The following is a 276,204-nucleotide window of genomic DNA, read 5'->3' on the forward strand; positions in this document are numbered from 1 at the left end:
CCGGGTTTTCGCAGCCGCCGCCGGGCAGCCCCTGCGGCCGCGCCGCCCGCCCATGGCCGCCGAGCGCCGCGGGCGCACCCGGAGCTGCCCGCCCGGCGCCGCGGGGGCCGCGTAGGCTGCGAGCCGGGGCGGGGGGGGCCCGCGCCGGGCGGCCCTGCCGCCGCCATGGGCCCGGCGAGGGCGGGCGAGCACTGAGGGGCCGCTGCGGCGCGGCGGGGGCGGTGCGCGGCCCGGGGGGGGGGTTCCCGCCCGCCCTCCGCGGCGGCCGCGGGCTGAGGGCGCGCAGGGCCGGCGGCGAGCCCCGGGCGCGGAGGGCGGGGAGGCGGCCGCTGTCCCCCCCCCTCCCCGCCCCGCTCGCACACGCGCAGCCGGGAGGCGCTCGGCGGCACCGGCGGAGGGGGAACGGGAGCGGGAGCCGCCGCCCGCCCGCCGCCAACCCCTGCCTCGGGGGCGGCTGCCCCGGCGGAGCCTCCATCTGCAGCCCGGCGGCGGGAGCGGGAACATGGCGGACCTGGAGGCGGTGCTGGCCGATGTCAGCTACCTGATGGCGATGGAGAAGAGCAAGAGCACCCCGGCGGCCAGGGCCAGCAAGAAGATCACCCTGCCCGAGCCCAGGTACCGGCCGCGGCCCGGCGGCCTCCCCTCCGCGGTGCTGGACATAACGGTCTGGCGGCCTCGGGCGGCCCGAGCGGGGCCGGTGGGTGCGAGGGCTGGGAGCAACTTGTGGGGCGCCTGCGGGCAGGTGGAGGTGCGGAGAGCGCCGCTGCTCCGGGGGAAGCGTAAGCACCCCGCGGCCGGGCGGGTGTTCGAGCCCAAACTTGATGCTTCATCGAGCGGGTGAGAGGCAGGTGGGGCGGTGAGCTCCGCAGGACGGTGAACCCGAGCGGAGGCACGCTCGCTGCTGTGTTCCGCAGAGCTGAGTCCCCGGTGCTCTGACCACAGAGCAGGGAGATGCGGGGACAGGCTCGGCGGGAGGGTTTTCCCTTCGCAGGCAGCTCTCGGAGCAGAGCCGGTGTGTGCTCAGCCATGAAGCGGGGCACGGCTCGGGCTCACGGCCGGCTCCATCACTGGGCGTCCTGCCGGGCTGGGGCTTGGAGCAAGCTGCTCTAGAGGAAGGGGTCCCTGCCCGTGGCAGGGGTAGGAGCTGGAGGAGCTTTAAGGTCCCTTCAACCCAAACCAGGCCGGGATTCTATGAGAAGCATCTTTTTTTTTGCTGAACGACAGCCCTTGGTTATGCACGGGTTATAAAATCACCTGAGCATCGCTTAGTTATTTACTGCTGAAATGAAAAGTAACCTTTCACGGCTCTCCGTGTGTGCATATATATGTATATGTATATATGCAAAATGATGTTTTAGCAGGCAAGCTACAGATTGCAGCAGAAAAAACCAACCCCCCCATGCACTGCAAAGCGTGTAGGCAGTTTGCATGGCTGCTGGTGGCCTAGCCCAGCTCTGCCGCGAGCGGGGGCTCCCTGAAGCCCTCTCGCACTTGGTCACTTGTTTTTCTGCCTTTACGCTTGAATTCTGGGCAGTGTGGAAGGTGAAGGGCACGGGGGTGCTCGGCCTGTGCTAATCCCCCTCACAAGGATGTGAAACCTCAGGCAAATGGGGTTGGCAGTGGTTTTTAGGGTTCGGTTGAGGATGGCTTCTTGGGCAGGTGCAGGTGCCTGGTTTTCTCCTGATGTGTGGAGATGCTCATGAAAATAATACCCATAACACTTAGCCTGAGGTGCGGTGTGTTTACTGGAGTGCTGGTAGCTTCACATTCCTCAGTGCTGCTGTCCTCGGTGGCAGGGATGTGCAGTGGGGTTCTGCCATGCAGCAGGGACGGGACCCCTCTGGGGAGGCAGAAGATGGCACGTGGAGGGGTGCAGAGGAGGACGGGTCCTTCCAGCACCCACATGAGCAAACAGCAGCACTGTTGGAGCTTGTGGGGAGGCTCAAAAGCTGCTGCTGGTACCGATAGCCATTGCACAGAGCGCAGAGCAAGCCTCGTCGCCCGGCGCAGGCCTGGAGAGCCCGCAGCACAGTGCTCTCCTCCTCCAGGACCCGCATTTGGCCGATGCTTGGTCGTTGCCCTGAGATGCTTCAGCCGTGTTTGGGAAGCAGCAGCCGGGTGCAAGAGGAAGTTTGGCGGCGGAGGAGGAGAGGTGAAGGGTGAGGTGGGTGCAACGCCTCGCTCCCGGAGCTGCGTGTGGAAGAACCTGTTTGCAGCTTACATACGATACTAAAGGAAAAGGGTTGTTTGCCATCCCCCCCAGACTGTCGTGCTCTGCAGAAGGCGAGGAGCCTTCAGCAAGGGATTGGTTTGTGAGCGGTGCCAGGGTGCTGTGGGACAAACAGGACAGCTCAGGAAATGAATGAGAGGAAGCGTGGACATAAATGAGAGCAGACTTACCTAAGCCTGGGACCACAAACGGCTCTTAGGGTGCTTGAAATGACTGAACTTCTCAGCTTCTAACTGAAACCAGGGATTTCCTCATGCAGTAGGAAATTGTGACCGTTATTCTGGTGTCAGATGTCTTCCTGCTGGCTTCTGGTCAGGGTTTTTTTTTGGTCCCTCTCATTAAAACAGACACAGTGTGTTGGCTATACTTAAATATTCGGTATCGCTGGCAAAGTGATTCATTTAAAATTACATAAATCGGCTGGTTAATGCAGGTTGATATAGTAACAGTAAAAAAAAAAAATACAGCACACAACGTCCTGCCTTATACGAGTTTGAAATCAAACAATGTTTCCAAAGATGTGTTTTCATTTTGGGGTGCGAGAGCAGCTCCTCGGAGGAGCACGAGCACCGGTTGTAACGCTGCGAGCAGCATCCTGGCGTTCGGCTCCTGGCTGCCAGCGGGACAGACAGCACGAAGGTCACTGGAATATCACATCCACGGCTCTGCCTTGTTGCAGCAGGAATGTGTTCCCTGCTGGTTTATCTCCAGCGGGCAGCCGCTGCCCAGCCACGGCATCCTGTGCGCTGACGTTACCTCCTGGGGATGGGTCACAAAGGTTTTCCCCCCTGTCCCACTTTGTCTCTTTGCTGGAGCCTGGCACACCTGTAGGCACCGTTTTATATCGTTTTATATCGCTGAGATAAGAGCAAATGAAGTAAATGAGTTTACTGTCATGCAAATTTGAGGGGGCTTCCTGTTTACAAGGAAATAGCTGTAGTGAAGCAGAATGAATTCCAAGGCCGCAGGCCAAGGCTTAGCAGCAAATAAACTATGAGGGTGAAGAGTTTATTGGCCATGGGGCTGATTAGTGCTGAGTTTACATGGAGTATCCTCAGACTGCTTCTGTACCGAACATGTTAAATATCACAGTTTGGGAAGAAAAAGGCCAGCGAGCACTGATGGGACAAGAAGTGCCCAAGGAAGAGGCTGAGGGTGTTTTTGTTGTTTTAAACCACCAAAACAAAACGACCCTTTTTCCATCCCCTGTCATCTGCTTTTCCTTCCCTTCTTGCGTTTCCTTTCGTTCCAAAGGGCCTTGCCAGGGCCTGGGAAAGCTGCGGTATCCTTGAGTTCTGCGTTGTTCCTTGGGAGCTGCTTTGTGGGTGGATTCGCATGGGTGGACAGAAGGGTGTCAAAGGCAGAATGTCCTGCACAGGTAGGACTGAAACGGAAAAGCAGATGTGTTGAAACATGAGCAAACCTGAAGCCTTGATCATTTTCTGCACAATTGATGTCCAATATTTTTAGGTTTGGGGAAGGAGTAAATTTGCTGCATTCCGGTTTTTGGGCTATTCAGCAGAGTTCTGAAGGTCTTCACTTTTCCGTGTAAATTTTAGATTTCCCTTATTTTGATCAAAGGGAGTGGAAGAACACTAGAGAACAGCTCCTTTTATTTGCTAGCAGCTTCCTCTGTCCTGACTAAAGGATTTTCATAATGTGAAATAGAGAAAAATGGTTCAAGAAATCCAGTAACTGAAATCAAAGAGGCTTGCAGTGGGTTCCGTCCAGCTCTGCTGTCCTCCTGTATGCTCCTGAATCCTACCCCTTGGGGAAAAAGGAGCATGTTGCTGTCACTTCCTTAAAAGCCATGCTTCTAACATGTTTTTCCTCAGGTATCATCCATCCTCGCTTTACCTTTAGAGTTGAAGTGAGGTACTGGTACCCCACGGCTTCTTCCTGAGGCAGGTTTGTCTGGGGTGTGCTCTTTGCTTTCCTACCTGTCCTCAGACCAACTCGTGTAAAACCAGTCGAGGGTCACTGAATGCATGGAGATTGCTTTTTCTTTCCCACTTCAGTCCTGAACTGTTTGTGCTTTGCTTTCTTCATGTTACAGTGCTGAAAACCCAGGGGCATCTCTAGCTGGGAGTTAAGCATCTCTGTCCTCGATCCTTCTGGTTTTCAGTTTTGTTCTCTCGGCATTGCTGTACTCTTTCTCTGAATTTCAGTTGTTTCTTCATGTTCCCTCCAGTGTTTTCTTGTACCTCTTGAAACTTCTGTAACATCTCTAAGTTACAGGCTAAACCTCTGTCTCTGTCAGCCTCGGTTACTTTGATGGTGTTTCCTCTGGCTTCCTTTAACATTTTCTTGTGGTGCTTATTCATTTAGAGTGCTGTCTCTACCCAAATCTTCCTGACAATTGGTTGTGTAATTTTCATCCTTGTTGCCATTACACCCGTGTCATCCCTTTGCATCTTTCTAGGTGCTTCCCTGTTGCTCCAAGCATACCCCTCAGTTTTGGGCTTCTGCTTTGGCACTTCACTCACTGAGCATCTCTTGCTTAGCGCCACGGTATCGGGAACTGCTGCAGCTTCTGTTGCCCAATGTGAGGTGAGGGGCACTGCCAGCTTTGGTCTGTGCTGATCATTGCCTTCAGGCCTGCAGAGCTGCTCCCCGAATCCCTCCTTGAAACACCCTGTTTGTTAGGAGGCTCCTGGGGTTTATTGTGTTTAATCTCCCGGTGTTTGCAGTGCTGAGGCAGTGGTTGCTGTGTTTACCCGTGGTGTTTCCCGTCTGCTTCTCTCTGCCCATTTGCATTCACTTCCCTCCGATGGCATGCGGGACCTGCAGCACCTTTTGTGTTGCTGGGCCGTGGCATGGCAGGGTCTCACCAGTGACATTAACACCAACCCCCTACTTTATACGCAGGTTGTTTAGAGAACGTGGCAGCTCCAGGAAGTCTTGTGCTGTATCACGCTTCTTCCTCACTGTCTGAATGCAAATGGTAGAAATCTTCAAAGTGCTGTTTTCCTGTTTTCAGAACATAGGCCCAGATTCTGCAAAGGCTTATGCATTTCCTGGGCTTTGCACAGAAACGTGCCAATGAATGCAGAATTAAACAGGAGATGCTAGGGAGGATTAAGGATCTAATGCTTAATTCGGCTGAATTTGTGAATTTAGCTCTGTAAGGTGATGCTTCACTGGAGCGTGTTCCATCTGCTTGTGGCAATAATGACTGTAAATTATTTGAATAGAATTTCTTAAGCTTGGCTGTGTAAAACTGCAAAACAGTTGAGGGGTTTGTTTGACATTTACAGGTTTTTTTAGTGAAGTGTTTCTGGGTATTTTGATGCCATTTCCAGGACTTACTAAATATTGAATTGAAAAATCTGAAGTGAGAAATTAAAACCAGCATGCAGGACCCTCGAACTGTTCACAATGGTTTCATCGACACGCAGTTTGTGAAATACAGAAGGAAAAAGGATTCTGAGTGAAACGGGTTTAGGAACTCCTTTATTGTCTTGCAGTTGTACTGCAGCTCCTTGGTTGAGGTGGATGTTTAAGTGAAGAACACAGGAGGCAAAGCCTGGTGAGAGCTAGGGATGGTGAACACAAGTCAAGGATTCCAGCAAGTGCCGTAGGTGACCCTGGAGTAGGTGTGTGATGGAGACAAGTGGTAGGGACTTTCCAAGGCCAGAGTGTTGCTGTTAAATGGAGCTTCTCAGAGTTCACTGGGCGCTGTCATGAAACCGGTAGTAAACCACTCGTACGGGTGCATTATTCCATGTTACTGTACTTCTGCAATGCAGCTGACATTTCTGAGATGGTGTCTTCTCATTTCAGTGAGACAGCAGAGCATCTGCCCAGTTTTCAAGTGCTAAAAATACCCGTGAGGGTGTATTTTTACATATTTGAGACACTCCAGCATGCCTTTTGTCCCCTGCCTCAAGCGATAGTGCTGTTGGATGCCTGGAGAGCGGCGTAAGCACTGTACTGGCCCATCCTGCTTGTCTCCTGTCTTAGGCTATTTTTGATTTCCTTACTTAATGTAGTAAATTGCTATTGACAAGTACGGTCGAGAAGGCAGTTGTTCATTTAGTTTAGTGCAATTGATAGTGAGGTGTGTGTTTCAAAGGTTAGTCTTCCTGTTCAGCAATGATGAAGTGTGTAGACTGAAGCTTACATCTTACCTTGCTTGGCCGAAAAGGGATGCTTGACTCTTCACATGGTAACTGGTTGAGGAGGGGTTAAAACTTGATTTAGCATTACAAGAAGGACTGAACAGTTGTGGTTTTGTTGTGGAAGAGCTCAGCCCTGCTGGGGTGAGGACAGATGACAGTAGTTAGATTTTCTTTAGCGATTCAGCCTCCTAAGTGCTGTCAGTAGAAGTGTGTGGTTGGGAAGGTAGTAAAAAGATGGGTTTCTCAAAATAGTTTCGGATACATACGGGAAGCTTGGGGCTGCTGACAACGTGTGCTTGCTTTTTATCTCAGCTTTGTGCTTAGGGAGAATGCAGGCTTTCGGGATGGATGTGGACTGTCAGTGCCGGAGCCTGTGGAGCAGGGCTGCGGATGCTGCTCCCTGCGCCAGTTGGGTGTTCTCTCACTTGGGAATTCAGGCTGTTATTTCTTTATCTGTTTATCTGCAGTGACTCGTTAATAAAAGACAGGCCTATGTGGGAAGAGCATGGGAGGACGAAGGTCCCGTGGCAAGGCTAAAATAGATGAGAAGTGAGAGTCTGAAAGGAGAGCTCTGGTGCTACCTGTGCTCTACAGATCAGAAACTACGCCTGTCAGAAAGTAAATGTGTACCTTTGGTCACTCGTAGGACCTTTGGCAGATGCAGGCATTGCAGTTTGATTTTCCAAGCTTTGGATAAGCAGTGAGGCCCTGGACTGTCTTGCTCCTGAGCACACAGTACTCAGCGCATCTAAGTGTGCAGGCAAGAGAGCTCTGGCCTCGGGAGAGATGCTCCAATTAGCTCTCCTGTGGGGATGCTGTGAGACTGAAGCTTATGTTTTGAAACATAGACCTTCCCTCGGGTGTCATTACTTTAATTAAGAAAGAAGGTAAATGAGGTTGATCGGGGAAGGGATCAGTGTGCAGTCTGCTGATGCTGTGCTGGAAACAGGGATGTTTCCAGGGCTGTTTTGAGGGGAAGCTTCTATGGTGTGATGTTGCATTGTAGGTGTGATGCATCTGACCAGCTGCAGCACACGGAGCACACATGGTGTTCCTGGTGGGAGATGTGGACAAGCAGATTTGCCTTTCCAGTAAAATTAACAGCCACTGCTCCCTGTACAGGTATGACAGCTTTACAGTGCCCAGGCCTTCCCATGTGAAATGCTTTTGGCAGAGCTCTGGAACGATAACGTCAGGACATGGATGTGTGCAGGTCTCAGTTTCTTTTCAGGTGAAGTCCTGTGGAATGGCCTGGTTTAATCTTCTTCTCAAGAACAACATTGTTATTTCTTTTTTTGTAATTAATAGAATTAGAAAAAAGCCAATCAGGAGCCGTCAGGTCTAGGTGCATAAATGGAATAAAGCAATTTAATTGAACTAAATTGAGGTAAAAGCAGCAGTTCCTAGCTTTAGAAAATACAGCTGTTTCCCACAGCAAGAGCTTCACCCCATGCGTGTTAGTTTCTGCAAGAAGATAATCCTAATACTGAGTAAACACCTATATAAATATGCCTTTCATAAATAATGATGTCTGAGAGGGTTGGGATACATGTAGACCCCCCCCCGTTCATGTAGAACCCCCCCAGTCCCCTTCCAGTGTGCCAGGAGTTCATCCTGTGTCAGCATATGTCATGTCCAGGGGAGAAAGGAACTGGGGAAAGGGCAGGTTTCTCAGGTGGAGCTCTGCAAATCAAAGCCTTTATTAGAGGCAAACGTCAATCCAGCCTGGGCGATGCCCTGGGTTGGTGATGCACAAACAAGCACCAGCTCCTGTAGTTTGAACTTGTTTAAAAGACTTCTGGGAAGAGGTGATTCTTAGGCCGCATATTATGTGAAAGGTTTCACTTTTGATCCGTTTTGCATTACTAAACCTTTTAAAGGCACTTCTCTAAAGAAGGAAGGCTTGGCTGCACTGGCGGTGTGCCAGTCTCTCCTTGCTTTGAGTTGGGCTTGTTGACCCTGTCATGCTGGCAGTTCAAAGGCCTTTGGGGCAGGATCTGTGGTCCAGTTTTAGCAAGTTTCTGATGGATTTGGATAGTGCAAATAAACACTGAAGTCTCTGTACAATTGCATCTGGAGACTATAAATGAATAAATAAATCGCAGGCGAAAGAAAACGTTGGCTGTAGTTCGTGGTAGCTCACTTAATGTTTATGGTTGCACACTGCATTTAAAGAAAGATCTAAACATTTTATAGATACGGGAAGATAGATTAAAAAAAAATTGGCACGTCTTCAGTGGTTTGTATTTGTTTAAGAGCAAGAATGATGAGTGACAAATTACTTAATTGCAGGAGCGGGGAGATGTGGTTTTGCTCCAATTTCTCCTCCTTGTACTCGCTCAGTCGCAGCGTTCTGGTGGAAGGGCAAGTCCTTGACATTACCAGGCAGTGTAATTATTCCTGAAAAATTCATGTACTTAGAGGCTTTTATGTTAGTTTCAGATTCCAGCAATGATAATGCAGCCGATCCTCAAGGAACATGAAGATAGTGCATATTTTGACATCATCACTATGTAGCTCTTGCTTTTGGCTCTCTACTCGTAAACTTGCTCCATTACTACAGTTTGCATAAGTGAAGCTGCTTCGTCTCCTGGATGAGATACATGCACTGGAAGGGGGGGGGGTGGGAATGTGTGGCTGAGCTTTAGTCCCTTCCATCATAAACAGGGTGGAATATGCTGTTAATTGTCCTTGACAGGTACAAGTGCATTAGTTGGCCGCAGTGAGTGACTTGGCAGTGGGCTTGGCATCAGCTTCAGAAGGTGCAGAAGGGCAGAAAATTGGGTAGAAGTACGTGCCAGTTTCTTTCCCTTTCTGTTTTCTATCCCGGTTCTTGTCCTTTGTGACATCCATGCAGGAATGACCAGGAACCACGCTGCAGGTGCCTGTGCTGCTGCGTTGGTGGAGGGAGATAAGTTTGGTTTCCTTCGCGTTACCTGTCAGCTGGGGAGACTAAGAGTAGGATGAGTGTGTGCTCTAATTAATGTAGCACCAACCATCACGTTTATTTCTCTATTAAATAATGAAGTCAACTGGATGTTGCATTGCTGTCAAGGGTATTGCAGTAACAGGATAGGATAGTATCGGATGCTCAGCAGTAAAAGAATAGAAGGAACATATACTTTCCATGTCATTTCATTGTTGTCCAAAAATGTTTGGATTTTGGTGGTTTTTTTCCACAACTTTCTAATGATTTCTTTCCTCTTCGAATGTGGAATTTTACAAGTAAGGGATACGTAGATGGTCTCATGGTCCCTTCTAGCTTTACATGCTGGAGTTTACTGTGCCCCATTAATCACTCGAACAAGCGTTGCGATGCATAAAATAACTTTTACAGCATCTGAGAACAAAATAATTTGGGGAAGTATTAACTTCTGCTGAACTTTGAGCTGGGTGCAAGGCTCAGAGGAAGCAAAATGAAATGGCTTGAGTGGTTTGCGATACGTTCACCATCTCTTTTACCTCTTGCACAGGAGGGAAGCTAATTCTTTTTTACTGGTTGCAGCGAGCGTCTGCCCTTTGCTTTCACCCCTGAAGTGGAGCATTAAGCTGAGCTGGGGGCTGTGATCCAGCGGTTGTTGCCGTTTAGTCTCGTTCACGGGGAATTTTCTGTTCAGTTGGAGAGATTCTTCATGCCAGTGATGAATATACTACAAGAAAATAACAGCACCCTCAGTAATCAGCCGCACAGATTTACTCATTATGTTGAGATGTTTCCTTTCTTCTCCCCGTCGCCTTCTGTTATGTGACTTGTTTTCTTTCCTTCTCCACAAAACCTCAGTGAAAGTACTTCTGAGGAGAAGCTGTATTACTGATGATGCATTGGTAGTATTAGACTTCAGGCTTCCAGATTTTCTCCTCATTTGAAATTGAGTCTTAAGTGGGCTCGGTTATTTTCTGACTGCAGCAAGCTCAGGTCTTTGGGAGACTTACCTGTGGGCGCAGGCTGGAGTATTTGTGCAGCAAGAGAAGGCAAAGAGGAAAGCAGAGATGGAGGGATGGGATGAGGGGATGTGATGAATACCGTGAGCAAGGTGGGAACAGGATGAGAGAGAGGTTGGGAAAAAGGAAAGAGGGGATAAGAACAAGAAGGGAGATGACAGATGAGAATAAATGGAAGGTGACTGTCCAGTGTGGAAACGGGATGCTGGAATGGGGAGAGTGGGAAGGTGGTGCCGAAGGTCGGCAGTCAGAGGCAGTGGTGGTTTAGCTGCTGAATATCTTACATTCTCTTGAAATAATTATTAGCATCTAAGCAGTTCTTGGCTGTGCCAGGAGCCATCAGGAGCTTGTGCTGGGTAGAGGATCCACACATGCCGAAGGATGCTACTGCCCTGATGACAAAGACGAGGAAGAAGAGAAACCCAGCTTAATTTTACAGACTGGAGAGCCGAGGCAGAGAATGTTCAGGGCTTGCCCAGGATGGTACAGGAAATGATGGCAGAGTTGTATACTGCACTCTGCTCTCAGGCCGGCCTCCCTAAAGCTGCCATTTCATTCTTGGTTTGTTTTTCTGTTCCCCTTTTTCTGGTTCAGCTTATAGGTGAACATAGTAGTGAGTGTAACTGTGCATTCCTGACGTGGGTACGATTCTTTAGTGCTTGCAATAAGGCCAAACATTTTTCTTCTCAAGCTGTCAGGTGCATCTCTGCAATATCTAATATCCCATAAACCTGAACTGCTAGTGATTTATAAGAAAAAATAACTGCCTTTTATGATAAATAATTAAAAGCTCCTTTAAGATACAGTAAGGCCAATAGTAAATAGCTTCTTGATCGAGTTCCAGTAGTAAGAGTATGTATTCACATACATACCATCCCATTTTTCTTTACCCTTTTCTTTTCCTAGGTGCAAGCTTCTTTCAGAAGAACTCCTGCACAATGCAGTGTATCAGACCTGCAGGGACAGAATCCAGGCAGCTTTGATAAAAGAGCACAACTTCTAGGAAATGCCAAAATGAATGCTCTTTATTTTGCCCTCCTCCCTAACTTCTGTTTCTGCTTATGCCCTCATCCTCACCCTGCTCTCCAAGGGACCTCCTGGTTTGCTACTGCTGGTGTAGCTCACCAGGGAGGGAGGGCTGTGGGTGAATGATGCCTGTTCCGTGCACATCCTTTTCTGTCTTAAATAGAACAGAATGTGTTTTCTTCCTGGTTTTCAGACGCTGTGATTTGAAGTAGACATGTTCCGCCTGTACCGACCTTGGCCCCGCGGCAGTCGGCTGTGTCCTGTCAGACCATGTGCCACCACACATGCTGGTAGACAGCGAGAGCTTTTGAATTGCCAAATGTGTTTTAACCTGAAGGCTGCTTTTCAGCATGTTTCTTTGATCAAGTCTGCAAGACCAGGATGCTGGCTGTAGTAGCTACAGCTTCAAGATGCAGCTTAAAGCTCCTTTGAGCAGATTCTTTAGCTCATGCTTGTAACAAACCCCTTTCCTGGGGCAGTGGAGGAGCTGACCAGGTTAGAGTGACCTGTGCTGCTCACAGAGTTTATGGTTAGATATCAGTGTCATCTTCCTGCCTGCTCCTGGGCAGGCAGTAAGCTCTGAGCTGCTGGATTGTTCAGCTTTTGCTTTAAGGGCAACTTCTCTCATGGGGCTGCAAGAGATGAGCGCTCCAAGTGCCTGCAGCATCCCGTTGCCCCCCTCAGCGTCAGCATGAGGCAGTACGTGGGTACTGTCTGCAGTGCCAAGGATGGAGGTGACTGCCTTACCTGCAGTGAAGAGCTCTCCCAAAACTTGGCTGATGGGTCACCTCTGCATTAGTTGTCTCTGGCTGACCCTGGCATGGTGCAGCTCTCTTCCCTGCCTCGTCGAGGGCAAAGGGCTGCATCATGCTCCCAGATCCCCACTTCAGTTCAGTGCTGGTTAAACCAGCAATGAAGTATCCAGAGTCCCTGTTGCATTTCTCATCAAATCTTAAACTTGACTTGTGATTTCCCCTAAGTGTCCTTGCTATTTCAGTTGACCTGTGGTATGTGGACAGTGACCTGAGCCTTTCTGATGTTTCTGTTCGCTATTCTCCATTTCAGAAAGGAAGAAGGTACACGGACAGAAGGTTTTGCCACAGCACAGTCAGATATTTTAGGTGGCTTTTGTTTCCGCTTCTCCTGAGCGGTGCTGTTAAGGTAGATCATGCTGTGAACGGAGGTGAACTTGTGCAAAGAAGTCCACTCTCGCATTAGTGCGTGGTTTGTGCTGAAAGCACATGTGGGTATGGAAAGCTTTTCAGAAATGGTTACCTCTCTGTGAAACGCAGCTTTTAACCCAGATTGCTTGTGTGTAGGGCAGCTGATGATTCAGTGTATGGAAGCAGAGAGGGTTCTTCCTTCCTGTTTATGGAATGTGCTAGGCTCCATTTCAGAATTTTCCATCCTGAAGCATACACGGACTGTGCTTCATTTCTTTTGAACACAGAAGGATTTCTACCTTCGACGTCTGTGTGAGAACTGAAGGTGGTGATTCTGGGTAGTCACAATCTAGTCCATGTCCTTTATTCCTATTTATCCATCTGGATAACGAGAACTGCTTCTGAAGGGGTGGCAGTCTGTGTTCAGAAGCTGGATTGCAGTGTGGACTCCTGGAGCCTGTGATCATTTCACAGATTTGTTCAGATTCTGTAGCTGCCAAAACATTTTGTTCCTTTGACATGTTATCCATCAGACCAGAAGCGCTGCGTGTCGAGGGAGAGGAGGAGGCATGCTCCTTTGTTCCTGTCACAATCAGAGTGTTTTCCTGGCCGCTTCAGTCACACGTTAAATATTGCATTCTCTCCTCCCGTTGTCCACACTGAGCTATGTTTGTGTAGTTTCTTGCAGTGCACTTGTTGGAGCAGAGAAAAGCTTTCTTGATGTCAGTATTAAAAGGGCTCATTCTGTTACTAACAGTCTAGCGGTCAGTGGGAACGGGACGTTGCACAAGAGTGCTCCAAGTGCAGGCGCTCTGATGGGCTCAGGTCAACCGGGAGAGAAGTTTGTGGTCTATGGTGATGCACACCATGGTCATCTAGGAGCCCTCCGTAAGCATGGAGAGACAAGGGGAAGGGCTGGTTGGGAGAAGCGGGATGCAGAGCAGGCCATGCTGCCCGTGCTCCCTGGCACATCGGTACAACTGGAGACATTTTGCCATCAATGTGCTCGCCTTTAAGAGCAGAATTACGTTTTACCATCATTATTTTAAACATGTTAAGCTCAAATGTATATTTTTAAAAGCCTGCCCAAAGAACAGGCAGCCAAACTTGGCAGTTCTGCTGCTTATGTGAGAGATTTCCCTTTACTACCTCGCTTTTCCTGAGTGCAGAACCACAGTATCTACTGCTTCCTCTTTGCTTGGAATCAGTATTTTGTTTAGATCGTTAAAATACGCAGAGAGGAGGCATAGTTTGTAATGAGCAGATAAAAAGATTAGCAAGTTCGTCACTGAATAATTTATAACCTTGAACCTGATTAACAACGTTCAGCCCTCCCCGTTCTTGTTTAAGTTGACGTGGTGCTTATCCTCCAAAGTGCTCGCCTGGGATCACAGTGTTCGTGGAGCTGTGTTCCAGGCGGGGCTTTGAGATATACATGAAAACTGTTCATAGAGAGATTCCCTACGCTGGGGTTTAAGCCTTCCAGCTAATTCTTGGCTTTTATTGGAGATGTTTTTCTGGTCAAATCATGCAGACTTCATGCCTCAGGTCCTCATTTGAAGAGGAGTGCGGATACTTTCCTTCCTCAGAGATGATGGAAGAGATGCTGGTTGATGTCTGGGAGGGTTTTCAGAAGCTCCGGTGATGGGGCCTTGTAGGTATGCACAGGGCTGGGGATGGTCTCAGCCCTTTGCTTTTTCAGGCAGGGCTCTGCTGCTCAGGGTAACCCAAAGCAGTTCCGAGGCCACATTTTACAAGGGTGAGGTGCTCAGTCTTCTGCAGGAACCCGAGTGGTATCGAATAGTCTTGTTTAAGACATGAGCACTTTCTACAGGGCGCACGTGGTACTTCTTAGAAAAACAAATAGAACATACGAAAATAGCAATTGTAAAATTGGAACAGAAAAGGTCCAGTGGAATCTTGGCCTCGTGCTGTGACAAGAGGGCTGGTTTACCAAGGCACGATGCTGCTGGGCTGCATGGGTTCTCAAATTTATGGACTTGTATTGTTGCCCCTGTGGAATTTTTATGGGCATTATATTGCAATGAATATTGAGGTTACTTGACAAATAAAGGAAATCTTTGTTAATGTGGTTTAAATGGGTGATTGTGACATTATAAATTAGGCAAAGTAGATGTTAAGTGCATTGCAGCCAAGCTAGGGGCCTAATGGAGCTTGTGTTGGCTCATTTTCTGGATGATAGATGGCAGTTGCAGTGCTAACAGCCTGCTCTAGCTCTGAGTGACTTGTACACTTGTTTTACATGGTGCAAGCTAAAACCTGATGCAAGAATACAGAAGTGATGCCCAGAATGTCCCCTGGAAAGTGCTATGACCCCGAGGCAAGGGTCCACCTGATGCTGCCTATGAGTTTCTGCTGCAGTCTCTGTCTGAGGAAGAACACTCAGTGTTTGGTGTTCCAGCTCCTGCTGGCAGCCCCATACCACCCTTCAGTTCATCCCACAACTATCTAACTGGGATAAAAACTCTCATCCTGCATGAGTCTTTTACACTAATATTTCATTTTAGAGATCTGTTTCTCCAAAGGATGTTAAAGGTCTGGTTTAAAATAAGCAGTTTCAAGTAACTCTTTTTTCCCCTTCTTTTTCAGTATTCGCAGTGTTATGCAGAAATACCTTGAGGAAAGGGGTGAATTAACCTTTGGCAAGATGTTTCATCAGAAAATTGGTAAGTCATAGTTAAAGTGAAGTGTCACTCATGTAAATATTAAGACCTGCTTGCCTGCCACCTCTCTGTAACAACTGCTGGAAACCAGTGTTGGAGATGGTCTGAGGAGCACTGGAGTATGGACAAGACACAGTAAAACAAAGGTCTTCAATAAAATGAAATGCTGTGGAAGGGAAGAGGATGAAGCAGAGCAATCTGTCAGCTTCATGGGTTGGAAAACTACTGGGAAAATAATTAAATTATTGGAAACATCAAGGAGAAAATTATATTACGTGGTATGGGCTTGTCAGCAATGTAATGTGTCACATCAGTTACACTTTTTTGTTTCCTCTTCAGGGCTAATATGGCCTCTTGATAAGGGAGCAGCAGTAGTAAAGATACTGTATGTGTTACCTTGACTGTCTGACATCATGCTTTTGCTGGCAACAGAGGGAGACGTGGCCTGGCTGAACCTGCTGTGTGATGGGGCAAGCTGCTGGGGAGATGGGCTTGAGGAACAGGTAGTGAGTGCTTCCATGGGCATGTGGAAGGAGTTTGCATCAGAGCATCAGGGATCAGTTACTATGCAGCATTTTAGGTAATGGTGTAAATGTTCGGATGAAGAACCTCTGTATGCTGTGTGTGTGACTCTGTTGACTAGAGGAGGTGGGGGGAACGTGATGCTTTTCAGTCAAAACCAGCAGTGCCCTCTGTGTCTGTGCTGGAATGATCACACAGATCCAGGGTGGAGAACCGCTGCTCAGGTAGACACTGTTAACTGCCTTGGCCATTACACTGAGGTTGTATTGTCTGTGCTGCATCATATGACTAAATATAAAAGCAGGATCACAGCCAGTGAGGCATGTGAAGTAATCCTCTTTTGGCAGAGTATTGTGTCCATCCTGGCACTGGACTGCAAAATATACATGGACCTGCTGGAGAGAGGCCAGGAAAGAGCAGTGGGAATGAGCAGACCTCACTTAGCGGTCTGCTAAACACGACCTACAAGGAGGTATTGAAATAGGGTGTTAATGTAGGCTGTAAAAGGGAGAAGTGAGGTTGAACAATCTTCAAAACCAGAAAAGCTGTTGCAGAAATGGTGAGGCTGGTCGATTTTCCAGGGGCTTGACATGTGAGTTATTAAAGAATCTGGATACGACTGAAACGGTTTTAGTAGTAGGATGGGTGGTGAAGCAGGAGAACGGATTTCATGAGGGCCTTGTGAAATCCTTGTCCTTTGGCATATGTTTGCTGGGATAATACAGCTGCTCTTGTCTTGCAAAATGGGGACAAAACCATAAAGCAGGCGGGGAAGACTTGAGGAGGTCAATGGATCTATTCCTGTCTGAAGTACACCAAGACTGTAGCTAACAGGGGAAGCAAATGCACCTTGTTGCCCAGGGAGAGTGATGCAATGGGGACATCTTTGGGGTGGTTGAGCTTTAGCTGGGTTCCATGGCTGGTGCAGCAATGTCCAGCCTTCCTGGTTGCCTAGAAATGTGCAGCTCAGTAGGTGGGAGAATATTCCAGAGTGGGAGTTTTGAGTATTGCCAGATTGAAATAAAGAGTATTCACAGATTGTCATTAATGGATTTCATCGCTTTGTGCAGAGAGGGTTGTGGAAACACCAGTCTAAAGGATGCATTCGTAGCAGTCTCAAGGAGCTTTCCATTGCGTTACAGGAGCTGAAGTGTGGCCTGTGTTTTTGTGCATAAAAGCTATCACTTTTTCTTCTGGCCTGAAATTTTGCACTGTAAATACCTTGTTTGCTTGTACTGATGTCTCCCAGCGTGTGCTTCACTTCAGATGTCTGTGCTGAATCATTAGGATTTGCTCTAGCATGGCAGTTGCAAAATAAGTGGAATTTTAAGCAGGCAAACACAGCCTGGCTCTAACTGTTCCGTTGGTGGCAGTGAAGTGGAGTTGTCTCTTTTTTTTATCTCCTTAAACCCAGAGCAGCTTCACTGTCATGGATATTTCTGTTTCTGCAATGGAATACGTTTCATTCACCATTGATTCCAAAGAACAGTGAAGAATGCTGCTGTTATTTAATGAGTTATGGCAATTACGGTTGGGTAACTGTAGCCTTGAAAGGATCCTAGCTTTGTGTTCTTCTGTCCCCCATTCTGGTGGCCATTGAATCTGGCATTTAGGAGCCCCTGGCCGTTTAGAGGCACCATTAACACATCAGTTTGTGTCCCTGGCCTCCAGGTGCACAGCTCGCAGACATGCAGGGAGGTTTCCTCCCCTCTCCCCATGGTACGCTCATAGCAGAGCTTGCCCTTGTTACCTGGCAATGGGGAGGTCGCCTGTGACCACTTGGATGCCATTGAGGTTACTTGTGAAGCTGCTTTCTTCTGAAGTAGGATTTAGACTGGAAGGAAACAAAGATTAAAGAGAAACGCGACTGTTTTTATCAGAAGGCTTTGCATTGCTCTGGAAAATGTTGTATTTCCTTACTGCGGTGGTTCATTTGAATTTGATTGTGTTTTCTAGCTTGTTCTTTGCCATTGAATGGGTTCTGTTTCCAGACGTTAGCATAATTGCTTGCGGTAAAGTACCTTCGGTTTTAGGCAAGCGTGATATGGGAGGCTGTGAAAATAAATCTGGTGAGGTCATTACAAAGTCTAATCGCTTCTTTACTCCCATTGCTGCCTCTTTGCGTGGTGGGGATGCGGCTCAGGCTGGGACCCGGGCCCCAGAGGCAGCTCCTGCTCTGAGGAGTTTCAGTCAGCCAGAGCTGGATGAGTGTCTGGTCCTGAGCTGTAATTCTGCTGCTTCACCCCCTTGCTGCTGGCTCTTCCTGTGCCTTTATTTTCTCAGTTAAAGAGCTGTCTACTCTGCAGTGTTTTATCTGTGTATACTAACTATAAAGCTTCATCAAGGCACCTATTCTTTCCTTTGGCAAGCATGTAGATGAGCACTGTTAAGCTGGTTTTTTCCCCAGAGCACAATTCTTTCTTGCAGCCCCAGGTCATTGTTTTCTCTGGTTTTCAGTCTCCTCCTTTCAAATGCAAACCGCAGGGCTTTGATCAGTTGTCTGATATGATTCTTTCTGATGTCCTATGCGGAGCCATTCCTGTTGGATGTTTTCCTATGAGTATGTCTAATTATGGTGCTGTTCTTATCAGGTGCAAGTGCTTATCTTTAATGAGCCCTTAAATCCTTTTAGGATCAGCGTTTTCCAGGCCCCATTCTAAAAGTCTGGCCTAAATTCCCTCCCTGCCACCTTCTCCAGGTGTGCAACTGCAGGGACAGCTTGAGCTTGGAAACCAAAACCTTAGCTCTGCCCTTTGGATTCACCATAAAAGCAGGAACTCCATCAGCAGGCAATGGCAGCAGCCTTCCAGGGATGAAACTGGCCTGGAGGCTTCATAAGGTCTGCGTAAACAAGTGTCTGTCCTCTCTTTGTATCTTTGTCTTCATGAAGGCAAATGGGTTGCTCTCCTCTCTTGAAGATGGGATGACAGCTTGCAGGAGTGATGCTCCAGAATGATCTTGAACTCGAAGAATCTCCTGATGACTCAGAGGACATGAAGATACAGAACCACCCAGAAAAGCGCTCTGGCAGCATTCAGTAGCCCAGCAGCCGGCTGTTCCCACTGAAGCTGCTTCCTCCACAGCAGAAGCTTCATGGGGGAAGTACAGGCTGTCTCGAAGCGGAGTGCGTAACCACCTCTAGCTAGTTTTCATTTTACCACATCCTGTTTGCTACACCACCAGATTATGTGTTTGCTTTAGCAAAAGAGATGTTTTCTGGTGTCCCCATATCTATCCCTTACGTGTAGGACCCGCTCTTGGTTCACGATGGGGTTGTCCTCGTGCTGCGGGGTGGGCACGCCTGTGACAGCGCCGCTTCCAGAGGGCAGTTTGGGAATGAGCTGGAATGAGCGTAGCTGTTGGGTGGATCAGGGTCTGCTCAGCTAGTGCAGCTGCCAAGTGTGAACTGGAGTGAATTAGGTCATAGTGTTGCTTTAGAGCAGGATTATCGAGGTTATTAAAGTTAAAGGCTTTGGAGCAAACTTGTTGCTGGTTATAATTCAGTGACTCTTACGTCTGACACTGGACTTACTGACAAATTGCATCTACGTGGTAGGCAGTGAACAAAATCAGCTTAGGACTTATGGGATGTGACAGTAAAGCATCCTGCAGCTTCAGGTCCTGGCTTGGTTCAGCCTTGGGTTCTCTGGTAACGGCTTGGGAGCTGGTGGGTTGTGGCAGTTTGTCTACACCCCTCTCGGTTTCTCATCGGTTACACAGAGCCGTGGGGTTTGGGTCTTGGGGAAAGACGAGAGCAGAAGGTGTTTTAGCTGTTCCAGCAGCTGGTCATGCTGCAGTTTCAGCCTTTCACCTTGCCTAGGAAGTGACTTGCGTGTTTTTTTTTTTCTCTGAAACTGGATCTAATTTCTGGTTTATTTCCTTGAAATACACTTGCAAAAAGGACCAATTAAAACCCATGTAGTTGACGTAACAAGTTACAAATGTGGGTTTTTTTTTTCCTATTTACCATCTCCTTTTGCTTAGTGAGGAGTGATCGTTCTTGGGTGATTCATTTAACTGTCTTTCATATCCACTTAAATCAGCAGGCTCCAAGTTGGAGGTCTTCCCAGCCAGGGTGAGCATTTTGCCATCTGCATCAGTGCTTCTTCCTACACGCACACGTCTTCTGCGGGGCTCTCGCTTCTTCTCTGCTCCCTTTACACTGCAGCAGCTAAGTATAGCTAATGTATATTCCTTTTAGCTGAGTTTCCAGAGCAGATGAGCCTTGGGTCTCTTTTGTAGTTCCTCCTGCACAGGCAACCTCCATCTGCAGGGAGGGACTTTTCTGCCTGCCCTCTGCAGTTAGAGGGAAACGTGCTCCTGGCCGTTGTGGCTGCTGTTTCCTCCTGCTCTGGCAGTGACAGCGTTGAGAAAAGCCCAAACCCCTCCAAACAAGGGTGAGAACAGCTAAAGAGGTGGTTTTTCTTCGGGCAGTGAATCACGCTTTCTGTTGCTTGTTTCTCCACTTCTGGACCCAGCATATTTGATTATTTCAGAATTTTGATGCTAATCACTAAGCGGATCTTGAGTGAAAATCTGTTGAGAAAAACATCTTTGCTCTTCCTCTTTCTGTTGCCAGTGTGGTAGCACAGCGCACTGCGCTCCCCGAGATGCCTAAAAATAACAGGCTGGGAAAAGCACCTCCCTAGAGCATTATTTAAGCTATTGTTTAGTTTAAGCATAAGATCTATGTGCCGTTGGCATTCTGAACTAATTAAATAGGCCCCCGAGGACAGAACAAGGAAAGCAGTAAAACTTCATTGGACGTAAAGAAAAGCACCTGAGGTTTTTACTATTAAATGAGCGGGGGATGACAAAATTATTAGCAGATCTTGCTCCTAGTCTGCTCGAGATGATTCTGAAGCTGCAGCTTGGACGTGCAAGTGGTGGGGCTGGCCTGGGCGTGCTGGGAGCTGATGGTGGACTGAAATCCTCCCTCCTTCCGGGGAGAGGACTGTGGTGAGCAGGAGGGGCCACCCAAAACCCCATGTGAAGTGTTTAGAACCAGATTGAGAGCCAAAGTCACCTGCAGGTTGCACGTTAGCTACTGACCTAGGACTTGAGTGAGGGCAAGTGTCGCAGCCTTGGATTTCTTTCTTAACAGTGTCCATGAGACTTGCAGCACTGCGATAATTTTACTCTGTTTTTGGTATGTTGATGTTGAATAAAGTGCAGTCATGTAATAGGGAAAATAGGTACTTGCTTGGTGGGTTTTCTGTACAAGCAAGAAGGCAGGTTAGTTGTTGAAGTGCTTTTCTCCTGAGGTTCTGTTTCTGGCCTAGGGGAAACAGCCACCATACAGAAGTAGGCACCATCCAAATCAGGAAGTAACTAGATGAGCAAAACGCCCCATATTTAAAACACTGCTTGAAGACTGATCTTCTTCTTCCTCGTGTTACTTCTTATTTTCAGTTCAAGTTTAGACTAAAACCTGGATTCTGGAGAGCCTGCGGGAGGGTTTCTGAATCCGTTGAACTCGTGCTTTCCTTGCACTGTTGAGATGATCGGTTAAAAACAGCACAAAGCCCAATCCGCAGGTCGAGGTTGGAAACTGGGCGATTGTAAACTGAAAGAGAAACGATTCGTGTAAGGTGTTTCATAGGATCATAGGATGGGTTGGGTTGGAAAGGACCTTCTGATCATCTAGTTCCAACCCCCACATTCCAGCCAATTTCACAGTGATTCTCCACTTTATCAAACTGGGGTGTGGGCAGTGAAAGAGAGAAAATACATACTGTGTGCAGTCTCTCTTCACCAAAGTAGGGTTAGGTTTGAGATCTAGTTTCTGTGTCATGATTTAACTCTTACTGGATGCTAAATTTCTTTAAACATACTTTATTTTGTGGTAAAGTAAAAGCGATGCTTGCATGAATTACATTGAAGATCATTTAGAGGGATATTGATGAACATTCCCACTGCAGATTTTATGTGCAGGCAGCTTTAAGGAGGTGTCTGTCTTGTGTGTCAGGGACAAACAGTATCCAAAGTCACTATCAAAAATGTATGTATTCATTTTGGGTTTTCTTCTTGTCATAAATAATTGAGCATTTCTTTGCTGGGATGCATCCTGATATGCTCCCATGCGTGCTGGTGCAGTGGGGTTGAAAATACTCAATTGTGTGATTTCCCAGAGGAGCTGCAGATTAATTCTGGGCTTTAAGGTTGAAAAAAAATATATATCCTATCCTCTGGAACTTCATATAATGGATAAGGTACTGAATAGCCAGAGGGGAGATTGAGATGAGATATTGGGAAGAAGCTCTTCCCTGTGAGGGTGCTGAGGCACTGGCACAGGGTGCCCAGAGAAGCTGTGGCTGCCCCATCCCTGGCAGTGCTCAAGGCCAGGTTGGACACAGGGGCTTAGAGCAAGCTGCTCCAGTGGAAGGGGTCCCTGCAGGGGTTGGAGCTGGATGAGCTTTAAGGTCCCTTCCAACACAAACCAGTCTGGGATTCTGTGGAACTCATCTTTAATATACTGCAAAGTGACTTCCATACCAAAGATGCTTTTTTCTACCTTCTTGTTTGAGCTTTCTTAGCCCATTTCTGATGGGATGTTCTCCTCGTGTACCAGCAGTGATGGTGTGCAGTCATGATTTCCCCCCTCTCCTCCCCAGCAATTTCTCAGTCACTCCAAAACGTTTGCACTCCCATGGAGTTTTTATCAGCGTGCCTTGAAACAATTCACCCCCTAATGAAGCCTCTGCACACCACTGTGAAATAGGTAAATATTAGTTTCCCATGTCTGTAAGGTGGCATGATAACGACTTTAATGAGATTTACCTGCATAGCTCTCTACTCCTAATAAGCAGATTCTGTGGTCCTGCCAGTGCTACTCATTCATCTCAGTGGGATAACTCATTAGTAACAGGAGAAAAGCTCAGGAAGAAGGAAGAAAGTAAGTAGACCCTGAATTACTGAAGCTCTTAAGTCTTCTGCCTTTCAGCTTTTAAGAGACAGAGCAGTTAGTCACAGAGCAGGGAAGCTGTTGGTTTCCTCATCGATTTGTTTGTAGGGCAGATATTTACTATAAACCTTTCAAATGCTCTTATTGTTCTGTACCAGTATCTGTCCTCTAAAAGAATGATGCATAACAGGACTTGCAAGCCCCCTGAGGAATTTGTCCAGATTTCCAAGGTTCTTGCTGCAGAGCATCACTTAGGGATGGTCAGGAGGTGAGTGACACCATCAGAACATGAATCTTCACACTGTGTAGGGGTGCAGAGCAGTAACCTTGTGGGGTTGCTGCTTCTCTCTTTCGTGGCCTCTTTCCCCTGACAGCATCGTGTCCAGCCAGTGCCTCCGTAATGTTCTGCTCTCAGATATGTGCACGTCTGCAGTGGTTGGGTAGAAAATCTGCAGTCAGAGACCTACAAAACAGTTTCTTAATGTTTCTAGATGCCTCTGTCATTAATGTCTTTGATTTAATGGGGAAAGAAGCTGAAGAGAAGTAGAACCATCTGTTTCTGAACCTCCGGCTCTCAGCAGCTTTCTTCTTAGAGTGCACAGAACGAACCAGAGGAAGGCTTTAAAATTCATGTAGGAGAATCATCTGTGCTCTGTCGCTGTTGTTTTAGCGGTTTTGCTCCTCTTTACCTAAGTGCTGTGTGTATTTACTAGCTGAATACTACTGGTTTTGTGTTCTGATTCTAACCACAGTACAACAGACTTCCTAGATGCCGTGGCAGAATGGTTTGGATCGTTGCAGCGGTTCAGGTACTGAACAGTCCTGGCTAAGGTGAATACTGGCATCAGAGACTTGAGAATCTACTTTTGCTGTGAACTTATTCCATGTCTTCAATAAATGACGTTAGTGCCTTGCTCTTCCCCAGGCAACAGGCCCTTCCTCATAAGTAGAAATACACCTCCCAGTGGGCTTCATGTGCTTAATAATTCATAGCGGTGAGCAGTTCATGGTGTGGAGGGGTCAGAAGAGACAGTGTGCTTTCCAATAGTGAGGGGTGTTGCCTTGCATTATCATAGAATCACAGAACAGTTAGGGTTGGAAAGGACCTTAAGATCATCCAGTTCCAGCCCCCCTGCCATGGGCAGGGACACCTCACACTAAACCATGGCACCCAAGGCTTCATCCAACCTGGCCTTGAACACTGCCAGGGGTGGAGCATTCACAACCTCCCTGGGCAACCCATTCCAGTGCCTCAGCACCCTAACACCACCCTAATTATGTAAGCAATTTGCAAAGGTTGTATAATGGAAAAACACTGATCAAGAAAACGACGACTGGCACGTCCTTCGTGGGGACCGAACATCCTTGTGACGTGGGGAAAGAACCACGGTGACAAATAACAACCATCGTGACGTTTTTAAGCTGCTCACGCTTGTTAGCGTGCTCCTAGCTTGCTAGTAGCTGCTAATACCACTTGCAAAAGCGGTGGGAGTTTCTTCTATGTACAAGTGAAAAGAGAACAAAACCTCAAGTGCTGTATATTTCTTGATGAGCTTCAGTGAAGGAATTTAATCACGTTCTTTGCAAGAACTGATGGATTGAAATGAAATGCTTCAACTCTGTGTTTCGTTGTCCTTTTAAAATTAGAATAGTTATGTGTGATACCAGTCCATCTTTCAGAGGAAGGTTTTCTGATGTACAACCCTCTTTTTTCATTCACCTTTGGTATGTGAATACATACTTGACTTCCTCATCCCTGGCAGTGCTCAAGGCCAGGTTGGACGGGGCTTGGAGCAACCTGGTCTAGAGGAAGGTGTCCCTGCCCGTGGTAGTGGGTTGGAACTGAATGGGCTTTAAGGTCCCTTCCAGCCCAAACCATTCTGTGGTTCTGTGACTTTAGAGAAATGGAATTCTGGAGACCAGAGTATGAAAGATATAGCTGAACCAAATTAGGACATAAGTTTTCCCTGTTCTTTTATTTTCATGGCTTTAAGTAGTGATTTATTGCATGTTCAGTATTCAGAGGCACATTTCATGAGGCTATTAGGGTGATAACCTGGTGGTTTGGGTTTTTTTTTTGAGGTAAAGATCCAGTGGCAATTGCAGCGGGTGAAGCACAGACATGGCATTTTTAATGGTTTACAGCTGCATGTTAAAGACAGAGCAGGTTCTCCTTTTCCATAGGAACCCTTTTATCCTGTGAATTGCTGTGCTGCCACTTGACATCCTGACAGCTGCTGGTCCTGTCCTTTGGAAGTGCTGAGCTCCTGGCTGCTGTCAGGACGGGTATTTACAGTGCGCCTTCTTGTTTTGAGATGCAGGCTCTCTAATCCACCTCAAGTTATTTGGCTCTGAGCTGCTCTGCGGGGCTACAAGCAGAACAGTGATTGAATGCTCGTGGTAAGACAGTGCATTATCTGCTTAAGATCCTCTCCCTTGCGGGCCTGGGTTGAGGATTAGCACACAATCTGTGAATACTCCTCTATCGTGTCCAGTACGTGTGTGCTGGAGGAGGTGAAGGCACGCACAGCTCCGGGATTTGGGACCAGGGCTGACCACATTGTAACAAGTGTTAGTGATTTCACAGGGGAAAGCTATTGGAAAACATGCGTGGAAATAAGGATTTCCTTTGAAGACACTTGAAACCTTGCAGCCAAAGTTTATTTTCCTATAATGATTTATAGGCATCATTAAACAAGCTACCTGGCAACTTAGTAATGCTGGGCTCAGTTCGAGTCTGTTGTAGGGAAGTTGTTCTGTGCTCCTCCCCACTGTATGCAAGTCCTGTCTTGGAAAAGACAATTTGTTCTTTTGCCCTGCTTCTTATGCACACAGATATGTTTTAATTTGTTGTGATGTATTTTCAAGGAACAGTGAATGTACTTTAGGCTCTATTAGGAAAAATAGGTTAAGGACAAACAGCTCGTAATTGGAAAGCAAAGTAGTGAAATCTGTGGTGCCTTCTGGGCTGGGAGGATTTCTGTGGCTTTGTACCTAGCCCAAGCTGTGATTCCTACGCACATGAGTTTTCCTGGGTAGTAACAAGTCTCTTTGTTCCTGAACAAGGAAATCAGTGGTTCTCTCAATTCTAGAGCTTTTAGGTGGTCTTAATTATGCTGTGCTATGGCAACTGAGCGCATGTAGCGTACAGAACGAGATCCTGAACTTGGCTGGATGTGCCTTAACAACTGCAGCCTGATTCAAATCACAGCTTTTACATGGTTTAATACCAGAGTCTACCCCTAATGTTTTGTGTCTGTGACCCTGGTCTGTTACTGCTACCGGTGCTGCTCGCTGTGGAGTGTCGGTTGAGGTTTGCTGTTACTGCATCCTGCAGGTTCCTTGGCAGTCCTGCACAAGAGGCTTTGCTGGAGGCAAGTTGTCTGTGTCCACGTGCTTCTGCTCCTCTGACTTCTTCACGCTGTTGTCTGAATTCAGCCACATAAGAAATATCAGGAGATTCTTGGAGGGTCTCAGGATAGAGACATTTAAGGGCCCTAAATGAGGAAAGCTCCTTGTGTTGCATGCTTCGCACCAGCCTGATGTTGGGAAGCTTGTGCTGATGCTTCCTCTGCCTGGAGCTGGAGCCATTCGCTGCAGCCGAGGTCTGAGGAGCCTGGTTCTGGTGCAGATGCCACTGCTTGCTGGCTTGTCGTTATTCTCTATTTATACACAGCACATTTAGATAGGATTTGGAAGCAGCTTGGTATTTTTGTTTTCTAATTTGCTATTTTGCCTACTCGAAAGTGCCTACATCAGCATTTTGGACCACGTTCAGGTCTGCTGTAAATAGCTGCAGCTTCCTTTCAGTCAGTGACATTGTGAATGCTTACATCAGGGCGGAGTGTGTCTGTTTTTAGCTCTGCTGTCTTACCTAGTCGTTTCTGTTTGTTTTAATAAGGTTGTTATTTACTCCCGTTGAAAGGGGTATTTGGATCAGATAGGAATAAAATTCCGGTTAGAGTGAGATAAGTCGTTCTCTGCAAGGTTTGTTTCATTACAGAGTTCCTCATTAATTGTGTTATTATTATCCCGTGCTCTCAATTAATTCACGTTGTGGTGGAGATCAAGATGTGGTGTTGTGAGTGCAGGAGTGACCTTGAGCAGGCAGAAGGCCAGCGCTGTCCCCTGGGCTGGCCGCTGGCATGGCTCTGGCTGCTGTCCTGCTGCCCAGTGCTGCAGAGCTGAACCTGCTGATGGGGCAATGACTCCTGCTTAAAGAGCACTGGTAGCAGGGCAGGAAAATGACATGGAGCTGTAAACTGAGAAGGTGGCTTTTGTCCCTGCAAGTGGAAAGGGCAGCATTTCTTTATTAAAGCTGTAAGAGAAGGGTTTGACATTGCAGGGTGGATACAGCCCATGGGCATCGGCCTCGCTGCAGAACAGGCTGTGATTGTATGAAATATTGTTGTGTTCCTTTTTAGAAGACATGGGTTAACCGAGGGCCCTTCCTTGTCCCTTTCCAAGCTGGTGAAACCAACCTTGGCTGGTGGGGGATGAGTTCTGGGAATGGGCTGATGGATCGAGAGGATGCTGGGGTCATCACCTCAGTCTCCCCATCTGTCCAGTTAAAACTGAGCTGCAAACCCCAAGGGGTGTCTTTATCCCTCCTTGAAAGACATTTTGTCTTGGTTATTGGTTAGTGCAATTAATGGCATTTGGCAAACTTATCTGCAGAGGATTGCCCATCAAAAGATAATGGGGAAAAGATACTGTCTGGAGAGTGGGAAAGTTGAGGCTCGGCGCTCGGTCTGTCTCGTACTCCAGTGTGTGCATTATGGGTACCATCCAGCGCTGTGGTGGTACCAGAAAAAGCTTTTAAGAACTATTTTTCTTTTCCCTTAACAAGTAGTGATGTGGTTGTTGCAGAAATTATATAGTATAGAGGAAGAGATCTTTAAAGCAAAAGCTGTCAGCATCTTGATTTCATAAATAATTGCTGGTTCCTTTTATCTGTTACTTAACGCTATCATTTTTCTAATTCCTGCTTTCTGTTCTGGGTCTGATTTTTTGGTGTGTTGTTAAAGGTGCTTATTGTGCTCTGCGTCAGTTCTGCCTGAACTTCTTCAAACTCCTGTCACTTCTTCACTGCTGCGTCTGTCAATTAGTTCTGCAATTATGTGAGAGCTGCAGTTTCTGGCTAGTAATTTTTCACTCAATCTCAGAGCAGCAATGGGAGAGATTTCCTTTATGCTGCGGTAGAAATGCAGGCTCTGGGAGGTGGCAACACAAACACTTCCAGTGCAGAGAGCGTCAGGCTTTCACTGGATTTGTTTGAGATCAGGATGGTGGGAAGAGGTCCCCTGAGCTGATACCTGGGGATGTGGATTGAACAGTCAGGCATGCTGCAGATGCAAGATGAGGGAGGAGTAGGATGTTTGTATTTGCATTGGTGCTGTAAAAGAGTTTAAGGCAAATCATTCTGGAAAAGGTTAAAATCACAGAATCTCAGGCTGGGTTGTGTTGAAGGGACCTTAAAGCTCATCCAGCTCCAGCCACGGGCAGGGACCCCTTCCACTGGAGCAGCTTGCTCCAAGCCCCTGTGTCCAACCTGTCCTTGAACACTGCCAGGGATGGGGCAGCCACAGCTTCTCTGGGCACCCTGTGCCAGCGCCTCAGCACCCTCACAGGGAAGAGCTTCTGCCTAAGAGCTCAGCTCAGTCTGCCCTCGGGCAGGTTCAAGCCATTCCCCTTGGCCTGTCCCTACAGGCCCTATGTTTTCATGCTAAGATTTATTTTACTGCAGTATTTTTAATATTTTTTTTTATCAGGCTTTAAAATGCAGCTGTAATAATTCTGCTCATGTTCACTGGAGCTGAGGAGCAGCATTGTCTCGTACTTGGTATGGCTGTAACATATTATGACTGTATCAATCATCTCTAAAGGTTCCTAACTTCTCATTTGGGATGTCTTTATCTTCTTGCACAGCAGTGCAGTTTAGAACAGGGCCCTGGAGAGAAGCAGCTTTGCAGCGTGAGCAGCATCAGCCTCCTCTTGTTCCCTGCTGTAATGAAATGAAACAGTTTGGAAAACACTAAAGCAGGGCTCCGGTGTTCGCCAGGGCATTGTTGAGGTGGTGGTGGTGTATTTTCACCCTCCTCCCACTCTTGTCTTTGTGGGGTGGGTTTTGTTGTCTGTGGGTTTGTTTGGGGACCGGCCAGTGGCTGGGACCTCGCCAGGGATTTTTCTTTCAGTGCATTCATTGCTGTTTGTGCTGCTCTTTAGTCTCTTAATTACACGACTGTAATCTTCTTTGGTTCATTGTCCAAGGGAAAGTTCAGTCAATTCAGCAGTGTTTTGCTCGGTGCTGCTGCTGCTTCCATCGTGTGTAAAGTAAGGAGTTGGGTTTGTGCCCTCAGTGGCAGGTTTTGCTCTGAGCCAGGTTTGGGCCACGTTCTCCATGCTCTAGAGGTGCCAGGAGCAGCTCTGGGGTTTGGGCAGGAGAAGGGACAGCCTGGGACCTGCTCAGAGCCTGCGCTCCTGTCCCCTCTGCAGCAAGAGAAACAGCTCATCAAGAGTATTCCCAGCACAACAGGAACTGAGACAAGGCCTTAGAAGAGAAGGAAGCCCCAGTGTGAGTGCAGATTGCTGCAGGGAGGAGCAAGCTCGGGTGGGTTGGTTTGTTGTCAGAAAAGCCTGTTTCTTTGTGAAATATTTCAGGAATGATTCTTTTTGGTGAGAATAATGAGCAAGTTTGGAGGATCTCAGAAGGGAATCTCGTCATCGGATGTCTGTCCCTCTTCAGAGAGCAAACCCCAGTTTGTGTAACCTTTGAAATGCCATTCTAACCAGCTAAATGAGCTGAGCCAAGCATGGGAGCTGTCTGGTCATAATCCCTTTGCTGGTGTTCTGATTGTGACAAAGAAATCCAGAGGACCCCAGGAAAACAAGTGCTTCAATAGGAAGTGTAACTTGGGATCTGGATGTATCTAGAGGGGCTATCAAGATGCTGATCAGTGTTTTCATTATAAATAAATTAAAGCTTTTGTTTGCCTGATTAGCAGTGCTTTATCTGCTGGGACTGATGGGTAGCTGGTGGGTTTCTTCTTATTTAGGTCCTTGATAAAATCAGGTGATAGTGAGTTGAAAGGGCATGATGCTCATAACTGACAGTTAATGCCCTCCTGTGCATACTACAATGGAATTACTGGGTAGTATAGTCTGGAATACAGGAGATGGTGTAGGTGGCTGTATTATTTCTTAGTCGAGCATATAGTCTTGCTGTAAATTCAAATTACAACGACATTTTAATTAAGTCAGGTCTTTTCTGTACATATAATCCCTTCTCTGTGTTCTTATAAATGTTAGTGTTAAATATTGTGTGTATTTTAAGTTGAAAAGGGGCATTTTCTGTCTCCACATGTTGCTTTCTGGGAAGGAAAAGGAGCAGGGAAGCAATGGAGCAGTGCCCAGCCAGTGTCAGCCCTTGGCTCAGCCGCTCTGCTGCTTCTTGCTCCCTTTGCTATTCGAGTTCATGTTTTCCTGGTCTTACCTCCAAAAGATGGCTGTGATTTCCATAAGCAGCAGTACCTCTAAATAAGGAAAGGTATTGCCTGGTGTGGTGGGGTGAGACCTGGTTCATTTACAGCTCTGAGGGGCTGTAAACCCAAAGCATGAGCTGCGGCAGCAGATTCCCATGTAAAGTCAAAGGGTAGCAGGTACCAACCCCGGAGCACTTAGGGACATCACTTCCATGAGACTCAGCTTGTCACGGTGCATAGAGATGCTTATAATGGAAAATACTCATCAGCAGGCTGCAGAGGTCATGCTTTAAATTACTTGTAAAGGAGCTATAAAGATTCTGATGTAATTTATTGTGCTATAAAACCTATTAGAGGTAACATTAACCAGTAATTTAAAACTGGGAATGCAGAAGAGGTTGTTTTTTATCAATAAAGTGTAGGTAAATCTGTTTCAAAACCAAACCATGTGAATAGTATTTAGTCTTTACTCTGAAAAAAGGAACAAAACCTGGTCCTTTGAGAGGAATGGGATATTCCAGTGCAGTATGGAAACATTTCATACAATTCTCAGCAGGTAGAAATTGGAATATGCTTTATGGGAGGTAAGTGAGGTTTATGACCCTTTTCTGTTCTGAACGCTGGTGGTGGGAATTGCTGAGCCTTGGGACCAGGGGTCTCTGCAGGTGTAGATAATCCAGGATGTTACCTGGGGGCTGCATCCCTGTTGACAGGTTACTGCGGTAATGATATGGCATTTTCTGATTTTATTTTTCCCTTTTCTCTTTCCTTTCCAGGATTTTTGCTGTTTAAAGACTATTGCTTGAACGAGATTGATGAAGCTGTCCCTCAACTGAAGTTTTATGAAGAGGTAAGGAGGAAGGCTCTCCCTCTGCTCATCGGGGATGCTGAGAGGGGAGGAGAGGCATCCAGGGGGACTTTGGAACCTTGTTCTCAGTCACTTCAGCTTCACAGTGGGATGGCTGGTTCATAAGAGACAGTCTTTGATATAGTAACGGTGGCACCTCAAAGGGACAAACCCGTCCCTTCAGCCAAGCTCAGGAGAGTTTTAAGACAGCAGTGTAACTATTGACAAGTTGGCAATTTGGTACGGTCATGGTTGATATGGTCAGTTGTGCTCCGTTGTCAGGAGATGATCAGCAGAGGAACCCACAGACACAGTGCCCAAGGCAGGCATCATGCAGAGGGATCTGTAATTTGGGGGAGCATGTTGTATCCTTCCCATCTCTCCTCAGCTGGGGGGGGCCCGGCAGCGCGGGGACCCCGAGGAGCCTCCTCGCTCCATTCATTCCGTGCTCTATTTGTGAGGCTCTAAATATAAAAGTGTAGTTAATCCTGTCAGAGGTGCTGGTTTCAGTTCAAACACGCAGACGTGCTGGGAAGAGGCAGCCTCTGCTGCTCACTAGTAATTAGAAAAGCTGCCTGAGATAACCTTTTGTCTGGATTACTCTTAAGCTGATGAGTTGAATTTCTCTTGCTGGCAGCACAGAATAGCTGGAGTTGGTCATTGGTGGGAGAGAACCCAACAACACGCAGCTCCCCCTCCTCACATATTAGATGCTGTCAATAAAGAAGGATCTTTTTCCTATTGTTTCCACCTTTTTATATCCTGAAGGTATCACTGTCATAGGTAATCAAAAAGGCAAGTTGTCAGGGATTGTTTAGCGGTATTTTTAGCTGCCTCTTTATCTCTGAAACAATTTGGAATTGTATTTTTAGGTTATTAGCAAAGTGTGGCTTAAAAAGAACTTCAGTGCTTTGTCAGGTACTGCTCGAAAAGTCCCATTACAGGTATTCCAGGAGGGGTTTGGTGCAGCGTTGTTGGTGTCATACCGGATTTCTCTTTTATTTTGTAATATTTGATTTACTTGCTGCATTTATTACATGTGGAATAATTTGAGTACCTCGCCCCATTAAAAAGTGCTTGATGTAGAAGGGCCCCGTACTCCAGGGATTTCATGTTACTGCAGCTGAAGTCACGATTAGGCATTTAGCTGGGGGAGTGATTCATCCAGCTTGGCTTCGGAAAGAAGGGGAAGAAAAGGAGAAAAAGAAGAAGTACTTCTGGGTGCTTGAAAACCGGCACATTCTGATTCCCATTTTCAAAGCTGTGTCTCTGGAGGGGGGCTGAAGTTGGCCAAGGAGGGGTTGAAATACAGTGACAGGGACAGTTATCTCTGGGTCAGGAGCAATACTGCGGACCTGCTGCTGACAGAGGCTGGTGACAGCTCTAAACACTGACACTTTGGCTCTGCGTAGTGCTGTGGTTTTTTTGGCGTGCTACAGCCATGTTCTGTTTAATGAATGTGTAAAATTAGCTGAGAATATGTCAGGCACATGTGTTAAATGTGGTCTGTAGTAGAGGTGTCTCATGGAATCACCTGTGATGAGCAGCATCGGGCAGTGTGCAGGGGGAGAACAGGCTGAGGTGCCCCGGAGTACATCACCAGAGTCACCTCCTGCCCCTTTCTCCAAAGCTTTACAAGACAAAGGGACTGTGGTTAAAAGGTGAGGGCAGGCGAGAATGTGCCTGTGAGGATGTGGTGGAGGGATGCTTTGCGTGCAGAATTAGGTGGTTTGAAAACCAAATATCAAAGGGCAGGAAATTGCATTCAAGTAAGACAATATACCACGTATCAGGCTTTCTCCTGAACTTCTAATTATTTTATGGCATTGCATTAATTAAAAAATGTTTCCTTGGCAAAGATGTATTGAATCATTTTAATTATAACTGGGTACGAAGGGGAAGCAGTCACAGATGGCAGCTCGCGGGGGAACTGTTGCCTTATCATAGGCAGCAAACAAGGGGACTAGAAAAACACGGAGTTCAATTACGGTGTTGCACCTCCCGAGGTAGGCTGGTCTGAGCTGTCACGTGGAGACCTGCTTGAGGGCTGTGAGGAACAGCTCATCCTGTGACAGGAGCAGGCTCAGAACGAAGGGACAAAAGAAGGTGTACTGTGACAGGCAGAACACTGGCTTTTCACATCTTCGCTTTCTGAAGTCCTCGGGGATGTGCTTTGTGTTAACCACAGTGCTGCTCTGCTCTGCTCTGAAGGGTCTGGCAGGGCAGCAGAGCCCTCCCTCTGTCCCTGCTTCATGAGGAGATGCTCTGTACATCTTTTGTGCAGGGTTTATTCTGTAGGCTGAAGGTACCGACAGCTCTGATCTGTCCTGTTCCCTCTCGCACAAGCCCTGAACGAAATCCAGCTGGGAACTACTGTGCTCTGGTTTTCCTGAGTCAGAGCAGGACCCCAGAGCAGGGCTGCACGCTTCATTTTATTTGGATCCAGGAATCTAAAACGTTCCCCAGTTGGATGGGGCTCGGAGCAAGCTGCTCTAGTGGAAGGTGTCCCTGCCCGTGGCAGGGGTTGGAGCTCGATGAGCTTTAAGGTCCCTTCAACCCAAACCAGGCTGGGGTTGTATTCTCCAATTCCGTGATGCTGGGCAGGTCTCAGCAAGTCAGAGCTGAATCTGTTCCCTAAAGATCTTGTATGGTTTCTACATCCTGTCAGTCCTGGAAGAACTCTTTCCCTAAATAAACCCCAAAGGACCCTTGGACTCGGTGAGGCCTCTGGAAAAGACCGGTAAGATCACTGGGTCCAACTGTTAATCTGCTCTCAATGAAAATTAGTTTCAGACTTCTTAATTCCTACCAGCGGGAGTGGCAGCAGGGCTGCCCTGCTGGGATTCCCTCCATACCTGTCCAGACACTTTTTTGCCAGGGGAAGTGATGACCTGCAAAGGGACTTAGCTGTGATGGGAGCATGAAGGATGGTATCAGGCTGGGTTTGAGGTGCAGTTTTCTGCAGACAAATCCAAGGGGAAAAGACCTGTTCCTCAAAAACAGCAAAGACTTTCTGAATTCTCCTTCAGTGTTCTAAGAAGTCTTCTCTTCATTCCCAGAGCCAATGCAGCATTTTTCAAGACAAAAGAATGTTGCGAGCAAATGTGCTCCCTAAGCATTAGTTAAGAAAATAACAAAGTAAAATCAACTTCAGCGAAAGCATTTGGGCTTTTTAAACCGAATCAGTGAAAAATCATTAGGAATGTGCTGATCTAGTGGACCTTTTCTCTTGTATTGCAGATAAAAGAATACGAGAAACTGGATTCTGAGGAAGAGCGGCTCGCCCGGAGTCGGCAGATCTATGACACGTACATCATGAAGGAGCTCCTGTCCTGTTCCCATGTGCGTAGCATCCCGATCTCACACTGCTCTTTGCCTTATTTGAGTAGCTGGACAGCAGGGATAATTCAAAATAACTGTTGTTTCATTCAGAGAACAATTATTACTGACGGGATTGTAGCTACCAGTGCTTGTAGTGCTGGGGATTTCTGTTTGAAGCCAGTGGGACTGCGTTTGGCTGAAGTCAGCAGAGAATCCCAGACTGGTTTGGGTTGGAAGGGACCTTAAAGCCCATCCAGCTCCAACCACTGCCACAGGCAGGGACCCCTTCCACTGGAGCAGCTTGCTCCAAGCCCCTGTGTCCAACCTGGCCTTGAACACTGCCAGGGATGGGGCAGCCACAGCTTCTCTGGGCACCCTGTGCCAGCGCCTCAGCACCCTCACAGGGAAGAGCTTCTGCCTGAGAGCTCATCTCAGTCTCCCCTCTGGCAGGTTCAAGCCATTCCCTTGGCCTGTCCCTACAGGCCCTTGTCCAAAGCCCCTCTCCAGGTTTCCTGTAGCCCCTTAGGCACTGGGAGCTGCTCCAAGGTCTCCCAGAAGCGTGTCTTTTTGAGTTTACTTTCAGTAATGAGAGCTGTGTACCAGTCATTGTTAAACTTGGTGGTAGGCTAAGGAAATATTTGGAGATTGATCTGGTTTCATTTCTGCAAACAAGATATTTTACAGTACGATAGCGTGAGTGCCGTTTGTGTGTGTATATACTTGCACACATTAACCAACCTCCCCCAACCCAGCAACAAGCCTGCCTCAAAAACCCAGAGGAATGGAGCTGCCAGGGACCCTTTGGATGTGGAAGTCTGGTGTGTGGGAAAGCTCAGAGTAAAGGTTGAGATGACTGTGTTTAAAACTGGTCACACACAGCTTGCTGGGGGTTGTGTTATGATTTGTTTGGCCATAAAGCAGGCTTTCATACCACATGGAGACAAGGCACTCTTTAGCCTCAGCGTGGCGAGTTGAAGGCGTGGGGCCACGTTGGGACAGATACTGCTTTGTTACAGCCCATGGAGACACGTGTTCCCTCCAGCTGAGCTCTTGCCCCCTTGATCTGTATTTATCAGTTTCATTTACTGTTGCTTTAAAGAAGGATCTGCAGTAGGTTTTAATATATTAATTATGATATTATTAACCTATGATAGGCTCTGTAGTGGTAGAAGGCCCATGTCTGCTGTCTCTGGAGCTGTACCCAGATAGGGCATTTTTCACTGATTTCTTAAAGGAGCATCATGGAGCCCTTCTGTCTTCGCCTTTCTCCTCCTCATCTTCCCCTCTCCTGCCTTCCTGCTTTAGAGCACTTGTTTCACTGTGTCACTCTGCATGTTTCACAATGACATGCTCTGGGGAGGTGTTGCACCCGTTCACTCTAAGGAGCGTCTCTGTCTCACATGGGTAAAAGAACAGCAGTCCCGTAGACCTCCCATGAAACTTTTCCATTTCCAGCTGTTTGAAACGTTTCTCTTTCTTTTCCAAAAGCCTTTCTCAAAGCAAGCTGTAGATCACGTACAAATGCATTTAGCCAAGAAACAAGTGCCAGCCAGCCTTTTCCAGGTGAGCCCAACACACTCGGAATGGTCTTGTTCCTTTCACTTCTGTGACAGTAAGCGATCTGGTGCGTAGTATTTCAGGGGACAGAATAAACTGTACTGGTGTATGTTCTTCGCTGTAGTAGTGATAAAAATGCTTTTTTTAAGTCAAAAATTACAAATTATTGTCTAAAATATTGTAAGCACTTTTGATGAAAGCAAACTGTATCTTGGTGCATATGGACAGAGTAATTCTTAAATCTGTGCAATTTTAAGCCATTAAATGATTTAGAGTAAATCACTTTCCATCAGGAGGATACACATCCTGTCAGGCTAATCTGAACTGAGAAATAGCCTTAATGTTTCAGTAATGTGAACCCTTTGAAAGCATTTTTCCTTTGATTTTCAAGTGTATTAATTCCCAGCTGATGTTGGTGTGGAATTCAGCATTTGTACCACCTCACATGTTCTAGTGTTCCTCTAGAAAAAGATGCTTGTGAATGGAAGGTGCTGATTTCTTGGTAAGGACAGAGAGGAGATGAAGCAAGAGGGCAGCCCTGGGAGTGCCGACTCCACAGCAGGGACCATTTACTCTGTTTAAATACACTGGGGAAGAAGAGCTGTGCTGTGATTGATTTCCCAGACCTGTTGTCCATAGGCAGGTGCTTCACATGGGTTTCATACATTAATCGGATTCCAAAAGCTAAATGAAGCTTCAGTGCTTCATTCAGAGTGCCTCCTTCAAAGAAAACACAGTAAATTCTGTTGTTGTATAGGGCCAGCATGAGTTAAATGCAGTGGGTAGTGCTGCATCATCAATTTATTGTATGCTTAAATACTAATTGTGTTTCTTATCCCTCTTCAGCCATATATAGAAGAAATTTGTGATAGTCTCCGAGGAAAAATATTTCAGAAATTTATGGAAAGGTAGGAACACGGCACATTATCCAAGCTTTCCACCTCATGTAGCTGGAAGCCAGGTCTTTAACTTTTGCTGTAACGTAAGGCTGAAAATGTTTCATAAACTTCATTTAATTGCTAGTGTATTATCAGTGAGCTTCCGCAAAGGAGTGCCTGCTTCGTATATAGTGATGAATGTCAGGATGCAGGAGTGGAGAAATAGTAAAGCTGATTTCCTCTTGCTCCATACAGCAGCAGTAATGGGCTGCAGTTTGATCTCAGGGGTTTACAAACAGAACTGTATTCCTGGGGGATATTTTCATGAGTAACCAGCTCTTGAAAGACGTGGTTTGCATCTGGACACCCTGCAGTTAAGCAGGAAAGGTCTAGTAAAGAGCACAGGACGGAGATGATGGTAAAAATCCTTCTGTAGAACTATTATTTCTTACTCTGAAGATAAATACTTCATTATTTGTGTAGAAATAAGAAATTACTTTTTTCTTTGTGACAGCTTGTGGTATTATCAGTGTTTTTCCTATTTTAAGATAAAATTAGTTTAAAATGTTCCTTGGAGTATGTAGAGACCCATTAGCATGAATTGAGCTGCCTCTGCTTTCTTACAGTTATCTTACAATTATCTTCCTCCTTCTGTAATTTAAATGTTTGTTAGTTCCAATTTTAGTTGGTTTTAAAAGTTAAAAACCATATGAAGGAGAGATATGAGGACACAGCGAGCACTTACAGGGATAAGATTATCTGATGTCTTTCTCCTATAAGGATGTAAAATCTGAAGCATGCGCTGCTAGTAATTGCTTTTCTTGGTGGGGGTAGGATTACAGTGTTTTGAAAGGGAGACTGTCATTTGCTAAGTAGCACCAGTACCCTGGTTATTTTACACAGCAGAGTCTTGGTGCTTCCTATGATGCTTTACACAGTGTCTCAGACCACTTTTAAACTTTTATTCCCTACAGTGACAAGTTTACTAGATTCTGTCAATGGAAAAACGTAGAACTAAATATTCATGTAAGTACCTCCAAGTATATTTATCTTGTCAAAGGAAGAACATGTTCCTTTTCGAGTAATTGCTTGCAAGTAGGTTGAAATAGAAACAATAAGGAGCTCCTTCTTCCAAAACAATGCATGTTACATGAATTACACTTGTTAAATATCTTAACACATGAATAGGTTCTTTAGATGTTATTTTTACAGTAAGTTTTTGTAATGCTGCAAATTGAATCTGGTTTTTGTTCTGGTTTTTGCATTTACAGCTGACCATGAATGATTTTAGTGTACATAGAATAATAGGAAGAGGGGGATTTGGTGAAGTGTATGGTTGCAGAAAAGCAGACACTGGAAAAATGTGAGTATTTACCTGCTTTGTTTTAGAGGCAATGCTAAGCTCTGATCTAGTAAGGAAATCCTTCCAGTTGTTTCTTACCAAACCACTGGGAAGCAGCGTCACATTACTCTGTAGTTCTTTGTAATTAAATGTTATCCCAAGAGGTTCCGATTTCTGGCTCGTCTTTAAGCTTAGTTTGATATTTGATCCTGTTACATGCCATGCAGTGGGGCTTCAGTCTAGCAGAGCTCTTAAGCACATCCTACATTTAAATGGTCTTTGCAGAGGTAATGGAAAGGGCAGATGTGTTTAAAATGAAGTGTGTGCTTAGCTGTTTTCCTGGCTCGGAGCCTGATGGCCCAGGACTGGGTCCCTGCGGAAGCTATGGTGGTGGTGTGAGGTGGTGCCTCTCGTCTGCTGGAGGTTGCTCCTCTCGCAGTGAAGCCCATCCCATAGCTGGTGCTGATGTAAGGACACGACCTCATTGATGCTGTAGGGACAGGACCTCAGTGCTGTGCAACCTGCAGGGTCGGGCCTGAGCAGGTTCTGAACACAGAATTCCAGCTATGTGCGATTGCGTGTTTGTGCCCTGAAGAGCACGTTTCACTGGTGAAAGCAGTGATCCTTATCTACATTTGGTAGAATATAGTTCCAGTGTTGAAGTTCTCCTTAACAGAGCTCCTGGTGGGAACTCCGAGATCAACCCTCTGTGGGTTTTATCCTTTTTCTGGTCTTACCATTCACACACTTCCCTTGATCATCAAATTTCAGTCTCTAGGCATTAATTGCCCCATTATGTTCTCTTTGGAGCATCTGGGCATTGATTTAACAAAGCATTCTCAATATCTCTCTATCTGTTTATTTACATTCCACCCCACCCCTTTCAACTTGCTTTTCTCCTAACAATTTTAGTCCAGGGACCATCCTTACACATTCCTCTTCTAAGTACGCACTGGCATGTTCGATGAGCCAAGTGTCTGCGGTTACAGTTGGCTTCACTGGCAGTGCTGTGTGCTTGGCATCCTTGATAATAATAAACTTCTGAGCTATTAACAAGTGGAAGACTTCTTAATGTTGCTGTCATGCTCAGTATTTTTGCAGTGACTTCAAGTATTTATATTATTACTAACAGTACTGTCTCTGTTCTTACTTGGGGACTTTTTTGTCCATGTACAGTTAATTTGTCCATGTACAAAACTAAAGATCTTATTTAGCTTGAGCCACAATCAGTAGGCATCCACCCTGAAGAGGTAGTTGACAGATTCCCAGGCATTTTCATGTCTCAGGAGGTGGATAAACCTTGGGACTAGCAAGTGAAGCAAAGGACAGGTTTTATCAGATATAAATAGAGTGAAGGGAAGTGCAATGTGGGATAAACCAACCTATTTCCAATTTGAAGCAAACCTTTAGATTAGATTCAGTTGCTGGGTAAAGGTTTGGTTTAGTTCTTTCTTAATCCAAACCTGTTTACCCATCCCTAATCCAGATCCCGTCCACTCTAGATGGCTGCCTCTGCTGCACTTTACTGCCTGCAAGGAGCTTGGGAAGCCACCCCTCGAAGGTAAATGCCATCGGTGTTTCACTAACCCACAAAGACACACCTGAGGCTTCTTTCACATCACCTCCTTCAAGGGCATCTAAATAGGGGCCAGAAGCATGATGCAGAAAGCAGTCTAAAGGGGGAGGGATTGCAGTGCTTTGTAAGCATGCAGTTCCAGATGAGGATGAGGTTCCCTGTCTTGGTCAGCCCCGAGCAGCCCCTATCATTCACTTGATCAGTGGAGTCAAAGCGTAAATCAAGGACAGCATGTGCAGTGTTATTTATAGTCAGCGTCTGCAGACTCCCCAGCAGGAGCACGTGCTGTGAATATATTCCTTGTTTTGGAAACGTAGAATCCGGGATGCTCACGCTCACTCTTCCCCCACTCACCACACATGCATGGCAGGAATGACGTGGCTTGTCGAGGGAGTGCAGGGCGAGGTGATGCGAGGCCCCGTGGCTGTGCAGAGCTGGCAGCGTAGGAGGTTGATGAGCATCGGTGCAGTGCTGTAACACGGTGTTCTCCTCAGTGCAGTTTAACACCAGTGGCCTAAAAACCCGTGGTTGCCCGTGTCTAGAGATCCTCTATGCAGGAGCACACGTCTCCTCCTCAACTGCTGCCTAATAGTGGGCTCACCTGCTGGCTTCACCAAATAGCCAGACTATGTAATACCCTCCTCTTGTTTGATGGTTGTTAGGGTAACGTTCTGCTTTTGAGCAAAATGTTATTAATTTGTATAATACAGATGGTAGAAGATTAAAATAAAAGCTTTCTTGTGTATATCTGACCTCTGAGTAGAAAGAAAACTTCAAATCGGAGCTCAGCGTGTGTTCAGGATGTTATTTTCCTCACAGAAACTGTTAGAATTACATGTAACTGTAATAGTGTCTGCTACTTAATTCATACTGCAAAGCCCTGCTTGTAGGTGTTAATAAATGGATGTATGATATGTAATACCTCAATCTCCGTGGTTGTTTGGACGCAGAATTGTTTGTTACAGCACATTTCTGTGTTAGGAGGCTTCTGCTGAAAACGTCTTAACTCTGAGATGTTGGAGGTTTGCTTGTTTAGTCGTGTCATGATGTTTTTAGTACCAGGTTTAAGTCTTTAAAGAGCTTGCTTACAGGATATTGAAACGTGCATGGCATAACTGGTAGTGAATAACTCTGTAAGGAGGAAGTGTTTTTGGTGCTTTTTCTGAACGGTTAATATTTTCAGGTATGCAATGAAATGTTTAGATAAGAAGAGAATCAAGATGAAGCAAGGAGAAACATTAGCCTTAAATGAAAGAATTATGCTGTCTCTTGTCAGTACAGGAGTAAGTATCATTGATTTGTTATTATTTTATTTCTTCTTTTTCTTCCATATAATATAAAAGCTGTTACATATAATACGTATTCCATTAATCCAGTTGTGTGACATGCAAATATTAACTCTTGGAGCCTTCCCCCTGATTCTAGCAGTGTGTCTGAAATGAGAATGGAATGTGCTCCAGGCCCTGCACCAGCTCCATTGCCCTTCTCTGGCCCTGCTCCAGCACCTCAGTGTCTCTCTTGTAGTGAGGGCCCCAGAATTGAACACAGGATTTGAGGTGCAGCCCCACCAGTGCCCAGTGCAGGGGCACAACCACTGCCCTGGCCCTGCTGCCACACTGATGTTAACACAAGCAAGGATGCTCTTGGCCTTTTTGGCACAAGTTCATATTCAGTGGCTGTTGACCAACACCAACCAGGTCCTTTTCCTCAGGGCAGCTTCCCAGCCACTCTTCCCCAAGCCTGGAGCATTGTGTGGGGTTCTTGGGACCCACCTGCAGACCCCAGCCCTGAGCCTTGGTGATCCTCATACAGTTGGCCACAGCCCAGTGATGCGGTTGGGATTTCTCAGTTAGATTCTTAATCAAGTGAACTCTTTCACCAGAGAGAAATTGTGGCTTCTCCAGAAGTGTCAGGAGTTCCCAGAGCCAGAGGGTGAAGTTCTGTAGTGGAGACTAGACAAGAAATCTGGGCAAATTAGTAATAATTGTCCTATTAACTTCAATTTGTGGTTCTGGTGCTGCAGAACTGACTCTGAATTCTCATGTCTAGCAATTCAAAGAGAAAATTGTTCCCGAGGCTGCTAATGGTGTGGGTAGTTTTCTTACCTGACAGCACAGAGCTCATCATTGAGCAGCAGAAAAGCAGGACAACCCATTTAGTTTTTCATTGATTATCAGCTCATTGGAGAGAAACTGGTTTTAGATTCTTGGAAACTTGAAAGCGAGTTTGAAGAGAGGTTTTGTGCAGAATGCTGCCCATTCAGGGACATAGGCACATCAGCCAACATGAGATGCTGGAACATTCTGAATATGCAGAATTCAATAGGTTTGCAAGGGGTAGAACAAGGTAATTCATTTAATTCCTGAAGCTGAGCTGTTAGGTTTGCATGGCGCCTGCTGTGCCCAGGGACAGGATCGATGTGCTGCCCGGAACAAAATGGAACTGGGAAGTTCGTTGCAGTACCATTAGTCATGAAACTGGGAATCCAGATGTCTCTGCAAAGCACATACTAACAGCTGCGCAGATTACACATGCCTTTGTGTAACCACATTTGGTAATCCACCTCAGATGCTGGCACTCACAACCACTTCTTCAGCAGGGAGCTGCCAGACTTGAGTCCATCGCGGCTGCCTTGTGAGAGCAGCTTCTCATGGTGATGCTGCAGCTGAGCACAGCTCGGCAGTGGGGTGGGCACCACTAAGGAGACAGGGAGCTGATGGGCTTGGCCACATAGCACCACATGGGGGTTCCCCACCGTGGCATGTGCTTTGTCACTGATGGTTGGTGTAACACGGACAGGCTGTTGGTGAGGTTTGTGTTTCCTCTCCTGCAAGATACAGGCCCTGGCTTTCTGTCCCATGGAGATGTTCAAGCTGGGTGCTGGGAATAGGTTTTGAAGTTCTTGGGAAATAGCAGAGTATGGAAAATATTTTTCTTTCTGTTAAAAGAAAGAAAAATATTTACTTTCTGTAATAGCCAATGTTTGCCTGACTTCTGTTCAAACCCAGTGCATCGAGGTCAACTGGGACCATGGCTGCTCATGGGCTGTATAACAGCAGCATGCCAAAAGGTGCTCTGTGTGTGTTAGGAAGTAGGGGCTCTGCACTACTGGGGTTCCAGCCACTCTGCTGTGTCTTCTAGTTCTGTTCTGAGAACACTAGGCAGTCAAGCTCTCTTATTAAGGGTACTGATTAAATTAGGAAGGTTTACACAAAAAATGAATTATGCATCACATTTACACCTGCAGAGTTCCTTTAAAAAATGAGATCCATAAAAGCACAGGTGCACTGGTATAGATGGTGCCCTTTCTTTTGCTGTGTCTGGTGTTTAAATTCTGATCCTTCTGGGTAATTAGGTTGCTCTAAGGCACTAGGAAGCCTGCTTGGGGACACTGCTGAGTTATCCAGCTGATTTAGAAAATCAAGTTAAAAATTCTACTGAAGCTTTTGCTCTGAAGTTAAGTTGGAACTACAGAATATGGAGTTTGTAACGAGAGGTAATGTCCTTACAGCCTTGCCTAGAGCCTCCTCGTTTCTAGGACCATTCAGCAGTTATTTTCACACGTTTCAGACATGTGCCTGCCTTCTGCATTGGGGATTGGTATGGGCACAGTAGCAGTAAGACACAGATTTGAATGGTGCAGCAGGGTTGGTCCATGTAGCGTGGGAATCACTGGAATTCAGTCAAGTATGGAAAGGTTCACATTGCAGCCTTATCTGGTTTTGCCCTGTGGGAGGATGAGCTGGCCTGAGCTGGCCCAGTGGCTGGCAGGGATGGAGTGTGTGGCTGTTCCCTCCCTTCCGGAGCCAGCTCCCCATCCCCGGCTCTGCTCAAGGCCACTGTGTTTTGCTGCTTCTAAATTGGGAAGGAAGCGAGTTCCTGTTAGAGATTCCCAGAGCTTTCACTATCAGTCCTGCAGGAATTAACTCATTGTTTAAGTCATGGTAGGTCACATTCGTGCTTCCTGCCTGCTGACCTGGCTCCTCAGCAGTTAAGCTCATCTTGGCCCATCTTCCCATCAGTGCTTTGGGGTCGGAACGTTGCCTGTTGGTGTTACTGTGCAGCCCAGTCTGCTTCAGTAGCACAGCCAGTCCTTAAGCTTTCACTGTAGGCTAACCAAACAGCCCTGGTCTCATATGGCTTTGGAGAAGGGACTGACCATGTAATAGCCACCCCCTATTAATTAGCATCCAATATATGCCTGCTGAAGAGAGGGTGTTCTGCCAGCTTTCTGCCATGGCCTCTGCATTATAGAGATACCAGCACACTGAACAGATCAGTGGGAGCAGAGGAGTTTTCCCAGCTGTATTTTCAAGGGCTGCTTGTCTTAAACATCCGTGTGAATTAAGGCTCAGGTGCATCAAGCAGTGGCAGTATAATCCATCCCTGTGCACGGCCACCCTGCAGTGACACTTAAATCCGGACTCACCACACTTGTTTGCTGGGTTTTGCATAGTCTGGAGCTTGCTGTTCCTGCTTCCTGGGCATCACATACTCATCAGAGCTGTGGCTTCCTTCCTGCTGTATTTTGTTCTCTTTAACCATCTGCTGCGAGTGCTGCTGGGGAGCTGCAGGGCAGCAGCGGGTGGCTGTCCCCCTCCCCGTGCAGCTCTGCAGGGGCTGGCAGCAGTGTGGCTGCATTTAATGTCTAGGTGAGGATAACGCCTTCTTTCCTTGGGGATTTGGTATGGGACGTGACTCATGATTCGTGGTGAGTGCTCCAACAGCTGAACATTCACCGTGCAATTGTGAGAAATAGTGTGTACCCTTTACACTTCATGGGAACAGCTTTATTTCTCCCTGAGCTGGCTTGGAGCTTGTCAGCTTTGATGTATCTTCCATGTAAGTCTCGTGCAAGCTCGGGTAAATGGAATATTTGTAGCTGCTGTAGGTGCAAGTCTGTAGAGGATAGTGATGGTCGCTGCACTTTTTAAGCCTTTGGCTCCTCATAGCAAAATCTGAGATCTCTGAAGTGCAAGTGAAACATCAGATTGTGTAGATAAGATTGCTTTAGAAAACTGTTGTGAATATGGGCAGATATCACAGGAAGAACATCCCATGTATTTTTAGCTTCTCTAAGTGGTACGTTGCTTATTGCCCAAATGAACTCTTTGCTCCTTTCCTTCTAGGACTGTCCTTTTATAGTGTGTATGACCTATGCCTTCCACACCCCTGACAAACTCTGTTTCATTCTGGACCTGATGAATGGTAAGCAAGACTCATGCGGATGATGGTGCAGGAGGACTTGTAGAGATCATAAGGAGAATGAGGGAAAAAATAACTCGAGGTGTGAAGCAGTGGCCTGCAAGCAGCCAGGGGTACATTGATCTGTACCAGGGGATGTACAGAACAGGCTGGAAAATCTCTGTAACCTTAAAATATTGACATATTTAAGTAAAGGTTCCAAAAGGCCCACCAGGCTGGAAGCTTGGGGAAATGCTGGTCATGTGGAGAAATGTATGAGGACATCAGGGAACAGCTTTCAGAGTAAAAGTAAAGGGCTGCTGTACAGAGATTTGCAAAGAGGTGATGGGGGAAGCGTTCCTCAGAAGGGAAGAACTCATACCTAGAAGCCTCAACCTACCCCTAGTGAGGACACACAGAGAGAGGAATTGGTGGAGTGAAGAGAGAGAAGGTGCTGCAGTGCCCATATCTGCTGAGGATGCCGAGTGCTTGTGGGACTTGGACTCTTTCCTAGGAATAGTCACAATTTGATGTGGTGGTGGCATGGCTTAGCTCACAGAGTGACGTTGTGTTGGGCCCGCTCTTACACAGTGTTTGACTTGCTGGGTAAATCCTTTACATTGAGACTCAGTTGCTGGATTAGTCACTGAATGCAAATGTATATGAAGTAAATGTGTTCTTAAAACAGAGTTTCAGATTGATGAGATTTATTTATTACCTTTCTCAGGTATTTTGTCCCCATTGGTAATGGCAGAGTGTAGGGCTGGGTCTCTGTGAGCTCCATAGGTTCTAAGAACCTACAAATGCTTCAGTGCTCCCCATGGCATCCTGCTCTCTGCCTGTGAGGCAAGGTTTGACTGTTCCTGTAATGGCATCTCAATTCTGCTCATTTCAGGAGGAGATTTGCACTACCACCTCTCCCAGCACGGAGTCTTTTCTGAAAAAGAGATGAGGTTTTATGCTACTGAGATCATCCTGGGTTTAGAACACATGCACAATCGCTTCGTTGTATACAGAGACCTCAAGGTAATGGTGAACAGCAACTGCTTTCACCCCGGTGCTGGACAGCAGCAAGTATACCCACAGGTTCAATTATCCTGCCTTAAACCTCTTGTGGGGAAGAATACAGATTATTTGTTCATCTTTGGCTGATTTTTCTAATGATTTTCAAAAGAGTTCTGATCTGAGTCGTTACCCAATTTAACCTGCCTGGAAAATGCTTCCTTGGGGTCAGAATGACTCCTGTGCAGTGTTACTCGTCTCACCAGCTTAATGGTGCTATTAAGTTAGAGACTATACCGAAGTGGTGTGGACTTGAGGCCAAATGGGATTTATTCTGTCATGTGCTTTGGTATTCCTCAGTCTTTCATAATCTGTGGGGTTGGTGGTGCTCCATTAGAATGTTGATTAGAGCTAGAAAGTGGCTGTTACGTTGACATAAAAAGCCCCAAAAAGCAATTACCAGTTACAAGAGAGTATTGATGTTTGAGGATGAGTTACTGTGTTCGGAGAGCTGTAACGTACCAGGCAGTAACCTTTCTGTGCCTCTGGCTTTCCAGCCTGCAAACATCTTGTTGGATGAACACGGGCATGTGAGGATATCAGACCTTGGGCTCGCTTGTGACTTTTCCAAGAAGAAGCCCCATGCCAGTGTGTAAGTATTGCATCTGGGGGCTTTGCTGCACATACAGCTACTGCTGAGTCCTTAAGGAAGAAAGGTAACGCTTGGGTGGCACAGGCTTGCTTTGGCACGCAGCTGAGCTGGGTTCAGCTCTAATAAGGGTTTTCAGTCTCCTCTCTCTGTTTTCCTGCACAGTTGTAGCAGCTGATGTGTAGGCATGGCTGGAAGATGACACATCATTTTGAGATGATTCACTGCTCAAAGTTAAAGTACCAGATTGTTTTAATTGTCCTAAATGGATAATTAAATATTCCTAAACTGACTAAAAAACAGGGTTTATTGTGTCTTTCTCTCTCTGGATCTTTGTGAAAATGGAGGCAAATTGTGTTCCTTTCTGCCTCTTGGCGTCAGGTCATAACTGGGATCCGAGTTTCTCGGGTTGTGTGTGGATTCCACATTGTATCTGGCAAGTTTTATTCTTAGGTCCTCATTAGCCCTGATTTAGTCTCAGAATTTATGCAAAAAGGAAAGCTTCATCTTGTCATACCTTCAAAGATCTGCGGTTCAGTGGGTTCTTGGGAAAATCCCTATGTTCCAGTTACAACAAGGGTAAAAGCAATGCACGGTGACTGCTTTCCACTGGTGACCCCAGCCATGGCGTCTGGTGGGTGCATTCTCCTGTTACATCCTGCTGTTAGCTGGAAAGAGACACGTGGAACACCTCGGGAGAGCAGGAGGCAGCTCTGCCGGCCTCTGGGCTGGGGGCAGGAGCAGGTCTCAGCCTTCCTGGGCCCAGGGCTGGAGTGATCTGGTGCTGTGTCCTGGGATCCGTGTTCCCTGTGAACTGAATGAACAGAGTAGGCATCCTTCCTACCTCTCTGTTGTGTCCACTCTTAGATGGAAGCTGCTTACTGACCCCTGCACTCGTTCTGCTAAATCTCTGCTTCCGTTTGCCTAATCACCTCTGTTGTTCATGTTTGAAGGTATTTCCTCAATAGATACACACAAACAAAACATGCATATGTATGTCTGGCCACAGAAAAAGCAAAATAAAATCAAGTTTAAAACGAATTCTTTTTAAATGAGGCTATCTTATTGAGAAAACACCAGTTTTGAATTGTTTTGTCAGTGTTAGTTCTGGCTGTAATCAAGATTTTGTCCCTTTCTGCTTCTCAGAGGTACCCACGGCTACATGGCTCCCGAGGTGCTCCAGAAGGGAACGGCGTACGATAGCAGCGCAGACTGGTTCTCGTTGGGCTGCATGCTTTTCAAACTCCTGAGGGGGTGAGTGAGGTTTCATTGTCTGTCCCTTGAAGTACTAATGTGTAACGTATTGCACAGCATCTGAAGTGGTATCTCACTGCCATCTCTGCAATGTGGACCATGTCTGCACGCAAGGCTAAACCAGGCTTTTTGCTTCCCAACCAAACAAGGAACAAGCCCTGCTTCCTTTAGTAGCTGCAGGTGTGGGGCAGGGAGGAAAGCAGATGCTCTATCCACTCTTTTGACTTCTACTGATACACAGTTTACTCATCTCTTGGCAACTGTTAGTTTTTTAAATGGTAGGATGTTATTCATTGCTTAAATACACCAGCAGCCCTGTTAAATGATGGGCTTCATTTTATGCTTAAGACCTGCTGTTGTGATGAAACTGTTCCCTTTTTACATGTAGTCTTTCCTCCTGTAGTTATGTCTGGAGGCTTCCACTTGTTGAATCTGGCCTGTTACCATATTGGTGTACAAAAATACATGATAATTACAGCCTTGTCAACCATTACCTTCTCACTAAAGTGGCTGCATGAATTTATTGAGATTATGGGATTTATCTGAATCAGTAAGCGCTGGTTGGCAAGTGTTTGATGGAAGTAGCATCCTCACTATTAATGGTGAAACAGAAGAAATGTTTTAAGCTTTTCAGAGTGCTTCTCTGTAAAGACTGATCATTAGTTAGATCACCCTGTGTCCTTGCACCTAATTAATTATAAGCTCTTACCTCTATCCCAGGCACTGTACAAAAGGTGTGTGGCTTATGAATGGAGCTACAGAGCTGTATCAGTTTAACAGTAATTGTTCACAAACTAGACTGAATGTAAGTGTGCAAATAAAGAAAGCAAAAGTGTTTAAATTGCCAGGAAAAGAAGTCTTTCTAAGTACAGACAGCATCAGGCAGCTGGCAGCAGTTCTGTGTCTGTAATCACCCACTGAAGTAGGTAGCAGGACACATGATGGTTGGGGTTTGCTGGGAGCAGAGGGGAGAGCATCCTTCATTTGGGACCACTGTGGGTTCCTCATCTTTCCTTCTGAGACCTCCTTTTGAGTCACTTGGGCCCAGAGGGTTAAACCCACTGACTGCTGTGGTTCTTCCTTGACAGGATTAAAGTCGTGTGATGAAAGAACTAGCACCTAGGGACAAGCGGTGCCATCTACTACAGGCACTCAGGCTTACAGGGTGGGGAGATCTCAGTCCTTACGGGCTGCAGTTCCTCCTGACAGAGATGTGTGGGGTGGTATCGGTGGGCGGACAGAAGCCAAAGCATTATTCACTGTGAGCTCTCCTTCCTCATCTGTTCTGAAGGCAATTAAACATCTCACATCTCAAACAAGCTGGGCACATGGTGCCGTTTCTTGGTGTTTAGTGATATAGTCTGGCACAAAATCTGCCCATAAGTCCCCAGTGAGTCATTTGCTTCCCTGATCTGCTCAGAGCCTCACCATCACAGTACCTGGGGCTGGTACTCTTGCCTTCTTACTTGTCATGCTTAAATCCAGAAGAATGGAATACCTGGTCCATCCATGGGATCCATTCATGAGAAGCATTTTTGATGATAAAAGGGAAATAACTCTTTGAATAGCAGATCCCCAGTTGAAACAAGCTGGTACCCAAAGCCATGTGGCAAGACAAAATGGTTTCTGATACAATAAGGTATTGATAAGTAAATTACATCTTAATTTTGAAAACCACCATTCCCTCAAGGTTTTGAAGAAAACTGAGAAACAGGGACTATATCCTAAATCTAATGAAAAGTCTCATACTAAAATGTTTCTGCTTGTGATTGTTTAAATCTGTAAATATTAGAAGGTTTTCTATAGCTAAAAGGAAAAGTTCAAACTCAGAACTATGAAGCAGGAAAAGGACAGAGCTGATAATTTACCAGGTAAATTGGTAGCTGGTAGCCACCGCATGCCAGTGTTGTAAATGCTCAGTGTGTTACTAGTTGTTCCATGTCCTGCAGGACAGGATTAGTGAGGTGGAAGAGTGGGACTAAGGGGATGCTATGCTCTTTCCTGCTGCGATAACCTGACGTGTTATGGCTTTCCATTGACTGTGCATTCTCTTATTTCTACAGTCACAGTCCTTTCAGACAGCACAAAACCAAAGATAAGCATGAGATCGACCGGATGACGCTCACCGTGGTAAGACCCTGGTGAGGGTGGCACTTACATTGTTCTGGGTTAGTAAATTCCCATCTCCTTAAAAACTGGAGCTCTGGAGCCTGCTTTCTGCTAAAGCTCTATTTGCACGTGGAAGAGTTACTTAACAAGCACTATCAAAGAAAAGCTGCTGTCCTGTGTGGGGAAAGCAGGTCACACCACTTGCATAATGAAACGTCTCTTCTTGTGCTTCTGTTCTTCATAGAATGTGGAGCTCCCAGATTCATTTTCTCCTGAACTGAAGTCCCTTTTGGAAGGGCTCCTGCAGCGGGATGTTAGCAAGAGGCTGGGGTGCCAAGGAAGAAGGTAGGTGTTGTCTTCTTGGATTGCTGCCCTGAAAAATTTCCACTTCTCTGTAAATGAGTGGATTCGTTTCATGTCAAAATCTGCTTCCTGTTGTGATGACTTTAATTTTGGAAGGAGAACATTCAGAAGCGCGGTGCATGGAGTAACGTTTCAGCTTCCTTTGGTTTGGACAAGTTCTTGGGCAATTTCTGTTCCTGAAGGCTTCCCCGAGCTCCCTGCAGTCATGCTCACACTGGGTGGTGGTGGTTGTACTGTTCATCCCGGTGTTGTTTTCATGGTTTTGCCTGATCCGTTTTGGCAGGAAGTCACATTACTTGACTCAGACTTACTGATAGCTTAACATTTATCGCTTATCTTGTATCTGTAATGATATACTGCACGCAGAAAAACCCAAACCCCCAAGCACAGAAAGCTGTGAACACTTGTTTCCTTTTGGGTTCTGGGACTGTAAGGAAAGGGGCATTTTTTGTCTGTTGGCTACAAAACCTGACTTGCTGCAGCCAAAGCTTACCTTGCTCATAGCTGCTCACTGAACCTGGTGTTATCACCTACTCAGAAAGCCAGGGTGAGGCCAGAGAGAATACAATGGGAGGAGTAAACAACTGTTGAGAACCCACTGGCAAGGTGTGGTAACAGCTAATTGAGAGTCACACCTGAGGCTGGGCTGGCTCTGATTCCTGAGGGATAGGCAGTTTTTATCATGGAGCCCTCTGAGGGTGACCTGAGATTGCTTTTCAGCCTGGGGCCTATCCAGAGGAGTTGCTTATTTTGCCATAAAATATGTACAATATGAAATGGTGTGGAGTAAGCTTGTTATGTGGAAGTAGTATATGGGATCTGACAGATGGGTGTTGTTTGAAATGACAGACTAGCACAGCAAACCAGTAGGGATTGCTTGCCAGCCCTACAGCACTGTTTCCACATGAAAGTCTTCTGTTGTTTGCTTAGGAAAACTTGCTTTTTTTCCTTGAAAAAGAAAAAAGAAAACGTTTTCCTGATGTTTTCAAGTGATAGAAATGTGACCTCTGAAGGCTGTTCCTCAAATACATTTCAAAAGTCCTCTCTCTTTGTTAACCTCAGTTACTTCTCTTTTGCAGTGCACAAGAAGTAAAAGAACATGCGTTCTTCAAGGGCATTGATTGGCAGCAAGTCTATTTACAAAAGGTAAAGGACTGGGATAGTAACCTTAGTTTGGTAAAGCAGTAAAGGAAAATAAGCCCAAACAGGTCATGGCCAGAAAACTTTAGGGTTCCAGTCTTGTACTCACTTGCATGAGTATGTAGAGGGTGGTTGAGGCAAACTGCTGTATGCTCATTACTACAAGTCTTCCTCGTCAGTACTGAATTCTTCAGGGTTAAAGGACTGCATGGTGCTTACTGCTTTGCTGGCTCTAAACTGTGGGTTTTTTTCCCTGAATTTTTGGAGGAGCATTTGTTAAAGGGGAACAACTTTGGGCTGAAGCTGAATTTCAAGGGACATATTTTTGCAGTCGAGTGTAATCTGTGCAAAAAATAAAAAGGCTTGGATATATTATTGATTTCAGTAACATCCATGAATTTGTCTTTAATTCTGCTGCTTTTAATTCCTAGTATCCTCCACCATTGATTCCTCCCCGGGGAGAAGTAAATGCAGCGGATGCTTTTGATATTGGGTCATTTGATGAAGAGGACACTAAGGGCATTAAGGTACATAGCTTTAACTGATGGGTACAGAATGGCTGCCGTGCTTAACTTGCCATGTGCATGCCATTCCTTTGCTCCCGGGCTACTGAGTGTGCAAGGGATTACTTTCAACCTTGGGAACTTAATCCATGCTGTTATGAAAGGGGTGGCTCAGGCTGCTTGGCTGCTTTGTTGTTGCATGCTAATCCCTTACATTTTACTTTTTAGAGTAAATCTACCTTCCTATCAAAATTTTCATAGGATAAAGCAAATATTCCAAATGGTCAGATGGCTTTTGGGAAATCCTCAGATTTTCAAGAATTCTTAATGGTTTATTGTTTTAAAACTTGTAATTTGTTCCTGGTAGCTCGGAGAAGTGGAACTAAACCTTATTTTAATAGTGTTACTTCATGGTCAGAGTGCACACTGGGAAGCTCTTCAAAATTAATAGCTATGTGTCAATGGTAGCACCTTTACAAGTTAGAAAAGTGATAAAAAGAAACCTTCAGGTTCTGATAGTATCCAAACCCGTTCTTCACTTAAAATAGTTTAAGTGAGGAATGGGAAGTTAAAGCTGCTGGCCTGTTGCTAACACACATGGAGGGGGTGTGATGCACCCTGTGTTTTCATCCTGCTTCCTGGGCCCTTGGAGACAAGAAGTGAACCAGTGCTTGTCTTGGGTCTGTCCTGGTCTTTATTCTTGCAATGCATTTCTTCAGTAGATCACACTTTATTCTCGTTAGCACAGAAGTGAGTCAGGAGGGAAACTAATTGCTCTAAACTTTATGATCAAAACCACATGTTAAGTACTCAGCGTGCCGAAAAGGAACTTGTCTGTCAGTGTCACCTGCTGTAATTGCAGAAGTTGGCACAGAAAAGGTTTTACGTGTTTGAAGAGCAGCTCAGAGAACCCAAGATGTTCTTTGTCCCAGAACACCCCACGTTGTCAATGTTAGGCTAACAGGATTCCAGTTTCCTGCCGTTCTGGAATGCAGTAATTCAGAGGACCATTTTGCAGTGAGAAGCTGGGTGGTCCTTTCCTTTCTCATGGGGATCAGATACGCTCAGCAAGGCCTGACACTCGTGTAGCCAGCTCACTTCCAGGTAATCTTTGTTCAGGGCGCCCATAAGAGAAGTTTATTCTTAGGCATGAGTCAGTGAGGGGTATCATGTACAGCTTCTTTGCTCTGCGCTCCCGCTGGGACGTCACAGCCTTTTAGAAGGGACTGAATAATTCCTGCCTCTGAGTCAGCTGCAGCCGGAGCTCCCACTGAGGTGTCAGGAGCCGCCTCTGCCCGTGAGGATGCCAGTTCTGAGTGCCTTGTCTCCTCCCTTGCCAGTGAGGGTGATATTTATACTGCAGTGTCCTGTGACACAGAGAAGAACATGTGTTCTTTGAGGTTACGAGCGGGAAAGCCAACAGTGGATGCCCACAGCTTGCCTCTCGTACTCAGATGCTGTCAGGAGTCCCTGTAAACCACGTGCACCCAATTGCAGCGAGGTCTTCTGACTTGAGATCCAGCGTGGATTTTCCTGCTGTGGTCATGGAATCCCAGACTGGTTTGGGTTGGAAAGGACCTTAAGATCATTCAGTTCAGACCCTTTGGCACGGGCAGGGACCCCTTCCACTGGAGCAGCTTGCTCCAAGCCCCTGTGTCCAACCTGGCCTTGAGCACTGCCAGGGATGGGGCAGCCACAGCTTCTCTGGGCACCCTGTGCCAGCGCCTCAGCACCCTCACAGGGAAGAGCTTCTGCCTGAGAGCTCATCAGGCAGGTTAAAGCAGGTTAAAGCCATTCTCCCTTGTCCTACCTACGTGTCCCTCCTGAAGGTCCAGTAATTTCAGTTTCCTCCAGTGCAATTCAATTCATGTACTGTAGTTAAGGATTAGGGGAGAAAAGAATTCATGTAACAGGGAAACTTGAGGTGTGAGCATGCACTGCTGACTGTTGAAGCTTAATGATTAAGAACGCAGAATTTGGCTGTGGAAGCATGGAAGGCACTCTGGTGTACAAGGTATCTTTTCATCCATTCACGGGATATTTGTGCTGAGAGACTTTTTATGCAGCCAAGTTAAGAACAGCGCTTACATTTAAGGGATTAGATAAAGGTAAAGCCTAGAGAACATGGTGGGGCAATGTTGAGTGAGGCTTTTAGAGCTATCGGACCAAACAAGTTTTGAATAGGTGGCCTATTCTCTGTGTCTGAATGAATATCTTTGTGTTTATACGTTAATATCTTTGCTTAAGTGGGTATTCGTGTTTTGTTTGTACCTGTTTGTTTTGTTAACATTAATCTTTTAAAATAATGCTGTTAATGTGGGTTACTATTAACTACTGGGGATAAGAATAGTAATAAGTTATTAAAATGTTGGTGTTTTATGTTGTTTTTCTCTTGCAAGTTGCTTGATAGTGACCAGGAATTATATAAGAACTTCCCTCTGGTAATATCGGAGCGTTGGCAGCAAGAAGTAGCAGAAACTGTTTATGATGCAGTAAATGCAGACACAGATAAAATTGAGGCCAGAAAAAGGGCTAAAAATAAGCAGCTTGGCCACGAGGAAGGTAATCTGTCAAATGCACTTGTCTCCATCTTTTGCTGCGAGGTAGTAATTCGTGTGTTTGAAGTTTCACACGGCAGACTCTCATATTACTGTCATTCACCAGTAATTGTTAGAATTCATTTAGTCAGTGTCGTGTTTCTGAAGATGGTTCTTAATGTTTTGAAATGCTGTATGATGACATAATGTTTTGGAAAACCTTTTGTACTCTCTTTTAAAGAGTACCATGTACAGTCTTTCATCGCTTTTGTTGGTGGTGTGTGCTCAGAAAAGACTATGTGGGATTTGATGTCATGACAGAGAAGCTGAGAAAGCAAACGGGAGGTCCTTTACAGCAAACCTCGCTTGTTTGCAGGAGGGTGTTCAGCACAAACTGAGCTTTGGGTAGCAGTACATAATTCTTTTAATAGTTGATGCTTAAGAACTGAATTCTGCTTCTGATTACTCCACTGCAGCAGCCTGTGTAATCAGGGCAGAATGGGCTCTGTGTCTGTCTGTGCACATGAAGCACTACTGCAGAGCTGTCGAGGGCACATGGAGTCACCCTGTGTTCAGGGCCATGCCCTTTCTTAACCCAGCATGTTTGCAGGATGCTGTTGGCAGCACTTCGTTCTGCATACTAATGCTTCCTCTTGTTGCAGACTATGCCCTGGGGAAGGACTGTATCATGCATGGATACATGCTGAAACTGGGGAACCCCTTCTTGACCCAGTGGCAACGTCGTTACTTTTACCTCTTCCCAAACCGACTTGAATGGCGAGGAGAAGGAGAGTCACGGGTAAGTGGGGTCCTCTGCAGAGCAGCAGCAGGAAAGGCAGGGGGATGCTGGGGCAGATCTGATGAGCTCCTGCTCGGGCACATACCTCCTGTGGATTTGTCTGAGTCAGTGACCGGTGGATTTGGGTGGCTTATCTGGAGTATCACTTTAGTTAATGGGTAGCTACAGTGCACTGAGGGAACAGCAGACTTGAGAAACCTGTTTACTTTGTTTTGTCCTGCTTTGAAAGGAATTTGGTAGTTCATGGTGTTGTTTTTCATTTAGGACCTCTGGACTATTTATACAAAAAAACATAAACTGGTAAGGTCATAAAGGCTATAGCATTTTGTTTCAAAGCAAATGCTATAGGAACTTTAGTTTAGTCCAGCTGTGATGATGTGCTAGGCAGATCCTGTGTGTAGTTAGTTCAGAAAGGTTTTGGAGTTTCAAAACATTGTTGTCCATCGGGAAAGCTTTTCTGCACACTGTTTATGTTTGCCTCTTTGCAAGTATAGAGTGCTTCAATATTCATTCCCTTCCAGCTCGTTGAAATAGTCAAAATGCTCTTTATTTATAACAGCACTAATACGTGGAAAATAGCATTATTTGCAACTCTCTTGAGGGAAAATAGTGACTATCTGGTTGTAGACACACCTATTTGTAGATTCTTATTTTGTGCTGTCATTCCTTAGCTTGTATTTTGTTGCATCTGTTGGAGCAACCAAGCCCCTTGCTAAATCCCTCTCTTACCTTATAATCTATCTTTAGCTGATGATCCCACTCTTCAGAAATAAATGTTTGCATAATGATTGTTCATGTTCATAACTCGATTTACGTGGGTAGTCCAGAGAAATTAGGTAGTGGTTTTGTTTGATGGGCAGCAAGGGTTTTTCAGTCATCTCTCTGCTTTTTTGCAAATGCTACAGCAAAGCCTTCTGACAATGGAACAAATAGTGTCTGTTGAAGAAACACAAATTAAAGATAAGAAATGCATCTTACTGAGGATTAAAGGAGGAAAACAGTTTGTCCTGCAGTGTGAGGTGAGACCCTTGTTTTTCAGTAACTGTTAATCAGGTTGATTTTGCGTATGATAAAACGATTGAAGTTTTTCAGGTCCTCCCATTACATATTAGCTAAGGGTGCTTTATGAAGCTAAGCAGAACTGGGAAGTTCTTATCCCCCCCGAGTTTTGAAAGCAGGAAACCATGCAGCTCCTGTCCTGGACTTCAATGGTTAAATAGTTTAATAGTAAATAGCTAAAAACCTCAAATCTTCTCAGCCTCCGTGGGCTTGGAAGGCCTTGTTGGCACGTGTCGGTTGGTGGTAGCTGATGTGTTTGCAAGGGAGGAAGTACACCAGTGCTCAGCATGTTTGGACCGCCCGTGGTTGCTGCTGCCTTGCCTGGCTTTGGAGAAGCGAGGGCTGCACGTTTCAGTGCCCAAAGCTCCTCATCCCTGCAGAGAACTAAACTAAGTTGCTTTTAAAGGGCTAGCTAAGAGAGAAGACGCTGCTGGCAGTTTGCTGTGAAGTGCCAAACGACTTCTGTATCTCTTTCAGAGCGACCCAGAATTTGTTCAGTGGAAAAAGGAGCTGACAGAAGCTTTTACTGAGGCACAGAGGTTGCTGCGCCGGGCTCCCAAGTTTCTCAATAAATCTCGCTCCACAGTTGTAGAGCTTTCCAAACCACCGCTCAGCCACAGGAATAGCAATGGTCTGTAGGAGGAACAGCAACCCAGGTTCACTTAGGGCAAGCTGCTTCGTGAACATGCCGAGTTTCACAGAATCCTTACGAATTACTTTGTGCAATCCTGCCCGCGGGATGTGCTTAGAAGAGGAAGAACTTGATGTTTACAGCGTGGGATATGTCAGAACTCTGTGTCTGGAGGTTGGGAGGACTGGAACCGTGGCAAGTGAATTCATGCTCCTAGCAGCGGTGGAGATTGCCGAGCGTAGAGGCTGCATGTTGCTCCCATGCATTCCCCACCCTGGCGGTGTCGGAACCGTGGTCCGTTGCCTGGAACTACTGATGGAAGGAAGATCCTGTTCTCTCTGCAATACTCTCCAAGCCTGGAGACTGGGCTGGTGACTGCTGGCTGGGAGCAGAGGTCTGTGCGGGACCGACGAGCCCCTCGGCTGCAGGAGGAGCTGCAGACTTGCTGTGTTGGATAACCTTCAGTCTGTCGTGTTGCCGTGTTCTTTCCGACCATTACTGCTGACTTTGTAATAACCTTTCTCCATACTGCTGACGATCAACAGTGTGACTCTTATGCACTTCAAAGTACTGAATTCTAACTGTCCTGTGGTTTAAATGTTATTGCTACTTCATGGAAGCATTGAACTCAAATTATTCACTTGGTTTGTTGTACTCACTAATAGTAGCTACCACCGTTTTGCTTCTTCTACGTATATACAGTACTATAACTGACACCATAGAGTAATAATTGGTGAAGAGGAATTTATGGTAGCTTCATCTAGTGCTCTGTTGTATAAATTTGACTATTTTAGCACAGTTTTTAAAGAGCAGATTCCTTTCGACAAGTTTACAGTGAACATAAAGACAGTTCTTTTCCATTTCAGGTCAACTGCACTTTTTAAAGATTAAACAGAAATTACTCAAATCCAATGCATACTAGTGCATGTACTGGGTTAAAGTGTCTGGGTGCCTCGGTACGTAGTCGGGATCACTCCTCAGTTATGGGACTTGTGGATCCCTCTCTGTTGTACACAAAACCATGAAGCAAGTGTGTTCTCATAGCGTAGGTAGCCCGGGCCATCGCTGTAGCTCAGCTCAGGAGCTTTGTGCACCCATCAAACGGCTCAGCTTGCAAAAGGACTTTCAATTGTCTTTTCTAGTGAGTTCAAACTGTCCACGTTGAAAACAGTCTGAAAATACTGGGATGGAACTGAAAAACGAGCTGATCAAATGCCAGGTTTCTATTAATTCTGCTCGAGACGTCAGTCCTGTCATGTGGAAACTCTTGCTGAAGTACAGATATAATCTCTTAGCTGTTAGACAACTTCGGGCACGTCAGGTCAGCTTTCCCTGGCTGTGCTGGTGTTCTGTAAGAGGGAGGTCAGGGCTGAATTTGAGCTTTTCTTCCGATTCAGTGAACACCGGAACGTGTTCTGCCTGGCTGTGATGGTACAAGTCTCCTAGTCCCTAAAGATGATGGGAGCTGTACCTGCATGGGATGGGACAGCAGTTGCACAGGCAGCGTGCTTTGTGCCCTGGTGTGTACTGGCTGGTGTCACTAACAGATTTCCATGGAGTCTGGGCCTGTTTCCATGTAGGAAAGTACAAATTGGCAAAACCAGGAGAAATGTGTTAAAAGCACGAGTTCATCCTGAGCACACTTGTGATAAAATTGGATGGATTTGCTTCTGGAAGTCGCTTAACCCCCAAAGCCTGTGTGTCGACCATCCTGTGCAGTGTGAATGGAAAATGCACTTTGGAAAATACCCCCTGTCAATCAGGTGATAGCTTTTAATGATCCCCCCATTTATTTTTCATATTATTCAGTATAAAGAGTACCAGCTTCTGCCATCCTTACTGGTAAGTGATGCTTAGCACCTCAGCATCCTCTGTAAGGAGTAGGGGTGGTGCCTATGAGAGTGGAACAGGAAAAGTCTCATCTCACTGGCGCTGACTCCGCACTGGGTGGTGTTAAGCTTTTCCTGCAATACCATGCAATGGGCTTAGTTCCCTTCTTGATTTGGAAAAACGCCCTCAGATTGTGATGAAAACCGCTCTTAGTTCTCATGTAACGTGTTTGTATGTCCCTAGTTCACGATCGCTTCCGTTCTTCTCTTTCAGTTGTTTTCCATGGTTGCTTTTTACTCTAAATCCTTGCTGGAAGCGTTTTGCAGCTCCTGATGTGTCCGTGAGGAGGGCAGGGACACATCTGCAGTTGGGAAATTGTGCCTCGAACCCATAGGTTTTATATGAAATGAAGGCTGTGTGTTGACTGAGGGAAATAGGCACTTCTTGAAGTGTAATGGAGTTGGGATGCCCTGGAGCACACTCGTTCATGGGGTCCTTCTTGCTTCGTGCAGGCTCAGGGCAGCCCCACTCGCGGTGTCAGTTCTTCAGTCAACTGATTCATTGACCGCTTAGAAAAGCTTTATGTTGGTGACTGTTGTGCTGTAGGGAGGGGAGAGGTTGCATCAGATCCCAGTAACAAGTGGGGTTCTGCATGGAAGGGAGGGAGAGCTGGAATTCCACATCTCAAAGCCAGTGTTAGGCACTGCTGCGGGCGGCTCGGTCCTGGGTTGGGGACCGGATTCTCTGAGGCTTCTTGCACAAGATGCTGTTACTTGATGGGAAGGGCTTTGGCTGCGTGTGTGGAAAATGTCATTGAACACAGAGCACCTGGGGCACGGTGTGGTCTTTGGTTCATTTTGAGCACAACTCTAGGACTGGGATTGGGGGGCTGGGGGTTTGTTTCTTTCCTTTTGGGTTTGGGTGGGGGGGAGTTCTGGGGGTTTTTCCTCCATGATTCAGGGAAGTGGAGAGAAAAGAAACGAGAGCGTCAGGCAGCAGCAGGGAATGACTGAACACAGACTTTTAGACAAGGTATCTGAATGTGCTGGCAAACGTGGCAGCCGTGCTGATGTTCTGCTTCATGTTCAGAGCGTGTTCAGGGATTGTTTCTTATATTCCAAACCAGAGAATTCCAAACCAGAGAATTCGGTGCCATATTCAGCACTCCCCAGACACAGCCACACGCCTCCAGTGCGCAGGGATTATTTTCCAGGTATTCCTTGGGTCTGATGTATGAGCTGATGAATGACTGGATCCTGGATAGGAAGCGCCTGAGTGATGTGATGGGAGAAGGATGTGTAATTCCTGCCGGAGCTGGGCTGGGGAGTCACAGCCACTGCTCGAGGAGCTGTGACTGTTCCATGTCCTTTCCCCTTTCCCTTCCTTGAGGTAGGGTGATATTTTTGTCAGATGCGAGTTGCTGTAAATATGGGGAGGGGGGGAATAAAGGAAATCGATCCCAGCCTGGTTTGTGTTGGAAGGGACCTTAAAGCTCCTCCAGCTCCAAGCCCCTGTGTCCAACCTGGCCTTGAGCACTGCCAGGGATGGGGCAGCCACAGCTTTGGGTTGGTTGTGCTCTGAATACAGCGCAGGAGTTTGGTGGCAGTGCTCAGGTAACAGGAGACGTGTTTGGTGCTGAAAGCAAAGCTGTTTCTCTCAGTTGTGACCTGCACAGGCTGAGGTTGTTGGAGCAGCTCAAGGTGTGATGGTGCACAGCAGCAAGGGTGCGATCAGGCCCCAGTGCATGTGGTGAGGTTTGCAGTGCGTTAGCTCATGGGAAGAAGGATACTTGGAGCTTGGTGCGTGGCTCTTTCCCTGGCAGCTGCTCAGCTTTAGGCCTCAGTTCTCCATGGCCGTACCCGCACCGCAGCCGCTCGCAGTCGCACAGGGGGTTCGCTGTCCCCAGCCAGCACGTGGCAGGGATGCAGGTGTTCCACTCCGGGATGCTCCCGCTCCAGGTGTGCCTGGGATGGGGGAAGGATTACTTTGAAGTGTACAGTAGCAAGTAAATAATTCTAGTTGTGTTGATTAATGTAAGGAATGCGTCAATTCCACGAATGAGAGAAAAAAAACCCTGAGAAGTGTATTTTGAGAAAGCATAGTATTAATTTTAATATTGTAAAGAAAAGAAAGGAAAATATCTAAAGTCTACAGAGCCCAGATGTATATCCAGATGTCTGAGGAATTTCCAGGTGATCCCTTTTGTTTTCTGTTGATTTCTATTCCATGGTGTACATATTGTGTGGACTGAACATCGGCTGCTTTAATCCTGTTGTTCAACTGTATTTTCTTTTGTGTTAACCTGATCCCCCCCCGGACTCAGCTTTATTTTGTTGATGTAAAGGTCGCTGTGCTCTGTAGCTATAAACCCAGAATTCTATTTTAACAAGAGAAAAAAGCATTTTATATTATTTATTAAATACGTGTTTCTCCGACTTCTGACATTCCGCAGAATCTCTGCTCCGGACAGGTATGGAACCAGCAGCTCCTTTCGAGCAGGATCAGCTTTATTCTGGTTTTCATAATAAAGGCACCCCAGTTTCCCTCATCTGCAGCCTCTGTTCCCAGCACGGTGATTGCGGGCGCCGTCGGGACCCTGTCCAAGTGCAGACGCCCCCCTCGATTTGCTGGGTTTCAGTTTCCCCGTTATCCCTCGGCATTCCGGAGAGGAAGCTGGTGTTCACGTGAGTCTGCGAGGGGCGAGAGTCAGTGACCTTAAATGGGGGCAAGGAGTTGGGTTGGTGTTTGAAAGGGCTCAGGCATCAGCTCAGGGGTTTCGGAGCTCCTCGGTCGCGGTTCGCTCCAGCAGTGGCTGTCATCGGGCTGGTCTGTGCAGGGCAGCGGTGATGGCAGAATGGGGTCACCGGAAGGGGTTTTTGTTGGTGCTGAATGACCTTGGTTCAGGGTGCTGACTTGGCTGGAGCTGTGAAGACAGTGGAGGTGTCCTGGCAGATGCCTGCCTGTAGAACCCCAGCCTGGTTTGGGTTGAAGGACCTTAAAGCTCCTCCAGCTCCAGCCCCTGCCACGGGCAGGGACCCCTTCCACTGGAGCAGCTTGCTCCAAGCCCCTGTGTCCAACCTGGCCTTGAGCACTGCCAGGGATGGGGCAGCCACAGCTTCTCTGGGCACCCTGTGCCAGCGCCTCAGCACCCTCGCAGGGAAGAGCTTCCATGCTTGGTGCAGGGCTGTGCCCGAGGATGTTGGGAAGGGATCCGGTGCTCCCTGAGGCTTGCCCGGGGCAGGGGCTGGCAGGAGCTGCAGCCACCACTGAGCAGGCTGTAGGTGACCAAACCTGGCAGCTCCTTCCGGAGCAGGGGACAGAAATAGCACCAAATTCATCGGATAACTCATTGGCTAAAAATACCCCAGTGCAGCCGCGGCCCCTGCAGCTTGAGGAGTACTCGAGGCATTGAAGCGCCTGCCTTTGATTGCCACCATGGTGGAGCCCGAGGTGCGTGTCCAGTGCTGCTTAACCCAGGGTGAGGTTTGGCTGATGCCAGCCCGGCCACTGAAGCTGCCTCTTGCTGGGACGTGTCCCAGTGCAGGGATGGGGCTGGCTGCTTTTCCACCATCCCTTTCCCTCCCCGTTTTCCATTTCCCCTCCTCGCTCCTGCCCTATGGTGGTGTATTCCTGAGCTGAGGAGCGGGCTGCAGCGCTGAGCACCGGCAGGGATGCTGATGCCAGTGGGGTTGTGGTGTCTTGGGTGATTGGGATCCCGATGCTTCAGACCCCACGTGTGCCCACGCAGGGTTTCATTGGAAAACCTGGGAGTGGGCGCTGTGTGCTGGTCGGTGCAGGGTCAGGGTTTATCCAGGTTTGGGTGAGTTGGTGTGTTGCCAGACTGGAGCAGGAGACAAGGGTGCGGGCTTACCTGGACGCAGGGCTGGGAGGAGGCTTTCCCGGCTGTATCAGGCAACTTTTCCTTAAGGAAAAGGAGGGAGGAGAGAGCAGGCGAGGTGGCAACTAAAAATGAGTCTGAAAAACAGAATAAAGCGAGAGCATCCTGAGAGAGGTGTTTCATGAGCGCTGTTTCAGTGACTGCATTCAGTCCTTGACAAACTAAAAGGAGCAGATTCACATGAGTAGCTACGAGTCGTTTAAAGAGCTATATTGAAAGAGAACCTGTTTTCAATGTGTAATTTAATGGTCAGACAAGCCAGTGTGTGTAAATACCTTTAGATATTGTATCTACGAGAATCACTTTGTTTTATGTACTTGGCTCTGTTCATATTTATTGTGCAGAGGAGGGGGTGCCCCGTGTTCGCTGCTGCACGCGCAGGGTTCTCCTCCCAGGGGTGAGCTCCAGGTCCCCGCGGATTTGTGATGTGCAACTCCTGGTTCATCCCACCGTTCTTCTGTTTTGGAAGGATTCTCTTGGCACAGCTAAGCTGCTTCTGTGTGTTGGTCAGTGCAACTGCTCTCATACCACGAGAACCCCAATAAAAACCGTCCTTTGCGTGTGTGCTGCCGCCTGGTTCTTTCGGTCTCACCGGTCCCTGCCCGGCTGGATGGATCCCCGCATCCCTGCATCGCCACCTGCCCTTTGCTCACCAGAGGAACTGTGGTTGTTGGTGCTTTCTCCGCTCGTGGCTGCAGATGGGACAGTGCCTGCTGTGGTGAGGAGGGATGATCTCTGGCCTGGTGTGATGGAGCAGCACAAACCCCGGCCCTGGCTGGGCCCATGAGGTGTGTTTTGGGTGATGAACAGCAGCTTTCCAAGAGCTCATGCCCAGCCATGAGCCCTGCAGGGGCTCCCGCATGGCTGTGGTGCCATCAGGGACCGTGGGATGGATGATCTGAAACTGCACGGCCTCAGCCTCCTGTGGGGGACCTGCAGACCAGCAGTTACCTCCTTTCCTAACAGCTTTCCCAGCTGTGGGTGCTGATGCCTGAGCACATCCATGGAGCTCTGGAGGGGGATGCTGGGTTTTGCCTTTGCAGGTTGGCTTTGGCCTGAGCCCCAGGCCGGGTGGTGGGTGCTGGTGGCGGGTGGCACATGGATCCTCATGGTCACTGTGGGGTTATCTGGTGGCACTTCCATGTGCCCTGTCCCTGGCAGAGCTCAGTGGGGAGGTGAGGCTGGGAATGGTGATGCCAGGGACGCCGGGTGCCTGCCTGCTCCCTTCCCGTGCTGCTGAGGGCGCTGCTCTTAGCGCTGCGGTGACTTCTTTCCATTGACTGGAGGCTATTTTGGGCCCTCCTCTCGGGTCCCTCCCCAGCTCATCCTCCCCTTATCGGGATGTGAGGGGCCGGGTGCTCCCGGAGCCCAGTGCCTGCGCCCTGACCCGTGTTCCAAGGGGACATCCCGGGGTCCCCTCCTGCAGCAGCAGAGCAGCCAGGGCTGGCTCATGTCACAGAACCACAAATTGATTTGGGTCGAAGGCACCTTAAAGCTCATCCAGTTCCAACCCCTGCCACGGCTCAACCCGCTCCAGCAAAGAACTGAAGTTAATGGGATTACTCATGTTTAAAATGGAATCCACTCCGGGAGGGTCGGTGCAGCCACCAGCCCCATCCCGGGGTCCGCCCCATCCCATGGGACCAGCAGCTCGGGAAGGGAAGGGAAGGGGGAGAAGCCTTGCCAGGAAAAGCTTTCTCCAGCCCCAGGCCATTGCTGGCAGAGCCCTGCAGTGGCCCTGGCCCCGTCCTGCCCGTGGGCCACGCTGTTCTCAAGGGCACTCACAGCACGGGAGGAAGAGAAGAACCTGACTCTATTAGAACCATAGAATCACGGTTGGTTTGGGTTGGAAGAGGTCTTAAAGCTCCTCCAGCTCCAACCCCTGCCCGGGCAGGGACCCCTTCCCCTGGAGCAGCTTGCTCCGAGCCCCTGTGTCCATCCTTGAGCACCGCCAGGGATGGGGCAGCCGCATCAGCCCCGAGCAGGTCCCCGCTGCTGCCGGCTGCGGCCCCGCGATGGGGGGGACCCGGGCGCACCCCCGGGAGTGCGCGGGGGGCTCAGGGGCGGGAGGCCCCGCGTTCCCCTCCGCCGTCCAGGGGTATTTTTAGCCGTGCCACGTGGGGCAGCCCAGCTGCCGCGGGGGGAGGCGCCGCTCCCGTCCCGTCCGGCCGCGCTCCGCTCGCTCGGTCCCGGTGCCGCCGCCGCCGCCGCCAGGTACTGGGTGCTCGGGGGCTCGGGTGCGGGTCGGGGTGCTCGGGGGCCGCGGGGGTGCGCGGGCACGGGGCCGCGGCCCCTCCGCGTTCGCGGCTATTTTTAGGTGGGAGCGGACGGCGACAGCGGCGGCTCCAGCGGCTGTTCCGTGCCGGGGAGGGCTGCGGTGGGAGCGGGGACGGGAACGGGGACGGTGCCTCCTGCCCTGTGCGGGGGGGGTGGTTCGGGACCTCGGATTTTGGCCGCCACCGCGATGGCAGCGGGTCCTGGGTGCCAGCAGGAGCAAGCCCCCAGCCGGCTCCCGCGTGGGGACCAGCCCCGCATGGGGCCGCATCCGTGAGCGGGGGAGCCGGGGTGGTGCCGGTGCCGGTGCCGGTCCCCAGCCCTCATTCGGGCCGAGCGGGTGCTTGGTCCAGGCACGTGCCCTCTCCGTGCCTCAGTTTCCCCCTGCGTGGAGCAGGACTGAGGATCCGGCCCCGGGTGTTGTTGGGCTCCAGCCGCGCTGTTTGGGGCCGGTTCTACCCCGTGGACCACCGAGCCCTGGCCGGGGGCACAGCGCCGGGGCAGCGCCTGTCCCCGCTGGGAGCCAGGGCTTGTGGCCCGGGGGGCCGCTGCCCCAGGAGCAGATGACATTCCTGAGCCGGCTCCTGGCGCTCCTGCCCTTTACTGTACAAGGCGATGCGGGCGCTGGAGCGAGCGGCTGGGCCGGGCGAGCCCCGACCCGCTCGGGGCATGAATGATCTCGACAGGTGAAGCCGGGGTCAGCCCAAAGCGGGGCACGGGCTGGCTCCTGCAGCCGCCCAGAGCCACCCAGTGCAGGGCAGCGGGGCCCCAGCACTGCCCCGATGCCACCAGCACCTTGTGCCATCGCCTCCCTGGGCCATGGCAGGGGCTGGATGTGGCTGCTGATGGCTGTGCCCTCCCCGGCGCACCAAAGCCCCGTTCCTTCAGCGCACAGCCCTGAGCGTGGCCCCTTGGCCAGCGGTAGCCCCTGGCTAACTCTGCTCTCTCTCTGCCCGTGGGTCCCGTAGAGCCCCATCGCTCGCCGACATGGCCATCTCCTCACGTCTGGCGCTCTGGGAGCAGAAGGAAAGTCCCGTTCTGGGGTGGTACCAGCGGTGTTTGGGGCTGGATGCTCGCAGGGTGCTGGGTGGGAGACACACTGCAGGCACCCCCCCCAGCATGGCTCCAGGGTTGGTGTCCCTGCAGCTCCAGGGTGCATCACTCATGCTGTGTCCAGCCCTGCAGGCCCTGGGCACCTTTGCAGCCTCAATGGTCTGGTTTGAGTGTTTCTGCTGTGGTTTGGGGCAGGGCTCTGCAGGTTTGGTGCTGGGGGAGCCTCTGCTGTGGGGGCTGCAGGAAACGGGGTTCAGCTTGGACCGGGCATGGAGGGATCCGCATGTGGCCGCAGCGATGCTGGGAGCTGCTTCTGGACTCACTGCAGCCGAGATGGTTCCTGCCATGGCCGTGCTGGAGCTGCTGGTGCTGGGCAGAGCTGGCAGCGCAGCCAGAGCTGCTGTGTGGAAACCTGGCGCTTCCCTGCAGGGCTTCTGAGTGCTTCTGCTGCTGCTCACCACAGCCCGGTGCTCACGGCTGGCTCACGGCATCACCAGCATCCTGCATCCTGCACCTGCGGCCGCTGCGCTGGCCCTGCCTTGAGCTGGTGCTCGGCTCTGTGCCCGCGCTGCTGCCCACGGGCTTGGCTTTGCCAGGGCTCCCATCCCTGTCCGTGCCCATAACCAGCCTCTGCTCCTGCAAACAGATCCGGGACGAGGACCGGGGGCCACCCCCTGCTGCTCCCCCCCTGCTTCTGTCCGTCATCCCCGGGGGGTTCATCAAGCAGCTCGTGAGGGAGACCGAGAAGGAGGCCAAGGCGGCCAAGCTGAGGAAGGAAAAGGCGAGCAGCAAAGAGGAGGTGAGAGGAGCCCTGGCATCAAGGGGTGTCCCTGTCTGTGCCCAGCCAGAGCAGGGACTGGGGGCTGCGGGGCCGAAGCCTGAGGTGGTTTTGGGGTTGGATGGCAGGGCCTCAAGCGTAAATCAACCTGGGGCTCTTGACTGGCTTAATTAGAAGGTGAGTGATTAAGCAGAGCACGAGGCTCCCTGGTTCACCTGGAAGGGGTGTCCCTGGGCACGGCACCAAGCGGTGACCCGGGAAGTGGCCAAGCGGGAGGGAGGAGGATGGGGATGGTGCCGACTGCACCCGTGCAGCCAGGTCCATGCAGCCACCTGCAGCCATCGGCTCCGCCTGGAGCGAGCAGGTCAGGGCTGGGGCTCTGTGCTTGGCGCGAGCATCCCTCGTGGGGCTGGGTCCTTCGCGCTGGACCCCCCTCCCCTCCTTCCCTTGCAGCCCGTGGCAGCGGACGGCGGGGCCGGAGCCGGGGTCACCGCAGCAGCTGGAGCAGAGGGGACCAAGGACGGGCGGGCGCTGCCCAACGGGCTGCAGGCAGCGGGGCAGGGGGGCAAGGGGGTGATTCCCCCCTCACCCAAGGAGCTGCCATCCGGGAGGGCTGTGCCAGGGCCCAGCGCCAGCAAAGCCCCATCCCCAGCACCCAGCCCCACAGCAGCGGCCCCAAAGCCAGCAGAGACCCCACGGCCGGAGGTTCCCATAGCGCAGCCATCGTGCCCCAAGAGGAGCCCCAAGGACCCCGGCAGCCCCCAGCCTCTGACCCCCCCACCGGCTGCCCCCAAACGGGCAGAGCCCCCTCACCCTGAGGCTCCCAAAGCAGCGCAGCTGCTGTGCCTCAAGAAGAGCCCCAAAGACCCCTGCCCAAGGGGCAGCCCCCAGGCTCTGACCCCCACATCGGCTGCCCCAAAGCTGGTGGAGACCCCTCGCCCTGAGGCTCTAAAGGCAGTGAAGCCGCTGTGCCCTGAGAAGAGCCCCAGGGACCCCTGCCCAGGGGCCAGCCCCCAGCCTCCAGCCCCTGCACCCTGCAAGGGCCCCCAGTGCCCCAGCAAAGCCCCAGCAAAGGTGGGGGACAGGGGCAAGGTCCCTGAGAGCACCAGGAAGGAGAAGGGGGCCCCCCCGAGCCCCGCAGAGCCTCGAGCCAAGGCAGGAGCCCAGAGGGAGCTGGGACCGGGCAGGAAAGAGCCGGAGAAGATGAAGAAAGATGTTGGCGATGGGAGGAAGGAGCCAAGGGAAATCAAAAAGCCTGGAAAAACTGCAAACAAGTCAGAGGGGCCCAAGGAGGAGCCAGGAGGGGCCCAGGACAAGTCCGAAGAGGTGGGGAAGGTGAAGGAAGAGCTGGGAGAGGGGAAAGAGGCGCCAGGAGAGAGCAAAGAGACAGGCGAGAGCACGGACAGGGACCAGGTAAGGTACCAAGGGCCTGCTGGGCCAGGCAGGCAGCAGGGCTCCTGCTGCTGTCAGGGGGCAGATGCAGTTTGTCCAGCGCAGTTTCCACTGGGTCCTGCAGGATTCCCTTCTCTCCTCCCTGCAGGCTCCCGGGGATGTCTGGTACGAAGCGGGGAAGGTCTGGCTCGTCCAGGAGGATGGATTCACGCTCGGTAACTGCCTTCCTCTGCCCTCGCTTTTCAGCACCGAACCTAAGCGGTGTCCCCAGCCCGGCTGTGACCAGGAGCAGGATGGGCCCCGGGCGTTGGAGATGGCCCCTCTGCAGCCCCCCACGATGCATCCCCCTTCATTGTACCGCGCCGGGGGGCTCACGGGCCTCTCCTTGCAGCCACGCAGCTGAAGCCGGACGTGGGGACACCGGAGCTGCCGGCGGGGAGGGTGCGGGTGCGCCGGGAGGCGGACGGCAGCGTCACCGAGGTGGACGAGGACAGCGTGCAGAGGGTGAGGGATCGGCCCCAGGGCTCGGGCACGGCCCCGGCTGGCACTGCCCGAGGGGCCCGGCGCTGCCCGAGGCCCGGTGGCGTTGCTCGAGGTGGGGGGGCTCCATCTCTCTTCCTGCAGAGCAACCCCCCCAGCCTGGACCTGGCCGAGGACCTGGCGGCGCTCCTCAGCCTCAACGCCTGCAGCGCCATGAACACGCTGCAGCAGCGCTACCGCGCCCGCCTGCCCTGCACGTTCGCCGGGCCCAGCCTCGTGTCCATCCGGGACAGCGGCACCGGCACCGCGGGCAGGGTGAGCGCGGCCACCGCACCCCGAGGGGCAGAGGCGGGGGGCGCCGGGAGCGGCGGGGCCGGCAGGGGGCACCGTGCGACCGCCGCTGCCGGGGCCGGGGATGCGCGGGGCGGGGGTGCGCTGAGGATGCTCGGGGTAAGGGATGCTCAGAGAGGGGATGCGCTGAGAGGGGATGCGCTGAGAGGGGATGCGCTGAGAGGGGACGCGCTGAGAGGGGATGCACTGAGGACATTGGGGATGCTCAGAGAGGGGATGCGCTGAGGACATTGGGGATGCTCAGAGAGGGGATGCTCAGAGAGGGGATGCGCTGAGAGGGGATGCGCTGAGGACACTGGGGATGCTCAGAGAGGGGATGCGCTTGAGGACACTGGGGACTGGGGATGCTCAGAGAGGGGATGCTCAGAGAAGGGATGCGCTTGAGGACATTGGGGATGCTCAGAGAGGGGATGAGCTGAGGACACTGGGGACTGGGGATGCTCAGGGAGGGGATGCTCAGAGAGGGGATGAGCTGAGGACACTGGGGACTGGGGATGCTCAGAGAGGGGATGCGCTGAGAGGGGATGCACTGAGGACACTGGGGATGCTCAGAGAGGGGATGCTCAGAGAGGGGATGCGCTGAGGACACTGGGGATGCTCAGAGAGAAATGTGTTGAGAACACGGGACTGGGGATGCTCAGAGAGGGGATGCACTGAAGACACTGGGGATGCTCAGAGGGAAATGCGTTGAGAATACTGGGGATTGGGGATGCTCAGAGAGGGGATGCTCTGTGGACACTGGGGATGCTCAGAGGGAAATGCTTGAGAATACTGGGAATTGGGGATGCTCAGAGAGGGGATGCTCAGAGAGGGGATGCGCTGAGGACACTGGGGACTGGGGATGCTCAGAGAGGGGATGAGCTGAGGACACTGGGGATGCTCAGAGGGAAATGTGTTGAGAATACTCAGGATTGGGGATGCTCAGAGAGGGGATGCTTAGAGAGGGGATGAGCTGAAGACATTGGGGATGCTCAGAGGAAAATGCGTTGAGAATACTGGGGATTGGGGATGCTCAGAGAGGGGATGTGCTGAGGACACTGGGGACTGGGGATGCTCAGAGAGGGGATGCGTTGAGGACATTTGAAACAGGCGATGCTTGGGCTGGAGGATGCTCTGAGGACGCTTGAGACCAGAGATGCTCCAGGCCAGAGAAGCTCTGAAGACACTCGGGACAAGGGATGCCCAGGGTGGGAGAGTGCTCTGGGGATACTTGGGCCTGGGGATGCTCTGAAGACACTCGGGATCAGGGATGCTCAGAACCGTTGCTCAGGGGCAAGATGGAGTGGGTTTTGCTGCAGGTTCCCTGGGTCAGCTCCCAACCATGTCTCTGGTACTAGTGTGGCAAGGCCAAGCTGGCCAGGCTGGGAAGCATTTCCCTTTCCTCTGGGAATCTCGTGGGGTTTTGCACCCTGGGGAGAAACCATCCCCCTGAGTGTGGATGCTGTCAGGATTTCCTGTGTGAGAAGCCTGCTTTGGGCTGTGCTGTCCCCCTCCCGCAGGCACTCAAGGGGAAGCGGGACATGCCCCCCCACATCTGCTCGGTGGCACAGAGAGCCTACAGGAACCTGCTGCTGCAGCGGCAGGACCAGGCCATCGTGCCCCTGGGGCGCAGCGGCGCTGGCAGGACCTCGTGCTGCCGGAAAGCTCTGGAGTTCCTGGTGGGCTCCGCGGGCAGCGTGGACGGCAGAGTCTCAGGTACGAGCTCCACGTCCCACTTTGGGATGCTGTGCGCAGGCTGCGGGATGCAGGGCAGAGGCTGCGGGATGCAGGGCAGAGGCTGCGGGATGCAGGGCAGAGGCTGCGGGATGCTGGGCAGAGGCTGCGGGATGCTGGGCAGAGGCTGCGGGATGCAGGGCACAGGCTGAGGGATGCTGCGCACAGGCTGCGGGATGCAGGGCACAGGCTGCGGGATGCTGCGCACAGGCTGCGGGATGCAGGGCACAGGCTGCGGGATGCAGGGCAGAGGCTGCAGGGCACAGGCTGCAGGCTGCAGGGCACAGGCTGCGGGATGCTGGCCACAGGCTGCGGGATGCAGGGCACAGACGGCGGGATGCAGGGCACAGGCTGCGGGATGCTGGGCACAAGCTGCGGGATGCAGGGCAGAGGCTGCGGGATGCAGGGCAGAGGCTGCAGGGCACAGGCTGCAGGCTGCAGGGCACAGGCTGCGGGATGCTGGCCACAGGCTGCGGGATGCAGGGCACAGACGGCGGGATGCAGGGCACAGGCTGCGGGATGCTGGGCACAAGCTGCGGGATGCAGGGCAGAGGCTGCAGGCTGTGGAGCACCGCAGGCACCGGGGGGATGCCGTTTCCATCTGCTGGCCTCTGTCTGACCCGCTCCTGGTGTGATTCATGCCCTTGGGGTGGCTCCCGAGCAGCCGGTGCGAGTGCAGCCTGGGCTGGCAGGGCTGCGGGTGCTGCTGCATCCCAGACCCAACACGTTTACTACCTTGGTAAAGAGCAGGGCAGGCACCAGGAGGGAACTGGGGGCGTGCTTGGGGCAGCACTTTTCCCACCCGATCAAGTTCCCGGTGACGCGAGGGGAAGCACTGTTGAGCAGTCAGTAGCGTTAGAAGGCAGGCTCGGGTTTCAGAGGACGGGGTACACCGTGCTCTTGCAGCAAGGGGTGGCGAAAGGCCTGGAGCAGTGTGCTGCGTTGGGCAGGCTGGCGCATCCCCATCCCACCATGTTCCCGTGCTCCCATGGTGCAGGATGCTGACCCCATGCTTGGCTGGTCCTATGCAGGCAGGGGGAGAAGCCTCCATCAGTGCCTCTTTGCAGCCTGAGCAGCAGCATGGTCTGGCTGTCTCCTGGTGAGCACCACAGCAGCGCAGCGCTGCAGGCATCGGGATGGCTCACGGGGCTGCCGGTGCTGGTTTTGCAGTGGAGAAGATCCAGGCGATGTTCACAGTGCTGGGAGCCTTTGGGTCGGTGACCACGGGCCACAGCAGCAGCTCCACGCGCTTCTCCATGGTCCTGTCGCTGGATTTCAGTGCCACCGGCCAGATCACGGCTGCTCACCTCCAGGTACCCCATGGACCTTGCTGCCTGCTGAGATGGGAGGGCTGTGGCTGAACCCCGCGTCCCTGGGATGGGGCAGGCAGTGATGCTCGTCTCTGCTGCTCCTCCTGGACCAGAGCTGCCCCAAACTGCAGCTGAGCAGGAGCCCTGTCAGCAGTGGGGGGGTGCTCACAGCACATCACCCGTCCCCAGGCAGGGAGAGCAGAACAGGGCTGGAACGAAACGTTGCTGAGGAGATGCATAATTCAGCGTTTCAGTAGCAGCACCTTCCACATCAGCCTCCAGCTGGAGCCTCCGAGGGCTTTCATCACCATCAGGGCTGGCTGTGATGCAGAGACACTTGAATCATTGCTGCTGGGGCCTCGGCTGATGGAGGAAGGGGTTTGAGCTGGTGTCTGCTGTGGGGAGCACCAGGGCTTCCCGTGTGGGGAACGCTGGGTCTTCCCACTGCTGCATCTCTGCATTTGCTCTTTGGAGCACTAGTACCACCCTGAGGTGCTGGTGAGAGGAAGGGACAGTCATAGAGGGAAGTCCAGCTCTGCAAGGACTTGTTCCTGGTGTCAGTGCTGGCGTGGAACAACCTTGACAAGGCTGGAGGCTGATCCAGCCTCCCCTCAAGCTCAGGCAATGGCTTAGCTGGAGACTGCAGCATCTTTGCTAAGTCCATCACACTGCCCAGACCTCCAGAGGTGGGGAGAGACTGTGGGTGTTGCATCCATGCGCTGAAACGTTGGCCCTTGATGCACGCCTGGGGCACGGTCCAGCTCTTGCTTGCACACCCTGCAGTGCACAGCATTCAAAGCCAGTCACGGCCCTGCAAGGGGAAAACCAGCCCTTCCTTGCCAGCTCCAGGCAGCATCTCCATGTCCCTGGGTGCCGCTGTCCCCCCTCCTCCTGCCTGCCCTGGGGCTGTCCCTGAGCCCTGCCTCCGCTCCCTCCCCAGACCATGCTGCTGGAGCGGGGCCGTGTGGCTCAGCAGCCCCCCGGAGAGAGCAGCTTCAACGTCTTCCCCCTGATGCTGGCGGGGCTGGATGCGGCGCAGAGGTGGGTGCGAGGGTCCCGGGGGGCTCCACTCCGTGCCTGGGTGCTCAGCGGATGGGTTCCCCACTGCCGAGGGGCTCCCCATGGTCTATAACCAAGTTGGCTCCAGCAGCGTGGTTTTTGAGACCCCCGATAAAGAGCATGTGAGAGCGATCCCGTTAGCGATGCTGCAGGGATTTTACACACGTATATTAGAGATTTTCTGGGAAACGGGTGTTTTCTACTGCTTTTTATGCCCTTTCACCTGAACCAAAATTGGACTGATCAAATAGAGGTCCCTTTCCCTGCTTGTTCCTGGTTTTCCCCCAAAGCTGCATGTCCTCAGGCTACCCTGGGCAAAAAAGGGTCCTGGCTCCAACCCCTGTGTAGGCAGAGCCATGGCAGCATTCCCATCAAGGCTCCTGGGATGCTGCAGTAAAGGAGCAGGCAGGGGTCTGGGGAGTGCTGGGGCAGACAAGGAGGGAGCTTGACTCTTGTCTCCTGTAACTGCTTCCAGGACAACGCTGCACTTGCACCAGGTGTCTGAGAACAATTCCTTTGGGATCAAGCCGTTCACAAAGGTGAGGGGAAGCCCTGGAGCCGCACACTGCCTGCAGCGGGATGCTGCAAGTGTGTGCTCTTCGTCCCCCCCCCCCCGGGTAGAGGATGTGCTGGGTCCTCGGCTGATGGGTGCCTCCGGATGGTGCCTCTGCACCAGGCACATGGAGGGAGAGAACGTTGGGGTGTGAGAATGCATCTGCCCCATGGGAGCTGCTGGGACTGGGGCTACCACTGCGTGGGGTCTGCACTTGGGCTTGGACCCCTCCATCCACCCCAGGGATAGATCCTGTGATCCAGGACCAAGAGCCCCTGATGTTTCCCTGCAGTGGCAGCTCCTGGGTGGGGGAGCGCACCCTTTGGAGAGTCCGGGATGTGATTTTTAGGGGGGCTAAAAGAGCCAACACTGATTCCCATCCCCTCGCTATTCTGAGCTGTTTGCAGAGATCAGGCCGATCGTGCCAAAGCCCCACGATGCACGGCAGCAATTTGCAGTTACATCATTTGGTGATGGATTCAATGTTCAATCTTCACCAGGGAGCTCCAAAGCGGTTGGCTGTTGGAGCAGCAGTTCTGTGCAGAGCACAGGGAGGTACCACGGTACCCCGGTCCTGTGGGTTCCCCATCGCAGCATGGAGGGTTTCCTGCTGGGATGCAGAGGGTCAGCAGGAGCCGGGCAGCACCGGCCCTGGGCAGCATCTCTTCAGTGCAGGGAGTGCATGGTCTGCAACGGGGCCAAGCTGAGCACTGCCCCTGCCTCTGCTGCTCCACTGAAGCCTCGCTGTCCTGCTCGCCACACAGTTTCCTCCGGCCCCATTGCGTTCCCCCTGTATCCCCTGCTCCTGCGATGCTCTGGCAGAGGCAGTGACATCCCCCTCGCCCCATCTCTCCCCCCTGCAGCCCGAGGAGAAGCAGAAAGCCTCAGCAGCATTCGCCCAGCTCCGGGCGGCCATGGGCACATTGGGCATCACCGCGGAGGAGCAGGCGGCCGTGTGGCGCGTCTTAGCCGGCATCTACCACCTGGGAGCCGCCGGCGCCTGCAGAGGTGAGCGGGCTCCTTCCCTTGTACCTTGTCTAAGTGCTGGGGCTTGAGGAGGGAGCAGGTCCCCCGGATGTTCAGTGCTGGGGTGCATGGTGAGGCGTGCGGGAGCGATGCTCAACGGAGGCTGCTGCAGGGTCATGGGGGCTGTGAGCTCTTTGCTGCCCATGGAGGAGCTGGGTGATGCTCAGTGCTGGTGTCCTGCCCATGGCAGGGGTTGGATGACCTTTAACGTCCCTTCCACCCAAACCAGTCTGTGAATTGATGAACTCATTTGTTTGCACGTTGTCCCCAGTGACACTACGAAGGGACAGCTTCAGGTAGCAAAAATTCTATCATCTCCTGGGTGCCTAATGCAGTAACTGAATTATAATAGGATGAGTCTGGATGAAGATTGTATTTATAAAGACTTTGTTAATACAGGTTGTATAGAAACTGCCTTATCCTTTATAAATTATTTTAAGATGTGCTCAAACCCATTGTAGAGGCAGCCACATTGATTTACACACTTCAATTTATGAAGGCTGCATAAAGGCTGCTATAAACTAAACCGTAGACATTTATAAATGTCTCTGCAATATGTCATAACACATCTTATGGTAATTTATGCCATTAATCATATATTAATTATTTTGAAAGGATGAACGCTGTTGTCACTTAACGTGAGTTCTCTTTCTCCTCCTCTGGTGTTCTCTTTCTCCATCTCCATCTCCCCTAACTCCCTTCCAGCCTGCACAGTATGACCCTGCTGTCTCAGGCTGCAGTGCGGGATGAGGCTCTTGGCAAAGGGATCAAAGGGTTTCCGGGAGAGCAGGTTTTGGGACGTGTGGGTCAGCCCCAAGGCAGAGGGGTACGGTCACTGTTGGCTGCAGAGGGTTTGCTGAGCTGCTTTGCATTGCCGTCCCGAATGTTCCATCCCCATCATCCCATCGCTCAGCCGGGGGGCGACCCGGGGGCTGCGTTCAACAAACCCTGTTGCAATTGCTCCAGCACAAACGTGGATGTTAATAGCGGGCCCAGGCAGGGCTGTGGCTTTCAAGCGCTCGGGTACGGGATTAACAACCAGAGCATGTCGCAGCATCACTCGCTCTGGTATTGATTCCCCCATCGTGTTTCAACAAAAGGGGAGAAATGAAAGGAAATACGGATAAAAAATGGATCAAAGCTGCATAGAGCAAAAGTCTCAGTGGGGGCGATGACTCTTTTAATGTGGTTAAACCTCTCTCCTGATAGCCATCTCTTCCCTTCCCCTCTCATGCGCTTTGAAGCTGTATGTTCCAAATCCTCTCCTTGAAATCTCACCCAAGGGAGCCTCGTCGCTGGGGCTTCACTGGCATTGAGCAGCGCAGCCGGGCGCCGCGGCCACACCGCAGCTGATGCTCATGGCTGCCCCCTCATTGCAGATTGGGTTTGTGCAGGAGGGGAGCAGCATCACCTCCCTCTGCCTGAGGTGGAAAACACATCTGCGGGCAGCAAAACACGGAGAAGAAAAGGTTGTGTTTCAAAGGCCGGCTCCATCCCGCTGTCAGTGACTGCCGGTGCCTTTGAGTTGTGTTTGAGCCGCGTTTTTGTGTGGATGCAGCCAGGGGCCAGCGGGGCATCCCGGTCCCCATCCACCTGAGTGCTCCCAGCCCTTTGTGGCTGCAGAACATGGCATATTTCAGTCATTCTTTGCCTCTTTAACCAGGAGGGAGGGTCTGGGTGCAGTGGGGGGGCAGCATTCAGCTCGCTCTCAAGCTGTCCGTTCTGCTGACTGTTGTAACAATAGAGCATCACAGCTCCCTGCGGGCTTCCCACCGTGTGCCTTTCAGAGAGGGCTTTGGGTTTCCAGTGCTGGCAAGTCATTAGAGCCCTCCCAGTGCTGCGGCCGGTGTGTGCCAGGTGTGGTTACCCCAAACCCCACCACGCGCCGACAGCCCCAAACCCAGCATCCTGAGCCCCTTGCTACAGGGAAACCATGAGGGCGGATGAGCAGGAGGGGCTGAGCCTGGGTCCTGTGTGCTGGTGCACAGCGCCCTGCTGTCTCACCCCCCCTTGAACACCCTGTGAGCTCGGGGAATGGGAGCTTTCCAGAAGGCTGGAAGCCGTTTAGCCAGGTGTTGGAATGGGAATGTCCATCACGACGTGAGAGCGACAGCAGGATCCAACGGGCATGAATTATGCAGCTTCCTGAGCATCGATGTCTATCAGGAGTGGACTCGGTGACTTATCGCTTTCTCACCAGAGCTGAGAAAAAAGCCTTGGACCTGCATTATTTCTGCTGCTTGGCAGCCTCTGAGCTGTAATGACCTTTCCTTAACTGATATGGAAACGACACTTTGTCCTCAAAGGATCCCAAACCATTCCATGGGTCTGTGAGCGGAGGGAGCAGGATGCCAATGGGGAGCCTCTGCCCCTCTGCCTTCCCTCACAGAGCGCCTGTCCCGGCGCTGGCACCCGGCCGTGGCCTTGGCTGTGGTTAAATCCCTGCTGTGCCCCAGCTCGGTGCTGCGGGTGAGTGAAAGGCCACCTCGCTCCTGCGGGAAGGGCTCCTCTGCTTCCCTGCATCCTTCATCCGAGCGCCTCTTGGAAAGGATTGCACCGGGGCTGCCCTCTCGATCTTGCTCATTTTTCTCTCCCCGTTAAAGCCTTTTGCTTTTCTGCACGTGGCTTTTCCTGCTGTAGAGGGAAGCGCAGCTGCTGTTGCGGTCTTGGCAGGATCGTGGCTCTTTGTCCTTGAGCTCAGGAGCAACAGTTTTGTCCTGATGGAGCCTGATGGCTTCCTGGGAAAAACCCAGCCCAAGGTGATGCAGCCTCCAGGGCCTGGCTCACAGCGCAGTGACCAGCCAGCCACAGCCCTGGTTGCTAATGGCTGGACCTGATGATCTTAAAGGTCTTTTCCCTCCTAGCTGATTCTATGAGTCTAAGCCCTGTACACTGTGGGATGTCCTTAGGATTTCTTTTCCCCAGGCCGGAGGATTTAGGCAGGGTGATGTGTGTCCCGGGGCAGAGGATCCCAGTTTGGAGCATGAACTGGGCAGAGCTCTGTGTTCTGCTACCCAGGTCTGCAAAATGAGGAGGTTTTCTGGGAACTGTGCTTTGCAGGGAGCAGGGAAGAGATCCAGGCCTGTGGTATGGTGGGGGGGTCTGCGCCCCAGCGCATCTCTGCTCAGCATGGGAGCTGCTTTTCCCTTGTGTCCTGGCCGTGGTCCAGGGTTCAGAGCCAGGGAAGCAGGAGCAGAACACACTGGGAATAGCCAAGTCCTGGCTGGAGCCTGGCTGGCTGCTGGGGGGTCTGGGAAGCACGTGGAGATCCCGTTAATGGTGCATCTCCTTGGTGTGGTCACAGCACAGCCCTGGTCCAGGCGGGCTGTCTCCTGCGTGCGGTGCTATCTGTTCAGTGCTCTGACATCTTTATTGCAAGCAGCCGGGGAAATGCAGCCAGAATGGCAGATTTCTTTAATCGTGCTATTACACAGCTCTTCCCTTTGTTATATATAGGCTTTAATATGTCATACATCAGGCAATGGGTCAGCAGAGAATAGACTGGAGAATTTAGTGCAGGACAAATGGATTAACCATTCAAGCCAGGAGGAGCCTCCTCTGTCTCCCCGTCCCCTCCCAGGGTAATAAAGAGGAACAAATGGGCTCTTGTATTTGTCCCATTAGCAGGGCAAATGTTTTAATGATAAAATCAGTGGAAGTGAATGGGCAGGCTGAGCAAGCGTGCCTGTTGACTCAGCTCTCACCAGCTACTTACAGCGAGGGGGCAATTTGGGGAGCACCAAAGGGCTCCCAGTGGGGACTGGGACATGTGCTGCTCAGGCAGTGCTTTGGTTTGTGGAGGTGTGAAGCAGGGAGCTGCATCCCTCTGCCCGGAGCAGCAGGATGTGTTCCGTGATGGAGCAGCCTGGTGGGGTGAATGGCTTCTCCACTTGCAACTGCTCCATTGGGAAGAGTTTGCACTGGGGCTGGGGTGAATGGAGCCCCTCAGTTGTCTCGGGGGTGCCAGAGTGGCCAGCATAGGATGCTGGAGTGGCTGGCATGGGATGCTGCATTGGCCAGTGCGATGCTGGAGTAGCCAGTGTGGGATGCTGGAGCGTGCAGCACAGGATGCTACTATGGGAGCCGGGCAGTGGGGCAGGTCTGGGGCAGCCCTGGCCCTGCAGCCCCTCTGCTTCCCAGGACATCTCCTGTCTGTCAGGAAGGAGCCTGTGTCCATCCAGCTCAGAGGAAAACAAGTGAAATCGAAGTAAATCAAAGCCTGGATTGTTGAGGCGGTTCCTGTGCCTGCTCCAGCACAGTCCTTGATGTTGGAGGCCTTCAGTCAGAATAAGAAATAATGGGGAAAGATCAAAGGGGAAGGGGGGGATGACTCTCTCAGGTGTGCTGTGAACCCCCCAGGCCCTGCCGTGTGCTTTAGCTGCTTTGTGCATCACCTCAGCCTGAAGCAGGGGACCCTGGTCCCCCATGGGGCTGGCCAGGATGTGGCCATTCCTTGCTCTCCATCCCAAAGCCCTGCCACCAGCCACCAGCTGTGTTCTAAGGGATCATCCTGTATGTGACCCCCTGGCTGGATGCTCATCCACCACCACCCACAAGCCCTGGGGGCTTGCCTGCTCCTCCTCTGCTCATCCCGCGGGGCGCTGGGCAGCTGCCTCCGCAGCGCTTTCCTTGCTGGATTTGTGAAGGGATTTATCCTGCAGATTGTTTCCCTGTTGACTTTAATCATGAAGCTGGAATCGCTGCTGCTGCTGCTGCATGTAAATATCGCGTGCAGGCTCCGTTTGTGAGGCTGCTCTCGGGCACAGCAAACATCACCAGAGGTGGGGAAGCTGATCCAGGAGTCTGAGGGATCGGTTCCTAATCCCGTCAGCTTCCATCAACACATCTGCTGGTTTGCTTCATTGGTGCTCTTGGAAAGCACAACGTTGCTGATGCCTTGCTGGCAGCAGCAGCCTGGGCGTGTTGTGCCCACATGGGTCCAGACTTGCTCTGAGTTGCCTCAAAGCATCTCCTTGGAGCTGCCTCTTCTCTGCCCTGTCTCACTGGGCAGGAGGGATGCTCTGAGCACCTGGGGAGCACTACAGTGGGCAAAATAAGCTCAAAAGCATCTATTGGAGATATTTAAAGTCTTGAACCCCATTCTGACCAAAAAAAAAGGGTCTTCTTGTGCTAAAGGATTGCCCGAGGGACAAAGCTGTCAGCCTTTGTGGAGTCAGCCAGCCTTTAATATGGTAATTACCCTGTGAAGCTGAGAAAAGCCTTACAACTGTTGCTAGCATAAGTGTGCTTGTAGGGAGGGCAGCCCCGTGTACAGCACATGGGAGCGGAGCCGGGCAGGCCACTGGGACTGAGTGCTGAGAGCTACTGGAATTGTCCCAAAGGAAAAAGGGCAGCAGGAGCAGGTAGATGGGCTTTAGGGAGGGAAAAGCTTTTGGGTTCAGTGTGATGTGATGCAGCTGGGGAGTGAAGAGATTCCTCCCAACCACGCCTTCAAACTGGAAGGGTTGATTTGTAGCTGGTTTGGACCCTGGTCTCAGTCAAGCATCCAAGTGCTGCGGGGTCCTTGCTCTGAGCACTGGTAAGGTCAATGCCTGGTTTGGAACGCCCCGTTAGGGATCACAGAACCCCAGCCTGGTTTGGGTTGGAAGGGACCTTAAAGCTCCTCCAGCTCCAACCCCTGCCCCGGGCAGGGACCCCTTCCACTGGAGCAGCTTGCTCCAAGCCCCTGTGTCCAACCTGGCCTTGAGCACTGCCAGGGATGGGGCAGCCACAGCTTCCCTGTGCCAGCGCCTCAGCACCCCCGCATGAGAGGATGTGAGGAAAGGGCTGATCCAGCATCCTCGGGGGCCAGAGGGAAGCTGGGGCGCGCTGGTCCCGCACCTCCACCCACCCTTGTGGCCTGATCTGGGGGTTGCCCACGGGAGCAGGGGGGTGCCTGCAGCCGGCCCTGCTGAGCCCATCCTGCCCCGTTCCCCCGCAGCGGGCAGGAAGCAGTTCATGAAGTTCGAGTGCGCGAGCAGCGCGGCGGCGGCGCTGGGCTGCGACCTGGAGGAGCTGAGCACGGCCACCTTCAAGCACCACCTCAAGCACATCCTGGAGCAGGTCACGGCGCGGGGCCGCCGCCCGGCCCCGGCGCAGGAGAGCCCGGCAGGTACCGGCGCTGCAGCCGCTGTCCGGCGCTTGCGGGTGATGGGGACCGGCGGCGCTCCCTGCGCAGGAGGAGGGTGGCTGCGGGAGGGGAAGCGCCCCTCGCTCTGCAGGCAGCGGGGTCCATCTCAGTGCGTTCGTGTTTTGTTAACTGTGAAAACCAGGGGAGCTCCGATAGTGCCCCCTGGCACGTAAGTAATGCGGCTGGGTCCTCCTGGGAAAGGGAGGGAAAACCCCAAACCAGGAGGGCAGCAGGCTGGGCTCATTTCCCCTCCTGCCCACAAATGAAGCTGTGCTGGTGTTGTGCTGTGGGCACCCATCTCCTGAACCATCCCCAGCTGGACAAACTGCTCCTGAGCTGCTCTAAACCTCGAGTTAATACATGAATCTAATTCCGAGGCAGATCCAGCATGTGGGATATGCCCAGCTTTAAGGGGAACCTTTCCACACCCAACTCATCCTCAGCAGCAGAATTACAGCCAGCCGCCTGCCAGTTATTCTGATGAAAGCAAGAACTGGCCTTTAACATGGCAATAGATTTCTCTCCTCTGTGCATGTTAGGCAGGAGGCATGGGGGGAGCTGGAAGCAGATAGGTGACGTGCAGTGACTGTGTGAGGGAGTGATGCTGTGCTTGGGGCTGCTACCGGGCGGGCTCTGTGTGCTGCCAACAGATGATGTGTCTTTGTCTCCTCTCCCCTCTGCCTGTGCCAGGGCCGAAGATGACGGGCGTGGAGTGTGTGGAGGGGATGGCTTCGGGTCTCTATGAGGAGCTCTTTGGTGCAATCATCTCGCTGATCAACAGGTACTGAGCTGCCGGGTGCTGCGAGTGATGGCTCCTTTGTCAGAGCCTTCGCTGGGGGTCTCCAGGGAGAGGCACGGAGCTGGCAACTGCTGCCTGCTCAGGAAGGAAGTGATCTGGAGATGTCCATACGGGACATGCGCTGTGCTCGGACCTTCTGAGGGCTGAGAGCCAGCACCGGGCACAAAAGGGCCCTTCGGAGCATCAGTGTCTGCAGCCGGGTGTTGCACAGGGCAGCACGTGTCCTGGTGGTCCCCAGCATGGGCAGCCTGGCACAGAGACCTGGCCCCTCTCCTGCTGCAGCTTCTAAGCTGTGCCACGGGCAGACACACCGAGTAGGACAACACAGTGCTGAGAGGAGCAGCCCGGCTTCCTATTAATAATAGATGTGACTTTGCAGACTGAAATCAAGGTTACCAGTACAGGCAGAGCAGCAAACCAGTCCAGGAACCCCACAGAGAGCCTTGCAGGTGTGTCCTGGGAGTCGCTCCATCACAGGGGATGACTGAGGTGTCAGGGCGAGGCTCTGGTACCCAAGTAGCTGCCGAGGTGCCCTGGGAGCTGCAGCTGCATCCTAGTGCTGGTGTGGCCAAGCAGACAGCACCTTCCTCTGCCCCAGGGGCTTATTTCCATCTGGAGAGCCAGGATGGGAAGTTCATCTTCTGGGGGCTGATATATGTGCTCAGGTGCTGCAAATCCAAAGTTGGCTACTGGGATAAATGGAATAAGGTAACACCCGGGCGAGGATCAGCCCTCCAAACTGATCCATTTTCTCAGTTCTGATGTGCAGCTCAGTTTGTTGAAGTCAGCATCCACATAAAGGCTGGTACCCAAAATACTCCGTGTTGTTGCTGTGTGTTTTAACCTGCAGTTATTTAACCTGCAGAATATTTTTATTGTAATTCCTAGCAACCACACTCCAAAGGGAAATTGCTGATGGGACTCAAAGGGCTGACAGAGAAGCAAAATGCTGCTGGTTCTCCTAAATAACAGCATTAGCTCAGGATGTGCCCTGGGTCCCTTCTTCTCTTTAAAGGTAGCTTTGCTTTGCCCAGCTTTATTTTCCATCTCAGCCCACCAAAGCCTGTTAAACCACTGCAACAACAATCCAGGCACGTTCCATGAAAACCCTGTTCCTCGGTGAGATGACGGTGATGGTGAGCCTGAATGTTTCAACCCCAGCTGCAGGAGGATGCTGCAATGGAAATCTGCAGGCAGCACTTCATAAATATACATCTGTTTCTTCATTCCACCCTGTGTTTCATGGAAGCATCCTCGCTGCCCAGTGCCACCGAGGAGAAATCCTTTAATCTCGCCCTGCTGCAGGGCTGCTGGGGATGGAGCAGCACGATGTGATGGTGATTCAGAATGTGCATTAAAACACTCCTGGAGGTTTCCCAGGGTCGGACTCCCCTGCTGCCCTCTCATCCCATGCCACTGTTAAGGGTTCATTAGGCCAGGTCAGGAGAAGTCCGTGCCTTGTGCTTCCGTCCAGGCTGGGAGGAGATGCTTGGCTTGAATAGATGAAAGATGAGGGAGAAGGGAGAAGCAAAGGGACAGTGTGGGTGCTGTCTGGCAGGAGACATGGGAAGAAGGGGAGATGGGAAGTGCTGGTCACTGCTACATGGGACGGTGCCCACCCAGGGATGCTGCACATGAGGAGGAGGAGGCAGCGTCACCTCCACAGGGAGAGCTGGGGCATGGCCGTGGATAAAACCTATGATGCGAGTGCCTCTTTCCGCAGGTCCTTCTCCTCCCCACACCTCTCCATGGCCTCCATCGCCGTGGTGGACACCCCTGGCTTCCAGAACCCGCGGCATCAGCGCCGCGAGCGCGCGGCGACCTTCGAGGAGCTCTGCCACAACTACGTGCACGAGCGGCTGCAGGCCCTCTTCTATGAGAAAACCTTCGTTTCGGAGATGGAGAGGTACAGAGAGGTGAGGAGCAGGGGCTGGGGCTGCTTCCCCCCGCCACGGGACGGGGCTCTGACCCAGCGGGTCCCCGTGCCCTGCCACGGCGTGGCCAAATAACTCAGTGCCTTTAGTGAGGCGGTGTAGAAATGGGGGGTCTGCTTGGAGCAGGTGCCTTGAGCCGGGTCTCTCCTCTCCTCACTGCCCCAGTCATGGATCCTTGGGGTATTCCTGACATTCCCGAGGTGCCAGGCTCTCTTGGCACCTCTCTGGAAATGCTTCCTCCAGCTCAGGCACTTTGTGCCCTTCTGGTGCAGCTGAGTTTTCCCTCGGGTGATGAATAATAGAGGATAGGAAGGAAGATGATAAATTATTGCAGAAATAAGCTGCTGAAAAACCTACCAGGAGAGATGAGCTTATTAAGCTTGCAGGAGTCACTCTAATACCTCTAGCCCTGGGAAAAGAGTTGAATTCCCATGGCTTAATATTCACACAACACTTGCACCAAGTGAGTATCTGTGTGCTCTTCGCTAGTGGTGGATATACAGGTACTGGTTGAGCTTGAAATGGCAGGGGGCTCAGCAGGCTCCGCTTTGATGCTGCCTGCCCTGGTGCAAGCACATTCCCTTTGAGCCATGGGACTGCTGCTGTGAGCCCGAGCCCCAGTGACCCATTTCCTCCCCGAGCTGGCTCACACATGGGGTGATGCTGGCATGTGTCCTGGTAGGCAGAAACTGCAGCCCCGCTGCTGCTTTCTCCACTCGCATGCTGAGGCTGCAGACCTGAACCTCACTGTTATCATGCAGAGACACTGAAGCTCTGGCTCTTGCTGAGCATCCCTGCTTCACACAGGAGCAAGGGCTCACCCTGCCCATCCCAGGGGCTCCCCGTGCCCCAGGGCACATGTAGGGGTGCCGGGATGGGGTGTGAGTGGTGGGAGACCCTGCAGTGGGGACACCCACTGCAGGCCTTGGTTGAGGAATGGAACCCCACAGAGCTGAGTGGGAGCAGCATCCTTGCCACCTTCCTCCCCCTCCATGCAGACCTGTCTCCTCTTGGCTTCCCGATGCCAGACTGTGACTAAAGCAGCTTTTAAATAATGTTTTCCAGGAAAATGTTGAGGTGTCTTTTGATCTTCCAGAGCGCTCTCCTCTGGACACGCTGTCCATCATCGACCTGAGCTCCTCACAGGTAACCTGTTCCATGGGAGCTGCTTCCTCCGGTCGCACTTGGAGCATCCTCCTGCTCCGAGGAGGGAGGGATTCAGGGGCAGAGCAGGGCCTCGTGGTGTGTTTGGTACAGAGCAGCCTGTGGGGCTGCAGGGGAGGGTGCAGCATCACCCTAAAATACAAGCACCCATCCTGTCCAAGGCCTGCACCCCGGGCACATCTCCCAGCCTGGCTGCAGAGCGGGATGACTGGTCCCTTTGGGATGCTGTGTGGCTGCGGAGGTCTCAAGGGTGAAGGTGTCCGGAGCTGGATGGGGCCAGGAGGGTTTCCCAACCCTGTTCTGACTGTTCTGGGGCCGGGGACGCAGGACAGCGGTGGTGGGGAGCAGGCTGGCACGGCTGCCCCATTCCCAAACCCAATCCCTCTGCAGCCACAGGCGCTGCCGGGCAGCCCGGGATCCGACCGCAGGGGGCTGCTGTGGATCCTGGATGAGGAGGCACTGACCCCTGGTTCTGGGGATGGAGCCGCCTTCGACCGCCTGTGCTCCTACTTCACTGCAGAGGGACCCGACCAGGAGGGTAAGCTGGGACCAGCTCTGCCCCCGTCCTTTGGCATCACAGTGTAGCTGTGGGAGCTGAAGAGCCCGTGTAGCTGGTTAAACAGCTTTTGTCCTGGGGTTGCTCCTGCAGGGGACAGCCACATGCGGAGGTGCGAGCAGGGGCTGCACTTTGAGATCAACCACAGGCTGGGCACAGACCCCGTGCGCTACGACCTGACGGGCTGGGTCAGCAAAGCCAAGTTCAACCTCTCGGCACAGAACGCCCTGCAGGTGCTGCAGCAGTCCACAGTGTAAGTACGAGCGAGGGGCCGTGGTGCTGTCATCCCTGTGGGAGTGGGATTGGGATCCCGTGGCAGTGGAGTGGGATGGGGATGATGCCAGTGGGAGCTGAGACTGCAAAGCTGCCTGAGCTCTGGGAGGCCACTCGTGGTGGGGAAGGAGGGGGTTGTGTGGGGCATCTCAGCAGGCAGGAGGGGCCCTGCAGCCTCGGTGCTGCCCATCCCCACACCTCCTGTCCAATGCACAGTGCAGTGATGGAGCCGATCTGGCTTTAGATGGGCACGGAGCTGATGGGATCCTGTCTGCCGGGCAGCCCCAGGCACATGCTGACACCAGTGCAAGGAAGCCATAAACCCCCACAGCTTCAGCCCAGCTTTGTGGGAATCCTGAGAGCCTAGCTGAGGTGTGGGGAGCAGATGTCAAGTGATTTGACTCGCAGCCATCAAGCCCTGGGGCTGACTGACAGCAGGATGTACACACTGTGATCACAGCAGATGCTGCGGGCGAGCTGGTGAAGAGCACCGCAGTGAACAGCTTCCCATCAGAGCTGTCTGGCTTCTTCCAGTCAGTGCATCCGTGACATTGGCCTTTCGGTGGGGTTCTCCTCCTGCAGGCGTGGGCAGTGGGGGAATGGGGGGCACCAGGCAAACCCCACGATGTCCTTGGCTCCACAGTGCCATAGGGTGGGCATTCAGTTGTGAAGCATCGCTGCCCAAGGTCGGGTCCCTGTGCAGCAATGGGGCAGGTTTCCCCCACCTCCTCAAGGAACTTTGTACACTAAATTGGACTTGAAATGTAATGGAGCTGCTGCCAATGTCTGTGCACACGGCAGGACTTTGACCCTGTGCTTAAACATTCCCAGCTCCTTTTGGTTCAGGCTTCCATTCAGGGAAGTTTCAACAGAGGTGGGCAGCTCAGTGCCCAAACCAGAGAGGAGCAGAGGGGCGGGAGGTGTCCCGGCACCCTGCTCTGCTCCAGGGCTGGGTGCCCTGCGGCTGCACTGATGCTGAAGTTGGGATGCTGGGGGGCTGCATCCCCATGGAAGGGGCTTTGAAGCCGAGGACCCCCAGCACTGACCCCGCTGCTTATTGCTCGCAGCGAGGCCGTGCGGGAGCTGCTGGAGCCGCGGGTGCGGGCGCCGCTGGGCTGCCGGGCCGTGGCGGGGCTGGAGGGACGCTCGCAGGCAGCCCTGCACCGCAGCGCCTGCGTCAGGAAGAGCTTCGCCAGCAGCTTCGCGGCCGTGAGGAAGCGGTCGGTGTGCGCCCAGCTCAAGCTGCAGGCGGTGAGTGCGCGGGGCTGAGTCCTGCAGCGCCCTGAGCCCGGGGTGCTGCTGTGGCCACGCGGGAGCATCCCAGGCAAAGGGGTCATGGAGCAGATCGCACAGCACCTCGCTGAGCACCGCTTGATCCTCTTAAGCACTCTGGCAACTGGGGCAGCATCCGTGCTGGGTGCGTGCCAAGCTCCTGCTGACCTCAGCCGTAATCAGGTGCCTAAAGGCTCTCGAGGAGCGAAGCACAGTCTCTGCTGACTGCTCTCCCAGCCTGCTTTGAGGGCCTGGGTGTCTCTGGCAAACCCTCACCCAGCGACCCTCAACCCTGTAGCTCATCAACTGGGAACGTGGGGTTTCAGTAGGAAGGGTCGCGCTCAGCCTCTGTGACCTCTATGCTGGGCTCGCATCGCGGACCCAAGTTGTTCCTGACACGCACTGAGCTCTGCGGGTTCTGAGGATGACTGCGAGGGGTGCGGGGGGGTCCCCACCACGGCTCCATCCCCGCTCATCCCTGCTTGCCCGGCAGGACGCGCTCACGAGCCTCCTCCGCCGGTCCCGGCTGCACTTCGTGCACTGCCTGCTCCCGGGAGCGGGGCCCCAGGGGCCGCTGCCTCGTCCCCCCGCGCCGCCCGACGCAGCCCCGCAGCTGGATGTGCCGACCCTGCGGACACAGCTGGAGGGGACCCAGCTCCTGGATGCCCTGCGCCTGCACCGCATCGGTAGGCCCGGCCCCCCGCCGCTGCCCATCCACACCTGGCTTTGCTCCTCATCTGCCTCTCTCCAGCCCCGCTTCAGAAAGCCCTCGAGGTTTTCTCGCTGCTTTCTGCAGGGGTTCCCAGCCCTTCTCTTGCCTGCATGTTCCCTCTGGAGCATCCATGCGTCGAGCTAGACCTGCGCCTACCACGGTCACAGTCACTGCCAGGGGGAGAGGGACCCATGCAGGCAGCCCAGGGGCATCTACTGCATGGCAGGAGGTTCTAGGGTGGTGTCTGGCCACCTCAAGTGCACCTCTGCTGCTTCCCTGCTCCCGCTACCCTGCCCTCACTATAGCTCCCTAGTCCCCATCACCCTCAATGCCTCTTGGTGTGCACAGGACATGACCCTGGGGTGAGGTACCCCTCACCTCAGCCCCCACTGCCAGTTCCCTCCCCGGTGTTTGGTGAGAGCCCCGTGCCCCGAGGCTGGTGCAGCCCCCAGTGATGTCTGTGTGTCCCCAGGGTATGCGGATCGCCTGCTCCTCACCCAGTTCCGAAGGCGCTTCCAGGTCTTGGCTCCGGATGTCATGAAGAAGCACACCTCTGCCTACGAGGTGCCGGATGAGAGCAAGGTACGTGCTGGGTGGCATGGGGAATGTGGCCTGGGAGCCCCTCACCGGGCTGTACCGGTGCTGGAGCTCCTCCAGCCTTTCCCAGTGCTGTAAGGGCTTTCTTTGCAAGGAGGAGCAACTCCTGCAGCTCCCTGCAGGTAGCCGCTGTGCTGGCATTGCCTGTGCCCTGCATGAGCCCCGCTGTCCTCTCTGCAAAGAGGTGATGCCAGCATCTCCCTGCCCTGGGACAGGAACTGCTTCCCAGGCCCTGCCTTACTCAGGCATCTGTTGTTGCTGGGATGCAGGGATCCCAGCATGGCAGCACCCATCTCTTGCCCTGGCTCCTCAAAAACTGGCTGGCTGAGGACAAGCCAGGCAGCATTCTGAGGGACTCATCAGAGCAGGGCAATGGAGGTTCTTGGCGATGGGGCATCATCTGCCTTCAGGCCCTTGTAAAGGAGCAGCCCAGGGTGGCTCCTCACCTCATCCCACAAAGCCTGAAACTGAGGGGAGCTCAGGAATGAAGATGGCGATTTGCCAGTTTTATTTGTTTCATAATAAATTTATAGCAGAGACTTGGGAGACCCCCCCTGTGTCCCTGGAGCAGGCTGTGAGAGGCACTGAGAGCCGGGAAGAGGCGGGAGGAGATGAATTAAACATGGGCACGTGCTCTGTTGTGCGAGCTGCCAGCCAGGGTGTGCGGATTCAGTTAAGACCTCGGGATTTAATAAGACAAGTTTGACAGCCAGAAAAGGTCAATGTTGTTATTAAACGCGGTAAGGAGGCAGAGGGTGCCTTGTCAGCACTGTGTAAGCTGCGGATTTGGAAAATCCCGGCCTCCCTGGAGCTCACTGCCATGCGCTGTTAGCGGGAGGCTGCTTCCCAGTGAGTGCATTCACTCGGCCACTGCAGCACGAGAGATGCTTGTGTGGAGTGAGGGTGGTGGTGCAGCAATGACTGACCCTGTGCTCATGCTGGCCCTGCTGTTGGGGATGGGATGGGATGGGATGGGATGGGATGGGATGGGGCGGTCCTGCACTGTTCCAGCCGTGTCTCAGTAGCAGGCACTTCCTCACCTCTGGCACACTGTTTCATGCATGGTGCTGCTCCATATCCCCATGTACTCGCATGCTCCATCCCCATCTTGCCCCACGGCATGCAGGGCTGCAGGCTGCGGTGCAGTTCTGCTGCAGCAAGGTGCTCCAGGGGCCACAGTGCAATGATTCTTCATGGAGGAGATGTGTGTGGCCTCCAGAGGCTGCTGTTTGAGTGAAGCATTAGCGGAGGGGTTTCGTTTCAATTTCGGGAGCTCTGGGGTTTCCACATCATCAATTTGTCCAGGTAGCGTTGGCTGCCCTGGGGAGATGTGCGGTGTTCCTGGCTGCTGCATGCATGCACAGGGCCAAAGCTCAGGGTAACTGAGTTCAGGCTTCTTTTCCCACTTGCCTCCCTGCAGGGGCTCAGCTCTGCACCGCTTGGCTCCAGGGGGAACTTGGTGCTTTCTCTCCTGCTTGCAGCCCCACAGGCAGAGCTGTTGGCTGGATGGGCTCTCACCTTCCCCTCAGTAGCCTCCAGCCACAGCCACCCATGGATGGGGGCTCTCTACCCTTCTCACAGCAGGACTCGGGGCTGGGTGCACCCTTACTTGGGTGCCCACAAGGACCAGGGGTCTGTGCCCTATTTCAGCAGGCTCCTATCAGGGTGTCAGTGTTTTCTGAGCAGTTCAGTGATGTGCTCCTCCTCCACAGGCCATACAGGAGCTCTTCCAGGCGCTGGATCTGGAGAAGAGCAGCGTTGCCATCGGGCGCAGCCAGGTACGATGGCTCCTGGCTCTGCTTCCCCCTTGCTCTCGGTGTGTACAGGCAGAGCCAGTGCCATGCCAGGCACTTCCAGCTGCCCGAAGCTTCCCAAGGCGGGGAGAACCCCTTTCTTCTGCTGTGCCCAGGGGGCTGGGAAACCAAGCCTCACCAAGCATCAAAACAGAAGGGCCCTAATTCACGTTTGAGAGCGTTCAAAACGTGACTGTGAAGTGTGGTGACGTGTGTACCTTGTTATCGAAATCCAGCCCTCGTGGCACTGATCTTCCTCTTCGCCTTTGATATCTCCTGGGAGTTAATGAGGATTGGGCACCAAAAGGTGGTTTTGGTGGGCTGGGGTTAACGCTGCACAGCCGGGCAGCTGAGGCATCGCAGCAGCAGCGTTTGGACTTAAATGTGATAATCTCAAAGCAAACTGAGTTTTGCTTGCGTGCTTACCCGCGGCTCCCGGAGTCTATGGAGAAAGGATTCATGGCACGGTTCTGTGGCACAAAATAACTTTCTTTTATCCTGCACAGTGCAGTTTGCAATTACCTCTTCTATGAAACCCTTGTACTTAATCAATAGCGCAATAGCAGCTCCAGTCACATCTTGTTATGGAGAGTTAGTTTTGCCATTGCTTTGAGCATTGATTTTGCACTAGCTTCTAAAGTTACTGTCTTCTGAAGTTAACACAGACGTTAATGAGGCAATCAGGTAGGTGCTGGAGCAATCATAGCATTATCTCTGGAAAGGGAGTTTCCTTGGGATTGTTCTCTGATTCAATTTAGCATCTTTCAAATGCAGCTCTAAGCGTGCCACTGGCTTCACAAGTGTAATTCAGTGTTTGTTATAGCTGTATTATGTAAATGGGGCACAGTAGTGGGGACGGATCAGTCCCATGTGCCGAGAGCTTCCCCAGGCAATGACAGGGACCTTACACTGAGAGATCGATACGGGCTGAATTCAATGGCAGCAAATCTGTATCACAGAACCCCAGCCTGGTTTGGGTTGGAAGGGACCTTAAAGCTCCTCCAGCTCCAACCCCTGCCGCGGGCAGGGACCCCTTCCACTGGAGCAGCTTGCTCCAAGCCCCTGTGTCCAACCTGGCCTTGAGCACTGCCAGGGATGGGGCAGCCACAGCTTCTCTGGGCACCCTGTGCCAGTGCCTCAGCACCCTCACAGGGAAGAGCTTCTGCCTCAGAGCTCATCTCAGTCTCCCCTCTGGCAGGTTCAAGCCATTCCCCTTGGCCTGTCCCTACAGGCCCTTGTCCCAAGCCCCTCTCCAGCTTTCCTGCAGCCCCTTCAGGCACTGGAGCTGCTCTAAGGCTGGTGCAGGGTCTCATGCACTTGTCCAAGGACCTTCAGTCCCCTGCAGGTCTCTGGGGGGCTGCAGGGTGTTCGCTATAAACACATCCCACTGGCCCCGGGCAGGTTTCAGACCCCATCCCGAATGTCCATTTCTTGCCATCAGATTTTCCTGAAGCCGGGAGTCATCTCCCGACTGGAGAAGCAGCGGGACAAGCTGATAGCCCAGAAGATGATCCTGCTCCAGGCTGCGTGCAAGGGCTTCCTCAGCCGCCAGAACTTCAAGAGGCTGAAGATCCAGCGCCTGGCCACCCGCTGCATCCAGAAGAACCTGGTGGTGTTCCAGGCCATCAGGCACTGGCCCTGGTGGCAGCTCCTGAGCCGTGTGCGGCCCCTGCTCAGCGTTAACCTCACAGAGGAGCAGCTCCAGGCCAAAGAAGTATGCATTGAAGGATGGGATGGGATGGGATGGGATCCTTTAGGGGCTCTGTCTGGCAGGTTGGACAGAAGTCACTCCTGTCAGAGCAGAGATGTTTTACTGACCATCAGAAGCTGTCATCTGTTCTTGGCACTGCATTTTTTGCCCTAAGTAATGCATTTTGCTGTGGAGAGAGAAATAACTCTCCTTTAGGGGGAGAGTAACAAATGCACCGTCTCCCCATAGCCAAAGCCCTGTTCTAGGGCCGTGGCCGCCCCACTGCCCTCCCTATGCCCCCTGCAAGGTTCTGGGTCTGCTGAGCCAAGCCGTTTGTAGATGGATGCCCCATGTCAGTCTGTAGGATGATGGATGCTGAGCAGCCGAGCACACCCCTGGGGCAAGGGACTGCTCTGTACTGTCCCCAGCGCTGTGCTGGCTTTCCCCTGTGCTGCCACTGGAGACGAGGGTGGTTAATGGGCATCTGCTGACCCAGGAAAGGGATCACAGCAAGCAGGGTGCCTTTGCCCCCGCGCTGTGACAGCCGGCCAGGGCCCCGGGAATGCTCCTCGAGCAGGATGCCAGCGCTTGGCTGCTCATCCCAGCCTTTGAGGGCTGCTGCTTGCTCATGCAGCGTGCCCAGTGCGCGCAGCAGAGCCGGCGGTCCCTCCGACGGAATTCCTGTCAGGAGCTGCAGTCCCGGCACTTTACAGTGAGCAGCCTTCAAAGCTGCCTGGTGAATTGTATTAATAAGGCAGCCGTGCCTCTCCTGCTTCTTCTGAACAGAAAACGAGGTTTTCATCAGTAAGCTGGGGATGCTGGAGCTCTCCATGTGTGCTGTTTTGCAATCTTCCCTAGGAGGAGCTGGCAGCGCTGAGAAGGAAGCTGGAAAAATCCGAGCAGGAATGCAGCGAGCTCAGGCAGAACGCAGAGAAGCTGGAGAGCAAGGTAGAGCCCCCAAACGCTGCTGTAGAGCCCCCAGACACATCTGTAACAGCCCTGCATTGCCCAACTGCAGCACTCAGGACCAGCATCATTGCAGGGTCCATGCTGGGTGGGACCCTGCCTGCCTCAGCAGTGAGTGCTTGCACCCAGAGAGCAGCCCAGATGCCTTGGGAGCGGGCTGTTCCCAGGGGTGTCCCCAGGGAAAGCCTCATGTCCCCTGCAGCAAGGGCAGATGTCACCCTGTGCTGCCAGCAGTGCAGTGCATGAGGCTGGAGTGTGGCGATGCGAGTGTCACCCCTTCTGCTGCTGAAAGGCTGCAATTAGAACGGGAAATTACACACTGATGTAGCCCATGATGCTCTCAGGACTGCAGGCTTGCTGACCTGTGCAGGCACCACAGGTGACTTGGCTCCATGGGATCAGTGCTAACACTGAGGAGGTGGCATGCAGAAGTGTCCTGCACATCCCCTGCAGGGATGCAGCCACAGGCTCCTGCAGCGGTTGCTCTTTGCTGGGTGCTGTCAATGGGAGCCCGGGGTTCTGCTGACACTGGTTGGTGCTGGTGTGCACTTACCATGTCCCCTAAGCACAGGCAGTGTGAGCAGTCGGGATCCTCGGGTTGATGCCTGCACAGCACTACCCAGTCTGACTCCCTGTTCCCCCCCAGATCATCGACCTGAACACGGAGCTCTCGGACGAGCAGTACAAGGGCGATGTCGCCTGCCAGGTCCTGGATGGGGAGCGGGCAGAGAGGCTGCGGGGAGCCCGGGAGCTGCAGGAGCTGCAGGTAGGAGAGCCCTGACATGCTGGGCCATGGCGGTGGTGATGCTGCCTTCAGACCTGAGTGCCTCGGAGCCGGGTAAAGCTGCTCCCTCCTTCCCCACATCCCCCAGAGCAAACACGACCAAGTGCAGAAGAAACTGGAGTCAGTGGAAAAGCAGCTGGAGGAGGCCCAGCAGCTGGTTCAGTTGCATGAGATGAAGATAAGTGGCTCTGGAGGAGGTAGGGGTGTCCCTTCGGGGTGATGCATGCTCTGGGCATCCAGTCTGACCTGTCCCTGCAGGGCACAAAAGCCTTTTGGTTTGCCCCTTCAAGCAGTGCTGCTTTCACAGCACGGTGTTGTCATTCTGCAATGCTTACCCAGCAAGGAGCTGGCAAGGGCAGGAGCATGCACAGCTCTGGCTGTTGCATGGAGCTGGGATGCAGGCAGGGATTCTGCCTAAGGGCACTGCCAGCACTGACTGGCACTACCTGGCAGTGTGGTTGAAGCATGTTGTGGAGTGATGAGGAGGATGGGATGGGATGGGATGGGGTGGGATGGGATGGGGGTAATGGGGTGGGATGGGATGGGATGGGGTTGGATGGGATGGGATGGGATGGGGTGGGATGGGATGGGATGGGGTGGGATGGGGTGGGATGGGATGGGATGGGGTGGGATGGGATGGGATGAGCACGCGTGCTTTGCTGAAGGTGGGGGTACCTGTGCTGTGTGAGCTGGAGCAGAGCTGCACCCCTACGAGCTTGGTGCTGGCATCTGTGCCATGCAGGAGCCGCGGTGCTGTTGTGTATTCACCGATCCTGCCCTGGCATGGCTGGTTGGGCCCGAGCACCCCCCAGCCCCTCTTGTGTGTCTCTGCTGGCAGAGGACGAGTGGCAAGCGCGCTTCGAGTGCGCGCAGACGGAGATCTCCTTCCTGCGGAAGCGGCTGGTGCAGCTGGAGCAGCGCCTCGAGTCTGAGCGGGGCACCAGGACCGGGCTGGAGCAGAAGGCAAGTGCTGCCGGCCATGGCGCAGGGATGCTGCTGGAGCTGGGGCTCCTCTCCCTGCTCCCTGGGCAGGCTGAGGCTCAGAAACGCAGCCACTTGGGGCTGATGCTTTCACTGGCCACTGGTTTGAGAATAAATATCCCAAAATTCCTTCAAGCTTATAAAACCAGTTTTGCACCAGAACGTGGCAAAATTCAACCATGGTTAAGCGTGAGCATGAGCACAGGGTGGGGAGGGCCTCAGTGGTGGGTCTTGGTGCTGAGCTGTATTTTGGGTACCGTGCTCACATCATCCCTCATGCATAGAGCTGCTAAAGTAAAGAGATGGCAGTTCCCGAGCTCTGCCATGAGGAGGGAAAGAGCCACTGTGCCTCCCAGAGCCGTTCCTGGGAGCCAGGTCACTTCCCATGAGGATAAACCAAATAAATTGATATTATTCATGGTACATTAACAAGTAATAAGAAAAGCAGGCCGGTCGTTGGAGTTTGGGTAAAGCAAAACAGCCCATTTACCCCGATAGTTGGTTTGGAATTACAGGCTCCATTAATGCAAGATTTTGCTTATTTAAAGTCATTCCTTAATGGCTCCATTCTCTGGCCAGCAAGAGCTCTGTGTGTATCCGTATCCCAAACACGATCTGATTCCTTGAGGGATCCAGCGCTGGGTTTTAGGAGCAGGGCTGGGATGCTGCAGGTGTGTGGGGGGCGGTCTTGGTTCGTGGTGGGTCTGGGGTGACCCATCCCTGGCGCCGGGGCCTCCATGCTGTGGGGTCTCACCCGCTGTGCCCGCAGCTCGGCGCGGCGCAGGCAGCATGCGAGGCGGCCAAGAGGGCATCGCAGCAGCTGCGGCGGCGGTGCCGGCGCCTGGCCTGCGAGCTGGAGGATGCGCGGGTGCTCGCCGAGAGCCAGCAGAGCCGCAGCCACGAGCTGGAGAAGAGGCAGAAAAGGTGAGGCTGGGGAGGAAGGGGGGGCTGCTGCTGTTTCTGCTTTGGCTGGTGGAGGGTGCACGGAGCATGAGGGGGGGTTTGCATCGCGTGGCTGGGTGACTGTAACCTCCTTCCATAATGGAAATCGCTCTCGGTGTGATGCTCTGGGGAGGGATGCTGGGGCTTGGGGCATCCTTGGGCTGGGGTACCCCGTGTGTCCTTGGTGTGCACGTGCTTGTGCTGGGAGCACCGCTGGCAAACATGGTTGTGCAACAGAGGAGCATAAGAAATGACCCCCAGTGCTTTAGTGCTGCTGTTCAAAGGAAATGGGTTTTCTGCCCCAAAATTGGATGCCAAGCAGGCACAGAAAACATGGGAAAACAACTGCATTATATTTCCTTTTAATTTACCCTTCATTTCTCATGTTCCCTGCTGTCCTGTGCTGAGATGCTGACGGAGGGCTGGGGGTTGCTCTGACCCAGAGATACAAAGGCGCTGAGGTGAGCTGTGTTTCCCCACCCAGGTTCGACCTGCAGTTAGCCCAGGCCCTGGGGGAGTCTGCCTTTGAGAAGAGCCTCCGTGAGAAAGTGTCGCAGGAGAACAGCAGCATCCGCTGGGAGATGGGCAAACTCCAGCAGCGCTTGGAGGTAAGAGGGGAATATCCCACTTTGTGGCGTTATATCCAGTTTCGGGAAGAGCTCTCAGAGCTGAGCCATTATCTCTGTAATTATAGCTGAGGCAATCAGGCACAAGCCCAGCAACTTGATTCCAGTTTCTTTCAGTGCAGTTCTAGGATGCGCCTAATGTATTTAAATGCCATCATGCTCTGCCAGAAGAAAGGCTATCATTGTACATGAGTGATAACCACTCATGCTGAGCGCATTACCAACCCCTCATTTCCACCGAAGCCACTTGTGCTCTTCTTCACCCCTCTACCCACAGCCTCACCTGAAAGAGGCCACAGGGACGTGGTGTGCTGGGGCTGCGGGAGCTGCAACGCTGCTGCAGCCGCCCCAGGGCTTGTGATGGGGATGGGGCTGCTGGTGCAGGCAGGGTCTGAGGATGGTCCTGAGGGTGCAGCTGGGAATGGTCTGGGTGTCAGGAGCAGGGCGCAAGCGCAAAGCCCCTGACCCCCTGCTCTGCCCCCCGAGCAGCAGAAGGAGGCAGAGGTGTCCGGCCTGACGCAGAAGGTGTCGGTGCTGGCCGGCCGCGTGGAGGAGCTCAGCACCCCCAGCACCATGGATGCCCGGGCAGTGCCTGCCCTCCGGAAGCAGCTCTGGGACATGGAGGCCAGCGCTGCTGAGCAGAGGAAGGAGCTGGAGCAGCAAACGGCCGCTGTTGATCACCTGGAGCAGGTACCGTGGCTGGGGATGCTCACCGCTGCTCGTGTGCTAAGCCTGCAGCATCCCCATCCCTCCGGGGCTGTCTGCAACCGCCGGGCATCCCCTGTGGGTCCTACAGCAACACCAGCGCCTGGAGCTGGAGATAGAGCGGATGAAGCAGATCCACCACAAGGAGCTGGAGGACAAGGATGAGGAGCTGGAGGATGTGCGGCAGTCCTGCCAGAGGAGGGTAGGTCGGCGATGGGGTGGGGATGATGCTGGCTGCACAGGGGTCCTTCCTCCTCGCTGCTTCCCCAGCGTGAGCCCCAGCCTCAGCCCCAGGGTGCAGAATGAGGGTCTGGGGCAGACGTAGGTCCCCATGTGCTGGAGGGGCTGCAGGGATGGTGCACAAGAGCCATGTGCGATGCAGCACATGAGATGCTGCTCCTGGTAGCACCAGCATCATGCTGAAGGCACAGCTCCAGCCAGACAGGGCTTTGTGTCGGGTGCTAATGAACAGAAAATACCACTTCAACAAGGCCATGAGGTCGGTGGCATGTGAACAGGAACTCCAGTTTCTGCAGAACCCCCGGGGTGTTTGATGTGGGGTGTGTGGTAGCAGCCAATTCGCATCAGGCCTGGGGCATACCTGGCTGGCCATAGTGAATTAGCATTGCCGAGGCTCAGTGAAGCAGCCAGTGGGGCTTTGCATGTGCTATTTTAGGAAGGCAGGACAAGTGGAAAGGCAAATGAGGCAACCTCTGCTCCTGTCAGCACAGAGTCTTGCCCAAAGCCATAAAGCCCTGTGTGCTACGGGGGCTGCCACGGTGCAGACACCGTTTCCCCCTGTGCTCCCCTTCTGCTGGATGCTGGAAGCTCTGGGCTGGTTGTGGGGATGCATTGCTGAGGGATCCTCCCCTGGGTCCTCCCTGTCCTTCCGCACCTCTCTGCCTGTCCAATTGCCCTGTGCAGAGTGCCAGCATCACTAGAGATGCTGTGCCTTGCGGCTCTCTCAGCCAGCAGAGCCATTCATCCCTTCTCTCCCTCACCCTGCATGGCCTGACTATTATTTTCCAAATGAGTACATGGCAGAGGGACACCAGAGAGCAATTGATCCTTAGCAGCCTGCTTCCGTTCCCCTTCTGAGCCCTGTTTCTGAGCAGTGGCAGGGATTGGAGCCAACTCCTCTTCTGCGTGGTTCAGGGCTCTGTGCTACTGCTCCAGAGCTGCAGGGGCACCCCTCGGGGACCTCTGAGTGTGGATTAGCTTAAATAGCCCAGCACATCCCCAGCAATCCTATAGGTTCCTGGACTGCTTCCCCTTGCTCCCCTGGCCCTTGCACTGCCTGAGGGCAGCAGATGCTCCAGGGGATGTGGCCCATCCCTGGTCCCCAGCACTGGCTGCAGTGATGGGAGGTTTCAGTGTGCACCATCCTGGGGCTGCTGTGGCTGAGCCACACGGTGCCTTGGCAGGGGATGCTGGTCTCTGAGCAGGGCTGTGGTTGTCTCCCATGCACAGCTCCGGCAGCTGGAGATGCAGCTGGAACAGGAGCACGAGGAGAAGCAGATGGTGCTGCATGAGAAGCAGGACCTGGAAGGGCTCATCAGCACCTTGTGTGAGCAGGTAAGAGCACAGAGCCCACCCCAGGGGCTGCTGGTGGGGAGAAGCTCACTCTGCTCTCCTGGCTGCTAAACCCATGCCCTGGCTCAAACCCCATAACAAAAGGGGTGTGAATGCGAGTGTGTGTGTGTGGATGGGCAGCAGCTTGGCTCTTCACGCACAGCCGGCAGCGATGCCCTTCCAAACGCTGCCCATCCGAGCAGTGGCACGTGCTGCAGCACGCACTGGGTGCTGGGAGGGCTCTGGGGCTGCAGGCATCGTGCAGGACCCAGCCAGCCCCATGGAGGGGAGCTGGGGGTTCTCTAAGCTGGGGGAGTCATCTGCTTTTTGCTGGTATTTTCATGCGAGCCAAACGGCTGGAGCGGCTCCAGCTGCCCAGAAAGGCAGTTCATCCCATTCCCCTCTTTGCAGAGGAATTCTGCCCCAGCCGCATTTATTGAACAAATCCTTTTTCACTCTCTAATGTGTCTGTGGCAGTGATTGAAGTGCATGTAATGGGAAAAACACACACAGCTGCTCCCTGTTAAATTAGAAGGCGAGGGGCTGAAAGCTGCCTCATTGAGCAGCATTTATCTGGCTGGGCATCACTTAGCATCACCCAGCAGCCAGGCCCAGGGGCTGCCTCATGCACAGCTCCTGCTGAAGGAGCTCTGGAGACCAAGTGAGGTCCTGCCTGGCCCTTCCCTGGGGTCAAGGGGCTGCTGGGGCTGAGGGTGGCATCAGAGCAGTGTGCTCAGAGTCCATCTGAGTGCTGGTGCACCCCAGGGCTCCCTGGTGCTATGCCCCCATCACACTGCACCCCCCTGCACACAGCAGAGGAGGAGCCGGTTACCTGGTCATCAGGCACCGTGTCCTCCAGGCACTGGCACAAGCTGGGTTTCACCAGCTCACCAACCCTGGCACTTGCATGTGTTCATCACAAGGGATGACTCCGGGAGCGCTGGAATGCTGGGCATATTTCACATAGACACAAAATGGTCCGATGAGGCTTATCCATAACATCGGCCCTGCTCCTGGCTTATAAAATGTTGTGGGGGCTGTCAGTATAAATCTCGCTGTATAAAAGCAGGCTATGATTACAAGTGCCTCTCAGTCCAGCACGTCCCTCCTGCTCAGTGGAGGAGAACTAAGATGGATGAGGAGTGGCTCTTGAGGAAAGACACCTTCTCCTCACCAAGACTGGCCCCACTGAGCGCAGTGGACATGGCAGGGGAGAAAGGGATGGAACGGTGCAGCTAGGGAATTGCCACAGTGCTTGTGAGCAGTTATTGAATGAAATCCCAGCTTTTTAACCTAAAAAGCACCAGGCTGCAATGGTGGGAGGTGGTGGCAGCTGCCATTGATGACACAAAATCCATCAGGGTAGACCCTGAGCTACAGGGAAATGATGCTGAGCCCATCCATAGGGATGGCAGGGATAGCAGCAGCCTGCTGCGCTGTAGGCTTGCTGTAAACGCTGTGTGATTTGCAGAGGATGCTGTGCTTCAGAGCAGTTTATTAGAACAGAGGAAAGAAACTCAGCAAACTAATTAAGGAGATGGAACTGGGATGGTCTCTGGCTCCAGCACCAGAACAGGGTTACGGTGTCAGAGCCGCACGATGAATTTTAGCCACTGAACAGAAAATGGGAGAAGAGCTTTGAAACAAGAGATGTGGCAAACAGGCTCGATGGAGAAGCTCTTGTACCTCAATTGGCCTGAAATCCAGCACTGAAACCACGTCCCTGTTTATTTGCTGTCTCTCATTCTCTCATCCTCGTAACCATGGTTGCTCTCAGCTCCAGTGGGGAGTGGAAAGGGTTTTTTTCCAAGGTGCTTCCCACTTCCCTTCTTTAAAAGGCGTCAGAGTAACGTGGGGACACCACATGCCCGGGGTGAGCATCCCGATCACCCAGCAGTGGTGCTGCAGCAAGAGCAGCAGCATCAGATACATCCCTCTGCAGCTGCTGGGGGCTCCAGATGCTTTGCAGTAGAGGTGTGTAAATAACTCCTATTGGAGCTCTCCTCGCTGGCATTTGGTGTTTTCTTCCCTTTCCCCCTTGTGCTGGCTTTCCCTTGCCCTGGGCTCTGTTTTCCCCAGAGGAGCAGAGAGGGTTTTCTGGCTGTTTTTGCTTTCACACCATGACTTCCCTGTGCCAGCTCTCAGTGCAGACACTGGACACTGCCCCTCTCTGGCCCTGCTCCTTGCATCATGGGGGTGACATGCTCGGTGGTAAGAGGAGAGGGTGCTCCTGATCTCATGGCCAGGCTGTTCATTGATCCCATGGGTGGTCACAGGGCTGGCACGTTGCTGATGGACACTAGGGGAAATGCTTTCAGAAGAACAGCTTTCTGGTAGGGAAAAATGTGGTATTTTGGTGGAATCTGTTAGTTTTAGTGTTTACAAAGTTTATTTTCTCCCTTTCACCAACTATTAAATCATTTTAATAATGACATTGATAATTTAATTAAGTAAAATAAATACTATTAATTAAAAGATTAACTAGGATTTAAAGAATCAAATTAAAGATGGAAGTGGGGGGATTTAGATGAGCTCTGAGGCAGAAGCTCTTCCCTGTGAGGGTGCTGAGGCGCTGGCACAGGGTGCCCAGAGAAGCTGTGGCTGCCCCATCCCTGGCAGTGTTCAAGGCCAGGTTGGACACAGGGGCTTGGAGCAAGCTGCTGCAGTGGAAGGGGTCCCTGCCCGTGGCAGGGCTTGGAGCTGAATGGGCTTTGAGGTCCCTTCAACCCAAACCAGGCTGGGGTTCCATGGTTTGATAGATGGAAAATGGTAATATCTGCACATGGATATTTGCTACCTTCTCGCATCATCCTCAGCATTACCAACGTGTTTCCCTGTTCTCAGACTGTGTGGGGACACCTCGGCAATGGCTGGCCAGGTCCAGCGGAGGCTGCGGGGTGGGATGGGGCAGCAGCGCTCAGGACAACCCTTTCTCCCTCCCCAGATCGGCCACCGGGACTTCGATGTGGAGAAGCGGCTGCGGCGGGACCTGCGCCGGACACGGGCTCTGCTCGCTGACGTGCAGCTGCTGGTGGCAGCGCCCGCAGAGCCCAGCGCCAGCGCCCAGGACGTGGAGCGGCTGCGCAGGCAGGTGGGTGCTGCCCGCATCCCCTGCCCTGGAGCATCACCTCTCAGTGGGACCCTGCGAGAGGCATTCCCGCATCTCCTGGGTTTGAGGGTGGTGAGGGGACCCCGCGCTGCGCCAGGCCACGGTGAGAAGTGCCTCTTGCACTGGTGAGGGCCTCCTTGTGAGGAGCACTTCTCTGTCATGAAGCCAACAGTGGTTAAGTATCTTTTTGCCTCCTTCTTTTTCCCCGCATCCCTATTAATTACCTTCTGTTGAGTGTTTTCTGTTTGTGTAATAAGGAGCGGTGCCTCGTTCGGGAGGCGTTGCCATAGGGATGCTGTGAAGCAGGAGCAGGGATTGCCGTGGATTTGCTGTAGTTTAAGTGCAGACAGCCCAGGTTCACAGCCCTGTGCCACACTTTGCCCCCCACGCCAGGGATGGCCTCAGCCCTGGGGCGAGCTCAGGGTCCCATGGGACAGGAGTGGCATGGGGCTGTCCATCCACAGGCTGGCCCTGCATGTGCATCCCATTATGCCGGGACTGAGTGAACAGTGCCAGTCCTTCCAACCCACCCAGTAATTAACCTGTACTGTACATTTCCCCTGGAAACAAACTAATGGGGAAGCCTGAGCAATTCCAACAACACACATATGTAATTGGGGTAATAGTTCTGCATAAATAACATCTGTGAGCAGCAGCTGTTCCCACCTGTGCTGAGGGAGAAGGGGAAGGTGAGCTCGGCCTGGTGCAGTGTCCATGCCCATGCTCACATCTATGCCCATGCCTGTGCTACTGACCCAGCCAGCCAGGGCAGGGGATGGCGTGGCTGGGCTGGGCATGGGCAGTGGGAATGGCCATTTCTGGCACTGCTGTGCTCTCTCTTGAACATTATTGAGCTAATGGCGCAGTGCTGCACTTAGCAGCGAACCCCTCAGTACTTCCTGAATCCTGCTTTGGGGCTGGAGGTGATGCACAGCCCCTGCTTTGCTCCTCCCCACCCATGGGGCAGTGCCCTACGCTCAGTGATGGAGCTCACAGCAGTGGGCTGGAGCTGAGGGACCCTTCCACAGGCTGATCTGAGGGACCAGGCAGTGATTGCATTGCTGGAGCATGGCCATACCCTTGGTATCCAGCCCCACCTTGTTGTGGGAATACTGCCTTGTTCTCTGAGCATCCTGGTCCCTGCAGCCAGGCAGGCTCCTGCGGGACATCAGCGCTTTCTCTTCCTGTGGTGCCTTATGGCCCATGCCAGCTCCCTCCCAGCCTCTGCCCGGCTGCCTCCTGTTTTGGAAGAGAGCAGAGAGCCCAAATGTTGGGGATGCTGACATTTTACTGCACCACCGGCACCGAGGCTCTGCCTGCGTTAAAATGCCGCAGGATTCTTTATTGCGTCCTTTAAATCGAGCCCATTCCTAATGGCATTCATGACGACTCTCTCAAAAGCCCATGCATCCTCGCACCAGCCCACAAACCTCCCCAGGAGCAAGGGCTTTGCTGAAATGCTACATTCCCGTTAATCAAAATCCATATGGCTGCGAGTGTAGCATTGTTTCTTAATAAGGCTGAAGCATCCATTTTACGCAGGTATTTAACAGATGGTGCAGCACAAACTCCTGTTGTTCTGAAGTTCATACATTATGCATTTTGGGAGGGGAGGGGATTTCAGTTTATTCCTCCCAAGTGGGAAAATTCCATTACACGAAGTGAAATGGAGGCTGGGATTTAATGAGAGCTGCTGGGATGTGTTTCTCTTGGATCTGGAGTTTCAGTGTGATCGTGGCAAGGGAAATGCCATGGTTGGTGTGGATGGGGTTGATCCTGGAGGAGCCTGGCGCTGGGCCGGTGGAAAAGCCCTTGGCCACAACACCAGCAGTCGGTGTGCTTGGCACCTTTAACACCTCCCAGCAGCCATCACTTGGTTCATTTTGGTCATGCCTGAGCCTTATGCAAACCCAAGGGCTATTTCTCAGCGCCTGGAAGGAAGGGGAGCACAGCACATGGCTCTGCAGGTGTATGAATAGACCCGACCATCAGCACAGGCTGAGTCTGGGCACGGCACAGCCTTTCTGTAGCATTCAAAGTGCCAAATGCCGCCGTGCCAGAGCTTTGTCTTTCCCACAGTGAGTAGCTTCTGGCAGGCTCAAAGCTGGAGACACGAAGATGTTGGGGTTTATTTCTTCCCATCTGTTCCTTGGGTCATGCAGGGGTGACCGAAGGGCTCAGGGATGGAGGTGGTGGTCCCAGGAGGTGGAGATTTTCTCACCGAAGAGGTTAAAGATAGTGAGAAGGGGATGCAGTGCAGGAAAGGCTATCGCTGAGGCCCGGGGATGGAGACGGAAGAGGTGCCCTGCCAGGAGTATAAAAAGAGCCATTGACTTTAAGGGACTTCCATTTCCCCTGCAGATTGGGCACTGAGGAAGCAAACTACCCGCTCAACTTCGAGTAGGTCTCAATCACCCCAAACAATCGAGGGAGATGAGCCGAGGATTGCTCCTGTTGTGGTGCTTCATAATCCCCCCTGGTTTTAAAGGGCGGGAGTTAAAATCCACAAGTAAACCCGGAGAAAATAGCCTAAAAGGCTCCAACTCTCCTTCTTGGGAGCCTTTGGTTTGCTGGGAGCTGTGGTGTGCAGCGATCCCATTCCCTTGGGAGCTCTGCATCCTCTGCAGGGAAACCGGGACCGGGTGTGGGAAATGAGCAGCGAGCGGAGGGGTTTAGGCTTCTTTATGGTAAGGAAGAGAAAGAAAGGGTACCGAGAGAGAAGGAACTGGCTGTTCAGGTACAGCCGCCTCCGTCCCGGCACTGTGCGCTTGGGGGATGCTGCTGCATCTCCCAGATGTTTCGCAGCCCATTTAAGACCATTGTAAGTCTTAACGGCTGAGCTATAAAAACCGGGAGCAGAATTAGCATTTCTAAATGGGGGATTTCGTGTGTATTTGCAAATGCGATTTATGCCACGTGAAAAGCCCATTTGCGAGCTCGGAACCATGAATTGCTCTAATCAGGAATTACACGTAATTCCCATAATTTTGCAAATTAATGATCCCGGCTCTCCCTGGGCCGCGGCAGCGAGAGGTGCAATAGCAGGGGAGATGCGCTGGGGGCGAAGAGCAAAGAAGCCGGGAGGTAAGGGGAATGCGGGGATCTGAGCGTGCATTCTGCTCCTTTCACTGCTTTCTCTCCCGATCTCTCCCAGTTGGAAGAGAGCGAAGCGAGGTGCGCAGAGGCCCAGAGGACCCAGCAGGCAGCGGCGCAGCAGCTGGAGAGCTTGCACATGGAGCTGGAGACCCTGAGCAGAAGCAAGGCCCTGGTGTGTGCATGGAGATGCAGGTTTATTAAACCACCAGGCAGGGTGTTGGGGTGAGACCAGGTTGGACACAGGGGCCTGGAGCAAGCTGCTCTGGAGGAAGGTGTCCCTGCCCGTGGCAGGGGTTGGAACTGGAGGAGCTTTAGGGTCCATCCCAAACCATTCCATGATTTATTAAATCACCCACCCACCAACAGCCCCAGGGTGGTTTAATGGGTGGATGCAATGACTACAAGGGTGCAAAGGCACAGGGCGCCCTTTGCCTCTCCTGGTAAAGCACAGGGTTGGAGGCCGGTGTATCCCAGAGCATCCCATGGTCTGCGCAGTGCTGGGGTGCACTAGTGGGATGCTGAAGTGGCCCCATGGATCCTCCCGCAGGTGGATGAGCAGCTCAACCAGCTGCAGCATGAGAGAGCCGACCTCCTGAAGCGCATCGATATGGACCAGGAGGACCTGAACGAGCTCATGGCGAAGCACAAGGCTCTGATTGCCCAGGTAGGAGCTGGGACAGCATCGCAGTCCTTGGGAGGGTGCCTGGAAAACTCACAGCCTGGCTGGGGGCAGCTCCCATTGGAGCACAGCTGTGCTGTGATGAGAGGAAGGGATGGGTCATGGCTCCAGCTCCTCCCACCCATAGCTTTGATTCTTCTTTCTAGGGGTGTCTTCAGTTTCAGTGTACAATCCTACACAATCCTATAGCTTCTCCTCTGGATCCTTTTCTATTCTTTCTTTATTGATGTCTCATGCAGAGCTCAGAAAGTGCTGACAGCCAGCCTGGGGCTTTCCGGGCAATATCCCGGCTAAGGCAGGCTCTCCCAAAGGATTGTACCCTGAGGGACCCCAAGGCTCCCAGAGGAGCAGGGGGAGGATGGTGAGGCCGACAATTCACAGTCAGTGAATTGTACAGAGCCAGGAGCCTGCACCTGAAAGGACCCTGAGGACAGAAATGACCTGGACAATGTGATTTCTGTCCCCATCTGTCCAACACGGGGAAGCTGCACTGAGTCAGGACAGTGAAGCTCCTCCAGCCCAGTGCAGGAGGGGCTCTTTGGGTGGTAGGAGGTGCAGGCAGGAGCCAGCCTTCAGCCCCGAGCTCCCTGTGCTGTGGGTCCTGTGCTCCAAACCCCCACCTCTGACCCACTGCTGCGCTTCCTCCTCCCGCAGTCGGCAGCAGATATTGTTCAGATCCGGGAGCTGCAGACGCAGGTGGAGGATGTGAAGAAGGAAAAGCAGAGCCTTCAGGAGAAGGTAAAGCCTCCTCTGTAACACCCAGAGCTGAGGAGCGAGAGCCACCCGGTGTCCTCTGGTGCCTGTGCCCAGCGCAGATGCTGTGCTCTTGTCTGACATCAGACCAAGTCTCTACCCAGGGGTACAAAGCCACAAGGGGAATGGCTTTAACCTGCCAGAGGGGAGACTGAGATGAGCTCTGAGGCAGAAGCTCTTCCCTGTGAGGGTGCTGAGGCACTGGCACAGGGTGCCCAGAGAAGCTGTGGCTGCCCCATCCCTGGCAGTGCTCAAGGCCAGGTTGGACACAGGGGCTTGGAGCAAGCTGCTCCAGGGGAAGGGGTCCCTGCCCGGGGCAGGGGTTGGAGCTGGAGGAGCTTTAAGACCTCTTCCAACCCAAACCAAGCGTGATTCTATGGTTCTAATAGAGTCAGGTTCTTCTCTTCCTGCCGTGCTGTGAGTGCCCTTGAGAACAGCGTGGCCCACGGGCAGGACGGGGCCAGAGCCACTGCAGGGCTCTGCCAGCAATGGCCTGGGGCTGGAGAAAGCTTTTCCTGGCAAGGCTTCTCCCCCTTCCCTTCCCTTCCCGAGCTGCTGGTCCCATGGGATGGGGCGGACTCCGGGATGGGGCTGACCCCGGGATGGGTGCTGGTGGCTGCACCGACCCTCCCGGAGTGGATTCCATTTTAAACATGAATAATCCCATTAACTTCAGTTCTTTGCTGGAGCGGGTTAAGCCGCCCAGCATCGAGCAGGACTCACTCCCTCTGCCGCAGAGCGGGTGGTGCTTTAGAGATAGGCCAGATAAAAGAGAACAAATCCCTGTAGGTTTAGGTCAAATACAGAATCTGAACCAAGTTTTTAGCAGCATCGCTAAGGGGCAGTTTGCTTTGGAGAGCTCAGTGTAAGCTCTGAAGGAACAGCTTGGCCCAGGCAGATTTCCTCATAGGAGTAAATTGCACAGTATTAAGCCTCCTGTTCTCAAAGAGTTTGTGAGAAGAGGAAATCAAAAGAGCCCCAGACACGTGCTGTGTGGCCAGCACCAGCACACTCTTCACTCAAAACCACACGTTCCCGTCCTGCCTTTACTGTAGGTACCAGCAGGAGGAATCCTTCAGGAAGCCCAAGGCGATGCTTTTCACAATGCCCATCAGTCAGCTCAGGGGCCATGAGGACCCCGGCGTGGATGCGAGGGACGGGTGGGGATGTGGGGAGGGAGCGGGTCAGGGCAGGAGGTGCTGATGCTGCCCCTGCCCCTAGCTGCAGGCAGCGCAGGCGAGAGCAGCGCGCATGGAGCAGTGCCCGGCCGAGCGCTCCATCGTCAGCCGGCAGGAAGCCCGGATCCGGGACCTGGAGAGCCAGCTGGACTTCCAGGCCGTGCAGATGAAGCGCTTCGAGGTACCACCTCCTCACTGCTGCCGGAGGGGATGCGGAGCTCCGGGGCGGGGGTGCTGCCACCTCGCCTTTGGGAAAAGGCACTTAGGGAGGGAGAGGTTGGGTCTTTGGCCAGCTCTGCTGTGCTTTTGGACAGCCCATAGAGCTCCTGCCCCTGCCATTATCTACATGCTTCACTGTGGCATCTACTGAAAGCCAACAGTGGGACCAGGGCTATAAGCACCCGGAAGAATAGACAGTCCCTGCCTCTGGGTATGGAGCATGGGGCTGACTGCTCAGCACGACCATCACAGCACCCCTCCAACAGGCTCTGGTGCCGTCCAGGTGACAGGATGTCAGGCTCAGTTTCAATACCTCACTGCCCCCATGGATCAGCACATCTGCAGGCACCCCGGGGTCACTGGGGTCTGCACCATCGCTTGCTAACTCCTCACCTCCACCTCCCCGGCTTCACTTCACACTCTTCTCCCCAGGTGCTGGTGCTGCGCTTGCGAGACAGCATCATAAAGATGGGTGAGGAGCTGGAGAAGGCGGCGGAGTCAGAGGCACGGGAGAAGGAGAACACCAGGTACTACCAGAGGAGGATGGAGGAGATGAAGGCTGACATGGACGAGCTGGTGCAGAGGGAGCTGGAGTCCAGCCGCCGGCGCGTGGAGCTGGTAAGGGAGTGCTGCGGTGCCAGCAGCTTGAACCTGCCCCAGGGGAGACTGAGATGAGCTCTGAGGCAGAAGCTCTTCCCTGTGAGGGTGCTGAGGCGCTGGCACAGGGTGCCCAGAGAAGCTGTGGCTGCCCCATCCCTGGCAGTGCTCAAGGCCAGGTTGGACACAGGGGCTTGGAGCAAGCTGCTCCAGTGGAAGGGGTCCCTGCCCGTGGCAGCGGCTGGGGCTGGAGGAGCTTTAAGGTCCCTTCCAACACAAACCAATCTGTGACTCCCTGATTCACCTCTCTATGGCTGGGCTGGCAGCGGCCGCAGTCCCTCTGCTCTGTGTGTTGGTCCAGGAAGGAGATTTCTTTGGTTGCTCTGCTCCAAGAAATGCTGAGGAGTTGCTCAGGTCATTCCTGCACCTCCCTGTGCTGCTTTTCCTTATGTTGGGCACTACGGCAGTGGTGCTGCAAGTTCCCTGGCATGGGGGAAATGCCCTCCTGCCAGCCCCCAGTGTGCCCAAGCCTGTCGTACAGTGCATCTGTTGGGCTCCTCATGGTGTTCCAGGCTCCTTGCGGTGCTCCTGGCTTTGCCAAGCAACCCCTGGGGGCACAGTGGTTCATCTGAGGGTGCCAACAGGCAGCGAACCTGCTCTGCACACACAAAGCCCCAACTGGATCTGGAGTACAGCAGAAATAGATTCACCTTCATTTTGCAGTCCTTTGCCAGCATCTCTTTTCCTGTTGGTTGTTCCCAGTAAACAAAAGGGGAGCCGTGCTTCCAAGCAGTAATTGAAAGACATTGCATTTCTGCTGGCAGCAGAGCCACATTAGAAGCAGTTATTTTATCAATAATCTTTAATTTAACAATCAAGGAGATTTCAGCATTTATTTCACCCGATGCCGCCGGCCTTTCTGACGGGAATGGTGCTTTAGTGTGAACGATTCCACATCCCCCGCGTGCTGTGCCACGAACAGGCTTTGTCCTCGCTCTGCCAGCCTGAATCCTCAAGTGCTCACATGCAGCTCCGGCTGCCGGTCACCCTCCTGGGCACGAGACAAAGCTCCTCGCTGGGTGGGAGCCGTGCAGGCATTGATGCTCTGCAGAGCCAGGAGATGTGCCGATGCAGGGCCGCAGCATCCCACCCCGGGGCTGCATCCTGCTGCTCTCCCTGTGGGTACCACCGCACACAGCTTCAGCTGCTGTGATAAGTGTGTGCTTATTGCAGCTTTGTTGGAATGGGATGTTTTGGAACACGGATGCGCTGTTTGTTAGGATACGGGTGGCTTCTTTCAACTGCATTTTTGTGTTTGTGCAGGTATTTTTAGAAGCTTTTGGAATGCTTCCTGTGGGGATGTGAATGGCGGGTGGAGCAAGACACGGGTCTCCTTCACACGCTTCTGTTCTCACAAATGATGTTTGCAAAGAAGCCTGAAAGGGATTTTAGAGGCACCTCCCTGGAATAAGACACAAAACCCTCATAAACAGACAAACTCATAAGCAAACACAGAGGGGTCTGGGCTTATCCAGACACCCAGACATTTGGGGTTATCTGGGATCTGCTGCAGGAAGAGGGAGCCAGACCCATCACACCCCAGGTTTATCCCCATGGCTGTTTGTGGTGGATGCTCCATGAGCCCACCACGGGAGCCAGGGGTGCCTCAGCATTCCCAGGAGCACAGCAATTCCACAGACTGTGTGTGCTCTTAACAGTGCTTAAATAAAACATCTTGGGAGAGCTGTGATGGCAGAGCCCAGCCCGGCTTGTCGAGAGGCTGGCAGAGAACATCAATAGTTAATAGAAAGCCACTTCCATCTCTGCTCCTGACAAATCCCCCATCCATTATAAATTCTGCATGAATTATTCACTTAACATTACTTAAGTCATGGTCTGCACCTAACAGGGTTTTTAATTCATTTAAATACACAGCGATGACATTGTGGAGCTGTCACTCACTGTCAGGCTTTAAGAGAGGCATTGGAGGGACAAAGTCATTGTACAGATTGGGTTGGAAATGCCGTCGCGTTCCCTGGGTTCCCAGGAGCTGGTGCTGTGTATGAGGTGTTGTGTTCCCACTGCTCGTGTTCATCAGTGCTGGTGGCACTGCACAGCCCAGCCCCACCATCCCTGCACCTTCAGCCAGGCTCAGGGCAGCTGTCTTCATCCCTCCCTCATTTCAACCCAGCTTTGGGCAGCGGGGCAGCAGCCTCCTGCCATTCGCAGGCAGCAGGGAGATCCAGCATGAGGCAGGGCCAGGCACATGGCTCGGCTCTGCTCTGCTTTATGACTTTTGTGAGCATGGGTTTTGAGCACTTTGCAAGCCCGGTGCCATCGCAGCAAGGGAGGAAAGTTTCCTATCGGCGAGGGTAGGGCTTGGCCCTGCCTGTCTCTGTCTTTGCTCTGGTTGCATGTCCTGGGTTTCCTCTGTGGAGCTGTAGCTGCTCTTCCAGTAAGCTCTGGATCCCAGCCTGCAATAGCAGCTCCTCGGTCCCCTGCTGCTGTGCTGACACCCAGAGCCTGCCAGGCCAGACCCAGGCGCCTGGGCAGAGGCTGAGTCACAGCCAGAAGCAGGAGATGGATTTCCAAGTTGGAGTCAGTCCTGGGCAGCCTCAAAGCAAGCCCCGGTCTCTGCTCTCTGTGAATGTGCATCAGCTTGTGCCTGTGCTGATAGAAGCATCTCCTGGTGAAGCTGCCCACTGCAGCGCAGGGAAGGATGGAGCAGGGGCTGGGAGCAGGCATGGGGCAGGGGTGTGGAGGGTGATGAGCTGGGACCAGCCACTGGCTGGGAATTCCCTCTTGAGGCTGTTTGAGGACAGGATGGTGCTGGGTGCTGAGCATGGCTCCTGGTGTCGGTGCTCAGGAGATGATTGGATGCTCAGGAGCCAGGTTGGATGGGGCTTGGAGCAAGCTGCTCTAGTGAAAGGTGTCCCTGCCCGTGGCAGGGGCTGGAACTGGATGAGCTTTAAGGTCCCTTCAACCCAAACCATTCTGTGATGCTGGAGAGGGGTAGATGGTCCATCATGAGCACCAGGGGAGCAAGGCTGTTTGCAAGATGCCTCAGCTCAGCTCCTTCTGGTGTCCAGAGCCACCACTAAAAACCCTGGACAGGAACAGGAATGCCATGAGGACCCTGTCCTCGACCTTGCCTTTACAGGGCTGTTTCTGCAGAGCTTCTGGCAGAGCATCCTTCTCCTTACCCGTGGGTTTGCTGCAGCAGAGCGGGGAGATGTGAGCTGCTAACAAGCCAGGATGGACGCATTCCACATTTTAGACACTAATTCTTCCAGCAGGTGCCAAGAAATAACCAAAAAGCTTCAAAGAAGCTCATGTTTCTGTAAGAGGGGACCTGCAGCTGCGCTGCTCATGGCTGAACTGCCTGAAGAGCTCGGGTTTCATGGGAGGAATCAAGCGGCTGCCTGGTGTTGGGCTGGGAGCTGTGGGATGGAGCTCAGCAGCAGCAGGAGCCCCGGGGTCCCTCCTGCCCTGGAGAGTCGGGTGCTTCCCACCTTGTGTTGGGATGCCCATGGAAAAGCAGGGGCTGATCCTGCTGGGATGAAGTCCCAGTTTCAGTCTCATGCTGGAGAGGGGGTCAGACTCATTGCATCCCCTCCAGCCACCCTGCACCCCCCCGGGGCCCCGCTGTGCACCACAGGGGCTTGGTGGGCACTGTGCTAAACCCCTCTTTCTTTACGGAAGCTGGGAGGTTCATCAGTGCAATAATTAACTTTTTTTCACCGCAAACTCAAGTGCAGGTGTGAAGTTTTTTTCCACACTTTTGGTTTTCCTCGCGAAGGTGGGAACCACAGTGTAAATAACCCTTTTTTTTCCCTGGTTTTTATGCTGGCAAACCCCCTTTGTAGAGCAGCCCCGTTACCGCCTCGCACCCAGCGTGCTGCAGCACATCACAGCCTCAGCGCTCTCATCTCATTTTGGTTTTCATTTACAAGCTTTAAAGGCTTTTCCGGCGCTTTCAATGAACTTGAGAAGCGAAGCGGGAGCTGTTTGTGCCTCCCGCCGGGAATGCCGCGCTCCCAGCCGGGCAAACCCGCAGCTCCCAGCAGGCTCCCAGCCGAGCCCTCTGATGTCTCCGCATCCCTCGGCCCAGCCGCCCCCTCCCGGCTCTTCCTGGGCTGCTCTTTACGATCTAATGGCTTTGACAAAGCGGAACGACGACGAGCATCAAAGGAGCCGGTCCTCGGAGGTGATGGGGGAGCCGCAGACGTGCTAATTGCCAGTGGGGCAGGGCGTGATTCCCGGGGTGTGATCCCTTTGCCACTACAGCACTGGGGTCTTTAGGGGACCATGAGCACTTTGGCTGCCCGCACCCGTTACCGGCTCTGCCGCTCGCCCCGCCTCAGCGCCTGGATTTTGTCACGTCAAACTTCCCGAGAAGCCGGCAGTTAATTGCTTAATTAAACGTAATGACGATTGATGAAGGGTGCAGGTGCACTGCAGTGACTCCAAGAGGCGCAATCCAAGCGGGACTAATTAGATCCCACTTCACTCGAGGTGGAGGGGAGCTGTTGGGGTTGTGTTGTGACAGCGGAGCTGCAAACAGCAATAAAAGGCGGCTGCTCTGCGGTGCCTGCCCTGGCATCCTTCACAGCCCCCCAGGTTGTCTCACTGCTGCTTTGCTTCAGCGCTTTTTAACTGATTTTCGTAGGTTCCTGAGGCAAAATCAGTTGAAAAAGAAGCTCTTGAGACAAAGAGGGTTGAGAAGGTGTCCCTGCCCCCTTTCCCCCTCCCTTTTCTGCTCAGAGGAAACAAAAAGCCAGCCATGCTGGGCAGTTCATCCTGAGTGAGGATGCACATGCTCAGACCAGTTACTGTATTAACAGGGAAATGCTTCTGGCATTTACATTTAGATTGAAACGGGTGTCAAAGATGTCTGGTAGCTCCTGGGATAACAGTGCCTGATGCTGCAACAATTCTTGTCAGTTTGTATTATAAAGATAGGGTTGGTTTTTTTTTGCATTTGAGATGTAATTACATTGACATAATTATTGTCTTCCTTTAGACAATTGTATGGTGCAGAGTCAAACATAAAGTATCTGTGCACGAGAGCTGGGATGGAGCATTGAGACAGGAGGGATGTGGGGTTTGCAGCCTGCTCCCCACCACAGCACTGCCACCATGAGCACAGCATGATGGACGTGGCTGCTCTGTGGCTCCGTACACACGAGCCTTTCTCTTTTGCACTGATTTGAGCCCAAAATGCTGAGCAGCACATTTACTCAGAGCATTTCCCCTTGCTCTGCCTCTGGCCAAGCTCTGGCTCTGCCCTCCTCCTCCTTCTCCTCTTCCTCTCTGGCTGCAGCATCCTCTGGAGCCCATACTGAAAGGCAGGGCACAGAAATCGAGCAGTATCACTTCTCTTTCCCCCATCTTCTTGCTGCAGATTTGTATCACCAGAGTTCACTTTACAGCAGTGCCCCAAGAGCTGAAATTCCCTTTCTGAGCAGGCTCATGCAAGTCTGGCAGGGACCGATCCCGGGTCAGCCTCTGAAGGAGGCTGGTGCCTCCCTCTGTATCCAGCCGGCCCGGGTACATGGGATGATGTACCTCTGCTAGAAGGAGTCTGGTTTGGTGGCATCGCTGTGCTTGAGCTGTATCAACTCCCATTAAGAAACTGGCATTTCCAGGCTTCCATTGATATCGTCGCTTGGGTGGCTTGTGGGCAGGGGACACCAAGGTTACCTGCAGTGCCGTGCAGCCTCCAAACTGCCCTGGTGCCCTGGGCAGCCCCTGCCATGCAGTGTGGGTGCCATGGACCATGGCGGGGAGCTGAGCTGGAGCCCTGGCTCAGCAGCATCATCCCCTCGGTGGTCCTGCTTCTTTTGCTGTGCCCATGGCTGTGATGCAGCAGGGCTGGGGGGGGGACTCCCCCCCAGGCTCTGGACGTGCTGTTTGCTGCTCTTCCAGCTGTATCCAGGGGAAGCAGGGTCAGGGTGCAGGAGGGCAGCACACTGCTGTGTCCTCCCCATCACTCACTGCCAGGTTAATGACAGCAGAAGGGAAGAAAGGAATTAAATGCAGCCACTGAACTACACTTAATTTGCGCAGTGTCCTGGAGCTGAGGAACGGGTTCAGTAGAGGCTCTTATCAGCCTGTTTGAAGGGTTGAGCTCTGTACCTGGTGGCTGGTTTACTGCCTGGTCCTGCATTATACAGACACAAAACCAACCGGAGCTCGGGGCTCTCTTCGCCTCTCTTCACCCTTTCACCGTGTCCCTCCTCCCAAGCCTGTTTGCAGGGTCAGACCCAGTGTGGGGAGCATCTCCACGTGCCTTGGAGCAGTTTCCATGATGAAGCAGGTCCTTTCCACCCCCTGCATTTGCCCAAGCCAGGAGGGAAGCAAAGGGCTGGGAGTTTCCAATGGCTTTTGACAGTGTTCTGGTTTTTACCAGTACCAGTGTGTTTGCAGACCCAGCTGATGCTGCACAGCCCAAAGCGGGCTGTTCCTTTGCGTGTTTCCATGAACTGGAATGCTCCTCCCCACGGGCCCGTGTGCCTGCTGATTCCAGGGCTCCCATTATTTACCCTGACAGGCTGCCGGCCCCGGCGCCACGGCCTGTCACAGCCTGCACTGCAAATCATCTCTCACCTTGTCACCGCCGAGATGGCAATTTTACAGCTGGCAGCTCCAATCACGGTGAATGTGCAGCCCCGTCTCCCTGTGCCGTGTGATGCTCTGGAAACGGCACCGAGAAAGGAGCTGGCAGTGCCGGGTCAGCATTCCCGGTGTGCCGCGAGCGATGCTGGCTCCATGGGCTGTGTGGGTTGTGCTGTTTGTTCAGCTCTTTCTCCTTGTAGTTTAAATTATGAATGGAGTCTCTGGTTTTTCTTAGCAGCTCTGGTGTTTCTGGAAAGGGCTTTGTTTCCAAGCAGGAATGTGAGATGTGTGAGCGGGGAGCAGCCCTGAAGGGCTTGGGAGCATCCCTGCGGTCTGTGCTTGCTCCATACCTGGCAGGGATGTGGTGCTCTCACACAGCGGGTTAATGTTTAATACCAGAGCTAGTTACTTATTTAGTGCATTAGTGTTAAAGTTTAATTTACCCATGTCGCTCCATGGATGTGATGCTGTGCTCAGTCCCTATCCACTCACCACCGCAGCACTGGGCATCCCCAGCTGCAGGAACTGATGTGGAGCCGAAGCCAGCTCAATCCTGTTGCTCTCTTCAAAGATGATTTCATTACTCACCCAGGTTTTATGCTCTTTGTTGCCTGAGCCATGTATTTGCTTCCCCTTCACTGCTCTGCCTGCCTCAGGAAGGCATCACTGCTAATTATCTCTGGGAAGGCTGTTTGTACATCCCGGATGCCCTGGTGCAGCCGTGCGCCTGAAGCCGAGGTCACCCTCCCCTCCCCGGCGTTCAGTTCAGTTTCCTCAGTAATTGCTGATGGCTCCTCGTGTTCTTGCCCTCTGCCTGTGGCTTTTGGCTCGTCCCTGAGCCTTTCCCCATTGTGTGGGGTGTTGCTTGATCATGGAAGGGTTCAGCTTTGGTTGCTCCTCTTGTGAAAGCAGTGTGCATTTACAAGCTGCTGCAGGCACAGCAGGGTGCAGGGGCAGGTTGGAAGCCCTGGCAGGGCACAGGGAGCCCTAGTGCAGGGAGAGCTTTCACAGACCCCTCACTGGCCTGCTCCAGGATTTGGGGTGCTGTGTCAGGTACCAGCAGTACTGTGGTGCTGTATCAGGGTACCAGCAGTACCGTGGTGCTGTATCAGGGTATCAGCAGTGCCATGGTGCTGTATCAGGGTACCAGCAGTGCCATGGTGCTGTATCAGGGTACCAGCAGTACCATGGTGCTGTGTCGGGTACCAGCAGTGCCATGGTGCTGTATCAGGGTACCAGCACTAACATGGTGCTGTATCAGGGTACCAGCAGTACCATGGTGCTGTGTCAGGTACCAGCAGTGCCATGGTGCTGTATCAGGGTACCAGCAGTACCATGGTGCTGTGTCAGGTACCAGCAGTGCCATGGTGCTGTATCAAGGTACCAGCGCTAACATGGTGCTGTATCAGCGTACCAGCACTAACATGGTGTTGTATCAGGGTACCAGCAGTGCCGTGGTGCTGTACCAGGGTACCAGCAGTGCCGTGGTGCTGTACCAGGGTACCAGCAGTGCCGTGGTGCTGTATCAGGGTACCAGCAGTGCCGTGGTGCTGTATCAAGGTACCAGCACTAACATGGTGCTGTATCAGGGTACCAGCAGTGCTGTGGTGCTGTATCAGGTACCAGCAGTACCGTGGTGCTGTATCAGGGTACCAGCACTAACATGGTGCTGTATCAGGGTACCAGCACTAACGTGGTGTTGTATCAGGGTACCAGCAGTGCCATGGTGCTGTATCAGGGTACCAGCGGTGCCATGGTGCTGTATCAGGGTACCAGCGGTGCCATGGTGCTGTATCAGGGTACCAGCGGTACCATGGTGCTGTATCAAGGTACCAGCGGTACCATGGTGCTGTATCAGGGTACCAGCAGTGCCATGGTGCTGTATCAGGGTACCAGCACTAACATGGTGCCACCCATGCAGGAGCAGCAGCTGGCGGAGCTGGCAGCGGTGCGGCAGGCCCTGCAGGCTGACCTGGGCACTGCCATCCGCCGCATCGCACATCTGCAGGCGGCCCTGGAGGAGCGGCGGTCCAGCGACGACAGCGATGCTGAGAGGTGAGGAGAGGAGCACAGGGAGCTGTGGGGGGCTGTGGGGCAGGCTCGGGTGTGCTGTGCTGCAGAAGGATGCTGCACCACGCAGAGGCGATGCTGGGGCGGCTGTAGCTGCATCCTCGCGTGTTTGTGCTGCAGCAGCATGTGTTTATGAGCAAGGAACTTGGTGTTAATGGAAGGTTTCATGAAAAAGCATCACCCTTAAAAACATGCTGCCTGGCCCAGCTTAAAGTCAGCGGAAGGAGTGGGAGTACCCCCATTTGCAGAGCAGGCTCCAGTCGCTCACACAGCATGCTGCTGTGCATCAGCACATCCCCAGTGCTGGGTTTATTGATGATCTTGCACTTTGATCAGCTGCAGGAGCTGGGGGCTGGAGGAGCTGGTGAAGCAGCACAGAATGGGTAGAGGATTTTACTAGGAAAAAAAGAGGAGGGGGGAATTCCAGCCATTCTTCCAGGTATTATTTCCACACCTCTCAGTTTCCCCTCTGCCTCATTGCTAAAGGGAAATAGACACAGAGATACAAAACAAATAAATGTATTTTAGAAAGATAGCAGAGATGTGCTCATCACTTGAGCAGGGATTCTTTATGCGCTCCTTAAGCCAGGGCGGGGTGAGAGAGGAACCACGAGCTCAGGGATTCACCCTCCATCAAAGGAAGTGATTTCCAGCCCAGCCAGCTTGCTAACAGGGGGGTTGAGGGGCTGCCTGCAGGGACCCCCGGGGTTTTGCTGCCTGCCCTCCTCCAGCCGGGCATCCCAGAGGTGTTCTGAGTGCAGACACTGCCGCAGCAGTGATTGCTGTGCGGGGGTGCATGCACGGGGGGCCCTTTGCAGCCTGCAGTGTGGGGAGCAGGGGGAGGTCTTCAGCCATGCAGCGTTGCTGGCGCAGGCAAAACCCTGCTCTCGAGCGCTGGCATTGTTAGGCTGGGGAGGTTTCCATCTCATCAGGCTCAGTGGCTCTGGGGAGGCCCTGTGAGTGCTGGAGCTGACTCTGCTCTTGTCCCTTGCAGTGTGCAGACAACGCAGGAGTCCCTTTGCTCCAGAAGAGAGACGTGAGTGAAGGGCAGGAGCCTGTGCCTGGTTGTGTGCTGGGTTGTGGGCCCCAAGCTGAGGGCAGGGCTGGATGGGGTTCTGGATGTGCTTGTTTCATGTCCCAGTGCCCATCAACACCCTCACTTTCCCTTTGAGCTCTGATAAACCAACGGGATGCTCTCACTGCTCCAGTCTGCACTTGGGGGACTATGGGGCTGATTTATGGCTTTGAAGGAAAACTGAGATCTTAATGGATTTCACCCACTGCAGCTGGTCTGGGGGCTCCGGGTGGGTGGGCAGGGGAGCCCAGGAGTGCATAGGGCACAATGGGGTTCCCAGGGTCTCACTGGCTCTGTCACTGCTGCTCCGGTCCCAGGCACTGCAGGCAGCAGTGGGGTTTTCCTGCCTACAGTCTACAGGCAGGGTGCTTATAAAAGCACGGAGGAAACATCAGTGGCAGCCACAAGGGCCAGGTTAGCTGGAAACGTTCGGTTTACCCCATCTGTGCCGGTGCCACAGGGTAGAGCCCAGCAGCTGCAGCTGCCATTGCTGCAGCCGTGAAGGAGTTCCCACTCTGTGCTCTTCTCACATGCTGCAGGACCCTTCCTGGTGCTTCCTGCCTGCACTTGCAGAGCTCATGGGGCCCCTCCTCTCCCCACAGGGACGCCTGCTCCAGCATTGGGTCCACACTTGGCCTGGAGCCCGCAGAGAGCATCAAGTCCTGGCCGGGTTCATCCACGGGCTGGTCCTCCCCTGCGGGTGGCAGCGTGGCCGGGAGCATTTCGGCACAGTCCATCGGCAGCCGCAGCACCCAGAGCCCCAGGTAAGGGACCCAAAGCCCGCACTGGGCTGCACCGCACAGGGCACCCGCCACAACCACTGCCATGCCTGTGGTTCATGAGGGGATGCTGCAGACTGGCTCAAGGATGCGGGTGCTTCACCTCTTCTCCTTTTGGGATGCGCAGAAGGGAGGGTCCTGTGGTATTTAAGGTCAAAACCCCAAATCAAGGAAGGTAGTCGCTGCCACGCCAGGATCAGTGAAACACCAGATGAAAGTCGCTACATCAAAACCAGGCTTCGAGCAGTATAATATCCCTTGATGTATTCCCTAGGGATAACTTAAAGAGGCGAGGCAGCCTATTTGAGGGTGTGTGTGCCATATGCTTGCCTTTCGCTGCTGAGGAAACAGGCTGCATTTATACAGTTCTAATATAAAATATGTTAATTTCTGACTGTAATGCTAATGGGCTGCGAGGGAGCTGGAGAGTGGCCCAGGCACTCCTATGGCCAAACTGCCTCAGCTCGGCCCCGGTGGAGCTCCAGGCACCCTCCAGCCTGCAGACAAACCCTGGTTTTACAGCCATCCCCAGCACTGCAGGGGCACAGGGAAGCTGGTTCGTTGTGTTTGTCCCGTGATGCACAGGGATGGTGTATTGGGACATAGGTTACTATTTTCCCATCTTTTCCCCCATTCCTCCAGCACCAGGGCAGGGGCTGAACTGACGCTTGGCACAGCTCACTAGCGTCCTGCTCACGTGCAGGTCTGTAGATAGATGCTCCAAGCTGATAGTCTGGGGGGCTGCAGATTGCCATTGCACTGCAGACACTGGTATCAAGCTCCCTGCTCTGGTGCTGGTGTGAACTGTCCCCACCACATCCACCATTTGGACAGTTAAATAGCTGGTGCCAGAACTGACTGAGGAGCAATTCCCCTGGGAGCAGACACCTGGGCTGTGCTGGAGGAGCTGGAATTGTCAGTGTCCATTGCAGATACAGAGCAGAGATTAAGAGCAGACAGGCAGGGACCTGCTGGGAAGTGATGGGTGGGAGCCCTGAGAGCTCTCTGGGACCTCACAGCCCACCCCAGCACCCATCAGTAAAGCAATCCCTAAGTACTACCAGGCTGCTTCAAGCCCTGTCTGACCTGGCCTTGAACACTGCCAGGGATGGGGCTGCGCAGCTGGACCAAAGACTCCCAGGCAGTACTTAGGAATTGCTCTACTGATGGGTTCCGGGGTGGGCTGTGAGGTCCCTGTGCTCTAGTGGAAGGTGTCCCAGCCCATGGCAGAGGTTGGAACTCGATGAGCTTTAAGATCCCTTCCAATCCAGACCAGGCTGGGATTCTGTGATTCTATATAGGCTGGGCTGGCCATGGCCACTGTGAGAGGTAATGTGTACCTAGACCTGGAAGCCTGGTGGCAATCTGTCTCTGTCCTGGGGGTGATGAAGAGGCGACTTGCAGATGCTGGTGTGGTGGCTGTGTTTGGCTTCAGCTAATCTAAGATGGAAATATTGGAGAGGAGGCTGCATGAAATGCAAACAAACAGACAGGGAGACGGGTAAAGTAATAAAAATGAGACCAGGGAAACAAGCTCTTCCTTATTAAGATTCCTTTGTCTTACACAAGCACCCAGAAATGAAAAATGAATCTTCCCAGCACTACATATGGGGTATTTGCTGAACAAACAGCTGCCAGGAGCTAGAGGAAAGCATAGCAGGCTGTTATCATCAGTGTGACTTACAGGAATGAGAGATTTGATTAATGTTTCCTTTGACTCTCTGCTATTTAAATGTGTGTACAAGGCGCTGGCCAGCAGGGCTAAGCCTCCAAAATACAACACATTGCAGAGCTGGAACAAACTCTCTCTTTTATTATTTATTAGGAAGCCAATGCAAAACTTCATGCATTTTCTCTGCCTCTCACCAGGCAGGCTGAGGTTGCACTGCAACAGAGGGGCTGACCTTGAGGCGCAGGCAGGGAGCGGACCTGCAGCACAGGGCCCTGCCTCTCGGCTCCTGCATCCCGCAGCATCATCCCAGCATCCTTCCCCTTCTTGAGCTCACAAACTGAGGACCCCAGGGCCCAAGGTTGGTGGGGATCCAACACATCTATTTTTGAACAGGATGGTGTCAAAGGCAGGTTCTGATACAGGGAAACTGGGAGTACTTGTGTAGATGACAGCGTGACAAGAGAATCCTCCTCTGACAGAAATGAGGCCAGTCTCTCTCCCTGAAATGGAGTTGTCTCAGCTTTATTTATGAGCTCCCAGGAAAAGCATCCGAGCCAGACTTCCATCCCTGGTCATGTGTTGCATCGCATGTGTGGATTTTATTGTATAAATTATTTCAACTAGCATAATTGTAATCATGTTAATTGCTATGTAATCTGCACTAATTATTGTTGTATGTCATTTGCTTTGGTGTGAATGGCATATTGCGGAACTCCGTTTGGCTTACAGATGCCTTCCGAGTCAGCTCGGATGCTGTGGGATGGGATGGGACCATCTCACGTTGTGCCCTGCCTTGTGAATAGGCTGGAGGATGGCCAAGAGAAGATCAGCCATGGTTTTGGGGTGGGTTTTCTTTGGACAAGGTACTGGTACAGTGGTGTAGGGTGCAGTCCCAGTGTCACAGCTTGACTGGTGATAGGGGACAGCAGCCTGTTGGGATGCGGCAGCACCAGTTCCATCCTCTGGGCTTGTTCCATCAGAAACCTGTTGATGGGAGAAACTACTTTGTGGTCCTCAGGCTCCTTATACAGAAATGAAGGTGTGATTTCGGTGTGCCTGTGGCAGGGCTGACGCCGGGGTGGGCTGCAGCTTGGAGCCACCATTGGAGGGTCTATAGAAGCAGGTTTTGGCTTCCTAGAAGGAGAAGTAACAACAGGTTTTGCTGGAAGGACCCGAGCTCTTTAGATGCTGGAAGGCAAGAGGAGAAGCATCAAAAGCAGTGAAATCCCTGCAGCGTTTCCCCATCACACGGTGCCTTTTGCTGCTCATCTAAACCCCAGGGAGGATTTGCATTTTCATTTAAAATCCAATCAGAGCTGCATGCTCTCACCAGGCAGCTGATGCTGCTCCGAGCTAACACACCATGACCTTGGCACCGACCCACCAGTGCCGGCACCACATGCACCAACCATGGACCGATGAGCTGTGATCGCAGAGACGCGGCTTCCTTGGGGGGGAATTGGCCCTTTCCATAGCGGGTTTTGCTTAATGAATGCAGCTAATAGGAACTGTGGGGAGAGACAAGGGTGGTTTTGGGCTCCAGCTCTTCTGCTGAGCACCAGGGCATGGAGAGCACGGGCAGGAGATGCTCCAAGAGGTCCCTGTGTGGACCCTGGGGGCTGCATTGTCAGACGCATAAGACCCATGGGAGCTGTAGGAACAATCCCATGTTTGCAGCTTTTCTCCTATTTCAGGCTCTAAAGGTTTTCATAAAAATAGTAACTGTTCATCATGCTGAACAGGACAATAAATAGCAGCGTCTGAGCGCTCCACGTTCACAGTCCATTAGTGTTTCTCACCTCTCCAGCTCACTTTTATCTCAGTCCTAACAACCAAAGGCAAATAGGAGAGCTGGCTGTTTAATTTATGAAAGCTGGCCGTGCAGCAGGCAGCTCACAGTATTATTTGTAAACACAGAGAGTGTTCAGAGCCATTGCTGTGCAAATTGCCCAGGAAGGATTACACCAGCTATTTGGGTAAGATGCGATTTAGGATCCTAAGAACCAGCATTATCGAGACGTCTCCCACTATTAATCAGCTGCGATGCTTCCCGGGGTAGGCCTGGAGCTCGCTGGGTTCCAGGGAGGTGGAATCTCTGGTTAATTCATTTTGCAGTGAATAATCCCAGATTTTGGACTGGTTTTATGCGCTGTGGGCACAGGAGCACCAGAGCAAGGTGGGCACCGCCGTGCTGGCTGTGCCAGCTGGTGCCGGGGAGCTGAGGCTGCTCCATTCCCCATCCCTGCTGCACTCACTCCCTTCTCCCAGCCGTGGGATCTGTGCTCAGCCCATCTCGGCATGTAAATTATTTCACGGGTCAGCAGAGGCTGGGCCGAGCAGGTCCGGCAGTGGCTGGATTATCCGCTCTCACCCCGTTCCCATGGCAACGCCAGCATTCCCGGGGCAGGATGCTTCATTACTGCGATGTAGAACTTGACCACTGCTCCCACACCTCGAAGCCTGCTGGCCTCTCACAGATGTGTTTATATTTGGATCCTGATGCTTTACTCTGCGTTTTCCCTCCTCCCTGCTTTCTCAGGCAAACTCATATCCCAGCAGCCGGTTCCCAGTCCCCCTGGGCTGAGCAATGCCAGGGTATCAGTGAGTGGGGATAATCCTGCAGGGCCAGCAAGAGGATTCCCTTTCGCTTTTCCTTTCCCTTTCTCTTTCCTTTTCACTTTATTCTTTCCCTTTCCTTTTATCTTTTTATCCTTTCCCTTTTCCCCTTTTCCTTTTCCCTTTCTCTTTCCCCTTCCCATGCTTTGGGGACAGTGTCCTGCTGTGATGGTGACCCCTGTGGCCTTTGGTGAGCTCACAGGGTTCCTGCACTAGCCCTTGTTTGCCGGTGAGGTCCCATCCCCATACCTCACTTCCATCAGTCCCAGTTCAAGGGGCAGCCCCTGCCCAGGTGTTACCTGGCTCCTGCACCCCACAGTGCCAGCAGCCTGGGTGAAAGATGCCCTGCAGTGCCATCGGGGTGCATTGAGGGTGCTCCTTGAACTGCTTTCATGAAGTTTTAGTGAATAATCTTTGGCTTTGGCAGAACTGAAATAAATCCCACATCTTGCTGCAATCTGTCAAGGAAAAAGGACGTTTGAGGTATGCGTTTGGCAGAGCTGAGCTCGACCGCGCCAGCTTGGCTGACCTGGAGTTATTTAAGATAAAATCTTTGGGCATTGCCCAATGCTTGATGCAGCAGTGGGAGTTCATCCTGGGGCTGCCATGCCAGGAGCGGCTTTTCTCTGCGCAGCCCTGTCCTTGCTGAATGACATTGGAAATCCCATGGCTTAAACTAATGCCAATATCTCTTGTTTAGGCTGAGCAGAGACACCAAGGAACCCGCACCGAGCCGGCCGGCTTCTTCCCGGAGCTCTGCCATGCCGGTGGATGCTGCGGATGCAGGGAGGGTGGCGAGCCCCCTGCTCGGGGCGAGGAGACGGGAATATGGAAAACCTGCAGCGGATGAGGAGCAGCTGGGGAGCCTCAGGAAGCCTGGGGACAGGATGGGAGAGACGTCCCCATCGGTGCTGCGGCGGGGGGGGTCCCCTGCCCCGGACGGGAGGTTCCTCAGCCCGCTGTCTCCCATGGTGCCGAGGAGGAGGAGGAAGGGGGGGCTCTCCCCAGGGGCAGCGCCGGTGCCCAGCTCCTCGGCCGCCCTCTCCGAGTACGTGGAGGAGCTGCGGCGGCAGCGGGGAGCGGAGCGGGAGCCGGGGCAGCCGGCGCTGGGTGACACCTCTCCCCTGCCCATTTACCGCACCGTGGGTGCCGTGGCCCTGCGGCGCTGCAGGGCTTTCCCTGCAGCAATGGATGGTTCCATGGGGAAGCTGGATGGGAACGAGCCGGGGGAAGAAGGCGAAGGAGCAGGCGCTGGCCTCGTGCGCTCCTGCAGCCTGCGGAGCATGGCCTCGGAGCCGGCGCGCTCGCCGGGGCTGAAAAGAGCATCCAAGTTCGGCTCCTACGACTCCCTCCTGCAGAGCCTGGATGGGTCCGGCCGCCGGCCCGGCTCTCCGGCGGCGGGGATGGAGGTGCTGGGAACGCTGCGGCCGAGCTCCTGGAGGAGCTACTTGGAGCCGTCGCTGGAGGATGTGGAGGTGGGAACGGGCTCTCCCTCCAGTGACAGGCTGGGCGAGGGGAAGGGGAGCGACCCCTTCACCTGGAGGATCCCCACCCTCAACTACGAGCGCAGAACCAACGTCGACTTCGACGACTTCCTCCCTGCCATTCGCAAGTCCCGCTCCACCAGCAGCCTGGCCAAGCCCGGGAGGGACAGAAGGGATGGACACCGGCCCCTCACTGTGCGCTTCGAGGATGAGGCCATAGCGGGCACCTCAGCATCCTCCGAGGGGAAGGGAGCCACCAAGCGCAGCCCGGCCCTGCAGGAGGACCCTGGGAACGTCTCTGACTCCTCCTCATCCTCTGGCTCCCACCAATCCTCCCGGAGCGCCGACAGCATCAAGCGCCGGCCGCAGCCGCAGAGAGGGGATGGAGAGGGATGCAGCAGCAAAGCCAGCACCCAGAGCAGCGCGGCAAGCCGCCGGGCCGAGGCAGAAGGGAAGGAGGATGATGTCAACAGCATCATGAGGAAGTACCTGGGAAAAGACTAAGGTAACCCCAGAGCTGGTCACACCACGGGGTCCGAGTCCACTGGGCTCCCCAAAAATAGCGTCCCCCCTGGGTACTACCGTGCCAGCAGGCAGACAGGTCCTCCCAGACTCCCATCCCAATGCCCATGCTTGTTTGGTTAATGTGAAATTGGCTTTGGCTGGGTGCTGGAGGTCACCCCCATGGTTCAGAAGGGCTTCCCCCAGTTAGAAACTGCCTTGTCCAGGCCTTGGATCCAACCCCTGTATTTGCAACTGACACTGCAAGAATTGGGGCTTATTACTGCGATGCAGGTTTGAAAGCGAAGTCCCTAATGAATGCGCCACAAGTGTAATTAAGTGTTTAAAATAGATTAGGGAAACATTTTGTAAACCCATTGCCTTTAGCCTAACTCGCTGGGTGTCAAGCTGTGCCCAAATTGACTAAGGCAACACAAGACGGGCGCACGTGTTAATGAAACATTTCTTTCCAGGGAGCACAATTTGCATAATGAAACGTCCCCATTGCTCCAGACTCGGTTTCAAGACGCTGCAGCAACGGCCTCGGAGCTGCACTGAGCAAGGAGCTGTGACCCTGCAAACTGCTTCCCTGCTCCTGTGCAAGAGCCCCTGCTAGGAAACTCGTCACTTACACAGAGACTGAAGGTGGCTCCCTGGAAACCATGGGATGCTTTCACAGACTGAGACTCTTGGGGTTTAGAGACGGTTTCTTTCTGCTCCTTCCCCCTTCCCCATCACCTCCGCTTTGCTCAGGGCCAGCCGAGGGGACAAGGGACTTTCTTGTTCTCCTGCAGTTCTTTGACTCAGGAGTTGGTGCTGTCATTGAAGCCCAGCGGCTGCCATAGGTGCCTGATAACATGGGATAAACCTGCTCTAGAGCTGGAAGAACACCAAACCCCCTCCTTTGTAACCCAGGAGGCCTCATCCCGTGTAGCACTGCTCCGAAATCAGCAGAAGGATGCATTTGGGTCTTGGTGTGACACCCCCTACGCTCTGGAGCTTTAATAATTCCATAGATGTCTGAAGGCAGGTCCGTGCGTGCTTTCACAGCTGGTTGGGATGTCTGGGCACCTGCCACTGGGCTGCAGGGGCTGCGGGGGGGTGAATGGGAGCCTGCCTTCAGATGTCTGCTTGGGTTTTACACAATAAAATACTTGCTTCTTTGACACAAGCCTCTTCTTGTCCTTCCTCTCCCTGCAGGGAGCCAAGCGCTCCCCCTGCCACCTCCATCTCCCTGCACTCACTAAAAGCTCTTTTCCCTTCCTGCCCAAACGTGCTCTGTTATCAGAGGTCTGTGGCATGAGCAAATCTCTCCTTTCCATCAGTGGAAACCTGCTCTAGTGGAAGGTGTCCCTACCCAGGGCAGGGCTTGGAACTGGGTGAGCTTTAAGGCCCCTTCCAACCCAAAGCAGTCTCTAATTCTATGACTGTAAGTAATTTGCTGACGTGGGAAGCACGCACCAGTCCCACATCCCCGCCGGAGCCTCCGGGGCAGCCACAGTGCAGCGGGGCTCAGGAAGGCAAACTGGGCACTTGTCAGCATTTCAGTTTGCCTCTGGGATCCGTCCCATTCGTTTCTAATTTAAACCAAAGCCTCGCAGCGAGAAGCATTTCCCTCGTCACAGGCGAGCGCCAGAGCCCGGCTGCGGCTCACATCAGCACTTTGCTCGGGTGCCGGGAGGCTGTCAGCAATTCCCAGCAATTCTCGGATCCCCGGCGGCTCCGTGCTGCAGACAGCGGGGCAGACACAAGGTGACATGCCCTGGTCTCCCTTTTGCCACGTGTGACTCATGCCAGAAGGCAGCAACTGAAGAAATTACCTCTAATTGGTTTAAAATTGGCCATTCTGATCATTCTCTGCTATTTCTGGAAACCCAAAGCAACACTTTGTATAGCTCTCGTGTGCTTCCGAAATGAAGCTGGGACCGGTTGGGTGATGCTCCTGGAGCCTCCAGAGGCACGAAACAGCTGGGAAAAAGGTGCTGTGCAACCTCAACCAGGTCTGTGCTGTGGGAGAGGTGGGTACAGGGCAGTAAGATACCAAGCGGGACAGGGATCAGGGGGTGAAGGCAGATGATGACCAGGAGGAGCATCACAGCATGACTTCTGCACACAGCATCACAGCTCTGTCACTCTAATCCATCCCTGTGGGACGTGGCAGGGGGGATCTGCAGGTAATGAGGCCCTCGGCTGGTTGCGTGGTGGGGAGGGACACCCTGAAGGGCGCTCAGTACCCATGCCAAGCATCCAGCCCCGCTCAGCATCATCCCCACCTCCTGCCCCCGAAGGCTGACAGACCTGCAGGCGCTGGCAGGCAGAGGTGTTGCTCTGCAGCTGGGTTTTAATCTCGTCTCAAAACACTACATAAATTGCTCATTATTTGGTGGCTGTAGCAAAATGATTCCTTTGACACTGAGCCTTTGATGTGGAATTACTACAGCGGTGGGTTTGCTTAACATGAAGCTGTTACTATTTAGGCTTGCAGCAGGAATGCAGATTGGTGGGTAATACACTGACTTCTATTCTTTTCGCCTTTTCCTTTGCAGGACACGAAGGAAATTGCTCTGTCACTAGGAATGGCTTTGCACATCCTTTAACAGCAAACGTGGGGAAAATGATGCTGGGGCTGGAGCTTTTCAGGCTGAGTCCAGAGAACTGTTTGCCCTTGAAGCAGCAGGAGAGCAACACTGATGGGTGGTGAAACCAAGCCATCCATCACCTCTGGACAGCAATAAATACGGTGGGTATATGGCACAGGGTGGGAAACGCCTGTTCCCTGCCCACTCTGAATGAACTGGAGACAAGTAACCGATGGCCAGGTCAGTTGAGTTTAGGACCGTGGCAGTTTATAGCCTGGGGTGGGAGGACAGCAGTTGTTCTCTTTGCCCCTGAGTTTTAGCCGCATTTACCTGCCTCAGCACAACAGCTTTGCTGTGTGCCCCTGTGAGGGATGGTGCCCACAGGGAGGAAGGATGCTGTGCCCTGTGCCAAGCTGCTGACATACAAACAGTGCCAGCCCAGTTTGGGGTCCTGCGAGGGAGATTTTTCCCTTTGGGCATGTCATGTCACCCGCAGAGAGAGGAGAGTGCTGCCAGGTCAGAGCCTCCCCCCCCCCCATCGGCATCCTTTACCTGGGTGCATCGCAGGGTCTGGTGCTGTGAGGGTATCACCCATCACGCCCCATCACCCGGCTGCCTCCTCTCCAAGGAAGGCAGGCACTGGGAAGGGGAATACCTCCCCATCAGAGGGAGAAGCACCAAGCAGCTGAGGCTGCCAAGTTTGTATCTATCATAATTACAGCATGGATGAGCCTTCGGAGAGCCTTCGTCAAAGACATGATCTCTGCGAGGAGCTCCTTCCTTTGCAAGATGCTCATCATCGCACTGAGAGTGCCCAGTTCATTAGCAGGTAGATAAGCCTCTTTCCAAACAAATAAGCTGGTTTTCCCGGTGCCTGCATTTGGGAACGCTCTGCTTTGATTCCTTCCTCTGCTCAGTGGGACAACACACACACAATGGTGCACATCCTCACCGCATCCCTCCTACGGATAGGACCTGCCAGAGCAGCTGGGGCTGCTCCCACAGGCTGGTGGCTCCAGCAGCCAAGAAGGGATTGAGGAGCCTCCCCTCTGCCTGCACAAGCAGGGCCAGGCAGCGTTCTGCTCCCGCCCCACGTGTGATAGGATTCAATTTCATGCCTGTTGGATGCAGGGAGTTAACACCCTATCGCTGCCATGCACGGAACCAAATGTGTCCGTTCCAAAAGGGAGATGTAATTGAAGTCATTCTTCCTGCGGGTGGCTCAGCAGGCGTGGGAGCTCCTCTTGCTCTCCTCAGTGGTTGCCATTGTGGCTGGTCTCGCAGCCAAGCCCCAAGCACGCTTTCACTGCAGTGATTCACTGGCGTCCTTCAAACAGGCTTGGGCTGGGGAGTTCCCTCTACAACGAGGTGAGACGAATCCTCCTTGGCACAGCAGAGCTGGGCTCGCCAAGTCTGATTGCCTTGGCCAACCTCCCTCCTCCCTGTGTGGATGGAGAGCAGGGCCAGTGCCCCGTGAGGGACCACAGGGGTGACCCCAAGACCTGGGTCCCTTGAGGCTGCATGGTTCTGAGTTACCGGCTGGGCTTAAGCCATTACATCATATCATATCATAATAGGATTATATTATATTTATATCATATCATATTATATTACATTACATCACATCACCTTACGTGTATTCCATATATCTATGTATTATAGAGGTGCTTGCTATGTCATCAAATTAATGGCTATTAGGGAAAACCCAGCATAATTGTCCTCATTCTATTTTCTACTTGTCACTAAAGGGACTTCTGTTTTCCTTTTGTGCTGGCACAGGGTGCCCAGAGGACCTGTGGCTGCTCAAGGCCAGGTTGGACACAGGGGCTTGGAGCAAGCTGCTCCAGTGGAAGGGGTCCCTGCCCGTGGCAGGGGTTGGAGCTGGAGGAGCTTTAGGTTCCCTTCCAACCCAATACGATGGCCGTGGCTCTTGGGGAATTACTGCTTCTCCATGCTCTCAGTCAAGCTGCTCATCTGAGCTGTAAGCGATGAATTTCTCCGAACTGAAGACCTGAAAGAGCAGCGAAAGCTGAGTTCCAGTGAGAGGTCCCTGTGCTCGTGCAGCACGTTGCAAACTCCACAGCAGGAACCTCTCCCCAGTAACCTGGGCCGCAGGGGGGTGTCTAAAGGGAATAAGAAAAGCCCAGCAGAAGGAAATCACCGATGTGAGCTTCATCTGCATTCCTAGCTCTGCCAAAACGAACTGAACCCACCCAGGGAGCGCTCAGAGGAGCAAGTGCAAACCCCAGCACTGGGGCAAACTGTTGATGCTGAAAACGCTTTTCAACATGAATATTGATGCTCTCATTGGCAGGCTGGGGGGGCCGTGACACAGGGATTTTGCCTTGGGAAAGAGCCCCTCGGAGGTGGCTGTAACCCTGTGCTGTGAGAGGAGCGATCACGTTGCTGCTGACGTGCTAAAACCAGCTCAAAGTCTTGGGGCTGCATTGAAGACAAAGATGGGGGGGGTTGGTACCTGTCCATTTTAATTACTTCCCAGCAGCACAGCCTTTGTCAGCAGGCATCCCACAGCACAAACCCACTCTGCTTTGCCAAAGTGGGATTTCAGTGGGAAGCTGCATGCAGAGTACAGGACAGCCCCAGCCGTTCCCAAGGCTCCTGTCCCGGGGAAGAGGGACCAGCAGCAGGGTTTGCTGCTATCACAGGTTTAGGATGCTCTAGGCAGGATGCTCGCAGGGACTGTGGTGGCTCATGCGAGCCCAGGGAGTGTGGGCAGGGATCCAGGGAAACAGGGCTCCGTGCTGAAAACGTGAACATGTGCTTTAGGGGAAGTGCCAAGAAAGCAACATTTGGAGGTTAAAGAATGGCAGAAAACAGACAGATTTCTGCATGTGAGATTCAGAAATGACGACTGCGAGTTCCGCAGCGCGCAGGCTGTGCTGCTTGTAACTAATGGCTGTTTGCAGGGGCTCTGGGATCCTCCTCTGAATGGTGTCAAGTGTAATTGCTGTGATGGACGGGGCATGACAAAGGAGGGGATGAAGGTGTGCGGGAAGGGGAGCAGTGGCCAGGGCAAAACCAGGCAGAGATAGGGGGGGAAATCAAAGGTGTGCACCCAGACAAGGCCTCGAGGGCTTTGCTTGGAGAACCCAAGCATGGGGAAAGTGAGGGGGGTCTTCAGCGCTGCATCAGGGCAAAGATGCCTCTGAGCCCAAAACGCCCTGCAAATTGAATTATTTATTCCTATGCAATGTGCTCACATTGCAAAAGGGATTCACTTAACTGGAAGTGCAGCCAGCATGTTGGTAACCCCATCGAGGGGCAAGGCGTGCACAGACGCGCGAGAAGTGTTTAATCTCCGAGCGGCCGCTTGATGTTAGGGAGAGCATTTAGCTTCCAGTGGCGCTGAGCAAATAACACTGAGATCCCACGAGCAAGGAGCTATTTTTGTCCTTTTGCACAAGCCCTAGGTTTAAATTTGACACGGTAATTGTGAATTATGTTCCTTCATTACCATAGCTACGGAAGGCTTTGACCAGCTACTGGATCACCTTACTAATGGCTGTCGCAGGGATGCGGCGCAGCAGCGATCGCTGGCACGGGGCTGCAGTGGCATCACTGAGCACCAGCTTCATGGGGCACATTAGGGATGCAGGGTCAACATGGAAAATACCCTGTGCTTGTGCTTAAACCGCTTGGATTGCAGGAGGTTGCAGCTTTGTGTGATGAACCTGGCTAACGAGGGGGGCTGATGGTCACCTGCCACTGCTCTGCTGGCTCTTGTAGATCCCAGGATGCTCCTGTGATGAACATTGCACCCAGCACCAGCTTAGAGGGTGAGAAAGGCTTCTGAGCACCTATTATTTATCAGCCCAGGGTGCTCCCCTCTCATAGGGGCTGTTTTTAGGAAGGAGCCCCAGGACCTGTAATGCTTTCCCAGCTTGGAAGGTTCTGGAAACCCAAGGAAGCATGAAAAGGGGCAAGGAACTGCTGGTTCAGGCACCAAAGATGCTGCAGTGAGGCCATGCCCAGCCCTGCACATACTCAGGGGTCACAGGACCCAAGGAAGTATTTGCTTCTAGAGCATCAGCCCAACATGGTGATGGAGCTGCATCTCCTTGATAGCAGTATGGTACTGTCCTGGGACACAGAGCTGGGAGCAGCACCCTCCTGGGCGCACTGGAGCGTGGGCAATGGCTGTGGCAAACCGGGTCCTGTGCTGGTCCACGCCAGGTGTAACAGCAGAGCATCCTCGTTCCCACCTGCCAATTAATCCTTTGTCGTGTTCATACCTGGGAGCAGCTTGTCTGGGCTCCTCCAGCCTGTCTGCTTCCCCATGAATAATACAGCCCAGCGGGGAGGCTGCTCAGGAATTATGCAGTGATTGCAATTAGTGTGGCAGGTGGAACAAGGGGAAATGTGGGGCACGGAGGGGATGTCCTCTGCGAGTGGGAGGGGAGGATGGAGCCCGTGAGCTTTGCTCTGGCCCAGACTGGTGCATCCACAGTGCGTTCTGCTGCCTATTAATAGCACCCAGTTCCATGTCAAGGACAAGGCCATTAGTGCTGGAGGAAGCATTTCTGCCCAGCCCTGCAGTGATGCTACTGAGTGGTTACCTGCCAGAAACCTCCTCTCCTTCCTTCAGCCATCTGACAGCAGAAGCCCTGGATGCTTGGCACAGAACTGCATCACCTCCTGCTTGGAAATGCCCCAAATGCCCCGTCCTGCTCCTTGGGCTGTGCTCAGCCTCCCACATCGAGGTTTGTCCCTGCCAGGACAGGGCTGTGGGATGGACACGGCCCCAGGTATGGTCCCAGGGGCACAGTCAAGAGATCCTGGCTCTAGAGACATCCCTGTGCGGGTGCCACGGGGAAGGGGGAAGCAGTTCTTCACAAGGATGCTCAGCTGGCATCTGCTGAGAGGAAGAGGGACAAGTTCCAAAACCAAAGCAGCAGGAGGCTGAAATGCTCTGCACTGCTCTGGTCATGAACCTCCCATGTGAGCTGCAAAAGCTCCCGGGCCGTTCCCAAGCTGGTGTGAGCAGGGATTGCACTGAGGAACACGCCCTGCACCCAGGGATAGCCCCATGGAGCGGTGCCCCGAGGCTGCACCCGTGTTCTGTGCCTACGGGACCCCCTCCCAGAGGACACAGTGACAGAGAGCACCAGGAGCCTGCTGGTGAATACAGCCAGAACCCACTCGTTCCCATACACAGGGCAGAGTATTAATACATTCCTGCCTATTTTGGAGCGTGCTCCTGGGGAGGAAAGCCATTATTTAAACATTAATTCCTTGTGTGGGCTCTCCTGCAATAAAGCAGGAGTGCGGAGGTGTTGAAGGAATTACGCTGCTATTTAATCACGGGGTAATTACAGGACCACAGCTCTACGGAGTGGCTCTGATTGACTTCCCTGCCCAGCCCAGCCTCAGTGCATGCAAGGGCTGAGCCGTTTGACACCAAACACACACAGGGATGACTTCACGTTGGGCATGGCCTCTGCATCAATGCTGCAGCATCCTGTGAGCTCCCTGGGCTGCTGCACGCTGCCGGAACCGCACCACTGCCAGCACTAATGCAGGATGGTCAGCAGGAGCTCACAGGTTCCATATATGTGTGTATATATATATATATATATATATATGCAGATACACAGGGTCCTGCAAAACGAGCCCCAGCTGGGACAGGGCTTTAGCCCCATCACACAGAACGGGTACCCCAGGGGCAGCCCATGGCACTGATTTGCACCTTATTTTGCCATAAACGTTCCACCATTCCCATCAAGACGCTGAGCTGAAGGCCAGAGGGCTTCGGCAGGGTCTGGGCTGACCTTCAAGCACGGGTTATTGAACTCCTCCGTTTGTGTTTGAGTTTGAAGGGAAAAACATCCCATCTTCATCTGAGAAGTGCCACTTCCCCTCCACAGTTTGTTCAGTGCTGAATTACCCTCACTATTCGAAATGTGTCCTTTGTTCTCATTTAAATGAGGCTGGCTCCAGCTTCCAGCCATTAGTCCTGTTATGCTTTCCCTGTCAGATTAAAGGGCCCTTTCAAAGCCGCTTTATCCCAGGGAAGGTTTTTCCACAGCAAATTCAAGGCATCCCTGCATCCTCGTTTCCCTCCGTCACACAGGCCCCACTCCCCCCTCGCCTCTCAGAGGGGTTTTTTCCAGACCTCAGAGAATTTTCCCACCTCTTTTATTCCCCCTCTCCCATTTGCTTCAATTCCTCTTTAATTAAGCACGGCTCCCAGACCTGCCTGGAACATTCCCTTCTGTCCCATGAGGATGGAAGGAGCGGAGCAGAGCCACTGCCAGCCCCACACCAGGGCCGTTTGCTCCAGCACAGCACATTGGAAGCACATCACGACCTGCAGCCCTATAAGTGCCTGTTGAGCTGCTTTTCTCTTACAGCCTCTAAATTCCTTTCACATTCGCTGTTTTCTGGGAAGCAGCCTCTCACTTTGTGAGCAGAGCCTGTATTTTCTGCCTCTGGTTTGTAACATCCCCTTGAATTGTACTAAACTGCATTTTTCCTTGGATTTTACCACATAACCCAAATCTCCGGCCCCCGATGGACACCAGCATTCCCAGGAAACGTTGCTCTTGAGCTGCTTTCCAGCATCACTTGAGCCTTGCAGGAAGGTAGCTATGTCCAAGGTAGTTTCTTTAATCCCGCAGCAGCAGCAGCACCTCTGCCAGCAATAATAGGCTTAGCATCAGGCCCTATGACTTAAGCTCCTTAACAGGAGTAATGCTGGGTTTGTGGGGAGATGAGGGCAATCTCCCACATAGGGATCCCTGGCTCCCAGCCCTGTCAGCACAGGCAGCCCGGGAAGCACCGGGAGAACTCCCTCCCATCCCAGCGCATCCATGGAGCCATGCTCTTCATCCCGTATTGCACCAGCTTTGGTGTCAGCGCCCAGTGAACCACAGAGAGCTCGGAGGAGGTTACTCACACCTTGCTCCCTGTGTTGTGCGAGTGGCTGTGAACAGACCCAGCATCACTCCTGCCTCCTGGCTGGGTGACAAGCAAACAAGCTGAGACCGTGCACCACCTACCAGGGCACAGGAGGACGTGCGGGGGGGTTCCTGCAGCATTGAGGAGGATCTCTGGCAGCCTGAGCGAGACAGAAGGCTCTGACAAGACCCCGCACAGCGAGGTTCATAAATCATGGATGACTTGCTCAGCCCTCCTCTCTCGGAGCCAGTTTCTTGTGGACCTGCTCCTCCAGCTCAGAGGAGCATCAAGTGATGCCACGGTAAATAAAGGTCAGGTTCCTGCTCGTGGCTGCCCATGAGTCATTGCTGGGTCCCACAAGGGCAGCAAAGGAAAACACCCCATGTTCCCAGGCCTCTGCATCCCCCCTGGCCACAGAACTCCCCGCTGTCCCCTCGCCCTTGCTCTGGGCTCTGCTGGCAGCGCTGAGCTGCCAAAGCCCCAGCACAAGCAAGCTCCGCCAAGCATCTGCAGGCAGTGCAGGCTCCCAGACCGCGCTGTGCACAGAACTGACTGTGCTTCCAGCAGCTTCCTGCACGGCCTTTGGTCGCACACAGGGCAAAGGCACCCGCAGGCAGGAAACAGCCTCGGTGGCAGGGAAGTGACCTGGAGGCCATCGGCTGAGCTGGATGGTGAGCAGGGCTCTTGGCATCTGCATGGCTTCAAGCCCCAGCAAAAGCCTTTGGTTGGTGCTGCAGGGCAGCAGTCACAGCCCATGATGCGCAGGGAGCACAGCCCCAGGGAACCGAGGGGCTGAGATGCTGCTCTGGGATGTGCAGCTTGGTACGAGGGGATTAAGGAATGTGATGTGATCCTGGAATGAAGTGCCCAGCACCAAGGCAGGAATGCATCATCCTGAAATGGCAGCCCAGACCACAGCTCCTGGCAGGTTTTATGGCTGAAGAAATGTCCCTGCCCTGGCTCTCAAGTGATGCTTTAAACACTGTCCATGTTAAAGGGCTCATGTACTGCTGCCAGGAGCATCCTCCACCACCCCCAAGCCCAGCAAACATCCACAGGGCCCACGTGTTGCCGCATGGGTGAGGGTTGTTCTGTACCGACCCAGGAGCTGAAATAAATTGCAGCTATACAATGAAGAGGCACTTTATTGCTAAGGCATTAGGCAAAGCTAATGTAATCTGAACTGATATTGAATACAAATCCTTGACTGTGAGTCACCCTACTCTTACATTGTGTTCTGCGGCGGAGGAGCGGCGTGCCTTCAGAGAGCCAGGCATTAGGGGAAAATAAGACAGGAATATGCTTTTCTTTCTCCCTGTGAAAGGCAGCTGCAATGGCAGCCAAATCACCCAATCACTGCAGTAATTAATAAGTGTTTGGAACCTCCTGAGATTGATTGCATCATTATAACACCCAGTGAAACCTAAAGAGAAAGAGCTCACGGGGGAAGACGGTGCTGATTTCTTGTTCACTTTGGCTCTGCTCACTTGCAGAAAAAGCTCATCACAGCCAAAGCAGTTCAGGAGCCCACAGAGGGCTTTTTTTTTCCTGGGTAATTCATTACAAGTGGCACAAGACTCTGCAACTGCTTCTGTTCTTAAAGCTCAACATGGGGCCGAGCTGCCACATCAGGCAGCGATGAGCTGGTCAGGGATGCTCCTGCCACCTCTCCGGTGCTCCATCACTGCTTTCCCATGCACAAATCCTGCTGCCCAGGCTGAGCAGCTTCATCTTTCACAGCCCAGCTCAGAGGCAATCCCGCTCCGAGAGCGGAGCAGAGGAGCTGGGATCCTGCTCAGCAGGACATTTGTTCTGCACAGGATGATTGTGGGTGCCACTTGGTGCACGACACACAATTAGCAACCATAATAGTGCTTCAGAGTGACGGAGCATCCTTCACCTCTGGGTAGGGATGCATTTCTGCAGACGTTGATTAATGGAGCCCCTAAACCCTCCTGCGAGGCGGGTGCTGTCGATGCACGCAGCAGTAGGTGATTGAGAGCCGAGCACGGCCTTGTGCTGAGTTAGGGAATTTCTGCTGCTCACCATACCTGAGGTCAATACTAATGCAGTCCTGGAGCCCTCGGCCAGCTGGAGGCTGAAACTCTTCTAAACCAGCCAAGAACCTTGCCCTGTTTGAGCTCTCCCTTTCCCTTTTGCTTCTTGCTGCAAGACCAAGCAAACTTGGGTAAATCAGAGCAGTGTCTCTGCTCCACCAAGGCCCAGAGCATCCCAGACAAGGAAAAGCTCAGCCATGAGGAAGGGCAGAGGCATCACTGTACAGGGGATGCTCACACGGAGCTTCTGTAGCCCCCATCCCCTGGTGAAACCTGCCCCCAGGCAGTGCTGGGGACAGCCCGCTCCTCCTCTACACCCTACAACAGGAATTCTCGAAGCGTGCCAAGAAAATAAACATGATCCCAGAATGAAAAAGCAAAATACCTCCCACTCATGCGTTGGATCATCACCCTGTCAGATACCCATGCTGCGAGCACATGGGCATGAAATAACCATGAGTGGTTGAGCACATTGCGCTGGGGCTCCAGCACAATGAGGCATCATCCTGGCTGCAGCACGCTGCCAGCCCTGTGAGAGCCCAGCCCTCTGTGCACCAAGCCCAGCACTGATGCCATGGCCCTGCAAGGTGCTGAACACATCTGCTGCTTCCCCTGGCTTTTGGGACAGAGGACTGAGCTGTGCCTCATGCTGGAGCAAAGCTGATAGCAAAGGCAGTAAGTCATTTGCTCCTCTCCCTCTCGGAGCACTCCTGTTTAATGAGACTATCCATCACCAGGGGTTTTTAAGCTACCAGCACAGTTCAGGGTGAAGGACTCAGCCATCTGTCACAGGGATCCACCAGCGGCTGCAGGCAGAGGCACCGGATGCGTCCCAAAGCTTAAAGCAGCATTGCACTGAATCCCGAGCACTGATTTGGAGCGCAGCAAAGCTCCTCGTCCCACCAACAGCACAGCCAGACCCAGAGAGGCCCCTGCTGCTTGGTCACGTTGCTCCAGGCTCCCTGAGCCAAGGCCACTAACCCTGACCCTGGGATCAGCCACTTTTCCAGGGCAGCAGCACTGGGAGAGCTGCACGCACTGGAACTCTCCAAGGAGCAGCCTCTGCCCTGGCTGCTGGAGGCTGCATACTGAAAAGGTCAGGCTGACACAGCGCAGCCTTCAGCAGACGATGCCCCAGCCCCGCAGCCCCTGCATCCCTCCCCTTGTTTATCGTCTCTCCTGAAAAACACAGGGGGAAGGGAAGCAGCTCTGGGAGGAGAAGGCGCAAGGGCAGTGGGATGAAAGGGGATGAAAGCAGCTGGCGAGATGGGAGGGACCAGAAGTACCTGGAAGGCTTGAACTGCGGAGAATCGCTCTAACACGCGAGGAAGTGCGTTCTCCACGGTGCTGTGCACTGCAGGAGGACAGGCGGAGGCTCTGCTCCGTGAAATCAATCCCGCCCAGCGCACACAGGTTTCTGCTGGAAAGCACCGCTGGTTCCATCAGGACCCCTTCCCGGGTCTCGCTAACCCACCTCCGATCAACACCCACAGCCTGCAAATGGAATTAGAGCGGCAATGAGTAATTGCGACCTTGTTTTCAGAGCGGAAGAGAGCTTCGGGAAGTGAGAAGCGGCAGGAACGACTGCTTTGCAGGGAGGTGTGGGACACGCCGGGAGGAAGCGCGCACGGGGCAGCGTTGGGAGCAACGCGGTTCCGTGCTGTGGAGCCTGGCGCTGCACCCTGAAGACAACCGCCGCAGGCACTGCGCACCAGTGCATGTGCATGTGCACACAGCAGCTTGCGACAGCACACGAGCATCGCTCCGCAGCACCACTGAAGCACAGCCTCAGGGATCCCCAGAGAGACCTATTCCATGAGCATGGAGCTCTGCAGAGCTAGGAGCATCCTTGGCCAGGGCTGGACCACAGGCTCCTGGGTCCATCCCCGTCCTGAATGGCTTTGCTGCACCAAACCAGCGGGTGATGGACCACACCGAGCCGGTGCGTTCCTTGGTTCAGGGCTCCCGGGCAGCCCCTTTTGCTGACAGTCAGGCTTTGCAATGGCCACTGAGATGTTCTTCAAGGCACTGGGGCACGCAGCAGCCTTTGCACAGGGGGAGCTGCCCTTTCCCTCCAGCCCTGTTGTGCCATAGGGGCTTTTACCAGCTCCAGAAACAAGGGGAATGGGAGCCTGAAGCTAATCTGAGGCAGCCCCCACCTGGGGCAGAAAGGCTCTTTGAGTATGTTGGAGAGCATCACACATGGGCTCTTACACACAGGGAAGCTTTTGATGCTCCCAGAGGGTTTTGTGGGCACAGAACAGAGACGGCACTAAAGAGGGGCATGTACACTGCACAAATCTGCCACCACATGTACAGAAAAGGAAGCAAATGCAAAAGCTTTACAAAAAGTCTTAATTTTGGGACAACCACAAGAGAAAAAAAAATAAAATCACTGTCTGTGGTTACAGACATTACATTATCAGGGTTGCACACTCAAGCCCTTGGCTCCAAGCGTGAAGGCTTACACAGCTCATCCTCTCATCATCCTCAGAGCCAAGAAGCAGCTGGGGAAGGCCCCCATGACTCAGGGCTGTGTCATCGGCCCATCACACCCTCACGTGTGTGCACCCCAACACGGGACCTGCACGTGAGCACAGCCCAACGCAGGAAGCCTCCTTCAGGCTGGGAGGAGGCCATGGGCCAGCGCTGCCTGGGGACATGGATTAACACAAATTCATTACAACCGGGACACGCAGAGCTGGGGTCCCACAGACAGGAGGCTGGGCAGGCCAGGCCTATTCCAAAAGTGAGCCTCTCAACACACATCCTGCCCAGTTCTCTCTGCCCACCCCATCTCCATCACTGCCAGGTCTAGCCCTGGAGCCGCGGCACCAGGAGCATCACCAGCATCCCCCTGGGGCAGCCTGGTCCTGGAGCCGCTGTGTCTGAGGGCTGCTACCCTTCCTCCCTCTGATCCTCCCATGTAATAACACACTGCAGCACTTGACAGCTTCCCTTATCTGCTGCCAGGCTGATCAGTTCTGGCTGTAGTTTCATGCTGTTATAAGCAATCACACTTGTAAAGCAAAAACCATGGCTGCGTTTCATAACAGAGGGGCAAAGTTGGCTTTTAGGTGCTGGAGAAATCCCAGCTGGCAGCTCCAACCTCTGTCCTTCCCCATGTCCCTGCAGCCGCCCATCCCCACCCCTGCTTCCAGACCCTTTCCCCATCCCGATCCCTTGGGGTTTTGCTGAGGCAGCAGCTTGCAGCACCCACACCGGGGCATGCAGGGATGCACTCGGGGCAGCACGTGCTTTGCATTCACCACAGACCGCATGTGCCATCAACACTGAGCCCTGAAGAAGCCTGGGGCTGGCTCTGGCACAGGAGGGGAACAAGCACACTGATGATGCTGCAGAACTTTCCTGTTATGGTGTGTGGCTCCAGCAGCACGGCCCTGACCCTCCACCAGCCTTTTGTGGGGGCTCAGACCAGTCCTTTGCACAGGGATGGAAAGGGGGTGTTCCAGGGATCAGAAACCACCCTCCCCTCAAAGACAAGCACTTCTCCCATGGGGTGAATCTGACCTTAGTAAGATGCTGCCTCATCTTCCCTGGGTCATCAGGAGCAGAGGGACCAGTCAGGGCTGGGACAGGCGATGAGGGATGCTCCAGCTCCTGCTGCACCCACCACAGGCAGAGCCCCAGAGCTGGGAGAGCTGAACCTCCCAAGGGCCAGGCAGGGCTGATTTTAGGAAGAAAAGAGAGGTTTAAGCCATTTACAGCCGTGTTTTATAAGAAGCCATTTGCAGACGTGCCTATGGGGACAGATCACCCCAGGGAGACTGCAGCAGGCTGGAACCCTGGGGTTGCATGTGCTGATGAATCTGTCCTTCACTCCCACCCTGCTGCAGAGAGCTGGGCTTGGGCACCCAGCATTGGATGGGAGTGCAGGATACCAGCCCCTGAGCTGGGATAGCTGCTGATAGCAAGAAACCCCCTCACAAACCAGCCCTGCCAGCACTCGGCTGCTCACCATTCACACAGCAGCAGCCCAACCATCCTCACCTCAGCCCTGCTCCATGGGCAGCCTCCTCTGCACCAGCAGCATCACCGGGAGGCAGTTCCAGCCCTTTTTAATGGCTCTCAGTAACAAGCCCCAGGTGGGAGTAAACATCTCTGTGCTGGGGCTGCCCCTCAGCTCCAAACCTTCTGCAGGGGATCATGGAATGAACCAGGTTGGAAAAGACCTTTAAGCACATTGAGCCCAACCCCAAGGCCACCACTAACCCATGGCACTGAGGCCTCGTCTCCACGGCCTTGGACACTTGCAGGGACAGTGACTGCAGCCCTGCCCTGGGCAGCCTGTTCCAATGCCTGAGCACCCTCTGGGGCAGGAATTGTTCCTCAGCTCCATCTAAACCTGCCCTGGTGCAGCCTCGGGGTCCGTGCCATGGAGTATCCCTGTGCAGGCTGCAGCAGCCCTGGGATAAGGCTGGTGTAGCCGTTATCCCCTGCATGCTCTGCACAGCACAGCATCAACTGTGCCTTGCCCCACGTAGCGCAGCCCTGCACAGACACCTTGTTAGACAGGCAGAGAATGTGTTGTGTGTTTTGGGAAGGAAACAAACCTCCTTATGGCGAGCTCCATCTGGGCTGAAAGGTTGCCTGGAAGCAAGGAAGGACAGCCAAGTGCGCAGGGCACCGTACCAGGGCGACAAAAACCTGTCTCACTTTCAGCCCAGCCTCCCAGCACAGCTCTGCTTCCCATCCTGTGCTGGGAAGAGGGGCTGGGAGCCATGGGACCAGTGGGACACATCACGGCTCCACTAGGCAGGGGAGAGGTACACTGCTGATGCTGCCAGGAAAAGGATGTCAGGCAAAGCAACACATCTCCTTTGGCCATAGCAGGAGGGGAATGAGAGCAGCTTGGTTGAGCCATGGGGGGAAACGTCTCTACCTGCAACTGGCCATTTTCAGCAGTGGACTGGGATAGGGATGGTCCAGCCTGCAGCTCTTCCAGCAGGGACAGGTTGCAAAGGCTTGAATTTAGCTCCAAGCTGTCAGACAGCTTTGAGGCCGTGAGGGAAGCAGGACAGCCCCATGGCTGCTTCACATCGGGTTTCACTCTTGCGCTGCTGGAGCTGATATTGCAGCAATGCAACGGGAAACCTTTTTAAAGAGGGAGAACTCTCCAGTCGTGCAATCCAGCTTAACAAGGGATGTGCCATAGGAACATAGACACACAGAACCCCAGCCTGCTTTGGATTGAAGGCACCTTAAAGCTCCTCCAGCTCCAACCCCTGCCACGGGCAGGGACCCCTTCCACTGGAGCAGCTTGCTCCAAGCCCCTGTGTCCAACCTGGCCTTGAGCACTGCCAGGGATGGGGCAGCCACAGCTTCTCTGGGCACCCTGTGCCAGCGCCTCAGCACCCTCACAGGGAAGAGCTTCTGCCTCAGAGCTCATCTCAGTGTTCAATGTCTGATGCCAAACTGCACTCACACGAGCAGAGGGGCTGGTCCCCAGCACACCCCAGGGCCCCAAGGACGAGGCACTGGAGCCTGGAAAACTGCGGTTATGCAAAAATCCGGCTCCCTGTGGGTTCCTCTGACAATTCCCAGCTTTGGTTTAGATTTTTACAGTCCCCATAAAGGCAGTTATAGCAAATTATTAGACCTACACGTGGGCTGTCAGGAGGCTGCTTCCATCTTAAATCCCCCACAGTGTTGTTACTGCATTGCACTCAAGGGTGATTCCCTACAAACGAGGGCTGTGCTTTGGAGAAGTGGTGGTGCCGCAGGGGTACCAGCAGGATGCTGTTATCCCTGGAGGTATTTGGGATAGACACCCACTGCTGAGCCGCCCCAGAGCTGGTTCTGCATGGTCAGTGGGTGTTATTCCCTGAAATACAGGGAAGAGAAGCAGCTGGGGACGTGCCAGTGCTGGGAGAATGCCCTGCCCTGGCCAAGCAGCAGCATCCATGAGAGCATCACCATTCATCACACTGGTGACAGCATCACCATTCACCACACCTGTGAGAGCATCACCATTCATCACACTGGTGACAGCATCACCATTCACCACACCGGTGACAGCATCACCATTCACAGCACCAGTAAGAGCATCACCATTCACAGCACCAGTAAGAGCATCACCATTCACAGCACCAGTAAGAGCATCACCATTCACAGCACCAGTAAGAGCATCACCATTCACAGCACCAGTAAGAGCATCACCATTCACAGCACCAGTAAGAGCATCACCATTCACAGCACCAGTAAGAGCATCACCATTCACAGCACCAGTAAGAGCATCACCATTCACAGCACCAGTAAGAGCATCACCATTCACAGCACCAGTAAGAGCATCACCATTCCCTGCTTCAAGGGCACCTGCCCCAGGGGTAGCTGAAGCCCAAGGCCGGGCACAGCCCTGGGACAATGTCTTTGCAGCTGAAGGTGCTGCAGTCTGTTGTTCCCCCCTAACTTCCCTTCACGTGATTCCTGCATGAGGATCCTGCAAAAGACAGGTCCATGCAGGATGACATTAAGGGTTCCAGAGCAATGCCCCCGACTCCACCTCTTCAGTCCCAGCTGCACTGATACAGAAGTGCAGAATAACCCCTGTGGGTATGGGTGTGAAGGAGCATCGTCCCCACCAGGACAGGCAGGGCCGTGTGCTGTGTGCTGCCCCCCACTGAGCCCAGGTGCCTGAAACCTCTTGGGACTCAAGAACAAGCACAGTCCTCATAAGCCATCCTAATGGCCAGGCCAAGGGAGAGCAGGACAGTGTTTGTGCAGGCTCTCTGCTCTGCACAGGCATCAGCTGGCTGCAGGAGGTGCGGGAGGTGCTGGGCTCTGCGGGCAAGGGACCACAGGAGGAACTGCACACGTTGCTTAGTGCTGGTGTGCTTCCAGGGTGGGCAACTGAACCCACCGGGCTGGCAAGTGGCAGAGCTGTGATCCTGCTGCACCTCTGTGGTTGCCCTCCTTGGAGCAGAGGGATGCCACTGCTGGGGACTGTCCTCTGCACCCTCTGCCCCTGCCCCAGCAGCACTGAACGTGGCTCCTCTGAGCTGGTTTGGCCACAGGTGGGCCAAGGAGGGGTCCTGAAGCTAAGCCAGGGTGAATCCAATCGCTCTTGCTCACAAGCATCCTCAGGGCAGTGACTGCTCTCTTCCCATTCAGATTGATGGAGGTACAGAGGAGTTTAGCACTGGCACAGAGCCCTTGCTCTGCTCTCTGCAAAGAGCTCATCCTCTTGTGGGACACGTGCGCATGAGGGAGGGAAGGAAAACCAATCTCTGCTGTTGCAGTTGTCACCATCAGCAGCGTTACAAGCACAGCTCCGTGTCTGAAGAGACCTCTCTGCTCTGGAGCTGGTACATACCGAGGGTTAAAACCAAGCCTGCAGCCTGCAAAAGCCCCTTCCATGACGACTGTTTCCCTCTGCCAAGCATCTCAGAGCTGGCCAAGAGCATCCTCTGAAAACACGTGGCTCATTGTAACGGAGGCACTGGGGGATGTTGCTGGTTATCAGCGGCTGCAGAGCAGCCCCGGGGCCCTGCGTACTCACCGTGCCCAGCAGAACAGCCCCTGCGCCTGTCTGTAGGTGCAGCACACACAGGCAGGGCAGCTCTGAGTGTGTGCCACGGGAGAGGATGCACCCCTTGGGCAGCAACGTGCCAGAGCTGCAGGGAGCAAACACCGCTGGGTGCTCACAGGGACCCTGCACCAACACCACAGCGAGCCTCTGCATCCCCCCCTCGCCAAGAGGCAGGGCACTGGGGTTAACGGGAGACATTACCCAGTAAACCAGGCATGAAGATGTGGGTCTGCTGGAGGGGGAGCTCTCCCTGCTAGACGGGTGGTGTTTGCAGTACATTAGCTAATCTCATTGCAGCTTGCGCTACATCTCCCGCCGTGCGAATGCACACGCACACACACTGCGATGCTGAAGCCCTGCCAGGGCCCCACACATGTTATTTCCAGGCTGCCTGCTCCTCCCTCCTCCACAGCCTCCCTCCTGCCTTTCCGAGTCGTGCCTGCATCCCGCAGAGTCCCCCCAGAGCTGCTGCCTCCGCAAACAGGGAAGGACCGGATGCCTTCGCGCACCGGCTGCCATGGCAAGGAGCCACCCTGCCCAACGGCACAGAGCAAACCCCTGCGTGGAGCCCGGGATGGATCCTGTGGGAGCACAGAGCCACGGGGCTGGCTCCGAGGGATGAACCCCTCTGGGGTGCTGGATCCTGGTATGAAGTACCAGGAACCAAGACTGGACCTTCCAGCATCATCAAATCCCTCTTCTCAGGACCGTGAGCAGGTGCTGGGAGCCAAAGTACTGTTATTTCAGAGGAGGCATTTATACAGCAGCACTTAGCTGGTAGGCTTATTACCAACCCCTCATCATACTGACACACACAGCAGCATGAAGTTAGAGCAAGGCTTGATAATAGCTCTGCACTAGTGAAATGCTATTATTTTGCTAAGATCTCTGGGAATAAATAGGCCTGTATCCATACAGCTCCACTGTGCTGCAGGACAGGAGGGTCAATGTGCACATGGACCTCAGCCCCGGGCAGGGTGCAAGGGCTAACCTGGCCAACAGCACCAGCCCTGTGTGTTTTAGAGGGCTTTTCCTTTCAAACAACCCACGAGCATCAGCCCAAAGGCACTGTGCAGGCGGAGGGCTGAGTCTGGAGGCAGTTAATGGCTTTCCACCTGCGGGAGCTGCGGAAATGCTACCAACAAAGCACGGGCTCTGCTGCCAAGCTCTTACAAGCAAATCAATTAAAGCATCACAGCTTGGGAGACGGGTCAGAGCAAAGCAGCACAGTATGGATTTTAGGCTTTTTCTTGAAAAGAGCGTTAGAACAAATCCCCTTTTTCCCCGCAAAGAGAACAACCGGCCCCTGCAGAGACACCAGCGCCAGGGCGCTGGGAGAGGCCACGGCTGGGCTGCAGGGAATGATGCCTCCATAGCAAGGCATGGCCGCTGTCCTGCTCCCTCTGCTGCCTGGTTCACATGTGCTGGCTTCATGGGTGATGCCCGAAGCATGGGGGATGCAGGTATGTCCCTTCTAGCCCATGGCTCTGCTGTTGAGGAGGCACAGACCCCATTAGGAACAGGCTGCACTGCCCCAGCAATGCCATGATGCAGTAAAGCACCACTGCCACCACAATGGGACCCCTGAGTCTCTTCCAGTGCTGGCCAGAGTACAGCTTTCCCACCCCTCTGCTTCACAGCACAGGAATTAGCATCTGAGCGGCTGGACCACACCTGGTTCAATAATTCATCCTGCCCTGGGATCCGGGTTGTGCCGCGTGTCTGCACGTCTCCGTTCATGTTAACCAGCCAGCTAATCTCCTGCTTGGCAATCCAATCACTGGTGATTCCGTGTTTACCTGCAGATCGTAAGTGGGAATGTGGAGCAGCAGCAGAGCTAAGCACAAGTTCTTAATGGGCTCATTAATAATTCCTCCATTTGAAAATCCTTCCTCATTGCTGTTCTCTGAGATCCATCAATGAGCCGCTGCTTAACCCACTTAAGATGCACTGCACTGATACTGCACCATGCTGCTTGTCATGAGGATACTGCTTGATACCACATCAAACGCTGCAGCAACCTGTGACAGCGGCTCCGGCACCTTCCTCCATCTAATGGATAATCACTCAAAGATTACAATCAGCTCATCGACAAAACCTGGTGTTCATAATGCCATGGTTACTGTGCTAATTCTGCTCTTCCCTCTTATCCCATTGTTCCTTTCCCTTGGCCGCTGCCCTCCGTGCTGCCCAGCGGCGCCAGGGCACCGCTCTGCTCTCTGCAGCACCTCAGGGGTTATTCCCAATCAGCGTCACCCAGCGATGCTGATTGCAGCAGCTCCTCAGAGGCCGCTTTCAAGATTCCTGAGGGGAAATTATGTGGGCCGGCCGGATGAGAACTGTTACCTGTGGTCAGTGCCCAGGCTGCCCTGCACACACCTCGAGCCTTCTCTTTGCTCCTGCCTGGCTCAAGGTGCTGCGCACAGATGCTGTGCCCTGCTGCCCCAGGCTGGGGGACCCTGAAAGGCATGGGGGGACACTGGAACACCTGGGAAAGCCAGAACATCTTCCTAGAGACAATAAACAGACTCCAGTAAGTGCAGAACATTGCAGAAGCAAAAAAATCCCTGTTTCTGGAGGCAGCAGGATAGCACTAAAGTGATGCTGCACTGGGGCCCACTTTAAATAAAACTTCTCTTAAAAAAACCCTGGCTCTATTCCTCAAGGGAAAATGGGGAGATAGGAGACCACAGTTCTGTGCACTCATGAATTTACAAATCCAGTTTTCAGTAGCAGAAACTGGTGCAGAGTCACTTACCTTGCCGTTTATATGGGATGTGGTGGGTAAATACCAGCAGTGTCCTGGCATGAATACTGATTCTGGAATGAAGACTGAGAATGGCCCGGGCAGGAGAACCTCAACAGAGCCGGTATTTTCTGACAGCTGGCACTGGTGGAAGGTGGTTGTCCCCAGCACTTGTGAAGATGCTCATATGGACTTGCTATGGAGCAGCATCACTGCCTTGGGAGAGAGGATCTAACCCTGGAGTGGGATGGGCTGGAAGAGCAGCGGTGCCTGAAGCTGACGGGAGCCTGTCTGAGTGCTGCTATGAGGAGCTTTAGTTAATTAAGCTGTGAATTATGCATAGAGGATAAATCAATGTCCTGCTTTGTGGCTGGGGAATAAAGGTCCCAAGGGTCAGGCAGGTGCTCCCAGGCTTCATCCCTGCTGCAGGATGAAAGCCTTTGCTCGATGGGATGTGCCACAGAGATCCTCTCTTTGAAGCCAGCGGCACCGCATCCCTGAGGGATGCTGAGGTGGGATGCCCGGGTGATGCAGGGCACAGCCGCAGCCGGGCCGGTGCTTGGCCGAGGAGCAGCCAGCACTGCCTGCAGGGTCCCTTCCCTCCCGCTCTGCAGGGACACTGCCTTCCATCCCTGCAGTGTGTTTGTCCCTCTCAGCCCCCTCCCGACCCCAATGGGCAATAGGGAGCCTATTTTTGAGCTGTGCAAAGTCTTCCCCTGTTGACAAGGAACAAGGACTTCCCTCCTGAAAGGGCCCCCAGCTGTGCCCGCAGGCACTCGCTCAAAGGGGCTGGACCCGAGCCTGGCCTCAGGCTCAAACCCCTCATTCAGCGCCCGTGTTTGGGAGGCAGAGCAGGGAGGCAGCCTGCTCCCAAAGCCAAGGCCTGGAGTGGCTCTGCCATCCCAGGGGGACAAAGGCCTTTTCTGCCCTGGGACAATATTGCCACTCACCAGCAGTGCCCCCATCCAGCGGTGCCTGGAGACCGCTCCTCAGAGCCCCCATTCAGCCTCGCTACGGGAGACCTCAGCTTCCAAGCCTAAAGCTGAGGTTATTTTTCCGCTTCCTTCTGCCATTGAAGCCCCTCCAGGCACTGCAGGGAGGGGTAAAAGCATCCCGGGAAAGCTGCAGGGAGGAGACCGGCCCCGTGTGTGCACTAAGGGCTCTGAGGGCAGGAGCCTGCCCCTGTGTACCCTCACAGGAGCCTCTCTTTCCCTCCCACAGCATCTGTACCAGCCTGGGACTGGAGCCCCGGAGTGCGCTGGGCAGTGCTGCAGGGATCCGGAGCCAGGACCCCCAGATGCACCCAGGTTGGGGTCTGTCCTCCCTGCACCTCCGTCCCCCTTTCCCGCCCTGGGCTGCCCTATCCCCAGCACTGGGGCCTCATTGCCCCACAAGCACCAGGGAAAACTCACCTTGCTGCTGAGCAGCAGCACCTCTGCTCTGAGCCCTGCCCTCCTCACACTGGCCCTGGGCAAAGGGATCTGCACCCGACTCACATTTAAGCCCTGAGATGCTCTTCAGTGAGGTTATGGGTAGCCCCATCCCTGGCAGGGTTCAAGGCCAGGTTGGACACCGGGGCTTGGAGCAAGCTGCTCCAGTGGAAGGGGTCCCTGCCGTGGCTGGGGTTGGAACTGGATGAGCTTTAAGGTCCCTTCCAGCTCATTCTGGGATTCTGTGACCCTCAGGGCTGGGAATGAGGGCCCGGACACATCAGTGTTCATAAAATCACCACGGGGTCCCAGCTTCAGATGCAGGGAGTCAGCAGGAAGGGAAGCATCCCGCAGGCGGATGTGTCCAAGGGCATCCTGGGGGATGCAAGGAGCAGGGAGCAGAGAGCAGATGGCGATCGATAGGTGTAACTGCAGAGCACGGGCAGCAGCGCCCGGCTGCTGCATCTCCATTGTGAAAATAAATGAGGGATTGATTTTCCGGGCAGTTGGGATCGCATGGATCTCTCCTGCTGTGACAAGCAGAGCTCAGGCATGACCAGCACGGATGCGCTGCCACCTCCGTGCGCTGCTGTGTGCTGAGAGGAGGAGGTGATTGAAGACTCAGGCACCCTGGAATGGGGCAGAGCAGGTCAGGGGGTCCCAGGCTCCTGCTGACATCCCAGGGGACAGGCTCCATGCGGGGAGCCAGGCAAGGCTGGGAACAGCCTTGGTATCGATGTTCAGCAGCATCAGCCGCATCCCAGACCGCGGTGAGCAGCGCTTTTCTGCTCACAAGGCTCTGCCTTTCTTGTACCATCTTATCTTCAAGCTTCTATTCCTAAGTCATATCTGACTTAATTATGGTAATTAAGATTGACGTTAATATGAGATTAAAATGTGAAATTAAAACTAGCTGTGAAACTTATCTGGATTTTTAGTGTGCTTATTGATTTTCTTCACTGTTAATCAAAGGTCTGAGGTAACTGCCATTGAACACGGCGCTAATTAGAGCAATGCCCACTAAAAAGTGACTCCGGAGACATGTCTCTTTGTTGCCTTTGAATACCCCAGGTTTGTGACCACATAAACATCTCCAGAGCTGCTGCTGCCTGCCCTGCTTACCCAGAGACACCATCCTGCCTGCGCCTGCCAGCAGCGCTCCCTGCATGGTGATGGTGCACGGTGATGGTGCATGGTGATGCGCAGTGATTCACAATGATTCACAGTGATGATGATTGGTGATACATGGTGATGATGCACAACAATGCACAGTGATGCAGGTAATGATGCATGGTGATGCACAGTGATGCATGACCATGCAAGGTGCTGAAGGAGCCAGGGGCTGGAGGGGTCTCCTGGCTGCGAGTCCAGACTGGTGTTTCAGGGGGAACCCGGGGAACACCAAAGCTGCTGATTCCCCCACTGCTGACATTGCTGTTGTTTCCTGGGCTAAAATTCCACAGACCATTAGGCCTCAGCACTGGCTGCGGGAGGAAAATTACTCAGATCACCCTGTTACGCACCAGCTATGTGGAATATATCCCTCAGTGCATCCTGCAGTGCATCCCGTAGTGCATCCCTCAGTGCGTCCTGCAGTGCATTCCACGGTGCATCCTGCAGTGCATCCCACAATGCATCCTGCAGTGCATCCCACAATGCATCTCGCAGTGCATCCTGCAGTGCATCCCATGGTGCATCCTGCAGAGCATCCTGCAGTGCATCCCTTGGTGCATCCTGCAGTGCATCCCTCGGTGCATCCTGAAGTGCATCCCACGGTGCATCCTGCAGTGCATCCCATGGTGCATCCTGCAGTGCATCCCTCGGTGCATCCTGCAGTGCATCCCACGGTGCATCCCACCTCATCCCAGCTTGCCCAAGTCCCCCACCAAGCAGTGTTGTCCCCAGCAGCCACTGAGTCCCTACAGGCCCAGGAGCTGTGGAGACTCAGGAGAAACACCCCAGGATCCCCACTGGCCCTCGGTGGAGCAGCAACAACTGCAGGTGGTTGGGTGCTGGGAGGAATGTCCTGGCTTTTGGGGTGCTGCAGTGGGACCTGGGCCTGACTGGCAGATAAGCTGAGGCTTGAGCTTAACCCTCTCCATTACCGTCTACTCTGGCCACTTCGTGGGCATTTCTGCGTTACAAACACAGCACTTGTTCTGTCTCTCCTGGCTGTTACCATGGTGCTGGTGTTATTATCTGGTTATCTGCGGAGTTTACTACAATGCAGATGAACACAATCAAAACCGCTCAAGGAAAACTGCTAAATGAGAGACAACTTTAATCTTGAATAACGGCAGGTCAGGAAGGGAGGCGGGGAGGGGGGCCCGGAGCAGCCTGCGCTCGCTCTGCCACAGACAGCTTTGTTAGAGCAAATTAAACCTGCGAGCAGGCAAATCCCATTTTGTGCGTGAAGTGACAGCGCTGGGTAATGCCCTGCACCTCTCGGTGCCTTCTCTCCCTCTCTTATTGTGTCCTTCTCTCGCTTGCTGCCCAACAGCTCCCAGCTGGCTGCAGGCAGGAGCGACACAGAGAATGCAAATGGCCTGGCTGTGCAGAGCCTGCACTGTGCTCCTCAGCCCCGGCTGCAGCGACATCAGTGCAGGAACTCAGCACAACCCGGCAGGGAAAGCACAGCAGGATCAGTGCCGTGTTTGGACAGTTTCTTGACTTGATGTGTTCTGTGTGGTGGCATTTGTAGTGATACCAGTAGGAGATTATTGTTGCTGAATCAATGTAATTGCTCTCTCAAAGGTAGCAGGGACTTCTCCTCAACAAACTGGCTACTTGAGGGAAAGGCTGGCCTTGGTCTTGTGGTGTTGGACACTGCTGTGCTCTGTGGCAGTGCTCTGGCTGTTTGACTTGACAGGCAGAGTGGCTGGGAGGACCAGGCAGCTCTCACAGGGAGGTGATGTACAGTTAATGCAAATCACAGGGTAGGATTTGGGATTTAGAGACAACAAAGCCTCTCTTTCTGTTCTTATCAAAGTCCTTGCAATCACCTGTGTGCTCATGGTGTGCTCATGGTACCTGGGCAGTTCACAGAATGCAGCCCCCCCAGGATGGCTTCACTGGCGGCAGCAGCAGGACCAGACGTTGGTGGATCCACAGCCCAAAGGGGGGGGGGGGGGCACAGGGCCTGTATCAGCCCCCCCCATAGCACCACTGCCCTATTCACAGCCTGCTTTTGGGGAGACAGAGGGGAGGAAAAGGGGGTAAGGGTGGGCTTGGGCTGTTGAGAGGGGCTTGGGATGCTGAAGGGGGTTTGGGATGATGGGGGGGTGTGGGATGATGAGGTGGCTGGGGGACAAGGGGCAGTGAGATGACTCAGAGGCTTGGCAGGGGTTTGCAGTGGGGAGCACACCCGGGCTGGGGGCTCCTGGAGTCGGGGGAGAAGGGGGAGGGACAGAGGAAGCCCCGGGGAGCCGCGGGAGCTGTGGGGCTGGGGAGAAGCGAGGGGGGAGGAACCGGGGGAGCCGCGGGCGGGGCCGGAGCAAACGGCGCTGCCGCCGGCGCCCTCCCCCGCCGCTCGCTCCGTTCCGTTCCGTTCGCTCCGCTCCGCTCCTCTCCGCCCTCCGCCGCGCTCGCTCCCCCGCGCCGGCCCCGGCGGCAGCGCCCGCCCCCGGCCCGGCCCCGCTCGGCTCGGCTGGGCTCAGCTCGCAGCAGCGCGGAGGCTCCGCCGCAGCCGCCGCACGATGCCGGGGCCCCGCGGGCTCTGCCTGCTCGCCCTGCTGCTGGGCAGCCCCGCGGCCCCGCGGCCAGGTAAGCGGGGCGGCGCGGAGCGGGGATGCGGCGCGGAGCGGGGGTACCGGGGCACGGCTGCCGGGGCCCTGCGCCTGCCGGCGGGGGAGGTGGTGGAGGAGATGCCGCGGGGAGCGGGAAGGGGGGAGTCTGCCCGGGAGGACCCGGCTGTGCCGGCCCCGGCCGGGGACCCCCGTTTCTGCTGCTCCCCGGGCCGGGATGAAACTTCTGGCACTGGCGAGAGAGCGCGGCACCGGTAACGGCAGCGGGGCCCGGCGGGACAGCGGCGCTCAGCACCCCGGGGCGGACAGCTCCCGCCGCCGGGGCCGCGTCCTACCGGGAGCCGGGCGCCAACGGGAGCTGCGCCGGACCGAGCGCCTCCATCCCGCAGGGAAAGCCGCCCGGTGTTCCCAGCCACTGCCGTGGGGAGCGGTGCTGTTCCCGTCCCCACCGGCTGGGCACGCAGGGGGTGGCTGTGGGGTGGTGTTTACCCAGGGGCTGCGTGTTCATTCCACGTGTTTCACGTCTCCACGCAGATCCGCTCCCTCTCCCACTGCCGTGGTGACAGACCTAAGAATAGGCTCCGGGACCCGCTTGCCGGTGACTTGACAAAGTCGTTGTAAACTCGCGTGGGGCTTAGAGATCGCTTCAGCCGGAGCCTGCGCCAGGGGGGAGGCTGCGGGGATGAGGTGGTGGCATTCGGTGCGCTGCTCACCGGCGCGGACGGGTGAGAGGCAGGCGGAGGGGCCAGCGCTGCGGTCCGTGTGCGGGGCCGGGAGGCTCGTCCTCACGCCCAGCGCCGGCCCTGTGGGTTTAGCGAAGATCAGCAGCTCCTGGTGTCGGGAGCACTGCATCGCGCCGCCTGCCCGGCTTCGCCTTCTGTCCTCATGTTCAGATTGCATTAAAAGACTTTGACTTCTTGGTCTTAAACCAAGACAGGGATTGCATTACAGAATCCATCCTTCCTTTTGGGCAACAAACCAAAAATGGGCGCAGATTACGGCATTTTCTCTCTCACCTGCATGGGTTTGTGCTCTCTGCATGGACGTGCACATACGCAAGAAGGAATCAGATCTGAAGTCTGTGCACAGTTGCTTCCACCCTGTTCTGGCACTGGAACAAACAGAAAGACCACAGATTTCTCCAGGGTGTTACACAAACGCTCTTGTCCAGGCTGTTGGGGAGCTGCTGTGGGAGATGTGTGTGTGCTGCTGCGGTCCCCGTGCTGCTGGGAGGGGGTGAGGGACCCTAAACAGACCCACTGAGGGTTGGACCCCTCAGGTGTGCAGCAGCCCTGTGGGCAGGAGAGCAGCCCTGGTCCCAAGCACCCTCTGGGAGCATCGGCAGGCAGCCCAGCTCATCCGGAGCAGGATCTGGCCCTTACAGCAAGCGTGATCTGTCATAAATCTCAGGGTAGGAGAACACGGCGTGCTGGACTCCCCTTCCTTTGGCAGAGGGAGCTGATGAATAGCTGACCCTTTGCAAGGTTTGGTAAATTATTGCTGTGAAAGCCCAAGTGCCTGCACACGCAGCCCTAGGGCTGGAGGGGTAATGCGGCTCCCCCATGCCCAGGAGGGGATTGTTGGTCTGTTTACGGGAGGTCACAAACAGTCCTGGCTTAGGAAACCCTGCTGCTCCCAAACGGTGACGGGGGGCAGGAGCAGCCGCTGCAGAGCTGGCTCGTTGTGCTCCCTCTGCCTGCTCTTCCTCTTCGTGCTTCCAAGAAGCAACTAATTTCACATGGCTTGCACCCATCAGTTGCTGGGCTGGTGGCTTCTTGGTGCTTTGCACTCGTGGAGCCATGTAGCTCAACAGAGAGGAGGTGCGAAAGCCTCTCCTCCGGCATCCACTCTTAGCCACCCACCGGTGCGGTGGCCGCGGAGGCACATCCCTTCCCGAGGACTCGTGCCAGGAGGCTCCGGGCAGCAGCGTGAGGAGCTCGGTGTCAGCAGTGTGTGAATGCAGCGTGCGGCCATGGGCTGTGCGGGCAGGACGCGGCCAGGCTGGCAGCTGCGGGCAGAGGAGGGGCAGCAGCGCTGCAGGAGCGCAGCCCGGGGGTGCTGAGCATCACATTGTGCTCCTCTGTACCCCCATCGTCAGCGCTCCCCTCCCGTTCTTCGTGGCGTCCGGGCACCTCCAGGCTGGTTGCCCCAGGGGGTAGCAGCCGCTGAGCTGCTCCTGGCTTTGTGGTGAGCACAGCCCCACGGGGGTATTGTCCGGAGAATATTGTCCATCGGGAAGGAAAAGGGAGCGTGAGCTCCGCGTTCGTGCAACAAGTGAGCGGTGAGCGCTGGTGCTGCCGGTGTCAGTGCCCGCACTGAGATAACATCAGAGCCAGGCTGCTGAGAGCAGGGGGCATTTGTCTGCTGGGGAGCTATCAGAGGCCATAGGGAGCGTCTCCTCTTCCTTCTCTCCTCCTTGGCAGAAAGAGCGGGGAAAGCCTGGAACAGAAGCAAATGGAATTAGTATCTCTCAGCCCTCTGCTTCTCCTATGTTTTTCCCATTATGGATCGATAAAGATGCTATTTAAAGTGGATGGTTTGTGGTGCCACAGATGTTTCCCTCTATACATTTTTAACTTCTCTGTCAGTGAGGAATGTGATGGAAGGATCCAGGGCTGGAGAGGGAGGCTGCAGACCAAAGAAGCTGAATGTGCTCACTTTGGCATACAAAATGCCAAACGGAGGTCTTGTAAAAGCAAACCACATAAAAAGGGAAGCGTGGAACATGTTGGTTTATAATCCAACCCCTGTAGAGCTAAGATTCTTCTGGCTTCAGAACTTGATAGAGAGGAAGTCCAGCTGAGGCGGTGTGCACAGTATGTGTCAGGGCATCACTGGGGGGGGATTTGAGGGCTGCTGTGAGTGGCATGTCCTTCCAGGGCTGCTCCTATGGGTATTCAGGGTTAGAGCCCAGCCCTGTGACCCTTTGTTATCCCATTTATGTACAAACACGTTTAGTTTTGTTCAGTGGGATAGGCTCTGTGCGATTAAATAACGCACAGCTTTTGATGTGGACTACAAGCACCCAGCAATCAGCGCATTTCACATCCTCTGCCATTGCAACGAGCACAGCCAGTCCCAGTGGGCTTTGGGGGGCTGGAGGGGGAAGAAACGACCAACCTTCTGTGAGCAATCCAGAAGTTATTTACTTGATGTGGGTTTTGTCAACTGTTTGAAAGTGGTTCCTGAACAGCAAAACACGCTCCGAGGAAATCCTGTTACAAAACACAGGCTATATTTTAATTAGCATAGCATGCAGTTACATGGCTGGGACTGGAGCCTGCCACTAAATGCATCTTTCAGGAGCTGAGATAGATGTCTATAGAAAATACAGCGTGAGCACTGGCTTTCCAATTTTCCAGTCCATCAGGATGGATTTACACTCCTGTCAGGGCATGGGATGGCTGAACTCGGTACTGAGCACGCTCTGGCTCTGTCAGCCCTCACCTTCCAGGCATGGGGAGCTCAGGGGGTTGTGTCCCTGCTTCTATGCAATGGACCCTTCAGCTCTATAGGGGGATCACCACCAAATGGGCAGGGGGTGCTGGACCCCCAACAAGCACCCAGCACCCCGAGAATTGCCCAGCACCCAGGGTGATCAGTAGAGCATCACCAGGGTGAACCCCACTGGTATCAAACCTGGTGCATGAGGCAGGCCCTGGGGATGCTGGTGATACCCACTGCTGGCCAAGGCTTAGCCTACCAGTGGTGCCTCTGGGATAATACGTTTAAAAAGGGGGAAAAACCCAGTGTGACTGCAGTGGGAGAGAGGAGTGAGGATGTGTGAGAGGAACAGCCCTGCAGAGCCCGGGGTGATTCCTACAGCAACTGCACCATGGGGACGATGAAGAAGGGCAGTAGTGAACTTACGATACTTGCAGCAACCTCCTTGTCGCTCAGCGTGGTTATCTCTCAGGCTTCATCCATAAGGACTTCAGAAATCAGAGGAGATCCATGGAGCTGGAGGAGCTGATCGGGGCCTGCGGTGGAAGAAGCAAAGCTAGGAAACAGCTGGAGGAACGGAGACTCATTTCTCATACCTGAGAGCGACGTGTTGTGGATCCCCATGGATGGGGATGGGCTTGATAAGCAAATGCAAATACTGCTTGTCTTCGACTTGGATCTATGACTGTGGTCCCTATGGCGGGGGGGATGCTTAGCAGTTGTGGCTGGTGCCTGCATCACAGCCCTGGGACCCTGGAACACAGGGATGCAGGTGATGGGCAAGGAGCCGCCAGGGACTTTGAGCCCCGGGGGCTGCAGCGGGTGCAGACGGGGAGCATTCCTCCTCTTTCCAGAAGACACTATTTCTGGCCCAGCGTCTTTCTTAGATGACATGGATGTGGAATAACAAACCCTTTGAAGCGTGCTGCTGCGCGTTAGCACCACGCCACTCACGCTGCTGCGCTTGCACTGATCTGTAGAAGCAGGGATCCAGCTGAGTGGCTCGGAGCCCGCAGGGCAGCACACAGTGTAGACCTGATATGACCCCATGTCTTCCTCCATGGTGTCCTCCCAGACTGATTGGACTGGGTAAGGGATGCAGGAAGATAAAGGGCATTGGCACCTCAGGACAGATGGCTGCAGCAGGAATCATTGAATCCCAGACTGGTTTATGTTGGAAGGGACCTTAAAGCTCATCGAGCTCCAGCCCCTGCCATGGGCAGGGACCCCTTCCACTAGAGCAGCTTGCTCCAAGCCCCATCCAGCCTGGCCTTGAACACTGCCAGGGATGACACAAGGAAACTTTACGTAACCAAAAGCCAAACTCCTGGCAGCAGGGAGGGAACGTATGAGCAGCCCGGCCACCAAACCCGGCTCTGGAGGTGCGATTCCAAATGCAAAGCTTCAGTCTGGAAAGGAAAATCTGGTGCCAAAAGCAAAGGCATCCAAAAACTCAAGCGCGACAGAAGGAGTATCTGTGGGGCTGATCCTGGAGCAGCATCATCTGCTCAGCAGAAAGGATTTGCCCGTCTGTCCGTCTCGCTGTCATCCATGCTTGTGTGGTATGTGCCAGAGCTGGGGGGTGTGCTGCAGGGAAGGGACACCAAACACAGCCCCCAGGGCTGCTGGTGGGGGTTCGGTGACGTGCTGCAGCCCATCAGCAAGGGAACGACTGCAGGGACCTGGCACCGCTGTGGAGAGCTGGGGCAGAGCAGGCAGGCACCCGTGGGAGCAGGTCTGGTGCTGGTCCCCTCAGGCAGGGATGGAGAGAGGATGGCGGAGTCCCCCATGAGGTGCTGTGGCAGTCACTGTTGGGCTCGGTGCAGTTCTGCAATCAAAGCAACAAACTGATGAAGATATTAAATTAGTTTGAGTGCATCCAGGCACTAATGAAACAGGAATAATGCGGGGGGGGGGAGTGAGGGAATGTTCTGGAAACTGGTCAATTCGGGAGGATTTCAGAGCTAGTTGCAACGGCTGGAAATATTTAAAATTCAAGGGAGATTCTCCATCTGACTTTTTAGGGTGGATTAATGGAGCGTGTCAACATTTTGTGGTTGAGATCCTTCATCTCGGGCAGATTGGTGGCTGGGGGACAATATGGGAGGACATCACTTGTGATGCTCCCTCCACCACAGCCCCGCAGCTCTTCCCTGCAATGGGGCTGTGTGATGCCACACAGCCACAGGGCTGCGTCTTCCGGTCATGATTTAAATGCAATTTCAGTAAAACATCAGCTGTTCCTCGCAGCCTTAAACTTCCATTTGCAGAGATCCCATGTCCCTGCACTGGAAGGCTGCTGTTGCATGAGCCCTGACAGCCTCCCAGTGCTCCCAGCACACCAGCAGCATCCCTGCCACAGAAAGGAGCTCTGCAGATGCAGCTTACAGACCTTGGACACATCAACAGTGCTTTCTCCCACTGCACAGGGTACAGACAAGGGAAGAATTTAAAACAAGGGAGGTAGATGATGCTAATGACATTAAAGACGTGATCCAAGCACTGTTAGCACCATGTGCCAGCCCCAAGAGCATCCTTAGGGACATCAGACTGTTCCCAACACCATCACAGTCAGCTCTGGTGCAGAGGGGACAGATCCTGGGGCAATGTCCCCAAAGCAGCCACTCACCCCCCCAAGCCCCAGCACCCCAAGCCATGGAAAATCCACTTTCCAGAGCGCACAGCCCCATCAGGCACCTCGGTTCCCTTCACCCCTTATCATCCATCCAGGTTGCTTGTGCATACGTTTCCAAATCACTGCTGGGCACTGTATTTACATAAATACATGAGGCAACGTGGTCTAAAACCCGGTGAGCTCTGAATGGTGTGTTAGGTCTGGGAACGAGGATTTTATCAGTTTACTGAGAGTACAAATCAACAGAGCGGAATTTACAAACCCATCAAGAAGGGAGGTGACAGTTCGGAATTAATCCTCTGCCTGAGGCACACAATGTACCTCCACAAACACCTCCCAGCATAAATAGAGTTGAGAAATAGCGAAGGAAAATGTAACTTCTGATGCCTTTGTAGGCTGCCAGTGGAACGGCGGCAGCATCCTCGGGGAGATGAATGGAGCTAATGTCATTGGAAAGGTGCTGCTGCCTCCTGCTTTATTTTTAGCCAGGACTCAGTCCCCAGCCTGCATTGAAATATTTCAATTTGCCTTTGTTCCAGAATTCCCCCCAAAAGAAAACTTCCCGGATAATCTCTCCCTTAGTCATTCCTTAAAGTAAAATAATTCAGTGTAGTTTCTCTGCACACAGTCACACTGATGGGAGCAGCACCCAAGCCAGTGTGACCCGCACTCCATGCCCCAGGCTGGTGGGAGGCTGCTGGTACCCACAGCCCATGCCTTGGGCCAGTGGGATGCTGCTGATACCCACGGTCTATGCCTCAGGCTGACGGGATGCTCCTGGTACCCACTGTCCTCAGGGGAGCTGAGCGTTCTGGCATTTGTTGTGCCATGCTGCTGCTCCTTGCACAAGGGGAGAGCACAGGTTTTACCTCCAAGCCCAGTGCAGCATCCTGAAGGCACAAAGGCTCCTCTCCTCCTGGACCATTCAGAGCAGCGCAGGATGCTGCAGCCAGGACCAACATGAGGAGCAGGGGCTGCTCTCCCATCAGGGCGCTGGAGCTGACACTCCGTGAAACCGGCGAGGCAATTTCGAGTGAAAGCAAACTTCTCAAGCTATCTAATCAAAAAAATATAAAGGCTTCTTTTCAGCTTTTGTTTCCAGCACGCAGAGGAGCCCATGCCTGCCAGCAGTGAAATGGCTGTCTTTGTTGTGTAGATGACTGTGAAGGACACAGGCAGCACTCCCATTTCGGAATGCATTGAGGCTTTCTTGGAATTCATTATGAAAGGTATGGAGGGAAGGGTGCAGCCGAACCAGAGCCCTTGCAGCTGCAGCCTGGTGTGACCCAGGAGGATGAGCCTGTTCCCCACATCTCTCCGGTTTTTCCATTGCAAAACGTCTTTACAACATCTAAATCCAAAAGCATTTTCCATTCCTGTAGCTGGGGCTTACCTGGAGTCTGCCCTGGAAGGCAGGAGGCACCACCAGGGAGCTGGCAGCTTGCTCTCCAGCACTGCTACAGCTGCATCCCAGATGGAAGCAACCACATCTCCTTGCTGAGACACATCTGACACGGCCTGAACGTGCTGCAGGACACCAGCATCTGCCCCCCATCTTCTACAGCTTTTGCTGCTCTTGCATATAGAGAAACACGTGCAGGGTGGTGGGCAGAGGGTGGTGCTGGGCTGCTGGGGAGCAGCAGATAGTGAAACACAATGGGAGATGCTCCATGGTGGGACATGCCCAGCTCTGCCGGCGGGATGCAGCGCAGGGTGATTAGGACTCTGAACTGCTCCTGGGAACGTTGTCACCCAACCGCACAAATGGAATTGAGTCACATTGGATAACGGCTCCTGGAGTGACTCAGATGATCCGAGCAGGATTCCACGGGCCAGGCCTGTGGTTTTTCACATTTCTACTCCACATGCATCAAACGGGCCGCTTAAATAATACAGCACCGCATCTTTGGTCAAAACAAGAAGCCTGAAGGAACAGCAAAGCAACAGCCTGATGAAAGTCAGGTTGGACAGGGCTTGGAGCAACCTGCTCTGATGGAACTTGTCCCTGCCCTGGCAGGGGTTGGAGCTGGATGAGCTTTGAGGTCCCTTCAATCCAAACCATTCCAGGACTCTATGAAATCCAGGACAATGAGGCCAGAGTTGGAGTCAGTTCTGAAGAAGGCATTCAGATCTGAGAGTTTCCTTCCCAACACCATTCCCAGCTACACACCAGAGCATTCCCAAACAGAAAATACATGCTACAAGATCATCTTGAACCTGCTGCCACTCTCCCTGCTCTGATGCTTCCATGCTACTGCATTTCTCCCAAGCAAACAGGGGCCAGCTTGGAGCAGGACCATCCCCATGCAGGGACAGCCCAGGCCCCCTTTGGCAGTGGCTGGTCCTTCCCTGCATGTGAAGGATGCAGTCCTCAGGAACAGATTTGTTCCTCAGATGTGCCTGCTTTAATCATCCCACACTGCTCTCAAAGCTGCATTAAAGTTACAGTGACCCTGTAGGAGCATAAACAATAGCAGCAGCAGCCAGCAGACTCTCTCGGAGCTGGATGACACATGGAGCTATGATTTGCCAGTTCCTTACCTGCTGGGAAGAACAGAATCAAGCGCTTCGCCACCACATCTCCCAGTCAGCAGCTTGTGTCAAAAATAACATCGCCAGGAAACAGGCACCAGCAGCACCACATGTGTGTTTACAAGGATACGCGAGGAACATCTGATAAAGCCTCCTCTCCACACGCCAATGCAAATATCAAAGCTCTTCTGCAGAGACCACTGCTCAGCATCGCATCGCCAGCACCCTGCTTCCCAACACAGCACCCTGAGACAGGGCTCGCACTGGAGACAAGCCTCAAGGCTGGTATTTAAGGGTTTTCTCATTCAACTCAATGCAGCTGTGATTAATGAACAGAACAGGCAATCAGTTACACATGCCCCATCCCCGGCAGTGTTCCAGGCCAGGTTGGACGCAGGGGCTTGGAGCAAGCTGCTCTAGTGGAAGGTGTCCCTGCCCATAGCAGGGGTTGGAACCAGATCAGCTTTAAGGTCCCTTCCAACACAACCCAGGCAGGAATTCAGCTCTGTCAAGGCTTTAGCTTTCCCAACCTGATCCTCTTTGCACGTTTATAACCTACTTTTAGCATCCTGCTTCTCTCTTTTGGGGGGAATTTGGGGGTTTGCTGGGCACTGGCAGCGGCACTGGGAGCAGAGGAGCAGGCACCCCACACCTCATCCCCACCATCACTGCCTGAGCAGCCCTTGTGTGCTCTCAACAAAGAGTTTGTCGTCTTTGTTCCCAATGTACTTGCACCCTCACAAAGACTATCATTATCCTTTCTGATGTAATTAAGATCAATCAAATGGAATAATGGAGCGGAGGTCAAGGAAGGCTCTTACTTCCTTGGGAAACAAGGGGCTGCTTTCGTCAGAACTACCAGGGAGCAGCTTAATTGTTCTAAATCCCAGGAATTACAAATGTGCCTTGTAATTGTGCGTCCTCCTGCACTGCACGGAGGAGGGACCCCTGAGAGGCGCTGCTGGGGAGCCCTGCAGAGAGCTCTGGCACTGCACACCCTGCTATGGCACTGCTGCCATGGAGCAGCATGGCTAAACTGCCTTCTGTCAGGGTCTGACGGGCCATGGCACCCATCCTGCGCTGGTTGGGAACCCTCTGCCCTGTGCCTGCCCAGCCGGTGCTGTATGGGTGCACATGGAGGGATGCGGAGGTGGCTGGAGCCAGGAGGGGACCAGGCAGGGCTGGGGGCTGTGCTGCTGCTGCTCCTTATGCAGGAGCGTGCTTCCCTCCTGCCACCCTGATGGCTAATGAGAATATATTTGCTATCTGTATTAATTAAAGCAAAGAGCAGCAGCTCGTTCTTAGGCTGTCCATGGGTTATCATCACCCAGCACGGCACAGTGCAGAAATGGAATTAGTTCTGCCAGGACATCTTTAAAACACAAATCACTGATCACTGATACAGCTGGCAATTAATTACACAGAACCAGCAGCACTGGAAGCAGGGCGAGGACTGAGGAGCAGCAGCCCAGCAGGGATGGAGCCAGGGTGAGCTGGGTGAGCAGGGCAGGGTGCCAGCCCCGAGCTGCTGCTCTGCCAACAGAGACTGACCCTGGTTTTAGTGAGGAAAAGTTAAAACTGGGTCCAGCTCTGGGGCAGCAGCACAAGAGGGACATGGAGCTGTGGGAGCGAGTCCAAAGGAGGCCATGGGGATGCTGCGAGGGCTGGAGCAGCTCTGCTCCGGAGCCAGGCTGAGAGAGCTGGGCTGGGGCAGCCTGGAGAAGAGAAGGCTCCTGAAGGGGAGACCTTAGAGCAGCTCCAGTGCCTAAAGGGGCTGCAGGAAACCTGGAGAGGGGCTTGGGACAAGGGCCTGTAGGGACAGGCCAAGGGAATGGCTTGAACCTGCCAGAAGGGAGACTGAGATGAGCTCTTAGGCAGAAGCTCTTCCCTGGGAGGGTGCTGAGGCGCTGGCACAGGGTGCCCAGAGAAGCTGTGGCTGCCCCATCCCTGGCAGTGCTCAAGGCCAGGTTGGACACAGGGGCTTGGAGCAAGCTGCTCCAGTGGAAGGGGTCCCTGCCCTGGCAGGGGCTGGAGCTGGGTGAGGTTTAAGGTGCCTTCAACCCAAACCAGGCTGGCACAGAACAAAAAGAATTGAAAATCAAATTCCATATTTCCTCAGCCAAATCCCGGCTGCAAACGGCCCCATTTCAGGAATGATGCTGGTGCGTCCCGCAGCACAGAGCTGGGCAGTGGGCTGTGTGGGACACAGGGAGCTGCTGCGCTGCCAAATCCCAACTCGTTTTGACATAATGAGGATCCGGCAGCTCCAGTGCAGTTGATTCCTTTCCGTAGAAGGAAAACACGAAGCAGTGGAGGAGGTGATGGGCTGACAAACCGCATCGCATCGCATGGCCGTGCCCTGGGTGGTTGCACCGTGCTTGTGAGCAGAGCGCATCCTGTCCCAGGGGTCGGGCAGGGGCGGTCCGGAGCGGCAGCCGGTGCGGGAACCGGGAGCTCCGGGCTTTGCCCCCGTTACTCCCAGCCTCCGTGGCAGTGTGCCCCTAATCGATGGAGCCCAATAACTGCGATCACCACAAACATCAGTAACCCAGCGCTTTCCCTGCCTCCCCCTGCGCGCAAGCTGTCAGGACTCATTAGGCGCCGGAGCCACATCATTCCAGAGGAGTTTGTTCCACAGGGGTCTGTTCAAGGGCACTGCACGGCGCAGGCAGCACGAGGGCACAAAGGGCAGAGGAAGCATTGCTTGGGAATGCTGCAGCCACCAGTGGGATGTCCCCCTGCCTGGCCTGCCAGACCCATGGAGCAGGCAGAGCTGGGACCCCACCGTGCCCCTGGGGAAGCTGAAAGGGGCCGTGCTGGGGGTGCAGGGATGAAAGCGCAGCCTGGGGTGCAAGAAATCCACATCCCTGTCCCGCTTCCCTTGCCCTGAGCGTCTCCAGCTCTGCCACCTATCCCCACGCATGGTGTGATCACTGGGTGCTGCATCCTGCGGAGGGAAAAGCTCAGGTCGTTCACAGGGAGAGCAGTAAATCCATGTACCACAGTGCCAGTGTTCACCCTCATTGCTCTGAGGCACCCCGCACCCCAGGAAGGCAGCCAGGACCTGGTGGGCTTCAAATCCCCCTGGGGTGCCCCAGGGCATCTTTTGGGGTACTCCAAATAAAACCAAACCGGGCTTTTTGGGGTACCCCTCGTAGAACCCAGGGCAGGAGGGAGGCCACAGGCAGCAAACAGACCCCAAGGAGACTGCTGGTACCTGCTCATTGCTCAGGAGCCTGGACCAGAGCCGCGCTGTGATTCCTGTTACATCTTGTGAAGGAAACACAAAGCACTGCCAGGCACATTCAGCGCAAGGCAGCTCGGCTCTAACCCAGGCCTTGCAGTCAATGCAGAAGCTGGGCCATGAGCTCAGGCAGGGCAGTGATGCTGCAGCACGAGCACGGGGCTGTTCCGGACACCTGGATCTCTAATGCCATGTAGTCATCCTCTATTTCCAGTTCTGGAGTGGAAATCAAACCAAACTAAGGCATGAATACGCTTCAGACAGGTAGAACACAGGGGAAGGTTTTGAAGAGTCAGATAGTCCATAGATGTGACTGCCTGGAAGTGAGAGCATGAATGATTTATAGCCAGAGAAATAGTCATCTATTGTAATTGAACTAAACTTTGGCCAGATGTTTTATGGCTGCACAGCTTGTAATTGTTTCCCAGCTGGCCCCAGACACAGGGTGTTTCAGCTGAATCCAGTGGATGCTCCCTTCCAGGGCTCCTGCATCCCTGCCAGGCTCCCGCATCCCCTCCATCCCTCCAGCCAGGACAGGAGCTGTCAGGAGCCCTGTGGCACAGAGCAGAGCACAAGCTGCATTCCGCAGAGCTGACCTGCTCCCAAGGAGTTAACTGCAGCACTCGCTGCTCAAGATCTGCTCTGCTGCGTCTTAACAGTGATGGGAGATTCATTATCTTACTCTCAGATAGCTGCCTGGAATGGGCTTTCTGCAGCTAAATATACTCCCTTTTTAGGAACCCATTTCATTTTATACCCTGATATAGACAACTAGGCTGGATGATTGGTTGAGAAAGATGGAGCTTGTCTTCCCCCGGTGCAATTTGTATCCTGAAAAGCTGCCAAAATACTCCATTTCCTCCTGCCGGGGGACCCTGAGGAAGAAGCATCCCCATCATGGAGCCCAGGAGAGCCACAGGATCCACTTGCCTTCACTCCTCCTTCCTTGTGATGAAGCCCTCCAGAGCAGGGGCACGGCAGCAGAGGTTGGGATGGAGCAGGAGCATAGCAGGTCTCCCCTGCCCTGGGGTGTCCGTGTTTGGTGCTGGCTGGATCCAGGCTGGGGATGCATCAGAGGTCTGGCATCAGGCAGTTACCAGGAAGACTGGAAAACTCCACAGGAAACTTTCTATTGGCACCTCAGCAAGGCTCAGCTTTCCAAAAAAATGAGTTACTTCTCAAAGCCACCCCGTTAATTCACTTCAGACAGGCCCATCTGCCCATGACAAAGCACAGACCATGGCTTGCTTATATTAGATACTGTAAAAAGCTGCAGTGAACTCAAATCCCCACCTGCATCAAAGCACCGCGCTCTCTAATGGCTTTACTCCCCTGCTCTGTGGTCCCCACCAGCCCCGGTGTCCCTGTGGGGATATCAGTGTAAAGAATCACCCCGTCAGCTGGGGAGGCAGCAGCCATGGGGCCGGGCAGCAGCCATGGGGCCGGGCAGCAGCCATGGGGCCGGGCAGCAGCCATGGGGCCGGGCAGCACACAACAGGTCCTATCGCTTCCACACAGTGACTCTCTTGATTCCTCCATAATTGGATCAGCCTCTTTAAGTCCTCTTCCTCATTAGCTGCTGCTTGCAACCCTTTGGGCTCATGCCCAGGGATGTGTTGGGGTGGGATGGCTGCCAGGTGCTGGTGCTCAGGGCACATGGGGACACATGCTCCAGAGCATCACTACATCCCCCCAAGGCTGCAGGTGCCCACATGGAGCTGGCGTGGCCAGAACAAATGCCCGAGAGCCCGAGTCTCATTGATTGCAGCTCCACGAAGCAGCACAGGGGAGGAAAATCCATTTTCCTCGGAGCTCGGAGAAGTGTGCAATCTCCAGGCATGTGTCAGGCCGCTGTGGATCGTTAGAGCAGTTATGAGCTCCTCTGGAGCATGGCGGGGAGAGGTTTCCAAGTTTAATTCCCATATTCCTGGCAGCATCCTTGCTCCCGAGTGAGGAGTCGGGCACAGGCGAAATGGATTTGCCACTAAAAGGGGATTTGAAAAGAGCTTCGACTTGTCAGAACAGTGTTGACAAGAAGCTCCCATGACCCATCAGTGAGCACTGGGAGCCCAGAACCCCCCCGTGTGCTGGGCTGCACCCCCAGCACGTGAGCAGCAGGGCAGGGAGGGGATCCTGCCCCTCTGCTGCGTCCTGGGGAGACCTGAGAGCAGCTCCAGTGCCTAAAGGGGCTGCAGGAAACCTGGAGAGGGGCTTGGGACAAGGGGAACGGCTTTAACCTGCCAGAGGGGAGACTGAGATGAGCTCTGAGGCAGAAGCTCTTTGCTGTGAGGGTGCTGAGGCGCTGGCACAGGGTGCCCAGAGAGGCTGTGGCTGCCCCATCCCTGGCAGGTGGGTGTCACCCTGGAGCTGGATGAGCTTTAAGGTCCCTTCATCCTAAAGCAGTCTGGGATTCTATGAGTATTGCCCCTGTCTGCTGGCCGGGAGGAGAGCCTGGTCCTCGCTGGGCACAGCTCCTCAGGCCGGGCACCGCTGCCAGCATCCATGCCCATACATGAGCGGTTTCCATGGCAACCTTATTTGAGCAGTGCTAGTGACACAAGATGTAGATTTTAAAATGAAATATTCAGACCACAGTCCTGGGGGCATAAATAAACCCCTGCACACGGCCAATTCAACAGCATTTTAAAGCAGTTCAGCAGCTCCCCCGAGCCACAGGAGCCTCTGTGGCGTTAGGAGATGCACGAAAGGGAAGGCAAAGCCCCTGACCCCATCCTGCCCTGGGAGTCCCAGCACCCAGCTGGGTCCCCAGCCTCGGCACAGGGCAGGATGGAACCATAGGAGAGATGCCAATTGCAACCATGCTGAAGATGCAGCACTTGGGGCTGCACAGGAGGGATGTACAGGTACCAGGAACAGGAGGCAGGGACCTGCAGCTCAGGTCCTGCAGCTCCTTGACCTCTGCTGCACTTTTCTCCTGAGCATCTCCCTTCTTCTGAATTATCTGCCTATTAACCACTTTGGTCCAGCTGAGGTGAGGACAGGCTGCCCAGCTCCATCCACTGCAGCACCCCATGCACCCCAGCGTGTATCAAGAGCTGCCTGCTTTGCACAAGCCCTGGAATCACTGCAGAGCTCTCTTACTGCCCTTGAAGATGTGATATCCACATCTTCCCAGTGAGCAGGGCCAAGCATTGGGACCTTGGGGCTCTCTTCACCCCCAGGCTGTCACCCCCTGTCCCCCAGCAGGACCTGGGGAACCAGCACTGCTCTTGCAGCCCTTGCACCATGCACCATAGAACTCTCTCCTATTCCCTGCGACTCCAATAAGAACATCTGTACAAACCCATCCACAAGCCTTCCGCTCCAGCCTCACCAGTGCTGGTGGCACAAAGCAGGAGAGCAGCTCAGAAACACCCAGTGCAATGGGCAGATGCTGCCCTGGCTGCTCTTATCTGCGCTCCCAGGGGCTGCCTCACTGATGACCAGATTGCTGCTATTCTGCGTGCCCATAGGCTGAGCTGCCAGGGAAACTGCTCCAGGAAAACTTTCTTTTCCCAGTGGAAAAGCTTGATTTGCTGAGATGGCATCCACAGGGAAGAGCAGGTTTCCACCCCCCTGTTTGGAGCCAGGCAGCCATCGAGGCTGCACCGGTCTGTTTTGACATTTGGGAATGGAAAACTGTTTTGATTCAGGTTTTGCGGCGCTTCAAGATTTAAGGCAGAAATGGTTTAAAACCTGAAAGCAACCCAAAGCATTTCCAATCCATCACACGCGTGTTTTGACGATCCCAACCTGCTTTCTTCCCCATCCTTGTTTTACCCCAAACCCTCTGCGTTTTCCTCCCCAGCAGTGCAATCTGCACGGGTTGTGATGGAGATCCACATGGGACAGAGCTCCTGGGAGAGCTGCTGCACCTTCCCACCCTGCAGCCCTCCTCCAACACAGGAGTGAATCAGAAACCAGCCTCGACACCCCTCTTTTATCTCGGATCAGGATCAGCCCCATATGAACCCACAGAAGGAAGCCTTGGATTCAGTATTATCAGGTTGCGCCTTCCTGAGCTGCCACAGTGAGCAGAGGATGGATAGAGGGTGGATAGAGGGCAGGAGCATTGCATGGCCCTACCTGGAGCTCTCCTGACCGGACACTGCTGCTGTGCCACAGGCTTCCAGGAGATAAGGGAAATCTCTACCTCGGGGAAGACAGAATTGGCCTAATGGAAGTGGCTGCAGCATCCCAACAGCGTGGGCTGCAGCAGAGGCTGCTGGGCCCCATTGTTAGCTGCAGAATCGGTGCAGCTGCAGCAATGGCTTTGGTGAGCGGCTGCAATGTGCAGAGCCCTGGTGCAGGGGGGAGATGAGGCCAGCTCCTCAGGACTCATCCAGCTCCATCCCATTACCAGAGCTGCCCAGACTCAGCATTTCACTCACCCAAGCCCAGGAATGGATGGAACCTCTGCTCGAAGCACATCCCTCACTGAACCAGCAGCACACAGAGGCTGTTGTGCTCATTATGGCCATTGATTGCCCCATTTCACCTGCCAATGGGGATGACACAAGGCAGAGATGGACCATCTGTGGGGGTTCATTGCTCTGCTCAGGCCCCTCTCCTCGCTCCCTGCTGTGCCATCCATCTCACCCTTCCCAGGGCCTCGCTCAATGCAGGGAATGCAGTAAAAAATGGAGCTATACCCTGCCAATGAATCAAGGCAGCATCCTTCTAAAGGAAAGCCTGCTGCCTATCCCCAGATGGCTTGCAGGGGTAGCTCTGCCTGCAGACAGCACCCCTGGGCAGGGGCTTCCATACCAAGGCAGCCATGTGCCATTCCCAGGCACCCACCCCATACAGCCCCTCCTGACCTTGCAGCTGGACAAGGGCTCATGGTCCTCAGGGTCATCACTGATCCAGGCGCTGCAGTGCATCCCTGCTGCCAGCACATCCCCATGGCAGTGCCCAGGTGGGCACAGGGTCTAGCACATAGCACAGCTCCTCGGCACCATCCCCTGGCTTTGGGAAAGTCTCCCAGCTCCTGCAGAGCAGACTGAGCTGCAACCTTGCCCATGGGAAACCCGATGGACAAGCCAAGCTTGTCTACCTGGGCCTGGCTTTATTGCAGAGTGGGGCCAGCTGCTCCCATAGCCCCTTAAATGGGACTTGTTCCTTATAGCAAGGGTTTTGGGGTGCAGTGGCTGTGGTGCTGGGGGGGTCGGGATCAGTCCCAGCTCACAGTGAGGGTTCAGGCGAGATGTCTGTGGCAGAAGCAGCTCCAGGCAGGATTAACCAGTCCCAGCACAGCTTCAATCCTCCTAAGCCCATGACACAGCAGAGCACAGGGGCTGAACACCACCATTAATAGCATCTCTATAAGCTTCTCAGGGCTTCTGCTATAATCAGATCACTGAAACCTTCCGGACAGTGACTACTGAGCTCGAGCAATCAAGCCACCGTCCTCGGGCAGCTGGGAACGTGCACGGCAGCGATAGCATCGCTGTTAGTAATGGGAACCTGGCGATACAGCTACTCACGGTTTAGCTCTTTCAGGAGCACAGCAGCAAAATGAGCGTGTTATGATTATTTCATCATCCTTTTATCAAGCATTTGCAGTTCCCTAATGCCTCTAAGCCCCTCTGGCTGCGATACCGGCAGCAATCAGATTTGCCCGGCTCTCTCCAGCCTCGGCACCTCTGGAGCAGCACAAGTTGCTGGGATGCAGTCCTGTCTCCCCAGCTGGGAAGGGGGTGCCCCGGGCACCGGTTCTTATAGGGGTGGAGATCTGGGGATTGGGAATTCATGGGCAGGTGGATCCCTGCACCATGGGGCCCAGTGCTGAGCCTCTCATGGAAGTGATGTGGTTGCGCAGCGTCGCCCAGGGAAGGGATGTGGGGACTTGGTGTGCTCTGGGGCTGTTCATGGCAAATTCCAGGCCACAACCTGAAATCTGCCCCTGTGTGCTCACAGATCATGGGAAACAAGCTAGTATGATGATCAGAATTTACTCAGAGTTAATTCTGAATAGCAGGAAAACAAACTTCTTCCAAAGAGCAAGAGAAAACTATCCTGGATGGCAGAAAGGAAAGGCTGTTTGCACCTGACAAAGTATTGTCAGAAGAAGCAGGTGTTCTTTGTGTGGGCAGGAGGACTGCAGGGACTGGTGAGCTGGTTAGTTTTTCTCACTCCGATGCCAAGTTCCAAAGTGCCATTCGTGTTCATATCTGGATATTTAAGGATGCTTTTTGTGCCAGGGCCCCTCCGTGGGCAGCTGAGGGCGCTGCAAGGTGGCTGGTGCCCTGCTCAGTGCTGCCCCCCGCGCTGCCCCTGCGGGCCCTGCCATCGCCCTGTCCCCATGGATCGGGGCTGCGCTCCCGCTGGGAGCCCGGGAGCAGCCGCCCGCTCCCACCCGCACCCTGCAGAGGAGCGAGCGCTTCCGACGGCGCTAAGTATAAAGCGTGGGGGAGTGCGAGCTGGTTGGAGGTGTCCTCCCCGAGCTGAGCTTCCTTCCGCGCTGTTTGCACTCCGGTATCCAGGCAGATCCCAGAATAGACCTGAAGAGGAGCTGTCATTTCCTATTAAGGTCACTTGTGCTCCACACCATCCCGGACGTTTCTGTCCTGTCCCGCAGGAGCAGTCGCTCGTGCCAATGCCGGGGCGCAGAGCTCGGTGCCCAGTGCTGTGCCCAGGGGCCGTGGAGGCTTTCATGGGTTTAGAGGAGCCTTTCCAGCCCCAAACCGCCTGCAGAGTGCTCCTGATCGTGATACAAGATAAACCCCTTGGACATCTTGATAGCATTCACTTCCTCCAGAGCTGGTTTAGCAGATGAGAGCAAGGTCAGACGTGACCCGTAGTCCTTGGAGGTGCTCTTTGCATTCATATCAGTATGGAAAGCATCTTACCAAAGCCCACCCTTATCCTAACGCCATTATGGAACCTCCCTTAAGGATGAGGATACTTGGTTCTGCTTCTCCTGCTCTCTGCTTTCCCTAAAGCCCTGCTCACCTGGGGATGCTATGGGCAGGGGAATCCACCTCTGCAGTCAGTGACAGCCCCATCATGGGCTCTGCATGCCCGTGGAGGGGCCCATGAGGCAGCACGGAGGCACCAGGGGTGGCATCAGGGATGGCAGCAGCCGGATGCAGCAGCAGGGCTGGCGGTGCCTGCCGTGGGGACACGCTGGAGCGCAGCCCTGGCTCGGGGGTGGCGATGCAATCTGGAGCGCAGATCATTCATCACTCCTCTTTCTGGTAATGTGCAATATGCCCTTATTAATCCTCGATGCCGGCCCCCCCGCTCCGCCTCTACCACCCCACTCCAGCCTGGCTACGCTGTTCTAAGCTTCCCTGAAATACACATTTGCCCTTTACAAACTAAAGCATGTTAAGTATCTCATTAGAGAGTCGCTACACAGAGTGTTTTATTTCATGCTTTGTTAAGGACAGAATCATTTAAATGCATCCTGGCAAAGGATCTAATAAGAAATTAGTCAACTTTCTGCAAGCATAAAATATGGTTTAACGGCAACATCCATAAAGAATTAGAGTTCACATGGGAAATAACCTGGGGATGCTGGTTCCCTGTTCCTGGTAACACACCGGCTTTAGTGCCCTGGGTTCCTGCCTGTCCCACTGTGAGCCTGTGTCCCACCGTGTCCCACCCTCCTCTCATCTCCCGGGGCTGTGCCACCTCCTCCTTGTCTGACAGCCCCATCTTCTCCCCTATGGAGAAACTGTTTTGCTTCAGAGCACCAAAACCAGTGGTTTGGAGGAGGCCAGCAGCAGTGGCAGAGCCCATTCCAGGCCCAGGCTGGGAAAGGAAGCCTAAAGCACAGAAGAACCCTGCTCTCAGGGATGGAGAGCTGATGCTGGCGCTGCCCTGGGGACCGATTCCCCCCATCAGCCCACAGCAGGATGCCCATGGAGGCCAGGCCTAGCCAAGGAGCAGCATGAAGAGGGAAGCAGACACACTCAGACACGAGTGGAAGGTGCAGGAGCTGCTGGGCTGCCCCAGCAGCAGCCTCTGTGGGGACACAGAAGCACCAACCTCCCCAGGGAGCCAGGGGAGATTATTCAGAGCCAGCACAAGGCAGTGGTTGCAGACGATGTGTGTGAAATGCCTCCTAATGTGCTGAGGGAATCAGTTAATGAATTTACGAAACCAAGGCTAATTAAAGAATTAATGTTTTAAGTCATGGGAAACATGCTGGGAGAGGCTGGTATCCGGGATGGGTTCTCCTGTGGGTCTGTGGCTGGCAGCAGGACACGGTGCCTCGGGGCAGCACAGCCCTGGTGTCCCAACAGCATCATGTGCAGGGGCTCCCCGGTACAACTGCAGCAAGGATAGCTGCTTGGCTGTAAAGGACAGGGACCCCCGGCACATTCAAGGGCCACTGTGGGTCTCTTTTGTCCCTGGCACACATGGAGGTGACAGTGCCAGGGTCCCTGGGTGAGCACTGTCACCTTATGGTGTATGAGCCTGGGTCCTGTGATGCACCTGATGCTGCACATCCAGACGATGCAGAGATGGGCACTGTGCTTGCAAACCAGGTCCAGTGAGAGCGCAGCTCTGCAGGAAGCAGCACCCCAAGGCTGCAGGATCAGCACTCGGGCAGAGCTAAGGCAGCAGCAGTTGAAAGGCGCAAAAATCACAGGGTGATGTGAACGGTGGCGGGACAGCGGGGAGCTGCGTCCACAGCAGGGTCCCTGTGTTTCAGGTTTTCCATCCCAAGGCTCTGTTCTCCCTTTCCGTTCTGGTCCAGAGTCTGAAATGCAAAACAATCGAGCTACATTTCACTCAAGTGTTGGGCCTTTGTTTGCAGTACCTGTGACTCAAGGCCAGGTTGGACACAGGGGCTTGGAGCAAGCTGCTCCAGTGGAAGGGGTCCCTGCCCGTGGCAGGGGTTTGGGCTGGAGGAGCTTTAAGGTCCCTTCAACCCAAACCAGGCTGGGATTGTATTATCCTATGATTCTATGACCCCCCCCTCCCAATACCCATCCAGGCTCCCACCCTCCCCGAGGACACAGACCCGCAATGTGGGGACTCCAAGCCCTCCCTGTGGAGCTGAGGGGGCTGGAATTACGGTCCTTAATTGCCGAGCGTTTCGTTCCTTCCCTGGCAACTGCTGTTTCCATGGAAAACGTTGACTCGGAGCCTCTTGGAGCTCCCTGCAGCCGCAGCCCCGCTCACAGTTTATTTTACACCGCGACCGCAGCCCCGCCAGCCCCACTGGTGGGGAATAAATCTGTGCTTCACGCAATTAAGCTCCCAGCGACGCGGCGGCGGTGCCTTTGGTTGCTCTTTCTTCCCCACGCCTTGCTTTGCCTGGCACAAAAGGTCAGCGGCAGCCCAAGGAGAGGCTTTGCCGAAGCGGGAGGTGCTTCGCTGCGGGAGGCAGGAGGAAGCTGGTTAAGCGGTGGCTGCTCCGCGCCGGGCAGCAGGACAGGGCTGCGTCCTGAGCTGGTGCTTTGAAATGGCCACATTTGCTGATGGCAAACGCAGAAATAAAAGCTTTTCATAGAGACCGAGCCACAGCAACAAACTCAGCAGGAGTGAGTGAACCTCCCCGAGCAAGTGACCTCTGCATAAAGAGATCACAGAGCAGCTCTGAAGCAGTGAGAGGAGGCCACCGAGTTCCAGCAGAAACCCAGCTTCCAGGGAATCAGTGCAGGCTCATTACTGTGCTCCCATAATACGCCCATTTGGGAGAGCCCCAGGGCTCAGTCAGCCGCAGCTCCCGGGGGGCTGATTCCGAGTTAGAATTCCATACCTGGAATTGCCCAAATCCCACTTTTCCCCCATGTGTTTTGCAGACAGCGTCTCGGGAGCAGCGCTGCTCCCTGCCAGCCCGGACCCTCTCGCCGCGGCTGAGCTGGTGGAGAAGACAGCCCATGGAGCCGGGGAGCAGGGACACGCCATGGGTTCAGCCGGAGCCAGGGAGCTGGGGCACGCCACTGCCCTCAACCTGCTGCCGGCCCTGGAGGACGGCACCGAGCCGGCAGCGGAGGAGCCGGCGCCGCTGGTGCAGGGCCCCGCGCTGGCAGCGCCCACCACGGCCCCGGATGCTGCTGTGAAACAGACGCTCCCTGTTAAGAAAAAGCCGCCCGCTCCGAAGCACCCAAATGCAGCGAGGAAGCACCCGAGGCCCAAGGCTGCCCCGCCGGGGTCCCCCAGGGCTGCCTCCCCGGCCAGCCCCATGCACCCCAGGCTCCCCACTGCCTCCCAGGAGCCGCGGGCAGCAGCCGGGGATGGGGACACCGAGCAGGGCCCCACCGAGCTGCCCTGGGGGGGCCGGGCCACCACCAGCCGCCCTGTGCTGCAGATCTCCCCGTCCACCCTGCCACCGACAGCACCGTGGCACCTCACTGACAGCACCGGTGATGCCGGCAGCGCTCCCACCGTGGCTCCCACCCGGGATGCTGGTAACCAGACTGAGAGCTCAGAGACAGAGGTGCACACGGCAGAGGAGAGCCAAGAAACCACCACATCCACCATCATCACCACCACCGTCATCACCACAGAGCCCACCCCGGGTAAGCTGTGCTGCCTGCATGGGGATGGGGGTCAGGGCAGGGGTTCCAGGAGTGAACAGGGAGCATCCCTGTGTGTGGCATCAGCAGCATTCCCTGGGGTTGTGGGACTGCACTTAGGTGGTGCTGGTGCTGGAGCAGGGACCTGGGTGCTGGGGTTTGGGTGCAGGAGGGAGCTGCTGGGTGAGCCATTCCCCAGCGCAATCCCTGATTCACATTCCCCCCAGTCCTCTGCAGCATGAGCTTCCACGACCCCGAGGGCTACATCGACTCCACAGACTACCCACCGCTGCCCCAGCACAGCTACCTGGAGTGCACCTACAACGTCACCGTCTACACTGGCTACGGCGTCGAGCTGCAGGTGAGAAGCGCGTCGGTGCAGGAATCACCATGGCCCGAGCCCCTGTTCCACAGCAGCACAGGATGCACAGCACCATGGCCATGGGCACCGGCTAAAACCACCCCTTCCCAGGGAGGAAAATAGGTTTTTCTTGGTGTAATAAAGCGGTAACTGGTACCTCCTGAACATGAGCTAGGATCAAAGCATTAACATGCCATGTGGTTAATTGAACAAGGAGCATGGCAAGCAATTTGTAAAGCACCTTCATGGGAAGGCGTGAAGCAGCAGTGCTGTCTCCAGCACAGCATCAATCCACAGCAAAGCAGGGCCACGTCCCTGCCCATTGCAGGATAAAGACCACTGGGCCAAGGCATTCTGCAGCACGCCCCACAGCAGCAAGTGTGCAGCTGCAGCAGAGAGCCAGGGCTGTGTCTGCAGGAAGGTGTCTGTCAACGTGAGCTGTACACATGGGAGCATGCATCAGTGGGCATGCTGCATGCCAGGGCTGCTGCTCCGCTGGTGCTGTGCAGTCCCATCAGAGCCAGGGGTCTGGTCCAGGCACAGCAGTCTCCAAAATGCTGCATCCCACAGCCTGATGGGGATTGGAGCAGGACAGGGGTCTTGATGCTTTTCATATGGTCTCCACGTCAAACCAGGCCCTGGTCTCCATGCTCTGGTGCACAATCCTTTCTTCTTCTTGAGCTTTCCCCATGTCACCATTTGCATCCAATTAAAATCCATTCACTTTTAATCTGTGTAATTAAGAACGTGCATTAAAAGCAGCAGCAGCTCCAGTGAGCTCGTCCCTGCCATCCCCTGGTGGGCACATGCAAGGGGCTGACCTCCGGGCAGGGCTGCAGTGTGGAATCGAGCCCTGGTGAGAGGCTGACCTGGGACTGGGCCGTGCTGGGCTCCTTTCCACAGCAGTAACTTGTGCCCCAGCCCCGCAGGGTGCTGAGGATGGGCTGCTCTGCTGTAAGCTCTCCTCTGTCCATAATCCATCAGGTGACACCGCTCCTGACCTCACTCTGTTGTAAGCTGAGATTTTAATGGAGCATAAAATTAGCCTCTCCACCCCCCAACCTTTGCATCTCACTTTGCTGATGCTTCTAAGCATTGCAGGCAAATTAAATCACAGCAGCGGGGCTGTGCTGGCTGAGCACAACCTCACCAGGAGCTGCTCAGCACCCTGTCCTGGATGCATGCTGTGGGAGCTGGAGAAGGATGCTGAGCACCCTGGATGCCTGCATCCTGCCCTATTCAGCAGAGGGCAGGGGGGTGCCAGGCCCATGGATGCGGGCTGATGTCCTCCTGTGTGACAGCATCAGCAGTGCCTGACCCTCGCTGCAGGCAGCGAGCTCTGGAGAAGGCTTTTAACCATTTAGGCAGCAGCAGTGACGTGATTTATGTCCCAGTGAAGCTAGGAATAGCATTCATGGCAAGCACAGCAACAGATTTATCCCCTCTCTCTGAGGATGTTCACACAGGATACGTGCTGATGGAGGAGGCAGGCAGCATGGCGCAGGAACTTGGTCCCTCTTTGCATGCAAGCCCACCCTGGACATCACCCCTGACCAGTGGGGCTGGTGCAGAAGCTCTGGGGCTTTTCTCACTGTCACAAACAGGCTTTGCTGTAAGACCTGTACCCAGCTGCTCCCCAAAGCCTACAAGAAGAGCAGGAAAGACCAGCAAACAAGGGAGCTGAACCTGGAGGTGTCCCTGCCCAAGCTGCCACTGGTGGGGGGGGGGGGCAGGGGCTGGCAGCCAGCCCCCAGCAGCATCCCAGCACCCAGCAGCATCCCAGCACCCAGCAGCATCCCAGCTCCTTGCAGTATCCCAGCTCCTTGCAGTATCCCAGCTCCTTGCAGCATCCAGCCCCTCAGCCAGGGCTGGGGAGAAGGGGGAGAACACAGCAAAAGGACCCGTGTGGGGCTGTGTAGTGCTCAGGGTCCCTGCTGCGCTCTCTGCCGGCAGCATCGCGGCCAGAGCCGCGTCCCCACGCCAGGCGGGTGCTCTGCACGGCCCTGCCAGGGCTGTTAAACTGTATTTATGGTTCTACCCCTTGAATCTTCTTGGCAGGAGATAGAGTTTCCCTCGGGAGATCTGTCGTGGGTGAGCAGGGCTGGCAGCCGGAGCGAAGGATCCCTCCTGTCTTCCCAACCGGCTCTTTAGGCGCTGACACTGGTGCAGGCTTTGATTAAAGCAGGAACTCGTCCTGGCCAGCCCCTGGCAGGGACTCGCACATATGGTCCCTCTCGCAGCGCTGCCGGTCCCTGGCGCGGGGCCACTGCCTCGCCTGTACCCGCCACTCGCTCCCGGTCCCCGGAGGATCCTGCCCGCCTGGCACCGGAGCTGTGCAGCGACACCCCTGCTCCAGGCTCCCCCGAGCACGGGCTTGCAGGAGGAGGAGGCTGCTGGTGCAGCTGAGCCATGTCCTCAGCACACGGCACCCTGCAAAGGGCTGGGAGATGCTGCAGCACTCACCAGCTCCGTCTCTTCCGCAGAGCTCTGCAGGCTGGGGCTGCTCCTTGAACCCCTTTCCCAGCAGCAGGGCGTGGGGGGAAAGAGCATCTTGGTGGCACTGAGCTGCTCGAGAGCTCTCCTGAGCGTTCCTCTTTCCGGTTTCCCAGAGCGATTCGGTGCTGGATAGTGTGTGCGATGTTGGCCATCAGAGGAAGCTGGTGGGGAGCAGGTTTGTCTTTGAGTGATTGCAGAGCAAAATGTGTTTTAGAAACACCCTGGAAATGTCTTCGCGGTGATTCAGACCCAGCTCAGGAAGCAAAGCTCTGCCCCAGTGGGAGCTGGGGGGAGCCGTTCGCTTTAGCATCCCTGCATACCATGCTCCAAATAATTCATCCCTGATAAGACAATTCGTTCCAGTTATAAATAATCAGGCCTGAGCCCCGGCAGCAGGCTCAGGGTGTGCACAGCGTGCTGGGGGGCAGTTTCCAGGGCAAAACCTGGAGAAGAAGAAAGGACCCGGGGGCAGGTTGGGGTCTGGGGATGCATTTGGCTTGTGTTGCCGATGCACTGCACAGTGCCCATGAGGACTGAGGCCTGCTCTGCCCTGCAGCGAGGACCAGAGGCTCTGCAGAGCCCCAGCATCCTGCTGCAAAATGAGGCAAGATCTGTTTCTCCTGAGTTAAAAGGATGCTCTGGGGTGAGCCCAGTCAGGCTCTGACCCAGCCTCAGCCTTTCCAGGGCTTGTGGATCTCTGGGGCAGGCAGGGAGTTACTCAGTGGGGTTGGGGTTGTTCCTCTAGTGGAAATCTCCCTTATTCCAGCAGGTCAGAGGATGCCAAGTGCTGCTGGTGGCCCTCGGAGCCAGGCACATCCCCACCTCGTGCACCGGAGGCAGGCACAGTTGTGACAACAGCAGCAAATCCTCCTAGTCACAACATGATCGGGAGCGCTCGCAATCACGGGCTAAGGCTGTGGTGTGAGCTAAATATAGAGCCCCGGTCCTCGCACACTTAAGGAAACAAATGATCTGATGAGCATCTTTCTGCTGAAATATGAGCCCATTTATTAAGCTAAATGGACGTGAAATGCAAATGTGAGGTTACTTTTCAGCTATTTCCAAATAATAATTACAGCCTTTTGGGACCACTCATTAGGCACATTTGCTGTGACTCCCCGGTGCGGAGGAGGGATCCTGGGGAGGATCCCTGGTGAGCACCGAGCCCTACATACAAATGTACCCTGGTTTGGTTGCAGACCTGCCCCGCTGGGACCAGTGAACCTGCTCCATGCTTCATGCTATGGTGCCTCGAGGTGCAGGGCTGCTTCCAGGGCAGATGCAGTGGAATTGGGATCCCACATACCCTGACTCATGCTACCCCTTCACGTTCCTCCTGTCTAACTCTCCTTGCCTGCTCAGACAGCCAGTTTCAATAGGGAAGCAGATGCACTCACCTTGTGCTGCACAGAAGCATCCAGCTTCAGAGCACATCTCAAGTGTGCAGCTCCAGCTCCCTGTGCCCGCAGTCCCAAGGGAAGAGGTCAGCAGTTATAGGGTTCCTTTGGGCTCATGCTGTGCACAGACAGCTCCATCGCCACTGAACAAGCAGCTCCTGTCCGTGATGATCCCCATGCTCTGTGTGTTCATGGCTGGGATGGGACCCCCACCTCCACCCCACAGCTCACGGGTCTCTGCTCCCTCCCAGGTGAAGAGCGTGAACCTGTCGGACGGGGAGGTGCTCTCCATCCGCGGCGTGGACGGCAATGCCCTCGTGGTCCTGGCCAACCAGACGCTGCTGGTGGAGGGCCAGGTGATCCGCAGCCCCACCAACACCATCTCCGTCTACTTCCGCACCTTCCAGGACGAGGTGGTGGGGACCTTCCAGCTCCACTACCAGGGTGGGTGCCTCAGTGCCAGGGGTGCGTGAGAAGGGGAGGGATGGGGTGCCGGTGCCGTGGGGCTCAGCCTGCAGCGGTACAGCTCCTGTATCACTGCGTGCCCGTGCTCAGAGCATCACTGGCGCGGGTGGAAGAGCCCTTGTTGTGACCAGAGCAGAGGTACAACACACACGGATGTCCCAGAGCCCAGCACTGGCTGAGCTCCTCACACCCTCCCTGCCCTGTCTCTGTCCCCGTGCAGCAGCTCCTCCTGCACAGCTCAGCCTGCGGGTCTATTTTTTCCTTAAAGAGCTATAAAAAAATAGATGAGTTCAAGCGAATTCTCTCTAAAATAGAAACTGGGTCTGGGCAAAAGCAGTAACAGGTTGAGAAGCAGCAGCGTGGCCGTTTGCCGGTGCTCCGCAGCCGGCACCCGCAGCGAGGGCTGTCACTGTCCCCCCCTGACTGCGACAGCCCCGAGCTCCGGAATGTGTGTGCTCGTTGCAGTGTTTATGCTGAGCTGCAGCTTCCCACGGAGGCCCGACTTCGGAGACGTCACCGTGATGGATTTGCACTCGGGGGGAGTTGCTCATTTCCACTGCCACCTGGGCTACGAGCTGCAGGGTCCCAGGGTGCTGACGTGCATCAACGCGTCGAGGCCGCACTGGAGCAGCCCGGAGCCCATCTGCTCAGGTACGTGCCTCATCAGCCTCGGTGCTGGGGAAAACCGGGGTCCCCAAGGGGAAAACGAGGGCTGTTTCCTCCGTGCCGTGAGTCGAACGCAGTGCTCTGTGTTGGCAGCGCCCTGCGGCGGGACGGTCCGGAACGCCACCATCGGCCGCGTCCTCTCGCCCAGCTACACTGGGAACCAGTCGAGCAGCATGTACTGCGTGTGGGCCATCAGGGCCCCCCCGGGCCAGAAGCTGCACCTCCACTTTGAGAAGCTGCTGCTGACAGAGAGGGACAGGTAAGGCCCTGCTGGAGCTGCTCGTAAGCCTAGTGCCAGGTCTGTGGGGAGCCTGTTTCCCATGGGAACACGGGAGCTTTGCTCTGCCCAGGGTGAGGAGCAGGGAGCTTTGCTGGGACCTGAATACACCAAAACCTGGAAGCTCCAAACTGGTCTCAGCCCCCGCCCGGTCACACCTCCTGGTGCCTGGTCTGCAGGATGAGACCTGCGATGCTGTGGGACGGCACTGACGCAAGCTCAGGGTGCAGCGTGGAGGAGGCTGTCAGCAGAGGATGATGGGGTTGGGGCAGAGAAAGGGAGGTTCATGATCTATGTGCTCATGCACTCAGGAGGCACAACAGGTCTTGGGCAGAAAGAGCTGCAAGAAGCAGCCACAGAGCCCCAGCCCCTCTATCCTGTGCTTTGAGCCAGGAGATGTTGCAGGTCTGATCCTGCTGGCTGCAGGGTGATGCCGTGTGCTGTGTGCTGTGTCACACCACCCCTTTCCTCTCCCCAAACACCCACTGCTCAGCAACACAGTGCAAGAAGCTCTGAGCTCCACGTTACAGCACCTGTAACACAGAACACGCTTATGGTGCTGATCCTTGTGTTTAAAGAGCATTAGCATTCAGTCTGGTAACAGGCAATAAAGCAGCTTTATGGCTTGTAGTAAAGTGAAAGAATAAAGCCCCTGTTTATGGCACAGTAAAAGAGACTTATCTGGCTGGTGATCATTCGTTTGCATGATCCCTTTCCACTGCTGTGCTCCGGGAGGGGAGCGCAGGGCCGCCTCTGCCATGTAACGTGCCGTGTCCCCCGGTGCAGGATGGTGGTGTACAGCGGGGACACGAACCAGTCCGCGGTCCTCTACGACTCGCTGCGTGCCGACAGCGTGCCCTTCGAGGGGGTGATCAGCGACGGCTCCTCCATCAGGATCGACTTCCTGGCCGAGGAGCCCGCAGCTGCCACGGCTTTCAACATACGCTTCGAAGGTGATGAGCTTGGTACCCGCAGCGATCCCAGCTCAGCAAACGCAGCAAGCGGTGACACAGCAGCGCGTTACTGGTGCTGGTACACAGTGGAAGTGGGGTTTGGTTAAGCCCGTGTTGCTCAGGACAGATAAGCTGTTGTTAATCCTAATTGCCTGTAAAATTCACTGTGCGAAAAGCCTTCCGTGCGTGGTGGGATGAAGGGTTTGTAGCTGGGGATGAGCCCAGGGCTCACTGAGCAAACCCCAGAGCTGAGGCTGTGAGGGGCAGGGGAAGGCAGCGCTCCCCCATCCAGCTCCGTACCCCTACGGCTCATGGGGGATCTTCTCTTCCAGCCTTCGAGCGGGGCCACTGCTACGAGCCCTACATCCAGAACGGGAACTTCACCACCTCGGACCCCACCTACAACCTGGGCACCACGGTGGAGTTCACGTGCGACCCCGGGCACTCCCTGGAGCAGGGTCCTGCCGTCATCGAGTGCGTCAACATGCGGGACCCGTACTGGAACGACACGGAGCCGCTGTGCCGAGGTCAGTGCCAGCACCGCAGGGTGATGCTGGCTGCTGGGACAAGCATCCCCTGGACCCTGCTGAGCCCTGCCTGCCTCTCGCTCATGCAGCCACGTGCGGGGGGGAGCTGACTGCTGTGGCCGGCGTGATCCTGTCCCCAAACTGGCCGGAGCCCTATGCGGAGGGGGAGGATTGCATCTGGAGGGTCCACGTTGGTGAGGAGAAGAGGCTGTTCCTGGACATCCAGCTGTGAGTAGCCCAGGACCTCTCTGCTCCACCAGTGCAGTATCCCCACTGCCCTTGCCCCAGGGATCTGCACCATATCCCTGTTCCTCCCCTTGCAGCTTCCCTAGTCCCCTATGATGCTCTCAGGGGAGGCCCAGGGCAGCACCCAGTGCTGCTCCGAGTTCAAAGTGACGTTACACCATCCACTGCAGTAGTTAATTGCTCCTGAGATGGCTTCTGAATACTGTCACAGGCAGGCACATTCTGAGGTCAGAGGGGTATGAGATGCGATGTTCAGGCTGGGAGCCCTTGGCACGATAATGCTGCTGATGCAAAGGGAATCTCCTCCGATGCTATTCTGGGTTCTCAAGGGGAGGGCATGTTGCAAGTGGGGGCTTAGAGCCATAACGGTTTTAAAGCTCCCTGCAAAATCCCACGTGGGAGCTCCCCGTGCACCTCTCCCAGCTCTGTGGGTGCTTGGGCTGAGCAGAGCTGGAGGCCGAGCGCTCTGAAGCCATCAGAGATAAATGTCACCGAGGAAATCGTGTTTGACAGAAAGCAGAGGTTTCCTACAAATGTCAGCTCGCCACGGGGATGAGCTGGTGCCTTCCAGGAACGCGCTTAATAAAAGGCTTGGGGATCAGCTCAGGTGCCTCCAGACAAGGTGGAATCACACAGCTGACGTGCAGGGCAGGGGTCCCGCAGAGACCGAGCACGTCCTGGGCCTCAGGTGTTGCACACACAGTACCCGGACTGCCCAGAGAGCGCCCCTGACCTGATGGAGATTCCCGTGGGGCTGGGAGCATCCTGGTGCTGCCAATGGGAAGGGGAGGATGCGGGGTTCCTGCCCCAGCCCCTCCTGTGCTGCCCGGCACAGCGCTGGCTGCTGGAGGTGCTCCCCTTGCTGGCGAGCAGGATGCGAGCAGGGAAGGGTGGAACCTATGCCCATCCCTGAGGCTGAGCTGATAACGCCCTCACTATCAGCACCCAGGGAGGAACAGCCCGGCAGCAGGGCTGCTGCCATCAGGGATTCCCTTGGGATGTGCATCCACCACCCGCCCTTTGTGGGAGCAAGGAGGGAGCCCCGCTTCCAGCCCCCAGCTCCAGGGGCAGCCGCATCCCTGCTGCAGCAGGGGTGGATGGAGGCTGCCGCCGGTGCTGGCCCTGGGTATGGGGCTGGGCTTGGCGCTTCCCGGCCCGTCCCAGCCGCCGGTCCGCGGTCCGGCGCTGCCCCCTCGCGGTCTCACCCGCTTCTCCTTCCCCGCAGCCTGAACCTCACCAACAGCGACATCCTCACGGTTTACGACGGGGACGAGCTCACCGCGCGCATCCTGGGCCAGTTCGTGGGCAGCAGCGGCCCGCAGAAGCTCTACTCCTCCAGCCCCGACCTCACCATCCAGTTCCACTCGGACCCGGCCGGGCTCGTCTTCGGGAAGGGGCAAGGATTCATCATGAACTACATCGGTACGGAGAGCGGGGCGCTGGGGGTGGCCCTGCCGCTGCTGCGCAGGTGGGGACCAGGACATGGACCACGCTGTCCAGGCGCTGGGTTGTGAAGCAGGGAGCGCTGTGACTCCAGCGCGTCCCACCGAGCCCTGCAGGCCCCCCAGCCCCGCTGCAGGGCTCAGGGTCAGTCGCTGCTGGGGTGTCCCCTCTTCCAGGCTGGCAAGAAGGCAGAGGCAGTTTTGGTCCTGGTCTGGCCCTGTGCAACTGCAGAGCAGAACAGGGAGAGGAACTGTTGGTAATAGATGTACAGGACTCCCCACACACACACACAGGCTCTGCCAGACACAAAGCACCGCAGTGGGGTGTCCTCCCAGGAGGGGTCACGGAAGCCCATGGAAGGATGGGCTCCTGAGATGGCTGTTCACAGCTCCTTGCTCCAGAGAGGCTCAGACTGCCCTTGGAGATGTCTGTTTGCATCCTCCTTGGGTGCAGCCATGTCTGCCAGAGGGGGGAGGCCGATGCCCAAGGAAGGGACAAGGACTGGGAAGGGCACTTCTTCCCCAGGGCTGCCCCTGCTCTCACTGCTGCCTCTCCCCAGCCTGGCTTCCCCTTGGCAGGCTTCTTCCAAGCCTGATTTCTTCCTGCTGCTGCTAGCTCTGGTTAGGAGCGGCAGAACAAGCTGCAATGCAGATCACCTGTGAGCCTGCAGGTCCCTCCTCACTGCACTGCAGCACATGCAGCCAGGCTCAGCCATGGGCACGGGGCTGGGGGGAAGCAGGGCCGGAATCCTGCACTGGAGCAAACCTGCTGTGTCATGACCGCAGAGCCTGTACTGCTCCTGTGCCTGCAGCCAGAGCTGAACCCGCTGTGCCCACGCTGCTGTGCTTGTCCTGATGCCAGCACTGATACTGCCTTGTTTCTACCAGCACAACCCCCTGCCTGCTTTTAGGGTCAGGCCTGGGAAGCCCCCTTCACCCCAGAGAGGGACAGTAGTGATAGGCCAAGGGGGAATGGCCTTAAACTGAAAGAGCAGAGATTTAGGTTAGATGTAGGGAAGAAGCTCTGGGAAGAGGGTGCTGAGGCGCTGGCACAGGGTGCCCAGAGAAGCGGTGGCTGCCCCATCCCTGGCAGTGCTCAAGGCCAGGTTGGACACAGGGGCTTGGAGCAAGCTGCTCCAGTGGAAGGGGTCCCTGCCCGTGGCAGGGGTTGGAGCTGGAGGAGCTTTAAGGTCCCTTCAACCCAAAGCATTCTATGAGTCTATGATTGTACCTGCTGCTGCCCAGGGGCTGCTGCATGGGCCGTTTGCGGTGCATGGGGAGGGACGGGCGCTGGCAGAGCTGGGTGTCTACACCCCGTGGCTCCAAGGAGGGCTGCATTCAGTGGCCACAGCAGCATCCCTGTTGGCTGCAGAGGTGTCCCGCAACGACTCCTGCTCCGACCTGCCCGAGATCCAGAACGGCTGGAAAACCACATCACACACGGAGCTGGTGAGAGGGGCCAAGATCACCTACCAGTGCGACCCGGGCTACGACATCGTGGGCAGCGACACCCTCACCTGCCAGTGGGACCTCAGCTGGAGCAGCGACCCCCCCTTCTGCGAGAAGAGTGAGTGCCCCAGCAGCGCGCGCTGCGTCCCCATCGCATCCCCTGCCACCGCTGCCGGGCCCGGGGCTGCGGCTCAGGCGGCTTCTCCTCCCCAGTCATGTACTGCACGGACCCGGGGGAGGTGGAGCACTCGACCCGGCTCATCTCCGACCCGGTGCTGCTGGTGGGGACCACCATCCAGTACACGTGCAACCCCGGCTTCGTGCTGGAGGGCAGCTCCCTGCTGACCTGCTACAGCCGCGAGACCGGGACGCCCATCTGGACCTCTCGGCTCCCGCATTGTGTCTGTGAGTTGGGGCAGCTGCTCCTGCTCTGCTGCAGCTCAGCTCCTCTGCCGGGGGGGCCAGGGAGCCTTTTCCTGCACCCAGCTGCATGGGGTGGTGGAGAGCTTTGAGCTACCTAAAGGGGGGTGGCTGAGACCTTGGGTGCTCTCAGCTCACGCCCTGGGGCTCACCCCGGGATCCGTTCCCTTTCAGCCGAGGAGTTGCTGGCCTGCGATAACCCAGGACTGCCGGAGAACGGCTACCAAATACTTTACAAGCGCCTCTACTTGCCAGGAGAGTCGCTGACCTTCATGTGCTATGAGGGCTTTGAACTCATGGGGGAGGTGACCATCAAATGCATCCTGGGGCAGCCGTCCCACTGGAGCGGACCCCTGCCCATCTGCAAAGGTAACGGTGCGGGGTGGATGTGGGCCACGGGGACCCCAACGCCTCTGTCCCCAGCCTGGGGTAGCCCAAGGACCTTCATCCAGCTGCAGACCCCGTGGTTCTCGAGCTGGGACCTAAACTCATCTGAGACCTGGATCTGAGCTGCCCAAGCTCTGCTGCCCTGGGGAGGGGGAGAGAAGCCCCCAGCCATGGTGCTGCCAGTGCGGGGCAGGCCTGGCTGCTCGCTGCTTTGCTGCTTCCCATAGGCGTTTGCTCATCTCAGCAGGGATGCTCTCCTTGGGTACCCACCAATATGGGAGAGCTCAAGCCCAGGAAACCCTCTAAGTAAGGTCTGGGTTTAGTGCCCTTTTGGGACACAGGAGGATCCTCCTATTGCCACCACACTTCAGGGATGGATTGTTCCTAATTACAGCTTAAGAAGCCCTGGCAGCAGGGCTCTGTGGGTACGTTTGGCTGGCATCTCGCTTGCACAGCCCCTCAGTCCCCTGCATGTGCTTACAAGAACCTAGAACTGATTAAAACCTGCAGGTTTGCAACATGGCTTGGGACCAAATGAGGCAGAGAAACCTTGGGGCTGGGGTTCCCATGCAGCAAGCACCCGGTCAAACCCAGTTACGTACCAGTAACTCTCCATTTCTCTTCCAGTGAATCAAGACAGCTTTGAACACGCTCTGGAAGGTGAGTGAAATGCATCCGGTGGATAAGCCCTGTGCAGGGCCCTCAGCCAGAGCCTGCGTGGAGCCGGGAGGAGGGAGGGGAGCAGCAGAGGGGTTGCAGGGTGTTTGCAAATGCCAGCCTGATCTTGCCCTTTTAGTAGCAGAAGCTGCTGCAGAGACATCGCTGGAGGGAGGAAACATGGCCTTAGCCATATTCATCCCGGTGCTGATCATCTCCTTGCTGCTGGGAGGAGCCTACATCTATCTCACAAGGTGACGAGTGCAGTTGGTGGTGAAGGATGTGGGGACATGCCTGGGGCTTGCTCAACATCCCAGAGCGGTTTGGGTTGGAAGGGACCTTCATAGCTCATCGAGTCCAACCCCTGCCATGAGTCCTGGGAATGGTTCCGAGGAGCAGGGCACTGAGCCGGGATGTGGGAGGCCGGGGCTGTCTGTGCTCCGTTCCGTGCAGCCCGGTGACTCCAGCTCTCCCGCAGGTGTCGGTACTACTCCAGCCTCCGCCTGCCCCTCATGTACTCCCACCCCTACAGCCAGATCACGGTAGAAACGGAGTTCGACAACCCCATCTATGAGACAGGGGTGAGTGCTGCTGTGCCCGCTGCTCCCAGCACCATCCTGATGGGAGCCATGCGTTGGGCCGGGTGAGCAGGTGCTTGGAGTGATGGGAGGCTCCATCCCTGTTGCTCCCCATGGCGGGGTGGGTGGCAGGGTCTGGGTAGGGAAGGCATCGCTTCCCCAGGAGCAGAATAACACTCAGGGCCTCTCTTTCCATCTGGGAATGGTGGGATTATCCCGAGAAGCAGCTGCTCCTTCACCTGGCTTTTCCTTCCCTCCAGGAAACAAGAGAATACGAAGTTTCGATATAAGGACAGTGGTAAGAGAGTCTCTGGCTGCGAACTTACTGTGCTCTCATAGACCTTCCTCAGTAACTAATCCAGAGCCCACGTGGAGTTTGGTTGGACCCCTGGACCTGCTGTTGTCTTTCCTTTTGCCTCTTTCTGGAAGATTTTACTGTTTCCTTCACTGTATTTATTCTATTTAAGCTGGGGTAGGTGTGCTGCAGAGCCCGGGCGCAGGCAGCAGCGGGGCAGGGCTGGGTCCAGCGAGGCCAGGGCAGTGCGAGGGGCTCCCACCGTGTCCCCCAGCGCGGGGACACATCCCCTGGCTCTGTTCACACACGCAGAGCGGGGTTATCGCGGTTCTGGTGTCAGAATTAAACCCGTCTCCATCGCAAGAGCCCGCAGCCCACTGCTGGGAGCCCGGGTTTGCCACAGGGTCCCGCAGCCATCCCCACCCCGCGGCTCCCAGCTCCCCTCTGCCCGAGCAGGGGCCGCAGTGGGTTGTGTGCCAGCAGCACGGGGACTGTCCCGGCTGTGGGAGCAGAGCGTGGCTCAGGACCGCTGCCGGCCGGCACAGGGGTGGCCTGGCACACACTCCGTACGTCTCGCTTTGCTTTCCCTGCTTCGCTTTGGATGCTGGAGGGGCAGCGGGCCGGGAGTCCCAGCCCTACGGAGAGGCACTAAGCAGTGAGCCCAGCAGCCCGGAGCCATGGGGAGCTCACACAGTGAAGGGGAGCTCACACAGTGAAGGGGAGCTCTGCAGCCTGTGCCTCTTCAGCCACGCTCACCATGACCCTTGCCATGAGAACCCAGCGGTCTCCCCTTACCCCTCGGTAGCATCTCAGGGTAAGCAGGATGGGCTACAGGGGGGTCCCCAGCGTGCAGGTGGTGGTGCCGGGCGGGCACCAAGGCAGTGCAGCCCACCCAGGGCTCTGTAGCTCCCACCTGAAGCCCCCATGCTGGGGCTCATGGTGGGAATGCAATGGAGAGGGGATGGAAATGGAGGTTATTGGGGCAGGAAGGGCGGGCAGTGCCTGGCTCTGGCACAGACCAGCCCGTGGGGAGCAGGACAGGCAGGGATCAGCCCCTCAAAGCAGGTCCCACCACAGACAAGCCCCAGTCGGAGCCTCAGCACCCCCTGCACTCTCCCAATGCCTTCACCCCTGCCAGAGCCAGGCACCACAGGGCTGCCTCCCATCCCTGTGGACCCCTAAGGGCCACCTCCTCCCCAGGCCCCCCATGCCACCAACCTCCATAGCCAGGCCCTGGGGAGGGCAGCGAAGCCACCACCGTGTCCTGGGCTGCCGGTGCCTCTCCTTTGCCCCTGTAGAACAGCAATTGCAACCACGGGAGGCTGGTTTAGTTCCGGGGTGGTTCGTGCATCTCTGCAGTGTACAGCTGAGACTGAGGGGTGGTTTTTTCCTTTGAAAACAATGAATGTGTGTTTGTAATTTGTAAAGGTTAAAAAAAAAAAAGGAAAAAAAAAAAGAAAAAAACGTGCCAAAAATGTACGAAGCATTTCATTTCCCTTCATACAGGTCTGTTTTTATAAGAACAATGTGAAAATTGCTGGGATTAAATATTTTTGAACATGATGAAGTGCTTCCGTGGGGAGCTCGAGCGTTCAGCGTAACCTCGGTGTAAACTGTTGTGGTTTGAATGTGGGGAACCAGTTTGCAGAGCCCTGGCCCGCAGGCAGGGTCCCGTTGATGCACAGGGGGAGCTGTATCCTGCCCTGGTGCAGCCCCGTAGTGTCCCCCTGCTCCCATGGGATGCGTTTGTCTGAGGCTGGCTGGGAAGGGGCTGAGGCTCAGCACTGGGGACATCCCTCCTCCATGGGACACCCCATGGGAGCCAGCACCGGCTCCCCCCAACCCCATCCTCCGCCTGCACCAGCCCAGCCCCAGCACTGCCTCTTGGGGTGGTTGGGATCTGGGTCCTGCCCATAGCTCTGGGACCCCACTGGAGACCCCTGGCCACATCACAGAGGATGTGCAGAAGGTTTGGGCGAGCCCTATGGGGCGGGGGGCCATGGGGACCCATCCGGCCCCACAGCAATGACCCATAGGCATCACCTCTGTGCTGGCTGGGGCAGGGTGGCTCCCCATAACCACAGGGAGAACATGGGGGGCTGCCTTGCCCACCTCCATATGGCTCCACAGCGGTTGCATCCTACGCTGCTGCACTGCCAAGGAGCAGGGTCATGGGGACATCCCAGTTAGATCCAGTGTCCAAGGCCAGCTTCGAGCAAGCTGCTCTAGTGGAAGGTGTCCCTGCCCGTGGCCCGTTGAAACTGGATGAGCTTTAAGGTCCTTCCCAACCCAAACCATTCTGTGATTCTATGAAACACCATTGCCCCATGCCTGCAGAGCCCCACGTTTCCCTGGCAGGGGCAGCGGCCACTGGGGATGGACGGGGGGCACAACCCACCCATGGCAATATCCTTGCTGCTGCCCAGCTGAGGAAACCTGGAGCCTCCCATCCATCCCTGCACGAACAGCACACCAACCCCGTGCCCTCGGAACGTGCCTCGGATGTGCCATCAGATAATGGCTTCCTCCCGCAGCTGTCAGGCTACTGCGGAGGGGCGCGGGAGCCAGGGCTGTGATGCGCAGCGCTCCCGGAGGAGGGAGCTGGGGTTATTTTTGGACAGAAATTGCAAGGGAATTAAAATGAAGCGGGGGGGGGGGGGGGGGGGGGGGGGGGGAACCTCGCTGCTGCCGCTGCTCCGCGGTGATGTAAAGCAGGAGCCCAGCTCCAGCCTCTGCCGTTGAGCTGTGCCCGGGCGCAGCGCTGCCTGCTCGTCCCTCAGCCATCACACAGACAAAGGACCCCGTGGGCACCCACCTGAGCTCCGTGATGCAGCAGCAGGGACCCCTCATGCAGGGCAGCGTGTCCCGGTGCTCATGGGCCGTAGCTGGGTTTCACGCATCCATTCAGTGGCCACGTTCCTGCACCTTCCCCCATTGCTGGGGTGTTTCTCAGCAGGAACCAAAGCAGTCTTGGGGGGATCCATGCAGAGGATGGAGGGCTGGGAGAGCAGCGGACCCCAGCCCCAGCTCTGCTATGGGCTTTGCTCAGTGCTGGAGGCAGGAACCGGCTGTGGGGTACCCACAGTCACTGGTGCCAGCAGTGACAGAGTCCTGAGGCGGTGCTGGCGTCTTTCTGTGCAGCATCAGAGCAGCAGCAGCATGGAGTATGATTAAAGAGCAAAGAGCAGGGACTCGGGGCTGGGCTGTGGAGGAGCAATGCTCAGGGCCAGGAATGCTGAGGAGGGGAGGGGGGGGAGGCAGGGCTGAGCCATGCACCCATGCTCAGCATCCCACCCATGGCCTGGGCACAGGCTGGTCTGGAGGGGACTCAGGGAGCAGGAGCCTGCATGATGCTGATCTCGGCTCAGGGAGCACAAGGAGGGCCCCTCCGGGAACACGTCCCTGCTCCAACCTGAACACTCCGGGAAACCCTGCCCTGGCACAAGCAGCACATGTTTGGCTGCAGCTGCATCCTGGCAGCGGCTCAGGAGGACACAGGCTCGTGCCTACCCCAGGAGAATATCCCAGGGAAAGGGAGAAGGAACCTGCAGAGCTGTGCCAAGAGCACCCCAGGGCTGTTCCCAGCCCTTCTGCCATGGGGTGGCTCCTGTGCCTGTTATCCATGCTAAACTGGCCCCTGCCAGACCCTTGTCCTGCCTTGAGCCCAGTGACCTTCCTGGTGCCCAGGTACAGGGGAGCGGGGCTCACAGCTCCGTCCTGCAGCCACCCCATGGGTGCTGTGAGTGGGTGCTCCAGGGGACCCCAGCTGAGCCATCCAGCCCCAGGAGGAAGAGGACCAAGCAACATCCTAAAGGTAGAGGAAAGACAAGGGCAGCTCATCCTGCAGACAAAGGAGGAGAAGCAGAGCTGAGGCCCAGGGCCTGGAGGGTCCCAACGGCAAGCAGAGAGCAGAAGGCAGATGGAGGGGAGAAAGAATGGGAGAGGCCCAGCACTGAGAGCCAGCAGACTCGGTGACAGAAGGATGCGCTGCCTGCCAAGAGCAGGAGGTGTGGGCTGGGGCCTGGGAAAGAGCAGGAGGGAATAAACTCACCCTCCCTTCACCCTGCAACGTGTGATGCTGCCAGGACCCTGCAGGAGCAAACTGAGGGGGGCTGGCACAGGGAATGTGCTCGTGGGATCACAGGGAAACACCAGGAGCAGACAGGAGGCAAAAATGTGCCAGGACAGAAACCAAGACACACTTTTGGTCTGCAGTCACTGGGGATGAGGTTGCTCCAGAGCAAACACACGCACGGCAGCTTATCTAACACTGGGAAGGATTTAACCAGGGCTCCTGGATTTAACAGTACTCGCTTAGGTGAACGGGAAATGGATTGGGGAAGAAAAAAGCCAGCAGGAAGCAGAAAGGCTCACAACGAACTGTGCCTCCACCAGCATTTAAAGAGTTCTTCAGGGACACCACAAATTGCTAAATCACACCCTCGCTGAGGCACACCCTGGCTGCTCCTGTCCCCTGCAACCAGACACATGCATCCTCGGGAAGCAGTACCCTGGGTGCTGCATTTCCCCCGTGCCTGTGTCTCTGCCGCCAGCACTCCCTGCATCCCTGAACACCTGCATCTCTGAAGCCAACATCCTGCACATCCCAACTGCCGCATCCCTAACAGTCTGTGTCCCCGGAGGCAGGATGCTGCGTGCCTGCATCCCTGCGAGCTCCCACCCCTGGGGCCCGCACCCCTTGCAACCCGACTCTGCAGCCCCCGGTGCTGCATCCCTGGACCCGGCTCTCCCCGCACGTCCGGCTGCACCCCGGGGTGCCTCTGCCCGTGCGGCCGCAGCCCGGCGGATGCTCCCCCGGGTACGAGCACCGCGCCCGCCTCCCGCCGCTCCATCCCCGGGACCCCCACCCGGGTGCCGCAACCCCGCCGCTCCCGCGCGGTGCGGGGGCGCGCCGCGCCGCCCCGAGGCCGCGGCGAGGGGCGGGCGGGCGGGCGGTGCCTCGGCCGGGGCCCGCAGGCTGCCGGCCCGGCGCGGTCCCTCCTGCCCGGGCTGATGGGAGTTGTGGTCCGCGGCGGCGGGAGCGGAGCGGAGCGGCGGGGAGCGGCGCGGTGCGGGCTGCAGGTCGGTACCGCAGCGCAGCGCACGGTGCGGGGCACGAACGGAGGGAGGGGGGGGGAGCGGGAGCGTGCGGCGGGGCGGGAGCGGTGCCTGCGGCGGGGGGCTCAGCCCGGCCGGGCCCGGGGGCGGCTGCTCAGGGCCCCAGCGGGGTAGCGGCTGCCCCCCGCCCGCTGCGTGACACGCGGGACACCCGCACCCCGGGCAGCGCTGCCGCACCGCTGGAGCCACCATGGGTGATGAGACCGGCGCCGGTGCCACCGCCGGGGTGGCCCCGTGGGGAAGGGGCGAAGCCCGCTCCGGAGCGGCGGCCAGCACCCCAGCGCCCCGAGGAGGCTCCGGTGCTGCTCCCGGAGGCGATGCCGAGCCGAGGACACCCCGCCACGCGTCCCCATCGCACATCCCCGTCAGCACGGGGCCCACGGCCTGGGGAGCCCGGCCGTGCTGAGCGGAGCCCGCTTGCCCCGGGCGATGCCGGGGTCCCCACGGAGCCACCGAGGTGCAACTTTTGCTGCATCGAAGCCTCTGTGCCTTCATTATGTAACGGCGCTGCTGCCTGGCACGGTGCTCGCCTCCACGTCCTGCACAACTTCAGTGCAGCCTGGAATCGATTCCACTCTCCCGGGCTGGCTCCGCCGGCTCTTACGAGCCTTTCCTCTGGTCTCAGACCGGGGGTGCCGGGGTCAGTGCCTGCCTCGGTGCAGGGTGACAGCATCAAGCCACTCAGCAGCAGGTCCTGGCCATGCAGCACCCATCCGGCGCTGGCGCTCGGGCCCCTGCCCTGTGGAAGGTGGGTTGGGGCAGGGTTGCCCCAGGGCTGCCTGTGCCAGTGCAGGAGGTGGCTGCGTCCCGAAGGGAGGCTCTGCACGAAGCATCCCTGTGCAGATCCTGGCTGCCAGGCCCAGGGCCAGGCAGCTGCACGCAGGCACAGGGGCTCACATCTCTGACTGCTCTCGTGGTCTCCCCCTGGTTCTGCCCCTTTGAGGTGCTGGCAGCAGCCCTGGGAAGCAGTGGGGCTGTGTTTGTGCTGTGCCACCCTTCTAGGGGACCCCGAGGCTGTGGGAGCCCCCAGCTCTGCTCCCTGCACATTGGCTTCATCAGTCGGCTTCTGAAGGAGCCTGGCTGCTGGGCTGCTGCTGTCAGGGCGAGAGCCACCCTGAATACAGATCGTGGCAGGGCTCTGCCAGCATTCCCAGGCATGCTCTGGCCCTACCAAGGAGCAGGGAGGGATTGTGCCGGCCTTAGGGAATACCCCTGGGTCTGGCTGCACCCTGGGAGCCAAGGCCTGGGCTGGAGAAAGCGACGTGTCTGTAGGGATGGGGGGAAGTTACCTTAACATTCCCGGGAGGCTGTGAACGCCACGTGGATTGCTGATCCCGGGATGGGGCACCAGGCAGCGCGCTGCAAGGAATGGATGGAGGGAGGTTACTGTGGGTGTAAAACTGGCCCAAGCCTTGCCCCCAGCCCTGCACCAGGTCCACAGCAGCAGGGGCAGGTCCCAGCCAAAGCTCCACAAGCTGAAGCACATCACCATGGCCAGCAGCAGGGAGATGCACGGTCATTAACAGGCTGCAGGACCTCAGCTGGGAGCGGTTGGATGGTATTTGCCTTCCTTCCCTGCTAATAAACCCATCCTACTCCTCCAATCAGTGCTCCCACCAATGAGCTCCCACGGCATCTCCCTCCCTCCTACCTGTATCATCCTTGTGTTGCTCAGATGAGAGCTGTTTGCTCTGCAGCTCCTGTCAGGCTGCATCCCCCTGCCCTGCCTGGCACAGCACTAGCACACACAGGAACTGGATGGGAGCCCTTGTCCCTCACCCTGCGTTCAGTGCTCTGGGGCAGGTTGTGACCCTCCACGATGCCCAGCCTGAGCATCTGCTCTGTGTGCAGACCTGACCCGTGTTCAGCTGCTTCAGCTGCTGCACAGCAGTGATCACAGGGCTCTCCTCTGGTGCTGGCAGCACACTGAAGGTCAGGGTAGCTCCCAGCATGTTCCCAACCGGGTCTGTGTTTCCCTTCCATTCCTCACCCCCTCTTTGCCTCCCCTCTGGCTGCTCTGAGATGCCCAGGGATGGAGCATGGGGTGAGCAAACATCAGTCGTGGGTTTGAGGAGCTGAAGCATCTTTTACCTGGGCTCCCGTGTCCCCGAGTGCCCTCATCCTGCTGGCCGAGCCTGGGCTCCTGCATCCCACCTCAGGGCTGTCAGCTCGGTCTCTGGAGGGAGAATCACTTCAGTGCATTTAGATCAAGGAGATAAACTGATGTGCTGCTCCATAGGGCTGTGAAGTGTTCCCAGCTTTGCCCTGCTGCCTCGTCAGCCAGGTTTCAGATTTGATAAGGCAGGAATGGAGGAGGGAAACTGGGGAGAGCAGGAGGAGACATCATTGCCCAGGGGTGGTGGGAGCGAGGGGTGAGAAAGATCTTCCCCCTTATTTTCCATCTGGGTATTTGTGGAGGATGCTGTTGGGAGGGATGGGGGTTTCTCAGCATGGGCTGATGTTGGGCTCTTGGGTTCCTTATCCATCATCCCCCACAGGAACCGGTGCCCCCGGCTGCAGGGTCCGCGGGGGGAAGCTGCCTCCCTGACTCCTCCGGGTTTCTCTCCCCAGAGCCTCCCTCAGGATGATGGTGCCAGGAGCACCGGTGGGGACCCTCCCGGCACATCACTGCTGACCCCCTGGGCTTTCCCTGGCGCTGCTGCTGCTGCTGCTGCTGCCCATGCCGGGCTCCCGCTGCCCCATGGCAGCCCCGGCGCCGCTGCACCGTGTGGGTGCCCCTGAGGCCCTCGAGCTCTGAGCGCCGCGCGCCGCCGCACCACCATGTCCATGGAGTGGCTGCTGGACTGGAGCTGGTCCCTGGACGGGCTCAGGGATTTCATCGCCACCGGCATCCAGTCCTTCCGGGACTGCGACGCCACGGCCCTGGCCGCCGTCGCCTGCCTGCTGGTGCTCTTCCTGTGGTACTGCTACCACGTGGGGCGGGAGCAGCCCCGCGCCTACGCCACCGTCAACGCCCTGATGCAGAGCGCCGAGGCCAACGGCGTGCAGAACGGGTTCGTGTTCTGCCACGCGCCCGAGTGCGCGCGCTGCACGCACCACGACGGCCTCAACCAGAAACTCTACCACAACCTGCAGGAGTATGCCAAGCGCTACTCCTGGTCCGGCATGGGCAGGATCCACAAGGGCATCCGCGAGCAGGGCCGCTACCTCAACAGCCGGCCCTCCATCCAGAAGCCTGAGGTCTTCTTCCTGCCGGACTTGCCCACCATGCCCTACTTCTCCCGGGACGCTCAAAAGCACGACGTGGAGTTGCTGGAGCGCAACTTCCAGACCATCCTGTGCGAGTTTGAGACCCTCTACAAAGCCTTCTCAAACTGCAGCCTCCCGCAAGGATGGAAAATGAACAGCACGGCCAGCGGGGAGTGGTTCACCTTCTACCTGGTGAACCAGGGCATGTGCGTGCCCAGGAACTGCAGGAGATGCCCACGGACGTACCGCTTGCTCGGGAGCCTTCGCACCTGCATTGGCAACAACGTCTTTGGGAACGCGTGCATCTCCGTGCTGAGCCCGGGCACCGTCATCGCCGAGCACTACGGGCCCACCAACATCCGCATCCGCTGCCACCTCGGTGAGTGCCCGGCGGGGGTCATCCTGCCCCCAGTGGTGCGGGGGGTGCCCGGATCCCAGAAAGGCCTCTGGTACCCTGAGATCGCGGAATCCCATGGTTTGGGTGGAAGGGACCTTAAAGCTCACCCAGCTCCAACCCCTGCCACGGGCAGGGACCCCTGCCACTGGAGCAGCTTGCTCCAAGCCCCTGTGTCCAACCTGGCCTTGAGCACTGCCAGGGATGGGGCAGCCACAGCTTCTCTGGGCACCCTGTGCCAGCGCCTCAGCACCCTCACAGGGAAGAGCTTCTGCCTAAGAGCTCAGCTCAGTCTCCCCTCTGGCAGGTTAAAGCCGTTCCCCTTGGCCTGTCCCTACGGGCCCTTGTCCAAAGCCCCTCTCCAGCTTTTCCCTTAAGGGGGCCACTAATTGCATCCCCAGGATGAGCTCAGGTTTGCTGTGCTTTGGCCTGAGGGTGGTTTGGGGCTTGGGCAGCAGCATCCTCCCTAGCAGAGGCTGGTGCTCAGTGCCCGACCTCCCCACGGTGCCCGGCTCAGCCCTGTGAGCGTTTCAGCTCCTCCTCCTGCCAACCGGGGCTCTTGCTGCTGCGAGATTCGGGGGTCTTGGGATTCCGGGTGCTCCCCGGGAGATGTGAGCAAAGATCCTGCTTTGGTGCGGCTCCAGATGGGGAGTCCCGGGGTATCCCCTCGGGTGCTGGGCGCTGGATGGTGGCACCGGGATGGGAGCTCCTGCAGGCACAGATGGCAGGACTGGAACCGGCACAGAGCGTGCCGGGGGAGGCACCGCACGGGCCCTGCTGGCAAACACCGACCGCGGCACAGCCAGCTCCTGGGTAAACACGCTCCGGCAGCGACTGCCCATTTATCCACAATGGGAAGCAGCCTGGAGAGCGGATCCGGGGAGCGTTCCAGGCCTGGGGACCTGGGCAATGGCTCTGCCCTCGCTCTGGGGCGCTGGGGACATGCGTCCCCTTTGAAAGGGGCTGGGAGCGGTTCCTGGGGGGGGACCAATGGCTCAGACCTGCCCCGGCAGCAGCACGGGACTGGGATCAGCTCTAGGGCTGGAGCAGCATGACCTGGAGAGATGAGCAATGCGGATCATCCCCTTGTCCTTCCATGTTTTCCAGCTCCAGCCAGGACACAGCACCGTGCCTGGGACACGCTGACATCCCCATCTCAGTGCTGGGATCAGCTCTTGCGGTGCCCAGGACACGGATGCATTTCGGAGACAACCTGGCCTCTGATGCCAGATCACTCTGCAGGGCTAAAGCATCCATCAGTGCAGGCAAGGGCCTCTGCAGGGTTCACTCCAACCCTGTGACTGCTGCTGAATGCACTGGGCCATGCTCAGGCTCCAGCTCTGCCCCTCCAGGGGCCGGGCAGCATCCCCCAGGCACGGGTGCCATGGAAGGCTGCAGGCTCAGCTCCTCCTTTCCAGCTGGAGATGCTCCAGCTGAGGCCATTGTGCAGGGAAAAGGCTTTGGTGTTTGACGGCTTTGAAGCATCCATGAGGAAAGCAGAGCAGCTTCTGTGCTCCCAGCTCTCCCAGGCAGGTTGAGCCCCTGCTGCGCTCGCTGGGCTTTGGCATCCCTTTGAGATCCGTTCCTGCTGTGTTGTTACCAGTTATGATTCACGTGAGCTCTGACCCCTTTCTCCACCATGGCAGCATCCCTGGGGCAGGGTGACTGCACCAGCTCCAGAGCCGCCGGTGCTGCAGGGTGATGGGATCAGCCCTCAGGCTGGCCTGGGTTGCACTCGTGCTTTTAGGGACAGACCCATTTTATTTCCCAGGTTGTCCTGCCCATGGAGAGCCTCTTCCCCACGAGGGGTTTGCAATGGAGCTCCCTGTTCCCATTCCAGGGCTGCTCCTCATCGCAGGGAGCCCGCCCTGACCCTGTCCTCTCTCTGTGTGCACCAAGGTCTGAAGACACCCAGTAACTGCGAGCTGGTGGTGGGGGGCGAGCCCCAGTGCTGGGCCGAGGGCCGCTGCCTGCTCTTTGATGACTCCTTCCTGCACACGGCGTTCCATGAGGGTAAGTGAACCCCAAGGGGGCTCACGGTGTCCTGCGCCGGTGCCGTGCCGGGGCTTGTGATCCTCCAGGGCTGGGCAGTGCAGCTCAGGCTCCGGTGCTGCAGCTGCAGCATCCTCAGAGCATTCGCACAGCTGCATCAGCCCAGCACTGACGTGCCCGCGGTGCCTTTGTCTCCTGTGCAGGGAGCGCAGCTTCCCGGCAGCCTGTTCCGCCTCTCCCATCACTGACAGAGCCCGTTCCGCTCCAGCTCTCCCGGATTAACCGGCATTAGCGGCTGCTGGCGCAAACAGCCTCCGGCAGAGCTGCTCTGCGCAGGGGAGCCTGCGTGTGGAGACGGGGAGAACAGAAGCTGTGGCTCCCACATCAGCCCTGCTGTGGGACTGGGAAGCGCTGCTCAGTGCAGAGCCGTGGGGCTGGGAAGGCTGGAACAGCGCAGCAGCAGCTCCCTGCAGGGCTCTGAGATGCAGTTGTGAGGAGGGCGAGCTCAGCATCCTGCCTGCGATGGGAAACCTCCGGGTCTGATTGCCCAGAGCTCTGCCAGGAGGCCCTGACCCTGCGCTGGAGGCGCTGGGCTCCCAGTAAGCAGCGGTTCCAGTGCTTACTGGGACCTGGCCCTGTACTAGCTCACGCTCCGGGTACAAGCAGCAGCCTCCCAGCACGGCGCCCATCACCCTTGTGCCGGGGCGAGCATCATCCCACGGCAGCCGGAGCGCAGCCTCACCGTGTGTTTCCCTCCCAGGTCCCCCCGAGGAGGGTCCCCGCGTGATCTTCATGGTGGACCTGTGGCACCCCAACGTGGCCGCCGCTGAGCGCCAAGCCCTCGACTTCATCTTCGCGCCGGGACGATGATGGCGCTGGCCGGGGCTGTGGGTTCCAGGGCGGCCGGGCCAGCTCGGCGCCGGCACCAGACGGGAGCTGCCTCCCGGCGCACGGCCTCGGGTCCGGGCTCTTGTAAATGGAAACTGCGACGTGTCCCCGCGCCCATCCCTCCCCTCCATCATCGGCTTCAGGGATTCTTTTCGCCTTCCCTCCGTGGTTCAGCTGCAGCACCACTCCCCTGCGTGTTCCGTTGCTACTGTGTTTTGCGGTGTTCAGAAGTAGAGTAACAAAGCCAAGGGTGTTCGTTTGAATGTGATGATGTAAAACTTCTCGTGGCCATCAACCAAAAACCCAACACACGCACACACAAACCCCAGGACAGCAGCCCAGCCCTGGCCCTGGCTTGGTCACAGTCCCTCCATGGACGGACAGATGCTGGGGGCTATAGGGGTCATAATGCATTCCCCAAGGCAGGGGCTGCTCCGTTGGGGTGGGTGAGGCAGTGCTCTGCCCACAGAGAGCTCCTGCACCATGATCCCAAGGGCTCCTGCTTCCTCTTCTTCCTGCTCTTTAATCTGAACCGAGGGTGTTATCGGTTACCAAACTCCCTTCCTCTCTTTATCTGCAACCTTGGGCTGCCACAGCTGGAGCTGGGCAGCCCCTGCGAGGGCAGGATGCTGTCTGGAATGTGGCGCAGGGCTTTTGTTTCCCATAGGCTAAGGCCAGGGAAGAAAGGAGACGAGCTTCCCTCTGCTGCTCCATCTTCTTTCCTCAAGCCAGGGCAAGTGTACAGAGGCAGCTCACACAGACCTGACAGCAAAGGGAAGGTTTCCAAAGGCAGAGGCCCCAGTGTCCTGCGCACACAACAACCAACACGCTTCTCCCAAAGGCCCCCAGCACCCAGGGTGTGTTTGGGGCTCCCAGGGTACGGAGCTACCATAGGGTTTATAACACAGCACCCATGAAGCACAGCCTGTGATGCTCACCCCATCCTGCACCTCTGCTCAGGAGGTGGCTCCAGGGAGCCTGCGGGGAGGGAACGCAGCCCCTTCCCAGCACGGTTTCTGGACAGGTTTTTCAGTGATTGGATGCAGGATAAGGCAGAGATTTCAGATACATCCGAGATGGTTTTTACACCTGTCCTGTTACAGACTATCTGACGTGCATGATTTCTACACGCATCGACTGCCCGGTGCCAGACCCTGCGGGAGCCGGTCACTGGCTCAGCGTTCGGCACCATTCATACAGTGGTGGATAAGCAAAGATTATCAATAAACAGTTGTGCTGAAAACAGACCGGGCTCTGCCTGCTGCTGTAACGAGTCACTCGCTGCGGGGTTGGATCCTGCTTCCTCCTGCAGCTCGGCAGGAGCTGGTGGGGAGAAATGCCTGGAAAAGCGGAAAGGCAGGAGCTGCAGGCTGCGATGGGGCCGGTTTCAAACAGCCACTCTGCAATACAACCATTAAGTCAAGGGCCTGGAACTCTTCACCGGCCTACCCCAAGACAACTTTCCTCTTGACAAAGGACAGCAATAGGTCCTGGTGGCCAGATGCAGCTCAAGAAGCAGGAAGGGAAGAGAGCAGCCCCAGCTGTTCCACTGCCGACAGACGGCACAGCAGATTGTAGTGGAAGATCCCTGACAGCAGGCAAAAGCATCTATTTTGTGCTTTGCTGCTGTGCCAAAACTCCCTCCTGTCCCCCTCAGGCTTTTCCTTCAACTTCTTCGTGTTTCCCAATGGAGCTCCCAACCGCTTCCCAAACACCCAGTGAGGAGCCAGCAGGATCTCCCTTGGGGGAGCAGAGCAGCCCGGAGCTGCCTCCCTGCTCCTCCTGGCAGCCCAGGGCTTCCTCATCTCACCTCCGGAGCATCACTGAGGGAGCCTGGACTGGGGCTGCTGAGCAGGCAGAAAGGAGGTGGGGGAGGATGTCAGAGGAACCCAGAGCATCGCAAGACGGCTGCAGCACACAAGCATCTCCCCTCCTGCCTTCTCCCACCTCCACATCCCTCACCTACACGGTGCCTCTCTGTGCTGCACTCCAGAGCTAGAGCAGCTTGTCCACAACTGTCTGTCACCACAGCAGGAGGGCTCCTGGCTGGCTGCAGCTCAGGCTTCCCAAGGCGCATTCCCACCCACACTGCTGTTATCCAGAGCAAGCAGCAGCAGGAGCAGTGTCACGAGCATTCCTGCTGCTCAAACACCTCCTCCGCTGCCAGGGGGGAAGGCAGAGGCAATCCCTGCCCAGGCAGCCCTGAGCAGGCAGCCGGCTCTTCCCCCGGAGTCCCTGCCTGTCCCCGCAGCCGAGCTACCTCAGGAATCCCCCACTGTCCCAGGGGAACAAGCTGTGAGGACGGTGACTGCTGGGGCCAGCTCCTGGGGTGCCCTGCTGACTCCACACGAGTCTTCTCACCACGATAAAGTAACGCACCGACCTCCAGCACTCCTCATGTATCACCTGTAACAACCGGGGCTGCTGCTCAGCCCCACCAGCACAGGAACCAGGAGGAACGGGTCACTCAACCCCAGCCCTCACACCAGGAACCACAACACAACCCAGCAGTAAGTGGGACTCTGGCCACTGACACACAGAGCTTGGATGAGTCTTGAAGACTCTTTTATTGTCACAGTGATGTGTATGTAAGGGCAGGCTCTGAACCAGCACAGACACAGGTGTCCATCACCCGGGTCTAAGCAGCCATCACCAGCCATGGCAGGGACACGGGAAGAGAAGAGCTGCTGAGGAGCCAGAAACCCTCTTTGGTCCCATTAGCTTAAGGAGCTCCTACTTGCCCTCTGTCAACAGAGCACAGACACACTGAGCAGCGAGAGCCAGGAGGTGAAACAAGGCCCTCCAAGAGGAGGGAGGGGAGGAGGAGGGCAGGATTCATACCACCATCCCCATGGACCTGTGAGAGGCCGGCAAGCTACAGCTGCACGGGGCAGCAGGGCAGGCAGTGCTGGGCTGCACCATCAGCAGCCAGGCAGTGAGGAGGGACAAGGATCAGCTACAGGATAAAAACCTCCTGACAGTGCCTGTAGGAGGGTTAGGGGTTTTGCAGCACTTGTTCTTTTCCAGTTAATCTGAGACCATGCAGGCTCCATTAACCAAGGTAAGGCAGGGGAGCAATTCTATGGATTAAGATATAAATAAAGCCCCAGTCTGACCAGGGCAAGTAGGCACAGATCTCCAGGCAGAGGCAATGTCTGACAACTGCCCCATAGCACAGCGTCTGTGTAGCTTAGAGCAAGAAGAGGTTTTCCTTTAGGTCAAGGCACTCCAGGAGTCTCTGCCCGTGGCAGCAGAGCATCATGAACAGAACCAGAGTCAATGTAAACCACGCACCTCAACACAGGTAATGTCTATCTTCAGGCTTTGGTAAGTACTAATGTCAATACCACCCTACACCAGCACAGGGCAATGAGAGTGCCCCATGCTCAGGGCAAGGCAGGCTGGAGACCCCATGCACACAGCCTGGAGCAAATGGCTTTGAGATCCTATTGACTGGAGCTGAACGACCTTTCCACAGGGGCCGAGACCGGCCCCAGCGCATCAGTTCAGAGCAGGTTCACCCCGTGCTTCAGCAGCTTCTGCTTGGCCTTGCTGGGCAGGCTGAAGGCGCTGTCGTGAGGGTTGGGGACGCCCGAGTTGCGGAGGGGAGCACCCAGCTGCTGGAAGTAGGTTTCCTGGACGGGGTTCCGGCAGGCGTACACGGCCGTGGCGGCGTTCCTGCAGGCAGGAGAGGAGGCACCTCAGGATTCAGAGCTCCGTGCAAGCTCCACCGCAGCTCACTGGGCTGGGCACTGGGATGCTCACAGCACACTGGACTCCCAGCTATGCAGAGGCACTTTCAGGTCCTCAACAAAGGAACACAGAGCTAAAATGGCACTAAACCCTTGCAGGAGGGCACAGGGAACCAGACCCGGCATCCTAAAGTGTCCTATGTCACATCCTCTGTGACCCCCTCAGCAGCACTAACACCCACGCACGCGGCCACCTTCTGCCCTTGCTGGCAGAGCAGCCCAGTACATCAATAGCAGGTAAAGTGCTCCTTGTGCCTAAGACCCCTTCTCTCCTGGAGGAACCTGTCTCGCTGCTGCTGCCCACAAGCAAATCACAGCACAGGCTCTTTAGCTGCACCTAATGAAGCTCAGTCAATAGTCAGATACTATAAGCATGAAACTGAAATTCCCCACTCAGTATTCACCTGCAAGAGGGCTGGCAAGGAGCAAAGCAAGGGACTCTCCATTCCCTCAATGGAGGAAAGCAGCAACTGATATGTTTGCTGACACCCTTCTGTAACAACTCTCCATGAAAGCAAGCAGTTTTAGTCATCTTGTTACTCAGGCTGATTCACACATGCAGTTGCTTTTTTTGGGGCAACACAGAATACGCCAGCTTAGCTGGTGGAGGATTTAAGGAGCCAGTGAAACTAATGCTAAGCACGGAGATCTCCTGCACTGAGCGTATGATTCACATTCCCTTGGCAAGCTGCGTCGGGGAAGTGAAAGTGTAATTCCCAGAAGCATCTTTATTTCATCATGTTTTGGACAAACAGGCACGGCCAAGCAAGCGGATTCTCTGTGTGCTCCCAACAGAGCAGTGTTCCCGGGATCACCTACCGGAGCGGGGAGAGCAGGAGTATGAGCTCGGCTGTGGCTGCGATAAGAACATCTTGCCTGGTGCATTACAATTGAGTTTGCCACGCACGTTACAGCGTGTTTCCAACCCAACAAGCCATGCAAGAAAACAAAACCTAGGTTGCCAATTCTGGGTGCCTTTGGCTCCCAGCCGAGACGCACATTTATTAGGAGCAGTTATATTTAACACTGCGCCTTAGAACCTTATGGCGCCAGGAACTGGCAATATTCTAGCACTGTATCTTCATCCAAACCCATGGCACAACCCAGCTCTGCCTTCCCTTCACCGGCCTTGGCGGCACTCTGGCCTCTCAACATCCAGATCACACTACGGGCAGAATGTTAAGTATCTAAAAAGCAAGCCTCAGGGAATAAGGTGACGTGAGTGCCCCTTGGCAAGAGACACCGGTGTGACTACAGCGTGTGCCAGCCCTGGGAGAGGGGCTCCCCTCTTCTGCCCCTCCGTGTGGCATGCAGCACTGCTGGGGCTGGAGGAGGAGGGAGTGCTGAGCACAGCTTACCGAACGATCACCTCTGAGGCAGTGGGAAGCTGGCTGAAGTCGGAGTGGATCAGCGTGGCAGCTCTCAGGAAGTGCCGATCCAGCGGGCCGGGCACGTGGGGCAGGTTGGCTGCAGAACAGGAGTGAGGTGGGGGGGGGTTAAAATCCTGCTCTGCAGGAGCCTGCCCCACTTTACCGAGCAGGAAAGGCTGCGGACCTCTCCCACAGAGCCTGGAAATCTGCAGAACAGAGAGGGGCAACCCCAAAATCCCAGTGTGACCGAAGCAAAACCAGGGACTTGCACCACGCTCACATGCACAAACCAAAGCCCTGGGGTACCTCTCCCCACAGGTACACCCATCAGAGGGGTGACAAGAACGCCTGAGACCTGGGCCCCCGAGGAGCACTGGGGCTCCTCTCCTCCCCTAAAGCACTTCTAGGCTGGAAAGAGCCAGGACACTGCCGGTGGGGCTGCCAGAAAAAGGGAAACCCTAGAATGAGCTGGAGCAGTTCACATGGGGCTTTCTGCAGGTCTGTGGCCTATAGCAAGTTGCCTGAAGCATGGGAAAAGGTCACCAGAAACCCTGCCCTCCTCATTCCCCCCTGAAGGCTCACCTGTGAGCACGTTCTGAATGCAGTCATAGTGAGTGAAGCTGTAGGTTGTCTTGGCTGAGGATGAGGAGTCTTTGGGCAGAGTCTCCCTCAGATGAACCTCGAGGCCGTTCAGAGAAGCCAGGCTGCTGTGGTACTGCAGAAAGGGCAAGAAATGGCAAGTGTTAGAGCAGGAGCCCTGCTTGGCCTGGATCAGAGGGAGCTCGGGTGACTGATGTTGATTACAGAGGGACTGAACCCTTCCATGCTCTGCTGCTGCTGCCCAGGAAAGCAAATGAGTCTGAGACCTTACAAGTCAGTGAGAAAAGGGCATTCCAAGCTGGATCTAAGCCATTAAGCCACCTGATGCTATTAATTACAGGAAAATGCAAGACTCCATTAATTTACCATCAAACATTACTCTCCGGGGCTCATTTTCACATCCTAGCCATGACTTTCAGCCACAGGAAGGAGGATTCCTTTGGTGACCAGCCCTTATGACACCAGACAGACAGTACAACATTTGGATGCAGCTTTACCCACTTGGGCTGGATTTAGCTGCCTGCAGTGCTACCCTGCAGCACCCAAGTAAACATCCTAATGGGCACCCAGCCTCTGCTCTGAGCTTCGGGCCAGTGCAGGCTGCAGGCACCAGGCTTCAAGAGAAGGAAGGAAAGAAAAGCCAAGGCAAGAGCCTCATCTGTGGGGTAATGACAGGCCCAGCACGGAGCAATGGACTCACACAACCATGTGCTAACATGAAAGCCAAGCTGCTTTCCTGGCTGTGCTGAGGCTCGCAGGCAGCAGGCAGGGGTCAGGCAGGGCTGGGCAGATTAACTCCATAATCCTCTGCTTTCCCATGCCATGGAGAGGCTGCAGCCTGCACGGATCAGCACTGCCCGACCCCACTGCTCATGGACCAGATTCTCTTCTCTGGGCAGTGAAATGAAGGGGTAAGACCTGAAGAGCCGCAGGAAGGAAGGCTGGAATCCTCCTGATCTGCAGGGAACGTCTGCTCTGGAAGCTGCCTTCCCTGAGGGATGATCAATGCTGTCTGCTCTCCTCAGCCATGCGAGCAGCATATTTTACCCTTCTTTGGTGTCATTCAGGAGCCTCGAAGCGTTCGACAAACATTAACTACAACCCATCTCTGACATCCCCGAGCGCTGAGGCTCATTTTTAACGTACAGATAAACAAAGGAACAGACAGGACGAGGTTATGGCTCAAACCCACCCTGATGCCAGCAGCAGAGCCCAGCTCCACCGCCTCCAACACCACCCCTCCTCCTGGGATGGAGGCGCATGCAATGCAATCCCGGGGCAAGGGGTAATCAGAAGAACCCAATCCCAGCACAACCCAGGACTGTTCTGCTCAGATGAGATCCAAAGCAAGAATATGCGGGATGGAAGCAGCACGTTTGGGAAAAGGGGAACCTGAAGGAACAGGGATTTGTCAGCCCCGGGGCATCACACAAAGGAAAATCAACCGAACTGCAGTGCTCCAGCGCCAGGCTTGAGACTGAATGAACTGAGTGACAGGCTGAGCCAGGCTGGCCCTGTGACGGGAGGAGGACAGTGCAGTGTGTCACTAGCAGAGCTAACCCCCGCAACAAGGCATTCCACACACTAACACATCCTTAGGCGCTCCCTCCCATGGCAGGAGCTGCACAGGCTGCTGGGCATCACACCATCTCTGAGCACAGCCAGGCTGCAGCTGGAGGAGACCCAGAGAACCTCAGAGTTCTTTGCTATAAGGATGACCTTCAGCTCTCAAGACTGCCTGTTATCTCCTCCCACCAGAGAAGAGCTGGTAGAGCAGGAGGTGCCGTGCAGCTGGAGCCAGCAGAAAGGGAACAGGGCACAGTGCCATGCCTGGTGCAGAAGGCCAGGGCTGCCCCTCTGCTGACTGTGCAGCAATCCCCTCCTCAGCACACCAAGCCCCCCATGCTGTGTGGAGGTGGCATCTCCCTGCTCATGAGGGGACCACAGGCACAGCCTCCCAGTCCCAGAGCTCAGGAGGAAAAGGAGCAACCTTGAGGCTGTGCCGATGCTGGGAGCCAGCCTTAGCCTGAGCTTTCCTGCACCTTCCAGTCTGAGAGTAACGGAATTAGGTTGTTCCTATGGCAACTGCATATCAAAGAGGCCTCTGCAGCTTTGACTTGGATCCTGGTAGTGAGGCAGAGGCCAGGCAGCAGCTGCAGATCGATGCTTCTCCGGGAAGCAGGAATGCCAGGGGCCAGCACATCCTTCCCCCACAGCCCCATTAGCTGCACCAGGGCAGCAGGGAAGCCTGGGCACTGCAGCAAATCCCACAGAGTAATGTGGGATTGCTCCAGAACAGCACCTACTTGCAGCGCCCAAAAGGCACAACCAATCCCTCCAAGCCCCTGGGCAGCAGTGCCAGGGGCAGGGGGCTCCACAGCCAGATTTGCACCTCAACAGGAAGGGCTTCAGGGCAGACACCTCTCTGGTGCCTCCAGAGGAGAAGTGTGAAGGCGCAGAGAACAAACCTTGCCTTCCAACCGGCACCACAAACTGCCGGGCTTTCCCAACGCATCTCAAATCCAGCGGAGGCCTCGGCAGCCGGCGGCGCTGTCTGGCGGTCACACCTACACCGCGGCACCGACAGGCAACAGGAGCCTCCCGTGAGACAACGCTCTCACCTCTCGGGCTCGCTGCCTCCCACGCCGCTCTGGTCGCGGTGCTGAGCCTCAAGCCAACCGGCTTTGCCTTGCACAGCACAGAGCAGGTGAGGGAAGAGACGGGAGGTGCGAGGCGATGCTCGCTCCTCGGTTGTCACCCACCACCACCAGGCAAGCAGCAGCATCGCTGCACGTGTGGAAGAGCTTCCCCACTTACCACGTCCTCGATGGAGCTCTGCTCCTCTCGCAGGTGATCTTCAGCCAGGAGGGAGAGCACAAGGCCCTTAACGCAGTGAACGTACAAGCTCATCTGAACTGGTGCGCAGGGTCTGCTGGACTCCGCACCAGCCTGGGCTCCCAGACCGTGCCCCTGAGGTGGGCAGCCCCTGCTCTCTGCTGGGTCACCAGGCAGGCTCTCCTGAGGCTCTGCAGCCAGCAGCCGGCTCCTGCTCTGGAGCTGTGGTTGTACAGCAGTGGCTGGACAGTCCAAACCCTGCACGCTGCCACCAGCTGCACTGCTGCTCTCCCCAGAGACACTTCCTTGGCTCACAGCCCCTTCCTCATCTTGGTCACTCGATTTCCTTCTGCTCAGCTCTCGGGCAGGGGAGCGAGCAGCTGGATTACCACTGCCTGCATGATAGGTCTGGATACTGTTTTGCTCAATATAAGAGTCCAGCGGGGATCTCCTCATGTTGTAACTCTCCTGCTCTTGGCTGTAAGGGTTTGGAAAGAGAAAGCCTTCCAGATATGGACCTGTAGTTTGAGCATATTCAGGAGTGTGGAGTGTGGAAGGGCTTGGCAGCTGCTTCGTGTCTCTCTCTGATGGGAAAGATGCTTTTCTACTGAGCTCTGAGCTTCTGTTGTCTTGTCTGCTCAGTTCTGCAGTTGAAGAGTTCTTTGTACTGGCTTCCATTTCAGGGAAGCCCTTCAAAGGCACAACGGTTGCAAGGCTGCCTGAGTACACAGCATTTTCTGGGGCAGCTGCGCCTGAAGCTTGCTCAGGGGACTCCAGCACAGAGGAGTCTTGGGTTTCAGGAACTCCTGTTGATTCTGAAGCTGCCTGGGAGCGGAGAGCATCCCCCTCCCCTCTAGGGCTTGCTGGGGACATGGATGACCTAGTGGGAGACAAGTTTGCAGTTCTTACACACCTGGTAACACTATCACCTCCTGGCAGCATTCAACAGCTCATCTATTCTCTGCTACAAAGAGCAGCTACCTCGGAAAAGGATGGGCTGAGGTCTAACACAGGTGAACAGCATGGGCCTCTCACACTGCAGGCTCAGGGAGCACCACTCCCTTGTCACAAAGCACAAAGGCTTTAAGCAGCAGCAGAGCTGAGACACAGCAGAAGATGGCAGCTGGTCTGGGGAACAGCTCTGCTTGAGGCTGCTTCGCACAGAGACATGGACACCATGTTAGCTCCCTTGAGGCAAGAGCCTCCCTGTGCGTCACATCCATCCCATACCTGGCCATCCACTCCACGGGAAAGTCTCGGAGCACAGAGACTTCATCTTCTGTTAGGAACACCGGGATGATCCGGACACCCTGCGGCAGTGAGGAATCTGCAGGAGCAATGGGGGTGTGAGGATTAAATAAATATGTGCCAGCATGAAGAAGAGAAGCCAAACTCCATCAACCCAAAGGCTTCTGCAGGAGGGGAAGGCACGCATTCATCCTGCATCCCAGATCACCACCAACTGATCACATCTAACTGGGCAGCATCTTCCCATCCTCCTCATACACTTAATGCCTGATGGTTTCATTTTCCCTTAGTGTTTTCTTCTAACCACCCCGACAGAATAGCTACAAACTGATGCTCAGAAGCAATGACTGAAGGTTTGGCCTGCAAGCATCAGCCATCTGTTTCCAGGGCTCCACCAGTGGCCAACTAGGCACATGGGTAAGTGGAATTAAAGCAGGCATCTTGGGAATCTGCAGAACTGACAACTAAACCCAAAAGAGCAAACTCCTTCACTCAGCCAACTCGTTCTGATTACACAACACCCACTGGCACATGCTGACTAGTGACAGCAACCTCCTCAGGGATATACTCCTGCACCCAGCCAGAGCTTTAACATGAATCCCAGAGAACCAGCTCACGCTCTCCCTGCACAGAGCACAGCCCCAGAGTGTATGCTGCCGCTGGGCACTTGGGACCCATGTGCTGCAGCTGGATGGATGCTCACCAGGCCCCTGCTGCTCCTCACCTCCAGGCTCACCCTGAAAGAAAGGCAGGAATCAGCCCCATGGCGTGACTCAACATTCCATCAGTGCCACCCAGACATCAATCCCAGCCTCCCCGTGATCACAGCACACCCCAGACCATCCCCTTCAGCAAATGCTGTGACTGCTTTACCATGGTGGTTTGTTCCTTGGGTAGCCCTCAGAGTCAAGGGGACTTCCCAAGAACCAAATACCTGAGAGCAAGGACAAATACCACAATTTGCCATTACTGCCTGCTCAGGGCAGAGTAAGAGCACAGGCCTTCCTCATACCTGCTCTTGAGGGCTTTTTTGAAGGAGATCTTGAACCACATAAATAATTACTTTTGACAAGTTTTAACACACAAAAATGGATCTGTGTCACTTTCAGACATTCATGTTGTGTTTTTACCATTAAATGCCTGAAACTTGGCTCAAAAACATCACGTAGATGAGAGTTCATTAATTCAGTAACAAAGATTGAAAAAAGAGCAAATTCCTAGTGCAGAAGCCTTGAACCCTTACTAAATCATAACCAGTAACACGTGACAAGAGCTCCCACATCACATCCTCACATATGATACCTGCACGCAGGGAAGGTGTCCAGCAGCTTACCTGGCCTGGAGCCTCATTGCCTTGGAGGAGAACTTTGGCAGTGAGAGGAGGGGGCAGCTGGGTGCTCACAATCCTGAAAGGACAAAGTCATCCCTGAGCAGTGCCACTTCCCAAAGCTCAGCCACAGACTCCCATCGCTCAGCGCACCAGGAGAGGCGGCACAAGCAGTGATGCTCACACCAGACTTTACTGTACCCTGAGCAACCTGAGGGTGCTGCAAGGCCCCACTGCACAGCTCAGTAACCTCTGGGGAGACACTAAGGTTCCCCTGCACCACCACCTCTCCCAGTCCTGGCAGACACCCCGCAAGGGTCAAGAAGCCAGCCCCAGACACAGGTTGAAGCCAACCCATGGCCACATAAGAGCAACACAGCTGTGTGATCCACAGGACCCCTCGTCTCCTTCTTTCCTTTGGGTCACTGCCACTCTGAATTCAGGCAAACCACCTGCTGGCATCTACTTTGGACCAATAAATGTGGTTTTACTAAGACCTAAACCACAATTCATACAGGCTTCCCACCACACCATGAAGAGCTGTGGGCAGTAGAGAAGACTCAGAGAGAGCAGCCCTCAACACCCTGCAGCACAGGCCCCTTGGATGGGGCTTCCAAAGCCATTCCTGTTCTTCCCATCTACATCTTGAAACCCACATTCTGGAGATCCTCCAAAGACTCTAAGGAGTTTAACTCAAGTACAAAGCCCTTTGCAGTGTTCTAGTAAGATTTAGAGCTCAGAGAACTCATGACATTTGGTGACAATCTCTAGCAGACAGAGCAGAGATACAAATCACACACACTGGTTAGGCAGGAGCAGGACAGGACTCTGTTCAAGTCAGACATCCACGTCCAGTCTAAGGTGCTGCAGTGACTCACTGTGTCCTGCCTGCAAGTCTGAGATCACTCTATTAAACCCGCCTGGCCTGCCTCTGCCAGCCTGGAAAGATGCACACGTTGTGGTTTGTTTCCAGTGCTTGTAAAAGGTGTTACAGGAACAGTTTATGCCAAAGAAAAATGGTGCTTGAATGCTCTTGCCAAGAAATGCTCAGAACTTGCCACCTCCTGTCTTTCAAGGCCACCTTTGAGGCTTTCCTCGATGTCGCTCACATCTGCAGCATCTTCACCTACGGGCAGTGTTCAGCTGAGAGAAGCCAGCACTTCTCATGGGAAATTCTGGCTCATTCCTCTGTGCACTTTCTCTCAGTGCAGACAGCCAACAAGTCAGTCAGAAACACAGACACACACACGTTCAGGAGAACACTAATGGGGAAGAGTAACGTTCACACAGCTTTCTTAACTGACTTCCACCTAAAAAGCCAAAGGAGTTCAGTCTTCATGTCCTGCTGGACAGCAGACAGCAGAGTCTTACTGAAACCCAAACCTTGCATCTCCTCATGCTTCCATTCCTCTCACTTACCAACACAAATAACCACTCACCCTCTGTGACTACACCAGCAGACAGGGACTACCCTGCCTGAAGCACTGATGCTCCTACCAATAAGCAGCAGCTGTGTGCTCAGCTTGGCCCTTTGCCCTGCTCCCTGGATGCCCTCTGGAAGCACAGCCCTGGGAAGGGGCAGATGCAAATTGCAGTTAACCCTTTAGGTAAGGCTGTGGTTACTTACAAACCCTTGTAGAGAATGCAGCCTGCCAAAACATAGGGAGATCGCTGGCAAGTTTGCAAGATGAGAGCTGCTTTCAGTAAAAGCAGGGGGTCCACCTACATGGGGAGAACAGCAGAAGTGAGGCCAGAGAACCCTAGGAAATACTCAAAGCAGCAAATAACCACAAAACCATTGGCATTAAGGCAGCTTTAGAACCAGACACTGCAGAGAACAGGCTCCTACCCTGGTTTTGTCCAGATTCCAGAGAGAATTGAAAATCCTGTGGAGGTCACTGGTGTTTTTCTGGATATGTTCAATGTATCTGTCCCACTGCCTGCTCAGCTCCTCCTGGGGAAGTGCCTGTGGATGACACAAGTGCACATACTGTCACTGCACAGGCCTCGGGGGCCTCCCCACACTACCCTGGAGTAACAGCAGGATGGGACTGGGCACTTTTCCAGTCCCAGTTCTTTGATACATGAGCTGATTCTGCCCCTTGCTAGCAGGAAGGCAGCACGTGTGTGCCTGGGCAGAGCTGGGCCACTATGGGAGCGTTTCAGAAGAGATCTCCATTTACCATGTACGCACGGCGCACAGGCCCGTTGTAGAAGGTGAAGAGGCTGATGAGCTGCTCCAGAAACCGCCGGCAGCTGATGTCAGGGAGCTCCACAGCACAGCCCAGAACCTTTAGGACAGAAAGCCATGAATGAGGTGTGGTTACTGACAAAACCCAGGCGCAGCAGGTGAGAACAACTCTTGTCGCCTCTCAGCGAGTGTCAGAGGCACACAGGCAGCTCTGTGGCAGGCAAACATCCCCCAGATTCACAAGTCAGCTGAAGAGGAAATGCAAAAATACCCACAGAAGAGCCCTGGCACAGACAGGATAAACAAATGATGTCAGAAATCCAGCATTTCAGACACATTCCCTTCCCACAGGAGATGACTGAGCATGGTGCTTTAATGGCCAAGAATGTTTTCCTGAGATGAAGTAATACTCAAATTAACTTATTATTTACAGCTATGGAAACGCTTTCCTTAGGCTCTGAGAGAAACAGAAGCACCAGGAGGAGAGCCTCAGGGAGAGCCCAGCCACTGCCAGTTAAATCAGTCTGACAGGTCCCAGCCCGGCTGCCTGGGGATGGTTTGGAGCAGTTTTATCACAACTCTGCTGCACACTGTTCCTTACACCCTGAATGCTGACACTGACAGAGCTCTGCAGCAGGGAATGCTGAGGGTTAGAAAGAAAGAATAATCAGACTATCACAAACAGGGAGACTGAGTCCTGATTATACGCTGCAGCACACGGATCCTGTTTCCAGCCATCACCAGTAACCCATGGACACACATCAGGATATGGACCTCAGTGTTTTGCAGCCACTGCCAGGCACATCTTATGAAACAGGTTAGGTGTGGACACACAAATGAGGGGTGAACGCAGCTGCAGGTTGCAGTAAGCAATACTTAAGCCACCTTGCAATGCAGGGTTGTGCACGGCAAGTTCTCACCCAGCTCTCCCCAGGTCTACCTGGGTCCATACCCTGGAAGAAAAGCCCTTCTGCTTGCTACAGCAGCTCAGACTCTCGCTGCTTTTGCTCTGTGGCTGCCTGCAGAGCCCCTGCACTCACCCACAGGTAGTCTCCATCCACTACAACTGCAAACTTGAGCTTCCTGAGGCGAATGAGGCTTGGAGGCACTCCGGAAATCTCAGTCATGCAGCGCACCACGCCGGCAATCTGTCCACACAGCAGCTCCTGCTGGTCCGGGACAGTCTGCGGAGGAAGGCAGGGAAGAAACAGGGCCGGTTTCTTTGGTTCTGAAAGGACTTGGAGTAAAACCCGCCACTGTATTCAGGTATAAATAAAAATGAATTATAAGGTCAAGTCAATTCCAAATCAAACAGAGCAGAGCAGGCACTGAAATCATCACTGAGAGCTTATTTAGGGGAACTTTCATCCCTCACGAGTTTATTCCCATCCTCAGGACAGACCTGGACTCTGCTGGATGACCAGAATCCCCAGAGAAGAGGCCATCACCCACACCAAGCTCAGAACCACAACACTTCTCCACCCTGGGTCTGCTGGAGCAGAACTCCTCTCCCCCTGGGGCTGGTTAAATCAAAACCAGACTGAACCCAAAGCCATGCCTGGGAGCCCGATCATTCCTGAACCAGAACCATCAGCACGGACTCACCACGCAGGGATGGAAACAAAAGCAGTGTTACCTGAGGAGGGTAGAAGTAACAAATCCCGGCACTTGTAGGATCTCCTTCTTCCTTCACCTTCGAACCATCGTACAGGAAAAAGTAATTCCACCTAAAACCAAGGCAAAGCATGCACACAAGCGATGGTATGGTTGGAAACACCTCTCTCCATTAGTTCAGGTAGAGCAAGGAGAAGTCGTTACAAAGGAAGAGACGCTGCTCTTACGCCATCACACCGAGTTCAGACACAAAAACGGCACTAAAAAGGCTCCCACCCCTCAAATTTGACCACTTTTGTGGGCTTCACATAGACTCCACAAGCAGCAGAGACACGAGGAAGGAGGCCTGGGCTCGCAGAGCACAGGGAGCAGGTATCGCAGAGCGTTAACCACACGCAGCCCAAGCGCTCCCACAGGCTGCTGCTGTTCATTCGGTCACTGCAGGTAGAGGGGCCTTGGCGAGCACAAGGGGGAGGCTTCCCCCAGAAGGTGGCCTACCCACAGCACCGCTCAGCTCCCAGTTCCAACCACCGCGTGCGGGGTTTTGCCTACCCCTACTGGTAAGGAGCCGGTAAAGAGCTGTTTCTCCCCGTACAGCCCGTTACAAGCTCGGCACACGGCAGCTTCCTGCAGGAGCAGGGGAACGCTGAAGCCAAACGCAAAGGCGACCCAAAGGGGATGCTGAAGCACCAAGTCCCTGCCCGGACAAGGGGACAAGGCCGGATTCAGCCGCCGGCCGCCGCTGCCCGTTCCTGGGGGAGCCGGGGGGTCCCGGGGGTGCGGGTGCTGCTCCCAGCGGGTGAAGGGAGCGCCCCCCGCCCGAACCGGGACAACGCGGCCCAGCCCGGGCCGCACAGGGAAGCGGGGCCGGGGTCGGGGCCGGGTCTCACCAGGGCGCGGGGCCGGGCCCCGCCATCGCTGCCGGGCCACGGCGGTGCCGCTGCGCAGCCCGCTCCTGCCGCCGCCGCTTCCGGTCCCATGACGCCCCACGTGACCGCGCTACGGCGGCCGGGGCATGGCGGCCATGGGCGGGTGGCGGCGGCGGCGGGGCCGGGCGGCGGCGGAGGACGAGGAGGGCAGCGCGGTGCTGCGAAGGCTGCGGGAGGCGCGGTGAGAGCCCGGCCCCAGCCCCGCTGCCCCCGGTGCCGCCGCCCGCGCTGACCCGCGCTCTCCCCGCAGGGACGATCTGCTGAGCTCCGGCTTCTGGGCCGCGAGCGCCGGTGCGTGCGGCGGGGCGGGGGGGAAATGGGCCGCGGCCCGCGCCGCACCGGGTCTGACGCCTTTCTCCGTGCCCGCAGGTGCCGTGCGGGAGCCGCTGGGCCGCAGCGCGGAGCCGCCCGCCCGTTGCGTGTGCTACGGGCTGGGCCGGTTCGGAGCGTGCCCCGCGGCCCGGTACCAACTGGCGTTCCTGCTGCTGCTGCTGGAGGAGCTGCGGGTAGGGCTCCGGTACCGGCGTGGGGGGAACCAGCGATCGGGGGGCCCTGCTCACGCCGCCCCTCTCCCCGCAGGTGCCCCCCGGGCAGTGCTCGCTCTTCGACCCCGTGTTTTCCCCGCGGGAGGCGGCTGCTCTGCGGCAGCTCGGGATGAGGCTGCTCCCCGAGAACGAGGTGAGCGGGGCCCGGCGGGGCTCGGGGGTTGTTACCGTCTGTGCTGCGCTGCTGGAGAGCGGCTGTAGCGTTGTTGGACCCGCAGGAGGGGAAACACGACGTTGAGGGATCAGCCACGGTGTTCTACATGGTGCACTGCGGGAAGGCCCTGTACAACAACCTGCTGTGGAGGAACTGGTCTGCAGAGGCCCTGTCCAAAATGGTCATCATCGGGAACAGCTTCCGAGGGATGGAGGAGAGGTGGGTGTACCTGCGGGAGGGGGGATGAGGCCTCCAGCGCTGCCTTTCTTCCTTTACGCTGTTGTTTCTGACACTGATTTCCATCTTCTGCTCCCTTTCTTGCTGCCTGGTTTGCAGCCATCAGCCACCTCCTCTGTCCCCCACACTGATGTACAATGGCTGGCTGAATTCAGAGTGTTGTCTAATGCTACCTTCTGTCATTCCAGGCTGTTGTCAAGAGTATTGGAGAGAGATTATTCTTATATAGCAAAGGTAAGGGACCCTAGTTTGTTAACATCATGGTTTTGTGTTGGAAGTGTCTTTTATTGAGAAAGGGAGTTAGCTGCACGTGGGAGAGGGTGGGTATTTTTAAGCCTTGTTTCCTGGCTGCCACAATATAAAAATGAATCACTTCAGACTCACTCTTATCTGCAGAATGCACTGCACATGGGTTGAGCTTAACGTAACACCAGCCTCAGCTTCACTGACTCTTAACTGGACTTCTCTGACAAGTTCTTCTCCATCACATGTAACTCTTTCCCCAAATGCTCTCTAGGTTTTGAAAGCGACAGAGGAAGCAGCACTCCCCCCTCATCCTCGCTACCTGGACACCTTCAACGACACCTCCATCCACTGGTTCCCCCTCCAAAAACTGCAGCAAATCTCCCCAGAGGTCTGGGACTTCCTAGAGGAGCCAACGTACCAAGACTGCGAGGACTTGGAGATCATCAGGAGGGAGGATGGAGCTGAGCGCTGTTGCTCTGCTGCCGCTAAGGCCTGAGCCCCTGGGGCCATGGCTCTGCACATGGCAGCTTTGCAGCAAGGCTCAAGCATGGACGTGGTGGTGATAGTTTTGTATCTTATTTAATAAAAGGTAAAGCTGTGCTTTGAGTTATCTCAACGACAGCACATTAATTTAATTAAAACCCACCTCTCACAGGGCAGCAGCACATGGTCTCTGATCTGCTGGGAAAAGGTCCCCTGATGTTCCAGCTCTGGGCTAATGGACAGAGGGGTCCCAGCCCCCATGGGTGGGCACCAGGCTGAGGGAGCCACCAGCACAGCCAGAGAGCAGTGGGATGTGTCCTTGGCCAAGAGGGACAGTAACTTGCTGCCAGAGCAGTGCAGCAGGCACTCTGTCACTGGAGCCCTTGGGGACTTGTCCAGACCAGTCCTCACTCCTGTGCTGTGAGAGCAGAGAATCAGTGCCCACGGTCCCTTCAACACGCTGTCACCAGTGGCAGTTACACAAGCACTGAAACACTTGTTCCTCCTGTCATGCCAACTCCCACGTGTCATTTCATCTCCTGACACTACCTCAGCAGCTCTTCTAGGAAAAAAGTCCTGGCACACAGCTACAGCTTCAGTCTATTTATGAAGCTCTCTCTTCTTTATTCCAAGAAATTCGCACCAAAAACATCCACAAGCTGGTCTGGGCAGTCCAAAGCAGGGCCTCATTTGGCCATGTCAATGAGGCTCTGGAGGGAGGTGGGCACCCACGTCTTCTCCCCCTGCACGAACACAACGCCCCTGTCGATGTAGATGACAATGCGGCCGAAGGTGTAGAGCTGCTTCCCTTCGTGCCGCTTCCCGATCACGGGCATGAACACGATGTTGTGCTCCTCTGCCTTAGTCTGAATGAGGTCCTTGAAGTTCATGGGCACGGAGCTGGCGGCCACGCCGATGCCGCGCTGGGCCATGTTCTCAGCCTCCCGCCGCTCCTGCATGGCCTCATACTGGAAGTCCTTCCTCCGCTCGGTGTGAGTCAGGTACGCGATGTTCTCCCTTGCGCCCGGCTGCATGTACCCGCCTGGGCGGAGAGACAGAACAGGTGAGAACAAGGTCCCAGTCCCTTCCCAGCACAAGGTCTGGGGTGAATTCCAGTTCAGGACACACAAAGTCATAGAATCACAGCAGTACAGACTTGTTTAGGTGGAAGGGACCTTAAAAGCTCATCCAGTTCCACCCCCTGAAACAGGCAGGGACCCTTTCCACTAGGGCAGATTGCTCCAAGTCCCATCCAACCTGGCCTTGAACACTGCCAGGGATGGGGCAGCCACAGCTTCTCTGGGCACCCTGTGCCAGCACCTCAGCACCCTCACAGGGAAGAGCTTCTGCCTCAGAGCTCATCTCAATCTCCCCTCTGTCAGTTTAAAACCATTCCCATTCCCCTTATCCCATTTCTCAATAGGTGAATTCCTCTTTAAGCAACACTTGCCCATAGTATCATTCTGCATGGCCACTGCACCCAGGAGCTGCTACAATACTGTCTAAACACAGGCTCACAAGAACCAGGCATCGTAGTGCTGCCATCACCACAAGCCACCTACCGACACTGGAGGAAACAGCTCGGTTCATGATATCAAGAGCTTCATTAAATTTGTCTTTGATGGATGGATGTGCCAACACTTGGTCTGAGAACATGGACTTCCAACCCAGGTACCACTTTGTAATCTCTTCATAATTGGGGCTGTTACTCAGCCAAGAGCACAGCACCTGCAAAACAATGCGACAGATGAATGTAGGACTGGTACATTGATGGAAGTGAGTCCTGACTGCCACTTGGGTTATTACTGTGCTTTCAGTGAGAGGACTCTGTCTTAGGACCCAGTCTGTTCTGATGTATATGGAGCTATGAGTGGAAATCACCTCAGTAACTAGTGGCAGTTAAAGCATTTCAGCACTGGAGCAGCAATTTCTAGGCAGAAGTCACTAAAACACAGGTAATCAGGCATGTTCCCTCGGCCCCCACAGCCTCTCACCTGCAGCCACTTTGGGAAGAAGTGTTTCTCCAGCAGCCCAACAAGACTGGAGACAGAAATCATCCCTTCCCAGTCGATCACCCAGTAGAAGGCATCCATGTGCTGCTGGTGGGGGTTTATGATGAGCTCATTCAAACACATCCCTGGGAAAAGGGGGAGAAGAATTAGAAAAGAACGTGACTCAGTTTTGTCAGTGCCCTGCCCTACTTCACCAGCAACACACGTGGCTTGAGGAACACCTGTACTGCCCTAAGGGACACCTGGGGTCTTTAAACTGTCTGGCAGATCCCAGCCACCACAACAGCACACTGCCAGTTCCATCCATTGCGATTTGCTGCCAGAACTGAGAAACTTCATAATATTATCTGAGGTGACACCACAGCCAGGTTAACATGTGCCTTTCTGAGGTATGAGAGGAAGGTAGCAACCAGCACATGCCAGGATTGCAGGGCTGTTTGCCTTCTCTCACCTAGTTTAGGCACGATGTTTTTGACCATGAAAGCCTCCCACGACCCAGGAGTGAACACATCCTTCCAGGGCTGCAGGATAAGTTTGGCAGAGGAGTCACTGGGATGCCACTTCTGCAGTGCATTGGCCAGCTTGTTCCTGATGGGGGAATACAGCGGCTCCAGTCGTGCCTGCATCAGGGGGAGCCAGGGGTGGATCCACGAATGGATTGGGACTGTGTCTGTCAAAGGATTCCAGCTTTCAACCTTGAAGATTAAAATAAGTCCATCTGTTAGCATTATATCTGGCCAGTTGCAAAGAGTCACAAAGGAACCCCTAAGCCCCCAGTGCAGAGGCAGCAAATCAGGATCTTAAAAGCTCTACTTGACTGAATTCAAACTCTAGTTCAGAGCACAGCTTCACTCTAACGCAGCCTTCTCGCCTCACCTCCTTCTGAAGCTTGGGGAAGATGAGCTGATCCAGAATGTTATCCAGTATCCAGACAGGAACAACGTTTACCCAGCCATCCAAGAAATCCACCATCGACCCGCAGTTCCGCGGCTGCCACCGCGCCACGATGTTCCTGACATATGGCATCCAGATTTCCCACATCAGTCTGGGGGGGAACATCCAAACAGATCAAAGTTAAGCTTAAAGCTATAGCCCCAGGGCTAAATAAACCAAATGGTAACTGCCATTTCAAAGCTACTTCCTTTTATACAGCTGACAGCTGGACTTTAACAGGCCCATCAGGAGAATCATCTGGAAAGCACACTTGTATCTGTGCTTCTCCATCCCCGAGGAAGCAGCACTTGCAGATGCTGCACAAAGTAAAACCCTTTTGCTCTTTACCTGTGAAAAGCATCTGTCGACAGGTCCTGCCCACCGTGTGACAACAGCTGGTCGTTTTCCAGGAGGCTCTTCCACTTGGCTATGATCTCTGTGCCATATGTGCAGTCCTGGAAATGAGAAGGCATGAGCGGCCTTTACCCTCTGCCCTTCATTTCAGCTGGTATCTACAAGGAGCAAGCAGGCTGATGGTACACTTGGCTCCAGCTCTCTCACCTGCCCAGAGCCAAGCCAGGAGCTTGCTGCTGTGATTAGTAAAGCCTCAGGAGAGGAAAATCCCACTCTGTGGATTTAATGGACCTCCAGGAGGAGAAGAGTCTGAACTGGTTCAGGTGTATAGAGAGGACCCAGATCTCACCTATCACAGTCTAAACAGCATTAAGAATAGACAGTGTGTACCTGACTGCCTGAAAGACAGACCTCCTGCTTCTGCTAATAACCAAGAATGAGAGGCTTGGCTTTCATCTGCTTTTTATTCCCAACACCCATGAAAGGGATTGATATTAACCTTAGAAGCTCCTAAATTGTAAGCCACTTCACAGAAAAGCAACCATCAGTTGTAGCAAAGGCCTGACAGCGGGTGCAGAGTAGAGTTTTGGTTTGATTTCTTTCTCTTCAGATTGATCAGGAATTTGGGACAAGAAGGAGGGGAGTCAAGGTAATAAAGACCACTTAAACCATCAAGGAAGAACTGCAGATGAGTCAAACTGATACAGACCTTGAGGGGATCCCAGTTCTTGAAGTAATCCTTCATGAGAGGATAGACTATTGCCACTGCCAGGTCTACCCTGTCGGACATTCTGTACTCCTCATAGTACTTGTCTTGCAGCGTCTCAAAGATCTTTGCACACTCATCCAGCGTCAAGGGATTTTCACAGCTGGGCTGCATCCGTCTCTCACACTCCTCCACCATCTCCAGCACCTTGCTGAGGTTGCTGATTGCCTTCTCCTCGTGTGAGAGAACTTCAGATATCTTCTGTATCTCATGGGTCAGGTTCACAACCATGTCCCTCTCGAACTGCAGCTGCCGATCGTTCTGGATGATCTCCTGCTCCGTGATGTCAATGAGGAGCTGCAAGTTGTGCTCCAGCTCGGGCAAGGCAAAGCCCTGGGGCTTGAAGTCTTTGCCCAGTGGCAGCTGAGGGCTGTCATCTGGGATATTGTGCTTGTGGCTGATCTGACTATAGCTGTAATAAACCTTCTGCTCCCGGCCCGTCATGTCTATAACCTGCCACAAACAAGAACAAACGCGTCTTTAAAATAACTCCATAAAAAAAAAGAAAGGAGCAAATCCCTGGTTCCAGGCTGAAAAACAGAGATTTCCAAGTACTTTAATACTCTGGGAGGCTATTAATACCCACTGGTATTCCAAATGAGGCAACTGGGATTGCCACTGTCAAGCCCTACTCTCTAGTAGGATGAATAAGAAACAATCTGAATCAGAGCTGTAAGAGCCTCCTCTTCTGACCTCAGTCCTGAGTAATTCTACAAGCAGTGATAACACAAGCTGTGCCTCATTTGTTACTGCACAGGAGTCTCAGGTACTTTTATACTTTTAAGATGCATTAATTTTAGATGAGCAATTTTATTAAGTGCACAGGAGACAAACCCCTCCCTGTCCCTTCCAGGTAGAAGATGGGTGCCAGTAAGGACAACTGTGCTTTCAGAAGCAGATGATTGCTTTATCTATGACAGATGTGAAACAATTCGACTTAACTTGCAATTAACAACCAAACAACCCACATTTGAGTTAATTTGCATTTTAGCAAGGCCAAAGACCTTGCTTAAAAGCAAACCCAATGTCCCAGGTGACGCAGTGGTCTATTACATGATTCAGTGATGAGTCCAAGGCTGCAGCCAGACAGTTCTTAACGTAGCTTCTCCCCATGACTTGAAACCACTCACAGTGCCACAGTGGACAAACTGCTCCCCAGGGGCGCCCCATGTCGGGTTATCAACCTTACCTTGACTTGAGACAGCTCCTTCTGAGGGGTTGAAAGCTGCTTGTTGATCCTGCCCTTGGCTTTCAGTTCTTCTACTGTCTTATAGCTGTATTTGGGCTTCTTCTTGCCTCCACTGGGATCCTTCCGCCACTGGCTGAGCTCCTTTTGATATTCCTACACAAGAACAAAGAGGAGTTGTGGTTCCTGCTCTTTGCCATGTCCCAGATTTGCCTCTATTTTCCACAGAAAAATAACCCATCGGACGCATGAAGAATGCTGCATAGCAAAACCAAAGCAGTAAAGCTCAGCAACAGCAACCCTGTTCACAGGGCTGGCAGTGGGCTTCTGATCTGCTTTCTTTTCTTTAATCCAAAGATGACAAAGACTGTTTACCTGGGGGACTCTTTGAAGATGGGGTTCTGGCAAGATACTGCAATAACGTGAGCCAGAAACAACAAAGAACATCACAGTGACAAGAAAACATGTCTGAATGCAATCAATGTACTACATCTTTAGCTTCTCATCTCAAATGAGCTCCAACAGTTTTCTCTGACACAGAAGCTAATTATTAGAACTACACTTTGTGCATACAACATGACAGAAAAGCAGACAGACCAAGAACTGTACAAATACCTCCTCAGCTTCTTCTTCCGAGTCCACAACAGGGAAGTCCTGCAGGGACTGGCTGGTTCTCTCTGAGCCATATGCTCCCACAGCTCCTTTGCCTTTCCTCTGCTTGGCCTCGATGGGGTTGATAATACCTGCGACGAGGGAGTCAGGTCAGAGTTACTGAGAGAGCACAGCAATAGCTTTTCTACCCTAAGTTATCAAACCAGCACAAACACCAGAGCATCCTGCCTCTGGCTAACTACAGTCTCCTTTCCCACTCCACTGATTTAGTGGCTATCAAATCACTTAATTCCCGCACACACTAAATAAACCAAAGCAAGTTATTATTCATACCTGCATTTCATTGCTTTTTATTCTATCACATAAAATAACATCTTTTCTGTTGACTTCCTTTGCAATTTACCTCCTTTTTTCCTTGTGCTCTTGCAAAACAACAAGAGCATAAAACTGGCCTCTGGTAACTCAAACACAGCTGAGGGTTATCATGAGGACCCAGATCACTTGCAAAAGATGCAAGTGAAGGAGGAAGGTGTAAGACCCCTGGAGATGGCAGAATCCAGTCTCTTCCCCGAAACACCAGTTAACAATGCACCCCACACCCAATCACAGTACCTTGAGCATTCTTCCCAAGACCTCTTCCAGGGACATAACCCATCTTCTGGAGCAGCTTTTGCCCAATTCCCTTTGTGTGTCTCTCCCAGCTGCCAAAGTCCACAAAAGACTTTGTTCCCCCTCCAAAGCCTTTCTGACTGGGCTTGAAATTGCCACCCTGTTAAAAGAGACAAACAAAAACCCACCACACAACATTGAGGTTTTTAATCTACAACATGCTTAGGCTGGTTACCCTGTTCTGTGAGATAAGAAAAGAAAGCCTTTGGAAGGCTGTAAACCAGGAGCATGCTTCTACTTTAACCTCAGCTGACCAAAGGCAACACTAAAGAAGATAGAAGGACCTGAGAACACACAACAATATATCGGAATAGCTACCAAAGGCAGAAAGAATGGCTCCCCAGGCAGCACACTGCCACACAGGGCTCTATGGGTTTGATGACTTCTTCCTTTCCTCAGTGCCCCACTGCTGCCCAGCAGGTCTGACTCCAGCCCCAGCCGCGCTGAGCACAGCACACAGACCCGAAGCCTGCCCCGTAACTCACCGTTTTTAACTTCTTCGACACAAACTCCTTCGGGATTTCCTCCTGCTTCACCGGCTTCTCATCCTCATCCGAGTCGTCCTCGGACGCCTCCTCCGCCGCCGCCTTCTTCAGCCCCGCGCTGATGAAGTTCACGGGGGCCGAGTAATCCCTGGAGCTGCAGCGGAACAACAGCCACGAGTGACTCCTGCTCCAGCGGAGCAGTGCGAGCTCCTGCAGAGAGCCGGGAGCTGCTGCGCCTCAACCCCCTCCCCTCCGAGCAGCACGTTATCAACCGGAGAGCGCTTCATCGCCGCTCCAGCGGGCATTAACCGTTTCCCCACCCCGACAGGCAGCAGGCAAAGCCCCCCACCCCCGGCCCAGGTGGGAGCGCGTTGACAGCCCCCAAACCCCCATGGAGCAGGGCCGCCGCCCGAGCCCTCTCCCCCCCCTCCGCCGGTACTAGCGGGGCCGCCCGGCCGGGAGGTTCCGGCCCGTCCCGAGGCCCCGGCCCCTGCCGCGCCGCCGCCCGCACCGCTTGCCGCCGAAGCTGGGCCGCTCCTCGTCCGAGTCGCGCTCGGCCCACACGCCGTAGGTGGCCTCCTCCTTGGTCTGCCGGTGGCGCTGCCGGTGCGGGTTGAACTCGTTCTGCAGGTCCCAGTCCGACACCTCGAAGCTCTCCATCTCCACGCCATCCTCCCCGTCCGTGCCGTACAGGTGCGACATCGACATGGTCCCGAGGACCGGACCCGCACCCGCACCGCACCGGACCGGACCGCGCCGCCGGCGGAAATGAACCGGCACCACCCGGAAGCAGCGCCCACAACGACAGAGCGGGAGGGAGCGGCCGCGCTCCTCTGTGGCTCGGCAGGCGCCCCCCAGTGGATGGGAGGTGTGTGTGATGCCGCAGAGCTCGGGAAACGACGTTGTTACAACACCGTTATTAAACAACACTTTAATGGTGGACAACGGGGCAAGGAGGCGGGGATGGGCTCATATATTAACTCTGCAATAGCCTCTGTAAGGGACAGTGAAGGGCTGGGGGGGCACTCGCACGACAAAGGCTCCATGAGGGCACCCAACGGCTCCCGGGGGGGCTCCGGTGCCATCACAGACCCACGAGCAGAGAACACAGTACAGACACCAAGTGTGACTACACGAGTCCTCCGGGCACGGCAAACAGACCCTTCCCGACGCACATCCCGGGGCCTGACGTGCGGAATGCTCGGGCTTTGCAAATAAATGCAAACACGTTCCCATAGAGCAGTCATTTTGGCAATAGTATTAGCAAGCAATATGCTTGGATATCCGATTTCCACTGGTGCCATCGCAAACTCTTCTTTGTTGGGCAACAAAAGGCCATTTGCAGCATTCTGGAAGAAAGAAAGAACAGCCTCAGGAGCAGGATCCACTCACGGGTGCCAATGAAGGGTTTTAAAGCAGCCATGATACAGAAAATGACAAGAAATAAACCATGTCCCAGCACCTGGATGATGGGTACCCAGCTCCTACTCTCACTCAATGCTTCTGATCTTGCTTTTTTAGCACAATACATTCCTTTTACATAGAAACTAGTTTTTAAGGGGTCATTTGTAATAAGAACCGTGGAATGGTTTGAGTTGGAAGCAACCTTAAAGCTCATCCAGCTCCAATTGTGCACGGGCAGGGACCCCTTCCACTAGAGCAGCTTGCTCCAAGCCCCTGTGTCCAACGTGGCCTTGAGCACTGCCACAAAGAGAAGAGAGATCTCACGTTTCAGCACAGGGGTTTGCTGCAAGGGAGATGGAAAATCATCCAACGCATCAATGGCTGCGTCTGCAGCACAACCCCGGGCTGGCAGCTTTGGTTTCCAAGCCGACAGCACATGTGGCTGCTTTTAGCTCCCCTTCCCCGGGCTCACGGCACGTCCCAGAAGGCAGCGGGGAGCGGCTCGGCTCAGCTCTGCCTTTCCACATGGCGTGTCAAGGCTCCCCGCAGGGACTCCCAGGAATGACCCTCCCGCGCGCCGACTGTGCCTTTGCTGAAGTAATCCCGTTTCCAGCGCTCGGAAAAGGCTTTCTGACAAAGAACCTCCCATAGCAGCACTGCTCTGAGGAGCTAAAGCCAGTGTGAAGGAGGTCACGGGTGGAACGCGTGTGCCTGGAGCAGCCTGGCTAATCCATAGCACAGGAATTGCACAAGCAGGACCGCAGGAGTTCACCCCGTCCCAAACTAAAGCACAAGGTCTTACCTGGAAATCATTAATGTCCTTAGTGAGAGGATGATGTGTTCTGAGTCACCTGCAACAGCCCACAAACACAAGGGTCAGCTTTTAGGCACCGGCTGCACCTTAACCCATCTCCACTGTGCTCCCAGCAGCAAGACAAGGAACATTCAGGGCCCAGAAAGCAGCACGAGGGCAGGGAAGCAGCAGCCTCTGCCTTCACTGCTGGACTGCTCTGCACTACACAGTGGTTCTTAGCTGTCTTCAAGCACTGCTCTCTCAGTAGGGAGCCCCATAGTGTGCATTTGACCCCCGAACACCATCACCCCAGGACAAGAAGACCTACCTATAACCTGTAAATCAGACAAGCCACCCTTCCCCACGCAGGCACGACCCACAGCAACAGTAAGAGTTGTGGAACAAAGAGCAAGGTAGAAAAGTGTTTTAAAGAGAATGAGGAGCACAAGATCCGGACGGGTGAACACAGAAACCCACAGCATCAAACCACACACACAAGCAGCCCAGGAGGAGGTGGCAGAGATGAATGAGCAGGGCCTGAGGACCACAGGACATCAACAGCCACAGCATGGAGGGTGAGAGCAGCAAGGACAGCCCCATCATCCCCATGGACGGAGGGAAGAGCAGGAACAGTGCCTGCGGCTGCTGCGAGCCCACAAATGCCTGTAAGAGGGAGCAAGGGACCAGGCCCCCAGGATTAACCAAACCTCCAAGGGCCAGGAGATGCTCTTACCTGCGGATGACCTTTCAGATTGGCTGGCGTTTTATAATCCCCCTTTAGAACCTATGGAAAAGAGAACATTGGAGTGACCCTCCCGGGGCAGTGGCTCTACCAGCATCAGCAAGTGCACCTCATGAACTGTGTCCCATGTCCCAGTGTGCCTGAGCCTGCTGAAATGCCCTGATGGGTGTTTGTCCTGCAGGGGGCAAAAGCAGAAGGTTTCCCTTGCCCTGACTGTGAGCAAAGACAGGGAGCAGCATCCTGCGGGGGCAGGGAACTGACACAAGCGATTCTCTGTTTCCTCCCTTAGCCTGCAGGGGGAGAGTATTTTGGTCTTTACCATTGTGCCGGTTCTCCCAAGTCACCCTGAGTAGTACGGAAAGCTCCACGTCAGTGACCCAAAGAGCTCACCCAAATTACAAGCACTGTCATGGGGCTGCAAAGCCCGGCCTCAGGGAGGAACCTGCTCCACCCCAAAGCACTAGAACCCCCTGCGCTCCGTTCCTGCTGTCCGTGGCTCTGCAGCCTCTTCCTTCCAGCTCTGCTCCAGGACCATGAGTCAGCTCCCACAAAACGGCTGCTTTTGCCCAGCTGCTCCACGCGCCTCCGCTCGCCCTCCTCACGGGAGCAGGCAGCAGCTGGTGAGCTGCGGGCCACAGCACGGCCCGTGGCTGCCCCTGCACCGCAGCGGGCGCAGCGCCTGCAGCTGCATCCCGGATAACATCATCCAGCCGGCAACTCCCCGGCCTGGGCTGGAGCGGGGAGGGACAGAGGTCAGTACCGGCCACAACAGAAGAAACCACCCCCAGCACCAAAGCACAGGGAGCAGCAGCAGCCGGAGCCGCGCCAGACTCCAATGGTTCCAACATCATCCCACTGAAGCCGCTTGTTCCCTGCTCTTTGCTGACAGGTCAGCAGCCCCTTTGGCTCCAGAGGGCCCTGGGGTGCACAGCCCCCCGACACTCACTCTGTGCGTGTTGTTGACAACCAAGGGGTCGGGGTGGCCATAGTTGGGGGGGTTGGCGTAGGGGTCGTAGCCGAGCCTGGCCAGCATGGGTGCGATGTGGGCCATGTCCTGCAGCACATCCCCTGGGATGTGCCCGATCCACTTGGATAAGGCCTCCATGTTCACCGGCTTGATGACCTGGTCTGTTGATCTCTCTATCCTGGGGGAAACAATAAAGGAATAAACCAAGATGCTAAGGTTGGATTTCACACACAGGCTGGGATCAGACACAACAGCCCTTGGCTGAGTTCACCAGTGCCCCACAGGCTGGGTCCCCTGTATGGGGGGGTCATCCCACGCTCGGCTTGGGGTGTGAAAGAGGAGTAGAAAGCAGCAGAAGACAAGCACCCTGAGCCAGCCAGCGAGGAGGGAGGGCTGGGGTGTGCCTCTGCAGAGCAGGTATTGCTTTTACCCTGCAATACCAGCACCAAAGCTGGCAAGCTCTGCTGCTCACCCCTGAAAGCTCTTCATAAGCAGCAAAACTAATTGCTCTAGGAAGGTATTTGTGGAAGGGTGGAGAAAAGAGGCATTAAAGAGCTCGTGTTTCAGAGCAAGCAGTTCCTGTCAAATTAGAGACTAAAAACTCTGTGCTGCCAAGCTGGATTAATAAAATGGTCACCTGCTCCTGAAAGCTGCTCTGGTGGGTACAACAGACTGTTCCCTTTCCTCAGGAACACAAAACCTTGTGCAGTAAAACTGGACGTGCTGCCCCTTCTGCCCCTGGAAACCATGCCCAAACACAAGCAAAGCCCCTTTGCCCTCAGTTTTAGCCTTAACCTGCTCTGCGTAAGAGAATGCTGCTTGAAAAGCGGAGGCAGGAGCCGAGACACCCACTTGGACAGCGACACCCCGCCAGGCTTCCCGATGAGCTCCTCGTGGTGCAGCACCGTGTCGCTCCAGGAGATGTCCAGGAACTTCATGATGGTGTGCATGGACTGCTCGGGGTGCAGCACCAGCTGCTCGTAGTAGACAGGCAGGCAGCGGGAGCGCCCGATCTCCAGGCACTGCGAGTACATCACCTCGATGGCTTTGTTCCACTTGGTCAGGCAGTCCCGGTAGCTGTTGAGGTCGAAGCCCGCGATGGTCACCTTCCGTGTGATCATGGAGTGGACGGAAGCGCGGCCGTCTCGAACCATCAGGAGGAATTTGGAATTGGGGAACAGCCTGGACAGGTACACAGAGGACTTCAGCGTGAAGGGGTCCTTGTTGCACAGATACCGCGCCGGCTCGCCGTGCTTGGCGATCACCTCCAGGATGAAGGCCTGCATGGCAGCGTCCAGGACCTGGTCCGTCACCCCCGCCTCGTCCAGGCGCATCTTCTCCCGCCCCGACTTGGACCACGCCTGCCGCATGGCCAGCACGCGCGGGATGATGCGGGTCTCCTCGCCGCAGCGCACCTCGGGGTGCGCGTCCAGCATGGCCCTCATCAGCGTCGTGCCGCTGCGCGGGACCCCACCGATGAATATCAGCGGCATCTCCTTGCTGTACCGGTACTCGACGTGGTTGGAGTCCATCATGACCAGCTCCTCGCTCTCCGGTCTCATCAGCCTGTGCCTCCGCTCGCTCAGGACCTGCTGGCACTCCAGGACCTGCTGGCCGAGGTGCAGAGTCACCATCAGGGCGACCACCGAGCCCACCGCCAGCAGCACCCTCCTCATGGTGACCCGCATCCTCTTCTGCTTGCACAGGCTGGTGACCACGCTTCAGCTCTCAGCTAGCGAGTGCTCATCCCAGCAGGCATCTGCAAGAGAAACAGTGCGGTCAGAGGAGCAGGATCTCAGCCCAGCCCCTGCGGCACCTCAGCATCCAGCCCGGCTCCTCCGGGACGCTGACACCATCCCAGGCTTTCATCACCTCTTCCACTTATCAGCAAGTTCCAGGCTAGGTGCCTTCTGAAGGAGTAATTAAAGTCTGTCTCGGAGCACACCCAAAGAGATTATTTCTGGACAGTTTGTGTACCCAGAAACACGGGTTTGCTGCTGCAGCAAAGCCATGGAGGGGCCATGCAGCCCGGCAGTCCTCACAAGAAAACTCTTTACAGAGAGCCCGTTCCATCCTAGATGAAGCCCCAACCCTCCCTGCAGCCCTCCTGCCCTCCCAAGCCGAGCTCAGCACCGTCTTCTCACCTCTCTCAGCATCCCCCCCTCCCTGTGCTTTCTTCAGTGTCAGCGTGCTCTCCCAGGGGAGCGCAAAGCCGAAATAAGAGCAAACCAAGAGCACCTCATGCAAGTTTCAAGTGTCTGAGTCAGGAGAAGCACTCCCCCATTAGCACGAAACGCTGCGAGAAACCCAAGCATGCGAGCACAACGCGGAGCCCTTCCCCTGGACACTGACCTTACACGGAGCCCTGCAAGACCTCATGTGGCACCGGGAGCCTTTGTTCTGTGCCTCGCTGCGCTGCGCACGAGGAAGCCGCGGCTCCTCAAGCCGCTGCCCCAGGCCCCCCGCCAGCGCTGGCACCGCTTCCCGCCCGGCCCCCGCTCCGCCTGTGCCGCAGGTTTTGCAATCCTGCCCTGGGCTCCCCATGGATTCAAGCTCTTTGTGACCCTGCGGCCGGGGCGGGCGCTGAGCGGAGCCCAGGAACGGGGCGTCCGTGCCCTTTCTTTTGCTGACAGGCCAAAAACTGCTTCAAAAGCGGCTTCTCCTCCTCTCAACTCCCTCCATGAAAGAGCACATTTAGCAGCGATGGGGTGACGGCCCTCTGGGGCAGGGAGCGGGCAGGAGAGCCAGCACCCCCCCTGCCCCGGCCCTACCTGCCAGCACAGGCAGCCCAGAACCATGCAGGTGCCCCAGGACTCGCTCCATCCCCTTCCAGCCCCGACATCCTGCTCCATCTACCCAGAGGGGGAAAACGCCAGCTCCCCACCATCCCCTGCTCTGTGCTACCCACGTCTGCTCATACCATCCATCACCATGACTCAGGTAATGGGCCTCTGCCCACCCAGGTACATGTTTTCCCATCCCAGCAGCAAAGGAACAGCATCACCAAAGTGATTTCTGTGGTTCTTTAGCAGCACTGTGAACATCCTGTTAAACAGGATGCTGAGGGCTTGGGTAACATACTGAGGTTAAACACTCCCAAGCACATGCCCATATACAACAAAAAAGACAAAACGTCAAGGGCTGGTCCATCTGGTCCATGCTGGTCAGGTTGGATGGGGCTTGGAGCAAGCTGCTTTAGTGGAAGGTGTCCCTGCCCGTGACAGGGGTTGGAGCTGGATGAGTTTAAGGTCCCTTCCAGCCCAAACCAGGCTGGGATTCTGTGATTTGTTTAGATGTAAATCAGAGGGAACAACAAACAGCTCTGGCAGCACCAAGCACAGAGTCAGATCCATTCAAAAGACAAGCACTGCTCTGCTCCTCCCCACTGTCTTCATCTGTTTCAGTCATGGAAGTTTACTGAAACCTTCACCCTAAAAACAACTGCAAATGCTGCAAGACCCATTCCAATGCCCAAGACCCATTCCAGTCCATGTAGCGGGGGCAGTCGGGATGTAAGGCCAACTGGAACAGTTACAGTCAAGGAACCCAAGCCAGGCTGCCTCGCAGGGAAGCTCTGCAGTTCAAAAGGGAGGCTGGGAGCACAGAAGTGCTCTGTTCTCTGCACGCTTCCAGGGAGCCTTTCCCACCAAGATGCTCCCAGCAGCCACGGGAGGGAACAAAGGGACCCACTCATTTTGCTGTGCGAGGCAGGAGGCTGGATGGGAGCCGGTGGTACCAGCTCTGCGCCTACCAGCACAAAGCAGCGTGTCCCTGGGGATCATCCTGCCCACTGGGGAGCCACAGCTCCCCCCATGGACGGGCCATGCCCACAGCATGGATGGGAAGCTCTGGCTCTACTGTGGGACAGCAGGAAGGCAGAGAGGATGCTGCTGACGTTGGGGAGCAGACCTTCACCCTCCTGCTGTGCTCCAGCCTCTCCCCATTGCTGCAGCACACACTGCTCCTGCTGCACAACAGCCCTGCTCTGCCTCCAGCACAGCAGCCGTGGGCACTGGGATGGCTGAAGCAAAGCAAACCCCCCCAGTGGGATCACTCAGGTCTACCTGAGCAGGCTGAACAAGCATCCACGTGTGTGTGTCCATGACAGTGCTCAGCACGGTCTGCAGAGCAACCACCAACAATCCCAATTATTTCCAACCCTTTTGTGCAACTCCCCACTAAGAATTCCCCAGAGTTTATGGGTCCCATTACTCTGTGAGGAGAGGGATGACCAATTGCCTCCACAGCAGATATTCTGGTGGAAAACAGCACGGCACAATGAAGTGGCACAGCTGTCTGATCAGATGACACTGTGGTCCTTCAGAAGCCCCAGCTGCATCTGAGAGCCCTCCACTCCCGCAGGAATTAGAGAGCTCTCGGGGCTTCATCATGGCAGGAAAACCAGTGCAGCTGGTGATGGGGAGCAGAAATCACAGCACAGCAGCCAACTGAGTGCAGCAGGGAAAGGCGGGTATGGGAGCAGGGAGCATGGGGAAGATGGAGCCAGTGGGGAAGTGACAAACGAGCACATAAGAGGTCTGACAGGCACAAAGTCTTCCTCATTTCACATGCGGATGGGACATGAGTACAAACACGGCTTCAACCCTGTCTTGTCAGCTTGCAAAGGTGACGCAGTATTACCAGGGCAGCAGTGGTGGGGTGGCAGATGTATGAAATATTCCCGCAACCAGCATCACAAGGGAACCAGCTCTGCGATGGACCCTCCAAACACGCTTACCTCTCCCCAGTAAGTCCATTTTGCTCTAGCCAAGCTTCATGCTGAAACACTGGTGGCCACGAAAATACCTAATGGGGAAGAAAAGGCACAACGTTGATTTATCACACACATCTGTGTGTGCTGGTGGGTGATGTTCTCCTGCCCAGCACCTTCCCCTCCTGCCCACAGCCCCGCTCCGAGCACAGGGGAAGGGTGATCCCAGCTCATGGTCAGCGCCGGGACCCAGACACGGCACGGGCATGCCTTCAGCTTGGCACTGGCACTGCTTCACCACGGCAGCATTCACAGGGTTAAGGCAAAAGATGGCATGGAGGGAAGTGGGAAAGTGGCTGCTCCTTTAGGAAGTGAAGCCTCCTGGAAGGGAGCAGCCTCAGGACAGCAGGAGCATCTGGGATGTTCAAAGCCCGGGGGACAACAGTCCGGACATGGCACGTTTCCATCCTATACAAGTGACCGGCGCAAGAGCCGGTCCCAGAGGAAGCCGCTCCAGCCTCGCCTGCTGCAGCTTCGGTACGAGTGCTGGAACTGGGCAAAAGTCAGACTATGAACAGAGTGCCAGAGCAGTGACAGCACGAGGAGATGGGGCCCAGAGGACTCTCCAGGAAGGGCGGGTCACAGGGATGCCAACCTCAGCACTCAGAGCTGCCAGGACCTCCCTGGCTCCAGCCCAAGGAGCAGAGCTCTCCCCAGCCTCACCACCCGCTGAGGACCCCCAGAGCACGCAGACCCCTCCAGCAGGGAACACTGCATTGGATGCCAGCTTTCCCACAAGGACACGATGTCCGCACCCACAGGGACTGCACCCATGCTGGGATGAAGCAGGAGGGCTGGCACCCTGCTCCCAGTGTGTGCATGGGACCACAGGCTTGCCATGGGGCTGCTGCGGCTGGGCCCTTCCCACAGTCAGCTCCCCCTGCACGCACGACAGCGTCCCGGCCTTGGAGGTTGTTTTGGAGAACATTTCAAGCACAGACACTAATTGTTATTCCAGACACCCACGTCTCCTCCCCCCCTGCCCGCCTGCCATTGAACACCACAAGGCCACTTCAGCACTAACTGGAAACCAGAGGCAAACTCCACCCAGCACGGACTTCACCGGAGCTTATCCGCAGCGCACGCATCGCCCTCCTTCCCTGCAAGGCTTCCTGCTCGACACCATCCTGGCCTCCATCCGCCATGGGACTCCAGTCCCGGACAAGGCTGCAGGTCTGCAGAGCAGCAGCTGCATCCCCGGTTACGCTTCACCAGCACCGCAGTGATCTGGTGCAGGGAGCTGGGGCCGTTTCACAGCCCAGCCCCGGACACGCTGCTCCGGAAACAGCTCCAGCCCTCGCCCGTGCACAGACACAAACACACGCTTGCAGACTTCCTGCCTGGCTGTGCAGTGCGCCATCAACTGCAGTGTGCAGTGTGCCGTCAACTGCAGTGTGCAGTGTGCTATTGACTGCAGTGCACCTTCAACTGCAGTGTGCAGTGTGCTATTGACTGCAGTGCACCATCAACTGCAGTGTGCAGTGTGCTATTGACTGCAGTGCACCATCAACTGCAGTGTGCAGTGCGCTATCGACTGCAGTGCACCATCACCTGCAGTGCACCATCACCTGCAGTGTGCAGTGCACCGTCAACTGCAGTGTGCAGTGCGTCGTCAACTGCAGTGTGCAGTGTGCTATTGACTGCAGTGCACCATCAACTGCAGTGTGCAGTGCGCCATCAACTGCAGTGTGCTACTGACTGCAGCGCACCATCAACTGCAGTGTGCAGTGCACCATTGCCTGCAGTGTGCCATCACCTGCAGTGTGCAGTGTGCCATCACCTGCAGTGTGCCATTGACTGCAGCACGCCATCACCTGCAGCGCGCCATCGCCTGTAGCTCCGTAGCCACCAGCAGCCAGCACAAACCCACTGCTGCCTCCAGCTCCTCCTTCACCTGTGGCTGTGCTGGGAGCAGCCCCATGTCAGTGGAACCGGGGACCATCTGCAGGGATGAAGCAACATCTTGAGTCTGTTATGTTCGAGCAGCGAAGTGTCACAACCAACCAACAAAACCGGTTTCCACACGAAGCTCCAGATGATCAAATAAAAAGCCTTTTTCATTAAACCCTTCCCAGAAATGACTGCTGTTAACTGCAACTTCCCCAGAAGACGTAGGAGTGGCCTGGAAAACTTGTGCTCAAATCATCGGTGCTTCATAAAAGCATGAGGAACTGCAGATGTCTCTGTGGTGGGACAGCAGCAGAAGCTGTGGTCAGCAAGAAATAACCCAGCAGATCTAGGCTCACATCTCTGCAAATCAGCAAAACCCAATGACTCAAGTGATGGTCTCCAGCTCATCCACACAATGAACACAGCTCGCCTGAGGATGCCCAGAAGCGCTGTCACCTCCAAGGACAGCAGCTGCTCTTCTCCTGGCCTCTCCCAGTGGCATCTTCTGATGTGCCTTTCAAAGCCCCAATGCCGCTAAGCAGGACAGAGCTGCTCATGTCCCGAGGAGGCAGGAGCAAACTGGAGAGGGGTCAAATGAGCCCTCAGGGAGGAAAACCAGGAAGAGCTGGCAGGGCCCGAGGAGCAGGAAGGGAATAGCTGCTGGTACACAGCCGCTCGGGGTGTTTCTCCAGCCCAGTTTCAGAGCAGCTGGAGCAAAAGCGGACCAACACGTGTTAAAACACTCACCAGGAAACGGATGAGCATCCTGGGAAGCAGCGAGCACAGCACAAACACCCATCTCTGCGACACCAGCCCTGGTGCACAACCCACAGCTCCTTGTTCATCCCCAGCATAAGGATGGATCCCAGCGGGATCGTCCTGCAGGAGCAGGGTCCGACCCTCCCCACGGTTTGCTGCCACCCCAAGCAATGCTGCAGCGCTCAGGAGCTCTGTGCAAACCTAGGCTGCAAGCGAGCGACAGCCCCAGGCTGTGAGAAGAACCCACTCCTGTGTGTGTGAGATTGGCTGCTGGATGGCACCTACAGCGCCCGGAAGGAAGAAGCTGCTCTCAGCCCACCAAGGGGTGAGAACAGCAACATCAGGAGCAGAACAGCTTCTGCTTCTGGAAGAGAAAGGTGCTCCAGCTTTGATAAAGCCGAACTGCAGGCCACAAATCCCGGTGCTTCCAAGGATGCTGAGACCCTGGAACACACTGCCCAGAGGAGCTGTGGCTGCCCCATCCCTGGCAGTGCTCAAGGCCAGGTTGGACACAGGGGCTTGGAGCAAGCTGCTCCAGTGGAAGGGGTCCCTGCCCGTGGCACGGGGTGGAGCTGGAGGAGCTTTAAGGTCACTTCCAACACAAACCAGGCTGGGACTCTGGGACTCCCACAGCCCAGAGGCCACTGGTGAGGGTCTTCCACTAAAGACCATTTTTCTCCCAAAGCACAATGGAGGGATATATGGAATTTATTCTTTCTGCTGAGTACCTACAAAAACCAACCAGCAGAATCTGATGCCCTGAGGACTGCAGCTTCCAACACCAGCTTTCGGGCAAGGCTGAGGTGGAATCCCTGAGCCACACAGCGCGTCCCCATCGCAGCACCCCGGCACAGCACCCCAGGAGAGCTGGCCAGGGGCACACACAGTGCGCCAGCCCGCTTTAACGGCTCTAAATCACATCAACAGACATTTCACAGCACAAATCTCCTGTCTGTTTATCGCCTCGGGGCTGTTATGATTAGAAAAACATTTTATTATCCTGCTTAATGCTACAGTATTCCTGAAACAATAAAAATCCCACCAATTTACAGCATCTTCTCCACCCCCCTCTCATTCCAAGCACAGCAATGGCATTTTATCGTCCGGCGATGGAAACCACAGCATTCCCAATGCCAACCTCTCTGTAGGGCAACTGCTTTTGTCTCAAGCTGGCTTATTAATTATGAAATGCCTGAAGTGAAAGCTGCTGGCAGGAGACAGTGATGGAGGCACCCACTGTACCCACCGCATGCTGCAAAGCTCTGGTAAAGCCAGGAGGGAAGGGGCTCACCATGTACCCCCCTGGATCGAGGACAGGGTTGGGAGGTGCAGCAGGGTGAGGGGATACAGGCAGGGAAGAGAGAATCCCCCCACACTGCTCTGTACCCCAAGGGATGGGTACCAGAGCTGGGGGGGTGTCTGTGACCCCAGCAATGGATGGGATCGGTGCAGTCTCCGCTGTCCCACAGGGGACAGGAGCTCAGTGCTTCAGGGTCACCTCAGCCTTTTCATCAACCCACAGCTCCGGCTCACAGCTTCAGCTCTTGTTAATTACTCTGCATCGCTGCCTCTGGGGATGAAGGCGCCTGCAGCCTCCGGGTTCATTCACCACGCTCAGTGCAGACAACTCTTCCCTCTCAAAACCAAACAAAGATTCCCCGTGTGAATGTGGGTGGTCAGAGCCCGACAAGCAACAGGGAGAAAGAGAAGAGGAACTGTTAGAAAAAACCCAAGTATCTTCAAAAGCAATATTTTCCCAATCCACACGCCAAACCCTGAGCCTCAACAAGCTCCATTCTTGCACGCACAAAACCGGGATTTGCAAATAAAAAATTGTTTCTGCAAGAGAAACCCCAAAACCTCAGATTTGCTTAAGAAACAAAATCAAAGTATTTTATTTCCCCATGCAGCAGCACCAGCCATCCCCGGCGCTGCAGGCACCGCCTGAGGAGAGGGTGATGTGATGCCCTTGTGCAGCTCCATTGCCTGCATCCCCGCTCTGCTCAGCCCTATCCCTGCTCCCATGGCTCCTGGTTGGCGAGTACATGGTCCTGAGCATGGGCCAGCCTCAGGATCTCCACCACGGCTCAGCACATCAGCTGCCACAAGAGCAGGCACTTGGTGTTTTCCCAAAGCCAGTCATTTTGGGGAGGGCACAGCGTGCTGCCCAGCACCGACTTCAACAACAGTGGATACGTGGCTGCCTGCTCGATATGGTGCAAAGCCCACGTGCAGGCACAGCCCCAGCGAGGACACGCAAGCCCTGGTGAAGCCATGATGGCAGAACAGGAACCGGGTCCTTCCGAGACGCGCTGCTCTGTAACACAGATTACCCTGCCCAGCACATCCGAGTGCTTCACGGCTCAGTTCCTGTCTGCAGAGCCCAGCTGCGAGCTCTGCTGCCGTTTACATCTGCAAGCGCTGGGCCACCGAGGGCTGCCCCTGCATGCAACCCTTGCTCTGCCACAGGACCCAGCACAGAGCAGGAATGAGAGCAGCTGCTTCCCCCTGCCCCACTGCAGCAGCCCCGGAGCCAGAAACCCAGTGGTCATTCCTCCACGGAGCAGCACCTTGGGTGTGGATTCCCCGTCTGGGTTTGGGCTCGCTCAGCAGGGAATGCAGGATGGAACCAGCCACTTGCTTCACTTCCGAGCACCGCGCATTGAGCAAGCTCTGCTGCGGGTGCTGGCTCTCGTCTGCAGACCCCGCGGGGATCTCCTGCACGCTGCATGGCACCTATGGGCAGTGCTGCAGCCATGCTCCTGCCTGCACCCGCACGGTGGGACCAGTGCAGAAGGATGGGGACGGAAGAGAGGAAAAAGAAGCTTCATTCACTGTTAGATAGCATGGAGGCAGACAAAGGCTTGGGAGAACTGCACCGACTAAAGGCTTCAAAATGGTACAAAACAAAGCAGGCAGATGACAACACAGCCTCACACTTGCTGCCTGCACTCAGAGGGCTGTGAAATCCAACGTGGAACATGCTCTGCTGAGGCTTCCTAACGCTTCACAGATTCACCAGGAGATGCTTCTGTGCGGCACAAATAAGACCAACGGCCAAGTGGTTGTTTTCTCCCTCCAAAACATCCTCAAGAGTCGCTGCGTTTCACGGCGTTCCAGCCATCCCGCACATCCCTCCGAGGCTCAGCTCGGCCCATCTGCAACACAAACTGCTTTTGGAAGGATCTTCTTAAAATAGCACAGAAATTGCCAATACCATTTGTAAAACCTACAGGCAGAGGAGGCAGTGGCACCATCCTGGCGAACCCCATCCTGGAGAGACCCCATGGCAGCTCCTGCCTCTGCACCCCAGCCTGGGACATCGCACCAGTGCGGAGGGTGCGATTCCACCCGTATCCCCCTGCAGCAGTGCCCCTAATGTGGCTGCAGCACCGGCTCCAGGTGAGGTGGGAAGGACCTGCACGGCTCAGCCACCGCTGCAGGACACCGTGCTGCTCACCCTGAGCCAAGGGCCTCAGGCTGGATGCAGCACGGTGGAGGCTGCCCCAGCTCAGCTGACACACCATCAGATGTTGAGGGATGGACCTGGCTCTCATGGCTGGGCCCAGCAGTGATGCTCTGTGTTCCGGAACAGCCAGCCACTGCTTCCCTATGGAACAGTGCTGCCCAAACACCCGCACAGGCACAGAACCGACCCACAGAGCACAGGAGGCTCAGTGCCCCCCGCACCAACAGCACCCTGCAGGCAGCACAGTCCATCTGCTCCGGCCGGGTGCCACACGCACAGGCTGCAGCCGGGCAGCACCACAAACCCACACCGAGGACACATCCGAACCTGCGCTGGCTCTCACCAGGCTCCCCACGTGCGCGCTGCAGTGTTCCCAGAAAAGCAACATCAAATTTGGAACCCTGTTAGCACAAATCACTTCAATCCCTCCACTCGCCCTCGCTTGGCTCCTGAGCGTGAGCATGGCCCAGCTGTGCGGAGGGGAAGATGCATGAGGGGGTTTCAAGCTGTGAGGTGTGCTCTGGACAGAGTCCACACATGCAAACAAACACAGCGAGGGACGGAACAAAGCCTCACGCGATGCAAACCATGTCCTTCCCGTGGAAGGCTGCAGCCCAGCCTGTGCTGCCGGCAGCGGCAGGGATGGTGATGCTGGCCATGAGTCCTTGAGCGTGCTGCAGGCACAGCATGGATCTCATATCCCCGCCACGCAGCACCAGGGCACAGCAGGGACAGCATTGGTGTTTTGGGTGGGCTGAGGCACTGACATGGCCATACAGGAACCCTGCCGAGGGACACAGGCTGCAGACCCCAGCAGAAGCTGCTGCACAAACCTGCCGGGAGGCTGATGCTGAATGAGACCCACAGGAGCAGTCGCTCACCCAGGAGGCCTGGAGGGACGCACAGGCAGTCCCAGCCCGTGGGTGCCTCCCAATGGGCAATGTGCCTGAGCCCGCTCCCGCATCTCTGTCCCATAGGGCAATACACGGGTGCTGGGGCTGGGGCTGGGCTCCCAAAGGGGCGCAGGGGACACTGAGGGTGAGGGGAGCCCACCGGAAGGCAGGAGTGAGGGGGAAAAGCAGGTACATGGAGCACCCAGCACCCAGCACCCTGCCCTGCATGCTGTGCACGCTGAGCTACACTGCCCATGCTCTGCACGCATCCTGCACCGCACTGAGCACGCTGCCCTGCCCCGCGCGCTGCACAGCACGCACCCCGCACCGGGCACCCCGCACCGGGCACCCCGCACCGGGCACCCTGCGCGGTGCTGCACGATGGCCCCAAGCGCCCTGCGCGGCCCCACGCACCCCGCACCGGGTACCCCGCACCGACCGCTCAGCACCGCGCCCCGCTCGCCGCTGCCACCCCCCCCCCCCAGCGCCGCGCACCCACCGAGCTCCGGGCTCCCGGCGCCCGCACCCCCCGCTGCCGAGCGCCGCTCCCGGCCGCCCCTGGCACCTGCGCGCCGCGGGAGCCAGCGGCGGAGCTGCCCGAGCCGCTCCCCGCCGTGACCGTGCCCGTGCCCCCCCCACCCCAGCTCCACTCACCGGGACCGGGACCAGGACCGGGAGCGGGGCCGCCGCCGGCCCGGAGCTGCCCGAGCCGCTCCCCGCCGTGCCCGTGCCCGTGCCCCCCCCACCCCAGCTCCACTCACCGGGACCGGGAGCGGGACCGGGGCCGGGGCCGGCCCGGAGCGGCGCGAGACGCGGCGACGTCACGCGCACGGCGGGCCGGGATCCCCGCGCATGCGCCCCGCCGCCGGCCACCGGGAGCGCGCGCCGGGCCGCGGTAACGGGGCGGGAGCGCGGGAAGGAGGAGCCGGGCTCCAATGGAGCGCAGTCACCGCGGGTGGGTGACCGGTAACCGCCGGCAGCACCGGTGCGCACCGGCACCGGCACCACCCCCCCCCGCGATCCCGCCCTTCCCGTGTGTGCTCCCCGCCGGGCAGCCCGGTCCCACCGGGAGCAGGGCCGCCCCCCCCCCCGTGTGTCACCGGCCGCGGCAGCTCGAGTCTTCTGGGGTTTTTAATTGCCTCGCAAGGTCAGGTACATCCCGGGAATGTGCCATGGGCAGGGAAGGAAGGTGCCGCGCCGGCCGTGCCCGCGGCTCCCGGGGCCCGCTCAGTCGGAGGGCACATCGGGGGTGACAAAGGTGCCCTTCTGGTCCCACTGCATGTCCCGGATGCGGCGGATGGACTGGATCTGCGGCTGGAAGGCCGACCACTCGTTCCAGTGTCGGAAGTCTCCGGTCTCAAACAGGTACTGGTAGCCCCGATAGCCGGGGTACTGGTACCCGACCCAGCTGCAGGGAGAGCACACGGAGCAGCCCTGAGCCCCTGCTGCCACCCCGCTGATGGCTCCGCCACCAAAGGCTGCTCGGGATCAGAGACAGGAGCACGGGGGGGCGGCGGTGCTGGCCAGAGCCCACTTACGTTCCACTGGGCACCTGCACGCTGCCCACACGGTCGCAGAAGCCGTAAGCCCAGAGGCTGGGCACGTCGTCCTCCTGGATCTCCATCTTGTTGCCCTTGAAGTCAGCAGACTCGTACAGGGAGATTTTGTGGTCCTCGGCCTCCTGCAGAAGGCAAGAAGCAGGCGCTGGGTCGTGCAGTGTGGTGCAGGTCCTGGCCAGACCCCCTGGGTGCTTCTGCTCCCACCCCACTCACCATTTTGATGGGGCGCATGGACATGAAGCAGTCGCTCCGGTAGCTGCTGGACCAGGTGTCCCAGCGAGGGTATTCCCCCTTCTCCAGGATGAACATCTCCCCGCGCATGTTGGCCTGCTCGTAGGCCACCCATCTGGGGACATGGGGAGGACAAGACCGTGGGTCAGGTGCACCAGCAGCTCTGCTCCTGCTCAGCCTGTGGGGTGCCAGACCCGGGCTCCCAGCACCCAGAGAGACTGCGGGTGTTGGGACTGGTCCCACCGTCCTGCTTCCTCCTTTATGGCAGGTGCAGAGCTGGCAGCACTGAGCAGTCAGGCTCTCACTGGTGCACACATGCAAGGCCTGCAGCAGCCACCAGCATGCCCATGGTGCTGGCCTTGCTCATCCCAGGAAGCTGCTGTGAGCCCCGCACGCTGCTCACCACAGACTGGTCCTTGCGTTATCACTTTGCTTTCCCTGTTGCCCCAGGGAGCCCAGGCCAGGGCTGCCCAGGCTGTGCAATCCTGGCACGCTTGCGTGCTTGGCTGCAGCGCCGCAGCCAGCTCTGGCACTCATCCTGTTCCCAGTGTGCGGTCGCCAGGGGCTTGTTCCTCTGCAGTGTCCCCTCTTCAGCAGTGCCACGAGGTGCTGCTGTGCTGTGAAGGTCACGAACACAGGGCTCCGAAAGCCGTGGCACCAGAACAGCCCCACGTCCCCCTTGGATGGGGTTGTACCTGTTCTGCAGGCACCAACACGTATTTTCCTAATGGCAGGAGCCATGCTCGGGTGCCACAGGCAGCACAACCACACACTGACTTCTGAGGCTCAGCTTGGTTGAGTCTGCTTTTCTTTCCCTAAGTAAATCTGTGGGCGCAGTCTCACCACTGATTCTCAAGGACACTCTGAGGACCCCAGTGACACACAAGTGCTCTGTTCCACCCTTTCCATACCGAGTGCAGCTGCCTGCCCCTCACACCCAAGCTCCTTCAGGGCTGCTCCAACCCCTCTGTTTCAAGAAGAGTTGGATGGTTTGGCTTCTCAATAAAGAACTTGTTACTGGTGCTACTTGGTGTCATTCAAGGTGGTCACAGATCACCCTGCCCAGTGTGTGAGGGCAAGCTGTGTCCCGTGCATCCTTCTCACAGCACTGGCTGCCCTGCACCACTGTGCTGCCTTCCCAGGCACGGTGCTTCCCTGGCTCTGGCCACCAGCCTGGTCCAAGGCACCCGCATCATTTCACCCTGGCTTCTCTAAAATCTGCGGTCACATTTCATGGTCAGTTTGAGGTAGCAGATCTAAGGGACGCTTGTCCTTGGCCTCTGCCTTTCACTCCAGTGCCCTTTGCTTTGCCAATGGCCTTGGCATCCTCCCCCTGCCCATGCCACCTAGCACCCCCCAAAGGAGACCCAAAGGAAATGCCCCCACACATCGCGCTGTGCATGGGGCTGCTCCCCAGGACCACGTCTCCACCTCCCCAGGGCATCCCCATGGCCACGGTCCCCCCCATGGCCAGGGTCACTCACGGTCCAGAGGTGACGATGACGCTGCGCACCCGGTCGAAGCCGCGGTCCGCCAGGTTCATGCACTCGGTGGTGAACTCCATCTGCCTGCCCTGGAAGTTCTCCTGCTCGAAGACGATGATCTGGGGCAGAGGGGAAGGGTTGGATGGGGACAGGCAGGGCAGGGCAGGGCAGTGCTGCGTGTCCCTGCATGGACCCTGCCCACGTCAGCCCTGGCCGCACTGGGAAGGAGCTGCTTCTCCAGGAGCTGCATCTGTCCCATGGCCTTTGCTGCCTGGCATTTGCAATGTCACCAGAGCCCTTGCACTGCTCGTCCCCAGCCCTGCTGCAGCACCTTGGTGACACGCTGCCCTGGCATCACCCTGGTGGTTTGATGCTGGCCCTGTCACTCATAGCCTCCTTCCCCAGCATCTGGAGCAGCTCTGGGCTCCTGCATGGAGGGAGGTGACCAGAGGCACCCCTAATGTTAGACCTGGGGGGAGCATTTCCAAAGCCTCTGGTCCTCAATGAGCCATCCCATCCAAGAGCTACCCAGAGCATCCCTCCTGCAGCAGCCCCGCGAGCTGCTCCCCTCCTGCTCTCGGAGCAGGATCCTTCCTGCCGGGACACCGGAGATCTCCTTCTGCCCAAGCACCCCAAAGATGCTGCCACCACCCCTCACCCTCAGCCGTGTCCCCGCGCGTGGGGAGCAGCAGGGCTTACCCTGAAGGGTTCTGTGGTGGGCTCCTCACCCTTGCTGTTAGTGATGGGAGCAGGGTCGAGGGATGGAGCTGGCACAGGAGCCACCTTCTCCTTCTCCTCCGCAGCCTGGCCGGGAGCAGCGGGTTTTGTGGTCTCAGACATCGCGGTGTTGGGCTCAAGTCTGCAACAGGGAGGGCACCAGGCAGAGGTGCCAGCAGCAGGTCAGAGGGGAGGCAGGGATGTGGGCACCCACCACCCTGCCCTCGGGTCTGTCACATTGGGATGGGGGGCTCAGCAATGGGGTGGGAACTGGGGCAAGGACAGGAGCTGCTGGGGGGCTCTTCTGCAGGCCCAGGCAGTGGCCCTGCCTTCATCTGGAGGATGTTGGGAGGTGCTGGGTGTCCACACTCTCCTCATGCCCTGAGCATGGTCCCACCGCTGCAAGGATGCCCAGGACCAGCTGGTCTCTGCCCTCAATGGCCAGGCTGGGCGCTGGTACCATCCTAAACAGGGGGTGTCAGGGACCCTGACAGGGACACGGGGGGTAGGAAGGTGGGACAGGGTTGCTGAGCCCCCCAGTAGTCACCCAGTAGCAGGCGGGGGTCAGCAGTGGCACTGGGATAGGGAAGGGCAGTGGGATGCTGAGCTCGGGATGCTCCCAAGCGTGATGACCACGGCTGAGCCCCTGCCTTTCCCTCTCCCCGCCTCGGGTCCGGCTGCAGCCCGGTGACTGTGTCCTCTTACCTGGGCAGCTGCTGGTTCTTGTTGGAGTGAGCGGGCTGTGTTTTGGGGCGCAGCGAGGCCCCCACTTTATAGCCTGGCAAGGGCAGACCCCGGGCGGGCGCACAAAGGAACTGCCGGCTCATCAGTGTCTGCGCGCCCGCCCAGTCATCACATCCTGCAAAGCGCTGGGCGAGCTGGAAGCCTCTCCCCGGCCCCGTGCCCAGTCGCTGAACCCAGCACTTTCCTTTGTGCCCGTGGCACAACAGAAGACCTGACCCTGCCACTTTGTGCCTCACGTGTGGCCGCCCCGACAGGGCATATATAGCCCCGGAGCAGCCCAGCACGCCGCCCTCCCTGCCCGCTGCACACACATGGGCACGCAGCTCTGGTGCTGCTGCATCAGCCCCGTGCCTGTGTGGTGCCCGCTCTGACAGCCACACTCTGCCTGTCTCTCCCCTCCCCATGCTGAGTGTCTCACTCTGAACATCACCCCGTACCCACAGACGGCTGATGCGCTGCCCTGGAGATGCCAGGACACAACTGAAGTGCTTTGAGACGCTTCGAGAGTTGGTTTGGGTTTTTTTTCCCAAATGATGTGTAATTGTAGCTGACACTTTCCAAACCATCCCCATCCTTCAAAGCGGTGTTCTCTGTGGAGGATGCTCCCTGGCGTGGATGTTGGCTGGGTTTAGCCCATTTCATTCTCTCCCATCCCCAGTTCTGCCATCACTGAACTGTGCGGTACCAAACCCCGGGCAGGTGTCAGTGCCTTGATGCTGTCTCAGTGGCAGAAGGGCCATGGGGTGTCTGGCTGGGGACACACTGAGCACTGTCCCTGCAGGAGCACATCTCCTGCACCCCACAGCAGGGGACTCCTCGGGGGGACCTTGCCCCAGCTCCCAGTGAGCCTCCAGCCGCTGCTCTCCCTGTTTGCTGCTGTGATCCTGTGCATTGGGTAAATACCCACATGCTTGTTTCCTCCCGGTCCAGTCCAATACCCGCAGCCTCCCTCAGCACCAGCACTCAGGCTGCCTCTTCACCACTGGCAGCAGCAAAATACCCAGGTCTGCGTATCCAGAAAGCTCCGAGCCCTCAGTTTTGCCATCATCTTTCACTCCCCTCAAGTGCCAACCACCAGGATCCCACTGCACCCCCTGAGCCATTGTCCAGGATCCTGAACCAAAAGCTTTCACTGATCCCTTCTGCCTTCCCCACTGAGCATCCCTGCCCTGGGCTTTGGAAAGCCTTTGCACCATCCCATCCTGCATCGTTCCCTCGCTGCACTGTCCCACCCTGGCACAGAGGAACAGAGAGGAGGTGCAGCTCAAACCCAGGGACAAGCTACCCCAGCCTCACTGCATGGCTGGAGCTGACACAGCTCAGCCCCACAGGCACTGGCACAGGCTCCTGCCCAGCACAAGGAGTTTGTTCTGCCCTGGTGAGTCCTGCTGCATGCACACCTCCTCCTGCTGCATCACTGCGTGCACACCTCCTGCTGCTGCATTACTGCATGCACACCTCCTGCTGCTGCATCACTGCATGCACACCTCCTGCTGCTGCATCACTGCGTGCAGACTCCTGCTGCGGCATCACCTGCCTGGCGCTGGGCAGCACCACAGGGACACCAGCCACAGCCCGGGCTCCCCACAACCACATCCTGGCACTGGAACACACTGCAGTGAGCTGCAGTCTCTGCACTGATGACCAAGCTGGGTTCAGCTGGGGCCACAGCAATCAGCCTGTGCCTAACACGCATTTGCTGGGGGTGCAGATGTTGGGGACACCCCCCACTGCAGGCGGTTGCATGTGAGCCTGCAGTGCCGGGGCTACCGGGGCTGGAAGGAGGATGCTCCAGTTCAACCACCCCGCAGATCCCTGGCAAACACTGTCCCAAAACACAGCCCTACCTGGGAACACGGGAATTGCCACTGGGCCCAGCAGTCTCCTTTCACTGCTGCCCCATTGCTGCCCTGCTTGTGGGTGCCTCTGCAGGGTGCTGGCCCCTGGAGCCCTGCATGACCCTGGCATGATTTGAGGGCAGTCACCAGGAGCAAAGCTTGAAGGTATTTAGGTACCCAAAATGTGGCCGAGGCAGGATTTTCCCAGGTCCCTGTGCAGAGGCAGGAGGAGGCTGCAGCACTTCCCAAGTCCTGATCTGCATTGCAGCCCCCCCAGTGCCTTTGCAAACCTGCCCCTTGCTCTCCTGCACGCCATGCCCCCACTGACTATGATGCTCTATGGTTGCTGTGCTCAACCTGCAGAAGAGCTGGCCCTGCTTTCACAGGGAGCTGCTCTGCCATAGCAGATGAGCTGGAGATGCAGCTTTCCTCCTGCTTCCCAGCAATGCAGGTAGGGAAACCTCCCTCCCAGACAGGGCATGGGCAGAGCCCGTGGTCCATGGGGTCAGGGCAGCAGGAGCTCTGGTGTCCCAGCTCATCAGCGTCGCTGCAGCATCGCCTTTGTTCTGCCCGGTCCCTCCTCCTGCCATGTGCTGAGTTAGGGGTTTCCATAATGCTCCCCTGGGCTCTGATCTAGCTGCAGGCTATAAAAACCCAGCGAGGCTGCTGGACATGTCAGCCCCCGGGCACCAGCGCATCAAACAGGTAAGCACAGGAGCCTGGGGGCACCACATGGACAGGGGAGGATCTGGGACCCGGGGCTGGGTCCTGTGGCCAGGATGGGAAACAAGGAGATGGGAAACAGCTGGGGCTGGGCTGTGGTACTGCTCTGCTTTCACACATGGCTGCACGGGGAATGGTGGTGGGGGACCAGGGGACATCGCTGGCCATGGCAGGGTGCTGCTGCTCAGCATGGACATGCAGCAACCTCTGCAGTGCTCCTGGCTCTGCTGGGTCACCAGAATTTACTACACAGGGGTCGGCCTGGACAGATCCCTGGGAGCAGGGAGCAGGAGTCTGCCCTGTCCCATCCCGGGAAGCAGGAGTGTCCCTGGGCTCGGGCAGCGTGCTCACACTGCTGCAGTGATGGAGCATGCAGGGTCTGGGCAGGCTTTAATGGTCCCATTCCCCTGGCAGAGCCACCATGACCTACCACAGCAGGAGCTCCTCTGGACTATGGAAGGTATGGGAGCATCAGCAGGACACCTCCTGAGCCCCAGGAACCCCTGTGCACGGGGCTGCAGCGTCTGCCTAGGGCCTCTGCACCGCGGAGCCCCCTGACTGCCTCCGTCCTCCCCAGATCGTGGTGTGGGATGAGGATTTCTTCCAGGGCAAGAAGCACGAGTTCACCACCGACTGCTACAGCACCGCGGAGCACGGCTTCAGCACCGTCCGCTCCTGCAAGATCGAGAGCGGGGCGTGAGTGGGGACTGGGTGGGACGGACCCCGTGGTCTGGTGGAGAGGGCTTGCAGGATGGAGGTCTCCAGGGTCTTTTGCCCCCCAAGCCATGGGGCTGTCTCCTCCAGGCAATGACCACATCCCTGCGGGGTGTGAGCGGGGTGGTAGGTGCTGCGGGGATCTCACCTCTCTCCTGCCCCACAGATGGGCTGGCTTCGAGCACTGTGGCTTCCAGGGGCAGCAGTTCGTGCTGGAGCGCGGCGAGTACCCGTGCTGGGAGGCGTGGAGCGGCAGCAATGCCTACCACGTGGAGAGGATGTGCTCCTTCCGCCCCATCGCCTGCGCCGTGAGTGCCCCCGGCCCGGCTCCCCACTGCCGGGCTGGTCCTGGAGCCCATCACCGGCCGGGGGCACGCACCAACACCGTGCCCCTCTCTGTGCCAGGACCGCGGGCGCAGCAGGCTCATGCTCTTTGAGGAGGAGAACTTCCAGGGCAAGCGGGGGGAGCTGAGCGATGACTGCCCCTCGCTGCCCGCCCTGGGCTGGGATGGCAGCGCCGTGGGCTCCTTCTTTGTCCGCTCCGGCGCGTGAGTACCCAGCGGCTTGCACCCTGGCAGTGAACAAGGTGTTGGACAGGGCTTGGAGCAAGCTGCTCTCTAGTGGAAGGTGTCCCTGCCCGTGGCAGGGGGTGGAACTGGATGAGCTTTAAGGTCCCTTTCAACACAAACCAGGCTGGGGTTCTATGGCACACACTGGAGCTGAGGATGCTCCGGTGCCTCATGCCCACACTGACCGCCGCTCTCTGCCTGCCGCAGGTGGGTCTGCTCGCAGTTCCCGGGGTACCGTGGCTTCCAGTACCTGCTGGAGAGCGACAGCCACGCCGGCGAGTACAAGCATGTGCGGGAGTGGGGCTCCCATGCACAGACAGGACAGGTCCAGTCCATCCGCAGGGTCCAGCAGTGACCACCGGAGCCGCCGTGACACCAACCGCACACCCTGGGCACTGTGTCCACCATGGGGCAGCAGGGGCAAAGCTCAATAAAGACTCAGTTGTCCAAGGCGCTGGCACTGGGGAAGGGGTGCAGAGAGCGTGTGGCTGGGGGTGATGCTGTGCCTGAGAACAGAGCAGGGGCCCTGCAGGGACTGTGTCCTGGGGTGGGGGGGACAGCCATCCTTTTCTGCCCCTGCAGCCAGCGCAGGCATCCACATGTCCCATTGCAGGCAGGAGAAGCCCCTGCCCAGCTCACATCTGGAGATGCAGTGAGGTGCAATGGCCCAATCTTGGCCCTGCTTGACCCCACACAGTGGTCAGCCTGGCTGCTGTACCCACACATCCTCAGGGGCCCTGCAGAACCCATCCTGGTGCACCCAGGCACACCCCTGCACTCACACCAGCTTGCAGCACCCACCAGCCCCGCAGCACCTCTCATACCCAAGGCAAAGGCAAGCAAGCAGCTCTGCCTGCAGCGATGCAGAGGGACAGGCCAGCACACAGCCAGGAGAGCAACGTGTGAGCCTGGCAGCTGTGAAGAATGGAGGCAGGAGGATGGAGGATGGAGGAGAGAGGATGGAGGCAGGAGGATGGAGGCAAGAGGAGAGAGGATGGAGGCAGGAGGATGGAGGCAAGAGGAGAGAGGATGGAGGCAGGAGGATGGAGGCAAGAGGAGAGAGGATGGAGGCAGGAGGATGGAGGCAAGAGGAGAGAGGATGGAGGCAGGAGGATGGAGGCAAGAGGAGAGAGGATGGAGGCAGGAGGATGGAGGCAAGAGGAGAGAGGATGGAGGATGGAGGCAAGAGGAGAGAGGATGGAGGCAGGAGGATGGAGGCAAGAGGAGAGAGGATGGAGGATGGAGGCAAGAGGAGAGAGGATGGAGGCAGGAGGATGGAGGCAAGAGGAGAGAGGATGGAGGATGGAGGCAAGAGGAGAGAGGATGGAGGAGAGAGGATGGAGGATGGAGGCTGGAGGCAGGAGGATGGAGGCAGGAGAAGAGAGGATGGAGGATGCAGGAGGGGGGGATGAAGGGTGGAGGAGGGGGATGGAGGAGGGGGATGGAGGTGGGGTTTCCGGGCCGGCTCCTCCGGGGCGCTCCCGCACACAGACGCTGCGCAGCGGCCGGAGCGAGCGGGAGGCGGCGGCCCGAACCCCCCGCCCTGGAAGCCAGGTAGGGCCGCGCCGGGATTCCTCCGGTGCTTCCCGGGTGGGATCTGGGGTGCGGGGGGTGCAGGCGGAGCCGCCGGTGCAGCGGGCATCGCCGCGCGACTGCGCTCGGTCCAAGGAGAAGGCTTTATCCCCTCCCCTCGCTGTTCCAATTCCATGGGTAGCAGCCGGTCCCACGCGAAGGCCCCGTCGGGCACAGCCCCACGGGCACCGGGCCGGGGCCGGGTCAGCGTGGTCCCGGCCTGCGGGGTGATGCTCGGTCCCCCCGGGCTCCGCCGGCAGCCCCGGCCCCGCCGGCATGAACTGATGCTCCGCTTGTCTGTATCTGAATTTTATTTTTCAGAAGCCTCATCAGGAATAGGGCTCGGGACAGGTAAATGGATTCTTGCCTCATTGCTCCTGGAAGGAAATGTAGCCAAATTCTGGCTCGCTTCTTTGTCTTGAAACCACCATTTCATCCTACACCTGATGATCTTAGGTAGGGGGTTAGAGGAGAGGCTGGGCCAGCCCCCCAAGCACAGCCCTTCCCTGGCAGGTGCTGCCCAGCTCCTGCTCGGAGCCATTTTCTTGCCCTCGTTGTCTCGCTGCCTTTTGTCTGTGCCAGCACCTCCTGCCCCGGGGAGCCGGGAGGAGCCCAGACATCGCCAGGTTTTCAGCCGCATCTGGGCTTTGCAGGGAGCTTCCTCCCCCTCCATCCCCTTCTCCCGGGGCTGCCCAGCCTGAGAGCTGCAGACAAAGGGAGGCAGCGCCTCCGCCGCTGCGGCAGCACCGCAGCCGGGGCTGTGCCAGAGCCGGGGCTCAGCCACCGATGGCAGCGAGGGACGGGCAGGGCCCAGGGCAGGGCCACGTTGCCCATCCTGTGGGATCTGGGGTGCCCGGATCTGTACCCCATAGATCTCCACAGTGGAGCAGCCAGCACTGTGCCTGCAGTGTGGCAGGAGCACGCATGCAGCTTTCCTGCTGCCCTCACCTCCCTGCTCCTGCCTGCAGTGCTCCCCTCCATCCTCCTCCTCCTCACTCGAGGGGGGGTTTAGCCCGTTTCACTGTGGTGTGCTCTGCACCCTACGTGCCACCAGCCCACGGCAGGAGATCAGGGCTGGCGGTCGCTCACCACACGTAAGACAGGTGTTTGGTGAAGTGCTGCCTGCACAGAACTGGTTTTCTCCCCCTGCTCTCCCGGGGTGAGCTCCATTGCAGCCCTCATCCCGGCACACACAGCCCACTGCCCCACCACAGGCGGGGGCCAGGCGGGGAACCCATCTGCCAGATGCTCGATGGCAGTTTGGTGCCTGTCGCTGCCCAGCCCCACGGCAGCTGGTTTGCGAATGCTGCCGGGACGGGCTGTCCCCGGCTGTCCCCATGGGAGGCTTTGTCCTGCGACGTGCAGCCACAATGGACCACGGGCAGCAAGCAGGAGGTGGCTGAACAGCAGAGTCATCACGAACCCAGTCCGCCGGGACCCGCTGCCAGTGCAACCCAGTTAAACCGCAGGGCAGGGGCAGGGGCAGGGGCAGTCTCTGCCCCCCATGCAGGGACATCCATCAACAGAAAATGACAGGGTTTGAGGCATTGTCACCATTTCTGGTGTGGTCCTTCCCAGTTTCCGCCCCAAGCTGCGAGCTCAGGAGCTGCCTGGATGCTGCGCTTCCCCACGCTCCAGTGCTGAAGGCGTCCTCTCTGGAGTTACTCACCTCAGCAGGGATCTGGCCCTTCCATTGCCCCAGCTTTGGGCAGAGCCCGGGCACCCTGTGGGGATCAGGAGCGTTGCCAGCAGTGGTGGGGTCAGAGCCTTGGGGCTTCAATCCCACAGGGATGGGGAGCCGAGGGAGGCTCTGCCTGCCCCTCCCGCCAGGCTCCCCCAGCTCGATGCCTCCCCTCGGCTCTGCGTTGCTCTCCCTTGCTGCGTTGGTTGCTTTCTTTTGCAGCTGCTAATGACTGACCTGAGGTCTGTTCACACACAGTCCCCTGCGGCCCCCGCGGCGGAGCAGCCACACAGGACAGGGGGACACTGCACAGCACCCGCAGAGCTGGTGACCACAGGTAGGACCCCGGGGAGGGGGACACGGATGGTACCAGCCCCTTGCTGTCCCCTCGTGACCTGGGAGGGCTCTGGGCAGCGGGGAGCCGGCCTTCCTCCCCAGGGACCCCATCACGGGCTCTCCCCAGGCTCCAGTGGGTCCACGGGGTCACAGCGTCCCCAGGAGCACCTCCATGAGAGGATGTGACCCCACACATGCCCAGAGGTGGGGAGGGGCTGCCGCCTGCTGCCGGGGTCTCACAGCATCTCTGCTCCCCAGGGGCACAGCCCCAGCTCCTGCCCTGTGCCCGGAGGGGAGCCGGGGCTCCGGCACCACCATCGCTTCCCCTGCACGGATGCTGGAGCTGGGCTGGCTGGCACAGAGCACCCCGGTGCTGGCGGCCATGGGCTGGAGCCACGCGCCCGGGCCCTGCGGGGGACACGGCCGAGGAGGCGGCGCTGGGGACACCTGAGGACACGGGGCTGCAGCGCGGTTTGTTACGAGGGGCTTGGTCCCCTTCCCTCCTGCTGCTCCATCCCAGCCGGACCCAGAGCACGGGGCCCCCATGCACCCTCCACAGCAGTGGGCAGGGCATGGGCAGGACGAGACCCATCCCCTTCACTGAATGCAGTGTGTGAGGAGGGAGAAGGGAAATGGGATGGGAGAGGAGCTGTGCCAGCTCCTCAAGGAGACACAATGGCCAGAGCACAAAGGGACCGGGGCTGTTCCCAGTGATGCTGCCTGTCCCTCTGTCAGCAAATCCCTGGTGCTTTCTGCTCTGGCAGTGCAGTGTCCCAGCAGGGCCCTGTCTCTGCTCTGCTTGGAGAAAACACCTTGTGCATGGAGCAGCCGGGAGCACGGGGAGGGACACAGGCACCAAGGTGCCCATGGCATGGCCTCTGTGGGGCTGTGTGGGGCGACAGTGGCCCCATAAGTGGATATGACCACTGCAACCATTGCCCGCTCCAGGGAGCATCCCCTGAGCGGGCAGGAGGGCTGAGGGCAGGCACAGCTTGTGACAGGCATTACAGCCCCTTGAAGTCCAAAATAGAGAGGCTTCCTCATGGGGACCAGAGGGCACTCGTGCTGCAGGAGGAGGTGATGCAGAGGGCCATGGGGTGACGTGGCTGCCCCTTTACTCAGCCTTATTTCTCAGGGTACGGTGCAGAGCCTGCTCCTGCTCCTGCAATGAGCACTGCTCAGCCACTGCCGGCAGGACAAGGGCTTTCCTCTGCTCCATGTCCTGGTTTTCCCCCCTCAGGCAGTGGGAGCTCACTGGAGACCCGTTGCTGTCTCTGCCAAAGCCCTGTTCTTGTAGAGCTGCCATAGCCTCACACAGGCACCGGCAGTGATGCTTTCACCCCTTCCTTCCCTGCTTCCTCCGGCTCCTTTAGTCCCCTTACCCCGGAGCCTTGCAGTGCAGTGCGGGATCGCCTCTCCCTGCTGCCCATCTTCTCCAGTGCTGGGGGTGGGAGACACGTGTTGTGTGGGGCACGGGCTGCTCGGGGTGCAGGGTGCCCGGGGCAGACCCCTGTGAAGCAGGATCCACGGCACAGGCTAAACCCTCCACTAACACCTTCCCCACCCTCCCTGCAGCGCAAACACCTCCTGCCCTGGGGACCCAGACCCCTGGATCCAAGCAGCCCCTTCCCTGGGCAGGGTGCTGGGCTGGGCTCTGCATGCTGCCCTCGCTCGGGTGCTGAGCACTAACCCACTAACCGGCCAGCGCATGCCCTACTAACACCGTGTCTCGCCTCCCACTAACCCCGGCCAGCGCTGGCTTCAAAGGGGAACGGAAAAGCTGGGTCAGTGGTGTGAGAGATGCTGGAGCAGGCAGGAGGTGCAGCGCTGCCTGTGGAGCTGCTGCTGACTCGGAGCCTGAAATGGTTTTATCAGCAGAAGCTTTTCAGTTCCTTTTTAAGCCAGTGGCTCTGTTCCTAACGTTCCTGAACCGAATTAAACTAACCAACCCTGCTGCTTTTCTCTTCATTTCTCTTCCAGCGTGTGTGTCCTCTGAGACCAACTGAGCCATGCTTCTGTCACTAACCGCCTGTACTAACCGCTCCTGACTTGTTCCTCCACTGCTACTAACAAATACTCTTTGCACTTTAACTCTCGGGCGCTCTTCGCCATGACACGAACAGTGGCCTCCTCCTGGAGCCCTGGGCTTCAGTGCTGCTGAGCATCTTTGTCTCCCATGGAAAGGAAGATGCTCAGCCTGGGGGGGGGATTGGAAATTTCCCTATTGGCTTTCTGTTTGCCAAGAAATTTCATGTGTTTAAATGAGAAAAAGAGCCTGAGTGGAAAAAAGACAATGTGGAAACTGCTCATAGCAATTGGTAATGGCCATAAAGGTCCAGCAAAACCCAGGCTGCAGAAAGATGGGGGCAAAGAGCGACACTATTGCCATGGGCCCCACCAGAGCCAAGCTCGGGACTCTCCTGGGGCCCCAGTTCACCCGTCATGGGGAATGGTGTCGTGCTGCTCCCGGGCTCCTCTCTTCACTCCCTTTGTCTCTCCGCAGTTGTTCTTGTGCCTCTGATGCATGCGGGAGCCGCTGCCGGCAGCGTGGTCCTGACTAACAGCACGGCGCTGCGGCTGCCTCTAACCGGGGTGGGTACTCGCAGGGTCCCCCTGGCCATGGGCCGGGCGGGCAGAGCTGTAGGGCTGGGCTGGGGGCACAGCCTCTGCTTTGCTTTCTGTCCATCTGTCAGTGGACAAACTGCCTCTAATGGGGCCCTCCAGGGTTCAGGCGCCAGGCTCGGTGTGGGTTTGGCACGCAGACAGCGTCAGCATTAAACTCTGCCTGTGCCAGCAGCAGTGCTGTGATGCCCATGGGGCAGGACCAAGCCCTGCACACAGGAGTAGGTGGTAGCCCCGTGCTGCTGGCTGGGATGGGGAAGCTTGACAGGACATAGCGGACTGTGGCTGTGGGGGGACACAGCAGGGGAGCGGATTAGAGGGGCTCGGCCAAGGGTCAGGACAGCTCTGTCCAGGGGTTACAGATCAGATGGTGTCCAGCTCTGGCTGCCTTCCCTTGGCTTCGTCTTGTGCTCACGAACCCCACGGTGAGGAGCTCCCCAGATAACCCAGTGTCCTCGCCCAGCTTCAGTCTCACCCAACAGCAGTTCTCCTGCCTGCTGCTGGAAGGCAAGGGTAGAGCAGGGTCCCCTGGGTTCATCCCATGACACTGCCCACCTCCCCTTGACACCCCTGCTCTGCAACAGCCAGGGTTTGGTCTCAGTGAGGGTCTTGCTGTGCTCAGGGTCTCCTCCCCACCCAGCTCCATGGATGCCCGGCCCCACCATAACCCACTGACCACTCACCTCCCTCTCTGCACTGCTGGGACCGCAGGGTTTGGGGCTGATGCTGCTGTGACTGATGGAAGGGGAAGCAGAGCCCTGCTGCAGGCTGGGGCTGTCTCAAGCAGAGGATTGGGATGGGAGGACAAGCTGGGCTGGGCACAGGGCAGGCAGGTTCAGGGCTCCTGCACAGGGCAGGAGCACTGTGGGCACTGGGGTGTGTTATCAGAGCACTGCTCCCTCACACCCACTTTCCAGAGCAGCCTTGCAGGCTGGTGACGGAGGGGAGCAATGGGACCACCATCAGTCACACAGAGGGTGCCTTGGGCAGGCAGGACCCGATGCAGGCAGTGAGTGCTGCTCTCAGACCCCTCGATGGGGACAGACCCTGGTGCCCCCCAGGCCTTGGCCCAGGTCACCCCAGCAATGACGTGAGCAGGGGTCCAGGGATGGTGCCAGGCCCTGGGGATGCACCATCCTGCTCAGGGCACCCACCCAAGGTGCCCAGAGCTGTCCCTGTTCTGCCGGGACCCCGCTGCTGCCCCACACCCATGCGGTGGGGCTGGTGCTATGGGGTGAGGATGCCGTGGGGTAGGGGGTCCTGGAGCTGCCTCCGTGGTGTGAGCGGGAGCCCCACGGGACCCCCCCATCCCCGAGGATGTCCCCACTGCCTGTAAAGTCTGCTGTGAACATGGCAAGTGTGCAACCACCCGCGGTCTGTGTCTCTGTGGGGCACGGGGGGCTGCGGGAGCGGGGGGGGATGCTCTGGGCTGCCAGGGGGGCTGGGGGGGGGACGGGACACACAAATGGGGATGGGGGAAAGGGGCAGGGCAGTGCGGGAGGGCGCAGGGGGGTGGCCCTGGAGCGGGGGGGTGACCTCCACCCGCAGCGCAACCCGGACCGGGCTCACACCGGGGCGTGCGGGCGCTGCCGGCCCCGCACGGGGGGCTCGGGGCCCCGCCGGTACCGCCCGGGCCGGGCCCGCGGCGGCAGATGGAGCTCGTGCTCCAGGGAAGCGCTGCCCCGGCAGCAGACGGGGGGCAGCGGGACCCGCGCAGCCCCCCCGCCATGGGTCACTGGCGCTGCAGAGACCCCTGGAGAGGTTCCGTTTTCCCCAAGCTCAACCCTGGGATGCACCGAGCGTTTGCTGCCCCCAGACCCACAGAGACGTCGCGGGGGGACCGTGCCCAGCGCAGGTGTCACAGCGGGGGTTGAAATGTGGCTGCAGATGCGGCCTCTTGACCTGACCTCGTTAGGAAGGTGCAAGTGATGCTAATTAAAATCATCAAGTCCCAAAGTGCGCTTCTCTCCTGGTTTGATTTATTTCTGGCCACTTCTCATTCCTGCAGCTAATGCTCAGCTGAGTTAACACTCTGAGAATGACCAAAGGATGGGGAGTGAAAAGTGAAAGATGATGGTGTCTCCCCACGAGGAGCATTTAAGCAGGGTCCTTGATGCCCCAGGGGGTCAGCACTGGGTAAGGAAGAGCCTCCTTCCTCAAGAGCCATGCTGACCAGCTTCTGGTTTCCCACATGGTGATGACAATCTCATACCTTGCAGCAAACAGAGCCAAAAGCCATGTGTGGACTCATGAGCAAAGCTGAAGCTTAAGGCAGGAGATCCTGGCACCTCTTGAAGCAGTGAAGGTATCAGTTCCACACTTCCATGTGTGCAAACCCGTCGGCCTTTCTTCTTCCACCTCTGCAGAGCAAGGCAGTGGCTGAGATTTGGTTTGGACTCCAGGATAAATGTTTAAGTCCTGCCTGGAGCAAAGCTGCTCCGGTGGCAGCCGCAGCAGGGTGAGCATCACCCCCTGCATCCCGAGGGGACGCCTTCCTGCGGGCAGGGAAAGCACAGAAGAGCCCTCTGCTGCTGGGGATGGATCAACCCCGGGGAGCGGGGGGCTCCTGTGTGAGGGTACAGCCCCGCTCCCACCAGCCCCCCTGGGGAAGGTCTCGGGGTGGTCTGTGATGAGCCCTCGGTGGGAGCGTGGTGGGGTCCCCTGGGCACGGTGCCCCTCGCCCAGAGCCGCCCGCTCTCATTAATCCCCAGGACTGTAAAGTGATCCATAATGAGATGCTAACTGAGTTTTCTCTAAGTTGGGTGAGGGAAGGTCACCAAGGTAGGACTGGAGTCAGCTTATTGTTATTATCAATCAATAACCTATTTATTTTCCAACATTCCTATTAACCTCTGCAAGCCACTCACCGTTTCCATTTGAAAGGGCTGTGCAGGCACTTTGCTGACTGGACAACTCTGATTGAAAATGTAACAGTGACCCGACCCCTAAGGCAGAATCCAATTAAAATCATTTTCATTTGTAGATTAATATTTTGTAACGTGTTCTACATCTCCTGCTTCAGCATCTTACCCAGGAGCTGCTGCCGCATTACACGAGCAGCCTCTATCCATAGCACCGTAAGAAAATAATTATAACTAATTAGACACAAGACAATGGGCCTGTCCCCTTATGGGGAGCAAGGGACAGGGTTCAGCTGCCATGTGCCACCCCCGTGGTGGCAGGGACAGGGATGCTCATGGGATACGGCTGCTGAGCTCCAGGGGGAGAGGGATGGGAGTCTCAGTGCCTTGTACCACTCCACAGGCATCATCCCCAAGGAGGGGGGGTGACAGTCACCAGTGGTCCAACTTGTACTGGTGGAAGAGACCAGATGCCCTGGTGATGGGCACATCACAGCACAGCGGGTCCCATCCTCGCCCCTGCTGCAGTGCCTTTGCGCAGTAATTGGCTGATGAAGCTTGGTCTTAACACAAAGTCTATTATTAATAATGTGACTTTGATAATAAAAAGATTAAAATTAAGTTTATGGTTTGCTGACTGCCCTTTCCACACTGTAATCATCCCTCATTCATATTCATGAACCGCTCATTAGTAACCACTGCTTACAAGCAGGCTAAACAGCCAAACCATTCAGCAGCCACCATCTCCTTAACTGCTTAACTTGCTCACTGATTACCAACATCAAATTAACTCTGCAGAACGGATCTAATAAGCTTCCTGGTGGCTTCAAACCTCCTTGAAAATTGCTCTGATGTCTCCATAGGGCCCTATTAGAAAGAATTCTTCCCCTGCGACTGTTGAGCTCGAGTGTGGGTAATGCATTGGGCTGCGGCTGCAGAGCTGCTGCTGCCCCATCCCAGCTGCCGGAGCTGCTGGGTGCAGCACCAAGGGGGCAGCCCCACCGTTGTGTGTGGATACCCTTGCACTGGAAATGGCTGTTCCTTGCAATGAAATGGCTGTTTGAACTGATGTGCTGCTTCCTGGGAGCCCACCCGTGGCCTCCGCTTCGCTTTTCCCAAACCTGCCTCTGGAGAAGATGGATTTTCTTCCTCAGCAGCAGCAGCCACCAAAGCCCTGGTGGAGAGAGCTGTGGGGCAGTCAGCTCCCACCCTCCCCTCACCCCCAGGCCCGGAGCAGCCCTGCCCAGCCCCTGCCTTTAGCCCCCATCCATTGCATGCTTCTGAGACTTAATTTGACTATTTGCTAGCTCGGGGCTTGAGGAACAGAAGAACAAATAAGAGCGACCTTTCCATTTAATTGCATTTTTTAGATGGGGGAAACACATCAGCTTCCCAACAGTGGGGCGCGAGGAGGTTTGGTGGGATTTAGGAGGAGTGAGAGGACCAGCCTGAGGATGCTCTGCACTGCGGGGACAGGTCTGGGGAGCGCAGCGGTGCCAGGCTGTGGGCTGGGGATGGTGCTGTGCTCGGTGCTGAGGATGGGGGGGGCTCTTGGCAATTAGCTCTGATTAATCTTTCAGCAGCGGCCCCGGCAGCGCGGCCATGGCCATGTGGGGGAATGCTGGTGCTGAGCATCACGGGAGCGAAAGGAGCCTTCCTCCCATTGCCATGGCAACCGTGCGGGGAGAGCTGTGCAGGGCTGGGGGATACATCCCTCCCTGCAAACAGACCCTGGCTGAGGTGGCTGAGAAGCTCACCCCAAATCACCCCTTTGGGAGAGGGGTGGCTGGGCTGCACCCAGTGGGTGCTGCAGGTCCCCATCAGGGGATGCATCCAGACCCACTGGGATGCAGGGACCCAGCCAGGATGCAGGCAGAGCTGGCTGCTCCTGTGTGCATGGTGCTGAGCCCCCGGATCCCCCAGCTCGGAGCCTCCCACCCTGCCTGGTGCTGATGGAGTGAGCAAAGCGACTGCAAATCCCGCACCCAGCACATATTTCCTGCCTGCTGCTGGCTGCGTCCTGCAGCAAGGCAGAGACAGGCGAGATTTAGGAGCAGGAGGTGGAGAATTTGTGTATCAGCTCCCTGCTTTATGGCACCGGAGGAGGAGGCAGGCAGCAGCCGCAGTATGCAGCCCCTGGGCCATGCTGCATGTCCTGGACCCCTCTATGCAAGGGACAGGGACCCCTGCCTCTGGATCCACGTTTGGGGTTAACACCGGACCCAGCAGTGACGCCTGCACAGGCAGAGGGGTCGGGGAACACGCTATGTGCCATGCTGCAGCCTTGCCCCACAGCATCCCAGCACAGCTTAGAGATGGGCTGCCTTGGGTGGGTAGAATAACGCATTCCTTTCACTCCCCATCCCTTGCCCACCCCACCCCAGATTCCCCCCAGGCTCTGGCTAGAACTGATTCGAACAATGGCTTATTACCTGCTTCCAGCCCATTCTTTCCAAAGAAAATATTTATACTGAGCTTCCCTTTCCATTCTCTTCAATTACCACCGTGTCTCATCACCTCCCCACAGCTTTGCTTGTTAGCCATAAACACAAATCCTATTACCTTTTCTCTTTCTGTGTATTTGCCCTTTGATTTAAGCTGCATTTTCTCCCGGTTTCATCAGCTCTGGGCCTCTCCTGCTGTATATCTCCCTGTTTATCTACTTTCCGAAGGCCTCCTCTTATTTCTCAGCCCTGATCAATACAGCTGCGGAGCCGGCTGGCAGCTCCTCTCCACCTCTGCCCGTAGTTTTTCTTGGGGGACTTGTCCAGTATTTCTTGTTAAGCTCCTGTCTCAGCTTGTTCCATTTCTCATTAGGTTTGAGCACTGCCATTGTAGTATTTCTTGTATTTCCACGCTGCCCAGCGGATCTCTTGTAATTCTTAATGGCGAGGCTTAAAGCCTCCCTCTTTAGTGGCCTCCCGAGCCCGCTCCGGCAGGTTCCGAGCGACACTTTGATTTTCAGGCGGAGGAAAGACCGTCCCTCCGCCTCCAGCCGCGCTGGGATTTGTTCCCTACAGGAGGGGCAGCGGGGATTCTTTGATTTCACAACCATGACTCCAGGGGATGCATTCCCCGGGGCTGAGCCCGCTCCGTGCCGTGCCCGTGGAGCACAGCCCGCAATCCCCGGCCGGCTGCTCGCATCCCGCCTGTTTTCACTCCGTTTTTCCCCTCTCCCCTTTCCCCTTAGCGAGGAGCTGGGTTTGGCACACACCGCAGCCCCCCGGCTGTCAGGAGCCAGCCAACGCATTGCTCTCCATGGCTGCATCTCCGAGCGGTCCACACGACACGCAGTATTTCCTCAGATGCCACCGCGCCGCGGGAGCCGAACAGCGTCCTCTCAAATCAAACCCATTTTCCCTGTCTCCTCCACAGAATGGCCTTATTTATCCCCCCGCACGCAGCTGTTACCGCAGGTTAACCAAAGGTTGTAAAAACATTCCTCAAATGCCCTTAACTCCGCTCTGTCTGTTACTGAAATGATGAATCTTGGGGTGGATTTTTTTCCGTCTCACGCTGGTACCAAACAGGCAAACCCGGCTCTTCCCTGGTCCTGTGGAGCCTCCAGCACCCACACATGGCCCTGTGCCGCCCAGGAGGGATGGACACTGCGGTGCCCCTGGACCGGTGCAAATGGGACACTGGAGCATCCCTGCCAGCAGCAGGGCCAGGACCCTCTGGACCGGGGAGGGGATGGTGTCACCTCCAAACGCCTGCCAGTGCCTGCAACCTCGTCTGCTGCTGCAGTGCTGTGCTGCACTGTGCAAAGCAGTGACATGCAGTGCTGTGCAGTGCAGGGCAATGCTGCACAGTCCAATCCAATCCAATCCAATCCAATCCAATCCAATCCAATCCAATGTAATCCAACCCAACCTAAACTAACCTAACCTAACCCAACCTAACCTAAACCTAACCTAACCTTAACCTAACCTAACCTAACTTAACCTAACCTAAACCTAAAATAACCTTAACCTAACGTAACCTAACCCAACCTAACCTAAACCTAAGCTAACCTAACCTAACCTAACCTAAACCTAACCTAACCTAAACCTAAACTAACCTAACCTTAACCTAACCTAAATCTAACCTAACCTAACCTAACCCCAACCTAAACCTAACCTAACTTAAACTAACCTAACCTAAACCTAACCTAACCTTAACTTAACCTTAACCTAAGCTTAACCTAACCTAAACCTAAGCTAACCTAACCCCAACCTGACCTAACCCTAACCTAGCCTAACCTAACCTCTGGCAGCAGTGGGGCTCACACAGTGCTCTCATGCCCCTTCCCCTGCTCTCAGCATCAGCCCCTCAGATGCTGTGGATGCAGTATCAGGACACTGTCCTGCAGGTCAGCAGGAGACCTGGCACAGCTGGGTCAGTGCCAGCACTGCCTCTCACCCGGGAATGCCATTCCTATGCAGGTGATGCTCCCGCCTGGGAGAGGAAACCTGAGGCCGATGAACTCCCACCTCATCCGCAGCCTCATTGGGAGAATTTGCAGTGAGCTGAGGAAAAGTGAGTTATTGTTAAATGCAAGTAAAAGTTAAATAGTGTTGTATGGGAGCTGCTCTGTGTCACTGCACCCACGTAAATCAGGGGCTGTGTGACCTGCGGTGATGGATCCCACCTCTAACACCCGGCTGCGTGTCCAGAGCTGCCCACATCCCCATCTCCCATCCCAGTCTGCAGTGCTGGGGACGTGATGGGAGCTGCCACCCCTGCACAGCAGCTCCTGGAGCACAGGCATGGGGATGAGGGATGGCAGCGGGATACGAGAGGTGGCCTGGGAGCCGTGGAGCACCCGGATGGTTTTATATCCCTGTAAATCGCCCACCAATCCCAGGGCTGACAGAGATGTATTTTTAGCCACTGCAGCACAATTAAGTCTTCTTGTTAGTCTCAGGAGGAGAAGGAGGTTGTTGGTTTACTTGCAAATGCTTGAGGTAATTCTCTAATGGCTCCTCCACCATTACACAGACACTGTTTTCAATCTCTTATCATATGTAATCCCTAATGATTCCTCTGTTATGTCCTGTTTTATTAAAGCGCCATTGAACTATAGCCTATTGATTTAGATTTCACAGACAATTGAAATTTAAATTGACTCCAAATTGAATGTCTCCGTGCAATCTGTGTTCTGTGCTAAAGATAGATAAAATGCTTCTATTTTTGATAACAACCTATAGCAGAGGCACAGTTTCATTCCAGAGTGTGTGGGAGGGCGCCAGGATTTCCATCACAACGTTGGGATGGAAACAGCTTGCGGGCATTGACCAGCACCCTGGGATGGGAGCTGCGAGCAGGGGCAGCGTGCTGCAGGTGAGCCTGCATGGCTCCCTTGGAGTTCTGTGCAGTAAATGGAGTTTGATGCCATGCAGTGAATTCCTGGCTGGCTCTCGGCTCACTGAGCCTGTGTGGGGCTTTGGCACTAGGACACTCTTCCCTGCTCACCAAAGCACCCTGGGGTGCTCCCATGGAGCATGGGGTGGATGCAGCATCCCTGCGGGCTCCAGGGACCCAGCCTCCGCCTCCCAGGAGCTTCAGTATAAATAATAAAGAGTTACAGGCTGCGATCTGCCACAGGCTCTGCTTATGTGCCTCCCGCCAGTAATAATGTCTGTGTTACAGCCGACCTTAATGCCGGCAGAGATAATTCTTTCAGTGCAATGAACTGTTTATTGGCTGATGGATACAGCCCTGTCACGCTGGGTGATCCCTGCAGACCCGCGAGCCTGGGAGCAGGGGGGGGCCTCGCTGTGGCTGCAGCATCACCTGAACCCTGCAGTGCCTGCTCCCAGCCCTGCTCCAAGCATCTTCAAGGTGAGGGTTTGGGACCCCCCCCAGAGCAGACCCTGAGGGCTGGGAGAGCACAGAACCATGGAATAACATTGGGTTAGGAGGGACCTTAAAGCCCATCCAGTTCCACCCTGCTGCCATGGGCAGGGACACCTTCCACTAGAGCAGCTTGCTGTGTGCTATACTGTGGGCTGTGTCTGATGAAGTGAGCGGCGTTCCAGGCTTTTAGAGACATTTAGGTTTAATCTACGGTTTAACATTCCTAGCGGGAATACTTTCCAGCTGAAGAATGTTTTCCCCAAGCCTTTAGTCTCATTTGTGACATTTCACCTGTCATATTATGTGCTTTTCAGGGGAGCAAAATGGCAGCTTGTCTCCTTAAAAGCGATGGACACGCTGTTTGTCAATGAGATGAGCTCCGGGCGCTGGCCCCTGCTCATTTAGAAACAAAACTCTCTTCAGGTGATGGTCTGAACAAATAAGCTGCATTGCCAGCCTCTTCCCAGTGAAGACACGGGGATGTCCTGGTTGTCAGGCTGGGTGCTGCATGCGGGGAAGGTGCTGCATGCGGATGGGGAAGTGGAGGTGTCAGGAGACCTGGGAAAACTATAGAATCCCAGAATCCCAGCCTGGTTTGTGTTGGGAGGGATCTTAAAGCCCATCCAGCTCCAACCCCTGGATGGGCAGGGACACCTTCCACTAGAGCAGCTTGCTCCAAGCCCTGTCCACCCTGGCCTTGAGCACTGCCAGGGATGGGGCAGCAAAACCCAATCCCTGCCACCACTAATGCTGCCCACCCCAGGTACCTCTGGTTAAAACATCACCTGCCTTTAAAACCCACCTAAACTCCTACAACTGGAGCTGTCACCCAATCCATCAGGTTACTGATGATAGACAGTAATTAAAACTAAGCTAATAACCTCCTCACTCTTGACATTTCTACAGGGGTTTTGTTCACCATTATCTACATATAGATTAAAAATTGTAATTGGGCCAGAGATAGGGTTAGAAAAATGCAGCCCCTTCCAAGCGGGAGCTGCTGGTGAGCGACACTTGGAAATCTTATTTAATCTGAGAAAATTGAGTTGAACTCCAGGAAAGCTGAGTTCTCGTGAAGTACCTGCACTGGGTAGGAAATGCCCTCGGCAAGGGAGCAGCGGCTGCAGCAGGGAAGGAGACCCTACCAAAACACTCACAGAGGAGCAACTGGTGGTGCTGGCAGCAGCGGGAGCTTTAAAGCCTCCTTGTGGGTGTTGGGAGCAACCTGCCACGCTGGCAGCTCACCCAGCTCTGCCCACGGCCAGGGCATCCCTGTGGAAGCTTGCTGCTGGCACGAGCATCTCAGGTGCATGAGTGCAGGTGCACTCCCAGGACTCTGCTCCTTGCTTCTGCTTGAGCAATCCACCTTCCATTGCTGCTGCTGGTGGTCTTTTACCCTCCCATTTATTGCAATGGGGCTTGCCACATGCTCAGCCACAGTGCAGGACCCTCCTCTGCACAGGAGCTGCTGCTTGGGTCACGTTTCCCCACAGGAATGTGCCCATCCAGACGCTTTGGTGACAGCAGGGATATGGCAGAGGTCTGGCTGTTGGGGACCCCGACCCAGCGCTGACTGAGGGATCAGCAGGGGCCGGTGCGAGCTGTGGGTGCTGGTGCTCTCCCAGCCAGCACAGCGGGATGCAGTGAGGGCAGGGACAGGAATTCCATCACACACAAAGATCATCCCCACATTGCGCTCCCTGCGGAACCTCACCTCTTCCTCCAGTGGCCATTCCTGCGGTGTTATTTGCAGCGACGTTCATGCCGATCCATGGCAATCCAGGATCGCTATAGACACTTCATTAGTGCTGCAATAATTATTATAACACAGGATTAGTAATGGAATAATGACAGCATTTATTTTAAAGCGTGACATATTAACTAAGCAGGGCAGTATTAATTGCAATGGTGAATTATCCTCATAGACACTATTTCAATTATTGTTTTGTCACTATTACATTTATGACAGTAATAATTACATATCTAATATACTCATTATTGTTGGATATACAGAATAAGTCTGAATAAATGCAGCAATTAAAGGATAATGTTCCTGGTGGGGAGTTGAGGAGCAAGGAATGACTTTGGAGCCTGGTTTTAAGGCCAGAGTGAGGCAGGAACTCTCCTGATTGAGAAGACCTTTGGTGCTGGGTGTGCTCTGGCACTTTGTGCTGGTTGAATCACTCATTGAAGTACCCAGCCAGGGAGGAAGGCTCTGTACGGGACACCTCCTCATCGGGTGTCTGCACAGCAATCACATTGCCCTGAGAATCCAAACAGACCTGGATTCTCTTGGATTCTTAGGGCAAATCCTGGGAGTGGGTGTTCAGAGCAGGTCTGAGCATACAGGGATGCCCAGTGGTGCCCAGGGGTGCCCAGCGGTGCCCAAGGGTGCTGCACTGGCACTGCTGGCTATCATGGGATGAGTCCAAAGGCTCCCTGGCCATGTCTCATCCCCAGCACCCCATGCCTGTGCTGGGGCCCTGGTGCTGGGGCCGTGGCCAGGGCTGGGTACCCTGCATCAGAGCAGCAGTTTGTCTCTGCTGTTTTTCTCCCCTTGTGTGTGTTTTTCTTACATTGTCCCCAAGGAAGCGAGATCAGCTCCAGCCACAGCAGCAGCAGCAGCACGAGCCAGCCTCAGCTATTGCCCCAGTGCAGTGCCACCATCTCCTGCAGTGCCGTGGGTTTCCCCCTTCTAAAGGAAATAAGTGGTTTGTTAATTGAAAGCTTTGCTTAACACTCACTGTTTGAGATGCTCTAATTGCTCTCCTCCTTCGCTGTGCCTCTCATAAAAGCCTAATGAGGTTTTTAATGCTGATTGTTGTCAGGGGAGCAGCTCCAGTTGAGGTGTTTGATGCCCCCCAAACCTCGCTTAACTGATGCATGGCAGAGCCACCAGGCCACGGGCTGCAACAAGCAGTGTTGCAGCAGCGTACAGTGCGTATGTGCAGCATGCAACGGGTGGCAGTGCAGCCATGCAGCGCGCAGCAGTGCGCTGGTACGGAGCAGCACATCGCGGTGCATCGGTGCATCCCCACACGGTGTCCCTCTTCACCCGCCCATGGCCGCATCCCGCCCTGCCAGCGCCGCCATCCATCACCGCCGACCCGCGGTCTTCTCCCAGACAATGAGGGAAAATCGGCCTTTTGAGGAGAGGCACTTTGTTGTTTATACAAAGGAGTTTGGCTGTTAACACATGTAAGGTAATGGGATCCCCACCGGCTGCTCGCAGGGCCGGCGCAGGGGTCTGCCTGATGGATTACCCACACCATTCATCTAAATTATGTCACAGGCAATAAGCAACTTGCTTAATCTGTCTAAATGAAGGGCCGGGCTGGCTGCGCCGACACGTGCTGAGCGCTGCCTTCCTCCCCAGCACCGCAGCGCCCCACAGCCGCCCCTGACGCATGGCGATGGGGCCACCCCCCATCAGTGTGCCTGCCCCATGGCCGTGAGGACTGGGTCACACCCGAGCAGCTCCAGGGAGGAAGCTGCCCGCATGGATGCGGATACAGGCAGGCATCTGCTCCTGCCCCAGCTCCAGCACGTGGAGAGCATCCACACACCACATCTCCAGCTCGGCAGCTCCTGCACCGAGGCTTGGAGTGCAAGGACCAGGGGCAGATCTTAGAACCTTATAACAGCTTCCAGTGTCTTAAGGGGCTACAAGAAAGCAAGGTCTTGTTTTCTTTACTGCTCTTGTAACAATAATCAGTTCAGCATTTTTGCAGCCCAATCTCCCAGGATCAGCCCCTGTACAAGCAGAAGACTGATGGGTGCAGAGATTCAGCCCCAGGCACCTCCACACCTGCACCGTGCCACCTCATATTCTTCATTTTGGCTTATCAAAACCTCTCAGAGCCAGGCAGGCTGGGCTGGCTCTGGGAGAGGTGCAGCATGGCCGGGGCTGGGGAGCCTGCCCCTGCTCTGGCATCACACATTGCACCGGGCAACAGAATGGGAAATACTTGCAATAATAAAGGGAAGGGCTTTGGAATCTCTGCAGTGGTGCTGGGCCGGCAACTGTCTGTGGGAACATGGCAAAGCAGACAGTGCTTTATTCTTGTGGCATCATTAACCCAAAGGTGCTAGAGCCCGGCTATGGGCCATCAGCTGGTGCTTACAGCCGGATCACTCATCCCGCAGCAGATTACTCCCAAACACTAATGACTGGAGAGGACGCAGTTTCATTGCAGCAATGAGACATTATTTAGCTTCTCTCGCTGCTAAACCACTGCTCTATTGCAGATAATGAGACGCCTTCTGCTTTAGCAGCTCTATGGGATTCTGCAACCCCCCACTGCATAGCCAGTGCGACCAGCTCAGGGAGGGTTCCCACTGAGAACATGTGGAATTTCAGGGCTCTGGTTATCTCCGGAGCTGAAGGCTGCAGTGCCTCCCCTGGGATACTCACACTGCTCACAAGAACCAGGGCCCATCCTGGCCACTCTTGCCAAAAGAGGCATCAACCGGCTTATTTTAGGGATGGAGGAAGGAAGAGAAGGGAGAGGACGCAGCTTTTCTCCCAGTTTGGTGCCACACTCATGGCTGGAGATGGTGGCTGCTTTGACAAGGCCACTGGTCCTGCAGTGATGGTGTTTGAGCTGACCAATGGCGAGGGGTGAATGGCCTGTTCCTGCAGGGTGCAGGGGACAGCCTGGGGCTATCCCCCAGCCACATCCCAAACACTGCAGAGTGGATTGTCTGATAAAGCGGCAAAGGGCAGGGTGTGCAGCAGGGCTCAGCACCAGGCTCTGCACTGGGTCCTGGGGAAGCTGGCAGGGATGGATGGTCTGGGATGCTCGGGCCCCAGCAGGAGATGCTGCCTCTGAGCCGGGGCCGAATCCTGCTCGTCCACCTCCGCAGGGACTGCGCTGCGCTGGCAGCGCTGTAGATCTGCTCTCAATCAGATGGGATCTTTTACCCGCTGCTTTATGTATCGCACCCTGTACACGGCATCTCAGTACCAGATCTTATTCTTTCTATTTGTCTTGTTTGAAAGCCCCTGTGTAAGAGAGACAATTTTTTAACTCTAAGATAGATTGCCTGGAGCTGTGCGACAGCAGGGATGGGGAGGCAGGGGATGATGGATAACGTACACATGATTAGAGGACAGGCCGCACAAATTCAGATGGAGAAACCACCATTACCAGCAATGTCACGCCTCTCTCCCCTCTGGTCAGTGCTCGCATGAGCAGCTGGCCATGGCCACGGCTCCTTGGGTCAAACACAAACCCAGCGCCTCCTTACAGCACAAAGCTGCAGCAAGCGTGATGCTGTGCTGCAGCTCCACTCGTTGAACCCCCTGTGGTGCAGCGCAGCAGCTCGGGAAGCTCTTCCCAGGGTTTCTTCCCCACCCTCGTCCTGCTCCCAGGGCAGTCTCATGGCTGTGAGGATGACGAGTGCCAGCAGGAGGGAGCAAGGGCACCAAAGGGAGACCCTTGCTGCCAGATCTGGTGGGATCAGTGCTTTGTGGTGGCTGGGCAACTGCTAAGGGGCCCTGGCACAACCTCCTGGTGCAAAGGTGAGGCTGAAGCCCACTGTGCACTGAGGATGGTGGAGCTCCTTTCCAATGGGGAGGCTCAAGCTTTGCCTCCAGCTACACCATATGGTCCACGTAGGATCCAGCCATGGCCAGCAGTGCCTTGCTCAGCACCACAACAGCACATCCCTCCTGCTGAGCCCCACGGTGTGTGCGGGGGACACCGGCCATGCAGCGCTGCTCTGCCGTGATGGCACAGGCTGTGCTCGGTGCCACAGCCCTGCCATGGCAGCACAGAACCCGTGGCTGCGGTGGGAAGCAGGAACTGGCTGGCACTGGCACTGCCACTGCCGCTGCCTGGGGACACGAAGGCAGGCGCTGCCTGTGCCACCAGCAGCGCTGTGCTGGGCTTTGAGCCTCCTCCTCCGTCTCATTAATCCTGATTTAGAGGAGCAGGCGGCAGGCTGGGGCCCTGCGAGCAGCCTGCCCCGGCTGCTGATTTGCCTTCGCCGAAGACAGCAGTGCCCCCGAGACCAGGCCACGCTGAATTATTCAAATCGGAGCTTGCGAAGGGAGCGGGAGCCCATCCGTGTGGCAGCATCCGGCCATGGCTGCGGTGGGGTCCTGAGCCCCGGCGCTGGCAGCGAGCGGGACCTGCTGTGCCCGGAGCTGCCTGGCATTCAGCACAGCACACAGCCCATGCTGCTGCTGCGCTGCATGGCACGGTGCGGCTGCTGCCCCGCCACCGGGCGCTCGGCACAAGGATGGGAGCTTCCCATCCATCTGTTCACCAAATACAGATGCTAGCACCTTATTACACCTCTGCTCAGCTATTTTTCAACTTAAAGGGCTAATAATGCCTTAATAAAACTGTTTAATTACAGAAAATGTCCTTTATTAAACATAATCACCATATGGTTGCAAAGTGCTTACGGCCGCATTCATTACATGGGGAAGTGGAGCTCCTCTGGTGACACCGGCGGTGTCATTGAGAGGGCTGCATTTAAATGATCCCTGCACACACCCATATTAATTGTGTGCAGATTAAAGGAACGCATTTGTCGCGAGGCAGGGGTGGGAGCCTTTACCTGAGCTGCCACCAGAGCAGCCCCTGGGCACGCTCCTGTCTCATGGAGCTGCTGCCCCTCATAGCAGCATCCCCTGCATCTGCTGCTGCTCCCTGCGGCCTCGTGTGTCAGGACCAGCCCGTTGCAGCAGTAAACCATGGCTTGCTGCGGGTGGTGGTGCTGGGTGGCCCAGCGCAGGCAGCACAGCGTGGGGCTGCAGCCCCTTCCCTGACACCCTGCCTCAAGCTGGTCAGCAGCGGCCAATTAATCTATTACCTAGAGATACATTTTCCATTAGCTGCTGAAGCACTGACTTCAAAGCAATTAGCAGGAGTAATGAACTTTAGTGCTGCGGCACTAAGGGAGCTCTTAACCCCTTCTCCTCCACACGAGGTGACTGCAGATGGTGGCTGATGAAGACCCAGCACCCCAACCCCTTGGCTGCACGGCGTGGATGCTCGCAGCCATGCAAGTGACACAACTGTGCCCACCCGGAGGGAGGTGGGCAGCTCTGCAATGTCCCCATGTGCATCCATCTCTGCAGACAGACACCCCTCTCCTCTCCCAAGCCCTCAGGGACCGATGTGGGGGGTCAGGGATCAGCACTGGCTGCTCAGAGCGATGCTGGACACAGCTGCTGGGGTGACCCCTCTGCACCCCTTGTCCTTCGTCAAAGCTGCAGGAGGACAAATCACACTCATTTTTCAGCTGCCGCAATTTTACATGCAATTAAGCTTATTAATTGTGTGCATTAGTGATGAAATGGAGACACGCGACTGCTGGAGCCCGCCCAGCCGGAGCTCATCCCGCAGGAATCTCTCCTGGCGCCTTGTGCAAGGGAATATCACAGCTCCTGTGTCCACCTGCAGGGAGGTCCAGCTCATCCTCAGGCCGCCCTGCTCTTCCCCCTGTCCTGGGGGGCAGGAGGACGCTTGCTGCTACTGAAATGCTCCCGGAAGGCTCCTGGGGGGTACTGCTGGCTGCCCAGCAGCGGTGCCGCAGAACCAGCGACGCTGGAAGGAGGACGGGGAGCTCTGTGCCTGCTTTGGCTGGGAGATGTCCACGTCCCTCAGCCTGGCGTTCACACACCACTGCCTACAGACAGCCAACCCCTCACTGGGCTCACAGTGCATCCCACGAGCTGGCTGCTCCCAGATTCCAGGCTCGGCTGCCCAGCTGTGGAGGCAGATCCAGCCTATGCGGGTGCATGGACAAGGAGTGTGGCTGGGAAAGGGGAGAGAGGAGATGCCCGGGAGCAGGGGTTGGTGAGCAGCTCTGATGGCAGCCAGGAGGGAGGAAGAGCGAGCTGCTCTTCCTCTTTGCCGTGTTCTATGTGGCTGGAGGGACCTTCACTGTGGTGCTTCACACTGGCAGTCCCAGGTTACCATTTCATACAGAAGCCATGTAAATCACTCCTGTTTGTGCTGTACCTCAGCAGCTGCTGCAGAGCTACTCATCAGATACAACATCATAATCCACTTGTGCTAACGAAGGGCTCTGCAAGGTGCTGCTCTGCTGCAAGAGCGTGAACTGGGATAGTCCAAGGACGAGAGAGACAGCACAAACACGGGTGGAGAGACAGAGCGAGGCATCCAAAGGGAAACCAACGAGGTTCATCAGCCTGTGAACTGCAGGATTGGCCTCGCACTGTGCAGTTTGTACCTCGGCTCATCCTCAGCTCAGGACCAGGGACCTGGCTGGCCACCCCCAGGCCACCGTGCAGGAGCAGCCTCTGGCAGCTTCTCTCCCTCCAGCTGCTTGCGGAGGTTCAGCCCTATTAGTGATTTCCTGATCTTCATGGCCCTGGGTGAAGCCAGAGGCGGAAAACTCCTCATTTAAGCAGCGCCAGGGTCCCTGCACACAGTTATTAGCCCTCCTTGCAGAGCGCTGCCTCTTGTTTAGATGCTGCCTTGGCCTTTTGTTCTGATTGGGTTTAGCTTTTGCCACTAAAAAATAACGCCAGAGACGAGGGTGTAGAAGTGCAGATGCTCTGGGGCTCGCTGCATAATTCCCACTAAGTGGCTCCAGCCCAGCCCAGCCCAACCCGATGCTGCCACGGCTCCAACCGCCTCCAGCACTGCTGGGTGCCGGCTCCAGGGCTGTGAACCTGCGCAGGATGCTGCTAATGGGAGAGTGGCAATTATCACCTGCAGGGAAAACAGCCATCAGCGGCCTGGCCCGTAGTGTCCCAGGGGAGCTCCTCGGCCCTCAGCTTAACCCCAGCCATTGCCATGGGTGCCGGGATGGGAGCTTTGATCGGAACATGGGGAATGGTGCTGCAAGCAACTGCTTTTAACCGGGGATGATGCTGGCATCTGGGCTATGCCCTGCTGATGGAATCCAGCTCGGCAGCGTGGGCTCGGGCAGGGTGAAGGGAGCCCTTTCTTCGGGACACAGCGACTGTTTGCAGTTTGTGGTTCATGCCCCTCCTGGCGTTGGTTCTTTCGGCCGTGGCAGCTTCCAAAGTGCATCTGCCTTTGTTTCGGCGAGAGGCAGCCCATCTGCTCCTCGGGGACGGTGGGTTACTCCCAACCAGGGGATCTCATTCATTCTTTCCATGACGTACTTTTTGTGAACATCTGGTTAACATTTTCCAAACAAAAAGAGTTCTTCTTTGCTGAAAAATGGCTTCTTTCCTTTCTCCAAAATTGCTGAGATATGCAAAAAATTATTCTTTTTTCTTTCTTTTTTTTCCCCGAAGTGTTCTGTCCTTAACCCATTTCCTGAAGGAACCTGGTTCCATGAGAAACCTGAGCATGTACAGTAAGAAACTGCCCACCAGGGTCTGTCCCAAGAGCCCCCTTCTTCATGAGGTGCCCATGGGGGTCAGTTGTGCCTGGCAGAGCTGGGGCAGGACCTTGTCTTGGGGGTCACCCACCCCCAGGATGGGTCCCCTCCACCCTTTGCTTGCCCCTGCCCCACGCTGCTTGCCTGGAGCAGCAGCGTGGCAGCAGCAACGCAGCCGGGTCTGCCTGCCCATTGCCAGCTGCCTCCTGCCGTGCCTCTCTGTGGTGTTCCTGCATGGATGATGGGAACAGGGGGGGCATTTCATGATCTGGCTGTTGCAGAGGAGAGGCTGGTGAGCAGCTCTCAGTGTGTGCCAAGGGCTGGCATCGCTCTGGTGAGGAAAACACTCCAGCGAGAACCTGCTCTGGTGCTCCCAGGCCAGCACTGCGGATGCTCCCCACTATGGGAATGGAGATAGGTCTGAGAGTCCTTTGCCATGCAGGGATGGGTGAGACGACCACCTCACAGGAGCCCAGCCCAGCTGCTGCCTGCCCAGGATAATGGGATTCAAAAGGTTTTAATGGGGGGGAAGAGTTTGCATTTTTTTTCCCCACTTCAAATTTCCATACCTTGGATTTGATCGGGCCCTCTGGGGACCACGATGCCGTTTGATCTCATTTTGTGTTCCATTTCTGATGTTACACCTTGTCACGGTGTATTAAGTGCCATCAAGCTCTGTAATGCAGTGACACGAGAACCTGATGCTACATGATCGACAAAAATATGCTCGTCCCCTGAGAGATGCTGACAGTGTCATATCTGCTGCCGGTCCTGCCACGTGCAAGAGGCACAAACCCCTTCCCATGGCAGCTCCGGCTGAAGTGGGGGAGCTGCGTTTCGTTAAATCTGATGTCCTGGAGCCTGACACCTGAGAAAACGAGGCCCCAATTAGCAGCAAGATCTGTATCCAGAGGTGGTTTAACCTGGGGACATTTGGGGTGCCCGGGGATGGGAGCAGCAGCCCTGTGATGGGCTGAGCGGATGCAGGAGCAGCGCGGTGATGCTGGGCCTGCACTGGGTGCGAGGACATCATCCCCCGCTGCTGCCTGGGGGATCCTCAGGGGTTGAATCCACCCTGATTCCCCTCCTTCCCCTCGCCTGGGTGTCCTGACAATCGTTAATGTGCGCCTTGACTGATTTTCATGGTAATATGCTAAACAAGTGCCTCTTTCTCTCCACCATCCCAGCGTCCCGGTGATGCAGCCGGTGCACAATCCCCTGCCGCAGCGAATGTGGCATGCCGAAGTAATTCTGAGTGAAATCCCAAGGGATTTATGTCAAGGACAAAATAGTGTATCCCATGGGTAAATATAGTTAGCACAGCTGCAAAACAGAATTTATTTCTTGTTTGCGATATCATTTTTAAAGTATGGCATAGGGAAAGCTTTAAAAATGAAATTATAGCGTGCAATAAAAAAAGCTCATAGGCACTGTATTCAAATTATGCAACAGTAATATGGCGAGTTCATAAATAAACATCTCTTATTAACCCTTCTCTGAGCAAAATGGCATTTTCCCCCTTGAAATAAACAGCCAGAATGATTTGCCAGGGACAACATCAGCAAGCAAGGGTAAGGCACGTCTGCAGCTGGTGGGGTGCTGCTGGGAAGGGTGACGGCACCCTTCATCCCCATCGCGGTGCTGCACCCTGCAGCCCTGCTCCCCCCTGCCTCTCCCCCCATTATTAGGCAAAGCACCAAGTGGCTCATCAATTCTGTTTGCATATGCAAGCGAAGGCGCTGTCATTTCATTAGCTCAAGGAAGGACTCAGCACACTTTGTGCAGCTTCAATAATTCTCTTTAAAGTTATTGAGAAATGTATGCTTAATTATATTTGCATATGAAAAATAGGGTCTAATTAGTTTGATTGATTATTATTTTAACCTTAATGCCATTTTGAGTATCTGTCCCAACTAATAGCAAATGTATCTCTAATAAATCACAATTTTTTATAGCATGGGTTATCGAGCTTCCTTTTGAAATATATTTTATTAATATACCAGAATGTATTGAAACCGAAACAAGTCAAACAACTGCTCATTTATTAAACCATTTACATGTCAGTTTTATACAAGAGTAATATTACAGGAAATACGTTCCCATGAAAGACATCTGTAGGCCAGGGGTACACAAAATATCCGTTATTTTAGTGAAATATATTAAGGAAATAAAAATTCAATTATGTCATTTATTGCACTAAATAAATTTATATCGACTAACATAAATGTTTTGCATTAGCAGATGTTCCTTCCTGCACACTCTCTAATTTGCCATGGATAATCCCATGCAGGGATTGGTGCTCGCAGGCCTCTGGGATCAGCTCGGCCTTAGGGCACACCAGGGAAAACCCCAGTGGAGCCGGGTTTGGTGGTGGGCACCCACTCACCCTTGAGGAATAAGAACCCAATTGACCTGGGAGGCGGTGGTGGTGTCCCCTCCGTCAAAGCCTTCATTACAAATTAGGACAGTCACATTGGCATAAATCAAATCAGACTAAAGATGATTAACAAAGTAATGCAAGAAATCAGTAGATTAAAGCACGCCTCCAAGTCCACTGCTGACCTTACAGATTTGGGTTGTAATGAGGTCTTCATGAGGAAATGAGGGTGAAATAATTCGCATCATTCCATTTGGAGAAGATGCTGTTTTTTCTCCCCAGACTCAATGCAAATGCACCAACTAATGGGGCCATAAACAGATAAATAAAGGAACCAGCAGCATCCCTGTGTGTCAGAACTCCCCATGGCACAGGGAAATGGTCACCTGCAAAGAGTGGGTAGCGCTACCCATCAGCCTGAGGTCTTCATGGCCCCAGGGCCGAGCCTCTGCCCTGCACCAGAATGGCCCTCCCTGGCTTTTGGGGGCTGGAAAAGGGACTTTGCATTGCAGCATCCACAGCACCAACCCGAACGCGTGCCAGGATGGGTCACTGGGAAAGCTCTCTGATGAGCCACACCAGCGTTAAACGGCTCTCCCCTGCAAGAGCAGTAAAGTACAATGGTTTGTGTGTTCAAGAGGAAAACGTGGCCATGCTGGGATGGAGGGAAGGTCGGGCTGGGCAGAGAGCAGAGCAGGAGGAGAAGCCTGGAACGCCGTCAGACCCAGAGCAGGAGGGCTAGGCAGCACACAGCAAACCCCGACCCACACTGGGACCACCACACAGCCCTTCACTCACCCCACCGTGACAGAACAGCTTCCTCCTGTCCTCACTTTTCCTTTCCCAAGTATTTAATAGCCAGAGACATCACACATGTCACCACCGGGTCACCGCGCTGCAGGAGCAGCGGCTGTGCCACAACAGGGCTGCAAGTGGCAGTGTCTGCAGGGTAATAACATCAGAGAAACACAGTCCCAGGAAGTGCCAAGGAGGAGATACCCCAACAGGGCTGGGAAAGGGAATGTCAGAGGGGCAGGAGACGTGTCCCCAGGCTCAGCCTGCTCTGGAGGTGGGGACCAGCCAGGCTTCTCGGATGCAGAGGATGAAGTCAGCAGATAAGGGAGGTGTGAAAGTGGTTGATGGGTGACGTGGTGCCTGCAGACACCAAGGGTTAGTGGTGAGGTGGTGGATGGGCACAGGACGGGTTCAGAGCAAGTGCTTTTTCATCTCAAAGGGAAGGTTTACTCCAGACGAACACCTAAATTATCCCAATCCCTCCTCTTTAGAGCACAGCAATTGGACTCTTATTGTGCTCAGATGCTTTCGTAAAGCTCATCTTTGCCTCCCCCCTGCCTTTGGCCTCCGGCCCTGGACCCCACAGCAAGCCTGGACAATGCACACTTGAAGAGCAGAACCATCACTCAACACCCTTCAGCCCTTCCCAGAGCCTGGGTGCTCCCCACCCACCCTGGAGCTTCCCACCCACCGTGCCAGTGCTCCAGAGCCACACTGGCTTTTGTCTCTTTGCAAACAGATCCAGCTGCAAGAAGGGCACTGCCAGGGGGGATCCAGCCGTGGGGTCGGGAGAGCCAGCGCTGGTTGCCCTGGAAGCATCCAGGCTCCCATGGGAGGGATGCTCTGTGCAAGCGCTCCCAGCCTGCAGCACCGCAAGCGCCTGCTCAGACACTGCCACTGAAGGCAAAGAAGCAGGGGTTAAACTTCACCTGCGATGGGTCTGAGCATCCCAAGGGATGCCCGGTGCATGGTGCAGAGGCTGAGGACACTCAGGTGGATGGGGGAATGCAAAGCCAGTGCTGGCAGCTCAGATGCATCCCACAGCATCGCCCCTTGCTCCGCTGCCGGGAGGGCGCAGTACAGGGGTGGATGCTCTGCAGGCTGAGCAGCAAGCGTCACGTTGTCTGTACGGCAAACAATGCCTTGGAGAAGCAAAACTGACCATGATGGGCTTGGGATTCTCTCCACAACTGGGTCCCCTGCCCCAGCACAGCACATAAAGAGACATAAATGAACCCCGATATCCTACTGCCTGCAAAGCACCTGCCAATACAGAGCAATGGTAACAGGAAACAATCAGAAGGAGCCGAGGAGGGTGACCTGGAAACCTTGTCTGCATGCACTGAGTGCTGCTGTCTTGACGACTGTGCGGGAGGTGTTTGGGGAATTAAGCAAAGCACATCACTACTTTTGCATAATTGAATTCTCTGCATATTTTTTTCCTTCTGTGCATAATCTTCCTTTCATGTTGTTCATGTACTTCCTAGATAATTCAGAGGTTACTTTCCTTGAAAAGAAAATACTGAAAGAACCTATGGCACTATATCCTTAAGTATTCCACTTGTTGTAAACTCCCTGAGGAATCTTACAGACACTAAACATCAGTGAGAAAATATTCAATACGTTTTCAGAACAGCTCTTTGTACTTGAAATACTCTGGTTTATATTAAAAGAGTCTCATCTGCCTGTAATTTAAAGGAATTCATAGAAGTAAGAGGACTTTATTTCTTCCAAGTCCTGTTTAGCTCCATCAGCTGTGCCAAGCACAGGCACTGCTGCGAGGACAGGGCACTGTCCAACCCCACAGCGAGGGGCTACATCCTGAACCTTTCCATCAGCTGTGCAGGCAGGGACTGCGCTCTGCTTCCCAACACACAAACAAAAGGAAGTCTGCAGGAGAAGAGAAGAGGAAGAC

The 276,204-nt window shown here is 55.1% G+C and overlaps 10 protein-coding genes and 1 long non-coding RNA gene across 19 annotated transcripts; 7 read left to right on the forward strand and 4 right to left on the reverse strand.

Moving 5' to 3' along the window:
- The first annotated feature begins 338 nt into the window (after nt 1-338).
- GRK3 (G protein-coupled receptor kinase 3) lies at nt 339-57,731 on the forward strand. The gene is made up of 21 exons (XM_062615615.1): nt 339-615; nt 15,093-15,169; nt 30,850-30,923; nt 34,161-34,262; nt 35,730-35,804; nt 36,645-36,706; nt 37,651-37,702; nt 37,948-38,039; nt 40,778-40,877; nt 44,724-44,802; nt 45,674-45,804; nt 46,338-46,432; nt 47,576-47,683; nt 49,747-49,813; nt 50,037-50,137; nt 51,235-51,301; nt 51,727-51,822; nt 54,198-54,360; nt 54,998-55,134; nt 56,040-56,153; nt 56,671-57,731. Exons 1-21 carry the CDS (start codon nt 503-505, stop codon nt 56,830-56,832), a joined length of 2,067 nt encoding a protein of 688 aa, XP_062471599.1. The 5' UTR covers nt 339-502; the 3' UTR covers nt 56,833-57,731.
- A 6,976-nt stretch (nt 57,732-64,707) lies between these two features.
- MYO18B (myosin XVIIIB) lies at nt 64,708-125,654 on the forward strand. Of its 2 annotated transcripts, XM_062615674.1 has the most exons (44): nt 64,708-64,766; nt 65,797-65,850; nt 66,524-66,678; nt 67,111-67,362; nt 67,477-68,070; nt 68,198-68,264; nt 68,441-68,553; nt 68,674-68,844; nt 70,380-70,575; nt 71,764-71,906; nt 72,844-72,944; nt 73,438-73,501; nt 74,379-74,523; nt 80,483-80,653; nt 81,362-81,452; nt 83,194-83,386; nt 84,470-84,550; nt 84,959-85,106; nt 85,218-85,377; nt 86,465-86,648; nt 87,163-87,355; nt 87,854-87,963; nt 89,691-89,756; nt 91,213-91,485; nt 92,320-92,409; nt 93,074-93,193; nt 93,300-93,408; nt 94,050-94,174; nt 94,962-95,116; nt 95,619-95,742; nt 96,250-96,450; nt 96,557-96,667; nt 97,936-98,040; nt 100,982-101,128; nt 104,301-104,414; nt 104,790-104,906; nt 105,576-105,659; nt 106,896-107,033; nt 107,504-107,689; nt 116,208-116,341; nt 117,351-117,392; nt 118,034-118,195; nt 123,199-124,487; nt 124,957-125,654. In XM_062615674.1, the coding sequence occupies exons 2-43, from the start codon at nt 65,814-65,816 to the stop codon at nt 124,484-124,486; spliced, it is 7,260 nt and encodes a 2,419-aa protein (XP_062471658.1). In that variant the 5' UTR covers nt 64,708-64,766; nt 65,797-65,813; the 3' UTR covers nt 124,487; nt 124,957-125,654. The 2 variants fall into 2 exon arrangements, with proteins under 2 accessions (XP_062471658.1, XP_062471652.1); XM_062615668.1 differs by having other exon boundaries at nt 67,111-68,070.
- Nucleotides 125,655-151,444: 25,790 nt separating this feature from the next.
- On the forward strand, nt 151,445-186,817 carry SEZ6L (seizure related 6 homolog like). 2 transcript variants are annotated; one of them, XM_062615858.1, is made up of 17 exons: nt 151,445-151,524; nt 173,122-173,841; nt 174,066-174,199; nt 178,344-178,536; nt 179,023-179,208; nt 179,317-179,482; nt 180,287-180,453; nt 180,786-180,980; nt 181,070-181,208; nt 182,452-182,648; nt 184,041-184,235; nt 184,331-184,522; nt 184,712-184,906; nt 185,552-185,584; nt 185,721-185,835; nt 186,060-186,162; nt 186,420-186,817. In XM_062615858.1, the coding sequence occupies exons 1-17, from the start codon at nt 151,458-151,460 to the stop codon at nt 186,447-186,449; spliced, it is 3,027 nt and encodes a 1,008-aa protein (XP_062471842.1). In that variant the 5' UTR covers nt 151,445-151,457; the 3' UTR covers nt 186,450-186,817. The 2 variants fall into 2 exon arrangements, with proteins under 2 accessions (XP_062471842.1, XP_062471852.1); XM_062615868.1 differs by having other exon boundaries at nt 185,724-185,835.
- A 7,339-nt stretch (nt 186,818-194,156) lies between these two features.
- ASPHD2 (aspartate beta-hydroxylase domain containing 2) lies at nt 194,157-199,301 on the forward strand. Its single transcript, XM_062615688.1, has 3 exons — nt 194,157-195,161; nt 197,076-197,189; nt 197,929-199,301. The coding sequence occupies exons 1-3, from the start codon at nt 194,354-194,356 to the stop codon at nt 198,036-198,038; spliced, it is 1,032 nt and encodes a 343-aa protein (XP_062471672.1). The 5' UTR covers nt 194,157-194,353; the 3' UTR covers nt 198,039-199,301.
- Nucleotides 199,302-201,486: 2,185 nt separating this feature from the next.
- HPS4 (HPS4 biogenesis of lysosomal organelles complex 3 subunit 2) lies at nt 201,487-214,174 on the reverse strand. 2 transcript variants are annotated; one of them, XM_062615722.1, is made up of 13 exons: nt 214,156-214,174; nt 213,016-213,106; nt 212,420-212,563; nt 211,372-211,479; nt 211,038-211,154; nt 210,816-210,910; nt 209,195-209,267; nt 208,565-208,598; nt 207,844-207,940; nt 206,596-207,493; nt 203,761-203,893; nt 203,167-203,275; nt 201,487-201,734 (listed from the first exon to the last, which is right to left on the reverse strand). In XM_062615722.1, exons 3-13 carry the CDS (start codon nt 212,504-212,506, stop codon nt 201,563-201,565), a joined length of 1,923 nt encoding a protein of 640 aa, XP_062471706.1. In that variant the 5' UTR covers nt 212,507-212,563; nt 213,016-213,106; nt 214,156-214,174; the 3' UTR covers nt 201,487-201,562. The 2 variants fall into 2 exon arrangements, with proteins under 2 accessions (XP_062471706.1, XP_062471700.1); XM_062615716.1 differs by lacking the exon at nt 214,156-214,174 and adding an exon at nt 213,884-213,966.
- On the forward strand, nt 214,009-215,660 carry SRRD (SRR1 domain containing). Its single transcript, XM_062615736.1, has 7 exons — nt 214,009-214,103; nt 214,173-214,213; nt 214,292-214,428; nt 214,502-214,600; nt 214,686-214,840; nt 215,047-215,092; nt 215,376-215,660. The coding sequence occupies exons 1-7, from the start codon at nt 214,009-214,011 to the stop codon at nt 215,598-215,600; spliced, it is 798 nt and encodes a 265-aa protein (XP_062471720.1). The 3' UTR covers nt 215,601-215,660.
- A 521-nt stretch (nt 215,661-216,181) lies between these two features.
- Nucleotides 216,182-223,343, reverse strand: TFIP11 (tuftelin interacting protein 11). Its single transcript, XM_062615701.1, has 12 exons — nt 223,116-223,343; nt 222,605-222,758; nt 222,063-222,219; nt 221,454-221,581; nt 220,842-220,994; nt 219,596-220,105; nt 218,881-218,987; nt 218,476-218,644; nt 218,051-218,294; nt 217,582-217,724; nt 217,150-217,315; nt 216,182-216,629 (listed from the first exon to the last, which is right to left on the reverse strand). Exons 1-12 carry the CDS (start codon nt 223,310-223,312, stop codon nt 216,274-216,276), a joined length of 2,484 nt encoding a protein of 827 aa, XP_062471685.1. The 5' UTR covers nt 223,313-223,343; the 3' UTR covers nt 216,182-216,273.
- A 177-nt stretch (nt 223,344-223,520) lies between these two features.
- Nucleotides 223,521-239,144, reverse strand: TPST2 (tyrosylprotein sulfotransferase 2). 3 transcript variants are annotated; one of them, XM_062615757.1, is made up of 7 exons: nt 239,060-239,144; nt 231,249-231,316; nt 227,363-228,269; nt 226,490-226,688; nt 225,535-225,585; nt 224,811-224,859; nt 223,521-223,953 (listed from the first exon to the last, which is right to left on the reverse strand). In XM_062615757.1, exons 3-6 carry the CDS (start codon nt 228,196-228,198, stop codon nt 224,830-224,832), a joined length of 1,116 nt encoding a protein of 371 aa, XP_062471741.1. In that variant the 5' UTR covers nt 228,199-228,269; nt 231,249-231,316; nt 239,060-239,144; the 3' UTR covers nt 223,521-223,953; nt 224,811-224,829. The 3 variants fall into 3 exon arrangements, with proteins under 3 accessions (XP_062471741.1, XP_062471733.1, XP_062471752.1); XM_062615749.1 differs by having other exon boundaries at nt 239,054-239,134; XM_062615768.1 differs by lacking the exon at nt 239,060-239,144 and adding an exon at nt 238,959-238,977.
- Nucleotides 239,145-239,375: 231 nt separating this feature from the next.
- On the reverse strand, nt 239,376-243,222 carry CRYBB1 (crystallin beta B1). Its single transcript, XM_062615782.1, has 6 exons — nt 242,989-243,222; nt 242,266-242,425; nt 241,567-241,685; nt 240,065-240,197; nt 239,831-239,973; nt 239,376-239,700 (listed from the first exon to the last, which is right to left on the reverse strand). Exons 1-6 carry the CDS (start codon nt 243,108-243,110, stop codon nt 239,520-239,522), a joined length of 858 nt encoding a protein of 285 aa, XP_062471766.1. The 5' UTR covers nt 243,111-243,222; the 3' UTR covers nt 239,376-239,519.
- LOC134162212 (uncharacterized) lies at nt 239,578-241,108 on the forward strand. 2 transcript variants are annotated; one of them, XR_009964255.1, is made up of 2 exons: nt 239,578-239,657; nt 240,680-241,108. It is a non-coding gene; the product is annotated as an uncharacterized LOC134162212 (long non-coding RNA). The 2 variants fall into 2 exon arrangements; XR_009964252.1 differs by having other exon boundaries at nt 239,589-239,657; nt 240,677-241,108.
- Nucleotides 243,223-245,029: 1,807 nt separating the features above from the next.
- On the forward strand, nt 245,030-247,302 carry CRYBA4 (crystallin beta A4). 3 transcript variants are annotated; one of them, XM_062615803.1, is made up of 6 exons: nt 245,030-245,316; nt 246,003-246,048; nt 246,166-246,284; nt 246,469-246,610; nt 246,708-246,850; nt 247,079-247,302. In XM_062615803.1, exons 1-6 carry the CDS (start codon nt 245,273-245,275, stop codon nt 247,224-247,226), a joined length of 642 nt encoding a protein of 213 aa, XP_062471787.1. In that variant the 5' UTR covers nt 245,030-245,272; the 3' UTR covers nt 247,227-247,302. The 3 variants fall into 3 exon arrangements, with proteins under 3 accessions (XP_062471787.1, XP_062471781.1, XP_062471778.1); XM_062615797.1 differs by having other exon boundaries at nt 245,286-245,316; nt 246,003-246,610; XM_062615794.1 differs by lacking the exon at nt 245,030-245,316 and having other exon boundaries at nt 245,930-246,610.
- The last annotated feature ends 28,902 nt before the right edge of the window (nt 247,303-276,204 follow it).

The sequence above is a fragment of the Pezoporus occidentalis genome, unplaced genomic scaffold (genome assembly GCF_034315485.1).
Source record: "Pezoporus occidentalis ecotype Australia unplaced genomic scaffold, CSIRO_AGI_Poc_V1 ctg102, whole genome shotgun sequence".
Taxonomy (NCBI): domain Eukaryota; kingdom Metazoa; phylum Chordata; class Aves; order Psittaciformes; family Psittacidae; genus Pezoporus; species Pezoporus occidentalis.

What these genes read in the sequence shown, in the direction of transcription:
- HPS4 (XM_062615716.1), bottom strand. Translation starts at nt 213,909, where the DNA reads ATGGCGGGGCCCGGCCCCGCGCCCTG. An exon ending in TGCATTCTCTACAAGGGTTT is followed by an intron (nt 209,268 to 210,815) that starts GTAAGTAACCAC and finishes TTGTCCTTTCAG; the next exon opens with GATTGTGAGCACCCAGCTGC. An exon ending in AGAGCTCCATCGAGGACGTG is followed by an intron (nt 203,894 to 206,595) that starts GTAAGTGGGGAA and finishes CCCTTTCTGCAG; the next exon opens with TACCACAGCAGCCTGGCTTC.
- ASPHD2 (XM_062615688.1), top strand. Translation starts at nt 194,354, where the DNA reads ATGTCCATGGAGTGGCTGCTGGACTGGAGCTGGTCCCTGGACGGGCTC. An exon ending in CCGCATCCGCTGCCACCTCG is followed by an intron (nt 195,162 to 197,075) that starts GTGAGTGCCCGG and finishes GTGTGCACCAAG; the next exon opens with GTCTGAAGACACCCAGTAAC. An exon ending in GCACACGGCGTTCCATGAGG is followed by an intron (nt 197,190 to 197,928) that starts GTAAGTGAACCC and finishes TTTCCCTCCCAG; the next exon opens with GTCCCCCCGAGGAGGGTCCC.
- TFIP11 (XM_062615701.1), bottom strand. Translation starts at nt 223,312, where the DNA reads ATGTCGATGTCGCACCTGTACGGCACGGACGGGGAGGATGGCGTGGAG. An exon ending in TCTTGGGAAGAATGCTCAAG is followed by an intron (nt 221,582 to 222,062) that starts GTACTGTGATTG and finishes CCCTCGTCGCAG; the next exon opens with GTATTATCAACCCCATCGAG. An exon ending in AGCTGTTTCCTCCAGTGTCG is followed by an intron (nt 216,630 to 217,149) that starts GTAGGTGGCTTG and finishes CTCTCCGCCCAG; the next exon opens with GCGGGTACATGCAGCCGGGC.
- SEZ6L (XM_062615858.1), top strand. Translation starts at nt 151,458, where the DNA reads ATGCCGGGGCCCCGCGGGCTCTGCCTGCTCGCCCTGCTGCTGGGCAGC. An exon ending in CACCACAGAGCCCACCCCGG is followed by an intron (nt 173,842 to 174,065) that starts GTAAGCTGTGCT and finishes CATTCCCCCCAG; the next exon opens with TCCTCTGCAGCATGAGCTTC. An exon ending in GCTACGGCGTCGAGCTGCAG is followed by an intron (nt 174,200 to 178,343) that starts GTGAGAAGCGCG and finishes GCTCCCTCCCAG; the next exon opens with GTGAAGAGCGTGAACCTGTC.
- SRRD (XM_062615736.1), top strand. Translation starts at nt 214,009, where the DNA reads ATGGCGGCCATGGGCGGGTGGCGGCGGCGGCGGGGCCGGGCGGCGGCG. An exon ending in CGAAGGCTGCGGGAGGCGCG is followed by an intron (nt 214,104 to 214,172) that starts GTGAGAGCCCGG and finishes CTCTCCCCGCAG; the next exon opens with GGACGATCTGCTGAGCTCCG. An exon ending in TGCTGCTGGAGGAGCTGCGG is followed by an intron (nt 214,429 to 214,501) that starts GTAGGGCTCCGG and finishes CTCTCCCCGCAG; the next exon opens with GTGCCCCCCGGGCAGTGCTC.
- MYO18B (XM_062615668.1), top strand. Translation starts at nt 65,814, where the DNA reads ATGGCCATCTCCTCACGTCTGGCGCTCTGGGAGCAGA. An exon ending in AGGCGAGCAGCAAAGAGGAG is followed by an intron (nt 66,679 to 67,110) that starts GTGAGAGGAGCC and finishes CTTCCCTTGCAG; the next exon opens with CCCGTGGCAGCGGACGGCGG. An exon ending in CCTGCGCCTGCACCGCATCG is followed by an intron (nt 87,356 to 87,853) that starts GTAGGCCCGGCC and finishes GTGTGTCCCCAG; the next exon opens with GGTATGCGGATCGCCTGCTC.
- CRYBA4 (XM_062615797.1), top strand. Translation starts at nt 246,179, where the DNA reads ATGAGGATTTCTTCCAGGGCAAGAAGCACGAGTTCACCACCGACTGCT. An exon ending in TCCGCCCCATCGCCTGCGCC is followed by an intron (nt 246,611 to 246,707) that starts GTGAGTGCCCCC and finishes TCTCTGTGCCAG; the next exon opens with GACCGCGGGCGCAGCAGGCT. An exon ending in TTCTTTGTCCGCTCCGGCGC is followed by an intron (nt 246,851 to 247,078) that starts GTGAGTACCCAG and finishes TGCCTGCCGCAG; the next exon opens with GTGGGTCTGCTCGCAGTTCC.
- TPST2 (XM_062615757.1), bottom strand. Translation starts at nt 228,198, where the DNA reads ATGCGGGTCACCATGAGGAGGGTGCTGCTGGCGGTGGGCTCGGTGGTC. An exon ending in GGCGGGGTGTCGCTGTCCAA is followed by an intron (nt 226,689 to 227,362) that starts GTGGGTGTCTCG and finishes TGTTTCCCCCAG; the next exon opens with GATAGAGAGATCAACAGACC. An exon ending in ATCTGAAAGGTCATCCGCAG is followed by an intron (nt 224,860 to 225,534) that starts GTAAGAGCATCT and finishes GGGCTGTTGCAG; the next exon opens with GTGACTCAGAACACATCATC.
- GRK3 (XM_062615615.1), top strand. Translation starts at nt 503, where the DNA reads ATGGCGGACCTGGAGGCGGTGCTGGCCGATGTCAGCTACCTGATGGCG. An exon ending in ATCACCCTGCCCGAGCCCAG is followed by an intron (nt 616 to 15,092) that starts GTACCGGCCGCG and finishes CTTCTTTTTCAG; the next exon opens with TATTCGCAGTGTTATGCAGA. An exon ending in ACCGGATGACGCTCACCGTG is followed by an intron (nt 49,814 to 50,036) that starts GTAAGACCCTGG and finishes TGTTCTTCATAG; the next exon opens with AATGTGGAGCTCCCAGATTC.
- CRYBB1 (XM_062615782.1), bottom strand. Translation starts at nt 243,110, where the DNA reads ATGAGCCGGCAGTTCCTTTGTGCGCCCGCCCGGGGTCTGCCCTTGCCA. An exon ending in CCACCACAGAACCCTTCAGG is followed by an intron (nt 241,686 to 242,265) that starts GTAAGCCCTGCT and finishes CCTCTGCCCCAG; the next exon opens with ATCATCGTCTTCGAGCAGGA. An exon ending in GTCATCGTCACCTCTGGACC is followed by an intron (nt 240,198 to 241,566) that starts GTGAGTGACCCT and finishes CCATGTCCCCAG; the next exon opens with ATGGGTGGCCTACGAGCAGG.